Below are 243,793 nucleotides of genomic sequence, written 5' to 3' on the forward strand. Positions count from 1 at the left end.
TGGTGAAGAAGCTGGTGTGGGGTCTTGAGGAGCAGATGGTCCTGGAGCTGACGCTACTATCAAAGCCACAGATCCTCCCTGTGTTCTGAGCCTCATTCAGTCCTGGGGACAAACCCACCCATCAGGTATTAAGATAGTAGCTCTTATTATTCCTCATTTCAGCAATGATGAAACAAGAGGCCCAGAGAGGTTAAATAACTCACCCAAAGCCACACAGCTAGATTAGAGTCAGGCATCTTGGCAGCTCAGAGCCCAAGGCCCTAACCACCAGGTGATGCTGTGGCCGTGGGTAGGCCCTCGAACCCTGTTCCATCACAACCTCCCCTGCCTGCCCTCCCCTCTGCTTTGTAGCCCTCAGTACTTTAACATTCTGTGCTGGTTAAACACACCGTGAATTTTTGCTATTTGCTTTTCTGCCCCTTCCCCTCTCTCTCCCCACCTGTCACCACCCGAGTACAAGCCCACTGACTTTCAAACAGGCATTTGTCTTGTTCCCTCTGTATCCCCAGTGTCCTGCTGCATGGAAGGGACTCAACAGATACGTGTTGCGTGGAAGGACTTGATGCCTGAATGGACAGGGTCATCTAGCCTTGACATACAGGACCTCTTGCTGCCCTGGGTCCTGAGGAGGGACAGGGTGTGATGGGCAGGAGGCTGGGGCTACTTGAGGGCTGCAGATGACATTCCTAGCTCCCCTCTCCATCGCTCTTGTTCTCCCTCAGTGAAAGTGAAGGCATCTGAGCTGTGGCTGGTGGGCCTGGCTGGGGACTCCTGAGCTGGCACAGGGTGCCCTGGAGGTGGCTCCTCCCGGTTCTGTTCTCCCAGGAGGGCTGCCATGCCTGGGGCGGGGTGGCCTCTTGGGTGTATGCTGGCCCAGAAAGTGCCCAGCGAGACAGGTGGATACCTGTGCCTGGCCACTTCTCCCCTCTCTGGTATCCATCACGCCCCATAGCCCCACCCTGCCCCTACTAGGTGCCCTGGTGCCCCCACCCGCCACTAGGTGGCACCAAGAGCCCTGAGACAGTGGGGAACTCTCCCAGAAGGGCTCAGGGGCGGGGGTGGGTGGGGGGGCTTCCATTTTGGCACTGGCTGGACCTCCTGCTCCCATGGTCCTTCCCTTGAATGGCATGGTGGCCTCTAAGCCCTGTGCTAAAGGATTTTCATTCATTACCTTGCATTCCCCCACAAGCCTCACAAAGGCCCAATGAGGTAGACACCATTTCTGTCCCCATTTTACAGATGAGGAAACTGAGACATAGAGAGGTTAAAGCAATGTATCCAAGTCACATAGATTGTAAGAAGGAGAACCAGGACTCAAACACTGTCTTCCTGGTTATTCTTAGCTACTGCTTCCCTAAAGCTCTCTCATAAGGGTCAGTGGCCCCCAGAGTGAACAATGGGGCCCCAGAGCTAGCTGACCAGAGGCTCTGAGGAAGCCTTCAGAGTAGGGAGGCTGACTTGGAGGATTGGGGTGGGTTTGGGTGGGGAGAAGCTAGGGTCTGAGAGCGTGATGGAGGGGAGATTGATGGAAGAGTCATGCTCCCCGAGCAGCTGCCTGACCAGGGGTCCAGGAAAGGGAGAAGAGAATACAGGAAAGGCCTGGAGGGGAAACCCAGGGTGGGAAAACAGAGCCACCTTCCCCAGAGGGCCAAGAACAGGTGGGAGAAACTTGGGGGGCAGGAACAGGATGGGGGAGACGCTGTCCCAGGTGTTAGAGGCAGTGCTGGGTCCAGATGGTGCTGAAATCCGGAGGCCCTGTTTTCAACTGTGCAGGCTGCGGTGGGTCCAGCCCAGGTTGGGGCCCCTGGATCTGATGGGGTGGTGGAGCCCCCAAACACGGGAAGCTGGGCCTGCCCTGGGAACTCTGGGGATTGGAGCAGGATAAGCCACAGGCTCAGATGTGCTCCAGCCTCAGCCCACTATGACAGCCAAGTGGCAGTGCTGTCCATCCATCCATCCATCCTTCCATCTACACATGTGGACTGTACATGTGCCAGGAACTAGGGACACTGCAATGAACAAGACCAATAAGGTCCCTGCCTTCTTGGGATTTATGCTCTAGTTTGGGGGAAACAGGCAATAAACAAGTAAATAAAACACAGAGAGATAAGACAAAAAGTGATGCAGGGTCAGGTTTAGATCAGGTAATCCAGGAGGACTTCTCAGAGGAGGTGGTATTTGATGTAAAGGGCCAGAAAAGACTTCGCAGGCAGAGGAAACAGCAGGCGCCCAGGCCCTAAGGCAGGAGTGAGCTTAGTGGCCTGAAGACACAGAGGGAAGGTCAGTAGATCCGATGCAGAGTGAGCACTGGGCAGGGGGCGGGAGAGGAGGTGACAGAGGAGGGCAGGGCCAGGTGGAGGAGGACCCTGCCAGGGCCAGATTGTTTCCTAAGTAGCATGGAATATGCTTGGAGGGTGCTAGGAGAGACAAGATTTGGTTTGCATTTTGGAAGATTATACTTGTTGATATTAGAGAATGGATTACAGGGGGCAAGGGTGGGGCAGAGAGATCATCCCCAGGGAGCTAGGGGCCCACGCTGGCGACTGTCAGGCACCTGAGTAGCTGGTATCAGTGGAAGGGGCACTGAACTGGGACTCTGGTGCTCTGCCCTGGATTCTAGTCCTGAGCACATCCCTCACTGGCTATGTGACTTAGAGATAACTGTCCCTCTCTGAGCCCCAGTGTCTTTATCCACAAAATAGGGACAAGAATAGCTTCCCAGCCTCCTTCTCCGGGATGCAGTGAGGGTCAGGGTTGGGGAAGGACAAAGAGCCAGAGCTTTATAAACCATAAGGTGCTAAGGTGCATCTAGAAGGTAGGAGTTCCCTGAGCCTGGGGTTACTTTGGGGGACAGATTTTTCCTGGGGGGAGCAGAAAAGGGGGTGACACTGTGATTGAAATCATCACTGGGGGTCAGCCCCCACCCCTGCTCTGGGCTCCCCAGTCTTCCGGGTCTGGGATCCCAGCTCAACTCTGATTCCCAGAGGTTGCCCGCACCCCTCCCCCACCCTCTGTCCCTCGATATATTTTTTTCTTGCATCTTCTTTTTAAAATAAAAATGCCGACCGCTCGTGGCTCGCTGATGTTTATGCCTCAGTAATACATTATGTATTATTTTGTTTTAAGCACAGCTTTTGCATCCTGACAGTAACAATAAAATGTGACTATGGGATTGCTAATACAGACAGACTAATGTTTCCATCGCCCGCCTCTTTTTTTTTGCGTCCTAAGCACTTTTGAAAAGGCTCCTTTTATATTCCTAATAAAATTACAGCAAAATACATCGATTTACTGGAAAAGAGTTTAGGGTCGAGGTTGAGTTTTTTTCTCCCCCTCCCCCTGCGTGGGCTTCTTCCTCCCTCCCCAAAGGCTGATGAATATTCTGAATCAAAGCTTCTAAGTGCTTTTTGACCCTTGACCCCAGGTTGCATCCACCCGCAGTTGGACAGACTGCACTGATCACCTGGCCCCCAGCCAGCTTCAGGACAGGGCTGTGCGTGTGCTGAGGACTTGGGGTGTCGGGAAGCGGGGTGTGTATCTGTGCCGGGGCGTCCATGTGTTGAGGTGTGTGGGGCTATGTGTAAAGATGATTGCGGTCTGACTGTGTCTGAGGGTGTGTGCTAGCGTGTGTGCCCGTGTGATTGTTTCTGCGTAGGAGAGCTGGGAAGTTGTGGGTGTCGAGGTGTGAGTGCTTGTGTGTTACATTATTAGGGGGGGGATCCGCTGGAGGCGGGATGTGGTGAGCGCCGGGCTGTGGGGTGTTTGTGGGTTTATGGATGGGGGGTCATGAGTCTATTTGGAAGACACTGAGGCCACTGATCATTAGAGTCAGGACTGCGTGACAGTGCGGGGTGGGCTGAGAGGTAGCAGCTTAAGTCAGGGATCGTAACTGTATTTCTGTATTTGGTTCTTTTCTAATGCATGTTGCATGTTTTCCAAAAGACTACAAATCCAGGAGTCACTTTCCATCTGAAAAATGGCCTGTCACCCCAGCTGGCCACTGGTCCCTTTTCACTCTAGTGGTGTGTATATGTGCGTGGGTGTGTGTCTACACAGGGCTCTGAAAGGGCTCGGCGTATATGAATGGAGCAGGCCGAGGGGGTTCCACATGTACGGGGACCACTGCCAGCTGTGGCTGTGCCGGGCTGGGGTGCTGCCTAAGCCGACAGGCAGACATCAAATCTCTGGAAGGACGGGGAGGGGCAACCCTACAGCTGCAGGTGGCCTCCTGGCAGGGGTGGCATCGGGGCAGCAGCCAGGGGAAGGGTCCCGGGCCATACGAAAGAGAAGCTGTGGATGAACAGAAGGAAAGGGGGCCCAGGGCGGGTGGGGGCCGGCACACTCATCACCTTGGCCAACATCAGCACCCAAGTCTGGGCAGTAGGTCCTGGTGGCCTGAGCAGGAGGAGGTGGCCTAAACCTGCCCTGGGTATGCACCTGGGGGCCCGACCCAGAATCTGGGGGCAGGGGCAAAGGCTCTCCTTCTAGCTCCTTATGTCTTGGTTTCCTGGAGCCAGACCCCACCAGCTTTCACCCTGCCCCCAGAATCAAAAGTCTGGGAAATAAAGAGACCCTCATACACCCTCTCCCCAACCCCCATGGTATCTCCCTTTAGGAAGTCGCAGCAGCAGATTCCTTGAGACCCTCAGGAGCCCCCTGGCCAGAGGCTGCTTCCCGGGCATCAAGCGCAGGGGAGGAGCCCACAGAGAAGCCTGGATCCCCGGCACCCCAGCCTGGATGAGCTGAGTGCCCGCAGCCCCGCCTGCCACTCCAGCTGAGCTGCCCTCCCTCCCCAACTCTGCCCCACCGCCCTCTCTGAGTGTATGTGGATTTGCACAATTCAGAAACAGGGAAGGAAAAAAAAAAGGAATTGGGTTTTGTGTACTAAGCACTTTTGAGGGCAATCTGGGGCCCCCTAATCCAGAGGTTTATAGCCTCCCCAGCTAATGCTCTCTGACACTGTGTTTTGATATCATTACTACATTATACTCACAATTTTTGAGTGAAAAAATACAGTACTTAGAAAGTCGAAATTCATAAATAAATTCATGTCAAACCGCACTTAATATTGATTTTGTTAGTGTTCAGATTCAATAATAAGGTACTGCGTGCATGAATATTTAAATATAATCATCATTTCTGCATCTCCTAATGGCCTCTGCTCCTCTACACTCAATTTAAACACAATTTAAAAACTATAATGTATTGAAAAATACTAGGATTTAGCAATAAATCATCATCGGGAGATTCCAGGCCTCTTATAGGGTGGCTCGATATGGGTTTCTCCGGGGACTGTAACAATTAGATTCATGTTTTTAAACTTCTCAATTATCCATATACCATAATTTTATGTGAAAGTTTGTTTCGCTTCCCCCCCACCTGCCCCCGCCCCCGCCCCCCTCCCCCCCCCTCCCCCAGCCTCTCTCTGTAGGAAGCGGTAGGATATCGCTTAAGTGTTCTCTTAGCCAGAGTGGAGTGGGGTCAGAGGTGGCCGTCCTCAAACTGAATTAGAGGCCAGGCCTGCCAGAGGCAGCCGGCGCTGAGTCACTTAATCACATTATTTGGGAAAAATATAGGGGGGAAAGAGATAAAATGACTTAAAATGAACTTGCCAAGGAGGAAGTGGAGTTTTTTAGATTTACTTAAAAAGCAATCCTTGGCCTGATGAAATAGAGGCAGGGCTGCGGCAGGATGTGGTAAGAGCCAGCGGACGGGCTGGACGGGCAGGACGGGCGGGGGCCGGGCTGTGGGAGCAGAGGGCCTTCCAGCCTGGTCCCTGGGCCCCAGGCCTTCGTGAGGAGTCCCTGGGGATGCAGAAGGCCCTGGGGTGAGGATAAAGGGGGTGCCCTTGGGATGGGGGGAAGCTGTTGGGGTCCCTGCATCTGAGAGCCTGAAGGTGGGCTGGGGCAGTCAGCGGGGGAGGACAGGGTGTGGCGGGGTTCCTGGGGCATCTGGGGCCCGCAAGGTGCCCTGGTGGCGGTAGGCAGCAGCTGGTGCTGACAGATGGCTGTAGAAGCGGCACAGCAGCGTTGATGGATGACAGGAGTGGACGGGACCCAGGGACCTGGGGGTGGTGCCCGCTGGCTCAGAGTGTTGAACTGCACCCCCAGTCCATAGAAGCGGTCATCCTCCACCCCACTTAGCCAGCACCTACTGGGTGCCTGGTGCTTTACACATAGCCCATGTGAGTCCCACATCCAACGTGCGATGTGAGGCACGGTCATGCCCGTTTTATAGATGAGAAAGCTGGAGTTCAGAGTGGTGAAGGAATTGGTCCAAGGTCACACAGCTGGGACAACAGGAGGATTTGAACGCAGAGCCAGCTCACTCCAGAGCCAATGCTCTTTTTGCCTGGCTCCATGTTCGCTTGGAAGATACAGTTGGAGGGTGGGTACGATGTTGGCCCTGAGCCATGGCCTCTGACACGCTCCAGAGTTGCTATGCAGCTGTTTACAGCCCGGGGAGACAAGACCAACGTCTGCCCATATGGCGAAGGGGCAGGGACTTGGCCCATCTTGATTCTGGAAACCTGTCTGGTCCCTGGGGAGCCAGGGAGGGTCATTCAAGGGATTCCGGAGCTGGACCTCTGGCCTTGTTGCTAAGGAAACCCACGTGTTGGACAGTGAGGGATGCCCTATGACAGTGATGTCCTTGGGACCACTCTGGAACCGACGGACAGGCAGCTGATGGGAGTGGACACCTGGTATTCTAGGTGAGGCTTTCCACACTGGACAAAAATGTCAGGACAGCAGCTTGAACTGGGGAGGGGAGGGCCACGAGAGGAGTAGCACCCTGCTGCTTCATGAACCCGGAAGGAACTGGCAGGAGGGTCCAAGTGATCACCAGGGATGTTTTCAGGTACATGGGCTGCAGTCCCAACCTGCCTCTCAGTCTCTGAGTCTTATTCTACATCTGTGAAATGGGGGGAAAGACAGCACTTCCCGGTGGTGTATTGTCCCGGAGAGGAAATGACACAAGCATGGTGCGTGGCCACAGTAGCCGCTATTACGATGTCATATCTGGGATCCGACTTGGGCTCTAGACCCCCAGAGAATAGGGTATTTTTTCTGCTGGTTTGCATTGCCCCAGTCCCTTTGTGTGGGTTTGGGGCTGTGGGGCTGAATGACAAGAAACCTGGCCTCTGATTGGGTGACAGCCGGGTTCCCACCCCTGTCAGAGGCCTTTGCCACGGGGGGAACCCGTAAAGCTGTGTCAGCCGCTTGCCTGCTCCCAAGCCGAGGGCAGAGGGAAGCAGGGAGGTCAGGAGAGGGGGCATCAAGGACCTGAGTGCCTGGACCCGTGGCTCAGCCTCTGCAGCATCCCACAGCTGCTGAGGCCATTAGCTCATTCATTCATTCATTCAGTCACTCACTCTTTCAGCAAATACCTACTGTAATCCAGGCACTGTTCTAGGGACAGGGATATACAGCGAGCAAAGCAGCGCTCACAGCCCAAGACAGAGTCCCTGCCTTTTGCCATGAGCACTCTGCCTCAGTTTCCTCACCACTTTCCAACTCACCTCCAGCCAACACACTTTCATCAGCTTCCCTCTTCCTGCAAACCTCAGTTTGCATATCTGTCAAGTGGAGCTGCTCAAGCAGAGTCCCTCCGTAGGGCTGCTGGGAGAACCCCACACGGCAGGCAACACGAAGGGCCTGGTGAACAGGAAAGGCCGTGCGGGATCCCTGAGAGCCCCGTGGACAGGTCCAGTTTCGAGGCCACTGACAGGCCGCTGAGGAGGCAGGCCATGCCCTGGTCCTCAGCCAGGGGAAGGGCCGGGCGCCTCCCTCCGCCCTGTCTCTCTGCATCCAGAGCCCGTTTTTTTCTGGAAAACAAGCGACATTCATCAAGAGTGACAGCCAGGCCCTAATGCAATCTCAGCTGGAGCCATGAATTGTAAATACGCTGCAGTGAGGAGGCTGATCCGTTAGGCCCCCAGGGAGGTCACACGCCCTGGGCCCCCGGGGGCGGGAGGCTGGCTCCTGGTCAGCGGTGGGAACACCTCGCAGACCCAGCGGGTCCGGGGCTCCCCGCAATCACCCTGGGCCAGGCCCCAGCTGCCTCAGCGTCCTCGGGTCCTTGGGCTAGGGGCAAGGGTAAGGCTCCAGAGTGGGCGGAAGCGGGGGCTGGTTCCTGGTGACTCAGAACCTGCTTTTGTCCCTCTGTGAGATTCACAGGGAAAAAATAAAACTCCCAGGCAATTAACTGGAGCAAGTCAGGTGAGTGGGGCAGGGCGGGTGGGGACCTGCCTGGCAATCAAAAGGGCCCTGTCCAGGCCAGGAGCACTCACGTGACTGGGGGAGCCCTGCTCACTGCCACCCTGGGGGGCCCTGGGGCTCTGCCCCTCACCCCAGCAGACCCTGATCCCCCACCCCCATCTGGCCTCCTTCTAGCTGCCCACACACGCATGCCCGCATCCTCCACCAGCGAGCCCGGGCGGCGCTCCGTTCCCAGGGCTGTGCCGCCTCCGCACGTGTGTGCCTGGTGCTTCCAGCTCTGCACAGGTCTGTGCCGTCGCTCTCCATTCACTTGCGTGTGCCCGGGCCTCACGTGTGTCCCCAGCTCGCTGCCAGCCCAGCCCTGAGTCAGGGCGCGCCAGCCTGCCTCTGGCACCTGGTGTAGCCTGTGTAGACTGTGTAGACGGGTGGGTTTGTTTTTCCCTGTGTGTTTTGGGTTCAGGAAGAAAAAAAAATCCCTAACTGAGCTCCCCCTGGGGCGCTTTTCCCTGCGTTTTTCTGCCCAGGTGTCAATAAAGGGAACGTCATTGTCTGTTTCAAATTCATTTGCACTTAACTCATCTAGAAGTTTTGCAAGAGCTGTTTGATGTCCAAGAAGTCTCTGAGCCCCCCACCCGTCCTCCCCACCCCTGTAATGAGCCCTTTAACCCTTGGAGACCCAGAGCCGCCTTTGGGCCTGAGTCAAAGATCCGCTGCCCCCTCCCCTCCTGGGCAGGGGAGGAAGAGCTCGGGATGGGGTGGGCTGAGGGAGTGGCATGGGTGGGGAGGCTCTGTCCAGCTGGCCGCTCCACCCCACATACCCACCTGGGCATCTTTCAGCACCCCCATCCCACGGCCCCAGCTCCTGCTGGGGGCAGGGCCCAGCTGTTGGAGTGCTGAGCCTCCCCCACTAATTAATGGGTGCCGGTGAGGACCGACCCAATCTGGCACCCAAATTAATCTCAATTACAGCGATTTGGTAACTGCAGCGCTAGCCGGCCCGACTGAGCTGGGATTTCATCACCGAGAATGGAGCCGGACAGCTCAGCCTCGATGTTCTCAGCGGGGGTGGAGTGGGGGGCTGGGTGGGGCTCAGGGGCTCCAGGCAGCCCAGCCTTTATCAGCACCATCAAATTAGTTCACACCAGCTAATATTCACACTGGCAGCCTGGACTCCCCACGCCCCCTCCTCAACCCAGGATCCGAGGAGGGTGGAGGGAGCTCCCCGTGGATCTCGGGCTGCCGTTCTCTGTCGCCACCTCAGCCCTCGAAGCCTGGAGAAGACAGTGATGGGCGAGCCAGATGGGGCTCAGAGGTGTGTGGCTCTGAGACTCCAAGCTGGGAAAAGTTCCAGGTTCTACGACCAGGGTCCAGCTGGGTTGCCTTCCTCTGGGCCCAGAGCTGCTAGAAGGCAGACGTGGGCTGATTACTCCTACAGGCTGCCAGCTCCCTGCAGTTTCTAAAGCCAGTTCCCAGCCAGTAACACTGGTTTGGTCCTTGCAACATCCCACAGGGCAGGGCCGGGCAGGGATTATTAACTCCATTTTACAGAGAGGGAAGTAGAGGCCCAGGGAGGAGATGAGGCTTGCTCAGAGAGCCAGTGCAGGAGCCAGGGCTCGACCCAGGCTGCAGGACTCCTAGTCTGCTGCTCTTCCCAGGAGAACACATCTCCTGGGAGCAGGTCCCACCCCCACCCCCACCCCACCCCCCGCCCCTTCAGCGCCCCACCTCCCGCCACATGCCCCGCCCACTCAGGCCTCCTCCCTGAGCCTCTAGCTGTTCTAGCCCATTGCCATTTGCTCATTTGTGCAAACAGGTGGACTTCCCTGAGCCTCAGTTTCCTCATCTGTAAAATGGGTGTGAAAATAATAGTGCCTGCTCCCCTGCTCATCCTCACAGGGCACTTTTCACCTGCTAAAGCCCAGTGTAAATGTTAGGCGTTAATCGTGGTCTTTACTAATAGTGATGATGGGAGTGGGGGGTGTAGTCGAGCTGACAGCTCCTCGTCTGTTCCCCAACTGTGGGGCATTCCCTGTAACCGAAGAGGAGCAGGGGTGGTCACCCTCCCTGGGGTGGGGAGATGGCTCTCTCATGGTAAAATCCAGGCAGCAGAGGCCAACCGCCAACCGTGGAGGAGGTGCCTGGGGCTCTTCCTCCTTATCCCAGCCCAGCCCACGCCCACAGTCGAGACTCCTGGGTCATAACCCGCCAGCTCAGGGAGGGTGGAGAGGGCGCCTCGGTCTGCCAGGGCGTGGGGAAGACTCCTGAACCCATGAATGAATGAATCTGATCTAACTTCCCACTCGGGGGACACCTAACTCGGCTTAAGCAGTTACACTCACCCTTCCCCTCACCTCCCTCCAGCCCCGCCTCCCGGGGGGCCTGTTCTGGGTCCAGCCTGGTCTGCCCCACCCTTGGCCACACCCCTGGGGTAACTCCCACCCACTCCTCTCCTTATGCTCAGGGTCTGGTTCCGCCAGCAGGGAAGGGGCCCAGAGCCGGGGATGCGGGTCTGCTGGGAGTGCTGGTGCCCGTGAGCCCCGTTCACTTTCCCAACTGGGCTGCCACCCCACTGGGGAGCAGGTACCCTGCGAGCCTCCTGCCCCACCCCACCCCCACTTCCCGCAAACACAGTGGCAGGATGATTGACTTTGCGGGAAGAGCGGCCACAAGGCGGGGAGCCGGGGCGCCAGGGGTCTTCACTGCATTTGCTTGTGGCTGCGAGTCAAAGCTAGGTCCCTGTAGGCAAGGTGGAAGGTGTTCCCCAGCTGCTCAGCCCAGCTGCGGGGGGCAGGGAGGGCCCTATGGGACCCACCACAGTGAGTCCTGCACCGTGGGGGGGTACCCAGTAGTATTGCCCAGCCTCTGACACCTTGGGCTCCTGGTCAGCCCCTTAGAGGACGTGGCTGGCTGGGTTCAGGGACCAGGTTATGCCAGGACACGTGCATTGGGAGGGGTGGTCTCCTCAGCCCTCCCTTGCTTGGTGGGAATTTTGTAGTGTCTCTCTGGGCAGGGCGTGGAGGAATAGGGGGATGAGGTTCTGCCTCACGCCCCCCTGTAGACCCCAGCCTGGCTGGGACTCTGGCCTTGTGATCCAGGCCCAGAGACCTGCAGAGCTCAACAGGGGCCCAAAGACACACACACACACACACACACACACACACACACACACACACACACACACACACAGCACAGTAGGATTCACAGGGACAGAGTCAGGTCCTCGAGGCATCACAGCCACAAACACTTTACACAGATGTGCTCTGTCTCAGGATTGCACTCAGACAGATCCGTGTACTCCAAGAAGACACGTGGCGGGAATAACTGGCCCCCTCCAGACCAGTCTGGGTATGTGCACACGGACAACAGGGTCTTCAATGACTAGAAACGGGATTTTTCCTCCCTGTTCCTATTGGAGAGATAGGCAAACCGAAACCTAGGAAAGGGAAGTGATTCAGACTCCGGGTGAGTCAGCTCCAGAAAAACAGGCCAGTGCCCCTCCGTGTGTCACATTTGTCTCAGTGCCCCTGGACCTGGCACAGGTGTGCGTTCAGAGAAGCAGCTCTTTCTAGCAATGACTGAGAAGGGGATGACTTCTGCCTGCCCGAGGATCCTGGGGGACTTTTTGAGGAGGGGGTGGGCAGGGCGTCTTCAGAAAGGAGGAGAGCAGGAACTGGGGGATGGGACCCTGCGAGAGTTGATGTCAGCTGAGTGCCTTGGCTTGGGCAAGTAAATGGAGGCACCCTCAGGGAGCGGTGGGCAGCAGGGATGCAGTGGGCTTCCTCATGGGGCATCTGCACGTGTCCAGGCTGTGCTGGGTGCCCTGTAAGACCTGGGGAAGCCCGAGAGGCAGCCTGGCCTCTGGGGTTCTTGCAGGTCATCTGGGAGGACAAATCACTTCCCTCTTCCAAATACAATCATGAAACCATTGTGGAGGCATTGATAACCACCCAAACCCAGTCTGGTAACTCAGTCCTTGTCACTGGCACTCAAGGGTGCTGGGCAGCCTTAGGCTTCCAGGGGGAGAGAGTCCCTGAGGATGGGGAGGGTTGGGGTTAGTGCAGAGGAAGGACATTCCAGATGGACAGAGGCTTGGCAAAGGGACCAAAAGAGGCAGACGCAGGCCCAGGCTCCAGATCCTGTGTGGGGAGCCTGGAGAGACCAGCATAGAGGCCCCGCAGCGGGTAAGGGTGGCACCAAGCCCCCCCAGTGCCTGTTCATACCCAGGGATTCACCATGAGCTACTGTGCAGCAAAGGGCCCCCTCTTACTGACAGCCATCACGGGTGCTACAGTAAGGGCTCTGAGACGTCCTGCAGGGGTGAAACTGCTTGTACTCCCTTTACCCTACCGTTGTCTCCTTTCTCTGACCCTGCAGAACTTATGTTTCAATGATCACCTATTAATGTGCTATTTGGAAAACTCTGACCTGAATCTTTAAAACCCCCCTTTTTCCTGATTACTAAAGCATTTCAGTTTTTCACTTTCATTGAAAGAAATCTAAAAAATAAAATAGGAAATAGGAAAGATTGTTTAGCTCTTTCAATACCTGATCACCCAGAAGGAACAACTGTTAGCACTTTGGTCCATTTCTTTTCAGTCTTTTTTTTTTCTCTGAATGTGTAGGGGTGTAGGAAGGTGCATAAAAACATGTAAATCTAAATTGGGATCATGTAGTTTTGTGTCCTGCTTTTTTTTCCTGCATTTTTATGAATTAATACATATGAAAGAGTATATGTACATTTTAAAGAACAATAATTAAAAAAAACAGCCAGATATCCACAACTTAATTTAAGAATTACATCCTGTTTTTTCACTTAGCATGAGGCTCTGAACATTTTCCCATGCCATTAAATATTCTTTGAGAACTTGAGTTTTAATGGCTGCCTGGTATTCCTTCAAAGGGTGTACCATATTTTATTTAACAAATCTTATCTTCTTAGAAATTTAGATTGTTTCCAACTTTTTACTATTAAAATAACACAGTGATGAACACAGTCATATGTAAATCTTTGCCCATAATCAAAACAACCTCTCACTATTTCTTCATTTCAGTAGATAGAAGTAGAATTGTAGGGTCAATGTTTTAAAATAGTAATAGCCAACGTATGCCAAGCATTTCTTTGCCAGGCATTGGACAGCTTTAAATGCATTAGCTCATTCAAATTTATAATTCCACATGGTAAGTACTATTCTATTCTCATTGTACAGATGAGCAAACTGAGGGTCAGGGAAGCTAAGGGAATTGCCCCAAATCACATGATAGTAAATGGCAAAGCTGGGTTTTGAACACCAGCAGCCTGGTTCTAGAGCCTGAGCTCTTAGCCACTATGCCGTGCTTTGGTTTGTTCATTCATTCAACAATGTTTGCTGAGCACCTACTATATATGCCAGGCACTATTACAGATAATAGGTACACAGTAGTGTACCAGATGGATAAAAATCTCTGCCCTGGGACTTCCCTGGTGGCGCAGTGGTTAAGAATCCGCCTGCCAATGCAGGGGATACGGGTTCGAGCCCTGGTCTGGGAAGATCCCACATGCCGTGGAGCAACTAAGCCCGTGTGCCACAACTACTGAGCCTGCGCTCTAGAGCCTGTGAGCCACAACTACTGAGCCCATGTGCCACAACTACTGAGCCCATGTGCCACAACTACTGAAGCCCACATTCCTAGAGCCGGTGCTCCGCAACAAGAGAAGCCGCCGCAATGAGAAGCCCACGCACTGCAATGAAGAGTAGCCCCCGCTCGCCGCAACTAGAGAAAGCCCGCGCGGCAACGAAGACCCAACGCAGCCAAAAATAAATAAATAAAATAAATAAATTTATTAAAAAAAAAAAAAAAATCTCTGCCCTACATTCTAGATGGGGAGACACGTGGTAAACACAATAAGTGAAATCCTTAGGTTTTTGGAAGTTAGTAAGTTTCCTGGCCAAAAACAAACAAACAAACAAACAAAAACAATAGAATGGGAATGCAGAGGTGGGTGTGCAATTTAAAATAAGGAGGCCAGGCAAGGCCTCACTGAGAAGGGACATTAGAGCAAAGTCTTGAAGGAGGAGGACGAGGGAGCTAGGCTGGGATCTGAGGGGAGGGCACGCCAGATAGAGACCTGCAAGTGCAAAGGCCCTGAGGCAACAGTGAGCTGACTGTCCAGGGAGTAGCAAGGAGGCCAGTGAGGCTAGACTAGAGTGGGAGGTAGAGGGTAGGAGCAGTGAGGTCAGAGAGGTAATGAAGGGGGTACAGATCTCGGGGCTCTGAGGGCCACTGTAAGGACACTGACTTTTCTCTGAGGGAGGTGGGAGCCATGAGGGTTCTGAGCAGAGCAGTGATGTGGTCCAGCTTACATCTAATGAGATCCCTCTGGCTACTGGGTGAAGAATCTCTGTAGGGGGCCAGGGTGGCAGCGAGGAGGTCCCTGTGACAGCTGGGCTGGAGATGATGGTGGCTCAGACCAGGCTGGTGGTGTGGGGTGGAAAGAAGTGGTTTCCTTCTGGATATATTTTGAAAATGGAGTTGACGGGATTTGCAAATCGCTTGTCTATGGGATATTAAAAAGAGAGAGGAATCAAGGATGCCTCCAAAGTCTGGAGCTTGAACCCTGGAGAGGGAGAGATGCATTTAGCACAGCTGAGAAAACCCTGGGGGGAATTCGGTTTGGGGAGCTAAGGCAGCCATCACTGCCAGCCTGATATCCTGTTCTTCTCCATTGGGTGTACAGGAGGATGGCACTTCCTGCCCCCTTGAAGTTAGATGTGGCCAGAGGATGAACTCTGGCCAGAGAGTTATGGGTGGGAGTGATATGTGTAACTTCCGGGCTGGGGCTTTAATCACTTCCAGCCCTGCTGGTCCCCTGTCGAGACTATCTCCGGAGCTTGGCCGAGGTAGAAGCTCTATCAGCCTGGGACCCTGAGTGACTCATGGAGGAGAGCCCTCTGCCCACCTGCCCTGGACATGTGTCATCACAAAGAAATAAATGTTTGTTGTTCTAAGACACTGAGATTTAGATGTTGTTTGCTAACACAACATAATTTATCCTATCCTGAATAATACAGGCACCTGTTAGTAGGACTGCCATGTAAGGTTGCACAGGTTGTACACTGTACAACCGCAGCATCTCCGAGGAGGTTTCATTATGATCATAGACTTGTCTAACTTCTAGATCCTGCACACGTGTGAAGGATTATGTCCTGTTGCAATCATGCTCGGGGCATCCCCTGAGGCTGCTCTTCTTGTTTACCAGACTCAGAGGCCTGATTTCCACTCCCTACCCCTACCCAACTCTAAACAGGCAACAGCCACCTCACAGAACAGGGGCAGTGGAAGGACTGTACACTGTGTGACTTGCCTTAGCGCCTGGGTACAAGCGAGCAAGAGTGTGGATACGAGCCCCACCCAGGGCTGTCGCTCCCAGGAAAGTCTTCTGGGGCAGATTCAGGCCAAGCTGAGGGGATGAGCAAGGGGGCACAGCCACGCTCCAGAAGCTTCACTGCTTCCTAACGGGAAGCATATGCTCTGGCCACAGATTTAACAAGAAGTCTGATTTATGGACCTGCCATTCAGATGAATCTAAGCTGGATGCTACTGATTAAACCCCAGACCCAGTGCCCCCTCTACGTCTCCCCGTCCACCTCTCCCCCTCCTGCCTCTCTTCCCTCTCCTCCCATCCCCTTCCTTTATACAAGAGCCAGCCTGGCGTTCGATGCCTAGCAGGGCCTGGAGCGGGCCAGTGCATTCTGCTTTCTCCTGGCTGGCCTGCCCACAGTTGGACAGAATGATATGTAGTATGAAGTGTTTTTTTTTTGTTTTTTGTTTTTTAAAATTACTTAAGAAAAGCACCTTCTCCTAACTTGCATGGGGCTGTATGAGTTAGAGGCAGCTCTGCCTATTACCCAAGTGAAGATGTTGAGTAGACAGATGTACGGACAAGCGCGGAGCTCTGGGGAGAGAGCTGAGCTAGAGATATACATTTGGGAATTGTCAGCATATATTGGCGTTTAAAGAGCCATGGCACTGGGGGGGATCACGGAGGGAGGGGGGCACATGGAGAAGACTCAGAAGACCAAGCCTCTGATATTGCAGAGGAGACAGGAAGGAGAAGCTAAGGAGAAGGGAGAGAACCAGCAGAGTAAGGAAAGGGTTCCAAGGAGGACAGAGGGACCACCTGGGTCCAGGGCACTGAGGGGCCAGTAAATCGAGAGCTGAGAACTGACCGTTGTTGGACTTCACAGTGTGGAGTCATTGGTGTTCTGGGCCAGAGCAGTTGCATGGGGGTGGGTTCAAGAGAGGATGGAAAGGGAAGAACCAGAGAAGAGTGGGCTCAGGGGCACCTCTCACGGAATCTTACTGGGTAAAGGGCAGAGAATAGGGTGGTAGTTGGCAGAGAAGTGGTGTCAAGGGAAAAGTGATGCACGGGAGAAAAATGAGGCTGATGAGAAAGAGCCCTAAGAGGGAGAGTCACTGCAGCCAGAAAGTCCCCCATCCCTGACCCCCACCAGCAGCAGCATGTGAGGATGGCCTGTTTCTCCTGCATGCTCTACACCCCGGTGAAGCATTTCATGCCCTTTGCAGCCACCCCTTATGGGGTTTCCAGTCCCCTCCCCAGCTTGGGTATAGATCTCTGGGGGTCTCCTGTAGGAGCAGGAATTAGAATACAGACCTTGATAAAGCTGCAGATGGGGAAATGGAGGTCCAGAGAGGTTAAATAACCTGCCCACGGCCATGCAGCCGTTAAGTGGCAGAACTAGATTTCGACCCCAATTATGCCCAACACCGTCCTCCAAGGATAAGTAATGGGGGACAAGAGTGTCCCCCTCTTGGAGGACAAGAGGTCCTCTGCAGGTTTTGCCTCCTGACTAGCTCTGGTGTTTACTCTTTCATTTACAGGTGTGCCAGCTGGGGACACTACTGATGCCAGGATCCCCAAGATGCGACACAGGGAGAAGCCCCCAAAAGACTCACAGACCACCTGGGGAGGTCAATCCTTGATCCCTGTGACTAGCCCCCAGCTTTCATGGGGGCTGTTCAGGAGGTCGGTGCAAAGGTGGGCACCCAACTGGGTCTGGGGGGTTCCCAAGGAATCTAGGCTTCCCTAGGAATCTACTTCCAAGCAAGAGCCAAAGAATGAGCGAAATTCAGCTGGGTGAGGAGCGATGGGAGATCGGGTCCCTGCAGAGGGCACAGCACATGCAAAGGCCTAGAGGCTGGAGAGGAGTTCAGGAAACAGAGGAAACCAGCTGTTCGGAGCAGGCAATGGGGCGAGGTGGGGCTTCGGAGGCTGCTGCATCCCCTCCCCGCCAGCCTCGCCCCGCCCACGGTGGTCGCGCGGCCGACCGGCCAGGGCTTCTAATGGGCTGCCCGGCCCGCGTTCCGGGGAGTGGTCCCCGGCCGCGCTAATGTGCGGTCGCCCCTCCCGCCGGCAGCTGGTGCCCCCGCGGCGACCCCGGGCGCCGATCGATACGCATCAGGCGGCGGGCGGCCGGGAGCGCCCCCTTCCCCCGGGCGCCTCTGACGGTTGTTCCGGGGCCTCCAGCGCTGGGGGTGGGGTGGGGTGGGGTGGGGTGGGGTGGGGTGGGGTGGGGTGGGGTGGGGCGGGGGCGGGCTGGGGGCGGGGAGGGGCGCCCCGCGGTGGGACCTTCGGCCCCGCGCCCGCCCGGCTCCTCTCCGCCTCTCCCGGCTCGCTCAGACTCTCTCCAATCTGTCTCTGTCTCTCTCGCCCCCTCTTCGGGTTCCGTTTCCCCCTACATCTCCTATCTCTCTGTGGTCTGAGTCTCTTGGTCTCTGTCTCTCCGTCTCTCCCTATACAGGTCTTGTGGGGGACGGGTCAACCATCCCAGGCGGGAGGCTGTGGCCTTTGTCCACAGCCTGGGACAGTGGCATTGCAGCCTCCCACCCCCAGGCTCCACTTTCTAGCCGTTGGGAGCCTGGGAGTCCCAGGTGGCACCTCTGGGGACAAGGGCAAGGCCAGGGGCACTAGTCCTGGGACCCAGGACAGAGACAAGGGTGGGGCGAATGAGGCACTCGGGTGCCAAACTTAAGGAGCGCCCCCAAAACCTCTCAGAAACCAAGGTAAATGATACTTTAATGCAATAGTCTTAAAAAGAAATATTAATGCCAAAAATTCAGTGGTGAACAAAATATCAACACTTTAAAGACAAGATCAGTAACCGCTGAACTGAGCCATGTTGGAGCCTGTGACAAATGAAAAATCAGGAATATGATCCTGTTTTATTTAAAATGTTGATATTTTGTCCATCATGGTTTGTTCACCTTGATTTTAAAGGAGACTGATACAGGGGGTACCGCGACTGTGGGCAAGAGTCTATGGCCATGATCATGGTTAACTAGTTAGAAAGTATCAAATGCAAGCATCTTAATTATCTTTTTTTTTTTTAAACAGCTTTATTGGGATATAATTTGCATGCCATATGATTTGTCCAATTTAATGGTTTTTGGTATATTCAGATTGTGCAACCATCACCACACCAATTTTGGAACATTTTCATCACCCCTAAAAGAATCCCTATACACACTAGCAGCCACTCTCCATTCCCCTCAATTTCCCCAACGCTAGCATCCACTAATCTTTCTAGCTCTATGGATTTGCCTATTCTGTGTATTTGATATAAATGGAACCATACAAGAGGTGGTCTCTTGTGTACAGCTTTTTCACTTAAGTATAATGTTTTCAAGGTTCATCCTTGCTGTAGCATGCATCAATACTTCATTCCTTTACATTGCCCAATAATATTCCACTGTATGGCTATACCACATTTTACTTATCCATTCATCGGTTGATGGGCATATGGGTTTCTACTTTTTTGCCATAATGAATAATGCTGTTACATACATTCATGTACAAGTTTTTGTGTGGACATAACGTTTTCATTTCTCTTGGGTATATACCTAGAGTAGAATTTCTGGGTCATATGGTAACTCCATGTTTAACCTTTTGAGGAACTGCCAGACTGTTTTCCAAAGTGGGTACACGCGGTTACATTCCCACCAGCAACTCATGAAGGCTCTGATTTCTCTGCATCTTCACCAACACTTGCTATCATCTGTCTTTTTGCTTATAGCTTTCCTAGTGTGTGTGAAGTGGTTATCTCATCGTGATTTTGATTTGCATTTCCCTAATGACTAATGATGTTGAACATTTTTTCACGTGCTTTTTGGACATTAGTATATCTTCTTTGGAGAAGTATCTGTTCAAACCCTTTGCCAGTTTTTCAAATATCTTAATTATCTTAAGTGGCATCACACCATGTTTATTGTTGTCACTTGCTTCTATGTACTTGACAGTATGCTATGGAGATCTCTCCATGATCTTTACAGATTTTTATAGATCTACCTCACTATTTTAAAGTACCTATTCAAGGTTTCACAGTTCGGCTGTGCCATAAGTATTTATCCAATCTCTGATTGACGGAGATACGTTTTTTCAAAAATGTTTTCTATTGCAAACAAGATAATAACCATCCTTATACACATCTTTGTGCACCCAAGTGAGTCTTTTTGGTAAAGAAAGCCCTAGAAGTAGAATTGCTGGGTGAAATTTTTTTTTTTATTTCAATAGATATTAACAAATTGTTCTCTGAAAATTTGACTCATGGACCCTTCATCAGCATTGTATGAGAGTGCTTTTTAACTGCATCTTTACCAACTCTTGATATTATCAGTCTCCTTAATTTTTGCCCATTTGTCAGGCAAAAAACAAAACAAAAAAATCCATTGTTGTTTTAATTTTCATTTGCCTGTTACTGAGTGTGAACTTTAAAAAAATATGATTATTGGCCATTTAAATTTCGTCTACTGTGAAATGTCTGTTTATATCTTTTGTCCATTTTTCTAATGGACTATTTTTATATATTCTGGGTATGGATCATCTTTCTCCCAGCCTGCTGATGATCTTTTGTGACACAAAAATGTTAAATTTTGATTGCAGCCCTCTTCCTTTTTGGCTCCTGGGTTTCATGTCTTGTTTTTCCTACTCCAATTTTGTGAAAATATTTTCCTCTAATATTTTTATATTTAAAAAATGGAGAGATATATTTTGGATGTGATGACAATATTGAAATATAATACATTCTTAAAAGAATTAATAAATCTAATGCAGTCTCAGTGAAGTTCTTGACATAAATTGCTATCAAACATGATAGTCCACTTGTAGAGTTTGTATGAGAAAGAAAATGTGTAATAATATTGAAAAAAAATTCAAAGGTGAGTAGCCCTAACAGTTGGCAAAACATAAAGTCATAGTAATTACAACAGTGTAGTATTGGAATGAGGTTAGATAAATCAATCAATGGAAAGAAACAGATGCATGTTTATATGAAAGTATAGTTTATGATAAAGATGACATTTCAAATAAACAGAATTCAATAAATGGTCTTGGTTCAAATGGCTATCCATTTAGTGGTGAATGTGTATTCATTTCTCCATCAAATATTTATGAATGCCTAACACAGGCTAGGCACCATGCATGTGGACACTGCTGAGGTGGAATAGTGAATAAAATAGACAAAAGGACAAAAATTCCTGGCCTTGTAGAGCTGACATTCTGGTGAGAGAGGCAATCAGTCAAATAAATAGGTAAATTATATGTATTAGAAATAAAGGAGAAAATAAAGGAGGGGTTGGGGATGGGGAGAGAAATGGCAGTTTAAAGTAGAAAGATCGAGACAGACTTCAATGAAAAGGTGATATTTCTGCAAAAACTCAAAGGAGATGAGAGCATTGGCCTTGTAGATATCTATAAGAAGGGCCATCTGGGCTGAGGGAACAGACAGGGCAAAGGTCCTGAGGCAGGAACCTGTTTTTGTGTTTTCTGCTTCATGGACTTGAACTTTCACCCTGAGGGAGATCGGCAGCATTGAAGGGCTATGAACAGAGGTGTGACAGAAGCTCACTGATGCTTTTACTGGACTACTCTATCTGGGTGGAGCATTGTTTGTAGCGTCCAGGGCAAGAGTGGGCTTGAGAAGACCAGGGAAGAGGCTATTTCAGTTATCCAGGTGAGAAGTATTGGTGGCTCGGACCAAGTGGCAGCAATGGAGGGAGTGGGAAGTGGTCAGATTCTGGATGTATTTTGAAGATAGAACAGACAGGATTTGCTGATGGATCGGATGGGGGACCAGAATTGGCTGGGAAGAAGAGTCAAGGGTCACTTCGAGGATTTTGATCTGAACCTTGGAAGGCTGGAGCTAACGTTAATAGAGGCAGGAAGGCAGTGGGTAGAGCAGGTGGGGGGAAGAACAGGAGCTCAGCTATGGATGTTTGGAGATTGCGATGCCTCTCAGACCTCCAAATGAAGACACTGGGTAGGAGTAAGTGTCCACCACTGAGACGTGAGATCTGGGCTGCAGATACGTGTTGGAAACGGTCAGCGTAGAAACCTCTGCAGCCCCACACAGTAGCTGGGAGCCACACGTGGTTACTGAGCACTTGAAATGCAGCTGGTCCGATCGAGATGTGCTGTATGTGTAAAATGCACACTGGATTTCACAGGCTTAGATGAAAAAAAAGTACAATAGCTCATTAATGATCTTTTTATATTGATCATTTATATTGGAATGACAATGAAATAATTTTGGATATATTCGGTTAGATAAAATACAGTATTTACCTTACTCTTTTTTTTTTCATTTTTAAAAAATGTAGGGACGACTTCCCTGGTGGCGCAGTGGTTAAGAATCCGCCAGCCAATGCAGGGGACACGGGTTCGAGCCTTGGTCCGGGAAGATCCCACATGCCGCAGAGCAACTAAGCCCGTGCGCCACAACTACTGAGCCTGTGCTCTAGAGCCCTCGAGCCACAACTACTGAAGCCCGCGTGCTTAGAGCCCGTGCTCCGCAAAAAGAGAAGCCACCGCAACGAGAAGCCCGTGCACCGCAACGAGAAGCCCGCGCGCCGCAACGAAGAGTAGCCCCCGCTCACCGCAACTAGAGAAAACCGCGCACAGCAATGAAGACCCAACACAGCCAAAAATAAATAAATAAATAAATTAATTAATTATTTTTTAAAAATGTAGGCATCCAGAAATGTTAAACTGCCTAAGAAGCTTACATGCTATTTCTATTGGACAGCATTGGTCTAGATGGTCATTAAAGTGCGAGCAGGATGGGGTCGCCGTGGGAGTGACTATGGGAGAGAGAAACCCCAAGGACGGGCCCTGGACCCCCTAAGGTGAAGAGGGTGAGGAGGAAACGCACCAGAGGTGAGAAGGAGCAACCTAGGACATTAGAGGAAAAGTGGGAGCCGGGAAGCCAAGGCAAGAGAGTGTTCCAGGGAGGCGGGAGACGCCCGTGACCAGGGCTGCTGATGGGCTGAGAACTGACCGTTGAAATTAGCAAAGTGACCAGTTGACCAAGCATTTCTTTTTTTTTAAAAATAAATTCATTAATTTTTGTTTATTTATTTTTGGCTGTGTTGGGTCTTCATTGCGGTGCGCAGTCTTCTCATTGCGGTGGCTTCTCTTGTTGCGGAGCTTCAGGTTCTAGGCGCGCGGGCTTCAGTAGTTGTGGCATGTGGGCTCAGTAGTTGTGGCTCACGGGCTCTAGAGCGCAGGCTCAGTAGTTGTGGTGCACGGGCTTAGTTGCTCCGCGGCATGTGGGATCCTCCCCGATCAGGACTCGAACCCATGTCCCCTGCATTGGCAGGCAGATTCTTAACCACTGCGCCACCAGGGAAGTCTGAACGAACATTTCCTTCATGCAGTTTTCTCGAGTACCCACAATGTGCCGTTGCTGAAGATACAACAACAAACAAGGAGAGCTGGCCCCTGCCCTCCGGGGGCTCACGATGTAGTAGGGGTGGAAGAGGGTCCCCAAATAATGAGCTGCCAGTCACCTGGGGAAGAGGAGTGTACAGGAACCAGGAAAGCCCAGGACCGGGGTTTGGAGGCCGTGCCCTGAGGGTGTAGGAGAAATCCCTACCCACATTTTGAAAACCCCTGTTGCTGGGCCCAAAGCCCCCCACCCCAACCCCAGCATAGACCCTGGGCAAGGGAAGATCAGAAATAACATGCTAGGGGCTTTATAGTGGTAGAGAGTCCTCTACCAGGATTTGAACCCAGGGTATCTGGCTCAAAAGCCTGTGTCCTCAGCCACTCTGCTCACTGCCCTGAGGTCCATGGGAATGCAGTTCCTACAGGCTCTTCTCTGACAGCTGGAAGCTCTTGGGCTGCAGAGTACCCAATTCTGGCTTTGCAGCCAGCACCCCAAACCCCCACTTGTTCCCCAAGTGACTTTAGGTGAGTTCCTTCAGCCTTAGTTTGCTCATCTGTATAATGGAAGAGATCAAATGGAGCAACAGCATGTTAGCAACCACACCACACTACCTATGATGGGCAGAGTTAGGCTGGGAGGCTCCAGTCAGACCATGCAACTGCAAGGTTTTGGAAACGCATTCCCCAGGGAAGGTGGGCAGAGGAAGTGGCCACAAGCTCAGACAGTCCCTCCCTGGCCTGTGTCCTGGAGAGCGCCGAGCCCCGTTCCTGTGCCCCTGAAGGTCAGGCACCCCCTCTGGCCCCCACTGCCCCCTCCTGCCTCTGACTGTCCCCTCTGCACTGGATAAACAGCACCTCTGCCCGCCTGCCTCCTCAATCCCTCATGCTTCACCAGAATTAAATTCATCATTCATTTTTTATGGTTTATACATGGTGTAATTTATGTCTTCAAATATATTGAGGTCACACTTTAGCAGAAAAAAAGTATTTCACATTGAAATTGAAGGCATGTGTGTTCCATTAAATGGGGATGTTTGGGATAATTTTAAAAGGCTAAAAGTAGTAGAAAGTAACATTAAAATAAAATTTGAGAGCTGTAATTACCCCTAATCGCACCATAAAATAATCAATACTGCATTCCATTATTTCTGACTTCCCTAGTTATAGCGTTTTTTGTTAAGCTCTTGAATATTGATGAGGTGAAAGGGTCGTGTCTTCTGGCAGAGGTCTGATGGAGGTGGAATTAAGGTGGTGTCCTCTCTGATTATCCCAGGGAGACCGTGAGCGCCGCTTCTTCTCAGCTACGAATCCCCGGGGGCAGCACCAGGCTCCCTGATCTGTTTGATGATCTTCCGTCCAGTTCTTCCCACGTGGGGCTTGGTGGGAGACCAGGTTTGTTTGGGCTACATTTTTGGAGCACTCACTGTGTGCCAAGCTCTGTGCGAGCCTCCTGGATACATTAACTCATTTAACTCTTAAAGCAACCCTCTGCAGTGGGTGTTGGCAAGACTCCCCATTTTACAGATGGGCACACTGAGGCTCAGTGGGATAAAGTAAATTACCAAGTAGTGGAGTTGGGATTTTCACTCAAGTCTGTGCTCTTGCCATTATTTATGCCACCTCCCAAGACGTCCAGCTTCTGGCTGAGGGATGGAGATGCTAGCAGGAGAGTGCAGGGGTGCTAAGCGCCCTGGGAGAGGATGACTTAGCTCCAACCTCGAGGGCAGTTGCCACTGGCCGCAGTGGCATGAGTTTAGCTGGAAAACCTCTGGTTTCCTCTGGGGACACCTGAGAACTTCTGTCCCTTCCCTACATTTCAGACAGGGGTTCACTTCCATGAGCCTTCAAGTTCCCATCTGTAAAATGAGAATGACATTAGAACACCCCTTAAAGTGTATGGTTTAAGGGAACTTATGCTGGGAAGTGCCAGTCAACGGGAGCTATGAAAGTGTTGGCGACACAATGAAGAGGTCTCTTCTCTGACTTCAGTTTCCCCATCTCTAAAATGCCCAGGGTGGGGCACTTGAACTGGACAACAGCAAGACCTTGTCCATCTCTGACATTTCATGTTCTATGCTCTAGGCTGCAAGGTCTGCCAAGTGGGCAGAGACTTCTTTCTGTGTGCTAGCCTACAAGGGTCCTCAGAAGGTCATCTCATCCAGCCCCCACCATCCCACAGGGTCACATGTCCAAGGGGTACCGCCTGCCCCTCTTTTCCCCACCTCAAGGAACCTGCACTCTTTCAAGCTGTGGATAATTTCCCTGGGGGCCTGGGCCCTATGGGAGCCCACCTTCCTAATGAGAGCACCAAAGTGGTCCTTCGGGCCCCTGAGCTGGGGGTTTGAAGCTTGGACACGCTCATGTACAGTACAAAAGGATGAACTTTTATTTGCTATCCGGACATCTGTGCACGAGAATCGAGACATCTCCCTACTCAGAACGCAGATAACTGTGTGCTCAGAATCTGGACGTTATTCACGGTAGCTAAAAGGTGGCAACAACCCAAATGTCCATCAATGAATGATGGGTAAACAAAATGTGGTCTATCCACACAGTGGAATATTATTCTGCCATAACATGGAATGAAGCACTGGTACATGCCGCAACATAGATGAACCTTGAAAACATGATGCTATGGGAAAGAAGGCAGACACAAAAGGCCAGATGGTGCATAGTTCCATTTATATGAGGTACCTGGAATAGACAAATTCATAGACACAAAAGTGGACGAGAGGTTACCAGGGGCTGGGGGGAGGGGGAAATGGGGATTTGATGTTTAATGGGTACAGAATCGGCAAATCCAGAAAAGGCAAATCTATAGAGACAGAAGGCAGATTTGTGGTTGCCAGGGGGATGGGAAAATGAGGAGTGACTGCTCAATGGGTATGAGGTTTCATTTTGGGGTGATGAGAAAGTTCTGGAACTAGACAGCTACATAAAATGTACTTAATGCCACTGAATTGCATACTTTAAAAGGCCTACAATGTTAAATTTTATGTTCTGTGTATTTTAGCACATTAAAAAAAACTTTTTTTTTTTTTAAAAGGAACTCCTTTATTTATTTATTTATTTTTGGCTGTGTTGGATCTTCGTTTCTGTGCGAGGGCTTTCTCTAGTTGCGGCGAGCAGGGGCCACTCTTCATCGCGGCGCGCGGGCCTCTCACTGTCGCGGCCTCTCTTGTTGCGGAGCACAGGCTCCAGACGCGCAGGCTCAGTAGTTGTGGCTCACGGGCCCAGTTGCTCCGCGGCATGTGGGATCCTCCCAGACCAGGGCTCGAACCCGTGTCTCCTGCATTGGCAGGCAGATTCTCAACCACTGCGCCACCAGGGAAGCCCACTTTTTTTTTTTTTTACTTGTTCAATAAGGTTATTACTGTCTTTATCTGAAAAATCTTCGTAGAAATTGTGGTTTGGTTTATTAACTCTCAGCAGCCCGTTCCTGAGCTCTAAGGAAGCTCGCCTTCTTCTGAGCTACCCGATCTTTCTTCTGGGCAAGTGACATTTCGGGATGGTTCCACCTCTTCTTTTTAACTTCTTCCTTAGGCTTCTTCTCGTACACTGGATTCTCTCATATTGCAGCATGAGCTTTCTTATACATCTCCTCCATCATGTCTGGAGTTACGTTGTTCTTTATGTATTGAGAGAATTGTTTTTTGTAAGCATCTTCATCTTCTTCAATCAGGTAACGCATATAATCTGCAACGTTCTGCCCCATGATGTCCTTTCGGTGTCCCTCAGCATTAAATTCTTTGCTTTCTGAATCATAACCAGGGAACCGTTTGGTACTGTGAGGGATAGACAAGCCTCCACCGACAGCTCCCTTCAGGGCCCCAAAAACTTTATTCCCAGTAGTACTCCTGGCAAGCCCTGCATCCAAGTAACAGGTGAAGGCACCAGGTTGACCATCAATGCTTTCCACGTTGTATTCATCTCCAGTCACCTCGACTTGGCCTTCATAAATTTTGTCCATACCAAACCTATTAAGAAGCCTGCGTGCCAGCAGTGGGCCAGTACAATAAGCTGCAACATAATTTGTCAGGCCAACCTTCACACCATACTTCGGGAGTTCGTGAGCACAGGCTGCACAAACTATCGTATCTCCTTCTACACGGGCATAAGCGATCGGACAAATGATATCTCTGTTAGTTACATGAACTGTCATTCTGTATTTGGGTGTGTTGTACTTATGTTTACCTTGGATTACCAATCGTTTCCGAGCATAGTAGTCAGTTTTGCCCTCTCGCCGTCTTCTAAATTTCACTTGGTATCTCTTGAAGTAGGCCTTATTCTTGACAACTTTAACAAACCCCATCCTGTAGAACAGAGGCCCTAGCCGCCACTGAGCCGCAGAACCAGCCCGGCTCCGGGGGGGTGGAAAAAGCAAAAAAAAATTTTTTTTTAATGTCTGGACCCCAGTCCCGTGCCCTGAGCCCAGCTCACGCTCACGCAAGGCCCTGGGTAGTGACTGTTCCACGCAGCACATTAGAAGCCGGGGACAGTAGGGAGCTGATGAGCCGCCTCGCTCCCTGTGTCATTACCATTAATAATAAACAACAATAGAGTGTATTTTTAAAACTTTCCCTAATGGAGATTCCCAAGCAGCAACCAAAACACTCAGATTACCCACTGGTCCCCTAAAGATAATGACACACAAAAGCCACGTATGCCACAGAGAGCTGGGGCGAGGTGGATGCTTCCTGGCATCTGGGAGACGTCCCTCACTTATCTCCTTCCCCGCCGGTCCCACTCCCCAAAGGCAAGGGAAGGGGTCTTCCGCATCCTCCGGGTCCTTGCCAATGCCTTGGCCCTTTGACTCAGTTTCCTCCACAGGTTCCCTTTTCTGCCTGTCTCCCCAGAGACTGTGCTTAGGGGTGTCGGGAGGGGACGCTAGGTCTGTAGCTGCAGGAGTGGAAAGGGCAGTGCTGACCATTGTGTGCACCCTGGTGTCTTAGACTGGCCTGCAGAGACCATCAGTCCTCTCTGACATATTTCAGGTGGGTCCTGGGCCCTGATTGTGCAGGGGTCATGCTCAAGCCCCCCCAGCAAAGGAGCTGCAAAGCAGAGACTCAAAGTCCTGGTGGCTGGTCCACTCTTAGTCCTTCCATTTCATTCTCAGCAAAGGCAGAGCAGTTACCAACTCAGACTCTGGAGTCAGAGAGACCTTCCCCCAGGGAACCCCAGGCCAGGCAAATCCTGGACTTCCCTAGCCTCAGTTTCCCCATCTGTGAAGGAGGCAAAGACAGCACCTCCTCATCAGCTGGGAGAATTACAGAGATGACACATGAGATGTCTCAGCGCTGAGTAGATGGTGACCATCATTCCAAACGTGAAGCCAAGCCTCGGCCTGCATGGGCTCACCCTCTCCCAACCTCCCTGGGTCCACCTGCAGCCCAGGCCGGCACTAGCCAGAGCCCTCTCCACACTGGGCTCTGACATGATGAGGCCCATCCTGGTATTGGGCACTCACATGCTTTGTCAGATAACCCTCCCATCAGCCCTGGGAGGGAGAGACTGCCGTTCCATTTTACAGACAGGAAGACTGAGGTCCAGAGAGGCAGAGAGCTTGCTGGATATGGGATTCAAAAGCGGTAACTTGTGATCCAAGAGCCATTGCTTTTAAGCACTACACGATGACTGACTGGGGTCGGGGATTGCCATGGTACAGAGCGAGGTCCCTGCAATTATGTGATCCCTGTGCACATTTTTCTGGAGTGAGGGCACATAGCTCATCAAGTTCTCAAAGGGATTACAGGCAGATCTCTGTTTAAGTCCCAACTTCTCCACATATTGACTCTGTGGCCTTGAGCATGTCACTTCCTCCCTGGTGCCTCAGTTTCCCCATTTTTCAAATGAGGGGTTTGACTGGAAAAATCTCTAAGTTTCCTCCAAGCACTGGCATTCACTCATTCCTGGATCCTCCTATTAGATTCTCTCTTCCCTCCACCTCCCTCCTCACTCCTCATCCTAGTCCTGGCCTCCCTGACGTAGCCTTGCAAACAGCTACAGGCCCAGCCAGCAACCACATCAAGGGCCAGAGGGAAGCCCATCCCTAACTAGGGGAGGTCAGAGAGAAGGCAGCTGACACCCAAGAGCTTGGGGCTGGGCCTACTCTGCCTCTTTCTCCCCAGAGTTCCCTGATCCCATTCCTCTTCTGTGGTCAACAAGGACCCCCGCTAGACCCTGTCCAGAGGCCCCAGAGCCCCTCGGTGACCCCTGAGCCAGCCACAGCCCACCCATCCGGTGAGATTTAATTGATTTCAATTGACAACCATAACAAGAAATCTCTTTTGGGAAACTTCGGAAATGGAAGGGAGGCCATTAGGAAATTTACTTTTGCGAATATGATGTTTAATTAGCAATACCAATAAATTAATAGGAGAATCTTGCTGCGGTTCTGGGTTCATAAAACACCAGCCTCAGTCGGCAGGAGAATGCAGCAGCCCGAGGCTGCCTGAAGAGAGAGGACAAGGCCATCGGCTCATTGCCAGCAGTGCCCCCGCCCCCTCAGCCCCCAGCCCATCCCTTGATGGAGTGGGGGGCAGGGCAGGAAGAGGCCAGCATGGACTGGGGAAGCGGGAGGGTCTGAGTTCATAGCCTGGCTCAGCCACTTATTCCTTGGAGAAGTCACTCAGCTTCTGAGCCTCCGTGTCCTTATCTGTCAAATGGGGACATTGATCATAATATCCACCTCCCAGGGTTGTCGTGAAGATTAAAGGAATTAATATGGGTAAAAGCACAGAGAACAGAAAGAAGCTGGCACAAAATAAGTGTTACTTATTACTGCTGCCCTGCTCCTACTATTATTATTATTAATGGAATAACAAATGGGAGGCACCTGGCATGGAGGAAGGGCTTGATAAATACTAGGTGTTACTGGCTTTTAATTTTTCCTTCCTGAGCCTAACCCGTTCTTCTGGGCTCCTGGGTACCTAGCATGGTCACCCTGATGGCGCTTTTACCACCAGAGTCACTGGCTCTCCACGGCCGGAGGCCATGTCTTGCTTATTGCCGTATCCCCGGCCCTGAGCAGGCATTGGAACACATTTGTTTGTTTTTATGTTTTTTTAAAAGTCTGTTAGGATATTTATTTTTTAAAAAAATATTTACTTATTTGACTGCGCTGGGTCTTAGTTGTGGCATTCGGGATCTAGTTCCCCGACCAGGGATGGAAGCCAGGCCCCCTGCACTGGGAGCACGGAGTCTTAACCACTGGACCGTCAGGGAAGTCCCTGGAAGATGTTTGTAAACAAGCACAGATACTCAGCTCTGACAGTCCCCTCCCCAGCCTGCAGACGGTCCATGACTGCTGATTACTTCCAGGATTTCGCTCGGGCTCCTCTGTGCTGCCCCCGTAGCCCCTGTGATCCAGTCACCTGTCTCCTACTTCCTGGGCCTAAGGCTCCATCTTCTGCCATGAAGCCAGGCTTCCCCACTCCATGCCAGCTCCCTCCTGCCCCTAGGTCTCTGCACGTGCGGGGTACTCTTGGAGTGTCCTTCTCTGGCTGATAAACTTCTGTTCCTTCACCAAGACCCAGCCTTATCCAGTCCCCTCTGACTCCAAGCCCTGGGGGGGCTGGGAACCAGGAGGTCTTAGTCACCAGACCCCCTCCTCCTCCTCTTTCTCCATGCCACCACCACCGTGCGCAGCACTTGTAACGGGGACTTGCTGGTCCATCCCTTCAGAGGAGCTGTGCATGGCCCCTGAGCCTGTCCCCTGGAGGCTCAGATGACTCACCTTCTCTGGGTCCTGGAAGACCCGCTCCATGCCTCCTCTCAAGGAGAAAACCTCCCTGGCTGTTTCTCCAGCTTCCACGCTCCCACTTGGTTCCTACATCTACCACCATGTTTCCCACTGTGTTGTAATAATTCGGCCGCCAGTTGTCTCTCCCCCTAGGTCTTGGTTCAGAACTGGGCCTTCTATCTCTTGTTCTCTCCAGGAATAGAGCCTGCTCTGCCCAAATGGATGAATAAACAAATGAATGAAACAGGGAGTGGGTTTAAATGTTGCCTCCTCCAAGAAGTCCTCCCTGGTCATCCTGGCTCTATTTGTATTCATCGCATGTACTTATCGTCTGTCTCTCCCACCAGATTGCCAGCTCTTAAAAGGCAGGTACCTTCTTGTTTTATTTACCATGACCTTCCTGGCCTCTCTCCTGGAGGCTGTCACATGGCTTTGCTAATACATATTCACTTGATAAATGAATGAATGAATGAGTAAATGAGTATCCGAATGCATGAGGGACTGAGTGAATGAATCAATGACAAACTGACTGGAGAATGAATGAACAAACGCGTGGAAGAATGAATGGATGTGACCATGAATGACAGGTGGAAAGTGCTTCCCAGGGCTGGGGACAGAGCCCAGCTTCTCCCGAGCCCTGGCCGCCATGAAGATCTTGTTTCCCCAACTGTTTATTAAATTGTGTGAAGTGTATAGAAAACACAACAATAATTAAAGCAGACACAACAACAGGTAATTAATTGCATTTCCAAAATTTGATCCATGCATATGAATGAATGGGAGGTCACCGATTCAGCCACAGAGGAGCCCCCATGCTCCCCCGCGCTCTCCAGGGAACAGAGGTGGGGGGGGTCTCTGCAGGGTGGAGCTTGCAGAGGTAGAGAGGACATCCCTGGGGAGACCGTCTCCTCTTTCTCACCCCCTCTCCTTGGCAACACAGATCCAGGTCGTGGGGGGATGATTTAGGTGATGGGGATGATGACCATGGCGGGAGGGATGCTCCCAGGAGCTCACAGCCACAGGAAGTCTCTCGTGGGGGGAGGTGACCACTAGCTCAGCACAGAACAGGAGGTGGGTCCCCAACCCAAGTCCACTGGCAGCATGAGGAGACCCTGGGGTGCGTGCTTAAAAATGCAGAAGCTCAAATCCTCGCCGGATACTCTCGAGTCGGAAGGTCTGAATTAAACCTGTATCCAAATTTAAAGCAAGCTCTCCAGTCATTCTGGAAGCTTTGGGAACTTCTTGCTGGCTAACCTCTGGCAGTCCCTCAGGTCCTAGGCCCAGAACTACCCTTTCTCCTCACTGCCTGCTGCCCACCCCCCCCCCCCACAGTGCCAGGGGCAGGACAAAGTCTGGTTTGGAGGACAGATGGCCTGGAGTCCAGGATGATGGACGGCGCAGAGCTGCCAGCCCCGCCCAGCCATTCAATATTAAGTTACCACGGCCAGAAGGAAGTTTGGACAGTGGGGGGGTGAGGTCCCTCTAGGCCCCAGGACAGAGAATTGAGTTTCTGGCTCGAGATTCTGCTAGAAAAACGGCCCCTCCTCCAGGAAGCCTTCTCAGCCCCAGGCTAATTTGAATACCCAGTCTCTGGGCTCCTAAAAAGGCCAGGAGACCTACCTCTCTCTCAGCACTCATTCTGTGGAAAAGTGAGCTTCCTTCCTCCCCCTTGACAAGGCTGGGGCTGAGTCTGGCCCATCTCTGACTCCTGAGCCCGGTTGTGGCCTAGAGTGGGCACTGATGCTGACAAGTGTAGCAGGCAAAAGGAAGGGAACTGGGGTGGGCACTGGGCCCTGCCTTGTCCTTCCACCTGCCCCAGAGGGCACCTGCAGCTTCTACCAACAGCCCCCATCGCTCCGACTTGAGTACCCCAAGGACATCTCTCTGGCCGGAGGAGCAAGCTTGGCCCCCTGTGACTCTCATTCAACCAATGAACCAGTGACAGATGGGAGTTGGTGGATAAATCGCACCCTGCCCCCTCCGCCCCAACACTCTCACCTTGGGACAGTTCTGAGCTGTGCTCTAGTCTCTGCAGGAGTCTTGAGCCCTGGCTGCTTACAGTGGCAACTGCTCATTGACACATTTTCCTCGTCTTCTCACCCCCACCCTGCCCCGCCCCGTTCTCCTTGGAGATCCCTCTCAAATGGCACTGATGGCAGAGACCATCAGTCCTCTGACATATTTCAGGTGGGTCTGCAGGGTCTGCAGATCCCTGGTCTGCCTTTGGGGAGACCCAAACTAAAAGAGCCACCAAACGAGGACCCCAACTTACTAACAAGAATTATCCTGGGAGGACCCTGGGTTGCCCTACAAAGCCCTGCACATCCCTCCACTCGCCTGGCCCATGCAGCCCCCTGTGATATGGGTACTGCTTTTATTCCCAGTCTACAGTTGAAGAAACAGAGGCTCAGAGAGGTCAGACTTGTTTGGTTGAGGCAACAGAGCAAAGCAAAGGGAGACAGGGGCTGGAACCCGGGCCTCACTTGAAGGAGCAAGATTCCAGGGTGAAGGTTGCTAACAGGTTGTCAGGTTTCATCGCCCTGAACTGTCGTTTTCTTAAGAGTCAGAACTATTTGGGAAACTATTGGAGGACCATATATTTCCTGTGTGTGGTTATACCTGCCAACCCTGGGGCACTTAAGCTTGCAACCCATTTGTAGTGAACCAGACCAAGTGCTGCCCCAAGATTCCACAAGGAGGGCTGGGGTCCAGCTCAGGATTCAAGTCAGATCTCCTGGGGGTGGGGTCCAGGAAACAAGAGGACTGTCTGGGAAGAGGCTGGAGTTCCTCCTCCCAGCTCCAGGCCTCTTGGCTCATCCCTGCCTCAGGCTCTGAAGAGCGTAAGCCTGGGTTCAGATCTGAGCTGTGTGATCTTGGGCCCATGACTGTACCTCTCTGAGCCTCGGTTTCCTCATCTGTAAGATGGGGCTCAGAGTCCAAGTTCCCAGGGCGTTGCTGGGACTAGAGATTCTAACACGTGCCAGCCTTTCAGCAGGTGCTCAACAGATGGGCTGGAGACACTTCCCAGATGCCCAAGGTCCCGGCCTCTGGAATGGTCGCCCCTCATTTCTGGCTTATTAAGGCTGGGCAATGGGTCAGGCGACAGGAGGAATGACTGGGGGTGAGGGGGTGTCAACAGAGTCTGTTCTCAAGGAGGAGAGGCTGTGAGGCCCTGCTCCCCAGGGGCTTGCACGACTGGGAGTAAAACAGCCGCTCAAGCTCAGCAGAGACCTCTGGCTCCCTTCTCATTACCTGCCTGTTAGGACACAGTGGGCCTGGGGAACAGGCAGTCGTGGTGGTGGAACCCCAGAGATCGCAGCCATTGGGGGACACTCCAGGCCTGGTGGGGACCTGCTCCTGATTATCACCCTTGACCTGTGCCCTCTGCCACCTGGCATCTCCAGGTGGAGGGCAGCCAAGAAGGTCCATTCCTCCCCAAAAAGAGGTTCCCAGGAAGACACTTCCAGGACCCTTATTCTAAAATGACAGACGCCCACATATACATAGTGGGCTTTCCTGTATTTCAACTTAAAAAAAAAAAAGCATCTCAATGTTCTAAATGTTCTACAGAAACTTGGAAACACTTGTGATAGTGTTGGCATTAATTTTTTGATAACATTAACTTAATCAGATAATTATATATTTAGATATTTACCATGAGCTATAGAGACCAAAATGTCACCAAATAATTTGCACTAATTTTTATAAGCAGATTAAGCCGCGTTCTCTGCTCTCCCTTGCCTTCCAGCTGGTCTTTCCTGAGGCTGCACTCCCGGCCCAGCCCAAATCCGGGTGCAGAAGCCCTGGGGTGAGAGGGAGTGGGCTTCTCCATCCCACCTCCACCCGGGGATCGGATCCCTAAGAGACCACGCAGGCCTGCCCCAGGCTCTGTGCAGCCTCCCCGACCGCCCCAAACGCCCCCAAAAGAGGCCCTCAGTCTTGGGGTGGGTGGAAGCTGCTCCCCAGACATGGAGGGAGGGAGGGAGAGAGGGAGGGTGCCCTGGAGAGGATGAGGACTAGGCGGCTGGATCCCGGAAGGAGGACAGGGAGTGGACGTTCCCTCCCTGGATGCCCTGGGCGGGGAAGTGAGATCTGCCGCGTCCACCTGGTCCCGGCGAGGTCCGGGGCGCGGCGGGGCCGTGTCCCCGCGGAGCCCGCGGCCGCCGGTAGGGGGCGCCTTGGTCATGCATTATTCATCGCCGAGCCGCCCGCCCGCCGCCTCCCTCGCTTCCCCGGCGCAGGCTGCGGGCTTCGCGGAGGAGCGGGAGCGCGTAGCCTTCACAATATTGTGGCAGCTCCGCGAGTGACGGCTCAGGGGAGGCGGGAGTGCGCAGCTTTGGCGGCAGGCAGCGGGCGCTGGGGCTGGGAGGGGTCCGGGGGGTGGGGGCGATGCTGGGTCACACGGCTCAAAGGGGGCTCAGGCAGGGAGGGGGTGGTGAGCGTAAGGGCAGAGCCTTTAGCGTCCGTCCCTCCGACCGTCCATCCATCCTTCCATCAAGTCAACTAACGCCTAGGAGCATCTGCTCTGTGCCTGGTGTAGGGGATATAAAGGTGAACGGGGCAGGCAAGGTCCCTATCCTTAAAAACGTAATCTCCAAGTCGGGGGAAGAGAGATAAAAAGCACGTAAACGCAAATTAAGATAATCCCAGTTACTGACAAGTGCTCTGCTTAAAACACGCAGGCGTGATACGGAGTGTGTGTCAGTGGCTGTCTAGGTGGCCAGGGAGGGCTTCTGTGAGAAGGTGACATTTGTGCAGAGATCTGAAGAACGGCAAGGAGGCGCCTGACCTTGGCCAGTCCCTGGGCCTCCGGGGCCTCTCCTTGCCCCGCCCCTGGCCTTCTCGGGGTGCTATAAGGGTCAACCCCCCACACACTCCAAGAAGCAAGGAGGAAGGTGAGGCTCCAGTTCCGGCTGAGGGCTCAGTCAGGGGGGCACCCCTGCTCAGCCTGCATCTGGGCTGCAGGTACCAGCCCAGGGGGAGGCAGGAGGCCAGGCAGCCAGCCCTGGAGCCGTGGGCATGGGTGTTGAAGGGAGCGGGTTCCAGGGGTGCCCTCCCTACCCCGGCGCGGGGCCTGGACTGGGGAAGCTTAGAGTCACGGAGCCTTGGCATCTCAGCCCTGTATGGGGGTCTCACCACTCCACACCCCTCCCCCCAGGCCTCCCAGGTCTCTGCTCCAGGCCGGCAGGGGGCCTGGAGGGCGTGGGCTCCGGGTCATCACCAGCATCGGATTTCCTTTCACTTGTGCAAAGACTGGTTGACACCTGAGCACATCAATATCCTTGATGACAGTGAGAGGAACTGGGACTCCAGTCGGCCGGCGCCCCCCTCCGCCTCCCCTCGCCCCCTCCCCGCCCCACTCACTCTTCCCCTCCTTTCCTCCCTTCCTTGTCTCCTCTCCCCTCTCTCCCTCCTTTCTCACTCACACCTCTCTGTCTCCCTCCTTCCCTCTTTCCTCTTTCTCTGTTTTGGTATCTTTCCTCTCTTCTTTCTTGCCTTTCTCTCTGTCTCCCTCTTCCCCCCTCCTCTCCCCTCCCCTCCTTTCCCCTCCTCTCCTCTTCTCTTTCTCTCCGCCCCCCTCCCAGGACCCCACAGCCCTTGTGCATTTACAGACTTTCACCCCACACCTCTGGGGGGGCCCCAGCTGGGCCAGTCCCTCTATCTGTCCATCCCCAGCTGGGCCCCGATGCCCCATGTTGGGAGGCAGCCAATGCCTGGAGGCAGGGCCCACGTGGTGAGGCCCAAGGAGAGGAGGCTGAATCTCGGCAACCCCGGCCCCAGAGGCACACGAGCTTCTGCCTTCCGTGCCCCACGCCACGCTGAGAAATTAAAAAGCCAAGTTAGGGTGTGGGGCGCCACGGGAGAGGGGAGAGTTTGGGGAGGATCTTCTGTTTTGTATTTTTTATGACCATGTATAATTTCGCGTTTCTCCCCTCAGCCCCTGCCTCCTTGGCTCCCAGATGTGTCCCACATTGAAGAATTATCTCTCCTCCCTAGAGTGAAATAAATGCAATCAATATGAGTATTGCTCTCAGGGCCTTGAAATATTACATTAATGTTCCATGTGGTGACATTTTAGCTGGAATTTTCAAATACATTATGATGGTTCAAATTAATATTTATCAGATCAGCTTTTATATTTTGCAAAAGAGAGAGAGAGCGAGAGAGGGAGAGAGGGAGAGAGAGAAAAGGAAAGACAGAGAGAGCATTATTAAAATACGAAATGCAGATCAAGTCTAAAATCGATGGTCCATTTTCCCAGCACTTTCCAGGGGCTGTCTTTAGCTTTCTGGGTTTGTTTTTAAATTTATTGGTGTTTCAGGCAAATCTATTGGGCTCCCTCAGCCCCCTGGTTGGCCTCCCCTCCTGACTGCCTCTTGCAGGCTTACGGGCCCTTCCTTTTCTGTCTTCCTCTCTTTATTATCCTGAAATGTAAATTACGACATTAGCCCGGTCCTTATTTTTTTTTAAACTCTCCGATGATTAAATCTGCTACACGACATCCTTGTCCTTTCTATAAATTAAATCATCTTGGCTTTGCACCTCCAGCTCAGGGCAGCCGTTGCCCGGGTGTCACGGCACCGGGCAGCTGCGGCTGAGGGCTGGGGTCTTCGTCCCTCTCTGGAGCGGGACACTGGGGGCCTTTGTGGGGGGGGGCAGGGAGGCTGCCTTCCTGGCTCCCCATTTTTCTGTAAATTAGAAACGTGGACTGGAGAGAGGAGGTGGTGGCAGTCGTGGCTTCCACTTTATTTCAGTCACTTCCAAACTGATTACTCTGTGAAGTGGAAAATCTGGGCAGATTAATGGTTTAATTCTCCTTTTCTTTTGCTTTTTTCCCCTCCGCCTCCAGTTTTGTTTTGGTTTGGTCTGGTTTTTGCCCCGTCTTCTTTTTGCATCTTTTCTCCCTTCTCGGAGTTGTATTCATAAAACGACTCAGAAGCTCTTTTTCACGAGGCGCACGCGTGGCAAGCCAGCTGGGAGACATTCCCAGGCCCGACCCAGCTCTGCCTGGGAGCTGCAAGGGTTAACAATGCCCGCTCCAGCCCTCCACTTTTTCTCTTTGATGATTTTCTATTTCCTCCCTCCTCAAGTTCTGGGTGAGAGTTTGAACTAGCATGAGCTTTTATGGTCATGTACACAAAGGTACATACACACACACACACACACACACACACACACTCATACACTCACCCCCCCACGCACACCCAATGGCAGCTCGCACATGTGCACGCGCAAACGCGCACACAAACCCAGCAATATAGACCTCTGAGAGGATCTGCGTAAGAGAGCTGCCCTCCTGATTTCTCTCCGCTGCTGATCTGGCCAAAAGAACGACAGGAAACTTAAAAAAGAAAAGGAGGAGGGATCGATTATTCGACCTGTACTTGAACCCGACTGAAAGAGATAAAGCAGAATTTTCAATAGGTCCCCTGCCCTTTTCACCAGGAGGGAAAGAGGAGAAGAAAAACAAGAGATATTTATATGACAGCAGCTGCTGAAAATAGCATTTCAGAGCCATAAAAAAAGGCAAAAAGAAATTCAACGGTAGAAAAGGCAAGAAACTCCTCGTCTGCTCCCCAAAAGGCCAGGCAGGCAGCGAGTGTCTGTGGCTGGAAATGCACGCATGCCTTCTATAGATCTGTTTGAAATTATACTTGTCATTGAGGGGGAATTTATGCTTCTATTGATCTGCAAAAGGAAAATATTAAATGGTTTGGTTTTGATCTTTCGGTGACCCCAAGGTCAAGGGTAGTAGCGGATTAGTATTCATAGAATTCATCACGGAATTGCAGCCTGCATCCACTTTATGCAAACATGCTCAAAACACGCCTGGTGAAGCAGGCAGCAAATGGCCAATGACAAGGAAAGAGTCAGCGGCACCCCCTCCCACGCTGTAGGGCTTGCCTGCTTCCCACCCCTCGGGGAGAAAAAGAAAGGACCAGCACTGGCCCGCTATCCCGTTGGATGGATGAAAACACCCCGGGACGCAGGGGCTTGTACAGAAGGCGGGGTTCCCCTTCGGAACACAAGGAAGTTCAGAAGATCACCTGCAATGGGGGTTGTGGTGTGGGTCTGAGAGACCCAGGAACACTGATAGTGGGGGTCCAGGCAGGTAGGAAAGGGCACCCATACCTGGAGCAGGACACCGCCCAGAAGGTGATGACCAGACACGCAGGTGACACGCGTGCACATACACACTCAGCCCGTGGAAACCCGGGTCTTTCCTGGAGGGACGGATACGGTGTGCTGGCCAGCAGGCTGAGAGCTCCACTCCTCTCCAAGGGTGACATTGCCTCTCGTTCCACGCTGAGGAGCGTCCTTAGTGAAAAGAAAGAGAGAAAGGCCAGGCATACGTGCTGCCCTGCTCCACCCAGGCCCTTCCGCTCTCCGCCACTGGCCACGGAAACTGTGTCCAAATGTGTGTGCAAGGGGGACACGCGTGGAGCCCCTGGGGACGGGCCACAAACACCCCTCCCCACCCTGAGCTCAGCACACAAGTGCCCTCTTAGCAGAGTCTGTCCCCAGTGGTGGGAACATTTGGTCAGTAACAGTCACTTGCCAACGAACTAAAAATAACCCACCCAGCGTATCCCTGCAATGGCAGGAATTCTGGCTGGCCCTTGTCCTGCCGGCTGATCGGCAGAACCCCGCCGGTGGGGCGTACAGATCCCGACTCCCATGGGGGCCAACAGAGCAGACCTCTGGGGGCAACCTAACGATGCTTGCTGTCTTTACGGGGATGCTGGCTACTTCTGCGCTTTACCAGCTTATCATCTCACTGACCACTCACAACAACACAGCAAGGCAGGGGTTGTTAATATCCCATTGTATAGATGAGGAAACTGAGGCTCAGAGAGGCGGAGTCACCTGCTCAAGGGCTTGGCTCTGTCCTGACGCCAAAGACCACACTCTCTTAACCGCTTTGCTCTAATGGCCTGGCACCGTTTGGGCAAATTCCAGGGTTGGTTCACATTTCAGGTTCAGGGGGAGGGGAGTTTGGGATGAGGACAGGGGCGTGGAGGCCTTTGGGGATCTGGGGGCTGTGGGGAGGGAGAGGGAGAGGTAGAGTGGCCCCCAGCCCTGCCGCCTCGTCCCTGCGAAGGAAGACAGCGTTCTGCCTATTAATCATGTTTCATTTATATTAGCTTGACTCGATCTACTGTATATTTGAAATGGATTTAATTTTAGATCACGCACTATGGAAGGGGGCCAGTTTGGTGTAAGGAGCATTATGAATATTTTCCATAAGCTGGATATACATTATCCAGGGACAGATATACGAGCAGAGGCCCAGGGCTCCTGGCTGGGGGAAGGGGCTGAGTTCTCCTGCTTCCCCGCCACTTCCCTGCAGCCCAGGGTCACAGGGCTTCAGAGGGAGCCCTCTCTGGCCCTCGTCCCCGTGAGAGTGATGGGGGTATCTCAGCCCCATCTTTCCACAGCCCATGAGCTCATCCCCACTGACCTTGAAGTCGCTGCTTCTCCTGGCTCCCGGTGGAATTGCCAGCCTGGGAGGTGTGTGTAAGGAGGGAGGACCCCAGAGCCGTGGGAGATGCAGGGCCCTGCCGGAGGTACAGGAGAGGGTGTGGGATTGGAAGGGAGGGGACCTCCGGAGCCCCACCTTCAACCCCAAGCTCTGATGGAGACAGAGAAAGCCTGGCTCCTGGCTGCCCAGCCGGTGAGTGGGCAGGTCCAATCCAACCTTCCCCAGAGCCCCACTGAGCCTGGGCTGAGGCCCTCCCTTTCCTGGGAACAGGCCTTGGGCCTTGCCCCTTTTCCAAGGGCACCAGCGCCAGGGGGCCCCCCTGGAGGAAATGAGAGCTCGTGGGGGTCAGGGGACAAGCCCATGGACACACAGCGGGAGAGCGGCAGAACGGGGTCACAGCCTCCTGCCCTGCAGCTCTGGGTTCGGCCCTCCCCCTGCCCCCCCTGCATCCCCTCCATCACCTCCACCTGGACAAGTGGAGTGAGAACACCTCGCGCTTCCCAGGTGATTTCTGTACTCCTCACGCCTCCCACCCCTACCCCAGGGCTCCCACCCCTGTTCGTTCTCTCTGCTCCAACTTTCCCGCGTGGGAGCCGGGCATCGCGCAGCGCTTGACAGATGGAGGAAACTGAGGCTCGGGTGGGTTGTGACATTTATACTCAAACCTAAACCTGTTCTCTCCCTCCACCCTCCAGCCTGCATCCCCACCTGGCCTGCGCATCCAGGCTCCCCAGGCTGCACACGCTCCAACTCCAGCATGCTCACCCCCCGCCATCACCACCACTGCTCCATCCTGCCACAAATGCCACTCAGTGCGGTCCCTTCTCTCCAACGCCCCCAGCCCTCTAGTCCAAGCGGCCACCGTCTCTCTCCTGGAGGGTCTCCAAAGCCCCCTGCCAACTCCAGTCTGTTCTCTGCGCTATGGCAGGAGAGACCTTGTTCGAAGCAGCATGGTTACATTGTACACTCCTCCCGGGCGCCTACCATCAAATCCCAAATCGTACGCTGGCCAAGAAGGCTCATCGGGGAGTGGACCCTGCCGACTTCCCCAGGGTCACCCCCTCATCTACAGCTCCATTTCCGATCTCCATGGTCTAGAAAGGCTCTTGACCTGCCATGTGCTGTGGTCCCTCCACCACAGGACCTTGGCACAAGCCGGGCCCACTGCCTGGATCACTGCCCTTCCCACTTCGCCTGCCTAACTTCTCTTTAACCCTCAGGATCTACTTCAGCTTCCCCAGGAAGACTCTGATCACACCCCCCCCCCCAGTACAATCTAGATCAAGCCCCACTTTTGCCTTTTGCAAATCCTACAGCCATAGGGGATATTTGGGGTCCACACCCAGCAGGCAAGACTCTGGGTGGGCACTGGGCCTGTGCCATGGGTGGGCACCAGCTGAGCCGCTGCCTCTCCACCATCCCCACATCCATAAGTTCCTCCATCAGCTTGGCATATAATACACCCGTCACCCACCCCAGCCCGTCTGGCAGCCTTTCAGAAGTGGCATGCGACGCTTCCCTTATTCACTCTTAATTTAAGGTTTTGTGAGTTGTAATAACCCCCCTTTCCCCCAAATCACTGGGGATGGGACCTCCACGTCAGCCCAGGGCCAGGAGAGCTGAAGGGTAATTGCATTGCACATATGCTAATGGTTGTCTGGAGAAGACAATGGCAACTGGGGACTGGGATGGGGCCTCACTCCACCCAGACTGCCTGCCTGCAAGGTTGGAGGGGGGGCCTGGCGGGGTTGGGGGCTGGAGTCATGAGCCAGCTGGGAGCATCTGGGGGACTGTGGGCCCACAGTCCACAGTAGAGGAGAAGATGAGAGGGACTAGCGTCCCAGTCTAGAGGGCTTGATGGGGGACCGATGCCCTGCAAAGGGGGGCAGAACACTCTTCTTCCCCCAATTCCTCCTGCCCCACCTGCTCCCTCTTTTCTGGGGCCAGAGATGGCTCCCAAGGAGAAGGAGAATCTGGGAGAATGGACATGGGGGAGGTGGGGGTCACACAAATCCTGCTTCTGCCTCCCACAAGCTGTGTGACATTAAACAAGCCACTTAACCTCTCTGAGCCTCAGTTTTCTCATCTTTAAAAGTCTTATTTTATGAGTATCTGCCTCTAGCTTGTTCTGTATATCAAAAGAGATAATACATAGAGGTAAATTGCAGAGGGCTTGGCACACCTAGGTCCTCAACAAGTTAACTTATTGCTGAAGTTTTTATACTATTAATCCGCTGTGGATCTGCCCACAGTCTGTGATGAGGTAGAGTGTGGGATCCTGGCTTCCTACCTGGAGAAGAGGTGCCTCCAGGATGGAAGGAGGGTCTTGAGGCTCAAAGGTCACCTCCTCAGAGAGGCCTCTGCCACCACCCCTCCGAGGAACCTCCCTTTTAATCTCCATGGTGGCATGCTCTTGCCTCCTTCACTGAGCTTATTCCAGCATGTACTGTAACTAAATATTTGTTTTCTCGCTTCTTGTCTGTTCCTGTCTCTAGACTGTGGGTCTATCAGGGTACCTGGAACAGTGCCTGACACATAGTAGGTGCTCAATGAAGATTTGCCAAATGAATGAGTAATTGAATGAGGCCCAGGCAAAAAAGTGGGAGGCCAAGGGTATGTGGATAGGGGGTTCACGTGGGGTGGGGAGCGGTCTCTTTGGGCCCACCTTACCTCTGTCTTTGGCCTCAGGAGCAAGCCCTGCCCACCCAGGGTCCCGTCCCCATTCTGTCACTGGAATAGACCTTTCCTGCTTCCCTGTGGATTCAGGAGCTGGCGAGAAGGGCTGGTGGAGAGCTGGGATGACCTCTAGGTATGAGTGTGGGATGGAGGGCCCTTTCCAGGTTGGGTGCCCCCAGTGTTCCCTCCCAGGCTCTTCCAACTGCCTTAGGCCATACAAGGTGTCTGAGACCCCTCACCTCCCTAGCTCCTGAGGCTAAAGCATCCCCAGGGTGGCTCAGCTGTCCCTCCTTAAGGTCTAAACAGAGACCTGACATCCCTTCCCTAGGGAGGCTGCAGCCCTTGAAGGGAGAGACAGGGCCCAGTATTTTAAGCAGATTTCACAGGGTCTGGGCACGCCTGGGCGGCTCATTATGGTGGCCAAGGATGATGATGAAGAAGCTTTGGCTGTGCCCCCTCCCACGGCCCCTGCCCCACTGCCATGGTCTGCTGGGTACCAAGATACCCAGATCTCACACCCAGGGCGTCCCTGACTCCGGCACCGAAGAGAGGCGAGAGGCCAGTAGCCCACTCCTAGCCCAAGCCAAGAGGGGTCTGAGCCAGGCCAGCCTCCGCCCGCCAGGTGGGGGAGGCCTGTGGGTCCTCTGTGGGCCACGGGGACACCAGTGACTCCAGAGAGCTGCCCGCTCCACCTTACAGGGCCCATGGTGAGGCCCAGGCTGAAGTGTAGCTCCTCTCAGAAATTCTGAGGAGTGGGACTTCCCTGGTGGTCTGGTGGTTAAGACTCCGTGCTTGCACTGCAGGGGCCGTGGGTTCGATCCCTGGTCAGGGAGCTAAGATCCCGCATGTCGTGTGGCTTGGCCAAAAAAAAGCAATTCTGAGTAGTGAGGCTGAGGGAGAACGCAGATCTGATGATGATGACTCCGGAGGATGTGCTGGAAGGCTGGGGGTTCTGTGCCAGAGAAAGAGCCAGAGGGAGTGGGGAGAGACAGGGAGAGGAGAGAGGGCGAGAGAGAGAGACAAAAAGAGGCAGATCTATCTAGAACAGGATAGGAAGAGAGAGAGCAAAGAGAAAACAAGGGAAACAGAAACAGACACACTCTGAGAGATGGCAGGGAGGAAGGAGAGAGAGACTAGGAGTCACTCAGAGACAGAGACATACGCTTGAGGAAACCGAGGCAATGAGCAGGAGGGGGAGGCCAGCGGGGAGCCTGTGTGTGCGCAAGGCAGGCTGGGAGATGGAGTGAGGGTGGGGCCCAGCGTGTCTGGGCCTGTGCACGAGGGGTCTGGTACCGTCTGAGCACGCTGCCAGGCACGGAGTCGTTTGGACGATCCTTGCCGGATTTGATGGAAAATGGAGCGGTAGGGGAGGCAGGTGTTTTGCATCCAAGAGAACGCGTGCCTTCCTCATGGGACTATTCCTGCGTGTCTGTGATCACACGTGCGGCCTGTGCACGCGTGTAAATGTGTGATGACGTGCAGGACGGCAGGGTTCCGTTCCCCCTCAGCTGTCCCCACGCCCCCTCGGTGAGGAATCCATGTGTTGTCGGCCTCGGCTGGTGGGCTGCAGGACCAGGACGGGTGGGCAGCCTGACACATGCCCTCACGGGGTGCGGGGGGAGGAGGCCAGAGAGCTGTCAGCAGCCAAGAAGCGGCGGGCAGCGAAAGTGAGCCATAAAAGGGCCACTTCTCCCGGCCGCTGTTCACTTGACACTCTCTAACCCAGAAGCCACCTGTTCAGCCATCAGTCACCCAAGGAAAACACAGCTTTCCTGAAACCGGGAATTGGACAGACAGTCCCAGGAGGGGGTGAGCATGGGGGAAATGACTGCCCTCTGCCACTTCCAGGGGGCCCCCAGGCTCACCCCTAGGTAGGGTCGGGCGGGGTAGGCTGGAGGGTGGCATCCGGCCTCAGAGAGCCAGAAAAACCAAACACACACCCCACCACTCCCAACTTGGCACCAACGTGGCACGTTTGGGGGGCCCAGAAGTGCTCACCTTGGGGTGATGAAGGAACGGCCCTGGATGGAGTGGCTTAGCAAGGGCTGTGCCCTGGAGGAGCTGTCACACAGGCTCTGCGTCCCTGCGTGGGGACGGGTCAAGGGCAGGCGTGGGGTAGGGGTGTCATGGAGGGAGGCTGGACCTTGGGGGGCGGGCAGGGCTGCTGGGGCAGGGGAGGGACCTGGCTTGGAGGCAGGCCTGGGGCTCTGCCCAGCAGTGGTGCCCGGCCAGTGGAGGCCCCGCCATGCCCCGCCGTGCCCCGCCTCGGGTAGCTTGTTAATTTCATCGTTTAGCCCGTTTATGGTGTTCCCAGTTGCTGTTGCTTTTATAAACAAGCATTTTGGTGACCTTCCCCTCCGGACATCAGCTCCGCAAGAATCCCAAGCCCTGAACATTTATAAATAAGCCTTCTCTCAAGTTCCACAACAGGTGTGACCTCCCCCCCGCCCCCCTCCTCTGTCCTGTCCGAAAACTGAACAGTTTCAACCAGCAAAGGGAGGCCGCCCGGGCTGTCTTAAAGGGGTCGAGTGGAGGCCACGGTGCGTGTGGCTGCGAGCGGGGCTGGCCTGCCTCCTCCCCCTCCGCTTCCCCCAGGCTGAGGGTCTCCAAGGAGAGGGCCAGGCTGGTGGGCAGTTGAACCCCTGACCCCACTTCCCCAAACATCCAGCTGGAGGCAATGGTCTGAGAGGGCATCTCAGCTGACAGAGCGTATCTGAGTCAGGCCTTCCGCCACCAGGGAAGTTTTACCAAGCAACACCCCCATTCCCCTCCACAGTCTGATCCCCCATTTTCTCCCCTCCTTGGAGGAGTAGAGAACTTTTCCCCCTCTTCTTTCCTGCCAAAAGCTCTCTGATTCATGATTTGCAACATTTCATTTGTTTATTTAACAAGCATTCATCTATTCAACAAATATTTCTGGAGCTCCAACTCTGAGCCAGGCTGTGCGCCAGGAACATAAAGCTGCAGAAGGCTCAGCCCTGCCCCCAGGGAGCTCACCATCGAGGGGGCAGACAGAAGAGCAGTAAGACAGGGGCACCACGGGGTGCCGAGGTTCCCGATCTAAGGCAGCAGAACAGGGCCTGGGAGCAGCGAAGGGGATCCCAACCCAGACTTGGGGCTGATATGCTTCCTGGGAGTGGGGGCTGGTTGTTGAGTCAAGTCATCCCCATGGAGGTGTCAAGGGGAAAAACACGCCAAGCAAAGGAAACTGACAGGGCAGGGGCACAGAGGCAAACGAGCCTGGGCTGAGGATGGCGATGACGGTGATCATGTTGATCAAGGGTGGTGGTCCTACTGATGGTTGTCATGGTGACGTCTGAATCAAACCACAAGGAATATTTCCCTCAGTGTTGACCAAGACAGGAAGGTGGTAGATCCTAATCGTACCTGGGAGGGGCCTTCAAGGTCACAATTTGTTCTACGTGTCAAGAGTGATGATCAAGGTAAGGATGGAAACCTAGCAAGAAGCAAAAGGCCTCGAACCAGGAGGACTGGGTGCTGGACTAGGCGAGGACCTTAGGGCCCAGATACAAGTGTGTCGACAGGGGGCTTGGTGCACATTGTCTTTTGCCCAGTACCCAGTGTGGGTCCGGGGTGGGCCTGGTGACCTAGGGGACTCCTGCAGGGCCTGGACCCTCGGGTGGACAATGGCGTGAGCCATGGCAATGTGGGTCCTGGGCGTACCCAGGGACTCAGGCCTGGGGGCCGTCTAATGGAGAAACCTGGGGACCTCAGACCCCCTACCTATATAAGGGCCTAAAGAATACTTCCTCGTATGCGCATGTGTCCTGTGGTTCCCAGTTTCAAAGAACTTTCCCCTTCCTTCTTGTAAAACACAGCACCCTTTGAGATGGGTGCTGTTATTCATTTTATAGACCAGGAAGCCGCTTTCCCTGAGATCTCCTTTCTCTTCTGCGTACCCTTAGTAACTCCGCTTGTCCTTCTGGCCAGCACAGTGGGTCACCTCCTCCGGAAGCTTCCCTGACCAGCCTCAGATGGTTGGCCATCTCCTCTGGGGTGAACGCACCATGTTGTAGTGGGCTGGTCCTCTGTCTCCCTCCACAATTAGACTAATTATGAGCTCGCTGAGGGCAGCAACCTGCCGTTTACCTCCAGTCCCAGGGGCCCAGCATAGGGCCTGGCTCAGAGGGTGCTCGGGAAATGTCGGATTTATTGACCTTGGTCACCAGCTGACTCGAGGCCCCTCTGCTGCCCCCCGGGGCTCCCCAGAGTTGGCACCCCCGCTCAACTCTCACATGGGCACCTGCTGGGCCTCAGGAGGGAGTACAGAACGTGGGCAGGCCTGGCTCAGCTGCCAGTCTAGGGCCTGCGGACAGAGGATCTGGGACTGGGAGTGGAAAAGCTGGGCAGCTCCTGTGGGCTGAGCCCCTTTCAATGCTCCGACTTTCTGTCCTGAGGGGCTGGCACCGTGCATTTGACAGCATCAGACCCAAACCAGCCATGTCTGCCCTTGGCTCGTCCCTCATCCCAGGGACTGGGGGCTCCACGGGGGCCTGCCTTGGAAGAATCAGCAAAGCTCTGGGCAGCTTGCGTTGGATTCTGGCCAGGAGACCTGGGGGGCATGAGAGGGAGGGCTCCCTGGGCCCTGTGGGTGGGTCTATCTGGGCCATGACCATGAGCCTTAGGACGGACAAGTGGCTTTACCTCTCTAGGTCCTTGAAGGTCAGATAGAGTCCTCCCTGATCTCCTATTTCTCAGGGTTGTCTGTCAGTGTGGATGGATTTTAACCATCCTATTTATACCCTTTGGAAGGAAGTCCATGAAGGTACAAGTTCATAATGTCATTATTATTGGTAGTGACAGTAAAATAGGGCCCCTCACCTTTTCCACTGTGCTGTAGATTCACAAAGAACAATGCACTTTCACACACACTGTCACATCCAAGTCTTAGAACAACCCTGAGGGTAGATGGGGAAATAATAATAGTAATAGTAATCACTCCACTGGCTGCAGCACTGTGCTGAGTGCTTTATCCTGGCACATGGGGTCTTCTGAGGCTCAGACACCCTCCTCTTGGCAGGTCTCCTGCTCAGTGGCTCTGAAGAGGTCATCCCCACCACCTCCCAGCCTCAGCTCACTAGAGCCGGTTGATGTGCTCCAACACTCAGCCCACCAAAATAAAACCCATTGTCCTGATGTGGAAACTGAGGCTCGGGGAGGAGGAGTGTGTGGCAGGGAAACAAGTCTGGGGTTCAAGCCCTGCTCTGCCTCAAACTCCCCCTTGGCAAACCCCTGCCCTTTGTGGTCCTCAGCCGCTCCCCACCATCTGTGTAATGGGCTAGGCAGGGCACTTGACTGAATGATTGTTGAGGGTTCTTTGGCTTCATCCAGTTAACCAGTATCTTCTGAGCACAAAGACCCTGCCAGGCACTGCCCTAGGTGCTGGAGACACAGTGATGGAAGACAACCACGTGAGCGCTGCCTTCGTGGAGGTTACAGTCTGTAGGGAAGACGTGAGGCAACGAGGAAAGGGAAACCAGGTAGTGATCAGCCCTGGGAGGCCGATAGGACAGGGAACAGTGACGGTAACCCGGGGCTTCCATGGGGGTGTGGTCAGGGCTTTCTGGGAGGTGACATTAGTCTGAATGACAAGAGCAAAGGAGGAGACCTGCCTCCAGGCAGCATCAACCTCCAGCTCTGACCATCTGAGGTCATGCGGCCAGGAAGTGACAATGGTAAGACTTGAACCTGTGTCGGGGGGCTCCCATCCCTTTCTAGGGAGCCACTGGGCCAAAGCTGGCTGGCCCTGTGGGGCGTGGATCAGCGTGCTGGTTAAGACTGAGGCTTGGTTTTGAATCTTGGCTCCGCTGCTTACGAGTTTTTTCCTTCCTCATGCTGTAGTCTGGAAGCTCTCCAGGCCGTCAGCTGGGGCAGTTGTAGGGCCCAGCTTGTTTGTTTTCCTTCTCTTTGGGATCATTGTCCAGTCAAAGGGTGTGACCTGCCCAGGGTTTCAAGGGAGGCAGTGATGCAGCCAGAAGTGGAACTCGGGGCTCTGGGCTCTTGGCACAGTGCTCCGTCCTCTGCCCATGACCCTATGGCAAGTGGTAGTGGTGGGGTCCCTTTGCTCTGGGTTCAGCTGTGGGGAGTCCAAGGCCTCTTGGGACAGAGGTGATGAACATGGGATGGAGAGTCCAGATCCCTGGCTTCACAGAGCCAACCCAGAGGCTACTCCAGGGCAGAGCTTCTGTCTCTTTCCAATAAAACAGCAGCCTGTAAGTCAGCATCAGGACAAGCCATGTGCCATCTCATATAAATCCCACAACCCCCTGGTGGGACACCATCCACTTCACAGATGAGGAAACCAAGGCTCAGAGAGGCGAAGGAGCTTTCCCCAGCTTCCACCGTGGGAAGGTGGCTGAGCTGGAATTCGAACCCAGGTCTGCTGATGTCACACACACACACACACACACACACACACACACACTTATTTGACTAAGCACGGCTCAGTACCAGGCAGGGGTACAGTCTCGGCTCTGGAGGAGCTCAGTCTGGTCAGGCGGCAGATGCTAGACCAAGAGCAAATAAACCTCTCCCTTACTGTAAACACCAGGTAGCTCGTTCTCACAAGGTTTTGACACAAAAGTTACCGTCTCAGTGAGACTTACCTGGACAGACATCTTATCTAAGGCTTCACCTGCCTCCCCTTTTTGGCTTTGTTGTTGTCGTTGTTGTTTTTCTCCTTGGCACTTATTTAAAATACCATATTCTTAATTTATTTATCTTGATTATTTTCCATCTCTCCCACTGGATCAGGGGTTAGCAAACTATGGCCCATCAAATCCGGCCCGCTGCTGTTTATGGATGGCTGGTGAACTAAATGGTTTTTACATTCTTAAATGGTTTAAAAAAGAATAGTATTTCATGACATGTGAGAATGATACGAAACCCAAATTTCAATGTCATAAATAAAGTTTCATTGGAACACGGCCATGCTCCTTCATTTATGTGTGTCTATGCTGCTTTCACGCTATAAGGGCAGAGTTGAGCAGTGAGCACAGAGACTGTATGTGGTGTTCTCATTGCAGCCCACTGCTTGTGTGCCTGGCTTACTGCAAGTGGTGGCAATGTGGTTATGACTTGATTTTTCCTCTTGGCCCACAAAGCCTAAATATTTACTATCTAGCCTTTTACAGAAATTTGCTGACTCCTGCATTAGAATGCAAGCTTCAAGGGCAGTGGCTTTTTGTCTATTTACTCACTACTGTGGCCCCTGCATCTAGAACAGTGCTAGGACGTCTGCTGCTGGACGTGATGGAGCAACAGGACCAGATTCACCCTCTCACCTTAAAGTACTAGAAAACTGGACAAAAATCTATGAAACAATGGTTTGCAACATTGGGCAACAGGCAGCACAGAACAGTGATCCCTAAGAGAAGGAAAACATAAGGTGAGTCTTACGATTGCTCCCAGCTTACCGATTAGAGAAAGGTACCAGGCCAGAGCATAGGGAAGGCAAAGAGGAAGGCAAGTGGAGCCTGGTGGTCTCACTGAATTGAGGAGACACAACTAGAGTTCAGGGAGGCCAAGTGACCAGAATTTGTGGGGCAAAATAAAGAAGAGGAAGTTGCTGCACAGAGAGTACCTGCAGAGATGTGAGAAGGGGTCCCCTCCAACACCAGCCAGAGTTGGAAAGACCTCCCACTACATGGGGCATTAGGTAGAGTCCTTGGAAAGGCATTGCCCTAGCAGAGAGGCCAAGTGAGCCCTAGACTAAGGCTGCTTTAAACTAATGCTAACAAAGTTAAAAACCAAGCCTTCTTCGATGGTATCAAGCCAATTCCATGTAACCTAGCTGCCTCTTGGAACTAAGCCAGCAATATATAAAGGAATACAAGCAAATCCAGTCCTCAACAGTGTACAATTTTAAATGTTGGTTGAACAAATAAGTACATGGAAGGTGGGTGGTGGGAGCCAGTTTTCTTGTGGTTGGAGAGGGACGTTACAGATAAGCGAGGAGGGGAAGTTAGAATGAACTCTGTGGATTAGAGTTGGAGACATCAGTATGAAGTCATGTTTAGTGTAATGTAGATACAGATGGATAGATGCAGAACCAATTACAGACATGTGTGTATCCATGGGTTATGTCTGCTGAGAGGGCCTAGAAGCAATGATAGGCTAGTAGCAGCAAGGAAGGTCCCAGCTGGACCTTGGTTTTTAATACCATTCTCCAATTTAAAAAAGGAAATGGAAATCTAGGACCAGAGTGGGGAAAGTATAAGATGAGCGAGACCATCTTTCAGTACCGTAAAGTAAGGAAGAGCTCCAAAAACAAAAATATGGGGCATATCCCAGGGACACAGGAACTAACCTGAAAGAACTCCCAATGGCCAGATCTGGATCAATTTGGACAATAAAATAGTGTAGTATTGGACTGTAATTCAAAGTATAAAATAAATATAAATGAGTCCATACTGATGTAAACACATGATTGAATAAATAAATAAAGGGGGAGAACAGGTAAATCTGTCTTACAGAAGATTCCAATAATATATGTAGATATTCTTCCTACAGGAGGTAGTTCCCATCCTCTTGAGGGTGGGTTAGACTTAGTGATTTGTTTTCAGAGAATAGAGTAGGGAAAGGAAAAAATAGTAACTTTACAGTGGAGAAACCTGGCGAACACCACCTTAACCAAGTGAAGAAGCTTAACATCACTGGTGATATCATGTGGATATCATCTAACTCCTAATATGGTGTGATGAGAAGGGCACTTCACTTTGGTGGTATTCTTTCCCCAAACTTCAATCTAATCATGAGAAAAACAATTTAAAAATCCAGGTATTCTATAGGATACCTGGCAAGTACTCCTCAACACCATCAAGGTCAGGAAATAAGAGATCAAGAAATTGTTACAGACCAGAGAATACTGCGGAGACAAGACAATTAAATTCAGTGTAATACTCTGGATTAGATCCTGGAATAGAAAGAGGACATTAATGAAAAAGCTGGTGAAACCAAAATGTAGTCTGAAGTTTAGTTAATAGTAATATGCCAATGTCAGTTTCTTAGTTTTGACAAATATATCATGGTAATGGAAGATGCTGACAATGGGGGAAAATGAGTATGGGGTGTATAAGAACTCTCTGTACTATCTTTGCAACTTTTTTTGTAAATCTAAAATTATTCCAAAGTTTAAAGTTTATTTTTAAAAAGTCCAGCATCTAATAAAAATTACCAGGCAACAAAGAAGGAGAAAAATATGACCCATAACCAGGAGAAAAATCAGTCAATAGAGATAGACCCAGATGATACAACTGGCCAACAAGGGCTTTAGAACAACGACTATTAATATACTCTTCATGTTTAAGAAGGTAGAGGAAAGCATGTACACAATGAGAGAAATAAAAAATATAAGTGCTCATCAATATCAAAAAAACAAACTACCTAATGAAAAAATGGGCAGAAGACCTAAATAGACATTTCTCCAAAGAAGACATACAGATGGCCAAGAGGCACATGAAAAGATGCTCAACATCACTAATTATTAGAGAAATGCAGATCAAAAATACAATGAGGTATCATCTCACACCAGTCAGAATGGCCATCATCAAAAAGTCTACAAACAATAAATGCTGGAGAGGGGGTGGAGAAAAGGGAACCCTCTTGCACTGTTGGTGGGATGTAAATTGATACAGCCACTATGGAGAACAATATGGAGGTTCCTTAAACAACTAAAAATAGAACTACCGTATGACCCAGCAATCCCACTACTGGGCATATACCCTGAGAAAATCATAATTCAAAAAGACACATGCACCCCAATGTTCATTGCAGCACTATTTACAATAGCCAGGACATGGAAGCAACTTAAATGTCCATCGAGAGATGAATGGATAAAGAAGATGTGGTACATATATACAATGGACTATTACTAGCCATAAAAAGGAATGAAATTGGGTCATTTGTAGAGATGTGGATGGACCTAGAGACTGTCATACGGAGTGAAGTAAGTCAGAAAGAGAAAAACGAATATCATATATTAACGCATACATGTGGGATCTAGAAAAATGGTACAGATGAACCTATTTTGCAGGGCAGGACTAGAGACACAGACATACAGAACGGACATGTGGACCTGGGGTGGGAGCTGGGGGTGGGATGAAATGGGAGAATGTTAGTTTCTGCTGTACAACGAAGTGAATCAGCTGTATGTATACATATATCCCCTCCCTCTTGGACCTCCCTTCCACCCCCCCCAACCCACCCATCTAGGTCACCACAGAGCACTGAGCTGAGCTCCCTGTGCTATAATACAGCATGTTCCCACTAGCTATCTGTTTTAAACATGGTAGTGTATATATGTCAGTCCCATTCCCCCATTTCATCCCACCATGCCCTAACATTGTAAAGCAACTATACTCCAATTAAAAATATATATAAGAAGTGCTCAAATTAAACTTCTAGAGATGAAAAATGCAATATCTGAAGTGAAAAATACACTGGATGCAATTAACAGCAGTTTAGACACTGCATTGCTGAAGAAAATGTCAGCGACCTTAAAGTCATAGCAATGCAATAGAAATGATCAAAAATGAAATATAGAGGGGGAAAAAATGACTGGTGGGGGGAAACCCAACAGAGCCTCAGTGACCTGTGGGAAAACATCAAGAGGTCTAACATATGTATAATTGAGTTCTAGAAGGAGCTGTGGGGATGGAAAAGATATTTGAAGAAATAATGACGACATTTTTACAAAATTTGATGAAAATTATAAACCCACAAATCCGAAAAGCTTCATGAACCCCAAACAGAAGAAACCTGAAGAAAACCACACCTAGGAACATCACAGTCAACTTACTGAGAACCAGTGATGAAAGAACAGTGCCGGGCACAAATATTCCATAAGTATTTGTCATTATTGAAATGAATGAAAGTAACAAATACATAGAATGTCAAATAAAAGTTATGGAGAGCAATAAACCAGGATAAGGGGAAATGGGAGTGCCAGACCCAGAGGAAGGAAGTATGCTGGTTTCTATAGTGTGGTTCGAATAACGTGACATTTGAGCAGAGCCTGAAGGAGGTGATGGAGCAAGTTGCGTGGATATCTGGGGATGGAGATCCCAGGCAGGAGAACAGCACTATAGGGGGCAAGATTGGAAGTAAGAGACTGTTTAGGAGGCCATTGCAATAATCCAAAGGAAAGTGATGGTGATTCAGACTGGGAAGCATCCATGCGGATGGTGAGAAGTGGTTAGAGACACCAGAATTTGCCAAGGGTTTGGGTGTGGGTTAGAGAGAAAGGGAAGTAAAGGAAGACTGTAAAGTGTTTGGCCTGGGCGGTTAGAGGAATTGTGTTGCCATTTATAAGAAGGGAAGACTTGGTGATGAGCAGGTTTGGCGTGGGGTGAGGATCAGGGACAGCAGATATATGGCCATCTCCTCCTATCACAGTGGCAGACATCACTAATGGATCACTGCACTCTTTCTCATGGATCTTCTCAGCATAGTGCATGGAGTAGGCCCTTATTAGTTCACTTAGGAGGCATTGGGTGTAGCCATTGAGAGTTTGAGTTTGGGGGCCTGGTTGCCTGGCTTCAAATCCTGCCTCCACCACTAAATAGCTGATGACTTTGGGCAAATTACTTCATTACTCTGAGCCTCAGTTTCCTTATTTGTTAAATGTTTCTGAATTTCCTAGTTTCTTAGTATATTAAGTGGGTACTACTTGGCACTTATTCAATTTTTGTGAAGGTTTGATAAGAGAATGTATAAAAACCCCTACACACAGTGCCTGCAACAGAGTAAGGGCCCCATAAATGGTGACTGGCACAGGCCAGCATGATTATCTACCAGTTCACTGGTACTTTGCCTGAGGAAGGGCCCCAGGAAGTGGTGAGCAGGGTACAGGGGAACCCAGGAACAGGAGCTCAGGTTTGATCTCTGCTCTATCTAGGTCCTTAACCAGAGCTCTGGAGAACCCCGCGTGGGCCCAGATGAAAACTCTGCCATTTTTGGACAGAGTGGGCTGTCGTTGAAATACGAGAAGTCCCTGTTGAAAAATGTCCCGGCTGTGAGCACTGCTGGGTGGATTAGCTGGCATTCCTTCTCCTCCATTGAGTGGAGTCACAAGCTAATAAATATTTCAGAATTGGCTGTATTCAATCCAGCCCTCGTCCCGTTTGACGTCTGTTCTCTCAGCTTTCAGAAGGAGACAGGTGCAGAAGGATGAAAAGGGATTTAATTACTAAACATCCCCAATTCCCGATATGCAAACACATGCTGTCCTGTACACACACCTCCCCACACGGTCACGCAGACCCCATGTGCTCCCACATGGGTGCGGGCACAGCCCTGGGCACACGTGTCCCCTCGGGGCCCGAGGCGCACCCAAGCCAAGGGATCTGCCAGGGCAGTGCTGTGTTCACACATCATGCCTGCACGCAACGCACACAGGAGCCACATGTAAGCGCACTGGCAAAAAGGACATGTGGACAACCATGTGCCAGACATGGATACAGGGGCTGCGTGTGTTAACAGGAGTGTGTTTACAGTCGATGTGTGTGGATGTTCATGCACACATGCATTTATCACACGTGCTCACACCTATGTGCATGTACCCAATAATATGGTCACGCACATGTATGTATCTACACGTATGTATGTGTGGTGTGTTTCTGATAAAAGGAGAATTTAAAGGCCCTATCATTGTCAAGCCGTACTGTAGGGGAAAATGAGGTACTTTAGGTGAAAAGACAAATGGAAGCGGAGCATGTGCACACAACACATAAACTCACACCTGTGCACCCGGGCCTGCAGGGCCACATCCATTCCGGGCCCAGGATGCACGCCTTCTCCCCTGTTCAGAGACTATACCATGCACGCTCACAGTGGTGAGTGACACACACACACGCACACACGCACACACACTCACCCCTCTGCTGGCCATCTCAGTTCTTTCCTTGTCTCTGAGAACTCACCCAGCCTCTTGCTGCGTGCACTTCGGGCTGCTGGGAGACTCAGAGGCCTGCGGAAACAAGGGTATTTCCAAAAATGCTTGACCGGGCATCTGGCCGTGATGAGGAGAGAGGGGGTCATGCCTCCGGATCCCATCTTAGGTGGTGGGGAGGCAGGGGCAGGAGGGGGAGGGATGGTTGGGACGGAGAGGCAGAACTCTGGAGTCAGGATTCTGACTAGCAGCCTTCAGATTCCCCGACATCCATCCTCAGGGCTGGTCCCGCTGGCCCAGGGGACCAGGCCCCACCTCAGGTTCTGGGGACCCCATGGCTAAGACCCCACCTGAGGATTTGAGAAGCCCAGGTAGCTAGCACCTGCTTTGTCCCCATCCACAACTTTGCTTATTCCTTGATGGAATAGCCAGTAAGCACCTTCACAGTGTCAGGCAAGACCTGAGGAATGCTATTTGCTCTGTGCTAGTGAGCAATCCCTAAGGGCCAGTATCTCAGTGAGCACCAAGTCCCACCCAGGCCAGGCCCATGGGTTACTTAGCTTCAGCCCTGGGTCAAGCAGAACCTAACCTTGATTTTTTTCCAGGCAGGGCCGTTGCAAGCTGACAGGGGTTGGGAAGGATGGGGGCTTTCAAATAACCAATCAGTGGGTCCTGTGGAAATGTATGCAAATGAAAGATGCAAATCAGCACTGAGTCTCTTTGCATCTGCAACCAGCTCCACCTGCCCTAGGTGAGCACTTCCTTCCCTTTGACAGGAAGGATGGGAGCTCCAGTGGCAGCAGGAAGCAGGCCTCTGGCTGGAGGTCTGAGGTTCCCGCCTGCTGGCCTGGGGGCCATCCCCCCTTCCCCTCCCCCTCACCACTGCCAGGCCCAGCTGGCTCCCCTGCTTGGGAGTGGAGGTCCCCCCTTCTCCTGTCCCAGCCTCGGGTGGCCCTGTCCACACTCAGTCACACCCTCTCACACCTGTTTTTAGTCCAACACAAAGTCAGCCATGCACAGATGCACACTGATGTATATACATCTATACACATCTGCACACTCATTTATGCAATCATTTGTGTTACCGGCTCACGTATGTGCTCACAGACTCATTGTGCATACTCATCTTTGCACATTCTCACTCGTATAAATATACACTGTGATGTATACACATACACATTCATATCTTTGTACATTCTTATGCACTTAGACCTTAGTACACTTGTTCACAGATGTGCACATCACTTACACGTGTTAACATACACCCCTACGTATGCCTGCACGCACCTCTCCTTGACCTCTTGAGAGCCCATGGATCTGGGTCCCATCCAGGCCCAGAGCCCAGGATGCTGGGAGAGGTAAGGGGGTGGGGCCGTAGGGCAGGCCAAGTGCCCCCGCTGGAGGGCCCAGTTCCTGAAGGCAAGGTCAAGGGCCCAGCCTGGCCCCCTGCGGGCTTCCCTGTATGAATGGGGACCCCTACAATAACCCCCAAGAGCCCCTGGGACAGGCAGGAGGGCAGGATCTCCTGGGATAATGCCTCCCTCAGGAAGCGGTAATTGCGGGGTAGAGAATTAGATAATCAGCATCGCCAGGAAGTGGGGCTGTGCCCGCGTTGCCTTTGTTCCTAGAATGAGCGAGCGGGGGATGGGTGGGAAGGAACCCAGCCGAGCTTGGGGGTAGCTGGGAGGGGGAGCGTGGCGCCCTCATCCCTCATCTGCCGCACGGTAGGTGCCACTAGCTACTAAGAGTAAGGCAGCCCTGTCAGTCCCCGAGCCCACAGCCGGGGTGTCCCTGGGGAGCCAGCTGGGCCTTGGAGGGGGCTGGGAACCACCTCATTTCATCGCACCTGAGCCCCATCCCCGACTTCCCCTGGGCCTTCCAATCCACCACTGTGCACCAGAGAGAGCCCAGGAGTGAGGTAGACCTGAGTTCAAATCCTGACTCTTTCACTTGTTAGATGTGTAACCTTGGTGAGTCCCTAAACTCTTCAGGCCTCAGCTGCTTCTCCGTGACCCTGCCTGCAGGTACGATGCTCCTTCCGGGCACTAAGGACAGTGCCCACACCCAGCGCTGACCCTGTGCCCAGGCTGCGAGGAGGACCTTGCATGCAGTTTCATTGAATCCTCCCCCAAACCCCATGAGGCCAGTTCCCATTCTACAGAGGGGGAAACTGAGGCATGGGGAGACCGTATGATTGTCTGGGGTCACACATTAGTAAGTGGCAGAGCCTAGGTTTGAGCCCAGATGTCTGTGACTCCAGGGCCCATGAGTTCCACCTCCAGCAGCCTGTCACCCCTTGTCCGCCTGCATCTCCCCTCCTGGTCCAGGGAAGAGCCCCACAGTCTTCTTGACACCCCTCCAAAGAAACTTTGCTTGAAGAGCATCACCCAAGGAAATGAGGCAGTCACACTGGAGTTTAGGAGTGGGCGGGCCACCTTTTCCAGCTTCTCCTTGATCCCCATCTGCATCACCGCCAGGTGTACCGCCGTTTGCCTTCAGGCCTGCAGGCATACTCACACACTTGTGAGAGCTTCCTTGTCCCAAGGGCCCTCCTGTGTGTGCCAGCGTCCACAGCCAGAACGCCCCTTCAGACGAGTCTTCCCACTTGATCTCTCAGGCTGTCCCTTCCCGACCTTGGATGGAAGGAGTACCTTCCACCCCTGGGGCAGTTGGTATTTTTTATCCATTACAGCCCCAGTCCCATTGCACAGATACAATCACTGAGGTCAGGGATGGGCAGAGGCTTTTCCGAAAACCTTCTCTGAGCCTTGGTTTCCACTTCTGTAACATCAGGGGTTTGAACTTTCCCCCCCTCCCTTCTCAGAGCCTCCTGTCTTCACCCCCATAGGCATCTGGTGCCTCAAAGCCAAGTTCAGAGTGACAAGGAAGTTTTCCCGAAGCACAGGGGCACTAAACTCTCCCCCAGACCCTGCAAAGATGGGCCGAGCATGACCCGGTTGTGGGGCGTTTGCTCCTTCCCTGACTTCACCATCCTGTTCTCCACCTGTCTGGTATCACATGGGCAGAGCACTGGAGCAGAAGTCCCAGTCAGGATGGCGTCCTGACTGTACCATGTCTCACCTCTGACCTGGAACAGGAGAGCTTGGCACCCAGCACACAAGGCGTGACTTATTTCCTTTCCCTTCGCAAGCCTCAGTGTTCTCATGCGTAAAATGAGGATAATGATGCTACCTTTCGGGAGCTCAGAGGCTACGGGGTAGACAAATAAACTGGCACAGAAGTGTGATAAGTGCCATTGTCAGCTCTGCTCTTAGTGCATCCTTTGTGAGCCCAGACTGTGGGCCTGGCCCTGTTCTGAGCCCTTCACCTGCCCCCTCCTCCAGCCCCAGAAAAATCCTACAGGGCAGGTACTCTTAGCATCCATCTGCTGTTCCCTCTGCCTGGAATGTTTTTCCCCCACATCTGCCTGGCTGATAACCTCTTTTGGGGATTGACCTCTTGTCTCAAGTTGTAACCCCCTTGCCTACTTCCTCTACTTCCCTCCATATCCCACTAAGTATTTAATTCTTTTATCTTGATTGTTGTCTGTCTCTTACACTAGGATGTGAGCTTCGAGGTGCAGGGATTTGCATCTCTTTTGTTCACTGCTGCTTTTCTGGGGCGCTCAGCACATAGCAAGTGCTCAGTATATATTTAGCAAGTAGACACCCATTTTACAGATGAGGAAACTGAGGCCCAGAGAGGTTCTGTGAGCTGTTCCAGTGGGTGGTAGGGCCAGAGTGCAGCCTTCTCAGGGCTCCCCAGCCCTATGAGAAGCCCACCAGTTCAGTCCTGGCCTGGGGACTGTTTCCCCTCCGCCCTGCTCTAGGTGGCAGTGGTGGTGGGCAGAGAATCCCCTCCACCCCCCACCCTGTCCCTCCCACCCTCCTTCAGGGACCAGAGGCTGGGAGGGGCCATAGGGGGGCGGGGAGGACCCTGATCCTTCCCCTTCCCCCTCCAGGGCTGCCTGCTCCCCCAACCCCAGGCTGGAAATCTGACACCCGAGGCCCATCTGCTGCCCTCCTGTCCTCCTGCCCCTGGAGGCCGCTAGGCCAGCGGCTGTGGAGCAGTGATTGTTCGGGGCTGAATGGCCAGGCCTGGTGCCCATGCCAGGTGCACCATTGTGAAGGCCCTGACACCTGCCTGGCGGGGCGCAGGCCCTGCCTGGCTGAGAGGAGCCGCCCCTCCCCGGCCTCCCAGGATGGGGCTGGGGGCCAGGCTCCTGCCGCTTTCCCCAGGGTAGAGCACCCACGACACCCAAGTCGCCACCCTGCTCGTGTCTGTCTTCCAGCTCCTCCACCCCCTCCACCTCTCTACTCCTCTCTTTGCCTCTCAGCCCCCTGGGAGCACATCCTGGGGTGGGGTGGGGGGAGTCAGTGAGGCCACTTCTTACTGTCTGTAACGGGCAAGAGCCACAAGTTCTCTGAGCCTCAGTTTCTCTCATCTGTAGAATGGGAATAGTTAGAACCCACCACATAGGAGCATTAGGAAGATCATAGACTGTAGTCCATGGGCCACCCTTAACATATGGTGCGTGACGGAGAAAAGCGAGTGTTATTACTAAGACCTAGCAGTGTGCAGACGGGAACCCAGGGGAGCCGGTCTCAGCCCCCAGCAGGCCCAGCCCAGGGAGCCCCCAGCCCGCCCCGCTGCATGCCTCCCCTTGCCTGGCCTCCCGCCCGCTCTATGAAAATTTAATGCCGGGTAATGACAGTCTGGGCTAATGAAAGAGGCTTCTCTTCTGGCAAAAAGAGAAAAACAAACAAAAATCAACAACCTGCAAGGGGGCATTAACTTTTCATGAGATGCTCTCCCCGCTGACACCCCACCCCCCTGCCTTGGCTCACCCGGGCAGCGCCAAGCCCCCTCCTTCATTCTTTCCCTCTGGGCTGGGCAGCCTGGGCTGGGGGTGGGGCAAGCTCGAGGGGGCCTGGCTCTTTGGGGGACATCTTCCCCGGGGCTCCTCCACGAGGCATCTGCCAGCCCTGGGGATGGGAGGGGAGCCCCTGAGGAGCCCGTGGAGGGCTCTGGGATGGGGCCGCAGCCCAGAGAATCTTCTCTGGGCCGTGGGCAGGGTGTGGGGTTGAAGGGGGACAAACCCCAGAATGCGTGGGAGAGAAGAGGAAGGACTCAGGGCCTCCCTCCCATCTGCCAACAGCCTCCTGTGCAGAGAGACACTTCCCCAGCTCGGCTGTCTCTGCTGCCAGCTGGACTGGAAGTGTTCGAGAAAAGGGCATGAAGCATCTCTTGCTCTCTTTCCCTCTCTTCGTGGTATCCTGGAGAGCCATTGGCTGCTGCCTGTGATATCCTGAGAGATGCGACAATTAATTTTCTTTTAATCAAGGTCGGATGAAGCAAACTGGTGCGGTTCTGCAGCCCTTCATTTTCTGTTTTTGCAGTGATGCAAGACAAATATGATCAAATTATGCTTCTTCTCACCTTATTGAATTAGGAAGCATGACCGATCGGAGGGAGTGGAAATGCTCTATACCGTGCAGTCCCCACCTTGCTCCCTCCCCGCCCTGGTCTTAGTCTCCCTGGTTTCACCTCCCCAAGGGACCCCAGGGCTTTGGAGGATGAACCCAGCATGGTCTGTGCTTAGCAAATGAGTGACTGAATGAATGAATGAATGAGTGAGTGACAGATACATATCATTAGATAGAGCCAGGTCAAGCTAAGAGAAGACTCACTTTGGTGAAGACCAGAATCACATCTGCTCAGGGTCTCTACAGAATATCACCTTGTTTGCTTCTTCATAGGATTGTCACCATCTGAAATTATCTTGTTCACGTGTCTGTCAACACATACATTATTTCTCTCTCCTTCTCGGATTTGTGCTCCATAAGCTCAAGACCTCATTTTTCTAATTTACCATGAGTCCCGGCACATAGTAAGTGTTCATTAAATATCGGTTGACTAGGCGAATGATTCTAATACATCCCAACTGAGTGGCTGGACTTCTGGTTCAGCAAGGGTGACGGGTATCGACAATCCTAAGATCACGTCATTGGTGCCACACAGAGATCTGAATGCAGGGCCACCAGAACTAATTCTGCATGGTGGGGTTGAGGAGGTGACATTAAATCTGTGTCTGAAAAGGTGAGTAGGAGTTGGACCCAAGGACAAACAGAGTGAGAACTTTGGGGCAGAAGAACTTTGTATGTAGAGGCTGGTGGTCAGCAATGGCAGGGCTGACTAGCTTACCTGGCAGGAGAGGCTGCCACAAATGGGACAGTGTGGCTCGTTGGTTAGGGCTGTGCCCTAGGGCACTAGCTAACCTGGGCTCAAGTCCCAGCTCCTTTCTGGGACATTTCAGATTTTCTCTGTTGCCCTCTTTACAGTGAGGATGACAATTGACACCCCATCTCAGAGTCATCCAAGGAATGAATGAAGTGACAACCATGTCAGGTGTCCTCAGGCAGTAGGCACTGGGTGAATGTCAATCACCATCTCACCATTGGTTTTGTTTCTTTGTGTTTTTTAACCATAGCTTTTATTTCTATTATGAAAGGCAGGTTGGAGCTAGATTGGGAAGGGCCTTGACTGCCACACCAAAGAGGGAGAGAGAGCAAACAGGTATGTGGGTTTCTCAGGCTGCTGGTGGATCCAGCCCGTGATGCTCAGAGCAGGGCAGGCAAGTTGGATCTCTGTGGACAAATCTATTTTTTAGGTACCAGGAAAGCTGGCTGCTTGAGGGACCCTGCTGAGCATCCTTTTCAAAAGCAAAGACTTTCTGTAAAGTAAATGACCCGCCTTGGGCATCGGGTTAGTAAGTCAAAAGAGTTACTTTTGTTTACAGCGAGGCTGCCCTGACCTGTGCTGGCACACTCTGACCCTCCTCCCCCACTACCTAGGGCCCTGTTCTAGGTAGTGGGGGTGGAACGGAGGGCAGTGATGGTGCGGTTCCCACCTTGGGCAGCTTGGAGCCTAGCTGGGGGAGAAGACAAGCACGCACGTGATAAATGCCATGAAGTAACAAACAAGGGGATACACACATATAGACGCACTCCAAAGAGAAAGAAAAAACAGACTGGAGAAGTTACCCAGCACCCCCAGAGTCAGGCATGCTGATTCCAGGGCCCCGGGGCAGAGGACCAGATGGCCCAGGGAGACACAGGGGGCAGTGGGTCTGCCTGGAGGAGGCCACAGAGCTTTAAATAGGGATGCAGGTGAGGCGTTCCCAGTGGAAGCAGAGGTGCTTGGGGAGGCTCAGGGACAAGGCGAGGCCCTAAGGGCACGTGGGCAAGTGGGATTGTCCATCTCTCACTCCTGGGGGCAAGGTCTGCTGTGAAAATGTCCCACAAATCTGGTCCTCAGGAGACTCAGGGAAGCCCCCCGAGCACCCAGGCCCACGGAACCCCTCCTCATGAGCATTCCACAGCTCTGGGGCTTTAGGACTAAAAGGCTTGAGCCTCACAGTAGCACCATCTTCAGCCAGACTCTGGGCAGCCTGCTGTCATGGGCCAGCTTTAGGCTTCCTGGCTCTATCATGTCTGAGCTGTGTAACCCTGGGCAAGTGACCTGACCTCTCTGGGTTTCAATGAGATGAACCTCACAGGACTTGCTGTGTGGCCCCAGCAAATTCCCTGATCTCTTTGGGCCTGCCCAGCCTTGGGGGAGTCACTTAGCTGGCTCTGGGTCCTCATCCTGGGCTGCGTTGTAAAGAGGCCAGGGGGTGCCTGAGCCCTTGGACTAATGGGTGACTCTGGGCATTGCTCCACGGGACTTCCCAGTGTGTGCCTGCTGTGCCCTTGGGCCTGGGCCACAGCCTGTGGGACCAGTCTGTGGGTGGGGACTTCTCACCAGCTGAATCATGACTCCTGGGGTGCAGCTGATGACCAAGATCATCTCCAGTGCCTCCCCTGCCCCTTCTTCTTCCTGTTCTCCTCCCCTTGTCTAGTCATTGGGTGAACCAGACTGACACTGGGGCCACTCAGCCCCAAATCTCTCCTATGCTAGACAAGGTCTATGGTCCTCCTAGGCCTACTGTCTCTTCTTCTCTAAGTTCAACGACAATAGTAATAGCTGACCAGTAGCAGTTATGAGGTACTTTGCATATATTAAATCTAATCCCTCCATTTGCCAGGTGAAGTTATTACTATTATCCCCATTTTACAGATGATGAAAAGGAGGCTCAGAGAAGTGAGTGGCTTGCCCAAGGCCACAGAGCTAAAAATGGCCAGGCTGGGATTTTAACTGGGTGTCTCTGATGCCGGAGCTCGCGATCTTTCCATGATGCTTTGTGCAGTTTGTCTTTATTGCATCTCTTCTAACTCTCTAGTGGTCCTCCCTCTTCTCAGAGTCCCAGGAGCCTCCAACTGGTTCCCACGAAACTGACTTGTCCCAATGCCAGTCCACCAGGGCTCTGTTCTCCCAGCGGCTGATCCAATCACTTCATCCAGCCAGTTTCACAGGTCGCCTCTCCAGGAACTTGCTAACTCTATCAGAGGAGCCTTCTAGAGATGCTGCCTAAGTGCAAAGGAACGAGACCAGTGTAAGAGGTGTCCCTAGCAGCCTCCTCAATCTGCTCTAGGGCAGTGGATGGGGTAGGGGACACCTAGGGCCTTGTCCCTGGACGGGGCCTGGGTTGCAGGCGGGAGGTGATGAGAGGGAAGGGGCGGAGCCTGGGGGGGGCGGGCACCCAGCTGGTGAGCGGTGATCCTTCTTATCCCGGCATCAGTGCGTCGCTGCTTTTCCAGGCTGAAGTTTCAGATCTCGTTTTCACTTTGGCCTTTGATCACACCCAGAGGGGGTGGTGGGTGGGCCAGGGAGGGGTGGCGGTAGGGGCCTTGAGGAGTGGAGAGGAGAGTGGATTCCGAGGCAACACCCCCTCCCTGGACATGTACCAGTATCTGCTGTCAGAAGTGATGCTCTGAGGATACATGACAAGCGGCCTGAAGCTGGCGCTCCGACAGCAAGGTTCCAACCTGGGCGTTGCTTCTGGCCCGCTCTTGGAGCTGCTCCTTTTTTGTTTTCTAAATGAAAATAGCTTTGCTGTCTTTTCCCCCCCCTCATTATTAAAGGCACATATGTTTGCTCTATAAGGCTCAGACAATATGGAAGAGAAGTCCCCAAATCGTCCCTCCCCATTGCAGACACTGGGGGGAAACTCAGCTGTTTCTATGCATGTATCCACACAAAGATCCTTCTCCACTAGGAAAAACAGGATGCTACGCCTAAAACTGTTTTGGAAACTGCCTTGTTTACTTCCAATGTCTTTTGAACATTTCTCCACGTCAGTACATATTGAAAGCTACATTCACTGACTCCAGAAAATTCCTTACTCTATGCTGTATTTAACCAATTCCTATAGATACCAAGGGGGGAAGGGGGGGATGAATTGGGAGAATGGGATTGACATATATACACTACTATGTGTAAAATAGATAACTAATGGGAATCTACTGTATAGCACAGGGAACTCTACTCAGTGCTCTGTGGTGACCTAAATGGGAAGGAAATTCAAAAAAAAAAAAAAAGGGGAGAGGGGGATATATGTATATGTATAGCTGATTCACTTTGCTGTACAGCAGAAACTAACATAACATTGTAAAGCAACTATACTCCGATAAAAATTAATTAAAAAAATCACACACACACTCATTGTGGAGAAATCACACAACACATAAAGATTCTAAGAAGCAAATGTAATTCCCTGGCCATTCGACCCTTGTGAATTAACTACTGAGAACATTTTCTGGTCATGGATTTGAAAGGCAGGGCCTTCCCGTCCCGCAAGCGTCCTCCACTACAGAGCCAGGAGGCTGGACTTGGTCCACAGTAGAATTTAGGGTAGATTCGGGAGGGACTGTCCCAGCTGAAAGGGTCAGCATCCCTGAGCCAGGTGATGGAGGGGAGCAGAGGGGAACTGGGTGCTCCGGGGCCAGATGCTGGGGGAGTCCCTGGCTGGGGTCCTTGGAAGTGGCATTCTTGGGGTCACTGAAACTTGAGAGGGGAAGAGAACAGTCGCGGAGTGAGGCAGCAGCATTTGGGAGGAGAGACTCTTACAGAGGGGAGGACCAGGGAGGAGAGAAGAAAGGGGGCAGGGAGGGACCGTTTGCAGCCAGAAGCCTGTGTCTGTGAGTGGGGCTGGTGGAATGAAAGATGGTGGTGGGCTCTGAAAATGTGTGTGTCAGCAGTGGGCAGACCCCACCAACACTTAGAGCTGCCAGGCAGGGAGGCGCTTTCAGGGCGAGTGGAGAAAGGGCCAAATAGCCGGGTTGAGCGATAAATCTCTGCAGAACCTACTCAGACCTACTCACGCCCTGAGAGCCCCGTCTCCTCCAGCCACCCCCAGGGGGCCGGGGATCTGGGGGCCCCCTCCGTCCGTCATTCTTCATCATCCCCTTGCCGTCACTGTCTCCCCAGGAACGTCCTTCATCCGGCCCGCAGGATTCATGTCACCCCATGGAGCGCGGGCTCCGTGCCACTGTACACTTCGGAGAATCATTAGCAGAAATCATTAGCTGGAATACAGCCTCCCCCATAAATCTCCCCTGCACCTGGATCGTTTGTTCGTGCCTAATTTCCATCTCCCGAACTTTATGATTTGTCCCTCGTTTGATGAGCGCTTCTCCCATCAATTGTGCCGTAAGTGCTTGCAGAGAAAGACCCCCTGCACTGACCCCATCTCAGACGGACGGGCTTGGGCTCCCTGCCCTGCGTGCTGGGTGGAGCCCCCCCTCCCCAGCCCCCTCCTTGGCTCGTCCCTCAAAGGGCAGCTTAAAGATGCTGCGCCCGCAGCCTCCCTCAGAGATGCGAGGCAGATCTGGGCCCAGAGTGTGGCTGGGACGATGAGGGGATGAAGGAGGTGGGAAGGGCCTGTGGCTGGCTGGTGTCGAGGGGGAAGAGTCCTGGGATAGGCGTCAAGAGGCTTGCATTTTCATCTCTGCCCTCAACTCGCTGCGTGCCCTCATGCATGTTGCGTTCCCTCTCTGAGCCTCAGTTTCTTCATCTGACACATGAGGATAATGCTGCCCATCTTTCATGGTTATGGGGAGGGTGGAGGTCATTCATTCATTCATTCACTTGCCGATTATTCTCTCATTTGTGCTTTCACACATTCAAAAATCACTCAGAAAGTTCATCCACTGTGGAAGCACTCATTGGACACCTGCTACGTACCAGGCCGCTCTGAGCGTGGACAGAATCAGCAAAAGCCTCGCAAGCTGGCAGAGCTGGAAGAATCTTGATGGCTGAGAACCAGGGCCTTTGTGTCCAGGAGATGTGGGTTTTGAATCCTGGCTCTAACGCTGACTAGCTGTGTGACCTTGGGCAAGTCACTGGACCTCTCTGAGTCTCAATTCCCTCATCTGTAAAAAGGGGGTGAAATGAGTGACCGTATGGAGAGCACCTAACACATAGCACATGCTTGACACACGACGCCTGTTGCCATTGTTGTTGTGTCGCTATGAGGACACAGAGAGAGACAGTGGCTTTCCTAAGGCATGGAGGGAATTGGGAAATGCGAATGAGAGGATTTAGAGGAATGTGAAGAGGGGACAGAAGCACGGAGCCAAGGGCTTTGGCCTGGGGAGGGAGTATTTCCTGCCTTACCTCATTGCCCAACTGACGCATTTAGAAATGTCAGATGAACCCCAGGAAAGGGGCTGAGAGGAGGTTAGACTGGAACTCAAATTTTTGCACCCTACAAAGGAAGTCTGATCTCAGGGACTGTTCTCAGGAGGCCTTGGGGTCCCAAGGAGCTGCCTGCTCCCCAGGCTGGGGTGAAGATGTGGAGTCTGGGAAATTGAGAAACCCAGCTGGCGGCGCCTTCCCAAGGCAGATCTACAAATCTGGAAGGCTTCCTGGCTGTGACGAGTGTACCTTTCAGTTTGGGGACACAGAGTTCAACCCCGTCCGCCCACGGGAGGGTGCTGGGAGTTCCATCAGGACCCATGGCAGGGGTGGGCCCTCTGGAGACGAAGCTGGTGAGGGGAGCACCTAGGACTGGCCCCCACCTGGAGGGCGGGGGAAGGCCCAGTCAGCACAGTGGTCACTGCGCCTGGCATTTGCAGGGATGTCCTTAACTCCCACTGTGGGTGGCCAGGGAGCCTGATGGTTAGGTGTATAAGTCATGTGGCCTCAGGAGAGTTGCTTAAACTCTCTGAGCCTCAGTTTCTGCCTTTAAAAAAAGGGATAATAATCTCACAGACTTCATAAGGTGGTTAGAAGATTATAAACCTCTTAGTTGGGCACCTGGCGCATAGTAGGCGGTCAATAAATGATGGTTATTGTCATCATCCCACGCTGTGACCCTCTCTTTTGCTTTATCACCTTCTTGCAAAATTACAAAGGGCAGGATTTTTATGCCCATTTTAAAGGTAGAGAAACTGAGGCCCAAAGTGGCTCAGAACGTACATGATTTCAAGCAGCTGGTCGGTGGCAACACTGGGACTAGAACCCAGGCTTCCAGGGCATAAGGTATCTGCCCCAATGTGTGAATTCCCAGGAGCTGAAAACAAAGAGCAGGGATTCAGACTCATCAACACACTCCCACAGGGGTGACTCACCGGGGAGAGGAGAGCCGGGATCTGCCCCAGCACATTTCTGCCCCCTGGCCTGGCTGCAGCAGCCCTGCTGACCCGAGGGCCCGGGAAATGGGGGCTCAGGGGAGGAGGGGGAGCAAGGGGCCACACCACTTCCACCCACCTCGGCAGACCAGACCGTAGGGGCTTAGGCCGGCTGCTTCCTTCAGCCCAAGGGTCCCTGATGCTCTGAGGGCCTGAGCCCCAAGAGACACCCAGGGCAGTGCCCTCGGCCCGAGGGAGGAGAGTGGAGCTGGGGGTGGGAGTGGGGCGTGGGTCCCAGGCGCCACAGGCTGGGAAGCAGCTTGCAGATTTTACAGGTCACATTATCTTTTATGGGCATCCTAAAAAGAATGTCAGGCACTAGAGGGTTTTTTTCCCCCTCCTCTCTCTCTCTCTCCCTCTCTCTCTTTGACTCTGATCACTGCAATCACCACTGCAGGATTTTTATTGCCGGCCTGGCCCCAAGGAGCTGGGCAGCCCACTAGTACCAGCTGAGCTCCGGGTCCGGGGCAAAGTTGGTTATCTCTTCCTGGAGTGGGTGGCTGGCTTCCAGGGCATAAGGTGGCATGGCTGGTGGTAACAGCACGCTCCCTCCCGCTTCAGACTGGAAAGGGCCCGTGCTTCCCCCGTCTAGCTAGGGCATCAACTAGACTTCCAAGTAGTCTTTCCCCGACTTCCCTCCACTTGTTTCTGTCCACAGGAGAATTCAGTCCACGGGGGTGGGGGTGGGGGTGGCTAATTTGCTTTCAGCATCAGCTCTCTGGCTCTGCTTATCCCAGATTCGGGGGTGGGGGGCAGGGGCTTGGGTCCCCATGCAGACCCTGCCTCTCCTCACCCTCTCCCAGATGGCTCAGTTTCTCCTTGGCCCCATCGTTAGTTGATCTTGATCCCAGAAAGAGGCCCAGCCCTTGAGGTCCCCAGAAACCAGCTATTGGGCCCAGAAGTCCTGCCGGGGCAGCCTTACCTCCCGCACCTTTAAAATGGGTTGGCTCCTTCAGCTCTCACTACCCCAAGGGCATTGTGTTTGGGGCTTTGGTTCCTTGCACTCGAGGAAAAAGCACCATTCTTGAAGTGACAGGGAGAGGTCTAGAAGACAAGGGTGTGTGTGTGGTGGGGCATGCATTTAGCCAGGAGAAGGGCATTCATAGGCTCTTTGAGTCCATATGGAATGGTGGTTAGAAGCATTGATTTTGGGGTCCCAGTCCCACAACCTGCCATCTCTGAGCCACGATTTCCTCATCTATAAAATGGGGGTGATAATAATAGTCCATACCTCATAAGGTTGTTGGGGGGAAGTTACTGGGTTCACAGGGCCTGGCACATAGTCAGTGCTCGGTAAATGCTAATGGTCATAATTAGTGTGATTATTAATCAAGTCTGGGTACATCTGAGCTGCTGCTCTCCGTCCCTGGGGACTCCAGGAAAAGGGGACATGGGCTGACACGGCAGCAAAAGGCACTGAGGTGACACAGCAGGAAGAACTCCAGGCCATGATACCAGCAGCGAGGGGGACGGGGCGTGACGACTGTTTCCTCCAAAATGGTTAAGAAAGAGAGACTCGCCAAGACAGCAAGTGCCGCCCAGGAAAATTAGGCAGCAGGCCTAATGAAAACCAGGCAGCGGGCCAAGTAAGAAATGTGACCTTCCTCCTGCCTCCGCCTTCTCTTCCCTCTGAGCCTGGGGGTAGGGTGGGGCAGGGTCTTTGCCTTCAGCTGGGTCTCAGGCCGGAGGCACCACTAGGACAGATGCTGAGGGTGGGGATGGGGACGGGGTGATGGGGTGGGGGGGTGGAGGGAAGACTGTGGGAAGATGGGATGGGACCAGATAAAGCTGGTCAACCAAATCTGGCCTTAGAGTCTGACAGGTTTTTCGGGGCTCCTGGGACCCTAGAGAAACTCTAACACAAACCCATCATTTTACCCACAAGGAAACAAAGACCCAGATTAGGGAGGAGGCTTGTACAGCAGGCAAGATCAGAGCCTGCCTTGAACCTGGCCTCCCTGGCTCTGGGCTTGGCCAGAGGAACTTAGCTCCAGTCCTTTGGACACCTGGCTTTCTCAGGCTGGGATAGCTCCATCGTGGGGCACGAAGTCTCAAACCTTCTCCCCCAAAGTGCTGCTAAGGGCAGCCCCTCACCAGGGTGGCCTGGTGGTGAACCCTGGGGACCCCCCTCAGTTTACAGAAGTGTGATGTGCTATCCCATAATGGATTTGTGTTGCTTAAATAAAAGATAATTCTCTCCCCACCCCGCTCCCGCCAAATTTAAGAAAGAAATTGTCCTATTGTGATGATGTGCCAGGTTTATCCTGCGGCTTCACCTCCCCCCAACACGGGGCAATATCTCCCCCAGCTAGAGAAACTCAGGGTTCACTGATCCACTCTGTCCGCCAGCCCCTTGAGGACAGAGGATTTTGTCAGTTCTGTTCACTGCTGTGTCTCCAGCACCCACGACAGTGCTTGGCACATAGTAGGTCCTCAATAAATAGGTGTTGCCTGAATGAATAAGCGAGGCTGTCCAGGGAGGCCTGTGGGAGGCAGTTACGTTCCAGCTGAAATCTGAGGAGGTGGAGAGAAAAGAGACAAGCCCTCGGGTCAGCGCGTGTGAAGGTCTTGAGCGAAGAGCCCAGAGTGTTTGAAGGGCAGAGATGATGCAAATGTGGCTGGAGTGTGCTGAGTGGGACGCAGTGAGGTGGAGGCTGTTCAGCCCAGTCCCTCTCCTTTCTAGCTGTGACCTTGCACAAGCTGTTGGTCCTCTCTGAGCCTCAGTTCCCTGACCTGTCAAATGGGATAATAAAAGGAGCTACCTCATCGGGACTTGGGAGGGCCCAGGGATCTATGCACAGGGCCAGCCCATGGCCAGGCCTGAATCCTCAGTGGCTCTAATAATAATAATTTAAAATGAAATTAATAATTAATAATAATAATAATTCCAACTACCACCAAGAAGCTCTGTTTTTCATTTTACACCATGCCCCACGCCCCATCTCAAACCCAGGCCAAGCTACAGCCTGGTGGGGTGCCCCCTTCTCACCCCTGTCCCGCCTGAAGGTCGGGCCTCCCCAAGGTTATCTCTGTTTTTCTCTGGATTCTGTAAAGTCGCACAGGTCACACTCTGGGGCTGAAAAGTGTTGCTTTTTATAGCCTTCCCTGATGGCAAGGAATGCCAGTGGGGCCCGTCCTGGGGAGTCCTGGTTCCTGGGCCGAGCTACCTCCGGGGGCTGGGGGCCCCACAGCCATGCCGGCCTGACACCCCAGTGCTCTGAAGCCCTTCTAGGCCAGGCCCCCACCCCTGCCAGGTCACAGGGCCAGGGATGCTGGCCAGGAAGGTGGAAGTGCCCTGAACAGAGAGCCAGGACTCCCCAATTCCAACTCTGGTCTTGGGCGGGCCACTATCTGGCTCTAAAATTCACTTTCCCCATCTGTAAAATGGGACTATCGGGCCTTGCGTGCCTCCCATGGTGGTGAAGGGTGAGGAAGCTTTGGGGAGAATGGGGCAGAGGGTCAGCAGGTCCCAGGGCCAGGGCCTTGTGAGGGCAGGAGGGAGAGGCAAAGGGACCAGGGGAAAGGGAGGCAAAACAGTTACCCTTTCAAAAGAGATTCGGTGTGGCAGGCACTCCACCTCCTTCACCTCATGTAATCCTGAGCCTTGGAGGGGGCACAGCGATCAATATTACAGATGGGAAAAGCGAGGCTGGCACGGCTGAAGTTGTTGGCCCAAGGTCACCTGGCTTATAAGTGGCAGAGGTGGATCCGCACTCAGATCTGTCCCTCCCTTTGGTCGCTTCAGCAGGCCGCCCCTGGTGACAGCTGGCAGCAGAGAGGACCAGATGCAGGACCATGTCCCCATGTGGGAGCCCTCAGCTTGCAGAGTTCCTGCCCCCTTGTTCCACCAGGTAGCTCCTCTCCAGTCTCTGCATCCCCGCCTCTCCCAGGGCCACCCCCCACCCCGAGGAAGGGGCTTGGCTGCGGGGTCCTGGCCAGTGCCCCAAGAGCAGCTGAGGGCTTGCTCAGCAAGACCAACGCTGCCCTTTGCTTCTCCCCCACCCCCTCACCCCCGCCTCTGCCTCCCCCTCCTTCTTTTTAATCTGGTTCTTATCAAGGATGATAACATTCAGCAATAATAAAACCCGGGTCCACTTTCTAACAGCTGATTGCCCCCACGCCCTGATTCAGCGATAGGAAGCCTGTGTCTTGTGCTGGCCCGAGGAGACCTCCATGAAGCAACCACCCTGCCCCTAACCCATGGGACGTCTACAGGGCACTTTGATCACTCCTGCCCCTGGCCGACTCCCTGGGGAACTTCTGGAGATGGGAGGATGCAGCCTCCCATCTCTCCAAGAATCTCAAAGCTGCTTCCTTTTCACCAGGACCTGCAGAGCGGGCTCAAGACCAACCTGTGGTGTCCATCTGTCCATCCCTCTTTCCAAAGCACAGCACATAACAGCTACCCTTATTGAGCACCTACTTTGTGCTAGGTTCTGTGGTAGTGTTTTCAGGCATTTTCTCAAGGAATCATGAATCATAGGTATTATCCTTAACCCTGTTTTACTCAGCTGTGAGCAAACTGAGGCTCAGAGAGGTCAAGTCGCTTGCCCCAGGTCACACAGCGGGTTAGGGGCTGAGTCAAGATTCGAACTCAAGACTACTGGACTCCAGGGTCCACATTATCAAGTGCCTTGCCTCCCGCCTCCTGTCTGTGCCCTGCCAGGTGGAGAGCACCTGCCAAGCAGCATCCTGTCCTCACACAACTTGGGGGGCACTGCCCCAAAGGAAACAGACCCAGGACCCTGCTCTTTTCCTCTCTGCCCTGAGGTCTGAGCTGGCAGGGCTGAGAGTAGGGGTTCTTGCTGTAGCCCAAGCCTGGGCCAGCTGCCAGGGCTGAGCTGGGGTGCCTGCACCCCATGAGGACCTTTGTCCCTTTAATAGGTCCTCCTTGGTACAGGACGTCCCAGGGTGGAGGGTGCAGTCTGAGTGCCAGGCTTGGGCAAGCCCTGCCCAGGGCACTCCCCATGTTCTGGGGCTGGGGGCAGGGCACCCACGTCTTTGACTACAGGCATTGGTTTCCCTGCGCACAAGAACCGGGACTCCCAGTCACCTCCAGCCAGAGCAGGACTTAGGGGGTCCCAGGAATGGTGGTTACCAGATGGGCAGCCTGGATCTTTCCTAAATGAAATTCATAGAGAGGACCCTGACCCCCCAGGTTTGTGTGGATGCCCCATCTGCCCCCACCCTGTTTTCAACTCCACACCCCTGTTCCTCCCACCTCTATCCTAGCCCCCACCATGCCTGGAAAGTATCCCCCTTCCTCCCTGCCAACTTTTGAGCCTCTACAGTCTTCAAGTCCCTGCTCCTGACACCTCCCCCAGGAAGTCCTCTCTGACTGCTGCAGATCACAGTAATCTCCCTTTCCCACCTGGAATTCACAAAACCCTTATGTAGGACACACACCATCCTTCAGTTCTCTTCAACCCACACTGACTGAGCCCCTACTGTGCGCCAAGCCCTGTGCTATACTTGACTGGGTGCAGGGAGAGAAAAAATTGTTAACACACAGTCCTGGCCTTGTGGGTGCGCTCAGGCCTGTGGCGGGGGGGGATCACATCATACATTCCTGTAGCACTTTGCTAAATAGCATGATCCCCCTGCCCGTGCCTCCCAGGTCCCCAGTTCTCTAGTCTCCAGGGGTGCAGGCTCCCTAGGCTCAGCCCTGGCAGCAGCCCAGAGTAGGTGCCCAGTAAATACTGGTTGGATAAAGAATGAATTGAATGAATGAATGAATGAATGAGCCAGTACCTGGGGGCTTACCTCATTTCCTCCCCTGGATGCTAAGCTGCTTGAGGGCAAGGACCAGGTGGTCTCACACTCAGGAAAAGCAAGGGTTTCTGGGAGCTTAGAGGAGGGACATGTGACCAAGACTATGGCAGGTGGTCAGGAAAATGCTGTCTCATTTGAGACCTGACAACAGAGGGGTAGGGGCAGGGACCAGGCAAGAAGAGCATTCCCGAAAATGCCATGCCACAAGCAAAGGCCAGGGCCAAGACCACATGGCACTTTCGAGGGAAAGCAGAAGACCAGTGTGTTGGGGCAGGGGGAGCCGAAGAGGAGAGAGCAGAGGGTGGCAGGGTCACACCAGGAGGGACCTTGTGAGTCATATGAAGGAGTCTGGACCCCTGATGGCCTCAAATCCAATGCTATGTGGACAGTAGGTGGGCAGGACCAGCCTGGGGCCAGTGCCCTTTTAGGAGGCAGTTGCAAAATTCCAGGGGAGCCTGAGGGTGCCCAGATTTACTGTTCCTCCTTCCTCAGCTCAGGGAGTCTGGGGCTCCCAGATCTTAGCCTCTGGGAACCCTTGGGGTTCATTCGGTCTTATCTTCAGATGGGAACACTGAGGCCCAGAGCTGGGGAGAGCCTTGCCTGAGTTTGAGAACAAGCTGGGGTGAGAATCCAAGGCCCGGGTCTCAAGCCAGGGAGGCCCCCCCCCCCCACCATGGAGCAGGGAAGGGTGAGGCACCTAAGAAGGCAGGGGTCCACTGGGAGATACCTGCTCAGGTCACAGGCAGACAGTCTTGAGTGGTCCTGGCAAGACCAGGGCATTTAGAATGGTCCAGAACTGGGGGCTGAGGATGAAAAGAATCCTTCCAAGCGGCAGGGGTTAGGCAGCAGCTGCAGGACCAGGTTCTAGTGTGATAGAGGATCCTGAGCCTAGAGAGCCCCCAGTCCTAGGGGGACCCCTGCCTGAGTCATAAAGTAAGAAGGTTATTACTCTAACTGCAGGTGGTGACAGCAATGGCCACCCTCTGTCAAACAGCTCCTATGTGCCCGGCATTATTTCATTGAGCCCTCACGATAACCCTGTGAGGAGGTTGTGTTATTGCCCCATCTTACAGATGAAGAAACAGAGGCACAGGCCAGTGATGTCATTCATGTGACAGCTGTGAGTCAGAGATTGAGGATTTGAAAACAAGAGGTCTGACCCCAGAACCATCTCTTAATGCTGGAGGGCCAACCCTGGTTATGCCCAGTTGAGAGTCAGGACTGGGTTCAAGACTGCCATTATGTGACCTTGAGCCACTGAACCCGCCTCCCCGAATCTCAGTTTCCTTTCCTCACTTCCCAGGACCTGAGGATGAGGACGAGAAGACCTCAAGTGGTTGCCGTGAGGACACAGGAGGTGTCGCATTTAAAGTGCCTGAAACACAGAGTGGGCTCGGGGAGCACCAGCCCTGGCCCTGCCTGGCCTCTGTTGGTTGCCTGCACCCCTCCCCAGGCACATTCAGTCTCTGCCTCACACCCATCTGCGTGACAAGCTGCCAGCCTTGGCAGGCAAGCCAGGCCTGCCTCCTGCCCTCTTCCTCCTGTGCATCGTGGGGAAAGAGCTGGGCCCCTCCTGTGGGGCTGCCCTGGTGGGGGCTGGCCTCCTCCTGGATGGGGTTGGGGGAAAGGAGGTACCCGCACAAAAGGCAGCCACACTCTCTGAGGGCCCAAGAGTTCTGGAGAAAGGGGCAAAGCCCCCCTGCCCTCATTTCTCCAGCCCACTTCCTCAGCCCTTGATAAAGGTGTTTAATGAGCAAACACATGTTTGAAGAGAAGGCCCATTTCTGGGAAGAATCTGGCTCCCCTGAGATGCCAAATAGAAATTCTCTCTCTCACCTCCTCTGATTGACCTTGGTTTTGATGTTAGTTCAGGTGAGTGCTCTGAACCTCAACTTCCCCATCTGTAAAATGGGGATGAGACTTCCTTCCTGGAGAGTTGGGAGGCTTCAATAAAAGCACCGTAAGGTGATAGCTATTTTAACCTAACCAAATATTCTCCTGTCTCATTCAGCTCCCAGTCCGAAGTCTCCCCTTTTGAGCACCTGGAGAAACTGAAGACCTACCCCCAAGTTCCTGGGGGGTGGAAATGGGGAACAGAAGCCAGGTGTCCCAACTCTTGCTTCTGCCTGTCCTTGAGGTGGCAGCGCCGAGATACCATCTCCCCTCCCAAGGGCCCAGAGGAATTTGGAAGGCAAAGAAAAAACAAGTCCCAGGCGATATTATCAGAGCTACAGCGCCAGGGCCCAGGGCCCTGGGCCCTGACACCCACAGATTCTGCCTAGGACTCCAGGTGCCACTTTTGGCCCTTCCCGAGCCTAGCCACCTCTGAGGAGGGGGCTTCAGGGTCTGGGGTCCGAGGGAGTCCTGACTAGAGAGAAGGCTTTATGGAGAGCAGTTCTGTCCAGCACTGCCAGTTCTCCCCTCCCCCTCTCCAACCTCTTTAGGGCACAGGGTGTTTGACTGACTGTCCCAGTTTGCTCTGGACTGTGGGGTTTCTCATTACCAGAAACTTTCAGTGCTAAAACTGAGACAGTCTCGAGTGAACCAGGATGATCGGTCACACTACAGGGTCAATGAATTGAGAGTCAAGTGGGCAGATTCCTTAAACGACGATGATGCTAACAATATCTGCTAGGACTACTCCCACCATTTACTGAGTGATTACTATGTGCCGGACACCCCACACAAGGTGCTTGATGTGTATCACCTCACGTATTTCCACAAACAGACCTGTGGAGAACTGTGAGTCCCATTGTACAGCTGAGAACACTGAGGCTCAGAAACTGAGTTGCAGGAGGTCACGCAGCTGGGAAGTGGCAGAATAGGGAGTCAAACCCAGCCTGATTCCAAAGCCCTAGCTTTCAGTTACCCTCTGCCCCATGAGGTAGATTGACCTTGGCCAGCCACAGATGGTAAGACCAAGGTCAAGAGAGGTGGGGAGAGCCCAACCTCAAGCTGGTGTTCCCTCAGTGAAGCCAGCTTTAGGGTGCCTCTGCCCATCAGTATCGGAAGACCCGATTGCTTCCTGGCCTAGCCTGGGAAAACACATTCCAGCTGGCTTGGGGGGAAGAAGATGCCCCTTTCTTGTCTCAAGGGCCCCAGAAACTGCCCCCAACACAGGAGGTCAGCGCCGCCCCTGGAACTTGGCCTTGTCTTGAGAGTCTGTTGCTGCATCGGACAAACCCAGGCTTGCTCACCATGGGACAGTCTCTTCCAGAGCCCCGGCTGAGTCAGGGTCCCAGAACTCCAGCCCCCGCAGGTTTCTGAGGACTGGAAGGCAAGGGTTGGAGCTGGACTGGACCTCATTCTCACCAGAGGCTGGGCCTGGCACTTCCTGGGCAGCCCCCTCCTCTCTGTCCCCCTGTGCTTGGCTGGTGCCTTGGCCTCTGTGGCAGGGAGGGCGCTGGCGCTCTGGGGGTCTGTTTGAGGTTTCCTTCAGCGGCTGGTGGCAGCGGGTACAGCTCACTAATTAATTAGCGCTTAAGTACTTAGCATCCTCCTGCATCGTGTCAAACGAGGATTTGAGTCTTAATTCCCTGTGTAGGTAATGGTGGGAATGTGTCAGGGAGAGCGGTCAGGACTTAAAGGAAACGCTTCCCCTGGCTTGGATGCTGGCTGGGAGAGCTAGTGACGCAGAGGGAAAAGACACCCACGGGGGCAGAGCTCCTGGACCCCCATACCTTCATCCACCCCCTCACCTTATCCATCGTGGCATAGAGGGGTAACAAACACAGACCCTGCAGCCACGCTGCTTGGGTTCAACTCCCAGCCCCCCTGCCTGCTACGTGTGTGCCCCTGAGGGAGTGACTTAATCCCCTTGAGTCTTGGTTTGCGTGTATAAAGGTGATGAAGGTGGTGACTACCCATCGGATTGCTGCAGACAGTAAACAATCTAACTGAAATTCTGAAGACCGTGGCTGGCAGGTGGTAGGGCCCCTCCCACCATTAATAGGAGCTATTTTCTTTCATTTATTCACTCTCTTGGTCATGTTTCTGTTTATCCCACAAACATTTATCAAGTGTCTACTATGTACCTGTCGGGCACAGGCCCAGGTGCTGGGGGGCACAGAGCTGTCTTTCCACCTCTCTGACCACCTATGACATGGGGATGATGACAGACTCTGTCTATGAGGCTTAAATGAGATGCTGAAGGTCAAAGGCTGAGCCCCACCGACCTCTGGCTCTTAGTGGGTGGAGGAGCAGCCCCAGCAGAACCGGACTGGGGACGCAGAGCACACAGGACGGCCCCCACCCCTTGGCCCATGGCCCAGCATCGCTCACAGGACTCACCTGGAAATGTGGCTCCACCCCTTGGCTGCCCAGGTCATACCTGAATGGGGGGCTCCCCCATTCAGTGCTAGGACTCCGGGACACCAGGTGAGGGTCGGAATGGGTCCTTGAAGGGGGAGCCACAGGGCAGGTAAGACCAAATCTGACCCTTCTTTTCTAACACTTTTGGCCTGTTCACACTCCCTCAGCATCACCTGGAAAAGCTGGGCCCCAGAAATGGGCGGTTTCCACTGTTGCTGTCACACAAGTGGCATTGGCGGGGTCTCCAGCGTGAGGCCCCTCTAATGATGGGCCTGCATGAGTGCCAGTTGACCCTTCAAGGGTGCTGGAGGAGGCCCCAGGCCACACTTGTGTAAGTAAAAGTTATCTTCAAGGGGTGGGGAGGAAGGGGTGGGGGGTAAGGCAGAGTAGAGGAATGGTAGAGGAAAGTGCTAGAAATTGAGTCTGAGGTTTTTAGACTGGCCACAGTCTAAAATGTGCTCTGCTCTGTGACCTGAAGAAAGCCACACAACCTCTCTGAGTTTTGATTTTCTCATGCGAAATGAGGATAACAATCCTGCAGGAGACAGCATCTCCAGCTGAGTGCTCTGTGAATTGACATCATGTCATAAAACTTCAGGGATTGTGTTATTTAGGTACCAGAGTTGGCTAATGGTTCTACAGAAACATTTTTCCATGGCAGAAACCTTTACAGGCAGAGACTCAAATTCAGCCGCACCATCTATGGTCCTCATACCGAGTTTTGCCTGTAATAAAAACACATGCCATTTATGCAGGGCCTACTATGTGCCAGGCTCTGTGCTAAGTGTGGGCATTCCTTAAGTCTCATCAACTCCTCACAATAGACCCACAAGCTGGGCACTCTTACCCCTTCTTACAGATGAGGAATCTGAGGACCAGCTTGGTTAAGTCACTTGCCTAAGATCTCCCAGCTAGTAAGCGGTAAAGCCAAGATTCAAACCCAAGTCAGCTGCACTTGACCGTCAGCAAACATTTGTTGAGTCAACAAATGAACAAATGCATGCATGTTTACAGGAAAATAGTTGGTTAGGGGAGAATGAGTAGGATCTTCCTTTTTAGTGAAGCTATAAAGGCAGGGGCAGTGAGGAAAGAGTCCCCCATGGCTTTTGTCTGTCTTGAGCTATTACCTATTATTGCACAGAGCCCCGGAAGTATAAAAGAGATGGAAAAAAAAAAATCCCAGCCCAGAAGGAAGAGTGCAGCTCTAAGGACAATTTGAGTATTCACTGGTCTCTGCGGAGAGGCAGCTACAGGCCAGGGACTTGGATAGGAACTAGGGATACAACCCTGGAGGGACCAGACATTATCCTGCCCTCATGGTTCTTATGGCAACTGGCAATGGAGCCAGACTTGAGGGCCGTGTGGAAGATAACACAACTGGGACGGCAGGTGGGGGGCTTGGGGCCAAACTAGGTCTCACCGCCTTTCTAAGCCTATTCTCCTCCGCGAAATGAAGAGCTTGAGAATTAGGGTGTTGTCTAATCACCTCGCCTTGCTTACATGTTGAGACCCAGAGCCTGAAAGAAATGAGATGGAGACAATAAAAAGCAGGAGCTTGGAAGAATGAAAGTCATACTAAAGTCTACAATCTGCTCCTGGACCAAAATGATAGCTCACGTCCAGTGAGCACCCACCAGGAGCTGGGAACTGTGCTGAGACCTGCACCTATGTTATCTCACTTGATCCTCACAACAACACTCAATAATTGAAAAGCTGAGGCTCAGAGAGGTCACCTTGCCCAAGGTCAAACTCGCTAGTAAGTGGCAGAGTTGGGATTCAGACCCCAGGGTGTGTGACTGCAGAGGATAAATGGCCAGTGGGAGCTCTACTTCCCCGGGGTGAGCCTATTCCTTGGGTTGCAAAAGCTCCCTGCAGTCTGACTTCATACAGAGTGGTGGCATGGGACAAGTAGGGAGAGGGCAGGGGTAAGTTCCCAGCCTGGTAGCTGGCGTTCTATCTGCAAGGCTGCCTTAGCACGGGTGGCCCCATCCTTGAGGCAACTGGAAGGAAGGAGAGTGGCTGAAATAGAAGAGCTTGGGAAACTCACTGTGCTCCAAGTTAACGACAGCTTGGAAAACCTCTCTGAAGGTTCCTGGCAATGTCCCTGTGGGAGCCAGCTCATGTATTTTAAGAAAAAAAAAAAATCATTAAAGACGTTAGGACTGTGGAGAGGCCATAAATGAAAAATATTGGTGGTTCGACAGTGTATCCCTAACAGCTGCAAGCAGAGCTCCTCTTGACGAGCCAGAACCCTGTCCAAGAAGTAAATCATTCTGTTTTCCCCAGATGGCTCTCCCCGAATCCATCTAGGATGTCTACTCCAAAGTTTTAAGTTGCCCACCTAGCTTGGGACCGACCAAGACTGTGGCTGCACCTAGCCAGGAAAGGACAAAGTATTGGCAGAGTTATGGAGGGAGCTGGGTCCCAGTTGGTAGCTGGAATGGGTGCCCAAGAGATCCACCCCCAAGTCTTCCCTTACTTTGCTTGGCAGCAGTCATAACCATACACCAAAAGCACCTCACTTACTAGACATTCCGGTGGTAAATTTGTTACTTTGGCACCTACCTGGCACTCAGTGGGTGCTTATTGGTGGCGGGAACAAGTAAATGGTTTGGGCCATAGGCATGGCACCTGCTTGTCCCTTTGTCCGATGGGTGTTTTGTTCGCTTCCCTTTGCCCTGATTCCCCACAGCAAAGAAGGTACCATCACCCAGCCAATCTTTTATTCCGCTTCCTTCTTCCTTTGGTGAGCCAAAGAGAGGATCAGGAGTGAGGGGATTTAAAAGTGTTGGGGACCACCCCTGCCGCCCCACCAGCCCAGGCCTGGACCCAGCCCAGACAGAGGGTCTGAGGCTGGAGGGAGGGTCACCAAGGTCCTAGCATAGCCCCCAGCCCCACATCCAGGGTGACTTCCAACAAAGCACCTGACCCCTCGCCACCTCCCCCTTCCCAGCTGGGAGACAGGGAGGGTGACATTGAACGCGGGCTCTGGGGCGTCCTAAGGGTTAACTAATTAATGGTCGGAAAGTGCTTTGAAAAAATAAAGTGCTGGATAATGGGAAGGGCAATTATGTTGGGAGAAACTCCTAATTTGGCTGGAATTGATGTTAATGATAAAGTATCTGAAACATGTAGCAAGCAAGCGTGATTGTATTTTATATGACAGAGAGAGACACTCACACGCAGGGGACATGGAGAGCAGTTAATTTGGTTAAATAAAGTGAAAGATAAAAGGAACGCAGATGCCACGGAACTTGCTGTTTATCTGGACTCGGTGTAACACTTTGGAATTGGATCGGGTCCTTTGGCTCCTACTTATTTGTTTGTGATTGAAATAAATGGGGAAGTACAGGGTTTATGGCTCAAAAAGAGCCCATGGAAAGCAGGCTCTGATTAGGAGGCCCCGAGCAGGCACAGGCTGCGTTCCCGGAAAGGAGCCAAGGTCTCCAAGAGAGTCAAGGTGGGTGAGGATTGTCCCCACTGCACCCGGTCCTGCAGGCAGAAGCCTCGCCCACCGAAGCTGGGGGGAACTTAGAGGGCGGCTAGCGTAGCTCTCTCACGTTCCAGAGGGAGAAATTGAGACCCGGAAGAGGGAGAGGGAGTATTCATCGATACAGGAGTCAACATTTATGGAGCACTTCTGTTTGCTGGGCCCTGTGATAAGATGTTATGATCCCATTTGATCCTCAAGGTAACCCTATGAGGTGGTACCATTTTCATCCCCATCTTACAGAGGAAGGAACGGATGCTCAGAGAAATAAAGCAATGTGCCCAAGGTCACACAGCCAGGAAGTGGTAGAGCAGGGAGTCGCAGGCAGCCTCACTCTGGGAGTGAAACTCTGTGATTGTGACTTTTGAGCTAATCAAGCGCTCTCCACGTTCACGGCTCTGCTCTCCTTGACTCCATCTGCAGAAGCAGGGAACCAGGACGAGGAAGTGGGCAGACTTCTACCTCCATCCAGCAAGGACTGAGTGATGGGGCCTTCTGGCCTAGGACCCTCTTGGGAGGGTTTGAGCCATAGTCTGGGGCCTGAGAAGACAGCATGAGGTTGCCAGAGGGAAGAGCAGGAGCCTTGGTTTCTGGAAGGTCTGTGAGGTCCCCGCAGGTCCAGATTAGTATTCAGTATTTATAATATTTCCATAATGGTAAAACAAAAGAAAACAAGCAGAGAGAATGCATTTTTAATCACCAATCATTTCTCTTTGTTTGTTGTGAATGAACAGCGAGGTGAAATAGTATTCCATAATCACCCCATTCAAATTTTCCTCCCCACAAAGCACCGAGAAATCTCTAAATAAAATAAATAAACAAGCTAAGACCTTAAAATAAATTCCAGAGGGCAGAGTGCTACGTGTGGGTTATCACAGCTTCGGGAGACGAGAGCTCAGAGGTGGGGAAGGGACGACAAAGGGACAGGGGCCTTGTCAGTTACCTGGAATCAGAGATCCAGGTCTAGGGGACCCACAGCAGGTTAAGGAAAGCAGATCAGGGGCTTCCCTGGTGGCACAGTGGTTAAGAATCCGCCTGCCAATGCACGGGACACAGGTTCGAGCCCTGGTCTGGGAAGATCCCACATGCCGCGGAGCAACTCAGCCCGTGTGCCACAACTACTGAGCCTGCACTCTAGAGCCCATGAGCCACAACTACTGAGCCCGCGTACCACAGCTACAGAAGCCTGCTCGCCTAGAGCCTGTGCTCTGCAACAAGAGAAGCCACCGCAATGAGAAGCCTGCGCACCGCAACGAAGAGTAGCCCCCGCTCACCGCAACTAGAGAAAGCCCGCACGCAGCAACGAAGACCCAACGCAGTCAAAAAAATTTTTTAAAAAAAGCTGATCAATGGTTTAAAGATCCACACAGTGGAGTGGAGCTGGGACAGACTCCCCATCCTTTATCTCTTTGTCCTTATTCTTCCTGAATCTTCTGGGCCTCATCCTCTCGCTGTAAACCAAGGGAACTCCTGTCCCCTGCCCCCCTGGAACGTTACAACCTTCCATTCAAAAGGCTACCCATCCAGGGAATCTTCTCTGTACAGTGTCCACCTGCCCTCTGAGCTAGTCCGACCCTCTCAATTGATAGAGGAAGAAACCATAGCAAAGAGAGAATAGAAGGGACATACCCAAGACCTTCCAGTAAGCTAGTGACAGAGCTGGACCTGGAACTCCAGGAGCTTGACTCCCTGTCAGGTCACCCTCATCTACCTGCACTTATCTCTAGGTGTCTTTGAGAAGTCTCCTATGTCACGAAAATTTTCTTCATGGGCTGTTCCCAATATTTTGTTTCACGCATCTCAGCATCTCCAGACCGTCAGGTTCTAGCAAGGTGCCTGGCACATGGGGCACTCATTCAGATGTTTGTTGGATATATGGATGTATGAGTGGATGGATGGATGACTGGATGGATGGATGGTTGGATGGATGGATGGATGAGTGGATGGATGGGTGGGTGGGTGGATGGATGGAAATTTGGATGGATGGACAGAAATTTGGAGGGATAGATGATTGGATGGATGCATGGATGGATAGATGGACAAATAACGCTGATTTGGTCCCCTCACTGGCCATTAGCTCTCACTAGATAGATAATGCTTATCATAGTGTAGTCTAGTTAATATCCGGGGTCCTGATACCTTGAAATTATGTCTCCAACAATCCCCTGAAGGAGCCGGGAAAAAAATCACCTTCTAACAAGTCAGAGCCCTTTCAGGTAGAAATTTGAGACAAAGCTCTAGGGCCAGGCAGACCCCCATTTTCAAGTGAGTCATGTGGTGGTAAAGAGCATTGGCCTGGGGTCAGGGGACCCAGACTCTGCTCCCACTCTGCCACTAATTTGCTGCATGGTCATGGGTGAGTAAGTGACTTTCTCTCTCTGGGTCTCAATTTCCCACTCTGAAATGTTCTCTGTTAAATGTTCTGGGCTCTGAGTCCGGCCCCTTCTATGTGGGCAACTCAGCCAGAGCTTGGAAGAGCTCTACCTCTGGAGATCCTGTTTTGTAGTCTGGGCAGCCCCTCTCCCTCTGTCCCTAAGCCCTTCCATGTTTAGGAGCACTGCTCAGCCCTCTCCGGCCTTTTCCCTGGTGGGGCAGTTGAAATGGGGGTAGCTCAAAGCATCAGGATATTCTCAAAGCCTGGCTGGTTGTTCTGGCCATGGCCAAGGCTTACACTCCCTCTGAATCCTATTGAAAAAATAATAAAAAGGTAATAACTTTGTCATTACTGAACATTGGTTTGTCTTTTCTTTTTTTTTTTTAATCCATGACCATAAATAACCAGTGCATTACCCTTCGGAGTGGACACACACATCTACACAGGACCTGCCTCCCCGTATAGGCTGGGTCTCCCCCTGGTACATACCAGACATCCACACACACGTGCACATCACACACATAGATACTGCTCGTTCGCTTGACATTTTCTAAGCATTCCGCTAGATGCTGGGACTAATAATAACAATGGTTATTATGTGTGAATCCAGGCTAAGTGTTTTGTGTAATGATCTCAATTAATTCTTCACTGTGAGGTAGATACTTATCTTGTTGCCATTTTAGAGACAGAGACACTGAGGCTGAGGGAGGTCAGGAACTTGCCCAAGGTCATACAGCTAGTAAGTACCAGAGCTGGGACTTGAACCCATGTGATCCAATTAGAAATCCAGGCTCCAATATGCCAATTACTTAAACATAGATTTAAAAACCACACACACACATAGTCTACTAAGATATATATAAAACAGTGTGATTAGTGCTGTGACAGAGGAAACAAGGGGGCTGCGGGAGCCCACATGGAAGCATCTAACCCAGTTTGGGGTAGAAGGACTTCAGGGAAGTCTCCCTGGAGGAGGTGATACTTGCTTTGGTCTTAATGGGTGAGTGGGAGGAAGACAAGTAAAGAAGGGGAAGAAAGGCCTTCTGGGAACAGCCTGGATGAAAGCCTGGATGAAGGCCTGGAGGGGAGACCCAGCAGGGTGTGTTTGGAGCTCTAAGCAGCTCCATGTGGCTGGGGCAGAGGGTGTGTAAAGGTGTGACAGAGGGAGCGTTGAGAGGTGAGGCTGGAGAGCTGGGCAGGGCTGTCGCTCACATCCGGGCCAGGTTGGCACAGCGGGACAGCCCTCCCCCACCCACAGTCGGCTACCTGGCATGCCTGTCCGTGTGACACGAGGGCCCCTCATCAGCAAAACAGCTCTTTCCTGCCTCCCCGGCCAGCCCCGCCCTCTGTGAGACACGGTGCCATGGGTGGCGGCCAGCACCTGCACAGGTGCAAGTCGGGAGCCAGCATGGCCACTTCCGGAGTCTCACGGCGGGTTCCTTCTGCCCGTGGCCTGGCCACGCCAACCTCAGGCGGGATTGCATCCTGGGACAGATCAGCACAGCCATGATTAGTCCATTTTGCTTCTGCCCTCAGAGGTCTGTGCTGATTTCAGATCTGGGGGAGGTGGGAGGAAGGAGGAAGGGGCTGGGGCTGAGATATGAGCCCATGTGGTACATGGCAGGAACCACCAGGCCCCGGGAGTGTGGCTTGTGCTCTGAGGACAGGTGGTCCCATTGACTTCTCCATCACTTGGTTTCCCTTGTTCCACAGGGCTCTGGTGCCAGGCCTGCCCCTCCCTGACAGGCATGGGAGGGGGTAGGTATCGCCCATGGATCTTTTTTATAAGAGATGATGTCAGCAGTCAGCCCTATCCCTCACCTGGCTGTACTTCTCTGTATTCAGGTGTCTGCTGACAGCATGGGCATAATCTTCCGGTGTGCAAATAGAGCGCAGCTATACCTGCATAGACCCAAACCCTCCTTTAAAGGGATACGTGTCCCACAAATGTGTGCGCATGTGCGTGCGAGCACACACACACACACACACACACACACACACACTCTCATACAGATAAAATCAGACACATACCTCACCACCTGCCATGAAAGACACTCCTATCCAAACACATCCTTAAATCTCCCAGGCAGACTTCTGGGGTGGGCTCAAAAAGATGTGCCTGGTGGATTTCACTTACATTCATTCTTTTAACTTTTCAAGTCCAACTCAAACCCAAATACAGCACTCTCAGATTGTGGGTGTTTTGAAATTTTCTGCATTATATTTATATTTGTATGTTTCTGTGTTTCCTGAACTGTTAGCATTGAATGCGAATTACCCTTTTTTTCCCCCAGAAATTTAAAGCTATTTAAGAAATAGAGATGTTCAGAGGATATTAAAGCTGAAAGGGATAGAGAGGTCAGAGACTCTGGGATTAGGGAACATTCCCTAAAAGGAAAAAATTACTCACCTGCAATTCTTTCTCGTTACCAGATAGGGGTAAACATAAATACCAAAAAAGTAAATTAATTAGAACCAACTAGAAAAAGGAAAATGTTGAACCAGAGAGCAAAATAGCCTGTCCCTTGACTGGAGCTGGGTGAGAGCTCAGACAGGGAAATGAAAGGAGGTACAAAGTGTGGATCCTGAGCTCGGAAAACAGGTAGTATTTATGGCATAGAAATCCCGAAGGCTCCTCCGTCCAGAGAGGTTTCTGGAAGGTGTGGGCGGAGAGGTAGGAGGGAGCATGAGCTCATCGCGGCTGAGGCTGAAAGACGAAGATAGACCCCCACCCCTCTGCCCCCAAGAGCTGAGCAGATGCCCTAGAAGCCTGGGCTCAGGTAGACGTTCTAGAGGCACCCCCAGAACCTGTAACAGGGCTCTGCTCTCCACTCCAGCTCCCGGCTCCTAGGCATCTGTCCTTCTCATCTCTGCCCAAGGTGGTAGGTCTGAACAAGGCCGCTCAAACCTTGAAACAGCCCCTGCTTGTGGCCAGCACGGTTCTAATAAGGATTCATTACTAGAATCACAGACTCTTTCACCCATTAAATTAACAGGGGTTTAAAAAAAAAGAGTGAGAATACCGAAGACTGGAGAGATGGGGCTGACTCACACGCAGCTGGTCGGAGGGCAAGTTCATACACCTTCTGGGGAGGGGGCACTCTGGCAACGGGAGTCAAAGCTCTGAAATGCACGCTCGCTCTTTGACTCGACAATTCCACTTTAAGGAATGTGCATGATTATTTAGGGACAAGGATATTCATTAGCGTTCTTTATCTGAATGAAATGAATTGGAAATGAGTTCGATGTTCAAAATTTCCAATAGTGGGGGACTGGTTAAGTAAATTGTGATCAAGCTCTACCATGGGTCCACAAAACATCACGTTGTAGAAGAGTGTTTAATGACGTGAGAAAACCATGCTACGTACACATAGCCAGCCGGCTTAAAAAAACCCCAGAATGTTCAGTGTGCTGACTTTATAAAACAAAACAAAAAACAAACAAAGACCCTAGACTGGCAGGAAATACAACAAAATATCAACAGTGATTATTCATGGGTGGTGGGATTACAGACGATTAAAATTTTTTCTTCCTGTTTATCTGTATTTTCTGAATTTTTTACAATAAACACGTATTATATATATTGTCAGAGACAAATAATCATGTACTTTGCAAAAAGAATGAGGGAATTTGGGGATGGAAGGGCTTGTCAAGTTTTTCAACTTGGATGGGATTTGGGAAAAAGCCCCTCTCCCATACTCCCTTCCCAGGACTCCCAAGGGAGACATTCCTAAAAAAAAAAAAAATGCACTCAGCTTTTTTTATTTTTAATTACAACTTGCCCAGTAATCACCATAATCACTTATCTTGGGCATTTGTTTAATTATTCAGTCACTAAGTGTCTATTGAGCACCCACCGTGATGCCAGAACCGTGAGAGGCCCAGTGAACTCGAAAAACACAGACCTCACCCAAGGAGGACCTCAAACCCAGGAGCAGCTTCGGAAAAAGGGAAGCAAGTACATAGTCTGTAATTTTTAAATTTAAAAATAGTGATTGTCTGCCAACACTTATTGAGTGCTTCATGTGTATAAAGTCTGGTGCTTGGTTCTGTGATTTCTTTGATTCCTTTTGTCTTTTATTAGATTGAAATAAGATTTATGGTTAAAAAGCAGATTTGTTCTACTTCCTTCCTCCTCCTCTCCCAACGCACTCACATTCAAGTTTCATCTCAGAGTAAAGGTAAAAATGCTTGTTGCACTCGGGTAAGTCGGGAAGTGAGGCTTTGGTCACCTCCCCAGCCCTGCAGCTGGTCCTGGGGGTAAAAAGCATCAGCTCTGGAGTCAGACAGCCTAGTTCAGCCTTGGGAAAGTTATTCTCTGTGCCTTGGTTTCCTCACCCGTATATTGGGTATATTCATAACAGTAACCACCTGGTACAGTTGTTGTGACGATCTAATAAGATAATACGTACAAGTGTTTAGCGAGCTGCCCGGCACGTAATAACCACTTGGTAAATAACAGCTATTGACGTACGATTAGGTGTTGCTTTCCATCACTGTAGAGGACCAGAAACCAAAAAACTGTGACCAGGAAGCCGAGCTGTGATTACTTTCAAGGCTGTCCCAATCACACAGACTGAGACAGACTTAAATTTATTTGTTCAACAATCAATCATTGAGAGGTTCCTGGGTGCCAGGCACTGTGCTCGGCTCCTCGGCTCCTGCGACAAAGGCACAGACCCTAAGGCTCACAGTCTAGTGGGGAGGGACTTCCCTGGAGTCTTAGAAATGGGAGAGACTCTTAATCACATGCAGCCCACCCGCAGGTAGGGGGCTAGAAGGATGGCCTCCATAGGGTCCTTAGTTGACCCCACCTCCCCTCCTTCCTGTGCAGCCTCCTCTGTTGAGGCACAAGTCACCAGAGCCATCTACTTCCCCACTGTCAACCCCTGGCCGAAAGCCAGGGAGTGGAAAACTCGGCAAAGCCACCATTTCAACTTGGCAACTCCTGGCGACTCCCAGGTTGTACCAGCTCCTCCTCCCTCCCCCAAACTTTGTCCTAGACACTTTCTACTCATTCTCCTACAGCTTACGTCCCTCAAGGGCAGGGACCGCAGAGGCTTATCTTGATTCACCCCAGAGAGCGAGGGCTTACTAGGTGCCAGGCTGAGGTGCGGAGGACACGAGGGGACACAGAACAAAGTCCCTGCCTCCAAGGAGCTCCCATTCTAGCAGGGGCAGCTGGACAGGAAATACGGAAACAAATGAATAAGCAAAATCTTTGTAGACACTCAAACAGGGTAAAGTGAGAGAGAAAGGCTGGGGAGCTACTTTAGGGAGAAAGCCTCCCTGAGGAGGTGACATGCGAGCAGAGGCCTGAATGATACAAGGAAGCAGCCGAAAGAGGGGCAGTCTAGGCAGAGGGGACAAGTGCAAAGGCCCTGAGGTAGGGACAGGCTTGGTGATTTCCAGGGCAGCAAGAAGCTAGTGTGTCGGGACAATGTGACCGAGGGGAGGGTGGAGGGAGGTGAGGTCCAAGGGCAGGCAGTGGTCAGATCTTGCTGACCATGGGAAAGAGTTTGTATTTTATTTTAGGGAAAGCTCAGGAAATGCTAAAATGAAGCAAATGAGGAAAAGACCATCTGATTTCAGTCCCTGCAAAGCGAGTTGGGTCTGGGGAACAAGGCACTAGAGGCTTTCGAGGCCGGGGCTGCTTTTTGGGTGTGGTGCTTTCTCCCAGCCTTTTGCTTTGTTTTAGGTTTTTTTCTGAGTGGGGGGTGGTGGTTGGGAAAGGAAGAGGAGGCCTCCCTTCTCACCTCACGCCAATGTCCTCCTTCCCCTCCCAGGCTTGCCACTGTTTCCAGTTTCCCCCACCCCAGATGCGTTTCCTTCACAGGAGGTAGAAAGACTCCTTGGCGGGGGGTGGGGAAGGATTGTGAAGCATCTGAGAAAAAATGGAGGGAAGAATAAATGTTTTAATAAAAGTGTGATGGGTGAGATGCAGCTGTTGGCTTGTGTGGGGGGGGGAAGAGCCTTATAGTGGGAAAGGGGGGAGGGGAGAGACCAGCAAACTCCTCAACCAGCTTCTCAGAGGCAAGGCCTGTTGGTTCATTTTTTTTTTTAAAAAGATTTAATTTTATTTATTTTTGGCTGCGTTGGGTCTTCGTTGCTGCACGCGGGCTTTCTCTAGTTGCCGCGAGCGGGGGCTACTCTTCCTTGCAGTGCACGGGCTTCTCACTGCAGTGGCTCCTCTTGTTGCGGAGCACGGGCTCTAGGCGCGCGGGCTTCAGTAGTTGCAGCACGTGGGCTCAGTAGTTGTGGCTCCCGGGCTCTAGAGCGCAGGCCCAGTAGTTGCGGCACACGGGCTTAGTTGCTCCGTGGCATGTGGGATCTTCCTGGACCAGGGCTCGAACCCATGTCCCCCTGCGTTGGCAGGCGGATTCTTAACCACTGCGCCACCAGGGAAGTCCCTGTTGGTTCATTTTTGTCTCCCCAGCCCCGGTGAGGATGTGCTCTTCACTGGGGCTCGGCAAATGCCTGGGGAATGAATGAATGAGTACAGGACTGTTGCTGGAGAAAAAACGGACAGAAGAGGAGAAGGAAGGGAGAGAGGGCAGGAAGAAATGAGGAGAGGGAACACTGGATGTCCCAAGGAGCAACGACAATTACTGGCATTTATCGATCACTGTCTTGGCCCAGGCACTTTTCCTGCATTAACTCATTTTAGCCTCTCAACACACCCGGGCAGTAGTACAATTATTATCCCCATTTTACTGTTGAGGCAACCGACGCACAGAGGGGTCAAATGCCTTACTCAAGGTTACCCAGCTGGTAAGTGGCTGGGGTCTGACCCCAAAGCCCAAGCTGTTAACCATGTCTTTACACTGTCCCAGAAGTGGAATGAGCCCAGAATCAAAAGTTAGAACACCACTTCTCAGGTCATTACGCCTCACTAGTCCTGAGAGGCTTTGCTGAAACCTTGCAGATTAGGCCCCGAAGTCTACCAGCCTGCAACAGTGCTTACCAGCCTGTGGCATTTCCTCCTAGTTTAAGGCTTTCTGTTGAACACTTCTCAAAGCTGCTGGTCATACTTTCAATTTTTATTCATTTATTCAACGAGTCATTTAGCTATTTGTTTACTATTGTGGTCAATTTCTCCTTATCTCATCATGGGAGTGTTTCCTCCTTTCTTTCAAGTCTATTTCCATTCTGTCCTTGTTCAGAAGGGAAAACAGGTACAGTGATTGGTCAGTCCTGGGATGGGCACTGGCCAGGCTGAGAAAGCCAGGACCAGAGCCATCGTTGCTGACCTCCAGGCTCAGGCTGGCGTGGCCACCTCAAACCTCCTGGGAGGTGGGCAGGGTGGGCAAAGGGAGAAAAGGGAGGTTGATCTCCAATGGAGTATGAAGGTCCCCCCTTAAAGAGGCCTTCTTTCTCACTTGGGCCGGGGAAATTAGCTCTCCCAAGATACCCTTTATCCTATTGCCTTGTTTTATTTTCTTCATGATCCTTTCACTCTCTGAAATAATATTATTCTTTTGTTTTAATGTTCATTATCTGTACCCCCCCAACCCCCCGCCCCACGGCCCGGCCCCAGGTTCATTCGTCACGGCTTATCTTGTTCACTTAAGGATTTATTTCTTGCACAATGGACTGAACGAAAAACTCCCTTGCAAAGAATAAGTGCAAAGCGGATATCAAAACAGTGAGGACATCACGTTCTTTTGGGTTCGACAATTCTAACATTCTAACTTGCAGGAAAGAGCTAGTTCTTCAGAGGAAAAGTGGGAAGCAGACTGGCTCCCGGGGTTCAGAACAGGTGAAAAGTAACCCACTCCCGTCTCTCCTCTCTTGTCCCCCCGCCTTTGCTCCACTCAGTCCGGGGTGGAGAAAGCTTCTCCATCTGCAAAAGGGAGCCGCGCGCTCAGATCTGCTCCGCAGGCCGCGTCTCGCCGCGCGCGCCCGCCGAGCTCCGCGGGGCGGTGGGTGGGAAGAAACCGGGAGGGGAAGGTCTGGGGGTGTGAGGGTGGAGCGGAGCCCGGCCCCGCGATCCGGCCCGGGTTTTGCTTGCCACCCACTCGCCCGCTCGGCCGCGGAGAATTCCTTAATCACAGCGGGCGAGAGCAGAGACTGGGAGCGAAAAATCCGGGATCAGGCAACTTTGGGCAGCGCATGCGCGCCCGCGGCGCTCCATCCCAAACACACACACATTTTTCCCCCGGACTTGGAAAGTCACCCAAAGCCGCCCCAAGTGCAGGTAAGAGACTCGGCGCTCCCTCCGCCGCGGCCCCCCCCACGCCCCTCAGCTCCGCGGGCCTCCCGGGGTGCTTCCCCGCCTCGCCCCCTGTCCGGGTGCAGCCCCCCACCCCCGGGGCTGCCGCTTGCAGCCGGGAGCGGGCGAGCGAGCGAGCGAGAGAGCCAGCCAGCCAGCCAGCCAGCCTGCGAGCGGCGGCTGCCACCCAACTCCGGCCGTGCGGGAGGCAGGGGGCACGGAGCGCTGGCACCCGGGAGCGGGGCGGCGCGTCGCCCGCCGCGGCCAGGGAATGCCCAGTGCGCGGCTCCGGGGGAGGGGAGGGCTGCTGCTCCTGGGGGTCACTTACTCCAACTGAGGGGGCGGCGGGGTAAGGGAGAAGAGGGGGAGGTGCCAGGCGCGAGTGCAGGACTTTGCAAATAGGGTGGGGGCGCCCCCCGCGCTGCGGGCTCCGGGGGGGGGGCAGGTGCTCGCCAATACCCAGTAATCACTCCTTCCCCCTACGCTCCCCCCCTCAACCTCCCGAGCTGCAGGGGTTCGTGCGCTCTCCAGGGCAGAGAAGGAGGCAGGGGTGAGGGGCGCCTGGGGTGACTTTGCAAGACTTTGCTCAAGGGAAGGGGGTGGGTGGGGAACCCCTCCAGCCGACTCTTGTGCCCCAGTACCAGGGTGTAGGTGCTACCGGCAGAGGTAGGCAGTGTTCACTTAGGCGCGGGGTGCCAGGGGGTGCCTCCTGGTGGGAAAACGAAGGCAAGAGGTTGCTTGGCTGGGGGGAGCGGCGCCCCCTTTTTCATTTGTGCCTGGGAAGTTTGTCTCAAGTGCGCTGCTCCGGGCGCGGCAAGTGGAGCGCCTCACTGCCCCCACCCCCACCCCCACCCCAGCCTCTCCGGGTGCAGGGCTGGCAGTGCTGGGCACAGGGAGCCGGGATGCCGGCTCAGGGCCGTGTGACTGTCGGCCGGAGCCCGCCTGGGTCCCGGGAAAAGTTCGGGGGAGTTGCCGCGGTTGTCGTGTGCTCTGGGAGAGAAGTTGCGCCCGGGGACGTGGGATGCCCGGCCGGCGGGCCGGTGGGCGGGTGGAGCCGTGCACTCTCAGGGGGCTCGGCCGAGGTGGGCGAGGGTGTGGTGGGGTCTGTGCCCCCAAGGGTGGGCTGAGGGTGACCCCGGGGCTCAACAGTTGGGGAAAGGGAGCCCTGAATCCAGGGGCGCACGGCTAAAATAGGCACCAGGCGGAGGACGTAGAATGGTAGTTTGTGGGAACACGGAGGGGCACCGAAGGGGAGAGGGCCGGGCTGCCCGGTCACTTGGGGTCGAGTTTCAGGGCAAAGGAGCGCGTGGTGGCTGGTGGAGGAGTGTCGGGGAGCGGGGCTCCAGGGGGCGCACGGGAATGGGGGATCGGCCGGACCGACAGTCCCGGGGCAGGGGGCCGAGTCGTGCGCCCGGGGTGAGCCGGCCGGGCGGAGCGGCGGCCGGTTTATTTTTACTCGGTGGCATTTGCAGAATGTGCAGCTGATGGCCGTCGGCCGCCAGGAAGTTTTGCTTTCTGTTCTTTCTCTCTTTCCGAAGCCAGCGCGGCCGGCAGCGGACGGGCTGGGGAGCCGGGCCTGGGAGGGGAGGGGGCGGCCGCTGGGTTGGCAAGGTACGGGCAGGGGCGCACTGGGGCGGCGGGCGGGGGCTGGCCGGGCGAGGGCGGCGGGCGGGCTCTGGGCCGCTGCAGAGCTTTTGGGCGAATGTCTGTCCCCAGCGCTGGAAGCTCCTCGGCGAGGGGAACAGGTGTATGCGCCGTCAATCACGGCGGGAGGGACACTTTGGGGGCGTAGATTAAGATAATAATAATAGATTTTTCTCTAGGGGGTGGGCGCAGATTCTTCCTACAAGTCATCCCCGACCCGGGTCCGGAGTTGGGGGAGGAATGGCGTGCCGAGGGAGGCAGGGGGACGCTTCACCCTTCCACACAAGTTTCTTTCTCCTGACCCGGCTTCAGCTTGGGAAGCGGCCCCTGGGTGCGGCGAGGACCTCCTTCCAGTCACGCTGGGGAGGGTGCGGGCGCGTGTGCGGTGTGTATGATTTGTCCGCCAGCAAAGCAGCAAAACACCCCTCCAACGGGCCTGGAGCTCCCCCAAACCCGGCTGGATCAAGGGGCAACACGGGGTTATGCGTCGCTGCCCGGGCGGAGCCTGGGGCCACGACCCTCAGAGCGTGTGGTTGTCCCGCCAACACCCCGTACACTCAAAGAGATGGGGGCGGCGAGGGGGAAAAAGCCAGGATAATCGCCGGGCAAAGTTGGTAAATTTAGGGCGCCTCTAACCTGGTACAGACGCGCGATGAGAGCGCGCGAGGAGACTGGAAAACAGATCGCCGGGTAGATTGGTGCGCCTGCCCGCCTACCCACCCCACGGCGCGCGCGCGGGCGCACACGCACACACACACACACGCACGCCACACACACACACACACACACACACACACACACACACACGTCGCCGTCCTAAAGGGAGCTGTCCGGGCTGAGCAGGAGCAGCTGCGCCGGGCGTGGTGAGGGGGGTAGTTGGTCCCCGGGGGCTGCGCCCGGGCTGCGCTCCACGTGCCCAGAGGGGGCGCTGGGCCGTTCGGCGCCCGAGCGCAAAGCTCCGGGTTTGCGCCCTGGTGGCGGCGAGGCGGTGCGTCCCGGGCGGGCGTCGCGTCCCGCGCCATCTCCGGCGACTCGCACTGCCTCCGCTGACGCCCAGCTGCCTTCCCACTTCCCAAACTTCGGCATTATGGCTTTCACCTCACTCGAGCTCTGAGACCCTCTCCAGGGCAGGGTGGGGAACTTTTTCCTTCCCGGCAGCGGCCACGGTCTCTCTGCCCGGAATCCGGCGAATTGGAGAGATTGACAACCCCCCCCAACTCCATCTTGTTAGCCACCTTAGAGGCGGTTAACGAGAGTTTATGGGGAATATTGTTGAACTTCAGTAATCAGGTTTCCAGCGATCTTATGCCTCCTGTTTAATTTATTAGACTAGTTATTTATTCTGTTGATGATAATCTGTTGCTGGTTTCTATGGAGATGTTAAACTGATCTCTTTCAGAAATCAAACTCCATATGCACTAAAACGTTTAAAGGGGCAGTATCTCTCTCCTTTTTCTTTTTCCCTGACTTTTGTTTTGTTTTGTTTTCTAGACTTTGCACCTTGCAGACACTTTGCGTCTTTCTCTGAGTCTCGGTGCATTCTATTTCCTTCTTACGAAGGAGAGAAGCCCGGAGACTCACGCTTTGTGGCAAGTACAGCCTATTATGGCTAGAAGAAAGCCAAGGCTTTGATCCCTAAGTTGCATCATCATTTAAAACAGATCATTTCACCACCACCCCCTTCTCCCCCATAATATAAGAGCAAAATTCTTTCAAGATCAAAGAGTTCAATCTAAAAAAACAAAAAACAAACTGTTGTGAAAAAAAAGGAAGTCAGTCAAATGTGAACCTCTCCTATATATCTGCTCCCCTTGTGTTTAAAGAATTTTTTGCATAAGAAAAACAAAACTTGTAGCTCAGCTAATTTTTCATACTTATTAATAGTTTATCTTGCCCCCCCCCCACACACACTTTTTTTAATTTAAAAAGAAGTTCAAAGTTAGATTTCTCTGCCTGCGGGGGTTGAGGTATATTTGCTTCTCTTTTAGATCCTGACCATCTGTTTTTGGAAAATTAGCCTCTGGGAAGAGGGGAAAAGGAGTTTTTACTCAAACCTAATGGAGTGCTTTAAATTTTTTTAAAAAATTCTCACCCAAATATTTTAAAGTCTCAATTTTTCTACTTTTTAGGGGAATATCAGTAACCTCTGGTGTATGAGAGCATATCAACTTTTCCTCCTTTTCCCTCTTCTCCTCTCCTCAGGTATTTTTCTGTAGACTTGTGACTTTGAGGGGGTGGGTACAGTGAATTAAGAAAGTAAGGCAAAAAAAAATTATCTTGGTTTGTGACACTCTGAAAAATTGCAAACCCACTCTGAACTCAGATATTTATCACACTGACAGATATGATACAAAGCGATTGCATTTCCTAATGATCCTCTGGGACTGAGTTGTAGGTAAAACCATTTAATGCATTTTTAATATTAAAGTAAGGCCTGGGTTCCGTTTTCTTGGAGGTGAGGGAGTGGATGTCCCTCTCTGGAGCTGATGCTTTCTGAGTGTACTGTTTTGCTTTTTCAACTAGAGCCCACCACCTCCACCCCTTCACATTTCCACTTACTTTGGGGAGGGATGAGCCGCACACAGGGCATTTGGCTTTTATAAATAAATTTGTATCTGGCCAGAAGACCCAATGCTCAATAAGAGCACACTTAAAAAAAAAAAAAAGAAAAGAAAAAAACAAACCTCAGACTCCACCCCTGCTATAGGAAATAAAACAGAGGCAATACTTGACTTTTTTTTCTCCTTCTGCCATCCTGGTTCTCTTTTATATTATTTTATTTTGGAAGAGGATGGAGTGGTTGTTACTTCTCAGCTCAGAGGAGAGAGGACCCATTCCTGTTATTTCCCTCTCTGCTATATTTTAAAAATGTGTTTGATTTGGATTGCAAACAGAACAGGCTTACCGGTAGAAAAGAGCACTGTGGCTTTAAACTCACGAGTTTGCATATTCTCCTTGTATCTTTCCCCTTTGCTAATTATTGTGTTGTTTTCAGAGCAAATATGTCATATCCATGGCGACCGGGCAGGTTTATTGTCTTTCTGAAGCAATAGCTCACATAAGTAATTAATGACTTTCTTTTTTTTCCTCTGGCTTAGGTTAAACAGATCATTCAAGGAAAGTCATATCTCTCTTCTCTCTTCTCTCTCTCTCTCTCTCTCTTTCTCTCTCTCTCTTTTTTAGCCCAGTGACATAAGAACATGAGTTAGAACAAGAAAATACTTTAACCAAGATGTCAACAGCTTATTTTCCCCCATTTCTTTTAAAAGCTAAAGTGTCAGCTTTCAGATATATGAGGCTGTCATTCTTGCAGCCGAGGGCAGTGCAGTCCACGCCTGGGTTGGAAATCCATTTGAAGGTTGTACAGCAGGGGAAGTGCTGGCATGGGGGGAGTAACCTGAAGGAATTTGTTTTTGAGGTGGGGGGGAGGCACTCCAAAATGAGTATTTCTCCTGTATTTAGAGGAATTTAATTAAATTGTGTACAGGAAGGAATTAATGAGTCGGTAGTAATGTTCCGTCCCCACCGGGCCCACCCCCCCCCCGCCCCCTTTTCCCAGTCTAGTTAATTGGAAAGACAAAGTTTTTCTTTTCAATTCACCTTGAACTTCAGCTTTCTCCAGCCTTTGTTTCAAGTGCTTTTTCCTAGAAAACTGCCTTTTGGAATCCCTTCTGGCTAGTATTTCCAGCATTATAGCGGGGGTTTGTTTTTGTTTTTTCCCCTTAGACCTACAACTCAGAGCTTGTTTCTGCTTCTCAGGAATCAACAGCTATGATGATTGATTATGACTTGGATTTTTAAACTTTTTTCTTTTTTTGGGGGGGGTGGGCAGCTTTTGAGGATGTAAAATGATATAGATGGCCCATCTCTCTTCCATATCGGGGAGGGTAGAAGCAATGTTTTCCTTTAAAAAAAAAAAAATCACCATTTATGTTCCACCCTTTTCAAATGGACCTTTTGCTAATAAGCCTTATGATGTCACCTGGTAACTTTAGAAATATCCTATGTGTCCAACTGATATTCTCCAGCAGCCCCGCAACAGACATGCATTAATTAGGCACATTTATATGCTGTTGCCCCTGTTTTTGAAATTTCAGGTGTAGCCAAGGGTTTGTGTGTGTCCTTAAGAAAGGGGAATGAAATAAAGAGAAAAGCATTTATATTATATTTATACCTGGACACAATGAAAAAGGATAGTTCCCCCATCTGAAGTAAGTTTAAAAAGGCTGTGAGTCAACTGAATGAATCTTCAGGCTTTTGGCATTAAAAATAAAAATATAAAGCAGAAGAGAGATTTATTTGGTATCTGGTTTCTGAAGAGGAGAAGAGAAGGCCAGGCAAGTCTGATGCTGAGACTCCAGCGGACTTGTAATTGAGCCCGTAACCTCTTGATGTCTATATCAGAAAAACAGACACGGGCAGAGGGAACGGAGGAGAGGCAAACAAGCCTTGTAGAGGAGGGAGCTCAGGGGGAGATTCACAGAGAGAGAGAGAGAGAGATTTAATTTATAGACATTTTAAAAACCGTAATTTCATTAGGATCTGTTCTTCCCCTTCTCTGAAGGGCAGCCCGGCAGACCGATAAGGCCGGTCCCTCTGCCGGGATGCGTGGTGTGTGGGTGGGCGCGAATGTGGGCATCCTTTTCAGTTCCGAGGGAGCCTTTGTTTCCCTTCTGCCTACTTTCTGCTGGCTTCCTCATTTTGGAATTTTAAAATCCCAAATCGCCAAAAGTTAGCCGTGGCTTCTGGCTGCCTGGTGGTCTCCCCTGTGGGTGCCACGCCGCTCCATGAGTGGGTCTGCCTGCTGCCTGGCCTTTGGCATCAGTGCGTCTTCCTTCTGTTGCCAGGTGGCCCGTGGTTCCAGCCACGTGAGACCACTGGAGAGGGTGGGCACCCCCATCTCTGCCCCCTTCAACTTCACCAAGTTAAGGTGCTGTGGTTCGGAGGCCACAGTGTCGGGGGAGCAGGGGGGGGAAGCTAAAGCCTGTCGTAAATTCTGCAAAAATTAATCAACCGTTTAAGAGCTGCACGTTAACAAGGGTGTACAGGCAGGCCGGGCCTTCTCCTGTTCCCCCTGTTCAAAGTCCAGCAGAGCCAGGGTGGCCGGGACGGTGGGAAGGGAAGGGGGAGTTTGTTTTTTGTTTTTGTTTTTTTATCTGAATAATTGAGAACAACTGGAGAGAGGGAAGAAGAGAGAGGGATTTGTTGAATATAAATCCTCAAGTGCCCTTGTTCCATATTGTTGGAATTTTTTTTTTTTTCCTTTTGGTCTGGATTTGTCCTGTGTGTCTTTGGTGGAAAAGATACATAGAGAAAGAGAGCAAAGGAGGGGGATGAGGGGGGGAGAGAGAGAGAGAGAGAGAGGGAAGGATGGAGAAGAGAGAGAGAGAGAGGGAGATGTGTGGCTCCTTCGGAACTCATTATCATTCTTAATAAGTCTTAAGGAATAAAGGAGAGCATTGAGTGTAAATGCTGGGTAATCCTAACACTTCTCAAGGTGAGAGGAGTCTTGAGGACACAGAGAAAAGAGAGAGCAGAGGAGGGGGTGGCAGGGGGCCCAAGCAGCCCTGGGGGAGTGGCAGGCCCAGGGTCTGGGGGGCTCTGCAGGAGGCCTGGAAGCTGGGGTGGGGGACACCCAGAGGAGCCCCAGTGAGATGGTGTCAGAGATGACACTGGGGATCTCCAGGAGAGGGTGACTTGCTGGGACAAGGAGCAGGGTGATGGGAACCTCTACCCTGGGCCCGCCCTGCTTTGGGTTGGGGTGGAGGCCAGGGGCCACAGGGCCTTTGCTCCCTCCTGGGCACGGGCTCCCCAGCCAGCTCAGCCCCTGCCCCCTGGCCTCGGGTTCCCGGAGGAGGCCCCGGGGTCTTGTCCTGCTCCTTCTGGCTCCCTTGCATTGTCTGCTCTGGGAAGCGGGAGGGACAGAGCAGCGGCCAGAGCTCAGCTCCGGACACTAGGTGGCTTAGAGGATCTTCGAGGTTTTCCAAGACGAGCAGCCACTGGCTTCCTCTCTCCTCCCCGCTGGTGGGCTCCGCTGTGCCCGTCCTCTGCCGGGTCTGGGCAGCCCTGGCTGACCGGCAGGAGGGCGAGTGTGCACGGGCCCAGGGGCCATGGCATGGCTCCTGCGGCCGGCGCTCCCAATGAGCAGCTTCCAGGCAAGGCGAGGAGGAGGCCAGGGGCAGCTTCCGTGGGGGGAAGGCAGCCGGTCAGGGCCACTTACAGGAGGGCCAGTTGGAGCTCAGCCCTGTGTTCTCTGCCGCTTGGGCATGAGGCACTGCTGAGCCCATGGTGGGGGGGAGGGCAGTCTCTGCTTCTTCCCCTTTTGAGTTCATGTGCCCCCTTGGAGAATCCTCTTAATAAAAAAATCTCATAAGCATAAATACTGCTCATACTTGGCGGGGTTTCACAGATCTTATAAACCCAACCAAGGACCCTCTAGGGTCCCTTGCTCTGGTGGACTTCTTTCCAATTCTCCAGGACTATAGGGGGAGGGGGGCAGTGATGAGGCAAAATCAGTTCTCACCGCCACTCCCACCCCTGCCGGCCTCAGTACCTGGAGAGCAGAGCCATGTCAAAGTGTGACACCCACTGGGCCCCTGCAGGTGGATCAGGGCCAACGCTCAGGCGCCCATCTGAAGCACCACACCTGATAGGTAGTTGCCCTTCTCTGGGCCAAAGGCCACCTCCCCCTCATCCGGCTGGCATTGTCTCGGGTTCCTGGGGTGTTTGAAGGGTCTTAGCCAAGATCATGTCAGAACCACTGATTGTTTTCTCTAGGGACAGTGGTGGGCAGGGAGGCACAGTTCAGGTTTGACTTACTGTAGTCAGGTTTTTTTTGTGTGTGTGTGTTTTTAAACTCTTTCTTTTGGAGAGTAACTTCTGGGGAGCATGCAAAAGGGGGTGCGTGGGAGTTAGAGATGAAGGCTGATGACTGAGCTGGTGAAGCCCGGAGGGAGAGCAGGACGGGTTAATGGCGGGTGGATTCTGCTTTTCTGCTGTTTAAAAGCAGTAATGACCAAATTGCGTGCCCTGCGTGTGCCTTGCTGACGAGATTTACCGAAAGGAAGCTGCGCTGCCTCTCTGCTGCTGGTCTCGGGGTGGGTAAGCCTGTGTATGTGTGTGTGTGTGTGTGTGTGTGTGTGTGTGTAAATGAGAAGACGGGGTGGGGGAATTAGCTCTGCCAGGCTGGCACCCTTCCCCAGCACTAATTGCTGGCAGAGTACCCACGGGGGCTGTGCCAGCGTCTCCAGCTCTGCCCGCCCCCCTCGCCCCCGGGGAGCTCAGCTGTGCAGCTCGCTATGTGAGGGCCATTTCCGGGCCCACTAGTCCTGGAGGCTTCTTTGGGAATTTCAGGGAAATCTGATCCTTGGTGGGTGGGGTGACCATGGGCCAAGCCCCAGCATCCCTGGTCTGGCATGAGGGGACAGGGTAAGACTTAGGTGGTCCAGAGCTCCCCTGAGGTCTTAGTTGTAAGCATCAGGAGACCCCATTCCAGTTCTGATTCTGCAGTAAATCATCGTGTGGCCTTGGGCAAGTCATTCGACCTCTCTGAACCTCAGTTTCTTCTCTTATCAAATGGCCTCTGACACCATTGCCCTCACAGGGTTGCCCTGACCGTCGGCTGGGCTTGTAGCTGTGAAAGTCCTTTGAAATAATTAAGCGTGATGAAGAATTTATCATGGTCGTGTTGTCAAGTGCAGGGTGCCCCCAATGTCAGATGAGCCCGTTTTATATAATATGGTATTAGTCTCAAAGGGGATGCCTATGAATTCCATTCCAGAAAGCCTTGAGCCTGGGTGTTGTGTGGTGCTGGGGTTGCATTTTTGTACCAGGTTGTGGGTTGGTTCTTTTTTGGGGGGGGGGTGGTAAATAAGTTGTGTAATTCAGTCTTTAGAAAATGAACAGTTAAATGTATCAACCTGGATGAATCTCAAAAACACAATATTAAGCCCCAAAACAAGTCACAGAAATCGCTGGGAGCTTGGGGCTGAGTTGGGGGTGGGTGTTGCTTTTCAGGCAGGATGGGGGAGCCCATTCAGGATGTGCGGTGTGCTTAGCTGTTTTGAGCCATGGATTCAGTGAGGAGCTGTGTATATTGTAGATTATGCATTCTGGAGCCAGCTAGCTGGGGGGTCAAAGTCGTGCCCTTACATCGGTTACTTAACTAGCCTGTGCCTCAGTTTTCTCACCTGTAAAATGGGAATAACAGGACCTACCTCGTGGGGTTGGTGTGAGGATTAGATACGGTACGACGTGTAAAGTGGTCTTCCAGACCCAGGTGGGGGTGAGTGTGGTCGTATCTGCTGCCCTCCAGGGAGTGCTGTGGATGGGAGCGTGGGGCAGCCGCTCTCTACGTATCTGGGGGCTGGGACCCTGGTAGGGGTGGTGCACGATGGTGTTGGTTGGAAATTCTGAATTTTGTGTTTTACCTCTCTGGGCTGCCTTGGTATTTTTGGTGATGAATCAGAAGGGGATGAGAAGTAAGACTGTGCCCACTTTCAGAGTCACAGCCCAAGTGGGGCAGGGGCCATTGGTCTCTCTTTTCCACTGTGGCCAGATTGGCTGTTCCTGGAGCTTGAGGGATAGGGTGGGGGCAGACCCTGGGAACTCACTCCGTGTGCCGGTGGCCTCCACCTGTGTTCCTGTGGCCCGGGAGCCTAGTGCTGAATGCCGGGGGTCCCCAGGGTCCGCGAGTGTGCAGAGGCTCTGCTGTGGTGGAGACATGTGGCTGGCAGAGGGTTAAGAGCTGCTGCTGAGCCCGGTGTGAATTTTGTTTCTCTCAACTGGGCAAATGAATTCCTTTAATTCTTTGTTTCCATGTCTGTAAAATGGGAGTTGGAATTCCTACCTTGTGAGAATTAGATGAGAGGATAGTGATTGTAGCTGCCACGTGCTGAGGGTTGATGTGAAGCCTTCTTTCACGAACCGAGCTTAGCCCAGCGAGCAGCGCACAGTAGGGACCACGGGATAAGGATCCGATGATTAACAGACCAGCCTCGGGCCAAGCCTCAGGTGGGTCCCTGGATGACCTGGAGCTAACTGGAGTGCAAGAAGGCCTAGCCAGGGTAGCTGGGCAGGGGCGTCATGTGGATGGAGCCAAGGTTTAAGCCCACCCTTGGGTGATCCTGCTCCCGGGGGGGGGGGGCACTCCCCAGGCATGGGTGGAGGTGGGGAGGGAAGGGCCCGGAGCAGAAACAGAGGAGGCCTGGCGGCAGTGACCTAAGGAGACAAGGGCATGGGGGCTGTGAAGCGGGAGCACTGGAGGGGCGAGGGGCACTTATGGAAGATGAGGTGTATGAAACTCCATGGGCCTCTCCCATTTCACTGTGCTATGCCCAAACACCCCGGTTCTTGTTTCACTATCTGAGATCTGGGAGCAGGTTAATTTCCATGACGAACTCCAGGCCACGTGCTCGAGGATTTATCTAATTAAACTGATGCTTTTTTCTAAGAAAGAAAGAAAGGAGGGGAGGGAGGGAGAAAAGAAAGATAGGAAGGAAGCAAGGAAGGGAGGGAGGGAGGAAAGGAGAGAGGGAAAAGAAATGGAGGAACAGAAGGAAGGAATGAGAGGGAGGGAAGAAGGGAAGGAAGGAAGGAAAGATAAGAAAGAAAGACGGAAAGGAGGGAGGGAGACAGATTAGCTGGAGGCAGACCAGTGGTTTTTGAAAGGCCATGACAGAGTGGAGGAGATGCTTGGTGGCTAAGGTGGGTGTCTTGGGCCAGGTTTCTGTCTTCGGTTACTTTTCATGTATTTCCAACATAGCTCTTGGGCTGGGAAGGAAAGGGCTAGCTAGAGGGATTCTGGATCTGTACTGTTCACTACAGTAGCCACTAGCCCATGTGGCAATTTAGATTAAGTTAAATGAAAAATTCAGTTCTTCGGGAATTCACTGGCGGTCCAGCGGTTAGGATTCCGGGCTCTCACTGCCGAGGTCCCATGTTCCATCCCTGGTCGGGGGAACTAAAATCCCACAAGCCGCGTGGCGTAGCCAAAAAAAAAATTCAGTTCTTCCATGAGCTAGCCACATTTCAAGTCCTCCATAGCACGCAGCACAGAGAAGGAACATTTCCGTCTCATAAAGTTCTATTGGACAGAAGGGTGCTTCCCTCAGAGCCTGGGCTAAACGGATGAGCCCCCAAGAGACAGCGAAGGAGGTTGGTGATGGGCGGCTGGGATGTACCCACATGTCAAAGGGACCTCCCTGTCTGGAGCCAAGGCCTCCGTCCTGCTGGGGCTGCCTTCTGTATAGATTCCACGCATGTTTCCTCTCTCCCAGGGCAGGTGGGGCTAGAGTTCAGCAGAACAGGGTTAAAATCCTTCTCCCACTTACTGTCTTTGTGACCTTGGGCAGGGGTCTTAACTCTCTGACCCTGTGGAACTGGGCTAACGGTGGATAGTACCCATCTCATTGGGTCCTTGCGATCGTTAACTGAGTTGATGGGTGTCAGCACTTAGTCTAGTGCTGGGCACATAGCGAGCACTTGAGAAATGGGGACCACTCTTATTATAATCATTATAATTATAGTTGTTGATATTATTTTCATAATGATTATTGAATAGCTTTTGTGGCTGCTAAGTTCTTAGGGACACTGCTTGACCAAATGCTGATTTCTCCATAATCAGCACTTTAAATGAGCCCCCTCCCAGACCCCTTTCTTCTGAGATCCCAATTTGGATCCCTTCTTTCCATCTCTCCCCATCCCTCCTTTTTCCGGCACAAGGAAGAGCTGAAACTGCCCCAGAATTAACTCTTGCAGGCCTTTGTATTATACTTGTGAATTAGACCCCCTACCCCTTCCAACACATGTATAAGCGTGCCCGTGTGTGTGTGTGTGTGTGTGTAACACACACACATACACACACACACTCTTCTCCATGGGCCAAACTACATTAAAAAAAAATAGTTTTGGGGGGAAAATGGGGGAGAGCAGATGTGGCCCTGACAGGGCTAGCTGGGTTGTTTGCGGGTGGAGGTGGGGTTGGCGGCCTCTGGGAGGGACGTGTGTGTTTATTCCTGGAAATTGCCCAGTGCCCTGTGTGCTAATGTGGAGCTGAAAAGTCCCCTGCATTGTGCAGGCTCCTTTCCCCGTGAAAAGGCAATTGAGTCAGTGAGTTCCGAATGGATTGGAGCTGACAGTAAATGAAAATCTGGCAATGGGTAGAAAACAAGCTCCCCTGGCCGTACCCCCCACCTAACACACACTCGCTCAGCCCTCCCTGAACTCCCAATGCTTGTTTGGTTTTGAGAGGGGGTTTGAAAATAATTATGATTCCTTTTGGTGTGTATCAACGTCATCAGCCGGGGTTCTGCCGCAGCCTCCTGCCCCCTTCTCCAGGGATGGCCTAGCCCCCTCCCCCAGGTTGCTGTAACCCCACCCCACCCCCAAACTCCCCTTTGCCTCCGTGGCTCCGCCAGCGATCCCGAACGAGTTAAGGGCTGAATCAACTCTAGACCCAGCTGTACATTTCACTCTGGGTTCCTGAATGAAGCGATGTGCTGTGCTCAGCACGATTGGAGACTGTCTGCCTCGGGTGGCCCACCCGGCCCCCACCCTGCTGGGCTCCACCAGCTTCCATGGACCTGCTGCTGGCAGCTGGAAAGCTGGTGGCCCATGCTGCAGGGATCTTGTCTGGTGCCCTCCCCACGGCCAGCCTCCCATCAGAGACGTGTTTTAATTTGAAAAGAAAAGGTGCACCATTTGGAGTTGGCATCATCCCTGGTTTGCAAGGGAGGCTTGCGATTTTGAGGGTTCGTATGTGCCGTGGGCCCTGCCCCCCCGTATCTTCCGTCTCCACCATGTCCACACCGGTACATCAGCCGACAGATATTTATTTCTACCTGGCTCTTGCCAATGGTCCCATGTCCCTAGACCCCCACCCCCCTGCCACTTAAACGTTACCAAGAGAGGCAGGGAGGGAAATAGTGCCACCTCGCAGATGCTCCTCCAGTCACCCCATATTTGTAAAATGGCATCTCTTTAGTCAGACTGTCCTCTCTCGGTGGAGGTGTGGCATCTCTCCTCTTCCTGGGGGGCAAGAGGCAAGGAGAAGCACTCATTCTGGCAGAATTCCAGCCTGCTCTTTGGGGTGTATATATCCCCCCATGGCTGGGGATGCCTCCCAGGAGCCCCCTTCTGGAAAAGGCCTGGTGGAGTGTCGTTACTTTAGCAGCTGTGCTGGGAGAGGCCCCCATGCGGAGGCACCAGAGAACAGTGGTCAGATGCACAGGTTCAGATCCCTAGTCCCTCATTTATTAGTGCTGTGACTTTAGGCGCCTCCCTAAAGGCTAGTGCCTATAGTATGGTGTTGCTGCAAGGATTAAATGAAATAATGCTGGTAAGGCACTTGACACAAGGCCTGGCACATGGTAACAAAGGGGAGCTATTATTGCTACTATTACTGTTACTACTCCGTCCTCCCCATCTGTCATCAGGAAGGCAGGAAGGGGGAGGGCTCAGGCCTGTCCCTGTGTTCGGGCTCCAGGACACCCTAGGCCAGGCTGGAGCCGCGGCCCAGTGGCTGCGGCCCCTGGAATTTTGCTGAAGCATACTTGCCAAACCAGCAAAGCAAACGTGTTGGTCCAGTACGGAGCCCTGGAGGGAGCAGGGAGGAGGCTTGCCATGCCCAGGGCTGGACTCTTGGATCCCCAAGGTGGCAGCCCCTGGGCTGGCCTGGCCTGCCTGTCCCAGGGAGGAACCGCCTCCCAGATGCTGGCACCATCTTGCTTCTCTTTGGCTTCTCCTCAGAGTCGGGAGCGTGGCCCCTGCTCTCCCCTAGGTGCAGGTGGCCTTTGCAGCCTGGCACCTGTTCCTGGAGGGCGGCTGCCAGCAAAGGTTCAAACCCGGGGATCACCCTCTGTGTCCTCCGGGTCCTTGCACGAGGCCTGTTTGCTCCCGGAGGGACTCGCCTGGGCCGGTCCTGGGGGAGGGGGTCAGAGAGGGGCTCGTCCTCTCATCCCAGAGCCCCCTTCCTCGCCCTCCAGGTGAGTCACAGGAGAGCCAGGACCAGCATCCTCAGATCTGTGTGCTGGGGCCTTGCTGGGGGTGGGGGAAGGGGAGACACGTGAAAGGATGAAGGATGTGGAGGGAGTCGGGGAGGAGGTAAAGCGTCCTGCTTTTGTCTCCAAGGGTCAGCAAGCGAGCTGAGTTGGTTTTACATGTTCATTTTATTAAAAGAGGAAGGAAATAGACATTTACCGAGCACCAACTATGTGTCAGATGCTGTGCTGTGACTTTCTGTGGGATTGAAGGACACAGGCAGGTAGTGGTCCGATTCCCATTGTCCCAATCAGGAAATAAGGCTCAGAGAGGTTAAGTAATTTACCTGAGTTCACCCTGCTGGTTAAAGGAGAATCGGAGTTTGAATGCAGGTTGATATGACTCTGACACACATGCTTTTCTCCTTACACTGGGAAAATATAACCATTATTTTAAACGGTTTTTGAAAATACATAAAAGGAAGAAAATTCACCCATAATTGAACTATGGTAACACCACTTCATTTAGTATTTAGTGTTTTTCCTTCCGGTGTTTTTTTCCTTTGGTGTCTGTGTATATATGTGTATATATATATGTATATATATATATATATATATATATATATATATATATATATATACATACATATATATATATGTATGTATGTAATATACATTCTACATAATTATAATCATAAGAGAATATCATTTGGGTTGAGACCCAGGATGAGATGGGAGGGTCTCCTGAGCTGGGGCCGCTGGAGAGTGATTGATTCTCGGCAAAATGGAAACCTGGTTTTGGCCCGGAGCCATCTTTTCGGTAATGAGGTTCCAGAAGTTGCACTGGAGAAAGCAAACTGGGTGAATGGGGTGGTGAAAAAGACCCCTGTATTCCCTCCTGGGTTGGTTTTGCTCAGTTAAGTGGTAGAATTTTCCTTTTAACTCACTTCCTTCTTGCTTTTGACAAATGGGAATATTTGTACCATTTTCCCGAATGACCTCCTCTCCTTGGGGTAATGAGAAAATGAAAGTCTCTGCTAAGTGCTTTGAGATATTCAGATATAAAAATGGAGAGCCGAGTGTTGTCATGGGCCTTTTGCTGCCAGGGCGCTTTATAAAGAGGAAGTGCAGTTTGGGGGAGGGTGAAGGTCAGCATGGGGATGAAGGCCATTGCTAGAAACAGCATCTCTCTGGGCACGGGGGCCCGGGCGTTCGGGGGCCCGCACAGGATGGGCAGGTTTTCAGTGGAGCTCCCTCCACCTTCCTCCAGGTACACACTCCAAGTCCAGGCCCCCACGGTCAAGGTGATCCGGATCACTCAGGCAAAGCCCCCACCTTGGTTTGAATCATGTGGATAAATGATCCAGTTCAAGGAGAGGTCTTCCCCGGCCCCCTTCTCCCCATCTCGCCTCATAGCGTCAGCCCAAGAATAACACGGCAGAAGAAATACTGTCACCTATGCAAGTAATGATCCTGCAGATGATTTCGAAACATGGAAAAATGTTTATTACGTGAGTGAAAAAACAAAACACACTGAAGGCCAAGTATTGTGAACGCCATGATAGAAACTATATAAAAATTGCAAATGCGTATGGACAAAGCTTGTAAGGTAATCCTCCGAAATGAAGATGATAGAGTGAGGGTGATGGGACGACGGTGATTTGTTTTTTATTTCACAACATTTTCTTTAAATTCCCCCCATGATTAAAAACCAACAAAGCCAACGTGTAGGCCCAGTAGGGGGCCCAGTAGGGAGCCCTAGGGAGGGGGAGGGGGCGGGACAGTGCCAGGCAAGAGGGCGCCTGCACCCACGGCTGTGCCAGCCCCAGAAACCTGTGAGATCTCCAGAAGCCGAGGCGTATCGGTGACTCAGACCTTCGTGTTATGCTGTTCAACAATAGCTTTTGTCCTTTGCCCAAAACCCTAGGCCAGTGTATTAAAAAAAAAAAATTATAAAATTATGAGATAGTTTGTACTTTCCTTACCAGCCTGTGCCAGCTTCGGGTGCTTTATTTATTCAAGGTGGGGAGGCAGGGAAGGCGGGGTGGGGTGGGGGGCAGACAAAAAGGAAAAGAAAAACAAGGTAGAACTCGGACAAGGCCCAAGAAATGTTTGAGCCTCAACAACAAACTTTCTTTTGTTTCCCCAGTGGGGAGAAAAAAATAAGGAGGAAAAAATGCAGAGGACCAGTTTGAACCGAATAAAACGCCTCACGTTTTGTGCGTGGGGTTGCCTCTTGCAGGGGGTTTTGCCTTTTGTTTGTGGAACATGAAAGCTACTTCGTGACACTCATCTCTGGACTAGAACTTGATGGGGGTGGGAGTGGAGGGACCCAGGCAGGAAGGGCCGGAGCAAGGACGGCCAGGTTGGGCTCTGGTGAACATGAACGTTTCACTTGGCTGTTCTAGCCAGTACCGCCCAACTGCCAACAGCCTTTGCTCTCACTTCCGGTTGGGTTTAAAGAAGGTTCCGACCTCCTGGTGTCCCAGAAGCAACTCTGTGCTAGTGTTCAGAATTTCATGTGAATCAGGGGTGAGGACAGGTTTGCCTTGTACCAGTTTGGACCAGAATGTTCCTCCCAGTGTCCACTGGAAGACATTTTAAGAATAAGATTTAGGAAGAAAGACCTTGGGAGGAGAGAGTTGGGAATGGGTGTGTGTGTGTGTAGTTGTGTGTGTGTGCGTGGTTGTGTGGTTGCATGTGTTGTACATGTGTAAAATTGTGTGTGAGTGATTGTATATGGTTGTCTGTAAGATTGTGTGAGTGATTTATGTGAATGGTTGTGTGAAATTGTATGAATGTGTGTGACTGTGTATGTGAGATTGTGTGATTGTGTGTGAGAGAGATTGATTGTGTAAGTAATTATATGTGCGGTTGTGTGATTGTGATATGATTATGGGTGAGTGTGATTGTGTGTACGTGTGTCCCCTTTAGTCTTAATCACTTTTTCCCCCAGTCGTAATAGCCAGGCCAAGTAAAATTTATGGGGGCTTACATCTATTTTTTCCCATATTACCTTTTCCCCATCCCCCAAACCAGTTCTCCTAGTGAACCTGTCAGGCAGCCCGGACCCTGGGCTGATTGGCAATTCTTTCTTCAGAATTAGTTCCAAAGGATTTTGTAGGAATAATCCAGGCTCTTTGGCAACAGGGTGACCAGTAAGAGAAGGAGGCTTGTGGGTTAAAGGCAGAGTCACAGCGGTCTGAGGTGGCCTGGCCTGGAACTCAGGTGCCCCAGTCTGAGACCCTGATGAGGATCCCAGCCCTGTCGACCTTATTCCAGGGCTCCGGTCTGCCCTTGCCGAGGCCATCTCGGAAGCGGATTTGCTGTCAAACCTCCGAGGCTACGTGGGCTTTAATGTGACTTCCTGATCTTTCAGCCACTGTGACCATTCCTGAGAAGGCAGCACAGGGATGATTGTGCTTGTTTTACAGATGAAGAAACTGAGGCCCAGAGAGGGGAGGTACCTTGTCTAAGATCACATAGCTAGTCAGTGACAGATTTGGAACCAGGACTGAGTCTTTGTGCCACTTGGAAACATGGTCATCTCTCCCGATGGCTCAGGGCAAGGCTGACCAGTCCCCAAGGACAAGGAATCCTGCTTGCGTCCACTTACAGGAAACAAAGGGACCCTCCTGGTGGGTCAGACGCTCTGTGGCTGTGGTTGGGTGACTGGTCTTCTGGTTTCAGGGACTGTCTCTGCTGAGGAACGTGTGCTGGACGGTGAGACAGGATGAGGGGGTTCTAGCCCCACCTCTGTCACCCACAAGCAGCCACTTCCCAAGACCTCAGCTTTGCTGTCTATGGATAGAGTAAGAGCCTGGACCCAGTGGTTCCTCGTCCCTTCCTACTTTTGGACGGCGGAGCTTCCTGCCACAATCCAGAGTCCCCAGCTGCGCCATGCAGCAAACCTGTCAAACCAGAGATGCCAGTTTTCCCAGGGCTCCCATGAGCTAGCTCCCTGCCCCTTTCTTGTGCCGGGGACAGCCTTTAGAGGCTCATCAAGCAATGCCCCCGGCCCATGCCCTGTGCACCTGCTTACTGATAACTGCATGTCTGAATGTGGCTCGTGTCAGAGCCCTTTGGTTTGAGTACTCAGAGGCTGAGACGTGAGAAAATTAAGAGCAGGGGAGAGAAGTGGTACCCTGTGACAAGAGGCAGCTGTGGTGAAAGGGGCAGGCGCCATGCCCAGCGTGAGCACCATCTGGGCAGGAGGCCTGGCTTCCAGCTGTGGTGGCTCCGGAAGGGCAGAGCCTGGGAGGGGTGATTTTGAAGCCACTACTATGGAGATTAAGGGGATGAGAATGTAAATCTCAAGTAAAAAGGTAATTGAATGTAATAGCAAACACTGCTCGCTCTATGTTAATTTTAGCTCTTCCCCGGATACAAGGCGCTGTATTAGTGTTTTATTACCATTTTGTTTGCACTAATAAAATAGTAAAATTTATTTCAAGGAAGTTGAAGGATGGTTTTACAATGCAAATTTGAAGAAATTGGACTTTTCATTTATGCCTCTGCTATTTTATACCCTGACGGGTGTAAATTAGCTACAGGGACCTAGCAGACCCCACTGATGGTGACTTGGGAGGCGGGAGCCCTGGCAGAGGTTCCAGACTGGCTTAGGGCATAAAGCAGAATGCCCCACAGAGAGGCTGGGGGGACATGGGGGGTATGATTGGGTGGGACGGGGTGGTGGGTGAGGGTGTGTCAGGCATGAATGACAATGGTTGTCATCAGACACATCACACACTGAGCCTGCAGGGAGACACACGTGGCCTCAGACCTCAGGGCTGTGTCTTTCCTCTCTGCCCTTTGGCCTCCTTCCTGTCTTGACATTGAGCCTCAGTTAACCTGGTGAACCCCCAAGGGGAACTGAGCAACTTCTTTCCTCTGCTACTCAAAAGGAGGGGTAGACCAGGTGTCCGGTCCACACAACACCCTTTTTAAAGGGGCTGCAGGTTTAGGGGAGCCATGGGAATGTGAAAGAAAGACACTGAGCCTAAAAAGAGCCAGGGAAAAAGACCCAGGCCAGGCACCAGTCTGGCAGAGACTCCCCGGCACAATCCCCTTCTCCATTCTTCTTTCTGACCCGGGCATACTTGAGAAACTGGACGAAGGATGTTTTCAATAAGCCAGCGTTTCTTCAAGTTGGACCAAATGGTAGTGTCCATGAACAAAAAAGGCTAGAGGACTGAATTTTTTTTTAAAAAATCAAGTTGTCTGAATTTTAGGGAACTGGATAATAGCACAGGAAGGTGGAGAAGGGAAGGAAAGGGATGATGAGAGAGTTTCATTTTGAGTTTTGGGTAAAGAATTCAGGTTGGTTCTTGTTTTATCCGAACCGGTTTGTTTATCTCTGAAAAATTATCAGCAGCAATGGCCCAGAGCGCTGCATTGGGGGACCAGCTTCCAAAGGGTAGGGACCCGAACAAGTGTTCTAATGTCTGGCGAGGTCTGTAGCTTGTATTGCCCTGGGTTCTCTGGCTGCCTGCCTGGTGCGGGGGAAACGGTGAGCCAGTGACGCTGGTTTCCAGCCCCAGCCCTAGGTCTTGTGGGGTTTTTCTCTATGTGTTTTCGCTCCCTGTTCGAGAGTGACGTGCGTGTGTGTGTGTGTGTGTGTGTGTGTGTTTGTGTGTGCACGCGCACGTGTGTTTAATGCAAAGATTCAAACTGTTGATACTGGCAAGGCCAGAGTTGAAAAACTGGAGCAGAAATGGCGGCAGAAGACACTTGCGGCTTCCTTGGACTGCAGGCGGTGTGAGCTCTGGGTGTTAGCATTTTGCTCTCGGGCTGCAGGGAACTTGGCACTGGGACAGGGGAGGGTGGGCACAGGCTCCCAGCCTCTCCTGGTGGCTCCTCGAGGGCCTGCAGGCTCGCATTTGGAGCAGAGGGGTCTGCATTGACTTGGGTGGTGGGAAATGTCTGCGGGTCAGGCCGGCCTCCAGCAGCAGGGCCAGCGTTCCATGTGATTATGTTTGGAGTAGGAAAGTTCTCCATCTGGGGCTCTTGGATCAAGGGGCTATGGGTGGGATTTCTTGGGATCGTGGGATTTAGAGGATGTGCAGAAGGCAAGGGACTCCAAGCCCGGACCCATAACAGGCCAGGAACCTCTTCCTTCCCACTGCTGGGAACACGGGAGGCCCTGTGGTTCTGAGGGGGCAGAGAGGGAGGGCCAGTGCTAGTGGAGATGGCCAGGACAGCTTTGAGAGTGTTGCTGAAAGAAACCAGAGATGAAAACATTTAAAAGTGGTGCGTCTTTTAGCTTTGGAAATGGTTCCCGATTCTCTGAGAGCAGGGAGAGTGCATCAGGCAGGGGGGTTACACTTTGGGTGGATTTCAATCCAAAACTGTAATTACATCAAGGAGCAGATGGAAATGGGAAAAGAGGATTAGTGGTGTGGCCTGCTTGGGCCTGGTGGTAGAGGTGGCAGGCTTGACCTCTGTGCTTGGATCACAGCAAAGGTGGTTTGCCCCGGAAGACCCCGAGGAACAGCCTGGGTACCTCTTCTCTTCTGGTCTACTCTTCACTCTCCCTGAGCCATCTCTGGAGAGCCGGGTCCCCTCTGAGTAGCTCAGGGCTGCTCCCCACCCTCCCTGCTTCTTCTCAACGCCTGTTGTCACGTGTCAGCTCCAGCCTGGAGTAGAAGGAAGGTCCATTCTGATTGATTTGACATTCTTTTCGGCATGCGGTATATGTGTGCGTGTGTTGGGGAGAGGGTGACCCTAAAGGATACCAGCAGATTGCTCTCATAGGTGGCCAGTAAACCCTGGAAGCTAGCCCCCCACTTGCTGCTTTGTCCTGTTTGGTTTGGAGGAGCCTGTGGCCTGGGTTTCTCCTTTAGGTGGGAGAAAAGGCTGCCAGAACTCTTAGGTCTTTGGCCCACAAGCCTCTGACTCTGCCTCTCATCCCGCTGAGCCCCCTGGGGTGTGACGGTGGCATCCCCAAGTATTGTGAACCCCCAGCTCACCTTTCTCTTCTCCCTACCCCCCTGCCTTGCACCTGTCAGCTGTTTCATTGACTGTCTGGCTTGGCTGCCACCCATCCTATCCTCCCAGGCCAGCTCCTCCCTCCCCCCACCCCTCAGGCCTACACTGCCCCCCTTTCTGTCTCTGCCCACGTCTGTCTCTACCTGCCCGTCGCCGGCACACCTGAGGATCCGAGGCTGCCTAACGGAGTGTGGGGATGCTTCAGGGTGTTTACCAGACAGCCGGGATAAGGTATTAAATCCTGTTGCTGTCTTCCCAGGGCCAGGTTCCTCAGATGGTTTTCCAAATTCCTAATCTCAGTGCCCACATCCCTGCCCGGCCCCTGTTTGATGGGAGCCTTCCTTTCCGATTGAAGCTGAACCGAACAGACTCTGTCGTGAGGTCGGGTCCGGGTTCCTACCGGGGCATGATGACATGGAGGTCCAGCCCCTTCCTCCCTGGAGGAAGGAGGTTCTTCCTTCCTATCCTCCTTCCTTTCTTTGGGAATCTTAGGGAGTAGGGGTCAGGATTCTGCCACCAGGTGTTCTAGAGCCTTCTTGAGTGCCCCCCTCCCCTACCGGTGTGGTCATGAGGCAGGAGCAGGTAAATGACAGCCCTTCCTGAGCCCAGCGTTACAGTTCTTCCTGCTCGAAATAAAAATGGCCAGGGTGGGGTTTTGCCCACGGTGCTGAACACCCTGACTTGCCTCAGAAGAGAGTCTGCAAAGCAAACCTGTTTCTCCACGGCGTCTCTGAGCTGTTTTGGGAGCGCTAAGAAGGAGGCGTGCTCCTGTCCGGTGCTCTGGGTGGACACCTGTCCTCATTAAGCTGGCCTGGCCTCTGGGGTGACAGGAGGGCTCAAATGTGCCCCAGTGAACAGCGACATTGAGGCGCCCCGTGGTATCCACTTGTGATGATGGGCAGAAGCAGCTTCCAGGGGTCTTCCCTTCTCTAGGACATCTGAGGCTTGTCTCCCCTTCCTGGGATGGAGCAGGGAACTCTGTCCCCATCCTCAGCCTTCTCTCCCAGAAACTAGACCGAAAGAGGCAAATTAGCCTCCTTCACTGCCCCCTATCCCCCAAGCTGGGAACTTTCTATAAGGGGTAGAGCACCCTTCAGGGGGTGCTTGGGACTGATGGATGTGTCCTTGCTCTGAGCTGCCACGTGACCTGGACAGACCTTTCTAGTTTCGGCTTCTTTTTCTCTGGCTCTGCGTTCCCTCTTCCTTTTCCCTCCCGTGCCCCCTCTCCTCCTTCCTCCAGGCAACCAGAGGTCTCTTGGGTTTCACAACACCGGGAGCTTCCCTCTCTCTCCAGGTCTCTTCACCTCATTCCTGCTCAGGCTCCAGGTGGCCGGCGACTCCACCCTCTTCCTGTTGCCTTGGCACTCAGCACTGCACTGGGCTTTCTCCTCTCTCCCTTCCTGAGCTTAGGGCACTGACAGGAGCAGGGGTGTCTCTGGGACCCAGCAGAGAGGGGTTTGGCAGCAGTGAAGCAGGGCTGGGGCCAGAGCAAGGGGCACCGCGGCAGACTTCACGCTGGGTCCTCAGCCAGGACCCTCACTCTCAAGGCTTCTTCCGTAGTCATACAAGCCGGGGCTCCTGTAAGAGTCCTGGGTGCCAGGGTTCCTGATGTTATTTCAGGGTATTCTTTTTCTAATATGTGTTGGGCAAGGACTAAGAAGTGGATTAGAAAAAAAGGAGGGCAAAAACAATCTGGAAGATGACATTTGCCACGAGGATGAGAAGGAGGAGGAGGGGTGAGGGAAGAGGAGGCGGGAAGAGGTGAAATTAATTCATTAGAAAAACGTGTTTACTGGCTTTGCTTAGGCGCCTCCATTTTAAAAGTCTACGTTTACAATAAGTCGCTAATTAAAATACAAAATTAAGCACCAGCTATGTTTTTTTTTTTCCCCTTACACTTTAACTGCATGATTTTTTGTGATGTAATTTCTGGAAACACCCAGTGTACCTCACAGGGCTGATTGTTTGATAAACTAGAAGCACCTGAAACCAACCCCCAAAAATAAATATATAAATCCAGGGGGAACTTAAGGTAGATTGGAAATGACAGAGAACTGCAGACAGCACGGAACCAAAAATCCGTAATAATAATAATAATAAAAACCTTCTAAGTAAGGACATTTATTCTGCCTACCCCGAAACCAGAACTATCTGTGCATCTCAGGGAAAATAAAAAGCTGAAATGGAAACCAGATCAAGTGGGGTAATCGCTCCCTGTCCCCCACCCTCCAGGTTAGTGCTATGGAAAAAAAGCAAAAACAACTCAGAATCCTCCCTGATTCCATTTCAAGCTGGGCTCAGTACTTGCTGGGCCTTTTTCTTTCATCACGGACTTTTCAAGGGGAATTTCTTTTTTTTAAATAAATTTATTTATTTATTTTTGGCTGCGTTGGGTGTTCGTTGCTGCGCACGGGCTTTCTCTGGTTGCGGCGAGCGGGGGCTACTCTTCGTTGCGGTGTGCAGGCTTCTCATTGTGGTGGCTTCTCTTGTGGAGCACGGGCTCTAGGTGCGCAGGCTTCAGTAGTTGTGGTGCGCGGGCTCAGTAGTTGTGCCTCGTGGGCTCTAGAGCGCAGGCTCAGTAGTTGTGGCGCATGGGCTTAGTTGCTCCATGGCATGTGGGATCTTCCCAGACCAGGGCTCTAACCCCTGTCCCCTGCATTGGCAGGCGGATTCTTAACCACTGCGTCACCAGGGAAGTCTTCCAAGGGGAATTTCTTCATCCCCCTTGTTCTGAACCAAGATGCAGTCCCAAGAATGGGTGAATGGGGGCAATGACTGTCCCCCCTTGGGAAAAACAAGCCTCTCCATGCCCACAGAGGGCAGACAGTATGTCCCAGGCTTGGTTGCTGGCCGAGTTCCTGGCTGTTCTAGAAGGTAGTGGGAAAGGGTGGTCCATGGTAAGAATGGTGTGTGTTGCCTTTTGCAGACAGCCCCATGGCCTGCTGCCTTCTTTAAGATGCAGACCTGGGTGATGATTGCAAAACTGCTGAGAAACCTGTCAGGAACTGACTCCAGGGTGGGGCTGGGAGGAAACTGAATCCCACTGGCAACCTGGCTGCTGGAGGATCCTAGGCCCAGCATTGTCTGTGGGCCCGAGGCCTCCTGAGTACCGGGCATCTGGGCAATAGGAGGGTCAGGGACAGAGGGGACTTGGACCACACTGCCTTCTCCTTTCTCTGATCAAAAGCTGGAGGCCCAGCTGGCCAGGGGCCCCAGTAATCTCTTCATAAACTTCCCTCCTGGGGAAAAAGGATTTGCCTCTTTTTAAGGTCTTTTTTAAAAAGACATGTTTTTCCTGATTGTAAGTCATGCTCATTGGAAAATACAAAAAACTGTGAAGAAAATAATTTTTAAACATGTAGTGTAGTTAAAAGTACAGGTTAGGTGAACAGAGTGACCTGGGTTTGAGCCCCAGCTTTGCCCCCCAGCGCTGTGACTCTGGGTAAGTTACTTAACATTGCTCAACCTCGGTTTCCTCATCTATAATGTGGGGATAACGATCGTATGTATCTTGGAGGGTGGTGAGGATTCAGTGTGATGATCCGTATGAAATATTGAGCACTGAGCCTGACACACAGCATACTTGAACATTAACTATTTCTGTTATTGTAGTTAATAATGATTGTTCTACTGCCTTGAGATAATAGGCTTTTTAATTTTTTATATCGATGAAATTCTCTCTCTAAACCTGTGCTGTCCAATACAGTAGCCTCTAGGCACATGTGGCCATTTAAACTTAAACTAAAATTAAATAAAATTAAAAATTCAGCTCCACAGTCACACCTGCCACATTTCGAGTGCTCCATAGCCACACACGGCCAGTGGCTACCGTACTGGATAGCGTCGAAAGTTCTACTGGACAGCATTCTAAACGATAGAGTCATATGAGTTCTGTCTCCCCAGTTTCCTGCTTTCTGTACTTGTCTGTTAATGGCTGCATAGTGGTCCACGATATGGCTGAGTCACACTTCTTATTGGTTTCAGTCTTTGTTCCTGGGATGTTGGAGCATCCTTTGGGCTCTGATTGGGCCCTCTGGGGTCGCCCTTCCCGGCACTGGTGATGTGCCGCTCTCTGATTGGTGCCAGGCAGCAAGGCATTCTGGGAGGAACAGGGCCTCACCTGCTGATTGGCTCCCAGTGGTGGTGCCAGGGCAAGGGGCGGGCCTCTGTTTCCCCCCAGTGGGCCCTGTCAGAGCAGGAGGGGGCTGCCCCTCTCAGCCCCCTGTGCGTCCCCTCAGGCTGGCTCATCCATACCCTTCACCTCACAGGGCGGAGACCAGGGAGAGGAGGGACGTGCTCGAGGTAGTAATAATGAGCAATCATGATCCGCCTCCACTGACCCGAGGGTCCCAGGTGTTCCTAGGAGCACCCCCAGGGAACCCCCCAGGAGCGGGTGGCCTTTCTTGGTGGGGAGCGAATGCCATGGTTGGGGCTGGCCTGGCTCCCTGAGGCCTGCGCAGACCTGCAGGTCCTGGTGAGGGTCTTCGGGCTTCTGGAAGGGCCCTGACTGAAGAGGGTTGTGAGATTCCAGGGGGGGGAGTGCCAGGGTCCCAGGTCGGGGGCAGCTCCAGAAAGACCCTGGAATGGCGGGTGACCATCCTGTGACTGGGGTTCGTGGAGTGAGCGTCGGGGTGCCGGGGTGACGCCGGGGTGGTGGCCCAAGCCTCTCCTCCAGCTGGGTGGTCCACACCCTCCTGGGTGGCCAAGGGCAGAGCTCTGGGTGAGGGGCTGTGGGCAGGGCCGGCTGGATAAGTAATCCCCGGGGCAGTGGGCAAGACAGATAGGGAGAGCCAAAACCGGACCTGCTGATATGGCCCTTTCTGCTTGCAGCGGATCATAAAATATGGCTCAGATTTTCATTACGGGCTCTATTGATTATCTTCTGGGACGGATGAATTATAGAGAACATTAAATTTTTTTAAAAAAGCAAGGGAGAGAGGAAATATCTGAATGAGTTTGGGTGGTCGATGGCAGAAAGGGCTGAGCCACCAAGCCTGTGTGGCCTCTGTCTCCGAGCAGGGTGAGAGCCAGACGGCTCAGGGTGGGCAGCCTCTGACTGCAGCTCTCAGCCTCCCAGGCCTCCTGGGCCTCCGTGGGCCCGGCCTCGCAACAGGGGAGGCCTAGGCTCTCCTCACCTGTGCCCTGTCCCCTGCAGGAATCTGCCTAAGTTCTTAGAAGGCAGACGCTTGCGCTGTTCACAGGATTCTGACCCAGAAGTAGGACCTTTCCCAGGCTTTGGGCCTTCAGTGATGGGCGGTGGGCCCCAAACTCTGCTGCTTCCCCTCCAGGACCTCCTGATTCTGGAGAGCATCTTTTGTCTCCTGGGGTCAGGACTGGGACAGGACCTCCTGAGGAATGTGGATACCTGAGCCTGTTGGCCATCTCAGCTTTCCCCTACTTCTTGTTCCTTCCATCGGCAGTCACTGGCTTGGAGGATTTCCATTTTCCTTTGTAAGCTTGGGGAAAACGCATCTGGGTTGCACTGCTGTGCATCTAAGTCCAGTCTGGAAAGAGAACCTCCTGGAAGCTCATCATCCCTCCCTTGTTTCCTCCCCACCCTCTTCCCTCTCCCTCTCCTTGCCAAACAGCGTGTTGTGCAGGTGTCAGGCAGGCCTGGGTTCAAATCACTTCCCGGTGTGTGACCTTGCGTGGGTCACATCCCTCTCTGAGTCTTAGTTCCTCAACTCTCCAATTGGGATAATAAACTGTCTCATTGGATTCTTGTGATGATTACATGCATTAATGTATTAAGGTCCTTGGTACATAGTACTTAATAAATGTGAACTATTATTATTTTCCTCCTCTACAGGGACAGAGGCTGGAAACCTTTCCCCCGTTCTCTTCATTTAGCCCTTTTGATTGATTTTATTTATTAAGTACTTATAGCACGTACTATGTGCCAGTTACTTTTCTCAGCATGCTACACATAATACATTATTTTATCCTCATAACCGTATGCAGGAGGTACTATTATTATCTCCATTTTATTGATGGGGAGACTGAGACACAGAGAAGTTAAAGTAGTCTGCCCAGGGTCACACAGCTTGTAAATGGCAGCTCATACCTGGCAGCCTGGCTCCCAAGCTTGTACACTAAACCACTAAACCACTGCTGTCCCAGTGATCTGGTGGGGTGGCATGTGTGTGCACACGAGTGTGTGTGTGCACACTTGAGTTCCAACAGCCCTGCCCTGGTGGTGGTCTCTGGCTGACCCTACTTCCTGACCCTCTGTACTAGATGTGGCTCCCTCAGCTCCTCAGTGACCCCAGCATTTGGGGGGGCCCTGTTCTGGGTGGAGCTTATGACCCCACGCCCACACTGCCCCCCTCCCCCTGGCTTTACCTAGGCTACTGTGAAAAAGTGGTGGTTTCCATGGATATCCGTCTCCCTCTGGTGACACGCCCTTTTTTGTATAACTCTGTTCCCTAGAGTTGATTGTTTTTGGCACACAGCTCTGTAAACTCATCCAACAATTAAAAAGGGGGAGGGGTGGGGCAAAAAGGAGACAGACAGTAACTGTGGGGTGAGTGACACACAGGAGGGGCCTCTGGTGTGTGGGTTCCCTCTCTGGCCCCTGTCGGCAGCAGGGCAGCACCGTAAGTGGAGAAAGCCACATAACCAGCTGGCCCGGAGTTCCGCCGGTGGAGTTCTGAGAATTCACAACTCCACATGTTTCTTTCCATTTGAGCTGTGTTCTTGCCCCATTTATTCCTCCCTCAGGAATCTAAAGGGGCCCATTCTCGGAGCCACCGTAGCCATCTCCAGAGGCCACTTGAAGCCATGAGATGCCAGCTTGGACCAATTTGAATATTTGCTGCCCTTGCTTTGGTTGTGTATGTGTTTGCCCTGTTTGTGTACCATCAAATACCTGCTGCGTTGGGCGTACCCATCGTAGGCTGTGTGAGATCACAGATGAAAAATGCAGTGAAAAACACTTTCGTGCCACGACACATCATGTAGGATTTTTGTATTAAGATGTGGATTTTTTTATTGTTTTTTTTTTTTTTTTTTCCCTTTTCCATACAGCCCTGAAGTTGGGCAATGTGCACGTCTGCGCTTTTGTTTTCACTCCAGGTGGTTTATGAAATCTGCTCATTAGGGCTCTGTCCTCTCCCCGCCCAGCCTGATCTTCCACCCCTTTATCCTCTCGGGTATAGATCTTTTCCTGCCACCCCCCCAGTGTCTTCTCGCCTTTGGGGAGATGATGGGTGCCACCCCACCCCCCCCACCCCTCCATTGCACATTCATCCAGTGAAAAGCAGAGGATCTTGTGGCCCTGCTTCTCAGTCCTGCATCTCTGAGGCAGGTGTTCATTGCAGTAGGAGGTACCGCTTTGGGGGAGGTAGCCGAAATCTCTGTGTATCCCCCCACCCCCCGGGTAAAGCCGCTTAGCTTACCCTTTGTCTGGAGAGAAGAAATAGAAGTTGTCCCGTGCCCACAGGGCCTCCTGACTTAGAGTGGCCCTCTCCCGACTGGCTGCCTTGTCCTTATCCCATCAGGTGACAGCGTTGGGTGGCTCAGCCCCCTCTTTCGCCAGGAGGTCACGCCCACAGCTGGGACCCTGTTTACCAGGTGGATCCAGGGGTTCCTCCTGCTCACCAGGTGCGTCACCGTAGGCCTCACCTCCCTCCAACCTGCCGCCCAGCCGGAAGGAAGCGCCTAAGCCTGGCCTTTGCCTTCCCTCTGGTTGTGATCTCTGAGTGCTTTTGGGTGGCTCTGGGGGATTTGATGGAGACCTGTTTGGAGGTCAGGAGAACTGAGATTCAGGAGGGGAAACAGCATGAGGTGTGGATGGGTGCTGAGGTCATGGGTGGGGACGAAGAGGAACTTTCAAGTGAGTTGGGCCTTGGAGTCTGTCAGCACGAGTCCAGGCCTGGGTCCAACACTTGCGAGTTGTGTGACCTTTGGCAAGTCCCTTCGTATCTCTGTGCCTGCCCTCCCTAATCTAGCCACAGGGATCATAATCCTTCCTACTTCGTGTTGTAAAGATTCAATGAGATCATACAGCACTCAGCACGTTGCTTGGCGAACAGAAGGCGTCCAGAAAAAGAATATCATTACTTCTCACATAGGCCTATTGGCAGAGGGTGTGCCCTCCACTCCCAGCATGTTCTCGGGCACATAGTAGGTGCTCAGTCAATTCTTAGTGGAATCAGCTGGAGAAGGGTCAAGTAACCAAGCGGTCTCCTTGAACCTGAAAGTTATTAATTCATGGTGTTGATGGAGGAGTCGGGAGAGCCCAGGACACAGGTTGGGGCTTAGGGAAGCTAAACAGAAGGGAGCGTGAAAATAGGTGATGAAGTTTTCTGTCAGAGGAGAGGGATGAAGCTGAGCCAGGCCCATCTGATTCTGACATGAAGTCAGGGACTAGTTCAGTTTCACAAACACACTGCCCACCATGGGCCAGCTGTTGTGCTAAATGCCGGGGACACAACGATAATTAAGACCTGGTCTCTGCCCTTGAGGAGTTAAAAATCAATGGTGGAGACAGACTTGTGAACAAATGACTTTAGTCCAGTATGGATTTAAATGCCACAGGGAAGGCTGCGTGAGGAGCAGAGTAGAGGGGCATATGGGCCTGCTTGGGGTAGATTCTGGAAGGTTACCTTGAAGAGACTTGGAAGAAGAGGGTGCTGCTAGTCGAGAGCGTTTCTGGAGCACTCTTAACGCCTTTCACATCTCTTGTTGATCCCCCATGTCTGCTAGGTAGGAGGGAAGAAGGTGTTATCTCCACTGGACGGGCGAGGGGATGGGCCCTGGGGAGAGTACATGGCTCGTCCCAGGGCCTACAGTGACTTAAGCGGCAGAACTGGGACTCAGACCCCTATCTTCTGATTCTTGGCCCAGTGTTACTTCTGTGCCTGCACCTGGCTTCTCACCCCTTCACCCCGGAGCTGCTGGCCAGAGAGCTCCGTCCTTTGGGCTGTGCACCTACTGACCAGGATTCTTGCTGCTGCCGTGGCCCTGGGGCCTGTGCTGTGGGAGGGCCCTGTCCACGACAGGCCCTGTGGCCTGCGCCCCGGTTTGGCAACTGGGTCAGGCTGCTTGGTTGGGGACAGTCCTGGAGCAAGGCCGCACCCTGGCAGGGCTGGAGGATGGCAGGAGTGAGGAGGACAGAGGAGGAGGAGGAGGAGGCCTGGCCACACCCTTTGTTCAGTTGTCCTTGATGCCAAAGCTGAGAAGGTCCCTCTGCCTTGGGCAGGCCCCTCGTCAGCTGGCGGAGGCCGGACAAGGACCCCACCAGGGTCTGGAAGACCCTCTTCCCCTGTAACTGGAACCCCCTTCTGACCAGGACGTAAGACCCTGGTATCATTCATGTTCACCATTTATGTGTGGTCAGACTCTGGTCTTTCTAGCTCTTTGCCTTTTCTATGGGGAAACGTGTATGCCTGGAAGGGGTGGGGGGAGTGTCAGCTGGCTGTATAAGCAGCTGGCTGTCAGGTAGGGTAGCGGTCATTCTGATGGGATATGGGAGTGGAGCACCCCGCCCCCAGCAGAAGTGTGTTCTGGGGGTGGGGATCTGTAGGTGGTCAGAGGCACCCCTTCCTCCAGCTCAGAGATGTTTGGTCGGTGGGTGGGCTGCCTCGGGCTTTGGGGATTCTAGACCAACAGTCAGGGGAGTGTCAGAGCCCAGAGGAGTGAGTCTCCCAGTGGCCCTGAAGTTCCCATTAAAGTGTTTTTTCCTCTTTTTTAAAGAAAAAAATATTCCCAAACTGGAAAACAAAGGAAATCCACTTCCCCCAAATCACACGAAACTCACATTAGGGGCCTGGCGGGAATCCATGGAAACCAGGAAACCCGCTGTTAACCCTGTATGGTGCTAAAGGGTGGGGTGGGACCTGGGCTGCTCCAAGCCCGGGACCACTGTTGCAGGCCCTCCCCGATGCTTCTCCCGGGGAGCTGGTCTCGGTGGCACTGCCCAGAGCGGAGGTAGGGTGGAGCTGATGCTGGAAGCTCTTGCCTTCGAAGCACCAACTCCCCCTTCCACTCATGGCCCAACCTTGGGAGGCAAGAGAGGAGGGGTTCATGCACTCCAGGGAGGCCCCAGGGGATCCAGGGGCTGGGCCAAGTGGGAGAACCTGCCAGGCAGCTGCCCACACCGTGCCACACTGTGGAATCGGGGCCGAGCCCACTCACAGGCTTTGGGAATACACAGGCCAGGCGCTGTGGGTACTGCAGTGCCCTGGCAGAGGGGGAAGGGAAGGACTGGCGTTTCAGCCGCCACCTTCCCTCATGCCAGCCTTGTACGCAGGGTGGGTGTGCGAGCATATGGACAGCGCCCTCGGGGTCCCTGCACCCCACTCTCACATCCGTGAGGCTGGGACTCCAGGCCTGGGAGGTTGGTGTGCCGAGGTTGGTGGCGGTGTGTCTGTGTTTGCACGCACGTGGGCTAATTTTTCTAAAAAGGCTGAAAATATTTACAGGTTTGAAGTTGAAACGCAAACAGGAAAAGCCCTTTAAAAAGTGAGTGTAGTGGATATTCAAAACAGGAATCACCATGGAAACACCACAATATTTGCTTAAATTGACACAAAGGTTGCCGGTAGCAGGGCACCAACTTTCTTTGGCCACATTTTTTTGGCTCAACACCTATCACAATGGAATCTCACCCTCTTTTCTTTTTTATGAGATGTAAGGGCACAGTACCAGAGTGGGGAGGGGGAAAGAAAGAGAAGTAGCCAAAATCACCATCCTGGTAGCTACAGGGACACCTGTTGATTCCATTTTTAGAGACTTCCATAAGGCCATCAGGGGGTCATGGGAGCAGCTGGGAGCTGGTGGAGGGAAAGTCTGGAGGGAGCAGGAGGTTGGGGAGGTCAAGGGTTAGTTTGGTTGCGTGGGTCTGATCTGGTTTCCAGTGTCAGCTTGATTCATTGTCAGGCTGACCTTTCACCTCAGGTGCCAAATCTAGGGTGTGATCACTCTGTTGTTACCTGGGGTGGCACCTGATTGGCCTATTTTTGTTTCTACCTGTTTGATTCTTTTACTAGGTGCGACGACTGCATAGCAGTTGGCTAATAATTGTGCAAAGGGTGCATTTGTTGTAGGGTCAGGCATGGCACGTACCACGGCAATGCCATCTGCAGATTGGTAGGCAAGGTCCAAGAATCTCTTACCTCGCTGGCCTGTTGCCGGGCAAGGTGTCCGAACCTTACCCTCCATTGTCCTTCTCTCTGAGTAGCTTTGTGGGTCTCAGTTGTAGCCTAATAATCTGTTTTCCTTTCTCCTTTTGGTAGGTAAACAGACCTCGCTGAGTGAAGGCAAAGACCCTCTCCAGCCCACCTGCCTTTCCTGCTGTTACGGCGTCGACCCGTCCTGTAGAAGGGGGTCCTGCAACTCTTGTGGTGTGTGTTGGAATGGACTTCGGACCCCGGCTTCTTGGGATACAAAGGTAGCTGCTCCCCACTCCCAAGATGCCACTGGGAAACGTGGGTGGGAGCTGTGATTGACCAGGTCAGGGCTTCCTTCTTAGGGGAGGGACTGCGTAGGCCTTTCTCAGCGGTGGTAGCTTAGCCACCCCAAGTGAAAGTGAGAATTTGCAAATTCGAGAAAAGAGCCGGGGCCTAGGAACAGGATATCTGCATTTTGGCCCTGGCTCTGCTGTCGACTCACTGCTTTTTCCCCTCTGGACCTCTGTTTCCCCACCTGTAAAATAAAGAGGTTGGAATAACTGACCCTGAAGAATCCTCCCAGCATTACCATTGTATGACATTGAATGGTGCCAGCAGCGTGCAGGTACTCCGAGTGAGGCCTGTGCCCTGGCAGACACTGCTCCTGGAGCTACGTGTCAGGTCATTTATGAACATCACCTCTGGGAACGGTAAGTCCAGCCTGTCTGTGTGTCCAGCGGCTCCTGCTCTGCTCTGAGCTCATGCATGACTTGTTGGGGCTCTCCTGGTGGCGCGCCAGCCCAGGCAGGACCCTCCTTAGAGAAGAGGCCGCAGGTATCTTTTGACCCCGGCTCAGAAGTAGCCCTTGCTTAAGGCAGGTACTTACGCCTGGGGTGGGTAGTCTATAGGTCTGGTACTGTCAGATCTTTACCTGCAGGTGTCAAACTTGGCAGTTCTTGGGGTGGAGGGTTGACACACAACAGGTGACTTACCACGTATTGATCATTAGTCAATATTCTCTTAAGATCCGGAGGGAACCGGCCCAGAGGGGTTGGGCGTTGGTAAAGTTGACGGACAGCGTCTTAGGGTGGGGGCTGAGGCTGAGGGCCTAGAGCGTGGCTGGGAGGGCAGGGCTGGGGGCTGCTTCTCTTGTGTGTGCCAGGCTGGAGTCCGCGGCCCCAGCTCACCCACCTGTGCTCTCCCTCCCATGAGTGCCAAGGGCAGACGTGTCCTGCCCCTCCCTCCAGTGGCCAAGTGCTGCAACTCTGGACTTTGAACTTGCAGGGAGGAAGCACTTGCAGAGATGGGTGCCTTGGTGCCCACTGGGGTTTGAGTGGTCCCCAGAGCTGCAGGCCTGGTCATTTCGGGCCATGCCACCTCGGGAACTAGCAGAAGCCCTGGATAAGGCCTAGAGATTTGCAAATCAGATGTAAATGTGGCCTCTGGTTGTTGTGGTGGAGCAACCGTGTGTCTGAGACTCTTCTTCCTGGTGTCCAGAATGCGATCACCGTCCGGGAATTGGTCCATCCACATTTAAGATGTACGGCCGTTGTCCCCTGATGGCGATGGGGCCGTGTAGACTGCTGGTCGTGCAGCCCTCTGGCTGGGTCAGCACCGGCACCTGTACTTCTCTGCTCCTTCCTGGGCTCTTCTTGCTCGACTCTACTTCCTTGATGATCACGGGTCTTAGGATGGCAAGCCCACGCGTCTTTGAGCCTCTGGATGGTCTCCCCGGCTCCCTGTACCCTGTGCGCGAGCAGGTTGCCAGAGTGCCTGTGGAACCCCTTTCCAGGGGGCAAAGTTTGCCGGTTCTGTCCTCAGTGGCAGGCTTTTTGTTTTCTTCATTCCCTCGGCAAAACACGCCCATTAGTTTTTCCCTTTCTGAAGTTTCCACTCACTGTTGACTCCCAGGGGCCGTGCCAGCTGGGATTTGCACCCGGCATGGGGTATGGGCTCCACGAGTCCTCTGGGACTCCCGCATCCTGGCACCGGCCATCTCGGGCTTGATAATGAAGCTTGGGAACTCAGAGGGCTCCAAGTGGGAATGTCATGGCCGAGCCCCTTCTCACTCACCCGGCCCTTTGGTCACAGGCTAGGGTCCTGTGTGGCAGGGGTGACCCATGGCCTCAGAGGTGGCCTGCCTCACCACACCAGAGTGTGGGCTTGGGGCAAGTCTGTGCTCAGGCCTCGTCTGCAGGCCTGATCCTGTCTGACTCAGATTCTCCCTACTTCTGGCTACACCACAGAAGATCTGGTTATGTTTATTCAACAGTTACGGAGGGCCTGGTGTCTTCCGATCACTAGGGACAGAGTGACAAGACGACCGGCTCTCATGGAGTTCTGGTTGGGTAAGCGGACAACAAACAAACCCACAGAAAACAACAGGGAAATCATTCGTGCGGAATGGAAATGGATGAGGTGGTGGGAAGTGACTGGGCAGTCAGAGGAGGCTTCTTGGAGGAGGCGACAGTTAGCTGAGATGGAAGGATAGGAAGTGGACAGCCATCCGAAGAGCGGTGGAATATTTCAGCAGGAGAGAACTAGTCTGGAGGAGCTGAGGCCGAGAGCTCAGGGAGCTCAGTGGACAGAGAGAGGCCCCAGTGCTGGGAGGTGGATGGGGTGGGGCTGGGGTATGTAGGACGTGATGTGCCAGGGGAAGTTGGGACTTTATTCTTTGGGTGACAGGCAGCTGCTGGAGGGTTTCAAGCAGGGAGGTGAAGTGATCTGATTTTGTTTTAAAAAGATGGCTGGGGCTGCCGTGGGGAGAACGGATTGGCGGCAGCACGGGCAGAGACGAGGAGGCAGCTGCCAGAGTGAGAGTCTGAACTCAGCCACCGGGTTAAATTCTGGGACGGGGCTTTTGGTGATTTTAGGAACCAAGTGGAACCTTCCTCTTCACCTGGGAATGTCCCACAGACAGGTTTTTGTTGTTGTTGTTGTTCCTTTCCTCCATTTGACATCAGTAAAAGTGGCTGAGACAGAAGGGGGAAATGGGGAGAAGGGGGCAGGGTCCATGTGTGTTTAAAGGGAGAGTGAAGTGGTCTTGCTGATGGATTGAATGGGGGAAGAAGAGACAAGACCCCAGGGTGACTCTGGCATTCCAGGCCCCCGATGCCTGGCCCTGTGTCTCCTCTCTCACCTGACAGTGCCAAGGGGAGAAGCACCACCCTGGGCGCTGTGCTGGTTGCTAAGAAAGCTTGCTGGAGTGCATTAGGCGCCCCTGGGTCAGCACCATGTGGAGGGAAGGCCCAAGGCCTGCTTGTATCTGGCACCGATTTCAGCAGGGACTTTCCAGCTCACTGTCCTTTGGCCCTAAGGTGCTGCACTGAAGCCTGTTTTGTGCCTTTGCTCCACGGGTTCTGTGCTGGGTCTGAGGTTGGGCCTAGAAGCTCGTATAGTTCCTCTCACTGTGGCTTTAAATGTGATCTCTGTGCCTGGGTGCACAGAACCTCAGTTGATCAGCTTTGAGAGCTGAAAAATGGGTTTGTCTAAGACCCCCTCATTTCCAGACGGCCAGCACAGTGTCCAGCCCCAGCTCATGGGCAGGGATCCTGGCCGTCTTTCCACATGGAAAGTCTTTCCATAGTTCACAGTGTGAATTGCCGTAGGTACCTCATCAGACTTGACCTAGGCCACTGTCCCTTTTTCCAGGGATCCTGAGCTGAGGCTCCACTCTCCTGGGTCCTGGTATCATCTGCTTGGGCCAGGACAAGGCAGGCAGTCCCAGCAGCGATGCTGTAACAGCCAAGCCATCCCCGACCCCCCTGGGTGGGCGCTGCGTAGCCCAGACAGCAACCAGAGCCTGGCTGGAGTGAGTGTGAAGCTGTCACGGCCGGCTGTGGAGGCCCCAGTGAGGACTTGCCCGTGCTGGCAACATATTCGCAGCAATATGGGCCAGCTCAGCCCTCCAGGAAAGCTCTGGAGGCCTGACCTCCAGGGGGAGTGACGGGAGGGAGCAGAGGGGCGGGCTGGCGATGACGTCGTGCGGGGGGTGATGGGGATGTCCCAGGCGCGCAGCTGGTGCCTCTGGCTCCAAGGGGGTGTCAGCCAGTCTTCCTGGGTGTGTCTGCCGGCATCAAAACACTGGGCTGAGCCCTGAGGGAGGGTGCGTCTGGGTGGGCAGGCCTGTGTGTCCGTGCATGCATGGGAGGCTCTTCTGCTTTCTGCCTCCATGGCCTGCACTAGATCCATGGCCTTCACTCCTAACTGGACTGGACAGTTCTAGCTCCGTCCTCCAGGGCTTTGATCTGGTGTGGGGCTGGCCGCTCCAGAGCCTGCAGCTGGGGTGGAGGCGTGGACGGGCGGGATCTGGAGAGGGAGGTGCTGGCTGAGGGGAGCGGGGCCCCCTGTCCTCCACCCCCCCACCGGGTGACACCCTGGATCAGTGGACTCCAAGGTCGCAGCCACTTTGTACTGGGCAGAGATGTGATGGGGAGATGGTGTGGGAAGAGTTACTGATCCTTCTGGCTTCTAATCTGTGTGAGGATTCTGCCTGGTGTTGCCGACATCCCTGCCTTGGGCCTCCTTCCCCAGTTCTCCCTTGTGCCTCCCGCCTTCCTAGCAGCGTCGGAAGCCCCTGGGTTCCACCAGGCGCAGACCCAAGGGGTGAGGGATTGGGCAAGGCTGGCAGCGCCTGCCCGCCTGGAGGTACCCAGGGTGATGTGCTCGCTCCAAAGGGGACAGCGGCCCATGGCTTTGGGAGGGTTAACATCTCGTGGACGAGGGGAGAAGCACTCAGCCCTGCCTCCGTCCTGTGACCTTGGAGCCTCCACAGAGAGAACACGCTGGTGTTGGAGAAGCGACGGCAGGTTTTGCACACGAGGGGAGTCCCAGTGGCTGGGAACGCGTCGTCTTCTCTTGCAGATCTTCAGGTTCCCCCGTTCTGTCTTCCCCCACTTTCCCTGGTCTCTCTGATTCCAGAATCCACCCAGGTATAGTCCTGGTCCGGGAGAAAGTCCTTCAGCCCAGAGGACACCACGCTGAGGCGTGAGGCTGCCCCCCTGGGCCTCCCCACACCGTCAGCTGCTGGTTCTCTGTTAAATCAGCCTTGGGGATGGTCCCCACCTTCCGCTCACCACCCACTTTAGTTTGGTTTCTTGGCCCTTCAGGAGCAGGAGCCTTTTCTGACCCTGAGCCTTCTTCTGGTAGCCTGGGCTTGGGACCTCTGTGGCCCTGGGCGGTTGAAGGGAGGGAAGGTGTAATTAGTCACTAGTTTCTTCTCCAGAAATGCTAATTGGGAAAAGCAATTAAAAGCAACTTTTTTCCCTTAGTAATCTGTGTTGAGAGCTGGTAATGAAGTTTAGGGCCGTTGTGACTCAATATTTCAGCTTCACCGACTCAAGTCAAAACAATCCAAGCCCAGGAGTTTGCCGGCAGCAGAGCTGGGCCCGGGCAGCAGCTGGGAGCCCTGGTGTTCCCCCTCGTCACCGTCGTCCCACCCCATGCTGTTTCCCGGGCAGAGAGAGTAGCAGTCCCAGCTGGTAGGGCAGGGTTGGGGTGACGAGGAGATGGGTCCCCTAGGACATCCCTGGGAGGCCCAGAACCTGGAAATGCATCTAGGGGATGCTAGGACCAGGATACAAGTAACACTTGGTGTGCTGCAGAGCCAGGGAAGGGTGGGCTCGAATAGGGGTGGGTGGGGAAGGATGGGTGTCTGGGGAGCCCACTGAGGTCGGCCAGGGCTCAGCCACATGGGACTCAGAGCCAGAAGAGGTGGTGGTCCAGATCCTGACCTCTAACCTCCGGTCATTCATTTTTCGTTTTCGTCTATTTGTCAAGCATTACTGATGCTTGATGACACTATAAACCGCGTTGGAACTGCAGCAGTGAACCAACAAGGCAAGAATTCCTGTCCTGTGGCATTAGCATTTTCGTGGAGGGAGGCAAATGATAAATGAGATAAAGAAATAAAGTAGATGTTGGATGGGATGTGTGTCGGGGAGAAAATTGAAGCACGTTTGGGGAATAGAATAGAATAGGGAGTGTGTGTGGTGGTGGATGGCTTGTCAGCTTAGGTGTGGCGTCTGGGGAGGGTGTCCGTGGGATGGTGACATTTGGGTAAGGACAGAAGGAAGTGAGGGAGTGAGCCACCCTAATTAATATCTGGGAGAAGAGGGTTCCCGTTGGGGAACAGCAAGTGTGAGCTCCCAGAGGCGAGAGCACCCCTGGCACTTTGGAGGACAGCCGGGAGGCTGGTGTGGCTGGAGTTGGGGAGATGTCGTGTGAGGTCAAGGGGGTCGGGCGGGGGCGCCCCCAGATCCTGCAGACCTTGGAGCCATCGTGAGAACTCAGGCTTTTGCCCCGAGTGGAATAAGAAGCTTTTTGAAGAATTCTGAGTGACATGATCTGCTTAGGCACAAGCTCTTTATTAAAAAGCAAGACCCACTGTGGCTGGCTCCTGCTCTCACGGGCCGTCTGCGCCCCTGTCCAGGTGCGTCTGCACAAACCCCCGAGCCCCCTCCGAGGTGCTCTCCTGAGCGGACATGAGGAGCGCAGAGGGGCTGTCAGCAATCGCCCTGCCCCAGCCCTGCGGGCCGGCACAGCCCCACCTCGAGGAGCAGTTCAGAAACGGGGTCTTGTCGCTTTAAGCCGCCCCCGGCCCGGCTTCCCTGGCTGCTTTATCTGAAGTCCAAGCGCATGTTGTTCCAGGACCGATCTGCTTTAGCTAATTAATAATCTGACAGGAGCCACCCAGGGGATTAGCCACTGAGCCGAGCTCCACCAAGCCCCAGCAAATGAGTCCTGTACTCCTTGGGGACATGGAGGTGACTTTGGGGGGTGCGGGGAGAGGGGACCCCCACAGGTGAGCCATGGTGTTGGGCAGTGCAGTAGTGACCAGTGAGGGGAGAGGGCATGTGGGGGACAGTTATGAACAGGGCCCCTTGAAAGGAGACTGCTGTCCCGAGACGGCGGGGATCTCTGCTCTCCCTCGCTGCCCCTTGCAGTCTTGGTCACGCACCAGAAACCGTCCCCACCAGCCAGGTGCTACCTGCTGAGGAGTGGGAGAGCATTGCCAGATTTAGCGAATAAAAATACAGGATGCCCAGTGAAATTTGAGTTTCAGACAAACAGCAAATCATTTTCAGTGTAAGTATGTCCCATGCAGTGTTTTGGACATACTTACACTAAAAAAAGTATTCGCCGTTTATCTGAAATTCAGAGCTTGCCAGTGGTCCTGCGTTTTCTCAGACAACCCTGAGCACCTAGGGCCAGAGGCTGTGGGACTCCCTCCCTGGAACAGCCTGGAGCTCCCTCTGGAAGAGGCAGCGCCCTTGGGGGGCTGCTTGGGGGCTTGGCAAGCAGGGTGGGGCTGGGGCACAAGGACCCCCTCACCACGGTACTGGGAGAGGAGGATGGAACGAAGGTCAGCCACCTGCCAAAGTCTCCCACCTCTGTCTGGGCCCAGGTAGCCCTTGGCTGAGTGGACTCCAAGTTCCCTCCAAAGGCACTGTGGTCCCCGGGCTGGGGAGCAAGTCCCAGGGCCACTTCCTCCAGGTGAGGCTGTCGTCTGGGAACAGTCCGTGGCGTCTCCTGAGGTCGAGGCCTGAAGTTCCCGGGGTCATCTGGGTTAGGTGGTCATCTGCTAAGGGCATCTGCTCTGAGCCCAGGGAGAGGCCGGAGGGATGGCTCCCTGTGTGGGAGGGGGCCAGGCCAGGTCATGCACGAGGTCAGGGACAACAGCCTGCCCTGCGGGGCCACCTCCATGTTGTGAGGCCTCGGGGCACTGACCAGAAATACCCGTCTGCCCACCTCTCTGAGCTACCCTGAAGGCTGCCAAGCAGCCCCTTGCCAGCTTCTTAGGGAGGGTGTGCCATCCACTGGGACTAGGCTGCCTGGGATGTCATTCCAGGGGTGGGGAGGGGGTCTTTATTGGAAAATGTGATGGCATCCTTACTGCTCCCTCTCATGACCTCTCTCACCCGGGCTCCATTGCCAGGGTCAGAGAAGTCAGGGCGGCGAGTAGGGGCCTGCTGCCAGCTGGTGGTAGTCCAGCTCCTGCAGCCAAGGGGCCTGATGCCAGGTGGGCACTGCCCCTGAGGTGCGAGCTCTGGCTCCCGCTCTGTCCTCTAGGAGTTAACAGCATCCTGTGTAGGGAGGCCTCTTCTCCCCCAGCCCCGGCCTGCCCTCCTCCCAGCCTTTCCCGGCACAGCCAGCTGGGGAGTCTTGTGGTGGGAGCAGAAGGGGGTTAGGGGTGCCGAGCCGGGGGGAACCTCTTCCGCTTCCCGAGCTCTCAGCCTCTTCCCCAGCGTGCCCCGCGGTTTGGCCCTGTTTCGCAAGCCGTCTGCTGCCCATGCTGCCTCTGACCGACATCGTTAGCATGGGTATTTATATTTCATTAACGACATTAAGCCCAAATGGCATTAAAAGCAAAGCTGGTGATAAATAGCTTATTAATAAACAGGGAGTGCTCCGTGCTGCCTGGGCTCTCCCAGCCCTGCATTAACCCTTGCTGCCCCAGATAAAGATGCTTCACCCCAAAGATCATCCCCGCGAAGATGGGCCCAGAAGAGCCGGTCACCTGTCTGCATTCTCCTGACAGCTCTGAGGTCAGTGCCTCTTGGATCCTGGGCGGGCCAGTCCTGGGTCACTCGGGCTCACGAAACCCGGCCAAACCCCTCACAGCTTCTGATCAAATCATCATTACCCTCTCCTCACTAGTTTTGATTCTGGGCATAAAAAATTCAGGAAATGTGGCTTTCTGGGCTGTAAGCTCAGATCTTCCCCATTACTTTGGAGCGCTGTCTGAAAGGAAGCTTATAGAATACTTCGAATCAAAAAGAGTGATGCTTATGAAAATAACAACAACAGTCATGATCTCAGCGGACGTGTCCTGAGCGTAACTGTGAGCAGGCCTTCTGCCCATCACACCACGTGCACCAGCTCCCGGCCACCCCAAGGATCGTCCAGCTCAGGCTCATTTTTTACGTGGGAAAACCGACACCCAGAAAAGTGAAGCAGGGTCACCAGCTAGAGCCCACGTCACACAGCTGCTGGCACCGGGGCACGGGCTGCCGAGCGATGCTGGGCGCCAGTCCTTGTGCAGTCTCCCCCGAAGCAGGACCTGTTGCAGAGGACCATCCGCCTCCTGGGCCTCGGACCTTCCAGGGCTTCTCAGCTGCGGCTCCAGCCTTGCTTGACTCCGACTCCTTGCCCTTGGGACCCCGCTGCTCTGTTACTCTGCACCCCTGCCTGGGCCCAGTGTGCCTGCACAGGCTGGCCGTCTAGAGGGCACAGCCATGCACCTTGCAGGCCACCACCCCTCCTCGGACCTAGACGTGCCAACAGAAAGCCAGTGGGGTGTCCGTGGTGCTGTAGGGGCCCTAGTGGCCTTCTGCTTCTGGTTGGAGCAGCTTCTATGAGGTGCCCTCCTGCGGGGGAGGGGGTACCGGCCAGGCCTTATTTGTTTGGGGTTTTAAGTTGGAGTGTCTTGGATGTAGGGCCATCTCTTAACACTTCCAAGAAATAGGGGCAGACTCAGCCCTGGGTCCCACCCGCACCGATCCCACCCCAGCTCCCTAACGGAACTGACTGAAGGCAGGAGGAGAAACTGGAACCTGTCTGAACTTCGGCCCCACCTAGAACTCTCAGTCCTGCAGACCTGAACCAGGGTTCTCATTGTCCTCCCTGCCCATCTGGGGCTATCTGGGCCCAGGCCTGGCAGAAGGGGAGAAGGGGCTCTCTCGGGGTTTTGCAACATAGAAGGGAAAAATGGAGGGGAGCCTGAGGGGAAGATGCCGTGTGGTTCCAAGGGGAGGATGACGGTAGAGGGCGCGTTGCTGGGACCATCTGGTTGTGTCTGGTGAGCACCTGGGGAGGATGGAGAGCTAATTAATTAGCAGGACTCCTGCAGCCTCTGCCAGGGGCCTGGACTGCTGCTCTCAACACATTCCCAAGCTGGGAAGGAAGTTGGTGAGCAGAAGACACAGGGCTCCTCATCCCAGAGGAATTCCACTTATCCCAGTGGATGGAAGTCTGACCACCCCCCGCAGAGCAAAGCAAGCACGAGGGGAGCGGGCAGGAAGGCCCTTCCTGACTGACATGATAACTGGGACTGCCTTGGAAGGTCGGATTCACTCCTGCTTCTCCTCCTGGGAAGACCTTCCAGCTTGCTGTGGCCGTGCAGGCCTCGGACATCAGAGCAGGGCATGGCAGGTGGCTGGGAATGGGGTCATGCTTGTCACCTACTTTACACTTGGCATACATTAAACGGGCTCCCAGAGAACCCAGTACAGAGCAACAGGGGAAAAGAAGTCAGCCAGGCCTGCCCCTGCCTAGATCTAGTGGTCAGACGGGAGAACTAGTTGGGAGAAATGTGTGATGGAGAGAGACAGACTTTGGAACCAGGCCGACCTGAGTTGCAGTCAGGCCCACCGTTGTGTAGATGTGTGGCCGTCACTTCACCATGCTTAGCCTCAGCGTCCTCCCCTGTAAAATGGGCACGGTAGTACCTTCTTTGCAGGGATGTCATCTCTAGAGTGCCTGCGACAGGGCCTGGGACCCTTACATGCTGAATGAGGGGTAGCTGCCCCCCTATTGCTGTTAGACCTACTCCTAATCTGTTGTGTTAAAGTTCTGTTTGAGAAAGGGGAGAGGAAATGGCTGAAGAATACAATGTATAATACAGCAGGGCACGGCCTGCCACTCTGGCTGGGAGGCCAGTCCACTCAGTGGGGATTCTGGAGCCTGTCCTCCTGTGCTCGACTTAGAAGGGGCAGGAGCAGAGGAGAGCCTGTGAAAGGGGAGCAGAGTGTACCCCACTCTCAGCGAGTGCCCGTTCTAAAGGGGAGCCACATGTGGGTGTGACACCTCCGGTTCCAGGCAGCTGTGGGGAGCAGGACAGGGGTCTTCAGCGTGGTTGCCCCTGCTGCCTCTGATGCCAGCTGTGGTGAGGCAGGGTCTCCCTCTCCCCCACTTGCTTGTGCCCACTTGTAGTGCACTGGGCTTTGGTTGTGAGCCCACGTCACCATCCTGCCACCGTGAGAAGGCAAGGACCGGGACGCCAGCGTCTGCTCCCTCCTTCACGTGGGCTGGGATGTGTTCTCCTCCTGGGCTCCTTCGCAGATGCTGGGTGGAATGCCTCCCTTCTGCCCCTGGGACCTGGCCTTTGTTATAACATCAGTGGAGGCCATTGCTTCCGCCACATCTGGCACATGCTGGTCTTGGCACTTAGCAAGTTCCCCCGACCTGTGGGATTTGATTGGCCCACTGGGTTCTGTTTGTATGAGAGGCAAGAGCTTGGACACCCACCCTCTGCCGGCCGCCACCTTCCCAAGCATGGCGTATCCTTTTCTTCCCAGCCCCACCCTTAGTCCAAGGTCGCCTGTGTTCTTCAAAGGCCAGAGGCCGGACGGGGACTTGGGAGGGGGTCATGGAGTGGCTGGTGCCTCCTTGCTTTCCTTGCCTTGGTGGAATGGCACAGCGGCTGGGGGTTTCTGCCACATGCCACTTGTCACCCAGAGGATTTCTGAGAGCGCACCTCTGGTTAGGAGGGTCCCTGCGGGGAGAAGCCTGCTTTGCCCACAGGATCTCAGAGCCACCCAACTCCACACGGGCGCAGGAGAGGGGCTGGGGAGGGGGGTCGCAGCCTGAGGACAGCTCCAGGGGTGGGGCAAGTGCTGCGGAGTGGGAAGGTTGGTCAGCGGCCAAGGAGCTGGGCCTTGTGGCTCGATGGGCAGATCTCTGAGTGGGGCAGAGTCCGCTCCACACCCAAAGCTTTCTCCTTTCCTTGCTCCCTTGACCGCAGGGCTGGTAGAAGCAGCTCACTTTCCCCTTGGCCCACGGCGCTCTGACCCCAGGCCAGCCTCCATGGGCTGGAGCATAGGGAGGCCCTGGGAGAAGGACCCAGGACCAGGGCTGGCCCTTGCTCGGCGTGTACAGTGCCCTCTTGGCTCCGTGCCAGCCCCCACAGTGGGCAGTGCCTGCCTGTTCAGGGCGCACTCTGATGCCCGTCACAGGCAAGGGTAGCCTTCATCTGAAGCCACTGGACTTGAGGGGAGGGAGGAGACCACATGCATATTCCTTCCTCCGGGAGCCTTCGCCTACTTTCGTTTTCTTTTCGCCACTGTTTTTTCTTGGGGTCTAATTAAAGACTTGGAGCCACTTACAGCCTGCGGTTGGCTTTTTATTTGGGTCCTTGGCAATTACCTCCTGCCCTAAAATAAGTTTCAACGGAGCAGGGGTAGGAGTTTTCTTTTTAGCCAAGTTCTCAGCTTTAATTTTGCCGTGTGTATGTGTGTATGCGCGCGTGTGTGTGACGAAGTGTAAAGAGGCCTTTCCTTCGTCCCTTTTCCAAATCCTACCTCCTTCTCACTGTCCCCATCTCAAGTGTCCTGCGGCCAAGGCCGAGCCTGGACAGCAGGAACAGTATGTCCTCAGCATCGCCCTGCCTGGAGGCAGCTCTGTGACAACAGGCAGGTCAGCTGCTGACTCTGTCCCAGTTTCTTCACCTGTGAATGGGGACAGCCGGGCTGGGCCCGCCAGAGGCTCCCCTGCTATGCTGCTCTGGAAGGAGACCTCTTGCCACAGTGGAGTAGGTCATCCCTGGGGTGTGGGAAGCAACCACCAACGCCAACAGGCCATGCTTTCCCCTGCCGGTCAGCACGCCTTGTATTTGAATAGGAGCGTGTAATCGTGTTCCCCAAGCTCTCTCCCCGCTTTACCCTCCTGGTCCTCCCGGCCACCCTGAGAGCAGCGTGATCACCCCCACTTTATAGACGAGGCTCCCTGCAACCAGAGATAATTAGTGGCTTTTCTGATGTCACTTGGCTTCTAGGGGATAGAGCCTTGGGATTCAAACCCAAGTCCTCTGATCTTCCAAAACCCACACCGGGAACCAGCTGCATAATTTGCGGGACCCAGTGCAAAATAAAAATGCAGGGCCCCTCCTTCTAAAATTAAGAATTTTACGATGGCAGCTGTAGGACATTGAACCAAGCACGTGCCCTTCTGAGCGTGGGGCCCTGTGTGACTGCGTGGATTGCCCGCCCAGCAAGCTGGCCCTGCCCACACCCCCTTGAATCCCCTTCACCTGTTTGCCTCTGTTCCCACCTGCGTGGTGAGGGGCAGGGAAGTTACATAGGGGCCACCTATGTTCTGTGTCCCTGGCCTCTGCGGCTTTTCCCTGCAGATGCAGTGCTCAGGTCCTCCCCGGTCTTGGCCTGTTGAGGAAGCACTGTGCCTTAGCATGACACAGGCTTTCTGGGGTTCCCTGAGCCTCTTAGGGTCCTCCAGGCCTATTTAAGGCCACCTGAGACTTAAGGTCAGTCAGAGGTGAGGAAATCAAAAAAAAGGACAGAGAGGATTTGGCAAGAGCTCTCCTTGGGTGGAGGGTGCAGATTTGGGGGGATCAATCCTTCCAGTCCCATTCAGGAATTCTACAAGGTCTCTGTCAAGCTTAAGCGTCAGGTGACCTGCCAAAGTATCCAGGTCATGCAGGGCTCTGATTGCTGTGTTTGGGGTAGAAGGTCAGGCAGCCATCATTGGGCTAACCTGGAAACTTCCTAGCTGGCTGTTGGGGACTTGGAGTAGCCTCGGAATCTTGTGGGGTTCACAGAAGTTTCCCGACAATGGGTGGCTTGATGGAGCACACGGCTGGGCGTGTGTCCATGGGTACACTGGCATATGTCTGCGTTCTGGTGAGCACACAGCTCTCTGTGTGCTGGGCAGCTATTTAAATAAGAGCTGTCAGACTCTCGCCAGCTTCCCTGGAAGGAGCAGCCTTTGCCTGCCCATCTCGGGACCACGGACCTTGTCAGTGCTTGCCTGCCCTTCGTCCCTCCTGCTGAGAAGGAGCAGAAACCTGGGTACCAAAGTCCTGGAGCTAGCACCCCACCCCCGGCTCTCCCTGCTGTTCTGCTTCCTTCTAGATTCTAGACCTTGGGTGAACTTCAGGATGAAATGTGTCCTAAAAGCCACAGCAGCTGTTTTTATAAGGGGGGGGGGGATCAACTTTATCTAAAATGGGGGGGACGGGTGGGGGTGGGAATCCCATAGGTGGAAGTTCTGAGGCGCTTTGATCATAGGAGGGAGAGAGTGCCCGAGTTTCCAAGGACTGATTAGATGGCATGCCAAGTGTATTAAATTTTGCAGACATTTTAACAGCAATATGCTAGATAGTTGGGTGTCCCCTGAGGCAGCTGGATTTTTTATATCCTTCACAGAAGGTCGGAACCCTCTTCTGCCTGACTCCCCCCTCCACCCCATGCTCCGTGCTTCTGTCTCTCTCTCACCCTCCCTTTCTTCGACAATTTTCCTTGCTTCTTGCTCTCTGCTCATAGAGAAACTAAATGACACCTCTGGTCCCTGCCCAACAGAGGGCATTCCGTCCCTCCTGCCCTCCTGTCAGGAGATCGGGGGTCTCCAGGGCAGGGGGTGGGTACGAATGGGGGGCCTGATTTCTATTTTTTTCTTCCCTTTCCCCTTCCTTCTCCCATTTTGGAGACGGTCATAAGACCTTCTCCCTCCCTGCTTATTTTTAAAGGAAAAAAAAGGCAGGAAAAGAATCCATCTGGCATATGAATAATTGAAATGGCTCAACTCTGTTCCTGTTGCTGCTGTTTGTTCTCAGCTCCCCCGGCCCCCAGCCCATCCCCCTGAGTGCGGGTCTCTGAGCAGAGGATGTGTGGGCATTCTTAGAAGGTTCTCGGCGGAGGCCCGGGGCCCTCCTTAATCTCAAGCCCTTTCTCCCTGTGAATCTGTAGGTCTGGGTGGGGGGCATTTGGACATGTGGTTGGTTTTCCTTCTCGTGCGGACAGCCAGCCCCTGGCTAGAGTCTCTCCAAATACCACTCTAACTAGAATGGTTCCTTCGGCCCTTGGGCCTCAAGGGACAGCTTCCCCTGACCCTGATTTCCCCGAGGGTCCTCCTGGATTGTCTGGTTCCAAGCTCCTTTCCCCCGGTCCCCACCCCTGTGCCCTCGGCTTCAGCAGCCTGGGGGCTCCCGTTTGGGGAACTCAGGCCTTTGCGGGGCTCACTGCACCGCTGTCTTAGCACTGCCTGCAGGGGGCTGCTGCCAGCCTGCACCCCGCGGCGCGAGCCCTAGCACCTTGCTCAGAGGTCTCGAGTCCTCGCCCACCCACTGCTCTTCCTCTCCCGCCCCTCATCCTGCCCAGCCAAGGGCTTTCGCATTCTTCACTCTGTCTAACACAGCCTTTGGGTCAGGAGCCATGAAAGCCAGAGATTTTTAAACTTCTTTCCACCGAGTTGGAAAGTTGGGAGAGTTGGGAGAAAGCACAGTGGCCGTAGGTTGGGGCAGGGGCAGGGGTGGGCAGGTAACAGACTCAGCCTGGCTAGAATCGGCTGCCCATTCATTCCCCTTGCGGAGGCTGGACCAGCTGCGCACCGAGCCGCCATGTCCGGGCTGAGAATCCACTGTCTCTTTAAAACCATTTAGAGGAAAAACAAAAGAACTTTAGTGCATTAATTCTAGATGAAGATGGGTCTCCAGATGACAGGCTGATCCACGTTATTCCCCATAAGACAACTTCCCCTCTCTCCTCCTCCCCCTCCCACCTTCCCGCCCCCTCTGCCCAGCGCTTTGTCGTCATCCATGGCTTGTGGACGGTGGCCCGGGGAATATGTGCTTTACGTTCGAAAAGTCAGTACTTCTGTGTGTCTGTTTGGGACCTCATGTTTGTGTCACGTGTGAGGTATTGATGTGCAGCCGTGGGTCCTGTGGTTGTAAAGTGCTGTGAGCGAGTACGTGTGCATTTCCGAATGGCCCTGGGGGGTGGGGGGAACATGTGGGTCACTGCAGAGTGGTACGGGGGGGGGGTCCCTTTCCCCGGAGCTTTCTGGGTCAGGCACATTAAGGCTCATAAAATGCCCCCGCAGAAAGAGGGTGTGAGCAGCACCGAAAACATTCTAGCTTTTCTGGGTTTGTAAAAAAAAAAAAAACAACTACCCACTAAGCAAAAAATAATTCAGATGAAATTCAAATCAGATTTGTTAATATATAACTATATATATGTTTGTGTATGTGTGTATATATGTCATTTATAAAGACTCCTACACATGTTGTAAAAGCTGCAAAATGTCTGGCATTCCAGGGCCTGGTACGAATAATTAGATATTTATATCCAATAAAACTGGTTTGATGGGGAAATCGTTTGCCTCCATGCGGATTCTCAGTTGAGGACGAGTTTCGGTGGTTGGGTTTGTTTTCTCCCCCCGACAGTAAAACCAGGCATTTGGCACCAACAAATGTATTTCCCGTAAATATCTAAATCTCTCTTTTTCCACCGTGGGCTCTGCTAGATGAGCCCTGTCCTGCCAGCCCAGCATTGCTCTCCTCTCCTGCCTTTGCATTTTCGCTGGAGAAACGTGTGTGCAAAGCCCCTTCCCGTCACCCTGAGCCTGAGCTCCAGGCCTCGGACGGGAGTCGGAGCTTGTGCCCCTCGTGTCTGTCCCAAGTCCCCACCCTCCACCCACTGCCAGCCTCGGGGCCCACGCCAGCGGGTCTCCTCTCTTCTTGTCTTTGCTCTTTTTCCTCTGAACAGTTCCGTGGAGTGGGGCTTCTGCTCTCGTTCCTTAAGGCCCAACCTAAGTACTTTTCTGATTTCTTTAATTACCTTCTACCCCCAATATTCAATTTGTCTCCCCGCTTGCCTGAGCTCTGCTTGACCTCCTGGCCATTGCCGGCAGGGCCTCTACCGCAGTGTGGGGCGGCCCTGGGGAGCCAGTCTGTCTCCCTGCCCGGCTCAGGGAGACCCCCCACCCCGCCGTTGTTTCTCTTCCATCTGTTTCACAGTCGGGAACGGATGGAGCCAGAAGGAGCCATGGATGGCTGTGCCCGCCCTCTCCCATTCTACGGATGGGGAGCTGAAGCCCCGAGTGGGGCAGCTGGGTTGGGGGGCAAACTGGGGTGGGCGGCGCAGCCCCCTGACTTTCAGCTCGTTCTGGGAGTGTGGAAGACACACAGACCTCACTCTGCCCCTCGGCAACCGTTTCTGTGAGACTTGGAGCCAGTGGCCTCACCTCTCTGAGCCTTGCTTCTCTGTATTTGTGACTCGGAATTGGTCATTCTCATCTGTGCAGTCACGGAGAAGAGTAAATGAAGCAACACATGACAAGCTCCTAGGCCCTTCCCCATAAGTTGGCGGTGGTCGGTGTTCACCCTGACTGTAAAACAGCAACTCGCTGTGACCCGGGGCTGAGCCTTGCCCACGAAGGCGACACCCACGTGGCAGGATTGCCTTTGTCCTGCCCCTTTCTCCCTGTGAGAGGCCTGTCACCCTTTTGGGAGGAACCCGGCTGGGATCAGAGCACCTTGCAGCTTCCCGGAGGTCAGGCCCTGACTAGCTTCAGCCAGGAAGGAAAGGCCGGGAACAGTGGAGGAGTTGGCAAAATGCATGTGCTGGAGTACTGAGGTCTAATGAGGAACTGTAACCCCGAAGAGAGGGCCCTGAGGAAGGGGAGGGGTGGGCTGCAGCGCAGTTCAAGGGCTGGCGCCATTGTTCTGACAAGGGCCCTTCATTCAGATCCAAGATTTGAAGTCTCCTGAAGGGTCTGTGGGAAGACAGAGTGGCCACGAATGCTGGGAGAAGGGGGAATGGGCCCAGTGGGGGTGGGGGGCGCCCTCTGGAAAAGGTCTGTTAGCCCAAGTGGGAGCAGTGAGTTTAATTACAGAGCAGCGAATGCAGTGAAAATAGACAGCCCTCAATGTGCGGCTGGGTGCTGAAATAGGCCACACTGGCCATGCCAGCCACGCGCCCACCTCCACCCCCCCCACCCCACCCCCACCCCCCGCTCTGGTGCCCGCCTGCCCTCCTGCACCCTCACCAAGGGCACTGTCCTCCCAGGCGGTTCAGGCCCCTGGGAGGATGTTCCCGCCAGGGGCACACACAGAATGGCCCCGTGTGCTTCATCTGCACCCGCTCCAGAGAGCAGGAGTGACCACAAGCACACCCAACCAGATCGCACGCGCGCGTCTCCCGCAGCTGTAGGTTTAACACACACTTTACGCAGAGGGGATCGGTGCCTGGCCTAAAAATAAAAGCGCCCTTCAAAAGACTCTTGGGTGTCCTGTTTTGTAGTTGTTTTTCTCTGTCTTTCTTTCCTCTCCCCCCAGAATTAAAAAAGAAAAGAAAAAGAAAAACTCAACGAGAAGCAGAGCCTGAGCTTCCTATGACTGGCTCTCAGAGAAACCAGTCAAATCTCCCCTTGTTGAGAACATTTTGACAGCATAAAATAGCTGCAGGAATGTGACTTTAGTGAAAAGTAAAAAAAAAAAAAAAAAAAAAAATCCTTCCTTCATGCATATGGAGTTTTTTGGAAAAAAAAATGGTATTTTAATGCTTTCTATTAAATTGGGACTAAAAGTGGTGTCTTAATTTGCATGCATTAGCATATTTGCATATAGATCACTGAAATGGTGGAAGAGAGAAGAGCCTTTAAATGAAAATTCTTTTAAAGGCACAGGCCTGCCTCCCTCTTCATCTCCCTCTGAGATTTATGCCTGATCTTTTCTTCTCACCTTCCACCCCACCCTCTGTGTCCTCGCTGTGAATGGACATGGACGGGAGAGTCAAGGCCCTAGTCTCTGGAGCTGGCTCAGGGCGGAGTCAAGGGGCTGAAGACAGCCCTGGCCCTTGGTCACCCCATGGCCCTGCAGCTCCCAGGGCAGGCAGGACCCCATGCAGGCCTGGCTGGGCTCCCTTGTGTCCTGGCAGTGACTCTGGAGGAGGGGCCTGTGTTCACAGCCAGCAGGCAGGTGGCCTCGTGCCCTTGGTCCTCTGCCAGCCATTGTCCTTTCTCCTCTCCTACCCCTCCCCAGGCCATGTTGATGCTGTACCAGCCTGCCAAGGGGCACTGTCCTGCTAGCCACTGGCCTGAGCCCTTGGCCACCTGGCACCAAAGGAAGGGGGTCTGTGGGTACTCCTTCTGGCATCTTCCCCTGTGTCAGCTCCTGGAACTGAGACCTTCCCCACCCCCCTTCCCACCTTCCTCAGCCGGAAGGCCCATTCACTTATCTCTGGTTCAAATGTCACCTCCTCAGAGGTTGCTGAAGTAGCCCCACCTCTCTCCTCTGTAACTCTCTATTATGTCCCTTGTTTTATTGTCCTCTAGAACTCTTTAGTTGTTTAGCTATTTGTCCCCACCCCCGCCAAGGCTAAACCTCCTGAAGGCAGGGCATTTGGGTGGCTTTGCCTCTTTCACAGCTGTACCCCTGGGACAGTGTCTGGCACGTGGTGGGGTTTAGGAACTATTTGTTAAATGAGTGAGGGGGGCGGGGGCAGGACCCCTGTCAGGGCTGAGACTGCCCCTGGAGTCACTGCCTGGCTGGACACAGTGCCCCCAGGTGCTGAGCCCCAGCCTGCTTGAGATGTCCTCAGCCTGGCAGGAGGAGCAGAGGCCGGGAACTGGTCAGCGCCTTCCAGTCTGATCTGAGGCCCTAAAAGAGAGTGCGGCAGCTCACTCTTGTTCCTTTGGATGGTAGGTTGGAGCCAGGCCTGGCCCTGGAGGCCAGGAGGCCAGGGTGGCCTGTATGTAACTTCCAGCCCAGGGGAACAGGGGTCCCCTTGTGGCAGCCTCAGCAACCCCAACGCTACAACCAATGGAACTCCCTCTCTGGCACCCTTCCCCCAGGTGTAAGACGTTGGAGGCCCCCAGAAATTTCCGGGTGAGCAAAGGAGAGCCCCAGTGTTCTGTAACGACGTCGCCTTTGCCGGCTGGCCCTGGTATGGGGGGCGGAGTCCTAGGGAAACCCCACCTCCCTCTGCGTTGCGCAGTGGCCAGCCAGGGAAGTGAGGTCTGGCCGCTGGGCTCTGCACGTCTCTACTTCACCGCTCTGGTCAGCTGGGCTCTCTGAAAAGGCCCCTCTAGGCTGACGGCAGCCTCGGGCTCCATGCCCAGCCCAAGCAGGGAGGGCCTAGGAGGGTGAGGGGGACGCCCAGGCTTGGAGCGGGGCTGTGCCTCCACCGCTAATGAAAATCGGAAACCAATTGAGCAGGACAAGGTGCCCAGCCAGCAGGCTGTGGGAACAAGGGGCCTAATGGATGTGGCTCAGGGGGAGCGGGGGGGCGGTGTGGAGCGGATGCCTCATTGATCGCCCGGTGGCTATATTTATCCACCTTGGGTCTGTGGCCCCAGCAGCTGGATGGTGCAGGGATAAATAAATGGCCACTAAAATATTCATGAGCTGCACATGCACCTCGGTGGTCAGGGGGACCACCAAGGGCCTTCTCTTCCTTCCTTCGCCCCATCTCTCTGCAGAAGCCTTTCAGGAAATTCCTCCCACCTGGGCCAGGTGAAGTGTGGCACAGCCCTGCTGGACACTCAGCCGGCCCAGGGACCCTGAGGGAGCGCCTCCTACCCTGGGCTGGCTGCCGGTGCCTACTGGCCCCTGCCTTTCCTTTGTCCCCACCTTTGCTCCCGTGCTCCCATGTCCCTGTCCCTTAGTGATGTATTGGGCATGTTGGGCCTTGCTGTTTGCTTGACACTCTGTGTCTCCATTAGGCCGTGTAGTCCTCAGGGACCAGCTTGTGGTTCATTGGTCCCTATTTCCCACATGGCCTGGCAAGGTGCCTGACACAGCCTTGAGAAGGCATTGCACAGGATGGGCAACAGCTCAGAGGTGGCTTTGAATCTCAGCTCTGCCCTGTCTTCAAAAGTGACTTAACCTCCCTGGGACTCAGTTCCCTCATCTGCAAAATGGGACTAATAACAGAGTTGCTGGTGCTTCCTAAGTGTGGGCCTGGGACTGCCTGCATCAGATTCCCTCGTGGAACAGGTTAAGAACTTGGATTCTGGGTCCCTCCAGATCCAGAATCAGAATCTCCGGAGCAGGGGCCTGCGGACTCTACAGGTTTAGTGACCTTCTCCGGTGATTCGCTGCTCACTAAAGTTTGTAACTCCTGGTATATTGCCTCATGATACCTGTGTCCGGGTAGCAAATGGGGTTCTCCTCTGTGTTCTCCAGAACCCGAGAAACAGGGCCAGGAGCGTGAGGAGAGAGGCATGCTTCTGAAGCATTTATTGACTGGGTATTCTGGTGAGGCTGCCTGGCCTGACCAAGCTGAATTTGGTCCAGCAGTGCTCCATGTCAGGGCCTAGAAGTACTGCCAGCACTGCCCATCAGCGACGGGTGGGTGGGACCAGGGCAAGGGCATTTGGGGCACATTCCACTTTCCAGCTGTGGCCTCTTCAGTATTCCCATGACTTGGGCAGGGTAGTGCCAGGCAGAGCCCCAGAGGGCCCAGACATAGTGCTCTGTGGGGTCTCTTTGGCCTTTGGCTCTCTGCAGTTCTTCCCCATTCAAGGAAGGCACGTTCACAGTGTCTTGCCCCTGGCTAGGAGGGAGTGAGGTCAGTAGTGTAGTTGCCTGATCAGAGCTGGCTAGCCGGAAAAGCTCATCCTTCAGCCAGATGTGCCTGCCGCCACCCGAGGCCGTAAGCTGCTGCCCCTGGGTACCCTGGGCACCTACAATGCACCCTGCCCACCTGGTGCAGCCCTGACCATGTGCTGTTTGCCTGTCATGTGGCAGGGGGCCTGTCCCCTGGTAGGCAGATGCCTGTGACTCAGAAACCATTTGACCCCATTTAACTGAAGAGAGCAGGGTTAAGCCGGCCATCTGTGGTGGGTTCTCTGAGGGCTCAGGGCACAGAAGCCGGGAGTCACTTGGGATGGGTGAAGGTAGAACTTCTGTCCCTGGCACTAAGCTAAGAGGCACCAGCCGCCGTCCCTCTTTCTTGCGTGCCTGCCCCCTCCCCCATCCGAAGTTTGATCCAAACAGAAGCAAACTTTGGGGACAGCCCTGGCGCTGCGTGGAGCCAGCTGAGCCTGAGAGTGGCAGCGGGAACAGAGGGAGGCAGCCCCGGCAGCCCTGGTGCCTGACTCCGCTGGTCCCCCGTCCCCTCCAAGAGCTCCCCATCCACGCCCGAGCTTGCAGGCGCCTCTCTCGTCAGCTCAGAATGCAGCTTGGGGCCCGTGGCGGCTCAACCTTTCTCTCTCCCAGAGCCCCGGTCTAATCAACCCCTATAATTTATGCAGAAAATATGATTTATATTTAATTTCACCACACTTGCATTGTTAATTTGAGATGTAATTAACCCGTCGCCATGACAACTAATTTTGTGATGCCGTAAATTACCGCCGTCTTTTCATCAAAATTCAGTTACTTTGGCTCCTGTGTGCAATGTACTGATGCAATTAGGTTGCTAAGGGCAACTCAAAAGTGTTCAATTTCTTTTGTGCAACTGCAATGGGGTAGAAGCTCCCTTGGGTCCTCCCAGGGTCCCGTTGGCCGTGGGGCGGGGAGATGGGGGTATGTGGCCCGCCCTGGAGGAATGCCCTTGGAAAGCCGGACTGGGTGGGCGCCTGCTGCCCCCTACTTCTCCCCCTCCCATCCTCTTCTCTCCAGTAATTATTTTTAAACAGTGACCCCTGGACACATGCTCCCCTTGCCCCCCACAGGACCCCAGGGCAGGCAAAGGACCTCCCCTCCAAGACCCGGACCCTCTCTCTTACACTTTCCTGTCCCAAGCATTCTGGTGCTCCAGTTAGAAAAAGAGAGAAAACCACCTCGTCTTTCTTTTCTCCTGGTGTCTAACTTGTTTATATAGGTCTTCCCTCTCCCTCTCTCTCTCTCTCTCTCTTTTTTTCTTTATTTAAAACAAAAACCCTCTGTGTTGCTTTTGTCACGTTAATTCCCATTTTGCCAACACCAGGGGCCCAGGCAGACGAGTTACCAAGGAACACAAAATTTTAATTAGTGTATTTTAATCATTCAGGCTTTCCTAGCTAATCCACATGCCCTAGAGAATTCCCGAGATGCAGCTCTGCCCTGCTTTACCATTTATTGTTGAGTCTATTATAATTACTGTTAGCAGGTGGGGACTGGGAGATGTTTATTATGAGTTTTTCATCTTTAGTATAATTACCGAAAAAAAACAAAATAAAAAGATGTCGTTGTATTTTGTTTCCTAGAGTTTTTTTTTTTTTTCCAGGGGAGGGCATGGCCGTGGGATTTCTTCCCCTGCTTCTTCCCAGGCAGGTGACTTGGAGTTTCTGTGCTGGAAGATACTGCTCAAGATCAGCACTGAGTCGTGCTCAGCACCCCACAGGCTCAGGAGAGGTGGGCAGCGCCGCCTCTGCCTGTCGTCTGCTGGACTATGCTCTGGGGGTGTCCCTCCCCCTCTTCCCTATATACGTGGAGAGGGTCAGGGCTGAGGCTGATAGGGCCAGGGGTCTATCAGTGCTCCTGCATTGGGCCGGCAGCTCCACCTGGTACGGGCTGGTCTGGGGGGTCTGACCAGGGTGGACCTGTCAGGAGTGAGAATATAGCTTTGCATGGTTATAAATACAACATTTATTGAGTGTTTAGTACATGCCAGGCCCCATGTCATGCTCTTTACCTGCATTATTTTACTTAATCCCTCAGCAACCCTATGAGGCAGATACTAATAACATCTCTGATTTATAGAGGAGGGGGCCAATGTTCAGGATCACAGAGCTAAGAAGTAGGATTCAAACCCAAGTCTGTCCCTGGAGCCCAGGCTCCGACTGCCTATACTGTACTGTCTCTTCTACTAGGTCCTCCAGATGCCACCTCCTCCCAACAGCCTTCCCAGATTGCCCGAGACTGAGTTAGCGTTCTCCCTCTGCGTTCCCACAGCTTCACAGTCCTAGCACCTGTCCCACTGTCCCCAGTTACTTCTCTAAGAGCAGAGACCAGCGAGGGCGGAGGGCTTCTGCCATCGTCCCTGATGGACTCCTAGCATGTAATTTGGTGCCTGTACAAAGCCGGCTCTCGGTGCAGTCTGTGGGGTTGGAAGGCGTGCAGGTGTGTCTGGTAGGGTGCTGCACCCTGAGCCTCCACTTGGGGTGTCAGGTGGTAGGGACTCGATGTAGACATTCGGCTGGTTGGATGTCCAGAGATGCCCTCTTAGGTGCTGCTCTCAGCAGAAGCCACAGGGCCTGGGGGTCCCTGAGCTTCAAATCCTAGGAGGAAGGGATGACCTGGGGCCCCAGGTCAAGTTTGAGTGCTGTTCTGGGGACTCTGTGCATGAGATGAAAACACATAGCTTCCGCTTTCGCCTCCCCAGCCCTGGGGTCCTAGGCATCCCTGGGAAGTCTGGCCTGCCCTTTCTTTTCTTTCTCCTCTTCAAGATAGTTTTCAAATGTCTTCCCCTCTCAGTGATGATTTTGAAGTTTTCCTGGAAAATTCCACATCTCTGCACTAGAGCCAAGCTTGGGGCTGAGGACCACTGGTTTTCCCAGGCAGAACAGAGCAAAGTGAGTTGGAGCCGGCCTTTGCTCATTTCCAGCCTGGTTGCCCACGGGGACCAGTGGGGGAAGATAATTAACATGTCCCTGAGAAGGGGCCCAGAGCATCTTGTGAATTGCACACTGGTGGCAAGAATCCCTGTTCGGCTCTAAATTCTTGGGCATCCCCTCCACCAGCTCCTCTTTACGTTCTGATGGGGCAGTGGGGCTCAGGCCCCCATGACCTCGCCTACCTCCCTGGGCTGCCACCCCACGGGGCTAGGCCCTCTCAAGCCAAGGGCGAAACTGGCCGCCTTCTCTCACTCTCTCTCTGCTCCTCCAGGGCCTCTGGGTGGTTCCTTCAATATTTGCCAGTACCTTTTCACCCTGCCTCAGCCTTTGCCTTCTCCAGTCACCATCCTGCCCGCTGTTACATCTCTCGCCATGGGATGTGATGTGTAATTCTCCTCAAATGTCTTGGCAGTGCTGAGCAGGCAGCCCTCACCCAGTCCAAGGCCAACTGCGAGGGCAGAGACTTATCCCTGCCGAGCCCTGCTCCATAGAGCCCGACAATGGCATATTCTCTGCCCTCTTTCTCTCTGTTCCCACTGCCCCAAGCCAGCGGTTCTCAAACTGTTGGTCCAGCACCCCTTTACACTCTTAAAAAGTACTGAGGATTCCAAAGAGCTTTGGCATATGTGGGTTATTGCGATCGATACTTTCCATATTAGAAACTAAAACCCAGAAATTTTAGAAAATGTATTTATCAATGTTAATTCATTTAAAGATAATGAAATAACAAGGACTTGCAGCATAGGGAACTATATTCAGTATCTTGTAATAACCTATAATGGAAAAGAATCTGAAAAAGAATAGATGTGTATATATGTGTGTGTGTGTGTATGTGTGTGTGTGTGTGTGTGTATATATATATATATATATATATATAGCTGAATCACTTTGCCGTACACCTGAAACTAACACAACGTTGTAAATTAACTATACTTGAATTTTTTTTTAATAAATTTATTTATTTTATTTATTTATTTATTTGGCTGCTTTGGGCTTTCGTTGCTGTGCGCGGCTTTCTCTGGTTGCGGCGAGCGGGGGCTACTCTTCATTGTGGTGCGCAGGCTTCTCATTGCAGTGGCTTCTCTTGTTGAGGAGCACGGGCTCTAGGGGCGCGGGCTTCAGTAGTTGTGGCACGCGGGCTCAGTAGTTGTGGCTCGCAAGCTCTAGAGCTCAGGCTCAGTAGTTGTGGTGCACAGGCTTAGTTGCTCCGCGGCATGTGGGATCTTCCCAGGCCAGGGCTCGAACCCCTGTCCCCTGCACTGGCAGGCAGATTCTTAACCACTGCGCCACCAGGGAAGCCCTGTGCTTGAATTTTTAAAATGGTAAAAAAAAAGATAACAGTGATAAATCCATTACTTAATGTTAACATTAAGAACATATTTTCATGAGAATATCTGCATTTTCCAAAACAAAATTTTAGTGAGAAGAGTGGCATCGCTTTATATATTTGCAAGTTTAATGTCTGACTTAACGGAGGACAGCTGGACTCTCAGATGCGCTTCTGCTTTCAGTCCTTGCTGATGTGTTGTCTGCATTAGCCTATGAAGAAAATCCAGTTTCCCACAGATGTGTAGTTGGGTAAGAGAGGACTATTTTAATAGCCTTTGCAGATAACTGTGGATATTCTCCTTTGATACTACGCTAAAACTCGCCAAGTGATAGTTTCTCAAAGGTTAGCTGCAATGTGGGATCTGAGACCACATCAGTGAACTTGTGTACTCTTAACGTGAAAACCCATTGGTCTGTCTTGCACTTTGAATGAATCATTCCCCCATGAGTGATATTTTGTAACCTCTTGCATGGGTCATTTGGAAAATACTGGTTCACTGACGAAGGCAGATCTTCCAAATGTTGACACATTTCATTACACGACATTTTAAAAAAAAATTGATGGGGCTTCCCTGGTGGCGCAGTGGTTGAGAATCTGCCTGCCAATGCAGGGGACACGGGTTCGAGCCCTGGTCTGGGAAGATCCCACATGCCGCGGAGCAACTAGGCCCGTGAGCCACAACTACTGAGCGTGCACGTCTGGAGCCTGTGCTCCGCAACAAGAGAAGCCGCGATAGTGAGAGGCCCGCGCACCGCGATGAAGAGTGGCCCCCGCTTGCCACAACTAGAGAAAGCCCTCGCACAGAAACGAAGACCCAACACAGCCAAAAATTAATTAATTAATTAATTAATTTAAAAAAAAATGATGTTCATTACTGTCATCACCTGTCTCATCAGAAAAGTTGTTCAGCTTCAGGACGCTGTCAGTTGTTCAGTTTTTAGGACGCTGTCAGAGTCACAGTGGCAAATATTTTTCCAAAAGTCTGATTCTCACTTGAAAGCTCAGCTTAGCACTGGCAACAAATATTGTCAGTTTTTTACCCCCGCGAAGCGACAGTCTTACTTTGTTCACTTTTGAGAAGATGTCTGCCGAATACTCAAATCTGAAAAACCGTAGTTTTTCTGTCAGTCGCTCCTTCGAGTAAAGATGGGCTCTGTGAAGAGAGCAGCTAGTTCAGCCTCAGCCCAGTCACCCAAGTGCTTTCCTGGAGACAAGCGTTAGACTGGGGGATGCAGCACGAGTGCTTTATGTGTACTTCCCTTTTCATCCCTCAGAATATTAAAAAGACACGTACTCAGGGGTCAAGATTTCATAAAAATTAACAATTTTTATAGCTTCATCAAGAACATTCTTAAGTGAATATGGCTTTTTTTTTTTTTTTAACTGGAAGTGTATGGCACTGAAGAACGCGGTGATTGCCAGCGCTGCGCTGTGATCTGTGCTAGGGTGCCAGCCGTTTAACCCACCATTGCTTTTCCACCATCAATGCCAATGTCACCACAGCAAAAAAGGCAAACTGCATCTTAGTAGTATTACGAAAGGGTCTCGGGAACCCCAGAGGCCCGCAGACCACACTTTGAGAACCGCTACACTCTCTCCCTCTCTCTCTCTCTGGTCAGGGCCGGAGAAAAGCCTTTGCTCTGGCACTCGGTTTCTGTCCTCAGAAAGGGCTAAGCTCTTGGCCTCGTTCAGCACCTCCTCCTGGCTCCTCTGGCCTCTGTCTGGGTGCAGGGCCCGTCAGGAGCTGCCATGGGGCGAGACAGCAGTGGGGTCCTTCCTCATGGGCGGCCTGGGAGAGGGGCAGGAACCACCCGGCAGCCCGTTTCTGTGGGCACCAGCCTCCTCCTGGCCCGTGGCGTGAGTCTCTCCTGCAGAGCCTTGTCCTCCCCCAGAAAACCCTCCCGCAGCCTTTGGCTCCATCAGGGCTCGGCCCGTCCTGAGCTTGGGCTCTGGCTGCCCCCGCCCCGCACGGCCCAGTTTCCTATCGGCCACCTGCCTTCATGCTGAGGGCCGTGGAGGGGCAGGAGCCAGAGGCGGGCCTGCCGCCTCCCTCTGCTTCCCCACTCCGCTCCCCCAGCTGCCTCCCGGCCCCCCAGCATGGCAGCCTGTCCAAGACACTGGGTTTTGTCCCCTCGATCCGGGCACCCTGAGAGTGAGAGAAAATAGCTGTCCGGTGAGCGGTGGGGGAAGGCCTCTTGTTTTCACCTCTCAGCGGCTGGTTTCCCAACTTTCCCATCCCAGCTCCCGAGGAACAAAGGGCCTCCGGCCCCCGTGTGCCGGGCCGGGCCCAGCGAGGGGACTCACCAGCTACTCTTTATTGAGTCTTCAAGCGCCGGCCAGGCACTCCATTAAAAAGCCATTCCCCTTTGTGCTGCCCGGCCCCCAGCTGTCCCCCCTCTCATGTGACGGTCGGTCACAGTTGTAAAACAACAACACACAGAGTTGGCAACTAACGAGGCTTTTTTTCAAGCCAGGGTCTCCATGGCAACCCCCGTCAATCACCCCTCAGGAGCGCTTTAACCTGACCAAGAGGGGGAAATAAAAAATAAAAAATAAAAAAAAGCCAAGAAAGAAAGACTGGGAAAGAGAGCGAGAGGCCAGTAGACAACTGGAGAGGGAAACAATTCAGAAAGTTTCTGGGGTTTGCTTCATCAATTGGAACACAAATGAAAATTTAATCAGTCGGATGGGATTGTCCCAGTGACCGGAGGGGAAGGATGTTCATTTTAATTTTTACATATAGTTTGCACGTTGCAACTCATTTTGCGAAGGCTTCTGGCGTTTTCCTGTGGTCCATAAAATGATGGAACGTGGTTGTCTGTGGGCAGAGTGGGAGGGAGGGAAGTCCTATGGGCTGTTATAGTGAATAGATGGTACCATGGGCCCAAACCCAGAGATGCCCAGTTCATGGCCTCAAGCCAGCGGGGAGAGCCATTCAGAGCCTGGCTGGAGTCCAGTAGAGTGTCTGAGTCCTTCCATGTGCAGCCTGGTGCCAGTGGGGATGGCCCGCAGTATGTGGTAGGCATGGTGCCAAGGGGACATTTGAGGGCCCCCATGCACCATGCCATGTGGGGCAGGAGTGGACGTACCCCTGTGACGTGTCAGGGGGAGCCCAGAGTGACAGGTGATGGCGGAACCCCTCGTTCTTCATACGATGCCGTGCCAGCAGATGCCCACTCCCTGGGCACGTGGCATCCCGCCAGGGGTGAGTTCAACCTTCCACATGTTGGCATGGTGCCGGGGGCATGGAAAGCCTGAGCGTGCCCCCCACCCCCTGGCACTCATACATGGTGTCTGGCCGCTAGCCAGAGGCTCCACAGGTTCTGAGGTCTGCACGGTCTGGGCACGGGCACGGTCTGGGCATGGCAGCGGGCAGCCTGGCAGCTGCTGCCAGGCCCTCCTGAGAGCTTGGATCAGGAAGGAGGTGAAGGCCAGCTTCTCGGCCCAGCCCTCATTGCTCAGAGCTGCGGGCACCTGAAATTGAGAGCTCAGGCTCCTTTTCTCCATGGAAGTGTCGGGGGGACAGAGTTCCCATCATGGTTCCCAGCACCTTGGGGGAGGTTTGTCTCACTCATGGAGTCAAGAAATCCGACTTGAGGCCTGAGGGGAGTAAAGAAGGGGACCCTAGAGCAGAACCTTTCAGAGAGCGGGCACTGGGACCGCGTCATCCCGGACACTGTTGGGCCGTGCTGCATCACCAGGCCCTGGGGATAAAGGGGCTGAGATTCTTGAGTCTGTGAGTTTCTGGGAGGCTGGATTTTCTTCTGGACTTCCAAGGCCTTGCATGAACCTGACACCCAGAATAGCAAACGGCAGATAGTTGTGAATGGATAGATGGACGGATGACCCAGCCAGAGTAGGCACTTCCCTGGGCCACTTCCTGTCCTGAGGGCTGTAGACCAGGCTTGAAAGACATGGGGTCGTGGTCTTGCAGCCACTTCTCTGCCTTACACCCTGGTTGCCCAGCTTTGCCCGGCCCAGAGCTGCTGCTGGCCCCTTCCTCCCTCCGCCCATGCTCTTCCCGCTCCGCCCTCCCTAACGGGCCGCAGGCTTGACGTTGGCTCCCACAGGTACCCCCGCTGCCCTCACTCAGCCCTCAGTCCTTCTCACTTGCGTGCTTGGAGGCTCTGTTCACTTCCAAAGCAAGTCAAGTCAAAACCTTTCCGGTGACGCTCCAGTCCTCCTCCCGGCCATCTACTCTCTCCTTTGTCCCTGCTTCGATGGCGGAGAATCTGGCCTGAGGCCCCATCCGGTGCCATTTAACGTGACATCTCAGTGGGTTGGCAGGGGCTGACTAACCCCCAGAATCCTTTGCCCCCAAGATGAGGAGAAGGCCAAGGACAGCCCCTGGTTTCAGGGCAGCCCTGTCCAGCCTCTCTCTGGCCTCCCTTCAGAGCCCTGGATCCCTGCTGGAGTGAGGACCCTCCAGGGACTGGGACGGCCTTGGCCGGGGCCCCATCTCTGCATCTCCTTTCCTGGGTGCCCTGGAAGCTCCTGCAGGAAAGGAATGCTAACACTCTGCTGCTGTAGTAAGCTGGCACGGTACCCAGGCAGGGGCCGCTTAGTGCCAGAGCCTAGTAAAGACGCTGGCGAGGGCTTCGCTCCCCACGCCCGGAGTTTCCTCTGTCCGGATTGGCGTGCAGCCTTCAGCCGAGCCCAAGGCAGTACAGGGAAGAGGTGGCATCCTCGGCAGGCCCTGGCCTGGCCGGCCCGGAGGACCACACCACCTCCGTCTAGCTCCAGCCAGAAGGACCATGATGGCAGTACATATTTTGTAGCATTTTGTGAAAGGAGAAACAAGGTGTGAGGCGAGCCAGGGACCTGACTTCACCTCTCTGAGCCTCATTTCCTCCTAAGTAAAATGAGGATAAGAATAGTATATCTTCTTTACATGGTTTCTGTTACCGTTTAATACCTGGGACAGGGTAAGCCGTCAAAAAATGTTAACAATTAATATGATTAGTATTAGTAGTCGTGGTGATAGTAGCTACCCCGTAGGTGGGGTTTTTGGGGGTTTTTTTTCCATTTAAGTTTACACATTTATTTATTTATTTGGTCGCTCCGGGTCTTAGTTGCGGCAGGCGGGCTCCTTAGTTGTGGCACGCGAACTCTTAGTTGCGGTATGCATGTGGGATCTAGTTCCCTGACCAGGCATCGAACCTGGGCCCCCTGCGTTGGGAGCTCGGAGTCTTATCCACTGTGCCACCAGGGAAGTCCCCCATAGGTGGTTTTGAGGTGTCAGTGAGATAATGCGTGTACAGCACTCCATACATTGCCTGACATACGGTGAGTGCTCAGCAAATGTTAGCTGTCGTCGTTATTATTACTATTATCATTATTATTTCCTGGCGCGCTGAGGTGGAGCCTCACGCATGCCCTGAGCCCTGCTGTTGCTACTGAGGGATCTGGGGATGCTGCCCTCTGTTGAGTCCTGCCTGTCCTTCTAGAATGTTCAGCAGGCCCCCTTGCCGCCACATTTACTCTCCAGCACCTGCCCTGCTGTCTTACAGGGCCCCTGCCATCCCCTCCCCGCCCCATTGTCACTGTCACTCACCGGTCCAGGATTCCCCAGGCACCACCCTTTTGGGGTTTCCTGGCAGAGTGGGGTCCCCCGAGCACTGCTTTTGCCTCCTACCCCAGCCTGGCCTCCCCCAGGCCTGGAATCTGACTGGCTATTGTAACATAGTAGCTGAATGAACTCCAGTTTCAAAGGTTAATATCAAAATCTGGAGTGGATTACCTAAAAATTACTTACAACACCATTAAAATTCTGAACTCTTTTTGTTGTGGCTATAAATTAATTTAAAATGTCAGGTTTTTTGAGAAATCCAATAAGAAATTGAGCCAACAGAGCAATCTGCAAACTGTCTGGCAAAGAGGAAAGTGTGTCTCTTCAATCGACAAGGAAAAATATGGAGCTTAACTGGAACCATATGGCTTAGTACTTGAGAGAAATCTGCTGAAGAGGGAGGGCGGGAGGGGGGAGAAGGGAGGTGGGAGCTCAGCTGACAGCCACACACATGCAGCGCGAGGCCAGAGGGGAGCAGGGCCAGCACTGCAGCGTTGGCGCGGCTGAGGGGCCTGGCAGGCGCCTGGCACACGGCCTACTTGGCTGCCCCCGTCCGCGGTCACCAGGCTGCCCCGGGCGGCGACTTGGTCCGTCCACCGTCTTAACACTTTCTCACTGTGTCCATCCAGGGCTCCCTGGCCAGCTGGGAATCCTACCCCTTCCCCTGGGGGAGCCCAAGCCCCCTCCTTCCAGGGGAGCATGGGCATCAGTGTCCCTGCCTGGGACAGCCACCTGCGTGTCTGAGGGGGCCGCCTCCCCTCAGCCCTCGGTGGGCTTCTTCCTGCCAACATGTGGTCCCCATTACTCCTGACTTCCCCCAGATTTACAACACATTAAGTAATTTGTAGGTTATTTCAACTTCAATCTGCTAAAGTTGAGAAAATCAAAATTAAATTCAAACCACAAGGGAACTTCAAAGAAAGAGGAAGAGGAGGACGAAAAGAACACTCGAGTGTGTTCTCTTTCTCAGGTCCCGTGTGTCCCCTAACGTCATCCTTGGGGGCCTGCCTGCCTCTGTGCCTCCCCTCTCCCTACCAGAGGCCCCCACCTCTGGATTAGGGCGGTGTCCCAGGTTGTCCCTCTGAGGGAGGATGCAGAAGGCCAGGGGCAGCTGGAGGAGAAGCACCTCTAACTTGTAGCACTCTCTCCGCTCCCGCTGCCCGAGCCCCCGCCCCTGCTGGTTGGGATAATCCAGAGCACCAAGGCCTGTCTGTTCCCTTTTCCGACCCATTTTGGGGGGAATCTGCACCAGTGCTGTTCCAGCTCCCTGTGTGCCTGGGACAGCTGACAGCTGGTAGGTACCACCTGGCCCCCTTGGTTTAATAGCTCAGGTTACCTTATTTTGCTTTCTACCCTTTAAAACAGCCTTGTAAATAAGCAAACACTCAGTGCCAAGCACCTTCGGCACCTCGCCAGGCTGGTAAATATTTTAGTAGTGACTTGGTAACAGTTGTGCTCACTTTGATTTCCTCAGAAAGGTTCTTGGTGCTGGGGAGGGGCTGTGGCTCTGGGATGTGATTGGCTGGTTATTTATAGTCCGGCGCTGACCACGTGGCCTTTGCTCTAACCCTGTGGATTGTATGCTGGGGTATTTTTAAAGCCGGTGTGGCGTTAACGTTACACCCCTTTCCGCAAAGATGGGGGAACTCTTCCAGCTCTCTGAAAGTACCCCATGGAGAAAGAGCTCCGAGGTCCTGGATTTGGGAAACAGATTCTAGATTTGTCCCCACCCAGAACTGGAATGAACGGAGAGACTTGGGCAGGTGCAAGGTTGGGTGTGAGTTGGGGGCTGACCCGTGCTCGTGTGGCTTGGACTTAGGGAGAACCCCAGGGTCCAGGGGAAGGAGGGCTTTGGGGTTGGGGTGCATGACGCTGAGGCAGTGCCACCTGAGATGGCCAGAGTAAAGCTGACTGTGAGAGCAGCCAGGTTGTGGGAGGGAATTAGGTGGAAATGCATCAATGGGACGTGTTCTCTAGGCATCTGGTCCTGGAGGAGCCGTACCACGGGGAAGGAGGGCCAAGGAAGACTGAAGGAGGTAGGGAGCCTCCAATATGATGCCCTGGGGTCCGGGCCTTCCCTCTAAGCTGTGAAGGGGCCCGTGCAAAGCGCAGGGCCTCTCTGCCCAGTGCTAGGAAGCTGGTCTCACCCCACCCGACCTTGCTCACCATGCCTCCCATAGCCCGGGCCGCCCTGTGCTGCTCCAGGCTGGCACCAGGGGGAGGAGGAGGTAGTGGGGTGGGGGCGGGCATCTGGCTTTGATAGACCACTCAGAGCCACAGCCACTTACTCCTCTGCTTTATGGGAAGTTTAGTGTACAGATGGGTTGGTTCTAAAGGGGCTCAAAATCATGGCACACTGGGACCATCTCAATGTTCCCTGAACCCCAGTGCCCCATAGGTTGTGCTTGTGAGTGCCCACAGGTGGGCACAAGCTAAGTAGGAGCAAGGCTTGCCTGCTCTCATCGGCTAACGGTGGCGAGGAAGGCTGGGGAAAGTGGGTACTTCCAGATTGTGTAAGATAGGCTCCGTGTTCCATGAGGACCCCTCTTCTGGTCCCACCCTGGGGGTGGGGCCTTCACACCTGGAGCTTACAGCCGGAGCACGGTTCAGCTGGCCAGCCACCCTGCTGCCACTCCCCAGCCGCCCACCCTTCCCCCTTTGGCTCCTGGCGCCATGATGCTCGACTGCCGTCTGCACCCACACACACCCCATTGGTGCTCAGCCGCTGTGGGCGCGAGTCAGGTGAGCGGCAAACAGAGTGGCGGACCCAGCTCACCTCCTTCCCGGCGGGACTGGTGCCAGGGCTGCACTCTTCCCGGAAGGCTTCCAAGCTCCCCCGCATGGCATCCTGTTGAGCCTGTTCCCGGGGTGCGGGGGCAGGCCTTCTGGGGGGAAGAGTGTCTGCCCTGTGCTGCCCTGGCGCCAGCTCTCCCTGGAGGCCGTGGTGGGGCTGCCAGAGGGAGACAGCTGGGCCAGGGCAGGAGATTGGGGACATCTGAGATGGGAGTCAGTGGGATGAGGCCACCTTCCCGCCACCACCATGGCCCTGCTGGGGGCAGCCTCTGGCCCCTGGGCTGATGTGCACTGGTGTTCACTAGATCGCTGTTGCTTCGCTGACCTTCAGTGACTTTTCCTGAAAGATGCAGAGCCCTCACTGTGCCCTCAGCTGGGCCCAGCACCCACAGAGGAGCTCAGGGACCCCCGTGGCTCCTTGGCCTTGCCACACGGGTTCCCCAGCCCCCAGTTTTCAGTGTCTGGAATCTCTGGGGAGTTCCACAGGGGAGACAGGGAGGTAGAGAGGCCTTCTTTGAGCGCCCAGCATGTTTGTGCTCAAGTGGTAAGGGATCAGCCTTCTAAGCGACTAGGGCCCTAAGTCTGTGCCTTCTAGTCTCCTCTTGTCCGCTGGCCCCTGTGTGGAAAAGAAAGCTGCTTTAGCAAATCTTCTTCTGCCCCTTGGCCTTGAGTTTGGAGCTGTGTGGCACCCAGAACCCTCTTGTCCTATGCCCGGTATCTTGAGCAAAACATATCTTTTCCAGTTCCCCCTTGGCTTTTGGGAACAAAGATATCCATCAACACTCACTCCCCTCCCCTCTCTCCGTAAAGGAGACCCCATGGTCCTGCTGAGGGGTCTGAGCTGCTCAGGGAGATGAGGCTGTGACAGCTGACCCACCCACTTCAGTGCAGTCATGGGGCCTGGGGGTGACATGCAGGTATCTGCCCAGCTGCAAGGGGTCCCTGGTCGTCTTCAAACATGTCCATAGAGTCCCTGTGTCGTCTTAAGGAGAGGATGCCATGCCATGCCTCAGTTTCCCCAGGTGGCTTCTCTCAACAAGTGCTGCGAGGACCTCAAGATGAAACAGCAGGAGAAGTGAGGGAGGAGGCAGTGGAGGGCAGTAACCAACAGCACCCAAAGAGGCTTTCTCTCCTTCTTGGAACACTGGTGGGCCTCCACCTCCTAGCAGGTAGGAGCAGGCGGCAGAAAAGCAGTTGGCCTGGAACGGGGCAGGAAGGTGTGCGAGCTGAGGCCTCCCCTGGCCTATCAGATCCAGTGGAGACCAGGCCTCTTCCCTTCCGGTCTGGACATCGGCGCCTAAGTGGTGAAGTGCGTTGCAGGAAGGGAGGTGAACTGGTAAGTTCTGTAGATGGTCGGGACCACCCCTGTGGGACCAAAACCAGTCAGAGCCTCCACCCTCATTGGCCCCAGACACAGTTCTGGTGGGCGGGGCCACGCCTCCAGGTAGCTGGTCGCCCTGTTTCTCCTTGATGCCTCGTGGGTGAGTCCTGGTTTCAGGCTCCCTGAGAGCTGGGGATGGAGGAGATCCTAGGAAAATGATGATATGTGACAATCAGTCACAGCAATTAGTGTTTTGGTTAACAGGCCTTTTTTGTTTTCTCTCACCCAGACAGAATGTCACAAATAAATCCTCTCCTGCATTTGCATATTAATTGGATCGGAGACGTCAAGCATCTTTCATTAAAGAAAATGATCTGCATATTTGGAGACATAAAATAGTTATTTTGATGGGTTTTTTTCCCTAAGATCAGGGGGTGGGGGAGGTAGGTGATGGGAGCAGTAGAAATTGAGGTAGAGTGAAGGCAAAGCCAGCCAGCCCTTCCATCTGGAGTTAACCCTGTGCAGCCTGGAGTTGATGGGCCAAGCTTGGGCAGAAGATCATTTATATGTAAATAAATCCAGGAGCCAGGGGCCCCAGGCATCGAGTGGTTGCCCAGGGCCCAGGAGCCCAGCTTGGCCCTTGTACTAAAGGGGTCCCCACTGGCGTTGTGGGCGACGAGACGGGCTGCAGGCCCCACTGCTGTCTTGCTGGGAGTGGTCCAGTGCCCACCTGTGTCCTGGATCTCTGGCTGGCTTTGCCCAGCTCTCTGTCCCTCCTCTCTCAGCTTGACCCCTGGGTCAGCCCACTCTTCCCGCCTCCTGCTCTTCCTTTCCCCTCGGCTTACCCATCTGTGCCTACTTTCTGCACACTCTCTGACCTTGGACTTCCCTGTGCCCTTCTCAGTCTTTGCCAGCCGTCATCCCTTTCCCCAGATGGAAGGTTTTCTGGGGGCAGCAGACACAAAGCCTGGAGTCATTATCACACACACTCGAAATAACCCAGAAAGCTGCTGGGCCCATATTAGGGCATGAGTCCCCATGGAAAGCTGAGTGAATGTATACTTTTGATAGGCAAATGTGACTGTCACAAGTCATCCTGGTTTCCCCTCCTGCCTTGAACTCTAGGCCCTCGTCGGCTGCTTTAGCCGGTGTGCCGGGCAAGGCCTCTTCTAGACATTTCTGAGCTTCCTCAGTCTCTCTGCCATCACCAGCTCCAAAGGCACAATCCCAGGTGCCGTATCCCAATTAGACAGGTGTTTAGGTGATGATGGTGATGATGGTGACGATGATGATGACAACTGCCGCCACTTTTTGCACATAGAAAATGTGTAGACACTTTGCTAAGAGCTTTGCACTCATTGCGTCCCCAGATCCTCACCCCAGTCTTCCGAGATCAGCACTATCTTTGCATACATTTGATGGATAAGGAAACTCGACCTCAGGGAGGCCAGATGACGTGCCTATCAGTGCCCATCAGGGTTCAGAACTTGCAGTCAGAGCCAAGCTCTTCACACCAGATTGCGGGGTCTCCGGGCCGTGCGGACCAGCGGGAGTCTGGCTCCTGGTTTGGTGGCAGCCAGCTATAATTCTTGGCCATGAAGTCAGAGGACTTGTATTGAGACTCTGTCTCTGCACTGCTGCCTCCTCTCACCCCACCAAGAAGCCCTGCCCATGTTCCCAAGATTTGCCTTTCCCTGAGGGGCGGGGAGCTGACTCCAGTGTGTTCTGTGGGCTGTTGGACCCTGGAGGTGCCCCTTCCAGACCTGCCAGAATCCCCCATGCTCTTTGTGTGCAGTTTGGCTTAGAATTTTGGTTGTAATGCTGGTCCTTGTCTTGCAGTGCCACAGGCTCCTGGATGCATAGGGATTGGGCTGCACCCTAGGGCATGGCCCAACTCCCTGGCTGAGCTGTGCATCTGCTCACCTGTGCCCCCCCCCCCCCGCCCCATGCCCTGCAGGTGGGCCACCTTATGCCCTGGGGTGGGCCTGGGCATTCTGTGGAAACCTGTTGGTTTGGTGCTACTGCCCCACAGGGCCATCACCTTGAACTTCAGGGTCCTTTCTCTTCTGCCACCTTCTTCCAGTAGCCACGGCACTTGGGCAGGAACACTATTCCCAGATCTAAAGGGAAAGCAGAGGGGTATGGTCGAAAGGAGTTTTCATTCAAAATGAATCAGTTTGGATTCCAGCCTGGCTGTGTTTCTAGCTGTGCGCCTTGGGCAGGTCACCTCCCTTCTGTGGACCTCAGTTTCTTCCCTTGCAAAAAGGGGGCAGTCATTCCTGTGGGCAGGGTCTGAAGAGTGATCTGGCTCATCTATGTTGAGCTCCCAGTTGCAGGCCTGGGATAGAATAGGCCCCCGCAAATGCCAGCTGAGGGGCGTGTGACTCCCCAGTGGGTCAGGACTCTGGAAGGGTCTCCCGGGCTGGGCGATGGAGGTGACTGTTCCCCAAAGTATCTGGCAGCTTGGCCCCAGCGTGTTCCTTCCCATTCTCTGGACCTCGGTGACTTTGGCTGCATGTGCTTCTGGCAGGGCAGGTGGGAGGCCTAGTGGTCCTCAAATTTGGGGTCCTTGGAGAAGGTGCCCCGGGTGCCCTCCTTGGGAAGCACACGGACAGGCCGGGCATTTACAGAGTGTGGGAGAGTCCTTGGGCAGCTGTATCTGTTTAATGCCAAGAAGCCAAGTTGGTTTAATATGATTGTAGCTGCTGCTTTGATAAATCAAAATAATTAAAAATAATAAATTTGATTCCTCAACCAACAGGCTGTGTGTGGGCCCAGGGGCTGGACTGACAAACTAGGGCCGGGGAAGGGGGAGGGGGCACTGGGACACAGGAAGGCCTGTCTTTGTATGGGGAGGTGGGCATGAGCTCTGCAATCAATTAAGGAAAGAGTCTTTCAGCAGAGCTGTTGGCCAGCCTGGGCTGGAGCCTCAGCTGGGCCTGCCGCTGGCTCTGTGGCCTCAGGCCAACCTCGATTTCCTCATCTGTCAAATGGGCTGATAGTTCCGCCCACCTTGCAGGGCCGTGTGAGGAGTCAGGGCTTTGCTGAACCCGTGGTCAAGCATGATGGGAACATTGGTCGGCCCCGGGTTGTGTGGGCATCAGTGGCCCCTCTCGGCCCCGTCCTTGTACCCCGTGTGGATACTGCAGTGGCTGAAGCCACCAGATGTGTTCACAGCAGTGAGCAGCCCTGTAGGCCCAGCAGTTTACTGGGGGCTCCTCCTGCAGCTGCCGGGTGTTGTCCTAACACAGGACTGTGCTGTTTATGAGGACATCCCCTGTTGCGGGGTGTGTCTACTGATTGCTCCCTCTGGTTCCGAGTTGGGGCAGGAAGCACATGCCACCTCCCTGTGGACCTGAGCCCCTGGTCAGGGTGCCAGCGGCTCTGACGTGGGTGGGTGGGAGTTGGAGAGGGCAGCCCACCCCTTGGTTTCCCCCACTCCCCACATCCTCCAGAGCCGTATTTGGTGTCTGATCCACAAGAGCCTGAGCAGCTGGAAATCTGAACTGAGTGGAGGGGGCAGGGGCTGGTGGGAAGGGAGGGACAGGGTGTCTGTCTCTTTAAATGCACTTTGTGTCAGTGTGATAAGGAATTTGATGGCTTTATCAGAAATACCAAAGCTTTATTTAGCAGGGTGAGGCTCACACCACTCAGCTCCACACAATCTGCTGATAAATTGCAAAAAAGAAAAAAACCCAACATCTCACCAACACCCAGCACAGCAAGAAAGGAAAGACGAGGCAGAAGGAAGGGCAGGAAAGCAAAGTTGGGAGTTTGGGGGGATTGTGGAGTTGTCGGGAGTGAGGCGGGTACACTGAAACTTCAGGGACTTCCTTGAAAGGACTGATAGGCAGGCCTTCTTCTACTCTCCACCGGTGACCTTTGTAGATTTTTCTGTTATTAAGTAAAAAAGACAATAATTATTTTCAATCTTCTAGAGAAAGGGCTGGTTACAGAGACGTGTCGTTTATCTCCTGCTCCTGTCCCTCCACCAGCCCAGCTCACCCAAGGCTCTAGGTGAATCCTTCAGGCTTCCCGGCTGGCTGTGCTGGTGAAGGCAGGGCCAGCCTTGGGATGGGGGGCGGGGGGGATGTTAGGCAGGATGCAGGAGGGACTGTCAGGGAGTGAGGAGCTGCCCCTCATTGCAGCTCTGAGGATGGTGATCCCCACTCCGTACAACATGGCCGTGGCCGAGGAAGCCGGGGAGGGGAGGGCGTGAGACAGCCTGTGTAGGACAGAACTCCATGCCCAGGGTGAGGTCTCCACCCAGGTCACAGGGGAAGCCGAGGAGCTGTGGCATGGCCCTGCCTACCTGCCACATTCCAGGACTTTCCTGCCAGTTGGGCGGCTCTGGGGGAGCGCCCCTACCCTGGCCACTCTAGGTTTCTTGTGCCTCTGGAGGGTCCACTAAAGAGGAGAACGACATTCCCATTTCTGTTGTCCGCCTTGAGCCGTCTCTTTGCACCCCGTGTGTGTCCTCCTGCCCCTGCTTTGTCTGGAGGAGCCCCATCCCCTGATCTGGCCTCTGGTCAGCGCACAGGCTCAAGTGCAGCAGCCCTTGCTGTTCCCCTTGACTGTCCACACTCTGCTCCCCGTGCCCTCTGTTCCCCGGGAGTCTTTTGATGTGAACCAAACAAATTTAAGCTCACGGTCCCCCATCCACGCCCCTCTGAACGTGCTGTAAGGTTTTGCCTCTTCCGACCAGCTTGTGCATATGATTTCCTCTGGAAACCGAGTCAGGCGTCAGCGCTCTGGGTCCACCTGAGAGCCGTGTAGAAGGGAAGCTGGGTGTTGGGCGTGGTGAGTAGTGGAGAAGGAGGCCCCTCTGCTTCCCCGGCGTCCTGGGGGCCTGTCCTCTGGCTGGCTGCACAGCAGTGCTTCTCCTGGCCCAGCTGCCCAGCTCCCGTGCTCCTCGCCCCTTTCTAATGGCTCCACAGCCCGGCAGAGCCAGGGCTTGGCGTTCTCACCGCAGGCCCTGCCCACCCCATGTTCAGGGCTGCTTCTGCTGTCCCTCCACCCAGTGTTCCTCTTGGGGCCCCCCAGGCTCTGTTGAGGAAGGGAGGTCTCTGCCCAGAGGGGTGTCCCCAAGCATGGCCAAAGGGCCAAGGCTTTCCAGAGCCCACGAGCTGACCCCTCAAACAGGATGGAAGCTGGGCAAGGCCAGAGAATGCTTCAGGGGCAGTTAGGGGGCCCAAAGTCAGACTGACCGAAGGCAGGGGTAAGCAGAGTTTGAGAATAACTTCGCACCCTCTCCCGAGCCAAGGAGGTCTGAGCCTGTGCGCTCCCTAGAGGTGGAGAACCAGAGGGAGCCCCAGCCAAGGTGAGGCAAGCAGGCCTAGCGCTAGAGGCAGGTCAGTCTCATAGGAATTCCTCGGCTTTAGATAGTGGGGCAACAGGATTAGCCCAGCTGCTCAGAGAGGGGAAGTTCGGGGCGGAGAAACAGGGGAGCTTGGAGGAGACGGTGGAGGCTGAGCTGGCCAGGGAAGGGCAGAGGGTGGAGGAAGCTGCAGAAAGGCAGCAGCTGGGAGACAGACAGGAGGAGTAAATGGAAGTGACAGGGTCAGGCCAGACCTTTGTCCTGCAGCCTGATTAGAGAGTCTGCCCTGGATTTCTGAAACTTTGGGATGTTGTCCGACAAACTGGAGCTTAATTCTGTCAGAGCGCTGGGGAGATTAGAATTGACATCCTGGGAGCACATTCCTGGCTGGGCAGAAATCCAGCCCCTGCTGGGAAAAACCTGTGAAAGCATGGCCAGCCCAGTGGTGGTGGCAGGGGGTGCCCGTCGGCCCTAGTGGCCACTCCAGGCTCGTGGGCCAGAGCCAGGAGTCTTTGGAAGGCTGGGCTGTGTCACTGGAAGGCTCTGGCCTAGTGGAAAGAATGGAGGCCCAGCAGAGCCACCTCTGAGTCTAAATCCTGGTTCTGGGCCTTTTCCTAGCTGTGTTGCCTTGGGAAGAAAGCTTCACTTTGTTGAGCCTCAGTTTTCTTGTTTGTAGAATGGGCCCACTAAGTCTGCCTTCTGGGTCCACTAAACCTTCCTTTCCTTTGAAGTGGGAGGCATAGGCTCTTGGGGAGCCGAGAGGGATGGGTCAGACTTTTTTTTTCTTTCTTTGTTTTTTTTGGCCTCGCTGCGCGGCTTGCGGGATCTTAGTTTCCTGACCAGAGATTGAACCCAGGCCCATGGCAGTGAAAGCGCCAGGTCCTAACCACTGGACCACCAGGGAATTCCCGGGTCAGACTTTTCTTCACGCTCCGCCACAGCAGAGCCAGGGCCTGCTGTAGCACGATGAAGATTTCCCTCGCTGAGCTCCCTTTGCTGGTCGGGCAAACCCAGGGAGTGTCATCCCGACAGACTGCTCCAGCCCAGCATGTGGAAGCTTCCTGCCCCTTCACCAAGGGGGTCCCTTCCAGCAACCAGCCCACGTCAGCCATGAGAAGCCCGCAGGAACCCTTGGAGATGGCCGCATCCCTCTCGAAGAGCTCCCAGGAATCCCCCGCTGAAACTAAGTGAGCCCAGGGAAGCAACACAGGCCTTGCTCGCCTTACCAAGAGACCGGCTTGGGGGACTGGAGTGAGGGCCTAGCACCGTAGCCCCAGAGCAGGCTGTTTCTAGAAGAACAGAGTACCCCTCCCCACTTCCCTCCTGATTCTAATGGCTTTCAAATATTGGTAAATATTTTGGCTAATGCAGGCTCTCATGGCAGAGAGCAAAGCTGTCTGCAGTTCAGGACCTACAAATTATTTATTAAAGATCTGAGATGCGGTGCAATTATGTGGAAAGAACCCAAAAAATTAAATAAATAAGTAACAAAATAAATAAATAACAGCCATACTGGCCTCTTGAAGGCTTGGGGAGCTGCATACATGATTGCCGTCTTGATGAAATCCCCCCGGATGTAATGAGCTGATTTTCTGCTGTTAATATTGCATCTGCTGATGAAGGATTCGTTAGGATAATGGAACGAAGCTAAAATATAAATGACTCCCTGTCAAGAAGCAGCTTTTGTTTGTTGATCTCCTGACAGTTCCCGGGCCAAGGCAGGGGTTTCTGTGCGCATACGCATTCGGAGCAGCTAGGAGGGCAGGCTGAGGGCTGGGAGGGCTGTCCCAAGGGCCTGGCTCCCTGGTTATCCTCAGCTTTTCCTGCAAGGTGGAACCCCCCATCCTTGGGGAGCCTGAGAGTCCTGTGGGTGGGGAGGTCATTGACTCAGACCCTCTTTCCCCACGTGGGGGGCAGCGTGTTGCACTAAGATGCTGGGCAGCGGCACAAGTTGTCTGGGGAGCCTGGCGGAGAGATGGATGGAGTGGGCCGTGCGTGTTGGGATTCACACGCGAGAGGAGCCAGGCCATGTGCGCGCAGAGGAACGGCAGCGCTGGGGAGACGGCATCGTGGGCTCTTGAGTGACGTGTGTCCCCATCTCTGGAGGCACCCTAGCCTTCCCGTGTTGTCTTTTTCTTCAGCGCATCTGTGAGGCCTAGGAACGCCTCGGGCGGGAGCGCACGTCGTTCTTGAGGACAGGAAGGAGAGGGGACCCGTCTGAAATTAGGATGATTCACCTTCCGCCCCCTTGCTTGGCTTGTCTAATACTCATGCTGGGCTGCCACTTGGGAATAGCCTTCTCCTTGCCTGCTGCTGCTGCCTCTTCTCCTTCTCTTCCTCCTCCTCCTCCTCCTCCTTCTTCAGCTATATCACTTTACTTTATTGTGGTAAAATGCACATAACATAAAATTTACTGTTGTAACCATTTTGAACTGTACAATTCAGTGGCATTAAGTACATCCACAGTGTTGTGCAACCATCACCAATATCTGGTTCCAGAAGTTTTTCATCACCCCGAACAGAGACTCTATACCCATTAGAAGTCACTCCCTATTTCCCCCATCCCCTGACAACCGCTAATCTGTGTTCTGTCTCTATGGATTTGCCTATTCTGAATGTTTCATATAAAGGGAATCGTATAATATGTGGTCTTTTGCGTCTGCCTTCTTTCACTTAGCATAATGTTTTCAAGATTCATCCATGTTGTAACCTGTATGAGAACTCCATTCCTTTTCACGGCCAAATAATATTCCGTTTTGTGGGGACCCCGTGTTGTTTATCCGTTCATCTGCGTTGTGTTCACCTTTTGGCTGTCGTGAGTGGAGTTGCTACGAACATTCGTGTACAAGTTTTTGTTTGAGTCCCTGTTTTCCAATCTTTCGGGTATATACCTAGGAGTGGACTTGCTGGACCTCTCCCCAGTTTATTAAAGGCAGGGCCCCTGAAAGCTAGTAACAGGTAATATTTGTTGAGCACTTACTGTGTGACAGACCACGGTGCTGTGTGTTATTTCAGCGGGTCTTCACAACAACTGCAGAATGGAAGCTCCGTGAGGACTGTCTCTGGTTACCAGTGTTCTCCAGGTCTAGGACAGTACCCAGCATATAGTAGGTGTTGAAGAAAAACTACTGAATGAAATGCATTTGAGGTGGGGCTCATACCCCCCCCCCACTTCAGTTGAAGAAGCTGAGGCCAAGAGAGGTTAAGCAGCCTGCCCCGGCAGACACCATGGAGGGTAAGTGGCAGAGGCAGGATTCAGACCTGGGTCTCACCTCCTCTGCTGTTTCTCGTGTAAGCTGTGTATTTTGTCTTCCTCGGGCCTAGCACAGTGTCATGCGCACAGGACGTACTCAGTGTACGTCCTGACGATCACTGTGGAGCCGGGACGGGGAGAGATCTAAGCCAATGACCTGGAGGAGGGCTGGGCAGGGCCCGGAGCAGGTGTTGTCTTTCCGTACATCTGTCTGGTGGAACGCGCCGTCTGTCCAAGGAGGCACCGCCTCGCCCACATTGAGCCCTGAGCTGCAAAGACCGCATTGGACGCACCGCTCCCAGCACCCCAGAGAAACCTTCTTGCCGACATCTTCGCCAGATCTGTTCCTCACCTTGACCTCCAAGGCCCTTAGACGGGGAAGAGCAAACCCAGCTGCTTACCTGGACCCGTCTTTCTGGGGACAGGATGGGTCCCACCAGGAAGATCTGAGCCACCTCCGCCTGGAGTGGTCAGGCAGGGCCTCTGGGAGATGGAGGAGTTTCTTCCCCCTGCGGGGGCTCAGGAAAGGTGGGGAGGCTGGCCCTTCTCCTGCAGCCCTGAGAGAGTAAGGCACGGCCTTCCATCACAGTCCTAGCTCATGGCGGGGCCTGTCTCAGTTTCTGAGACGGGAAAAGAGAGAGGGCAAGCCAGGCGTGAGGACCACACAGGGCAGCATCCAGTAATAAAGGAACTAAGGGCCTGGGCGGGGAAGGTGTGAGACCGAGAGAGCAAGCTAGAGGTGTTGGACCAGCAGAGGCTTCAGCCCCCGCAGGACGGGCGGGTCAGCTGGGTACCTCTATGAGCCAGGACTTCCGAGAACAAGGTGGGAAAACCCCTTTCCTGCCCCCAGACTACTAGATCCTTCCTCTTGACCCTGTACAGGGTTTTAAGGAGTCTGGCCAAATTTCAGCCCAGACTGTGTTTGCAGACCACTGCCCGCCTCCTCAGAGCCAATCCGGAGGCCTGGCGCTGACCCCCGGCTGTCCCCGGCCTGCCTGCGGCTGTTGGGCTCCTTCCCCTACACGGACGGACAACCTGCCCCGGCCGCCGCCTCCTCCGGATCCGGCACCTGCTGGATCGTGCGTGCCCTCGGCCCCTCATTGTCCTGCTAACCACTGTGTAGAAGTTTGGGGCTTCCTTTGACCTTTCCGTTGTGCCTGGTTATGCGGCGGCCACCGGGCTGACACGCCGGCCCTGGCGTCATTGCCGGGGCAACAGCGCGACCCCTGCCCGTGGCCCTGCGCCCGTAGCACTTTCATTCTCTTTCTTTCTTTCCTCCTCGTTCCTCTCTCTCTCTATCTCTCTTTCTCTCTCTCTCTTTCTCTGTCTTTCTCCTTCTCACTCTCTCTCTCTTTTTTTTTTCTTCACTCTTTTAACATGGTTTTCCTAAAAAGTTTTTTAATCAATCAAATTTGAGGCAGAAAATAGGTTTTGTCACGCCTGGTCCCGGGGTGGTTTGGCTCTCACTCAGGCTCCTGACAGCTCCTCAATGCAGGAAGGAGGCCAAACAGAATATTTCTCGGGGAAAGTGCCCGTTTCCATGACACTGCCCCTTGTTGTCTGTGCTGCCCCCCTCCTCAAGCTGCCCGCTGACACGGCCTCAGCCCTGTGAAAGGGCCCGGCCTGGAGACGGACGGGGTGTGTGCGGGTGCCGGAGGGGGCAGGAGACAGCGTGGGGGGGCGGGGTAGATGGGCCGCGACAGCTGCCCCGAGCCTCCCCTCTGTGGCCTGCGAGGGCTGGGGAGCAGGTAGGGGCGGCAGGGCTGAGGAGCCTGGCTCGGTGCTGCGTAATCAGCTGAGCCTCATAAATATGGAGCCGGGGAGCCCGGGGTGAGACGCTCGGAAGCCACGTCCCGGATGGTCGGTGGCTCCAGCCAGAGGGGACTGCAGGCGGATGAGGCCTCTTCGGGTCCTGGTACGCTGGTCACAGCAGCTTCTTCACCCTTCCCTCTCCCCCTTCCCTCCTCTCCAGCCTTTCCCTCCACCCCCACCCCCCCCCCCCGGCCCACGGCAGCCCCCTCCCTACCATCTTTGGCGCCCTTCCTGCCCTCCCTCAACTCCAGCACCTCCTGTGCCTCTGGTCCCCTCCAGCTCCCAGGCCCACGGTCCCCCACTCCGAGCTCCCTGCAGGCCCTCCGCGTCTTCCCTCTCTACCCCACTTTCCCTCTCCTCCTTCCCACCTCGCCCTTTCACCCTCTCCCCTCTCTTCTACTCTTCTTGCTCTCTTTTATAATTAATGATTAGTTTTAATTGGTTTGCTTAGGCAGCCTGACAGCAAATGAACAGAAGCCAGCCCAGGGCTGCCAGGCTCGGGTGAGAGACCACTGCACTTCCGAACTGAACCGGCCGGGGGAAGGCAAGGGCAAGGCTGACCTGCAGACTCTGTCTCAGGCCCCGGCTCTCAGCGGGTGGGTCAGGCCACACCTGGGCTGGCGCAGTGGCCAATGGGAAGAAGGCAGGAGGATCTTCACACACAATCCGGGCTCTGGTCTGTCAACTATCTCTGTGTGCTTTGTTCTTATTCTCCTCCTCCTATCCCCCTCCATGTTCTCATTTATGTAAGACATTGTCCACGTCTTCCGAGATTAGGGTCTGGTAAAAGGAGAGCAGGGGCCCTGTCTTTAGACTGGGACAGGGCTTAATTCCGATGCCTCCCTGTGGACCTATGGGGTTAGCAGCTTGACACGTCTGGCCCAAGGTCTTGCTTTGTCACATAGACAGGAGGGAGCAGGTAACAAGGCTTGTTGTCACTGTTAGCTCAGCTGCCTGCCTACAGTCAGCCACCACAGCCCGGAAGCCAAACAGACCTGGCTCTGTTTCTGATTTACCATGGACCTCTGCATAGAACTCAACCTCTTGGTCCTCTGTTTTCTGGTCAGAGTACTTAGGTTGAAGAACGTTGGATGAGTGCAGGATGGGTGGATGGGTAGACAGCTGGCGGAGAGTGGCTGTGTTGGCCAGGATCCCTGAGCACGTTACTTCTGTTTCTTAGCCTGGAAGGGTTACACTTAACTTCAGCCTTCCTAAGTGTTGAGGCTCCTGGTCTCCTCTGTGTTTCCCCCCGCACCCCCGGCCTTGCAGAATCCTTCCTTAACTGCAGCAGCTTTCTGATTCTCTGCCAGGCCCTGGGTGTGCCCAGTCACTCACTCACACAGGCCAGAACCAAACAGCGGGAACACTGAGAGGCAGAGAGTGACAGGGGAAGATGCCCGGGCAGGATGGAGAGAGAAAGTTGAACTTCTTAGGTCCCCACGGGGGTTCCAGAATCCACCCAGTGTCCCAGATCCCACCCAGAGACAGCCTCCCTGCTCCCGTCCGCCAGGCCGCCTGCCCCAGGGCCAGGTGAGGGGCAGGACCCCAGTTCACGTCCTGGTCCCCGCACGGTAAGCATCTCTGCCCCTCCCCATCCCTCCTCCACCCCCAGCCAACTCCTGGAAAGTTTCCTCCCCGATTGTTCTGTGTGATCAGATCTGCAAGTTGCTCTCTAAGCTTCTTGTCACATTTTGACTTAATGAAGTGCAACTGCTGAGGGATTTGGGTTCAGCGCTCCGGTCTTCCGCGCTCCCTTGTTGTCAGAAAACAGGGGTGGTTGGGGACGGCAACACCGCACTGCGAGTCGTTATCATTCCGGTCAGTCTGTTTAACACAAAATTAAACAAAGAACTAATTAGTGCCTCATGAATTAATAAATGCACAGTTGCTGGGGAGGATGGGAGGGGAGAAAAAGGTGGTGGAAGGGAGATACTGGAGTTGTGGAGTTGGGGGGCTTTGGAGGTTCAAGGGAGGCTGGCCGGGGTGCCTTGAGAGATCTCAGGCGGGCGGGTGTGGGATGGACCGGACAGCGATGACGCCCCGCTGGGCCCCTGGGCGGGCTGGCTGGGCTGTGAGCTCTGACAGCCAAGCCTGCCCAGCGCCTCTCAGCGGAGGCCCAGGGTCTCTCTCCCTTGCCCCGTGGCCCAGGCCTGCTTGGCCTCCACTTCATCCAGCTCTCCTCTCCGACTGCTTGTTTTTTCCACTATCCCCACCTCGGCCCCCTCTTCCATCTCAGCAGGGCTCCCCTTTCCTCTCTGCTGCCCCGTCTCTCTGTCCGCCCAGCTCTCTGCAGAATCTTAGCTTCCTACCATCTGCGTCAGATGGGCATCAGAGGCCCATGGGGTAACCCCCCCAACTGCTCGATGCCCACCAGAGCCCGGTGTCCAGCAGGGTGGGCTCTGCCTCAGTGGGCACCCTCCGCCCAGGCAGCCCAGCAAAGGCAGCGAAAGCTGGCAGAGGACCCAGCCCTCCTTAGGAGGATGCGTCAAGTACAATTAGCATTATCTGTCTAAATGTGTCCTGGGAATGGGAGGGCGGGCGGCAGAACTGGGTGGCATTCCCGGAGCCCTGTACAAGGTCACCTCACCTCTCACAATCCCCCCAATCTGATTTGGGGATTACACAGCCTAAGGAAATTGGTGTTATTCCTCTTGCATCATTGATAAGCCACAAAGGAGGGAGTAGGGAGAAAAAAAACCTAATAAACAGAAAACCCTTCCCGAGTATGGGTGGAGTTCTGAAGGCCCACGGGGTGGGAGTGGGGTGGGGTGGCCCGGCCTGGCTCGGGCAAGGGCAGGTGGGCCCAGGTCAGCAGGCAGAGGGCTCCTTGGGTTTTCTGTCCACACGAGGCGTCTGTCCCATTTGAACCTGGCTCCCCAGACTCACACGCTGGGCAGGAGGGCCTGGGCCTGGCAAGCTGGGCTGAGTCACGTGTTGGCTAAAGACCCCCTACCTTGCTGGGCCATTCTCCCTCTCCCTCCGTGGGCCCCCGGCATGGCTTGTGACTCATCAGTAGGACCCCAGGGTGGAAGGTGCTGTCTGCAGCCTATTCCTGGGAGTTGAGGCCTCCTGGTGCCCTGGACCCTGGTCCACCCTTGCCCCTCAGTCACCCATCTGCTGTAGATTTTCAGGGGCCAAGGGAAGAGAGTGAGGGATGGGTGCTGCTGTAGCCTGTCATCGTCCCCAGGCCCTGCTGCTCAGCCACTGCAGCTCCAGGGGAGCACCCCGACCCGCACACCCGCATCTCTGCCTCCACGGAGGTGTGTGCAGTACGCTCTGACTTTTCTCTATTTGGTTAGGGGTGTCCTGAGGACCATATTTCCACTGTGATCAGCCCCTGCTGCTTTCTGAATTTTTTCAAATTTTGGTCGGCACGTCCTTTCAGATGGGCCAAAATCAGTGCCCACTCCGCACGTCTGAATTTTTGACACCCTTGGCCACCCTGGAGCATCAGCCCCTTGGCCTGGGGGTGGCAGGGAGCCCTTGGGCACACACTGGGGAGTTGTACGCATCCTGCCTTGAAAGGCTAAGAGGCTCTTCTCTGTCCCTCCCCAGGATGAAGTGACACCCCCACTGCGAGAGAGGAGCCTCTAGGACCCGCTACAAGGTAAGGCCTGAGCCCTTCCCTGATCCGTGGGTCCTTCCCCCCAGTGGTGACCACGCGCCTGGTACACATGTCACCCTGGGCTGGGCCCAGTCGTGCCGAGCCCCCAGGGTGGGTCTGGAAGATGGAGACAGGGAATTGGAACCACACTGCCCATTTGAACCTGGCAGGAAAAGATGACCCCGGTAGAAGGGTCTCAGATTCGTTCTTAGGCTGGAAATGGGCTGGGGACCCGTGGATCGCTGACTCTGGGCGTGGAATGTGTTCAAGGCAGCGTGAGGCAAAGGGGCATCTGTGGTGCCAGGGCTCAGCCGCCCGGCAGTACCGTGCCCAGCTCTCCGCAGTGCTGTCTGCCCACTGTGGCTGCTGCCAGCTCTCCCTGGAAGCTCTGCTTGTAGCTTGTGCTTGGGGAACCGCGTGGACTTGAAAGCCCTAGAAGTCCTCTCTCCTGGGAAGCTGCCGGCCCCGTGGCCTCCTCCTTCTTCCGCGGGAGGCTGGCAGGGAGGAGGCCCCGGGCCCTGAGCCCAGATCAGGCTGCTGCCCTTCCCTTCCCCAGGCACTGGGCTCCCCTGGCCTGGCCGGGCCTTCACAGGCTGTCTCAGTTCTCGGGTGGCTCGAGGAACCTCGGGGCCACCGGGCCTCGGCCCCAGGCAGCGCCGTGTCAGAGGTGACCGGTGGAACGCCAGTGTTATGTAAATAGCGGGGCCTGCCCGGCGGGCGAGCTGGCTGGCTGCAGCCATCCATCATCCGTGCTCGGCGGGGCGGGGGACAGACACGGCACCGTGCGCCTGGCTCCAAACCTGTTTGTTTTCCCTTTGTCTCACGCATTTCGGGGGCCCGGCTGTGACCGGCTCTGGGTTTTGTCCTGCTGGCCCCCTCCCCCGGGAGGACGGGGGAAGGGAGGAGATTCGCGAGGCTCCCACCGCGGCATCCCTTTCGGACTTCAAAGGCTCCCCCAGCATTGTCTGTGCCGGCGGGCAGTGGCCCTGAAAACGTGATCAGAGGCGGCCGGTGTAGGGCAGGCCCGGCCCGCGCCCTGCGCTCTCACTGGGGCCTGTGGATTCCTCCCTTTGCCGCCAGCACCACCCTGGTTACAGCTCTGCTCCCCGGGCCTCTCTCCTTGCCTTTCTCTCCCCTGGCATCCCTTCTGGCCAGCCCGACCCTGCTGCTGCCCCACTCCTGTCCTCTCTTAGCCAGAGCCCAACACCTCTCTCCTGGCATCAAGACTCCTAGCATGTTGAGAGCTTCAACTCTCCGCCCCTTCATATCATCCCTGAGACTCTGAAGCACAGTGGAGGGCTTAGGATGCTGGGAGCTGGGATGGACCGGTTCCTGGACATCTGTTTCCCATCCAGCCCTTGTTCTCTTTCCCTTCTTTTTCTCCACCCTCTGCTGGTAATGAGAACCTGATTTCCTCCTGAGCCCTCTGCCCAGCCCTTCCTTCCACTTCTTGGCAAGGTTCAGATTGGCTACTTCTGTCCTGAAAGTCAGCCCCAGGTGCTTCCATTCTCTGGAGCAAGGCTTGGCAAAGTATGACCAGAGGGCCAAATTTGGCCCACTGCCTGTTTTTGTAAATAAAGTTTTATTGGAACACAGCCACACCCGCTCATCTGCATATCAGTTATGGCTGCTTTCACTCTATGATGGCAGAGCTGAGTAACTACAACAGAGCATGTTTGGCCTGAAAAGCCTAGAATATTTATCTGGCCCTTTATAGGAAAAGTTTATTGTCTCTCCCTCTGGGGTTTCTGGCTCCTGCCCTCTGCTCTTTTTTTTTTTTTTCCAGTGGTAAAATATACACACCATGAAATTTACCATTGTAACCATTTTTAAGTGTGCAGTTCCCTAGCATTAAGTACGTTCACAGTGCTGTGCAACCATCATCCTGCTCTGTGCTTGTGTCTTGCTCTGAGGGGCCCAGGCCTGTCCCTAAGGTTGCGGGGCTGCTTGCACTCCTGGTCCCTTTGGGGCTGCCCTTTCTCTCTCTCCTCTTTGTAGGACCTCATCTCCTGCTCAGTCCCACCTACCTGGAAGTCCCGGCTTGTCCTCTCCTTGACAGCCACTGTCTCCTCAGATCTCTTGCTCCCAGCATCCAGGAGCCTTGTGTCTCCATCCTGTAGCCTTTAGCAAGTTCTCAGATCCACAGTTTCCTCTTCTGCAAGGTGAGCAGAATATCTACTTTGCAGGGTTATTGGGACAAGCGAGTGAGTTAATGGGGCCGAAGGTGTCTAGCCCGGGGCCTGACAGGTAGGCAGCGCCTGCGTTCCCTCCTTCCTTCATTCCTTTTCACCTGCCAGAGCCTGGGTCTCCACCATGCATGTAGGAGCCAGCAGTCATCCCTAGGCAGGTTCCATGCAGTTCCCCACCCCTGCCCCGGGACCACTGAGTCCCTCACCTTGGAGAAGCTGAGGCTCCTCGCTTGAGCGAGGGCCGTGGAAGAAAACGCCGCACGGGTGGTGGACGGGGAGTCACTGGAGTTCTCAGGTCGGTCCCGGGTCCTCCATGTCTGCTGCAGGGCCCTGGGAAGTCACATAACCTCTCGAGCACCAGTTTCTCTATCTGTAAAACGGAGCCCTGACCACCACGCTCTGTGCTTTGCAGGCTTGTTGCAAGTACGAACTAGGATGCGTAGGAGAAAGCTGTGGGGTCTGCTGAGAGCAAAGCAAGCCAAGGGAAGGGTCCGGGTCTGAACTTGAGCCCATTCTGGGGCAGTTGGGACCCAGTCTGCAGTTCTGTGGAGAAGGTCCTGGACGTTACATGGTGGGCACACGCTCAGTACAGGGGCAGGGACCAAGGCTGCACATTACTAGCGCTGTGAGCTAATCTGGGAGCCAGGCTCCAAGCCCTAGAGGAAAGGCTGGCAGGGAGGGGGAAGGGGGGAGCGGGAAGGAAATTGAAGCTGTGCAGCAGTCAGAGGTCTGAGACGGGCTGGGAGCCGGGTCCCCGCACAGCTCACTAGTTGCCCTTTCCTGCTGCTTCTGCTGCCGTCTCTCTTACTGTCCTCTTTTCGCGGGCTCCTGGCCCTTTGTAGATCTGTTTTCCCCTCCAAGCCTTCTCTCTGCATCCCATTAGTTTCTCTTCCTCCTCACCTTCCCACCGCCCGTACTGCCACCCCCAACTCCATGGCGCTCTTTCTTTCTCCCTCTCTCTCCTTTTCATCTACTCCGAAGGCTTTACTTTACTTCCTTGTCACCCTAATTGATTGCATTAACCTTTCAGCGTATTGGATTTCCTCGGCATCGTGCAGAGAGCCCTGCGCAATATGCTTATAATCTGAGCCATAATGGACAGTTTGCAGTCAACAAGCCCCTTCTCCCATCTCTGCCATCGCTCCCGTTGACATCTCTCTTGCCCAGGCCACCATGGCCACTTCCCCTGCCAGCAGGGGTGGGGCAGTGGAATAGGGCTGGGAGGAAGCAGGCAGAGCTTGGACCCACCAGTGGATTTCCCTGCCTCTCCCCTCCTGGCTCTGCCCCCGGCCCTGCCTCTGCTTTTGCAAGCCCCCCAGGTCCTTGCCTTGTGAGTCTCTCTGCTCCTGGGACTCTCCGCCCAATGAGTGGCTGATGGAGCCAGCTTGGATTTGGCGAATAAGAGAGTCCCCTGTTTCCACCAAATGGTCCTCAGAGGAAACCTCCTTGCCTGGGAGGCTTTGGGGAAAGGTGATGGTGACCACTTCAGGAGGTGGAGAGTAGCTGAGAGGAAGAGTCTGAGATTTCTGGGCTTGCCTGGCCCCTGAGCTAACCAGAGGCCTCTTTGGATCTTCTGGAAGCTGGGCCCACTCCTGGAAAGGTGTGGGAGTGCAGAGGAGACAGAAAGAAGGGGATCTGTCGAAGGCAAGGGAAGAGAGACAAAGACCCTGCTGGGGCTGGCCTGGGTGCTCAGGGCAGCAGCGGCCCCTCCCACTGGGCGAGGAAGCAGACTCGTGGCCACATTTGGGCCCTGGCTCCTACACTGGTCCCAGGATTGTGTGATTGGGATCCTTGGTGGGCGATGTCTCAGTCTCTGTTTCTCATCTGATGCTTGTCAGTAGCTTTGAGCAGACCCCCCTGGCTTTATCAAAGGAAGAGAGACGTGATCCCGGCAACAGGGCTGTAAGCCAGAGAGAAACCTCTACAGGGCAGGAGGGCTTGGCCTGACAGGAGACTGGCACGGGAGAGGCAGGAGGAAATGAGAGCTGGCTTCTCAGGTTGGTAAGAATGGGCTCCCTCTGGTGAGTTCCCAGATGGGCACCTGCTCGTCCAGCATCAGGCAGAGGAGCCAGCCCATGCCAGCTGCCTGGTCCTGGGATCTCAGTGAGTCCTGGCCCCGGAGGTCCTGGCCAGGGCTGCCAGCCCTCAGACCCGCAGCCCAGTCAGCTGAGTCTTCATTCATAACGGGATAGACGTCAGGTTGAATACATTAGTGTCAGGCCAGAGGAGCAGGATGGAAGCTCCCCTTAGCCCTGGTGATACTTCTTCTCTCTTGTACTGCTCTCTCTCTCTGCCCTCTGCCCATCATCTTCTCCTTCTGACCAACCCCCCTCCTCCCATCGCTCCATCACTCCGAAGGGCAGGCTTTGGCAAGAGGGGGCCAGACCTACGTTCTTCCCATCCTCTCCCAGTGATTTTGGGGGTGGGCAGAGGGCGCAGCAGGGAGAAACCGAGCAGCGAATTAAAGTTTGGTGATTGTCAGTGTCAGGAGAAGCTAAATAACCCTGTAACTAGTATGAAGGTGAATTCACGGTCTGCTGCACATGGAAAATATGAGTGCTCTGTGAGACGGGGAGAGTGAGCACAGAGTCTGCCTGCCACGGTGGGCAGCCTCCTCTCCAGGGACGCGGGCGGGGAGGCAGGAGGAGGGCCATGCATTTTCCCATCCCTGCCAGGGAGCAGTCACCCAGGAGCCCCAACCAAGTACTGGGGGCGGGCAGCTCAGCTGCTTGACAACCTGCTGGCCCTGCCCCAAGGCCCCAGGTAGACATTTGTAAGCCCCAGCAGTATGAGTTCATGGATACCACCCAGGCCCCAGGATGCCAGCCCATCCTCCACAATCCATATGAGTGACTACTCGTGAATCCTTAGTGAGTGTTAGTCTGTGCCGGGCTATGTGCTCTGTACGCCCTTATGACAGCTCGATGCAGTAAGTGCTGTTATCATTCCCCCTTTTTATCCCCACTTTTTTATAACCACTTTATTGAGACATATTTCACATACCAAGTGTACAGTTCAGTGGTTTTTAGTATATTCCCAAGGTTGTGCCACCATCACCACTATCTGATTTTAGACTATCTCCATCACCCCAGAAGGAAAGCCCGTACTCATTAGCAGTCACTCTCCATTCTCCCCTACCCTCAGCCCTTGGCAATCACTGATTATTATTGACGGTGATGCTGAGAAAATGGAGGCTCGGAGAGGGTCAGTGACTTGATTGAGGTTGCACAGCTGGTGAGAGATAGAGCTAGGGTTTGAACCCAGGTAGTGGGACTCCAGTGCCCGTGCTCCGTGAGGGACTGCCCGATGTCCTGGCTGCCTACCCCCCACCACGTGCCCTACCAGATGTTTCTAACAGCATGGGATCAGACGTGTATGAGCACCATCCAAACACGTAGGCCCAGGTGGCAACACGCATCTCTCTCCCCAGGTATACTTGGGATTCCACGTAGAAAAAGTCACACGCCTCAGAAGGACAGCCAACCTCCCCTCTTCCCCAGCCAAGCTCCTGGAAGGGAGGGCTGGCACACGAGCTCGCAGCAGCAGGGGAGCCCAAGTGGCCAATGAGACCTAGGTGGTTTGGAGCTTTAAGATGAAAAATCCCCATTATCTCCTGTAGCTGATAATTGCAACTGAAATAAAATGCCAACATAACATTCCAGAAAAGGTCCCTGCCCAGGTTGGGGCCACAGGCTGTGCCGTGTCCCTGGGGGCAATGCAACGAGCTCAGTTCCCCGCATCACGCTTTCTCTGTTTTTTCTTCTCTCTCTTTCCTTCTGTCTTTTTCTCACTCCCTCTGCTTCTGTCCTGTTTCTTCTCGCCTTTTTTCCTCCTGCCTGCCTCTTTCTTCTTCACAGGCCCACTTTCCCACCCCAAAACTTAAAAAAAAAAAAAAACAACAACTTTTTGTGACCACACTCTTGCACTTGCAAAATTTGGGAATTAATGTGAAACTGTTACTGCCTCTGATAAGAGATAAATACAAGGATGAGAGACAAAGGGAAAGGTAGAGAATGAGTCTGTTGGATTTGGTTTGGGGTTTTTTCCTCCTTCTTCTCTCTCCCTCCAAAGCGGAGGATCCGGCCGGGCCAGTTTGGATATTTATTAAGAAAAAGCCAAAGATAATTAACTTTTTTGTTTTTGTTTTGTTTGCGGGTGCCTCCCCTGCTGGCACTCCTGACTGCCTGGCAAATTAAACCTGCTCCCTGCTCCCTGGGTGCTGGGCTGCTGGCAGCTTGGCTGCTGGCAGCTCAGCTCCTGGCTGCCCTGAAACTGCTGGGCCCAGCAGCTGCCCACCCAGCCACCCACCTTGGGTTTCAGATCTAAGGTCCCTTTATGCTACCACCGGTGCCACCTCCTCAGGCTCTTCTGACTCCTAGAGCAGGCTTTAGAGTTGGGTAAGTGGCCTGCGGGGGCGGGGGGGGGGGCGGTGAGAGAGGAGGGGCTACCGTTGGGGTTATGGCCAGCACTTCCCTAAAAGGAGATGGGGGCGAAAGAGTGAGCTCTCCCGCGGGGCAAGGGTATTCCTTCTGGCCAGTTCAGCCGGTCAGCTTCCCAGAAGAGGGTAAGAACAAGGAATGAGCTGGAAGTACAGGGAGAGGCCAAATTTGGGCCATGTCCATCCCCAGCTCTTCTCTCAGGAGGCTGGTACACAGCCAGGACCCATGGTTCCTGGGAATGCTCTGGAGAAGGCTCGGGGCCACGGAACCCTCCCATGATGTCTAGCCACCCTCAACATGGGGTTCCGTCCTACTCCCACCTCTGACCCAGCCCAGGCCATCTGGGGGCCCGGCTGGGTGGTCAGAGAGCTGGCAACTGAGTAAGAAGCCGGCTGCCTCTGGTCTGCTGCCCTGAGGCCAAGCTGTGACCTGGGCCCGAGCCATGTCCACGGGCCAAGAAGGTAGCAGTTATAGACCTCACTCTCCTTGGGGGACAAAGTTGAGGGCGTCTCAGGAGCCAGGACAGCCAGTGAGGATGCGGGGCCTCTCCAGGGGAAGTTGAGGGCATCTCAGGAGCCAGGACAGCCAGTGAGGACGCGGGGCCTCTCCAGGGGCCAGCCCAGCTCCAGCTGCTTGCGGTGGGAGGTGTGCTTTGCCCCTCTGTTAAATCAATATGCCTCAGCCCCTCCCCTGACAGGGCCCTCTCCTCTGCCCCCCTGGTTTCGTTCTCAACCTGGCAAGTCGGCAGCGGTGTGCTGTCCCTCCAGGTGGGGAACCTGCTTTGGAGCCGGGCTCAGAGAGTAGGGCATTTTCCGAGGATTTTGCTGGCCCCCCTTTTTTTTCTCTGAAATATAAGGATGTGCAATTTTTTTGGTTTCAATTTAGCATTGGAGAATTTTATAATTTAGTAATTAAAATCTCTGATAGGCTTTAGAAATTGCGGCTAATTGAATTTAATGGGAAGATGATTTTCAATTTTATTTGATTACCGGGACCCCTGGCATCGGTATTTATGGGAAAAAAATGGGAAATGTGCTGTGTGGGCTAAGATGGCATAATTGAATTAGGGATAATCGGATTTCTCCGTCATGAATTTCACTATAATTTTCCTATAATTTTCCATTAGATATCTAGTTTACAAATATTCACAAAGAAATGAAGCTCTTTCGGAATGGAGATTGCTGGCTAACAGGATTACGGGGCTGAGCGTGCGGCCGTGCCAGCCCCTAGACCGCCATAATGCGATCCCTGTATCTGCCTTACACTTAGCCCGAGCCCGGCCTCAGCCCATCGCTCCGCCACCCACTTTGCTGTGCCTCTCTGCTCTTTGTTTCCTCTTCATCCCCGTTCACCCCCTGCCCCAATACCCACCCATCGGGGGCCCATGACCTCTCGTGCCCTACTGGCAGGCTATCCCATCCCCGTGCCATGGCATCTGGGCTCTGCCCTCCATCCCCACCATCCTCCCCATCCACACTTCGCTCACTCAAGGCTCCCCCTGACCCCTCCCGCCGCCCGCCTGGGGAGTGCACTCACACGCAGGCACACAGACTCCCCCGCAGGTGCGAACATGCTTGCTCACATGCACCCGCAGTCGTCTGGCCAAGGCTCCTGTGTCCTGGCCCAGTCGCCTCAGAGGGAACCAGTTTATTGGGATCCTGGGGTGGGGTGCAGGAACAAAAGGAGCTTTGTTCAAGTTTATGTGAAAGCTACAAATTCAAAATGAGAGCAGATAAAGCATGAGATACCTGGTGTGTAAGTAGCCTGGTGAGTGAGAAGGCCCCGGGCTCGGGAGGGAGAGAGAATGAGTGGGCAAACTGGGGATGCGAGGGCGCCGGGAGCCAGTGAGGGAAGGTTGTCCTAGGACAGCTGATAGGTTCCCCTGGACCCGTGTGAGGGGCCTGGTGGGTGGCATTGCTGGGCAGGGCACCACGTTTTCCCTTGGAGGTGGGGTGTGAGAGGAGGAGCTGGTGGCTCTGGGCCCAGGGCCTCGAGACCAGGAGGAATTGTGGCACTGGGCTTTCCATTCCCCGGGCCCGAGGCACAGAAGCTGTGGCCTGGCCTCAGGGTCGAAGAGGTGTTACCACATCAGGGTTCGCAAGGCAAAATGGGCCACAGGCTCAGAGGTGCCAGGGTTCTGGGCCTTGGTTTGAGTACACACACGGAGAGAAAGAGAAATCGGGGGACCCCTCCATGACACGGCCTCAGCCTTCTCAGATCTCAAATCATAACATGCTAAGATGGCCTCATTTTCTGTGCCTCTCAGGAAGGCCCCTCACTCTTGGGCAGAGCCTCTTAAGCCTGCAGTGGCTGATGGTGGCCATCGTCTTGGCAGAACTGAGGCTCTCCGGGCAGCTCACGCCTCCCTCTACCACTGGCTGTGCTTGGCGAGCCCCTCTCGCCCGCCCTGCCTGTTCCGCCTTCCTTCCGGCTCTCTCAGTTCTATCCCTTCAGCCATTCCTCTCCAGCCTTTGTCCACCAGAGGCCCCCAGGTTATTGTGCAGCCAATCCTGTTGGCCCTGCGTGAGTGACTGGAAGGCACGCCCTCCCATGCCCTGACCGCCATCAGCAGAAGCCCAGAAGGACATTCATAGGGAGCCCATAGGCTGTGTGGGTCACATATGCAGGGAGCTCCCCATACATGCACATTTCAGATGCACCCAGAAATCACCCTTCTACCCCTATGTCTTCAGGCTTCCTTCTACATCCCAGTTGCTCAGATGGGGAAGCAGACACTACAGGATTGGGATTTGGGTTTGACTGACTGCTGTTACAACCCAAAGCTGTAAGCCTTGCTTTGGGGAGTCATGGGTGGGAGAACCCAGCGGCATGTGTGTACCCCAGAGCAGTCCTGGACACCGCAGTGCCCTCTCTGAGACCCCACCTGGGGAGAAGCTCATGGTCCTTGCTGCCTGGTTGCCCAGTGCCAGCAGTTGTACCAGCCTCTGGGGAGCACAGGGCTTGGTTTGTTTAAGGAGCTCTGCTCCCTTGTTCAGGGTTTTAGGGCTGGGGGACACTCAGAGCTCCTGGGCCTCTCCAGCTACTCGTCCTCCATAGGCATGGGGCAGGTCTGAAGGGTAGAGGGTTGTGTGACAAGCAGGAATGGGGGTTGCCAAGAAGGCAACAGGGAGAGCAGTCGAATGGGGGAGGGATGCTAATCTCCCTGTGAGGCCATTTGGAACTAAAGTGCAATTTAAAAAGTAAATAAGTAAATAAAGGGAGAAGAAAAATAAGGGGAACGTGGGAAAAAGAGTAGATTGTTAACTCCCTGACTTGCCCCAAGGCCTCCCTGGGCCCTTCCCTTTGCAAAATAGAAATACTGCAAAAATAGTCCAGCGCCATGTTGCTGAATGCTGCCCAAAGACCAGAGAAAAGAAAGCCTGGGTTCTGGTCCCCTCCCCTCATTGAAGGCAGTGTGGCCTCCCCTGAAACAGGAGAGGGGAGGAAGGCAGCAGGGTCGCTGCAGAAGGGACAGAGGGAGAGCTGGGGACAGTGAGATCCAGGTACTTCACAAGCAAAACTGCCCACCTTCCTGCTCGCCTACCTGCCTCCTTCCTTGACCCCCACCCAGTGGGTAACTTAGATGACTAAAATTTAAGGAATCTCAGCATATCTGGCTGCAGCAGGGACATCTGGGGACCGAAAGATACACCAAAGTGCTTTCTCTGAGGGGAAAGGAGGGCAAGGAGAGAAGAAGTTGCCCTGGTCCAGCGATGAACTGGCAGACAGGAAATGCGGCGATGTCAGAGGGGCAGGTGGCAGGACGCTGGCTCCTTGGTTGAGGGTTGTCTGCCAGGGCCCCGCATGGGAGGTGGCAGAGGCAAGAGGGCCGGTTGGCAGCCCAAGTGACAGCGCGGATCCGTGGTGGGGGCCCTCGGAGGACAGGCGGCCAAGGCAGGGTGAGGGAGGAAGGAGGTGCCGTCCCCACTGCGGGGCTGGGGGCGCAACTGCGGGGCAGCGGGAGCAGGACGGCCTGGAGAGCAGTGATGTGGCGCGGAGCCGGGGTCCACCCGCAATCGGGGTGGGGGCGGGGGAGCCAGGGCGCATTTAAAGGCGAAGCCAAACCAACGTGGCGGAGCCCTGGGGGTCCCCGCACTCGTGAAGCCTGTGGCGGGCACGGTGTGCGGAACAGCGCGAGGCCGATGCGAGTGTTCCCCGGCACACCCAGGCCCAAGGCCCCAGAGTCTTTCCTCCTCAGAGCTAAAAAACACCACCACCAACAGCAACAGGAAGAGATTCAGGGATGGGGAGGAAACAAAACGCCTGGTACCCCAGCACCCAGAGCCCGGGGGGCGCACCAGGGCGCGCGGCTCGGTGGGCGCGACCCCGCGGCGCTCACACCTGCGCCCGCCGGCGCGGAAAAGTTTGCTCGGCTGCGCGCGGCGCGAGCCCTCGGCCGGCCGGCGCCGGGGAGTGAGTCCGCGCGCGGCCGCCATCGAGTCGCGCTCGCGGGGCCGGAGCGCCGAGGAGAGCGCGCGCCCGCCCGCCGGCGTCCGGCCAGAGTTGGCGGGGGGGCGCGAGCGCGGGCCGCCGGGTCCTCTCGGACCGCCGCGCCCCCCTCCTGCCTCCCCTTCCCTCCCGTCCCCGGGCGCCGAGTCCCCGCCTCCCTCCTCCGAAGTCTAAGGTTTGGGCAATCGCTGAGCCAATAAGGCGGGCCGCCCGGGCCGGTGCGCTGAGGTCGCGCGCACGAGCGTGAGGGAGCGGGCGCGGGGCGAGGGCGCGCGTGTGAGGAGCGCGCGCGCGCGAGTGAACGGACGGAGGCGCGCGTGAAGGAGCGGGCGCGGGGCGGGCGAGCGCGAGCCCATTCACTCCAGCCTCCCGCGGGCGGGCGCGCGCGCGGGCGGGCCGAGCTCTGCTCTTTCACCTGCCGGGGCGGTGCGGGCCGGGCCGGGAGGAGGCGGTGCCGCGGCCGCCCTGCCAATCACCTCGGCGCCTGGCAGCGCCCCCGGCCGCTCCCGCCCGCCCGCCCGCCCGCTCCCTTCTGCCAAACTGTTACCCTGAGTGTTACCGTCAGGAGCAATGACATCAGGGCTTTAAAACAACTTGTTATTCGGGGAGTAATCAGTCGCAATTAGGCATTAATTAAGTATTATGAAAGTTGATTATTTAAGTGAATTCGGCTTTCGACTCTCCGACTATGGTGAGTACGGGAGTGGGGCGGGGGAGGGCAGGGGGCGCCGCCGCGGGGCTCCGACCCTGGCGCGGGGGCGGGGGCGGGGACGGCGGGAGCGGGGCCGGGCGCGGGCGGGGGCGCCCCTCGGCCTCGGGGGCCGGCCGGGCCCCCCGACCCGGCGCGCGTCTATAAATAGTTTCTCTTTTAGTTTAATAAACTCGAGAGCAGAGAGGAGCTGCTTTGAGTGTGCAGTGCCGGAGCGCCAGAGAGAGAGGGGCGGGAGGGAGAAACTTTCCCTCTCCCTCCGGGTCTCCCTTCTCATTTCTCCCCCAGGCCCGGGGACTTGACCGCCCGTCGATGGGGGGAGGGTGCGGAGAGCGGAGGGGGAGAGCTGGGGTGGGTAGTGGGGGGCACTGCGAGAGACTAAACAGATTTCTTTTCTTTCCTCTTCTTTTTTTGGCGTTCCTCGAAGAGTTTGGGACCAAAGAGAGGAGAATGGATCTTGGTACAGGTACCGGCCGGTGGGAACCAGGGGTGGCTCTTTCACTTTTCTTTCGGTTCTTTTACGGAAGTTATTATTTTTAGCCCAATGAGGTAGCAGCTGAGCGGGGCGGGGTGGGGGGTGGGGGGTGGGCTGGTCTGGAGAGGGTCTGCTGCGGGCTGCGCTTCTCGCCTGGGTTTCTGGATTGTGAGGCTTCCGGATGATATTATTGTTATTATTTGTTACTTGCTTAGTGACTGTGACTAATTTGATGCTTGTCATTGTGAAAGAACCTAGGGGAGAGGGAGCTGGGGGGCACCCAGAGAGAGGATTTAGGGGGTTTTCGTGGGGTTTTTGTTTTTTGTTCTCCGTGTTTTTTGAACGGCTGCGTGTTTTTTCTGTTTTTTTTTTTTTTTTTTCCTTCCCTGGCAAAGATCTCTGTGTGTCTGGCTGTGGGGTGTGTGTTTTTATTTTTTTAGTGGGGGATGGTTTAGTTTTTTAAAGCAGCGTCCTGTTGGGAAAGGCGGTTAGTCTGGTTTCGGGGCGACTCTCTCAAGGTAAAGGAATTTAATTTATGTGGGACAAGGCTGTGTCGGATGATCAAGCTGCTTATTATGGCTAATGAGTATTTTTCACCTGAGAATCCGTGGGATGAGGCGGCTGTTATCAGTTCAAAGTGAGGGGCCCAGGACTCTCTCCCATCCCCCTTAGCCCCTACCCTGGGAGAGGGTAGACCAGACAAACTACTGAGTTTGGACGTATGGGTTTTGGGGGGCCTAGCATGGCACCTAGGTTAGGGTCCCACGTAGCATAGTGCTGGCCTGGAGCAGAGTTTATCCTGAGATTTTGGTGTTTTATTGGTTTTAATCTAATTGTATTCAACATTTCTCTTCTCTTCCCATCTGAGGTTCCAATCTGAGTCCAGAGTGAGGTTTACTTTACGTTCTTCAGGCTTTCCCTTAGCCCTCTGTACTGAAATGGAATTTTGACCAGGACCCTCATCCTAGGCTGTCTTCTTGCTAAATGTCTTTAAAAGAAGTCAGTGATAAACAGGTTCATAATTCATTGAGATTGATCTCTGAACCCTTCTGTTTCATTTATAGAAGGTGGTATGGGTGGCTGTTAGAGTGGTTGTTTTTAACGGCCCAAGTTCATGGCATTGCCCCTTGGGATCCATAGGCTGACATTTGACCTCCTGAAGTAAAAAGGGAGTGGGCAGAGAGGGCAGGAGGCAGCACTAGGGGGCCCAGGATAGGTGACAGGACATGGCAGCGGCTTTGGGAAGGAGGGAAGTGTGTTTGTTGGGGAAGGAATATTAAGACTATGTCCAGCCAGGTGTGATCTTGGAGAATTCGATGTGGAGGTCCTGGGGACCTCTGTGCCCAGGAAGGGTGCAACAACCCCTGCTGGGCAAAGTGGTTAAGGTGTCTAAGGCCACTGCTGCCACCCTGCCCCTCCCTGCCCTTCACTCCCACAGAGAAACAGCCCCCCCCCCACCTCTAATCAGGTGTCTCATCGCCTCCCTCTCAGGCCCCACCCCCTTTCTTCAGAAATGGGCCGCCCCCCCCCCCCCATCCCAGCTACGAAGCAGACCTTATAGATGCGCCAGTGGTGGTAATGCACCACCCCCTACCTGGGGCAGGTGAGCCTCTGCTTGTGGGCAGGCACAGGGGACCTAGGCATTACTCGGCTGGAAGTCGGGCCCTCAGCTTCCTCCTTCTAACCCAGATGCCAACTGGAGCTGGAGTCCATCCTCCTGCCCTATACCCACCTGCTGTCGGGGCACGACTCCAAAGCCTTTCCGTAGGGTGTCCCCGACTGGAGAGAGGGCCTCCTGGGCCTGCGGGTGGCAGAACCTCTTGTAGCATCTTTCCCAGCACTTACTTCTCCCAGCCCTCTAGGGACAGGCTCTGGAAACTTTTCCTAGAAGTTAGAAGGGCCCCTTTGGTCAGCTGGTCCCTCCCGTAGCTGGAGCAGGGCCCTCCCAGCAGGACCCAGGCCTGGACTCTGGCCGCTCAGTGAGGGGAGGTCCAGGGTGTCAAAGTTCTGACTGTTTCCTGGAGAAGTCATTTGGTGATACCATCTCAACCTTTTCTTCGAACTTGAAAGTTTCCCTTAATCTCAGAACTTCAGAAGAAAAGCACTTTTTCCCCTCTTCACAAAAAAAGGGAAGCAGGTGGGAGCTCTGAGATCCCCCTCTGAGCCTGTCTCTGGGCTCACTGCATGCTCATCTTTCCTCAACCTCTGGGATGTACTTCTGCACACAGCCAGGGCCAGGGGCCTCGTTTCTGGCCTGGACTCATTGCTGATGTGATGAGGAGCTCTCTTCTTTTGGGGGACCACAGGCAGCTTCTGCCGAGGGCCTCTCTAGCACAGTATAAGGCTGGAGACACAGGTCCCAAAGGGTTGCTGGCACCAGGGACCCAGTAAGCGTTGGATCGTGGGTTAACATCACTCCGGGTCTAGGTTCTGAAGCACTGCAGCCATAAGTAGTTCAGTGGTGGGAGAACCAGGACTTCTCAGGAGGGGACAGCAGGACCTCAAGACCCTCAGGGGCCATGTGGACCCCTTTTCTTCCACCGTAGTTCAGCCAAGGGCTGGATCAATCTGGACGTCTTTAGCAATAAAAAATGCCGATGTCGTCCTAATTCACCAGGCCCCGAGATGACAGCAAATTTACATTTTTTAATTAAACTAGCAGCCAGTTTTTATGAGAGGGGGTTGGGTTATGCAAATCAAATGGTTGTGTACGGAAGATTAGGAGAGTTTGGGAATAAATTCCACAAATGCTAATAAAAAAAAAAAGGAAAGAGAAAGAAAGGGAGGGAGGGAGGAGAGAGAGGAAGAGAGGAGGACATAGTTCCATTAGGCCCTTTTAGAGTGATTTCCCTGGGGGAGGGAGTCAGGAGGGGGAGGGGAGGAGGGAGGAAGCTTTCAGACACAGGTAAATCCATGCTGCAGTTGGGAAGCTCCCCAGGATTAGGCCCCGCTAGGCTGATTCCTAGGCCCTGAAAAAAACTGGAGGCCAGGGCGAAAAATGGCTTTGAAACAGCAGTAGAGCTTTGAGAAGGAACTTGCCCTTGATTCTTAAGGATCTGGTTGTAATTGCCCCCGCTCTCCCTAGGGAGGTCTTGAGGAGAGGGGGAGGGGCTGTCCAGGGCTAGAACTGTCCATCAGAGGATCCAAGGTAGGCTCTGCCAGGTAAAGGGCCAAACAGGCAAGAGAGCAAGTTCAAAGGGCTGACCAGGGACCACAGGGGGAGCCGTGAGGGGCACCACTGCCCACTTGGCACTGTGGCTGTAGCTGTGTTGTCTTGGTGAGTCAGGGGGAGGGATCAGTGCTGCTCACTGCCCCAGGCCTGCTTCTTTTTCCCTGGGATAAGCTCTGCTGGGACTCCAGGCCTGGACCCCCTTGCATTGCATACAGACCACCCCCCCACCCCCACCCCACATTTATCCTGGCCCCCAGCCTCGGCTGTGGACGAGGCCAGGAATGATGGGGTCAAGGGAGCTGAGACATGTTGGCTTAGTAGCCTGGTTCTTGGAGTGGGATGTCCACATGCTGGCCACGTGCTTCGTGGACACACAGTCTCGAGGAGGGGAGAGGAAAGGCCACAGGCTTTTTCCAGGCAGTAGCTGACCCCAGAGAGCAAAGAATTTGCCTTCCCCAACCCAAAGTTGCTGCTCTGAGTGTCAGCCCACCTCCAGACTCTCAGGACTGCTGTGAGCCACCGGTTCAAGGCCAGGGCCTTGCCAGGAGTGGAGGCTTCTAGGAACCTTGCTGGCTCTGGTCACACTGGGGCCTGGGAAGGTTCTTGTGCTGTTTCTGGAGGAAGAGAGTCCATGCTGAGTTTGGGCCAGAGCAGGTTGTCCTCAATTTTTCTTCCTCGAGCCTTTACTTGGCCAGGTACACCCACTCAACCAGTCTAAGCTGGGGCCAGTCCCTACGGTCAGGTTGGGCACCGGTTTTGCCAGTCTGCTGCAGGGGGTAGGTGCTTCGGTGCCATCTTGGCAGGAAGGAGCAGTCAGAGCCAAGGACAGAATGGGCTGTCTCCGAACTCGCGAGTTTCCTGGTACCATTCAGGCAGAGGCTGGCTGTGACGTTTGGAGGGGCGTGAGCGTCAGATGACCTTTAAGGTCTCTGGTTCTCCAGCTCCCAACCTGATTTTACTGAGAGGGTTCAGTGGGGCATCTTGGGGGACGGGTTGAGTGGACGAGGTGAGAAGCACACATTTGGACCTTCTCTTTGGAAGAAAGCATTCGAGACAGGCAGCTCTGGATTGCGAAGTGGCCCCTTGAACCAGCCCTGGCACTGGTTATAAGATAATCAGAGCAAAACTCTGGATATAAGGCCTGGAGTAGTCATTCTCCCAACAGGAGGCAGAGGCAGTGAGGGCAGGTCTGAAAGATCCCTAGAGGGACCCCATCCCAGGCCCTTTTTCCCTTGGGGATCAACCAGGGGAACCCATTAACTCTCCTGTCTAAGAAGGGCACTGGGTCCAGTTAGTCAGACCTCTCTGAGGGCTTTGCCGTCACTGCTGGTGTTCCCCCATCCCCCAGAGCCAGGGAATCTGGCTGAGTTGCAGCTTGGGTTTTTATGATGGAAAAATAAAATAAATGGAGGCACCTTTGGAGGGCTGAGTCACGGCAGCAGCATCTCCTCATTAAAGCTGCTGCCCCTGGCTCAAGTCCCTGGGCAGAGGATTGGGTGGGACCCAGGAGGCTCTGGGCCCAGGCTCCTCCTCTTCCTGGACCCTGCCAGGTTAGTGATGCGCCTGCCCCCTCCGTCAGCCTCCTCTGCCTGGCCCACCATTCTCAGAAGAGTCAGGCCATGTCTTTACCCCTGCTCCCCACCCTCACTCCCCCACCCCAGGCCCCAAGGCTTGTCCTTTACACCGCCCTCCCTGAGCTGGTTTTTAAACCTCGACCACCCTGGCTGCTACCACGTCTCCTCTTGCTCCTCCTTTTCCTTCTCCTCCTCCTCATCTTCAGGGGGGAAGGAAGTTGCTCTGTAGTAATTACAGCCTGTGGGTCCCCACGGCAAGCAGCAGCTGTTCCGGGGTAGCTGGGCCAGAGTACAGCAGGAAGAGCAAGGAGCCAGGGAAGAGGAGGAGGAGGAGGGCTGGTGGTCCCAGCGAGCAGAGGAGAGGAGATTGCTTCTCTGGGATTGATTGGAAGAAGTGGCAACTTGGTGGTCCAGCGTTCACCCCTCTGGCTGCCTGACTACAGCATAGCATCCTCATACCCCAGACTCATCAGGACATATCGTGCCCTGAAGGGGAGGAAATCCCATGCAAGTAGTGAGGTCTACAATTCAGTAAGCACTGGGGAGCACCCGCTGTAGGAGCTGCAGAAATGAAGGCCGCCTGGTCCTTCCCAGGTTCCTGGGGTCTGCCTGGTGGAGGGAGACAGGTGCGTTTATCTGTCACACCAGGTGGGAGTGCTGGGGCCGAGAGCCCAGGGAGCTTTGTGAAGGAGTGGTCTTTGAACTTGACAAAGGATGGGAGGTATTGGGACAGATAGAGATAGACAAACGATGTTTCCTGTATCACCCACACCTTCTAGACTTCCACCAGCCTCTTCTCTCTCTTGCCTTGTCCTCCTCTCCCTCCTCCACCCCACAGCCCACCGCCCCGGCCGCTTCGCATTGTGCAACCACAGTTTTCTGCCTCTTCTGGCCCAGACCGCCCAGCTCCCTAAAGCCAGACCCTTCTGCCTACCTTCTTGCCCCTCCCCCTTTGCCCCCTCACACCCAGGTGGCCCTGGAAAGAGACAAGAGATCAGAGGTTGGCTGGGGGCCTGCTGCTCTGAGCATCTGGTTATACCCATGACATTGGTGTGTCAGTGGGGCACTCGGGCTTCTGTACTCTGCCCTAAGAGACCAAGGCCGGGAACCCTGCTTTCTTCTGCTACGGCTTTTTGTAATGGTGACCATTATTAGAGTTAGCTCTGCGTTCACGTCTCCTCCCAGTGCGCGGTACAGGGCTGGTCTCGCGCCTTCCCACTGTTAGTGCTGGTGGAATTGATTGACTGATGTGCCTCTTCACCAACTGCCTCGCCAGCTTCTTAGTGGGGGCAGCAGGAGGCAGGCAGGAAACATTTGGTGATTCCCTTGGGACCTGGGCCTTCGCTCCTCGAGAGCTTTGTACACCTGGTTTACAGGAAGGAGTGGGGCTGGGATGAGGGATGACACGAAGGGGGAAGGTGGGCATAAGGATGAAGGTAGGCGTGAGTGGTTGATGGGGGGGGCCCCATTAAGCTGCTAACCATGACTGGGTTTGGGGGCGGGGGGGTCTTGCCGTGGGGTCACACTTGCACACGCAGTCTGCTGCCCTGGAGGGGGCGGGGGCAGTAGCCAGTGGGTGGTCCAGGACTTCCCTCTATCTCCTCCCTGGCCCGTCGCCGTCTCCCCGCAGCGGACCTCGCTGTGGCTTGCTCATCCTTTCTAGGTCCTGCTTACAGTCCCAGGACCCCCCCAGCTGGGTAGATGCAGTGCAGGGAGTGAGGCCAGAAGGAAGGGGTGGCTCGTACTAAGGTCTACGCCACGTTGCCAGGGCTTTGGACCTCTGCCCCCTGGCCTGGTGTTTGGGCTGCTCCTGATCGGGCTGTGGGGTCTGTTCTTAGAGCTTCCCATGGGCCGCCTCCTGGGGGCTCTTCTGGACCTACAGTCTTGGCCAGTGCCAAGGGGCCAAGGAGTCCTTCCTGAAGTCAAGAGGGCCCTCTCTTGTAGCCTTCTGACCTGAGGCTTTGTGGGAGCAGGTTGGTCCAGGATGTGGCTTTGGAGCTACACAGACACATTGTGTGGCTCCAAAGACCAGGGATTCCCAGAGGAAAGCTTCCCGAGTTGAACCTTGACGTACGTTGGCCTTTTAGTATAGGGCTTTCTCCATGAACTAAGGGGCCCCTGGAGGCGGTGGGGGGGTGGGGCGGGGAATATACTGTGTGAGAGCAGGAGATGCATCGGGTGGGGGACTCCAGCCCAGTGAGAAAACAGGAGGAGGCATCCAGGAAGCACAGCAGGGAGCGAATTCTAGAACTTTGTGTCACCAGGAAGTGCATCTTCTCCTTGGCATTGCTCTTCACCTCCCTCTAGGCCCGTGCCTTCCTCCTTGCCACCCCTCAGCCAAAGAGCTCAAGGCCCAAGGCCAGCCAGGAGGGCTGCCTGGGAGATAGGGGAGCCTGGGGAGGGATTGACCAGGTGTCCCACTGCCCGGCAGGGGGCGCCCCACTGCATCTGCCCCAGTTCCAGGGACGGGGACGTTGGTCCGGGGTCTGGTCCAAGCCTTCTGGCCAAGGGTGAGGGGAGGAGGAGCCTACCCTCCCCACCCCCGGAGGTTCCTTGGCTGAGTTTGTTTTGCCAGGGTGACCTGTTTAATCATCTCATTTTCTGGTGGCCGTTTATTCCTTGTTTCCACGGTTACGGCCCCATTAAGGGGAGAAGCAATAAGGCAGTGAGTCAAACAGGTAATAAAAACATTAAAGCCCATGTGCACAGAGGAAGGGCGGGCGGGTGGGAAGGGGGCTCAGCGAGGTGAGACGGCCCAGAGAGAAGCAGAGGTAAGAGGCCACCCGGCCTCGTCCTCCAGAGGCCACTGAGAGAGCTCCTGGCAGGAGGAAACAGAGGGCCGCTCCCCACACCCCTGCCTCTGGGCTGCGCCCTTTGGGGGCCAAGACCCAGTACGAGCTTAGAGCCATCCCCAGCCCTTGGTCCCCTGGCAACAGGCTGTATGTTGGGAAGTAAAACAGGAAGGAGAAAAGTGAGAGCCAGAGCGACAAAAGCCTCCCCCAGGACTCTGGCCGGCTGGTTGTGTGACCTGTTCGCAGCCTCACACTGTGCGGGTGGGGGATGATTTCTGACACTGTTTCCAGCTCTAGAACTTTTTTCTGCCAACTTTATCAGAAAGCATATTTGTGGTGAGTGCTGCTAACAGGGCCAGTCTGGTGAGTAAATATTCCTGGTGTGGACAGCCCTGTGACCTTGAGAGGGAAGAGCATGGCAGGGGGGCCAAGGGCATGTAGGGCGAAGAGGCCAAGTGGCCCCAGTGCTGGGTCGGGGGCCTTCCGAGGACGGTTACGGGGGCCGCCGGGGTTAGGTTTGTCCCCAGCAGCACGGGGAGCGACACTTAGGTCAGGCTGAGCAGGGTGACTCTCCCATCGGGGCTGGGCCTGGAGCCCTTGGTGTTGCGCCTGGAGCCCTTGGTGTTGCTCCCGGGGAGGGCTGGCTGGCAGGTTCTCCTGTGGCTCCGTGGAGAGGCTGCCCTCTCTCCCTCCCTCTCGGAAGTGGAAGCTGAAAGGAAAGTCAGCCTCTGGCCCGGCCCCTCTGAGCCCAGGGCCACGTGCCTTCCTCCCGGCGCCCCCTCCCTGGGAGCCTCCTGAGCGTCCCCGCCCTTGAGGTTGACAAGTGAGCAGACTGGGTCAGCAGGGCTGACCGGAGGGGAGAGGGAGAGGCTGGCCGGGAAAAGTGGGGTCAGGTAGGAGCAGCGGGGCATTTGGGTGCTTGAGCCACCTCCCCTGCCTGGTGGCTCAGAGGATGGCTCGGGGCCACCCTGTGGCCGGCGAGGACCATCTTTCTTTCTCTCTCCTGTGTGTTGATCCTTTGCAAACTTGCAGAGGTCTGTGTTTCCAGCTATTAATTTCAAAGTTGATTTCTGACTGGACAGGGATAGAAGAAGGTCTGGGGAATGGGGGAAACCCTCTGGCTGGGAAGTGTGTCTTGGGAACAGACCTAAATGAGTTAATATTCCGATCAAACAATTAAAAATAGCAAATGCTCCCACGGCACCAGCTGCTGAGGCTTTCAGCAACTGCCACCAGTAGGTTCATGGGGCAGGTGGTGCTGGCGAGGAGTGTTTTCACAAACAGCAAATATCAGGGATGACGGTGTGCCCCCCACTTTCCTCCCAGGACCCAGGACAGTTGTTTAGGGGCTCCCAGTTCTCCTTGAACTCCCCTCCGGGGCCGGGAGCCAGGGGTCTGTGCAGCTTCAGGGCTGCCCTTCTCCCCTCCAGGGCCCGGCCGCAGCGGTGAAGTCATCGCCAGATGCCTGGGTAATTGCTTTAAGAAGCTAACTTAAAATAAGATGAAAACTTATATTCCTGGGTAAGGAGTAATTTCCCATCGAATAGTAAATTAATGAAAGGATTATACCAGGGGGCCTGGCCGGGAGGCCGTGCTCATCTGATAAATCCAAGTGGCTTGGACAAAACAGTTCTGGACCAGGGGGCTCCCCTGAACCTCAGGCCAGGCCCTGCTTCCTGGCTCCTCTGGGGCTCCGCCGTGGCCTGCTGAGTTGGGAGGACACGTTCCATGTATGCTCAGGGTCCCCTTCAATGACGGGGGACCAGCTTTTCAAATCCCCAAGGTGGGAGGGGCTCCAGTCTGACCTCCCGCCCCACGTGGGCAGTGCATCCAGGAGGTGGAGCGCTTCTCTTGACACCCAAGAAGGAGGGGCTTCGGGAGCAGTTTCCAGCTGTGACTCCATGTAGTCAGCGATGTAGTGACCACCCGCCCTGGTTTGCCCAGGACTGGAAAGACCCATGTCCCGTGAACCCCCTCAGGCCTGGAGGCAGAAGGATGGGCTTATTGACACAGCCCCTCCCTCAGGGTCCTGGCGAGCCTGAGCACCTGAACTAGCATAGTCTCAGTCTAGGATGGGTTACTTAACAACTGGCGCCACCGAAAACCACCTGGCTCCGGCTCCGTGGGCTGCGTTCAGCCAGGTGCATGTGGACTCGAGCGGGTGTGCACACACACCTCCCCAGGCACGACAGGCCACTGCCTGAAAACCTCTGCTGGGCATAGGAAAGGTCTTGCAGCTGAGGCCCCACTCCTCCCCACCCTGTTAACACTGAGCCCCCCCCCCATAGTGGATGGGGTGCAACGTGCAGAATCATGACGGCAGAAACCCCGTGAGTTTACCCAGTGCCCTCCTTCCGAGAGACTCCAGGCACACCACACCTACTATCCATTTCTTCTCATCGGTTCCCTCGGAGAAAGACACAGGGAGTTGTCCCGTTTCACCAGTGGGGAAACAGGAGGCCCAGAGACACTTAGGGATTTGTTCCCAAATGCAGGGAGACAGACCCAGAGTAGGGCTTCCCCAAGGACCGTTCCAGTGGCAGCGTGGAGTGGAGGCCGCTTTCAGCCCTGGTTATTGACTGTGCTGCCTGGCCCACATCCCCATCTCTGGGCTCCACCTATATCCCAGCTGTAACACGTGGACGCATCCCCGGGCCTTCCCTGCAAGGTAAAAGGCAATTGTTGATGCAAATGCATTTTGAACTTTTTGGAGGAAGCCTCCTCTAAAAGCATTCATTATTGCCTATCTCCTGAGAAAGGGGTGCTCCCGTCTGTTTTCAGGGAAGTACCAAAGGGGAGTTGAAAAACATTCTGACTTGTTTCTATTGAAATGAGAATGGACTGGACAAAGCGTTCTTCAGGAAGAAAGTCTAAATGAACGGACGTTCTCCTGGGATGCATGTTTGTCAGATATGTTTCTGTGTAAGCATGGATTTTGTTGGAAGGAAAGATCGGGAGACCCTTGCAGCTCAGCTCACCACTGGCCCTCACTGCTTCTAGAAGTAACGGGGCTACCTCGGGAACCGTACAGGATCAACTTGCTGCTCTGCAGACAGCTGTCCCTGCATGGGGTTTGCGTCTGGGAGCTGTGTTGAGTTTGTGTAGGTGTCACCTGAGAGAGGACCCAGCCCTTTGCCTGGTGTTAACCATACCGTGCTTTCAGGGGTGGGGAACAGCCAGGTGTTCTTGGGAAGACACGTGCTGCTTGAGTGGCCTACTCCACCCTCCCACCCCAGAGGGAGGAATTATGGGGCAGTAGGACTGAGAATTCCTAGTCTAAACAACCTAGCAAAGCGTGCTCCGAGAGAGAGCCAAGCCAGAACCACAGATGGTGTGATCCAGGATTGTAAGTGGAAGGATGGTGGCTTTGAATGTTAGATGTTATGTGGCAGTTGCTGTTCAAGCAGACAGATTGGTGAATTCCAGGCTGCAGGGATTCTGAGCAGGCCCTCTTTTATTTATCTTCTCTTCCACCCAGGGTGGGGGCACAGGAGTGGATTAGACAGAACGGACAGGCAGCCCTAGAAAGGCAGGTGGAAGGAGCAGGAGAAAGGTAGTCAGCCTGGCAGCACCCTGGCTCTGGCCACTTGAAACATACCATCCCCGGCCAGAGGTCCTAGCCCCTTGCTAGGACCATATGGGTCCCTTTCCTTGGCCTGCCTGATAGGAAGGGTCACTCTGGGGCTCCTGGGAGACCTTCAGATGGATGGCAAATGGAGCTCCTCCCTTGAGACCCTGAGGCGGGACCAAGAAGGAGATGGGGATGTTTTCTGTTTCCGGGTCCCTTGGGGGCCCAGGGGCAGATTGAGACAGGCTCCTTGCAGGGAAGGTGTTAACAAACAGCAGGTGATTAAACATGACAAGCGGTGACATTTCTGTGCAGGGTTCTCAGTCCCGGCAATGCCAAGAATGAAGCTATAAACCCTGACATTTTGTGTTATGCACTGAGAGGTTTTTAATAGACCTCTCTCCCTCTTACCCAGTCAACTTCTCTTCCCCTCCCTCGCCTCCCCTCACTGTACCTGCTGCTCCCACAGAAACCTCCTGCCTCCCCATTCAGCCTGGCCTCCTGGAGCCTTCCTGGGCCCTCTGGTTCTGGGTGTCTCTGCAGGTCTCTGGCCTCTCCCTCCACTCGTCCTCAGGGCCCTTTCCCGCGACTGCTGGGCTGGGCGTTCACTGCCCTCCAAAGTCTCTCCGTTTTCTTTGATCTATCCTGTTGCCCCATGCCCCCCCCCCATCCTTCACTCCCTCACCTCCTTTTTTTGGGTCCTGATCTCACAGCCTCACCCTTTGCTGCGGCTGTCCCAGTTGTCTGCAATGGCAGGTGGCTGTCCCCGTGCCCTCTGTGTGTTAACATTTTCAGACGGACTTGATAGCGGGGGAAGGGAGATCGTGGGGCTTGGGATGGGATTTTTCCCCCATCTTTTTTTCAATTTCCTTTTCTCCTTTTTTGGGACAGAGACAGGAGTAGCGGGAGAGAATTGCACTGTACTACAAACAGTTGCTGGATTTATTCAGCAAGGGCCTGGCCGGCAACAGTTGTTCCTCTCCCAGAGAAATGTGGGAACAACTGGGGCCTCTTTTGTTCTCCAGGCAGAGCCCTGCGAAGGGCATTTGGAGGTGAGCCTGAGGCTCAAGAGGGCCAGAGACCCAAGAGAAGGGGTTTCAGACTCAGTCCCACCCAGTCCTACCCTCGCAGATAGGAAAGGTCCTGGAGCTCCACAGGGCTTGGTACAGAAGTCAGGCCACACCCCCAATCCCAGCTCTACCCCTAATGAACTTGAGAAGCACTTAGTTTTCTGTATCCGTTCAGTAAATATTTATTGGGTCAGGCGCTGTGCTAAAACAGTGGTCCCGTCCCGCAGATCTTGCAGTTTAGCGAAATAGAGGGATCATTAACCAAGTTATTACAGAAGTGCTATCTAATGGAGCAGGGTGTGATGAGAGGGCAGAGGAAGGCGGCCCTGCACTTTGCAGGGCTTCCCGGAAGAAGTAAAATTTCAACCAGGACCCCTGAGGGATGCATAGGAGGAAGGGTAGCCAGGTCCAAATCGAAGGAGTGTTTCCTGAGTTGAAGGAGTGACTGGGGCGAGAGGCAGGTGCTCCTGCACCACAGGTGCTGGCTGGCAGGCCGGAGATGGGGGGGGGAACTCACCACCCCACTGTGGCTGTGCCCCTTCGAGCTCTGGGCAGCTGACCCGGAACTTGCTCTGCCAACCACCCTTCTACCTACTCGGCTGTCTGTGCCAGGCATGGTGCATCAGGGGCAGAGCCAGAATTCAGCTCAGCTCCGCCCCAGGGGGAGGGAGAGTGACCAGGAAGTCTGTAAGTGCCCCCAAGGCCTGGGGCTGCTCCTGCCTTCCCTGGGCTCCCTAGCCTACTCTGCTGATGACTCACGGAAGAGAGGGCAGGAGAGAGGATGCAGCCCTGCGTGGAGGGAAGAGTGGCTGGAGGAGCAGGAGCCCAGCGGAGCCGCCCCCCTTTCCTTCTGCACCTGCTGGCCTCCCAGGCATAGCCTGGGCCTGGACACCAGGAAGCCGTCCTGGAACTCACAGTTGGCCTCCCCTCTGTGCCCTCAGTGGTGTGGGGAGTGCTTTGGAGCTGGTGTGTCTTCCCCATCAGAATCTGAGCTCCCTGATACCTGAAACCGTTCTCTCTGGATCCCTAGGGCCAGCGGGGACAGTGCCCATAAGGTACTTGGGATATATTTGAGAAACTCAACTGACCCAGGAAGAGGAGGACTTGGGTTAAATAACCCTTAGCGCAAGATCCGCGAGGAGCCTGCAGACTGACCGTGGGTCCCTGGTGTCCAGGAAGACTGGCTCCAGGTTCAGGTCCAGGTTCAGCTACCTCACCCAACCCCAGAATCCTTCAGCCATAGCGATGGGGCAGCCCTAAAGCCTGCCCCCTGGAAGGGCCTCCCTGAGAGCCTCCAGAAGTCAGACCCAGGACACCCCACCTCCATGCGGGTCCCCTGAGAGGGAAGACCAGGTTGGCTTCCTGTCCCCGTAGAGGGTCTAAGGCAGGTTTCAGCCATAAATCCCCTTCCTCACCCCATCCCAGTCCTGCCTTCCTGCCAGACTTGGCCTGAGTCCCACATGCTACCCCTTGTCATCCAATTCCCAGCGTCCAGCCAAGATCCCGTGAAGGGAGGGCCCAGAGGCCCAGCCTTTCTTGGCCCTCAGCATCTCAGAGGGAGGGGGCGTGCCGAAAGGGGAGGCGAGGGGAGTCCCAGAGCCCGGACTTGGCCCTCTGCCCCTGTAGATCCGGAGCCAGGTTTTACTGTAACCCTTACATCCTGTTGTAGATCCTTAATCAGCTGGAGCCCAGGTTGGGCTGGACCCTGTGGTGACACTCAGGGCTGTAGCCTGGAAAACCTGAAGTGGAGCGTCCGGAGTTGAGGTTGGGGGCTATGAGGAGGAGGAGGCGGAGGGGAGGGAAGGGAGCTGGTGCAGGCACAGGATGTGGACAGAGCCCAGACCTGCCACCCACCCCACCCAGGCCGGGGGTGGAGGAGCAGAACAGCTGTTGCAGGCTGGGAACCGGGGATACGGGAGGATGAGCAGGGGCCCACGTGGGGCCCCCTGGAGAACACGGGAGTCTGTGGGGGCCGCCATGTTGCCTGTTAGCACCATCAAGACAGCTGGCCCTGGAGTTGCTCTGATAGTGAGCGACTTCAGCCAGGAAACAGCAGAGAGGTGACCCTGGATGATGTTGGTTCCAGGGGTCTTAACCTACTGGGCCTAAGTCCAAGGCTAGAAGTGGTCCTTCTCTGCTGGGAGCTCTGCCTCGTGAGGAGGGATGAGGCAGAGAGCCCAGGAGAACTGTCTGCCCTGGGTTGGGAGCAGCAGAGGCCCCTTAGCAGAGTAGCAGGATCCCAGGATCGCCCCTCCTTTTGCCAGGGGCAGCCCAACCCTGGCAGTCCAGCCCAGCTCTGCAGTCCCTGCACGAATCAGGGGAAGAGTTGGGGGCAGCGGGGGAGTGTACCCCTTCTAGACCTCACCTCTTTCAGCCCAAGGAGCAAGGACGGAGGAGAATGAGGGGAAATGCACAGGCCAGAGATAGCCATGGAGCGGAAGCCAGGAGTGGGCTGGCTGGCAGCGGGCGGGCACATGGGCGTCTGTCCTGCCAGGGGCCCAGGCTGGCTATGCAGACAGCCTCTTTTCTATATGGAAATGAAGAATTTAGGCTAATGGAGCTCAACCATCTCTAATTTTGCGATGGCAGGAGGATTTTGATTGAAAGTAATTAAGCAAGCTAGCTGTAAAATTAATTAAAGCAAAAGGGGGGGATTTTTTATTGGATTGGATAGCGATATAGCGTCTGTCAGGCGGGGGACGGATGGGGGTGACCTGAATCCTCTGCCCTCCCCCCTCCCACTCGGGACGTTTATGTCACTTTAATCTCCTTACAGCGGCTGCTGTGCATTTGTTTGAAATAATCAAGGAAATATGGTCAGAAATTGTCAGCTTTCAGATCTAATTTACCTGACGGCCCCTGCGCGAGCCGGCATGGCCCAGGGAGTGAGCGTACGTGAGCGGGTGGGAGAGCCCGCGTGGGCACAGAGGACACCGAGCTCTCCGGCCCTCTCCCCCGGCCCCAGGCCCCCTCTGAGGGTGAGGGAAGGTGCTTCCTGGCCTGTGGGAAGCCCCACCCTGGAATGGGCCCCGTCCGTCCGCCACCCACCTGCTGCCTCCCCCCTTGAGCCGTAGCCAGCTTTGGGTTTAGGGACTATAGGATCAGGGAGGTGACAGTAATTCCTTACTCCAGATGGCTGACAACTGCTAAACCCCTCCACCAGGGCCACAGTTTTAAAAATACTCCTAAATTAGGCCCCTCATGTCATCGTCATTGGCCTCAGCAAGGGGATTGTGGAGATGGACTGTAGGGAAGGTGGGGTGGCAGTGTCATCCCTAGCACCTCTCTGCCACCTGCTGCCATCCCCGCCTTCTTTCCTGGGGCTCCTGGAGGCTGTGCTTACCTGCCCGGGGCCTGCCTCTCCCAGGCCCTTCCTCCAATCCCAGAATAGCGCTTGCCCTGTCTTCCCTTCAGAGCACAGCTCACAAGTTCTGGGGGTCTCAGTCCCTGAAAGAGGAAGCCCCTCCCGCCAACACCGGAGCGCCCTCCATGTGCCCAGGCATTCCCTCCCACATGGTCAACCACCCACGTGTCCTACCCATTTCTGGGGGTTAGCCAGGTCATAGAGCCAGATGCCACTTGTGCTTCCCTGGGAGAGTTGAGGAGCCTGAATTCCAGGCCCTGCACCCTAGGGGTGCTGGTTCAGAACCATTTGGGGTCCTTGCCCAGGTGGGCAAATGTGGGGCCTGAAGCCTCTCCAGCAGGGAATCCGTGGGGTGTTTGCGGCTGATGGGCCCTGGAGTGGTCTCCAAGGTCACAGAAAATTCCCTTTTAAAACACAGACGTGGAGCAGTTTGATCTGCTGGTCATGACAGGGCCTAGGTCAGGAAATGGGCCTCTGGATTTGTTTGGTCCTGACATGTGAGTGACCTGGGCTTTCGACAAGTCTCTCAACCTCTCGGGCCTCAAACCCCTTCCAGTTCTAAAGTTCTGTACAAATCTATAGCTACCACCCTCAGGAGCTCCTTGTCCAGCCAGAGCTCCTTGCCGTGCCATGGGGGCAGGGGAGAAGTTGGGGGTTCTGGAAACAGCAGATTAGGATGAGCAGCCTGCTCCCAGTTTGCCCACCTTAGAGCATACCAGTTAGAAGGCCTCTGTCCCCACTTGCCCTCCTTCCGCCAGTCCTTCTCCCACCCCTCAGCACACCTTCCCTGCCCACCCCCCCAACCTTGGGCGCTGGGCGACTCAGTCAGCCTCCTCTGGCGAGGGGGTTGGAGCTCCTGTCGTTCTTCTTCACAGCCTGGCTCCTGAGCAGAGCAGCTGGGTGCTTGGGAAGCATCGCCTGCCCCCTTCCTGAGCTCTCTCTGCCTGACCCTCTACCCTCCCCTCACCGAGGGTCCCTCATCTTGGGGCAGGGGGTGGAGCCCCAAAGAGCTCTGCCTGGAAAAGAGGGAAAGGAAAGCTGCTGGCTCTTCTCCACGTCTTTGGAGCAAAGGTTGTGCCCAGATCCCAGGTCCTTGGGGCCTTGTGCTCCCCTGGCCGGCTGTGCCTGCAGGGGCCTTGCTGAGAGGCAGTGGCATGGGCGGGCACCATGGAGGCCCAGCCAAAGCGAGTTCCTGCCCTCTGTGCCCACCAGCTGCCCAGGAACCAGATCCTAGGAGACACGAGGTCAGAGAGAGCCTCTGGCCTCAGCCCAGCGTCTCACCTCCACGCGTGGCTTGCAGCTGCTCACGTCAGCCCCTGCAGCTGTGATGTGGAGGAAAGAGCAGGGGAACCTGTGCCAGGGATCTGGTGGGGCTGCTTGCCTGGGCCAGGCTGCCAACGGCAGGCACCAGGGTAGAGGGAGGCTACAGCAGAACTAGGATCCCCAGGCAGGCCTGGGCAGGTTGGCACTGAGAGAGATGGAGAAGGCCAAGAGGAAGGTGGAGGGCACCGTCATGTTCCTCGCGGTGTCCCCGTGTCGCACCCTTTGCTCTGCCCTACTTGGGAGAGCCTGAGTTGGGGATGCTATACTGAAAAAAGACTTTTGGGAACTAATGTTCTGTGGTGAGGAGAGAACATTGATTTTACAGAGGCTCTCCTTGGAGAGGAAGGACAGGCGAGGGCAGCAAGGCTGGCTATGGCTTCTGGGTTGCAAGGTCAGAGGACGGCCCTGGGAGAGCACCCCACCAACGTAGCCTATGACATCTGGGGCCCAGGGAGTCTGGGAGAAGGAAGAAGTGAGAGGGCAGCTTGGGGAGCTGGTAAGTCTAGGGCCAGCCCGGCGGTACCTTGGTGCCCTTCACCTGGCTGGCATGAGATAAAACACGTGCATTGTTTTGCCACTAAGCATTCCTGCTGTCCCTTCTTCTCCAGCCCCCAAGGCTTTGAGGGAAAAGTACTGAGCGCGCTGGCCTCGTCCAGGTGGAGCCCCTCCTTTCTCCGAGGCCCCTCCCTGCCTCCCCCCACCCCTCCCCACCCCCCTGCACCCAGCCCAGGTGTTTGAGCCTCTGGGTAGAACTTGTGCAGGGAGAACAGGAGAGGCGAAGGATGAGTGGCCTGGCCTGCTAGTTGCAGGGCGTCCTGGCCTTAGGCCAGCCCCCCCAGGCCCGGCTCCCTGTGGACCTTTGCAAAGGACGGCTCCACCAGTGGGGCCCACCTTGGCCTAGTGAGCCGGGTGCTTCCTCCCTTCAGGTGGGGCCCAGCATTAGTTGGGCCATCTGGTCTCCCCCTCCCAGAGGCTAGAGAGGCAGGCTTGTCCCCTGAGTCCTAACTCATGCTTAGTAGGGGCCACTGGCTTCAGGAGAGTTCTCAGGGGTGTACACTGCACTGCCCCGGCCACGGGAGCAGGGAGAGGTACTTGCCCCACTGGGAGAGAAGCCCAGAGTGGCTGGGGTCCAGGCCCAGGAATCATTAACTGCAGGGTCTAGTGATGCTCATGGTGCCTGGGTACCCAGTGCCTCCCCCAGTCAGGTCCATGCCGGAGTTGGCTGGATGTGACCAGGCCACTGGGCTCCCAGAAAGTGCCTGGGGCCAAGCTAGGCTCTGGCATCGCAGAGCCTCCACAGCCTGGCTCGGTGGATTTCCTGCCAGTGTCAGACCTCCTCTCCTGCTCCCACCGTGCCCACCCTGCTACCCCAGATCCCAGTGGGGCTGGTGGCCCTGAACAGACTCCAGAAGGGCTTCCCGGACCTCATCCCCTCCTTCCCGTCTGCCCTCAGTTTCTCACCCTCTAGGCCTGGAGTCTCCCCAACCCAACGCTGGCCCGGTCCTCCGTGCCCCCTGGCTTCACAGTCGCATTTTGCTGCCAGCGCAGGGCACTGAAAAACTGCTGGCACTGCCAAAAACCCTGTGTGCGCTATGACTCCCCAAACATCCCTTTATTTTTATTGTTCTGTTAATTACTGTTTAAACTTTAATAAGTCACTTCGTCAGGAGGGGGGACCTGCCGTGAGCTTTTCTGTGCAAACACGGGCCCGGGAGTGACTCGGGTGTAATATAACCCTTTATGCGATGTGGGAATGTTTAGATTGTAACAGAAACTTGTTATTTTAATGACAGTTGGGGGGGGGTGGGCTGCGCACCGAAGAGGAGGAGGGTGGGCGCAGCCCTGTTCCGCTTGCGTCCCACGCGGGCTGGGGGTGGCCTGGCCTTACCAGGGTGCTCCCGTGCTGCTGCCGCTGAGCGTCTAGGACACCGTGGGGCCCTTCCTGGGCTGCCCACATTCAGGCTCGCCCAGAGGGTGGGATGCGTCCTGAGAGAGGCTCAGGGGCTCCAGGGTGGGAGGGCCCAAGGAGAAAGTAGGGCTTTGTGGCAGGTGGGGAAGCAGGAGGACGCTGAGGGTTCCCAGGTCTCTGGGCAAAGGCAGGGCCGTGCAGGGCTGGACTCTGCCCTGACCGCAGCAGCGCTTCCTGCTCCCGAGGGCGGGGACCCTGTCCACGGTCACCATCCAGTACGGTGGCAGGCCCCATGCTGCACGGCTCTGTGCCAGACATGTCACCCCATGTCCTCCTTTCAACAAGCCTGCATCTCAGGTGAGGACACTGCTGTCCGGGGCAGAGATGTAACTTGCTTAAAGTGGGAGGTTTTTAAGAGGGCGGCCAAGTTCCTAATGTCAGTTTGTCTTATTTGGAAGCTGCCAAAGTCCAGCTGCCCAGGCGTGGTCTCAGTGGGCTGGACGCTGTCCCGTAGTGGCAGGGAAGGGCCCACCCTGGGAACCAGGATCATCCCCCTCAGCCCTGGGACAGGGCTCACCCCTCAGGCCCCTCCACCTACCCCCATACCCCTCTCAGGAGGAGGGTCTACGAGGTGAAGGGGACATGGAAATAAGGATTGTCCCCAAGTCTGGGCACGGGCCGTTGCCCTCTTCCTCACAAGGGCTTGGCTCCATCTCAGGGCATTAGGGGCTCGAGTCCAGGGTTGGGGTGATGGTGGCCAGGCCACCCCCTCTCACTCTGGTGCCCCCGATCCTTTACACCCAGAGGTACTCCTGCCCCAGACCCACTTCCAAAGCAGGTGACCCCTGGAGAGGGAGCCTTTCCCCAGCACCTGTGGGTCTCCTGCACGGACCCCAGGCCATCTGGGCCCAGTTTCCTACTTCATCTTCATTTGGTCCCTCTGTCTGACCATCCATCCACAGAGCTGAGCTTCTGCTTCGCGACAGCACTGGGTGGCAGAAATGACGAGTCCTGTGCTTGCCCTCAAGGGCCCACGCCTGGCTGGGGTTAGCGAAGGGGTGTCGGGGGAGAGCACGACCCAGGGGGCCTGGCCCCTGCCCAAGGCTGGGTGCTCCCAGGGCTCCGTCTGGTCCCTCCTCTCCCTCTTTGGCTGCATCCCACGAGGGCCCCTCCGCGCCTCCTTCCGGTCAGGGCCAGAGGTTCAGGGTCCCGCTCCCTCACGCTGGAGACGGCAGCAGCCCCCCAGATGGCAGCGGCAGCGTGGGCCACGAATCGCTGAGGTTTTCCTTTTCCGAGCAGCGCGTTTCCCTAAATTGTCTTTGACTGCGTGCATGGGTAATGAAAGTTTATGCCCTTGTTAGAAGGACAGGCGGCCAGTTCCAGTTAGAACTGGGGCTCTCTCCTGGCCAGCCTCCCCTCCAGCCCCCTCCCCCGAAGGAGAGAGAGCTCGAGCACAAGTGTGCGTGCGCGCACACCCCCCTCCCTGGTGGATAAGAAGGCTGTTAGGGGATGGGAGAGGGGACGGGGAAAAAAGAAAAAAATTTTCCGTATTTGTGTAAGTTGCTTTAAAAGCATTTTATCATGTCATAAAAAAGGGAAAGTACTCTCAGAAATTGATCCTCTCCGCCAGCCCATTGGACAGAAGGACGTTGGGATGTTAATGGCCATCCTGCTCCAGGGTGGCTTATTAAAAAATTTATACATAAATGCTTAAAATTGCATAAATTATTTTAAAAAAACCAACAAAGTGAGCAATCTGAATTCCCTCTTTTCCTCCCCTTCGCTCGGTCCCCCTTCTGTGTCCCCCCTTTTCCAGCCCCTCGTTGTGGACCTCCCGGTCCCGAGCCCCATCCGCTCCCCAGGGCGTCCCCCCTTTCCTCCGCTTCCCACTACACCCCCAACACCGTCCGCCCTGCCCTCCTCCGGGGTTTCCCTGCCTCACCCACAAATTAGTGAAACAGCCAGCCCACCACCGAACACTCACATGCACACGCACTAATAAAAACACCACTAATAATGCCCCAAATCGCGGAATTAAATATTAAGGCCAGAGGAGGCGGACGTGGAGCGGAGCTGCCGCCACCGTAGCCGAGCTTGGAGCTGATGAGTGTCTCTCGCAGGCGTGGAATGTCACCCACACATCCTGGAGACTGGAGTGGGGAGTTTTATGATGGTTTTTCATTGATTTGTTTCCCCAGCGCAGCTGCCGACCTCTATTGAGGGACAAACATAATCAGCACTGACGCAAATTAGATGGTTATTCGTTTTGAAAATTGACAGAAAAACAATAAAAAAGATGAAATGCTCCCAAATCAATAGATATAATGAAATTCAAATAATCCAAGAGATGAGGTCTCCATGGCAACTGATAATGTGGAAAAGAAAACAATTTAATAAAGGACAGACACACTTTGAAAACAGATTGGGCCCAGGGAGGGGGGCGGGCTGGCGGGTGGAGGGCTGGAGCGCGGGCTGGCGAGTGAAGGATCACTGTCCGTCCCAAGGACACCGGCCATAATTAAGCGAGGCTTTCGGCCCCAGAAAGTGCAGATTCAGGTTTTAATACACAAAATTATTTCAGGAGCAGTGAATCGGAAAGTCGTTTGTAATGACCTTCCTGAGAGGCCCGGGCGCAGGGCATGTTGGAGGCTGGGCGGCCGGGCCGGCTGAGTTATGGCATATTTGTGTTTTTATAGTGCGGAGGGGAGGGGGTGGGGGGGAGGGGGGGAGAAGGTTAAACAGTATTTACAGCTCAGTTGTTTTCAGAGAGGAAAGAGAAATAGAGTTCATGGGGAGATGCAGCGGGCAGGCGGGCGGGTGAGCCGGGGAGGCCTCTGGGCGAGGTGGGAGAGGAGGTGGGCCTGGGCGGGTCTTCCACCCTCGGGCTGCCTGGCCTGGCCTTGGGGACCCCCAGGGGATGCCAGGAGAGGCCTCTCCACCCCAGTTCCTAGTGGGGCTTTCTAGGACCGGGGCCTCTCCGGGGACGGTGTGGGAGCCTGTGTCCAAGCTCTGTGTGCATCCAGCCACACCTACTCGAAGAGAAGGTGAGGCATTCCTGAGGCCGCTGCGGAAAGGTCGCTCGCCTTGCCTGGGCACCCTCCAGGGCTCTGCGCAGCAGCCGGTTGCCCCTCTGGATGGTGCTGCCCTTCTGGAGTCCTGTGCTGTGTGTCTGGGGTGTGCCCAGCCTTGGGCACGGTGGGCGAGGACCTGTCAGTGGCCTGCAGCTGACAGCCTCCCTGCCCCGTCCTTGGGCTCCACCTCTCTGCCCCTGGCGCACAAAAGGGGAAAGCTTGGTCCCTTGGGGTTTGGCAGAGGCAGGGGCCACAGAAGGGGAGGGGACCCAGCAGAGCCCCCTTGCCGCCCTCCAGAGCTGCTTGCCTGAGCAGGGCAGCTCAGGCACGGAGAGCCCGGCCCCGGGGGGTTCACCCCTCCCTCAGGCTGTGTCGCCTTCAGGCTGCAGGAGCCGCATTTATGCGTTGTTGTCATGACACACACAGCACAGCCGGGCCGCTCTTCGTGTGCACGTGTGAATATAATACGATTGTACAAATACAGAGACACCCAAGCGTGTGTGCGCGCGCACGGTCTGTGTGTGCACTGTGTGTGTGTGTGTGTGTGTGTGTGTGTGTGTTTTAAATCTCCCCTGGGTGGTAACTCTTCTTTTCTCCCCTTCCTGTTTGGCTGTGACCTGGGGGAGATTGATAGCCAGCCTGTGCGGTGGATGCTAACAGTTCCTCTGATTTATAGAGTTACTTACGCTAAGTGAGGCCACTTAGACGCGTCTGGATAGTAAACCTTTTAACTGGACTAAAAAATCATAATAAATAAATAAACAAAGTGGGGCGAGGAGGGCCCAGCGGCTGGGCCCCCCACTTCCCGACTTGGAGCTGTTGGGGACCAGGGGACCCAGCTGAGAGCCCTGAGGGGCAGTGGCCACTCCTCCCACCTGCAAAAACGAGGCATGGGATTGGGCCCAAGAGGGAAGGACACCCCTCTCCTCGGGGACAGGTCCTGGCTGGGGAGATGGGGCGGGAGCTGTTAAGATGGAGATGGGCTGTGTGGTGGGGGAGGGGGAGGGGGCAGGGGGGGCCCTGAGGGAGCTCGTGGGGAGCAGAGCCGGAGCAGATGTCTCTAGGAACCCTTCCTTGCTTCCCAGACTCGCCGCTCCTGTGGCACCGAGACTTTTCACCACAGTGATCACGCTTGTAATGACTTGAACGTCTGCCCCCTCGTCTAAAGTGAATAGTCCGTCATGGCAGGAACCAGGACAGTCTGCTTGCTCATTTCATATCCTCAGAATTCAGCCCAGAGCCTGAACATAGGCACAGCACCCCAGCACTGGGGCTTGTGGCCTGTCAGGTTCAAGTTCTTAGGGGCTGCAGGGAAGCTCCAACATTGCTGCCACCCTAGCTGGGAGGCTGTGGGAGGTATGTGTGGGGTCTCAGATGGTGAGACATCGGAGCCCAGTGGGAGTCCGGCTCTGGCACACTCTCTGGGTGACCGTGACAGTTGACAACCTCTGTGAGCTCTGCTTTCTCACCCAGAAACAGGGATAGGACAGCGGCCGTATGGGGATGCTGGGGGGCCACTGAGGCGGGGATGCTGGGGGACCACTGAGGCGGGGATGCTGGGGGACCACTGAGGCGGGGATGCTGGGGGACCACTGAGGCGATGCTCTGAGTTGCCCAGCACTGTCCCCAGCACAGGGGTGGTGCTCAGAGGGTGCCAGCTGCCATATTGCTCTAGGCAGTGTGGGCCAGGGCGGCCACCAGAGTGGCCCAGCGGTGCCCATGGCCCCCGAGCCGCCTGGCAGCAGGCAGGAGGGCCCAGACCACCCCAACCCAAGGGGACAGGTGCCTGGACCCTACCTCGCCACTTCTTGATATACAGCGGGCATTAGGCCGCCCAAAGGGGACACTGCATCCTTAGGAAGAAATATGTCCTCATTTTTCTTAAACACCGTTTCCACTGAGTGAAATGTTTAGAAGGGACGCGCAGGGAGAACTTTATTTCCTACCAGGGAGTTCAGAGCCACCAGGCAGAGCCCATAAAGCACCCGGAGCTTGGTAGCTGACAGTCCGCCCGGCCCCAAAACACATTACTCACCGGTGGGGAGGGGCTGCCAGGCCTGCCCAGCCCCTGGGGACTAACCCCCACCCCCAAGGCAGGACGAGTGACTCTGAGGTACCCAGCCGTGGGCAGTGGGCACTGGAGCTTCTGGTCCCCTTGAGCCCAGGCTGCCCAGGGCAGGGGAGGACCTGGCCCTGACCAGGCGAGGAAGTGGCCGTTCCAGCCACCCCCGTAGTCCCCAGGGATCAGGGATGAGGGGCCCAGGTGCAGCTACAGGAGCCCCCCTCTCTCCCTCAGAACTGGCAGGAGTCCTGGCCTTCCCCAGCCTTTGGAAGGAGTGATGAGATTCCTGCCATAGCGGGCCCTTCTCCCGAGGCCCTCCCTTCATTCGATTTCTGAAGCTGGCTGATTTGCATATTTATAAATATCAGTAAATTATTTATTGTAGCAATCTGCTGCACCATTTTACCCATCACAGTTAACACTTTAGGGGGCTCCGTGTTATGGGAACCGGGAGTGAGGGTGAGGAGGAGGGTGGGCAGGGAGGCCTGGGACTTCCTGGAGCCTGCCTGGAGCCTTCGTGGGGACATGGTGGCGGCCCCGCACCTTGCTGAGCCCCGGCCTTCATGAGCTCGGGCTCTGGAGTGTCTTCACGGCTCCGGGATCAGTCTCCTCCTCTGTCAAATGGGACGACGACAGTACCTGCCTCACGGGATCATGGTGAGAGATTGTGAGCTAGTGTCCAACAGGTGCAGGGACAGTCCAGTTCTCGCCCCTCCCTTTCTCCACCCTGAGCAGGACCCACTCAGCTTGGAGACAGAACTGCCTGCCTGCTGGGGGCTTGTTGCGTTTGGAGCCCTGGGAGGGGAGGCTCAGACTGTGGGAGCCGGTGAGGGGCCATTTGTTGCTGAGTAGGCAGCCTGCCCGCGGCCCAGCCCTCCAGCCTCTCCTGTCGCCTCTGCCTCTGCTGGGCCAGGTGTGGTTTCCTGGTCTAGGGATCTCGTGCCCAGATGTGGCACCACACTTGCCTGTTTGTCCCCTCCCAGGGCTCAGCTGCCTTTCCCCAGGTCCTTGACTGTCAGGCCCTGTGCTTGGCACAGACAAGCACCCTCTCTCATCTTACAGTCCTGCAGCCCTTTTCACGGGGAGAAAGCTCGACCAGGGCCCAGGGCTAGTGAGGGGCCGGAGCCAGGCTGTGAACTCAAGACTGTCTGACCCCAAAAGCCAGGCCATACCATGGTGCTGTGCCACCTCCCAGGGTTTGCCCTGGCCCATCCGGCATCACTGGGGCCCGAGGCAGGAGGCTGGGGGAGCCCTGGGCTGGCTGCCTGCGTGCAGATACTGACCCGCTCCTCTCCCCAGGCCTGGCTGGGCTCCCTGCAGCTGCCCCGCCCCTCGCCTCCTCTCTGGAGCCCGGCCCTGGGTGAGCAGTACGGCAGTCCCCACGCCTTCCCACCCTCCGGCCCAAGCCTGCCTCCTGGGCAGTATTGTTCCCAGAGGAAGTGTCCAGTGTAAATAGAGCAGCGGGCAGGCTGGTGGCGGGAAGGAGATGAAAGGGGCAGTGACAGGGCCGGGGACGGATGGCTTCCTCCCATTGAGGCCTGGCCACGGCGTTTATATTTTAGGGAAGAAAGTCAAGGGAATGTTTACATGGATGGGAGCCTGGGGTCAGACCACGAGGGGGGTAGTCTGCAGGTCCCAGGGCCCTGATGGAGGGGGAGGGGAGAAGGCCCCACAGGGTGGGCCGGAAGGCGGGCGGGCAGGCACCTTGGACCTCAGCTCTTACACACACATCCCAGCTCGCAGCCCCAGACTCACACGCATTTGCACTTTTGAGTAAGGCCTGCTTTTGCCTCCTGCCCTGCACCCCAGGCCCACACCCCTTCTCCACCGCCACCCCTGGGACCAGCAGTAGAGTCAGAGGGAGGGCAACATCTGGAAGGCAGGTGGGCTGGGGCAGAGCAGCAGCTGGAGGGCAGGTGTAGGGGGCATGGGCGGAGCAAAGGGGCCTGCGGGCGGGGGGTGGGCCCTGGGTGCACAGCTGCATCGCAGCTGGCGGGGGCCCGTGTGGGACTGAGGCAGGCACACAGCCGAGATCAGGAGCGGGTGGGCAGGGCTGGGTGGGCCCAAGTGCCAGGAGGCTCCAGGATGGGTGGGGGCCCAGGGAGGGGGTGTCACCAGCAGCAAGTGCAGCCCTGGGAGCTTCTGCTTCCCTCTTCCTTGGGATAAATATTTATAGATTCATTTGCCGTCTGCCATACACACTTGGCTGCTTACCTCCCGGTAAAAATAGAGCAGGCTCCGCACTCCCACCCTTCCCTTCTCCACCAGGGCTGGGGACAAAGGGGGCCAGGTGAGGCCAGCTCCCCATAGGCCCGCTGGAGGAAACTTGGTGTCACGGAGCCTGGCGGCTGGCCCTGAGGCCGGGTGGGATGGCATGATGAGGGGCCCCATCGCTGAGCTTTGAGAAGGAACCCATGATGATGCTTGGAGTTTTGGGTGTGGGCAGCACAGACTTGGAGATGCGGACAAACGTGGGTAGAGTGGGCATCCAGCTAGGGGTGAGGGTGGGGCCCGGCAGAGCCAGGGCTGCAGGACTGGGAGAACTGGGCTGGGCTGGGCTGGGCTGGGCTGGGATCCCTGGGCAGCTGGCTTCGAGGCAAGGGTCTGGGGCAGCTGGGCATTGTCTGTATCGGGGGGCAACCATCTGTGTGTACAAGCCAAGTCTGCTTGTAGATGAGGTCCTGGCACAGGTGTGGCCGTCCCTGTCTGAGTAAGCCTCTCAGTGTGTTCCAGGCGTGTGGGTTTTTAGGGTCTCGATCCATTATAGTGAAGCCCCTTCTGACCATGGATCTGGGAGCAGAGTCCCCTTGCTTAGCCTTCTGACCTGTGTGGAGACTCGGCCATGCCCACCTCTCTATTGAGGGCCGCACGGAGGAGCCCTGCCTTGAGAGCATTCAGTGGGGCTCCCTGTGCACACAGAGGGAGTGTGAGCCAAGACTGTCTGCCATGGCCACCGCCCTGCCCCTGGTACCACCTCGGGGTCTGGCACACAGTAGGAGCTCATACGTGGATGGGTGGACAGACAGGATGTACAAGTAAACAGGTGGAGGTGTGTCCACTTTTGTTGGCCTTTGTGGCGGGTGCCAGGCTGTATGGTTAGTGGTCTTGCCATTTACCCCCCAGGACCCTGGGCGCCCCTGCTCAGCAGCCGTGAGGGAGGTGGCTAGCGCTGGGGCAGCCTAGATACAGTTCCCGGCCAGTTGCGTTGGGCTGTCGTGTTGAGGGATTAGGCCCCGTAACTGCAGCCTCTGGGCTTCCCGCTGGGGATCTGAGGAATCCCAACCTGTCCCAGCTTCTCAGGGCTGGAAAGTGGGCCTCATGGGACCAGCCAGGCCTTCCAGGGCAGCAGGAGCTGGCTGAGGCAGAGAAGGCGGAGCCAGGTCCTGTGGCATGTCTGTCCTGCCTCCTGGGGCCAAACAAGGGGAGGAAATGCTTCCAGAAGCCAGGTGCTGGGAAGAAGACTGCCCCTTGCGTTTGAAGAGTCATTCGTTCATTCATTCGTTTGCTCGTTTACAGAATATTTCTGAACCCCCTAGTATGCGCCAGGCTCTGAGGATAGAGCTCACGTTCTAGTGAGGGGACAAACGCACCCTGGCCTTGGGGCGGGGCGGTGGAACCGTCACTGGGGAGACCTCTGGCTTGGGGGATGCGGGGGCAGGGCGTCCGCCCCGGCTGTCGAGGTGGGTGGCCAGGCCTGGCACACACGCCTCTGACCCCTCTCCTCCATCCCTGCAGCTGAAGGCACCCGGTGCCCCGACCCGCCTGCAGGCAAGCCCGCGATGGCGGCCAAACGCAAAGGCGGCCTGAAGCTCAACGCCATCTGCGCCAAGCTGAGCCGCCAGGTGGTGGTGGAGAAGGGAGCGGAGGCCGGCGCCCACGCCGAGGGCAGCCCACTGCGGCCCCGGGACAAAGAGCGCAGTGGCTCTGAGTCGGGGGTGGCCCGGGCCCCCCGCAGCGAAGAGGACAAGAGGCGGGCGGTGATCGAGAAGTGGGTGAACGGGGAGTACAGCGAGGAGCCGACACCCCCGCCCGTGCTGGGGCGGATTGCCCGGGAGGGTCTGGAGCTGCCACCCGAGGGCGTCTACATGGTGCAGCCCCAGGGCTGCAGCGACGAGGAAGACCACGGCGAAGAGCCCCCCAAGGATGGCAGCGTCATGGAGGAGAAGGACGCAGACGGGGCAGCCTCCAAGGATGATAGTGGCCCCAGTGCCAAGCAGACTTCAGGTGGGTGTCTAAGCCCCGGACGGGACATAACCCCACGAGGAGGGCGGCCCGGCGGGGAAGGAGTGGTGTGTCCACAGAGCATGCCCTCTTCCCTCACTCTTGCTCCAAATAGTGACCCCTCATTCAGACCCAGGGAGGACTCCTGAGGAGGGGCAGCAGGGGTGAGGAGGGAAGGGGCTGAGAAGGCAGCTTCCCAGATGTGTGAGCCGGGCTGGGGTGGGCTGCCAAACACACAGTAGGTCTTCAGGAAGCAGTGGATGGACGGATGGACTGGTGGACAGGCTGATGGATGGATGGATGGATGGACGGACGGACGGACAGCGTGTGGGTAGACGACTGTCCACACGCACCTGCATAGGGAGGAGCCTGTTGGGGGGCGCAGTACGTGGACACGCATGTGGGGAGCAACACCCAGCCGGCATATCCCGTTACACCCACCTGCCCCAGACACGGTCCCCGGGCTGACCTCTTTCCCACGAGACGGCTAAGAGCTGGCTCTTCTGGCGTCTGCTTGTCCTTCTGCCCTGGGGAGGGAGGGCCTAGGTTCTGGGTGGGAGGGTGTCTCCGCTAGGACTGGAACTCTGGGCCTGGGGTCTTTTTTCAGCTCCTCAGCCTCATTCCCAGCCTGTGCCTGGTGTCCCGAGCCTTCCCTGCCCGCTTGCCGATCCCCTTCTCCTGCAGCGAGGGGCGCATCTCCTCCCTGCGCGCGGAGCCCTGCGCAGCCACATAATTATGCATATAAGATATAAACAGAGCTGTTTAATTATCCTTCGCCACATCAGTGACAGAGTAATTAACAAACATTGCAAGATCAATGAGGAAAAGTGTGACCTTCAGTTTCCTCTGATAGGAAAAGCCCTTGCCGTTCCCAGACACAAGGTGATTGCGCTGGGCCTGAGGAGAGGGGAGGGACAGGGACAAGGCCCACTGTCCCTTCAGCGCCCCAGCACCTCCCGAGGGAGTGGAGAGCTAGGATGGCAGGAGGCAGGGCTAGAACTGCCAGTGGCCTCGTGGCTGCAGGCCTCGCCCCTCGGGTTTGAGGCCCAGTGGGACTGCAGGGTGACACCCAGGGCGGCCTGCTCAGCCCGGGCACTGGAGCCAGGCAACCGGAGCCCAGGCTGCCCACCGTGGGCTTGGGAATGCAGGCCTCTGGGCTGCCCCTGGGACCCCTGCCTGGCCCCCTCCCTGCTCTAAGCCGCCTGCCCTTCAAAGCCTTCTGTTTCTCTGCCATATATAGTGAGGGCTCAGCTGCCTCCAGCTATTTTTAGCCCCTTTCCCTGGTCCCTGAGCCACTGAATCTAGCAGCCAGGGCCCACTCCTCCCAGACTGGGTCCCCAACCCCAAGTAGCTTGAGGTCAGGACAGCAGCCCACCGGCCACCCCGCCCAGAGGAACAGCTGTCCATCGGTTCCTTGAGTCACTCTGCCCACCTTGTGTGCCAGGTGCTGCCCGTGACTGTCCTCTCCTCACCTGGCACGTCCCGGTCCCCACAGGACTACCCTTCTCCCTGTCCTCCCAGGAGCTCAGAGACTCTTTCTACATGCTGCTAGGTTCTCTCTTGTGCCAGAGCCCAGCCCCGCTCTCAGACCACTTCCAGGTAGGGGTGGGAGGAAAGCCCTCATCGGCTGCCCTGTTGGGTCCTGGTCCGCCCACCCCTGCTTCGGCCACGCCTTCCCCTGGCCGTGCTTTTAGGACCCCCAGCCTGGGGTCCTGCCGCTCTGTGTGCCTGGGTGTGCAGGCTCAGACATGAGTGGAGAGGACACGCATGTGCCCTGGGGCCCAGGTGAGTCTCACCCGCCTGTGTGTACCCACTCCTGATTCAGGGTGTAGCACACAGTCGGTGTTCAGCGAGTGTTGTGTGCAGGAAGGCGTGTGCTGGGGAGTCGCAGGCCTATTGTGGCGGAAGGTTGTGTGCGGAAGGGGTTTGTCTCCAGTGAACAGCCCCAGGCAGAATGGGGTCATCTTGCCCCCGCCATCCTGAGACTCATCTTGGGGAGCTGGCTGTGGAGTTTGGGGTGGTTTGTGTACACATGTGTGTGTGGGCGGGGAAGGTCGCTAGGGCTGCGAGCTCGAGTGTGCACGCGTGCATGCGCGTCCCTGTGGGGAGATTGCTTCGGGGGATTCTCCTTGTGCCCCGCTGTGGACACAGTGGGGCGATAGATGGGCCGCCCTCAGCCACTGCCTCTACGGCCTTGACTCTCCTCGGGGTGGCCCACCCTCTTGCGTGAGCACAAGTGACCAGAAGGTGGCAGGGAGGTTTGAAGGACTCTCTACGTCATAAGTCTTGGCTGGGGTGGGCGGGCCCTGAGGGAGTCTGAGTGAACACATTCGCAGGCTCTCTGCCCCGTCGGCCCTGTTGTCTGGGGCCATCAGCAGCCTGGGGGGCCGGAAAGGGCCAAGAGGACAGGTCCTGAGGAGGCTTGGGGCGAGCCTCTCATCCTCCCAGGGATAAGGGGCCTGTGTGTCCATTTGTGGGGGCCAGGGAGGGTCCTCCAGGCAGGCTCAGCCAGGCCCACCCCTGACCCCATCCCCAGTGGCTCCCTCAGCCCCTGGGGTCCCTCCTGACGGCCCAGCCACTTGCTCAGAGCCCTACCTGTCCCCAGCCCCCATTCCCACCCCCACCCTGGGAGGCAGGTTGGGATCTGGCCTTACTTCCAGTAAAATGACTTCTCCTTCATATTAGGCCAAGGCGAGAGAGCGGAGACATTTATGAAACTTTGTTTAATGTACTGAAAAGTCATCGGCCAGAACATTTAGGAAATTGATTTTCCTGGCATTGATGAACTCGTTTTATTTTACCCCAGTATTAATTACTTTTTTTTTAAACAAATTAATTTAAGAGTCGTAAAACCTAACAAGTGAGCCAAATGTCCATAGATCATGTCCCGCTCCACCCCTTCCCCAGGCCGGCCCCCTCCCTCTGTGGGCAGGGCGGCGGGGGGGGGGTGGGGGTGGGGGCGGGTCCTGTCCCTTGGCTACCCTGCTCCCTCCCAGAGGTGACGGCCCCTCTCCTCCCTGCCGTAGGAGAGGCCTCCTCGCTGCGGGACTACGCGGCCTCCACCATGACCGAGTTCCTTGGCATGTTTGGCTATGATGACCAGAACACGAGGGACGAGCTGGCCAGGAAGATCAGCTTCGAGAAGCTGCACGCGGGCTCCACACCTGAGGCGGCCACCTCCTCCGTGCTGCCCGCCTCCGAGGACGCCCTCAGCAAGCGGGCGCGGTTCTCCAAGTATGAGGAGTACATCCGCAAGCTCAAGGCCGGCGAGCAGCTGTCCTGGCCGGCCCACGGCACCACAGCCGAGGGGCGGGCCGGCAAGGAGGCCCTGGGCTCCCTGCCTGGCCTGCGGCTGCCCAGTAGCACCGCGCACCTGGAGACCAAGGCCACCATCCTGCCCCTGCCCTCACACAGCAGTGTCCCCATGCAGGGCCTGGTGGCCCGTGCCTCCAAGTACGACTTCTTCATCCAGAAACTGAAGACGGGTGAGAACCTGCGGCCCCAGAACGGGAGCGCCTACAAGAAGCCATCTAAGTACGACCTGGAGAACGTCAAGTACCTGCACCTCTTCAAACCTGGGGAGGGCAGCCCCGACATGGGAGGGGCCATCGCCTTCAAGACGGGCAAGGTGGGGCGCCCCTCCAAGTACGACGTCCGGGCCATCCAGAAGCCGGGCCCCGCCAAGGTTCCGCCCACCCCCAGCCTGGCTCCTGCACCCCTCGCCAGCGTGCCCACTGCTCCCAGTGCCCCCGGGCCAGGCCCTGAGCCACCCGCCTCCCTGCCTTTCAACACTCCCGAGTACCTGAAGTCAACCTTCTCCAAAACAGACTCCATCACCACGGGGACCGTCTCCACTGTCAAGTAAGGCGTGCACCACCCTCACTGCCAGCCCTGCACTCGGGACTGGAGTGGCCCGGAGGCCCACTTCCTGCCTCTGAAGCTCACACTTATGGACACACACACCCACACCTTATGCACATCCACTGTGCACCCAGATTCTCACACACATGCTTCCGCACACGCGCGCACGCACGCACACACAAGCACACACACGCACACACACTCCTCTGCCTACATAATCGCTCAGACTCAGTTCATGGACCCGCACACTATACATCTTGCTGTGCGCACACACGCTCTCGCAGCGGGTACAGGCACACCTTGTTTTATTGCGCTTCGAAGGTATTGCGTATTTTTACAGATTGAAGGTTTGTGGCAACCCTGCACTGTCGGATGACGGTCAGCATTTTTTAGCAATAAAGCGTTTTTTATTTAAGGCATATGCATTGCTTTTTCAGACATAACGCTATTGCACACTTAATAGACTACAGTATAGTGTAAACGTAACTTTTCTACGCTCTGGGAAACCAAAAAAATTCGTGTGACTCGCTTTATTGCGATATTCACTTTATGGCGGTGGTCTGGAAGTGAACCTGCAGTATCTCCAGGGTCTGCCTGTACTTCTGTGCACGTGCTCATCTGCTAACACACATGCCACAGGGTACTGTAACCCCCATGTGCCCGTGACAGGCTTTCTCTGCCTGCCACCATGAGGGCCAGTTGCGGGCTTATGGTTGGCTGGGAAAGCCCTACTCCGGGCTGGGGCTTCTGGGTTCCAGGCTGGTGGCCAGGGCTCCCAGGTTCAGAGCCTGCGCCATGGGGAAGGCAGCAAGAGAAGGTAGGAGGCTGCGGTGGGGTGGGCACACCCAGCGCAAAGCCCTAGACAATGGCAAAATAATTGATGGATCAATGTGTGGGGCTGAGTGAGACCCTTCCCCTCAACCATCCCTCCTGGAGGCGGGTCCAGAAACCTGGGAGTAGATCTAGGGAGCTGCCCTCGGCGTCGGGGAGGCCTTTCCGACCACCCAGCCACACTTGCTTGGTGCTGTTCTTGCCCTTTCCCCTGGCGTCTTCCCCAGTGGTACCTGGTACCCCTCTTCAGCCAGCAGCATCCTGACTCTCTGTGTGCAAGGCGGCCAGGCCCCAGCTTCCCAGGCTTCCTATGCTGTTGGACTCTAGGTCAGATCCACGCCCAAGGTAGGGCCCTGCAGCCCTGCCAGCCGAAGACGGCCCAGCCCTTGCCAAAGGTGGGCTAATTGAACCTGTGCTAGTTTTCTGCCGAAGGACTTTTCCAGTCCCACCCTAAGTGCCCGGAACACTACACAGTGAGCGAGAGAAGGGCCAGAGCCCCAGGGCAGGGAGCTGCCCCCAGACACTCTTGGGGCATGAGACCACCTCGTCTGCTAATCAGCTGTGCCCTGTGTGTCTCTCACCAGGAACGGATTGCCCACAGATAAACCAGCTGTCACTGAAGATGTAAACATTTACCAGAAATATATTGCCAGGTAGGCCCCTGGGGAGGAGACTGCCATGGAGAGAAGGTGGGTGGGGGCAGGAATGCCTGGGGACCATGGGACCATACGTCCATGTGACCACTAGTACCAAGGTGCCTGCTGCCTCCCCGCCCCCATGCATTCCTGCTTCCAAACCCTCCCCAGGCCTGCCCTCTGCCCCGTCTCAGAGCCCCCGCCCCCTTGATGTGGTCCAGGCCACATGCCCTTAAGCAGCTTGTACCCCAGGCAGGACTGGGGTACCTGAAAGGGCCCGAAGGCAGGGCCCGGCCACAGGTGAGTGCAGGCCCCCCCTCCACAGCTCACTGTGGGCTTCCCTGGTGGCACAGTGGTTAAGAATCCGCCCGCCAGTGCAGGGGGAAAGGGTTCAGGCCCTGGTCCGGGAAGATCCCACATGCCGCGGAGCAACTAAGCCCACGCGCCACAACTACTGAGCCTGCGCTCTAGAGCCCGCGAGCCACAACTACTGAGCCCATGTGCCACAACTACTGAGCCTGCGCTCTAGAGCCCGTGCTCCGCAACAAGAGAAGCCACCACAATGAGAAGCCCGCGCACCACAACAGAGTAGCCCCCGCTCACCACAAATAGAGAAAGCCCGTGCGCAGCAACGAAGACCCAACACAGCAAAAAATAAATAAATTTAATAAATAAATAAATAAAATAAACATTTTTTTAAAATTTTTAAAAAGGGCTCCAGTTGGGGCCGGGTGGGGGTGGGGCAGGCGGGGTTGCAGGCCCCTGTGGAACGGTTGGGGATGAGAAGGGATGTGGGCGGGTGGCCTCAGTGTGCTCCCCCCTCACCACCTGACTCCAGACCTGCCCCTTTACATCCTGAAGGCAGTGGGATTGGCAGGTGAAGAACCTTCAGATTCCCCCCCCCGCGGCCCCCCCCGCCCCCCCCCCGCCCCCCGCCCCGCTCAGGCTCCAGGCGGCCAGCCCCTGGGGACGCAGCACAAGGCCGGGGCTGTGCCCTGGCAGCCGTCTTTCTGTTGATCTCCCATAGTTTTGCTGTCGCTCTCTGTGTCTCCCTCCCCTGTCCCTCCCTGTCTTTTCAGCTTTGCTCTGCTCTCTTTATTATTATTATTACCATTATTATTAGTGCCTCAGCAGATGGCCCTTTTGGCAGCTTCAGCTTAAATATTTATTTGCAAGAGTTTCTCCCCTCATGAGGGGCTTCCCTCCCGCAGCCCCACACCATGCGCAGCGCACTGGGGCAGGCGGGCTGAGCCCACCACCTTGTCCACAGTTGTCACGGGGTGCTGTCCCCGGTGGCCATCGTCCAGGCTGTGAGACCCCCGCCCTGGCAGCATCGGGGCCTGGAGAAGGCCTGGGGTATTCTGGAAGGGCAGGTGGTGGCCAGGCAGCACGGGGCTCCTGGCTACGGAGTTGGCCGGAGAGCGCGCTCCCTGCCACGGGAAGCCAAACAGATGCTGTGCTTTAAAAATTCATGACTCTTGGACTGTTTCAAGTGTCAGGAAAGCCCAGAACAGAGAGAGCCCTTTAACACCTCTTAGCAACAGAGCCCTGGGCTGGCGCAGCTGGAGTCCCCAGCACCTGGCCCAGCACTGAGTCAGGGGTGGGCGGGCAGCACCTGCAGAAACGGCAACTGGGCCACCTCGGGGGCTCGTGCCTTCAGCATCCCATCCCATCCCATCCCACCCCAGGTCTCTTCCCCTGACCCTGCTCTGGCTTCTGGCTTGACCTAGCTTCCTCCTCCCATCTTGGTGCCAGGCCTCTGTGCCCCACCTGGCACTCCCTCCCGGGGCAGATAAGGCTGGGTCTGCAGCTCAGTGGGTCTGGGATTCCCAGCGGTCCCGTCACTCGCCCTAGCCTTCTCAGCCTCTGCTCCTTCACCCCAGCAGACCACCTCTGCCCCTCCACATGTCCACCCAGGGCCCCTGAACCACAGCAGCAGTTCCCTGGAGCACGGGCACGGACTCTGCTCAGCCGCTCAGGCCGAGGACCCTGGAGCTGGCATCCAGAGAGGCCTGAGCCCACCCCCTCTTCCCTGCAGGTTCTCAGGCAGTCAGCACTGTGGCCACATCCACTGCGCCTACCAGTACCGCGAACACTACCACTGCCTCGACCCCGAGTGCAACTACCAGGTATGTCCCGCGGGCACCCGCCCCGCTCCTGCAGGCTGGCACAGCAGCGGAGGGGCCTCTTGAAAGCAGGACGAGGTTACTCGGTTCTGCTTGGGCCACCTGAATTTGACTTGGGCAGGCAGAGAGCCCAGAAAAGCTCCCAGCCTGTTCTCGTTCCCAGATTGCTGCCCACAGGCATCTGATAGGGTCTGGAGCCACCTGCGTCCCCAGTGGTAATAATTCAAGCTCCCATTCGCTGAGTCTACCACGCACCAAGGACTGCGCAGACAGCCTGCGTACCTTGTCTAATCGAGTCTTCCCAGTGTCCTTAAGAGGCTGGTATTACTGCCCCATTTTATAGATGGTTGTGTTGAGGTTCAGACAGATCGGCCCTTACGTCCGAAGCCACCCTCTGGTAGGTGCAGAGCAAGTGAACGAGAGGCGGGAGGTGGGTGCGGGTGTTGTGCAGGAGGCCACTGCCTCCGTCTCACCGGGGAGCCCAGCTCGGCAGAGCCCACAGGTGGCAGTAGACACAATGAGTTGTCACCTATCAGAGCTCCTCCCTGGAAGGCCTGGCCCGATTTATCTGCTCTGCTTCTGGGCCTGCCGATGGGGAGACTACGGGGAGGTCAGGGAAGGGTCTGTGGCCCTGGAACCTTTGGAACTGTTCCCTCCAAAGTCCAGGGTGCCGGCCCTGGGGCAGTCTGGGCTGCCTCGACCCAACAGGATGATTCATAAGGAGACCGGAGGGCCCCGGGGCCAGGCCCAGCCTCCCGCCCACCAGGCCCTCTCCCGGCAGAGGTTCACGAGCAAGCAGGACGTGATCCGGCACTACAACATGCACAAGAAGCGAGACAACTCCCTGCAGCACGGCTTCATGCGCTTCAGCCCGCTGGACGACTGCAGCGCCCACTACCACGGCTGCCACCTCAACGGGAAGAGCACCCACTACCACTGCATGCAGGTGCCCCGCCCGCCGCCCGCCCCCGCCCCCCGAGGCAGGCCTGCCTCGGGCAGGGCCCCTCCCCGTGTCCCCTCCCAGGGCTGGACGGCCAGAGGAGACAATCCCGGGGGCTCAGGCTTGGGCAGTGTCCGGTGGGCCAGGGTGGGGCCTTCCCCATGGCCATACTTGGTGCGGGTGAAATTCAGCGAGCTGTTTATACAGACCGACATTTTTCAGCCTTTAACACCAAGAGCAGCATTGCAAACGGTTCCTGAGGAGGTTTTTGTTTAATTCTTTGCTTTAATGCCACGCAGAGTCTGGGCTTTTTCAAGGTGTCAGGTCCAGGGGGAGCGACTTTGGTTTGCAAATAGCAGCCCTGCGCCTCCCCCGGTATTTGTCAGGGGGTTGTTATGGCCTCCGTGAAACAACCTGGGCCAGGAGGAGAGGGGGGCTCGCTCTCTGGGCTCTGAGATGGTGCAGACACTGGCACGGTCCAGCCCTCAAGAGTGTTCAGATTCCACCGGTTTTTACTCAATATGGCAACGTTGCCTGCCTTGGCCCAGCCAGGGTGGGGTAGGGAAGGCCCTGTGCCAGAAACTGTTCGCCAAACAAGTCCCCGGCCTACAGGTGACCGCCAGGCCCCAGAGTCCAGCCCTGCTCACCCCCGGGGGCTTTAGAGGTAGAGCCACAGACTGGGGACCCCCAAGCCACCTCCTGCAGGATGGGACTCCCACGCCTGTGTGGGGACGTATCCAGGACTCTCTGAGGACGACCCATGCCCAGCACGGGCCAGGCCCTGGGGGCCTGAGGGGTCATCCTACCTTAACCTCGGTGCCCCCAGTTGGACATTTACAGGTGCAGAAGCTCCCCCGAGCAGGCTCAGCTGCACCCAGCAGCACAGCCGCTCTGACCTCGCCAGGGTGCCTGGCCTCGGTTCCCCTGACTGCCGCTCTGGCCCCTGCAGGTGGGCTGTAACAAGGTGTACACGAGCACGTCGGACGTGATGACCCACGAGAACTTCCATAAGAAGAACACCCAGCTCATCAACGACGGCTTCCAGCGCTTCCGAGCCACGGAGGACTGCGGCACGGCCGACTGCCAGTTCTACGGGCAGAAGACCACGCACTTCCACTGCAGGTGAGCGGGAGGCAGCCGGGGAGGCCTCCTGGCCCGGGGAGGGACGGCGGGCAGGGCCCCAGGCCCGTGGGTGGCTCACGGCCCCACCTCCTCAGGGGAGTAGGAACAGGAGCAGAGGGCTGCTCAGAGGCCCCGCCTTAGTTTCTGGCCTGGTCTTCCATCCAGAGGCCCATCCCTCCCAGGGCCACCGTGGGAGCAGGGCAGGGCCTCCCCCTGGCCCCGTGAGGCCCCATGACAGCCTCCCGATGTCCTGCCAGGCGCCCCGGCTGCACATTCACCTTTAAGAACAAGTGTGACATCGAGAAGCACAAGAGCTACCACATCAAGGACGACGCCTACGCCAAGGATGGCTTCAAGAAGTTCTACAAGTACGAGGAGTGCAAGTACGAGGGCTGTGTGTACAGCAAGGCCACCAACCACTTCCACTGCATCCGCGCCGGCTGCGGCTTCACCTTCACCTCCACCAGCCAGATGACCTCCCACAAGCGCAAGCACGAGCGCCGGCACATCCGCGCCTCGGGCTCGGGCATGCTGGGGCTGCCGCCCTCGCTGCTGGGCGCCAAGGACACGGAGCACGAGGAGTCCAGCAACGACGACCTGGTTGACTTCTCTGCCCTGAGCAGCAAGAACTCCAGCCTCAGCGCCTCCCCCACCAGCCAGCAGTCCTCCGCCTCCCTGGTCACTGCCACTGCCACCTCCGAGGCTGGGCCCAGTGCCACCAAGCCTCCCAACAGCAAGATCTCGGGGCTGCTGGCCCAGAGCCTGCCTGGATCCATCCCCCTGGCGCTGGCCCTCTCCAACTCGGGCCTGCCCAGCGCCGCGCCCTACTTCCCCATCCTTCCGGGCCGGGGCAACGCCTCCCTGCCTGTGGGTGCCCCCGGCCTCATGGGTACCATGTCGTCAGGGACAGCAGCCTCAGTAACCCCCGACACGCCCGCTCTGGCTGCCTCGGGAGCTGGCGACTCGGCCGCAGTGGCAGCTGCCTCTGTCCCGGTGCCCCCTGCCTCCATCATGGAGAGGATCTCTGCGAGCAAGGGCCTCATCTCGCCCATGATGGCCAGGCTGGCTGCGGCCGCCCTCAAGCCCTCTGCCACCTTTGACCCAGGTGAGCAGGCTGGGCCCTGCCTGGGAAGCGAGCACCTCTCCAACCCCAGGAGCTCTCTGGCCTCGGTGCAGAGCCGAGCAGCGGGTGTTTGGCAGAAGTGTCTTCTGTTCCCTGCCCCCCGAGACCCCTGCCCCCTTCTTTGCCTGGTCTCTGCCTCCATCCTCTTTATTTCCTATTCGGGGCCCCTCTTTCTGGCCCACCCACCCCAGGCAACTCTTGTTTCTGTTTTTTTCAATCTGTGAAGGGGAAGGAGTAATCCCGGCCTCACGGGGTACCTGTGCACCCCGGGGCAACCGCTAGCTCCCCCCGACCCTGCCGTGTCGCCCTGGGCTAGTAGGGGCTCCCAGCCCCTAGTGGGCTTCCCTGGGACCTCTTCCAGGTGACTGGGAGGGCGTGTGAGTCCAGCCGAGTGGCAGGGTGGCCGCGGTACAGGGATGCTCAGGGGATTCGTGCCTGGACAGCCCGTCAAGGCCAAGGATGCCCTCCCAGGGTCTCCCTGTCCATCAGCGCTTTCCAGTCGCGCTGTCTGTGGTAGTGGAAACGTCCTGTTCCGCACTGTCCAATATGGTAGCCACTGGTCACGTGGCTGTTGAGTGCTTGAAATTGGCTAGCGTGACCCAGGACCTGGATTTCAACTGGAATTTCTTTCACTTGAGCCAGACCCGGCCACTGGCTGCCATGTCGGAGTCGCCAGGTCACATCTGTGTCCTTCCTCTGGCTCATCGTGGAGAGAGGTTCTCCTTTCTCCCAAGTTTTCTGCTCTTGAGAAAATTTTTTACTCTTTTTCTCTGGATTTTTTTTGGCTTTTCTGTTTCCCTCACTCCTCTCCCTCTGTTTTTCCCCCATCCGGGTAATTAGCATTAGTCAAATCCTTAAGAAGAGTTCGGCTCACATCTGGGACGTGGCTCACTTCCTTCCTTCCTTCCTTCCTTCCTTCCTTCCTTCATTCATTCTCTTATCAACCACTGGTGCTCACTGAGGGCAGCTTGCTGGCGGGCCAGGCACCAAGCCAGTGCTGGGGACATGGCAGGGAAGAACAGAGACACAAACTCCTGCCTTGTGGAGCTGATGGAACAGTGTGGGGCATAGTCTGTCCCCAAGTATACCCCCTGGGAGGTGGCCAAGTCGAGACTTGGACCTCAACAGCTGGCTTCTGAGCCCGGGCGCCCTGCTCCTCTGTGAGACTATCTCGAGACCCGCCAAGACTGAGGGTCCCTGCAGCCCACCCAGGGCTCTGCGCAGTGCCCCCAGAGAGACCAGTGCTTGGCGGGAGGGTCAGAGCCCTGTTTCCCTAGGGACCCTGGGCAAGTGGCTTTGGGGAGCTCCTGGAATGTGGACTCTGAATTCTGAAAACTGAATATCATGTTCCCAGTGGGACGCTCCTATCAGCTGTGACCCACCTTCCACTCCAAGTGTGGGTGTCAGGCCTGACTGCCGGAGGCCGCGCGCCTCCGGCGAGGTGCCTGCAGGCTGGGACCACGCTGGGCTCCGTGGCCAGACTGTCAAGTACTTTCTTTTCTTTAGAAAAAGCTCCTTCCCCGAAAAGAAAGGTCAAGTGAAGGGAAGGGGGCCATTTTCCTTTATTTTTTAATAAAATGCCACTTGCTGTCTGTGAAGCAGCTCTCCGTCAGCTGCAGCGCCTTGGGGCAGATTAATATTTCAGTCACTTGGGGATTGTGGGGAAAGGCTCGGTGGACATGTTCCTGTCAGCAACTTCTTTTGCCCTGTTCTGCTTGGCCTCCCGAATCCTCTGCCCGCTCAGCTCCAGCCTTTCCCCTCCATGCCTACACCCCGCCAGCTTCCCCCACCCACCCCGTCCAGCCCAGCCTGGCCAGGGTGGGCCTCATATCTCTGCCCTGGACAGCTTGACGGGCGAGGTCACATAGTTTGAACCGCTCTGATTGGCTGTCAGCTTCCATAGCCCTGACACAGCAGATGCCCCTCCTGGGCATGCTCAGTGGAAGGCAGGGCTGTCGCCCTGGCAACAGTGGGGACGGGACCTGCGGAGGGGGCGCAGCTCCCAGTCTCGATCTGCCACTTTCCCTCAGCATTAACAGAGTCTTTAATAAAAGCCTAAGCGGCAGCTCCACAAATTGACTGTGACAGTCGGTGGAGAAGAGGAAGGGCCCCCGCCCCCGTCCCAGCCCCCTCCCCATCCTCCCGCCCTTCTCCTCCAGGAGGCCCTGAGCCAGGACAACTTTGACATAATTTTGCAATAATTATCACTTGAAGAATTGCCACACAGGGGCAAGCGTCACAAGCGATCATGTCAGTGGGGAGAACCGCTGACCAGCAGCCAGGGCTCCCCAGGGGCCCCAGCCCACCCGGCCCGCTACCCTCACTTCGGGGGGCTCCGGTTTGTGCCCATATGAAGCCCTCAGTCCCTCTAACACCATCTTCCCTCCCCCCTCCCCCATAGGAAATGGGCAGCAGGCCACCCCTGCCAGGTTCCCCCCAGCCCCGGTGAAGCAGGAGCCCGGTGAGAGTGCTGGCGCCCCAGGTCCCCACGAGGCCTCCCAGGACCGCAGTTTAGACCTGACTCTGAAGGAGCCCAGGTGAGGCGAGGCCCAGGCCTCCCAGCTCTGCCCCTCTGCAGGAGGCTCTGGGGACAGCACCCTCAGAGCCAGACTCCATGGGGCCAGGGGCCAACCCCTCCTGACAAGGGGTCATCCTCCTGCCCAGGCAGATGTAGCAGGCGGGGCCAGAGCCCCAGGGGCCAGCTGGGAGGGGTGAGTCTCTGGGCCCGGTCCCACGTACTGTCTGAGCTAAAGCCCCTTGGTTTGTGTGTTCCAGTAATGAATCAAATGGCCACGCAGTCCCGGCAAATTCATCTCTTTTATCCTCGCTTATGAATAAGGTAAGAACCATCCATCACACGCCTCCCATTCCCCCACCCAGAGAAATTAAAGCTGTGCTGGGGGGGGGGGATGTGTTTGTTTTTTAATGTTTTGCCTCTAATAAGATGAGTTTGTACCATTTAAATTTTGAGGCCATTTTTCATCGGATATAATTTCAGAGCCACTGCTTACAAATTAATTTAATGAACTGGCTGAAGAAATATATTCCAGCCTCTGACACCCTTTTTTTCTCTTCACATGGAGGGCTCCAAAAGCTTTTCCGGAGCCCTCTAACTTCTTTCACTCTTGGTTATTAATTTTATTAATTTTATATATTTTTTTGTTTGTTTATAAAGGTGGAGGGGGAGACCAAAGTGGGAGCAAAGCATCAATTTCCACTTTTCGGGTTGAGTAATGGTCTCGGACGCCTTCTGCAGAGGTCGCTCCAGAATATTTATTTTAAATAATGCAGGGTCTTTGTAAATTATACATCATCGCAAATATATTTTCCCCCTTCACATGATAAATTTGACTACAGCAAGATTAATTAGGTTACCGCACACAAGTGACTATTGAGGAGGGAGCTGGGCCTGGGCCGGACCTCACGGAGTGGGGTTCCTGCTGGGCCCATGGCCTCCCACTGGCCTCTGCCCCTTCGGGTGCTCATGCCCTCTGCCTTCCGCCCTTCCCTGCTCGCTCTCTTGCTCCCCTTTTCTGTTCTTGGGTCACTGCTCCCTGCGCCCCCTTGTTCCTTCCTGTCGGAGACCCACACCCCACGTGGGTCGAGCCTTTCCGTGGACTCCCCCACCCCCTCCTCTGCCAGCAGCAGCGAGCCTGCCTTGGTCTCACCCCGCGAGCCTCCTTCCCTCCCTCTCTGCTCCTCCTTTGTGTGCCTTCTCTTGTTCTCAAGGAATTCGTGCGGGTTCCCCCCATGCCTCCTCCTCCTGCACTTCTTTTGAAAACCTGGCAGGAGAATAACCAGGGAGCCGCTTAGTCTGGGGAAAGCTGGGCTGGAGTGTGTGCCCTGAGTCTCGGCCTCAGATTGAGTGATGGCTCCTAGCAGCACGGGGTTTGTGTGGCAGAGCCCCGGCAGCTCCACGGGGCCGGGGCAGCGCCGCAGGCTGCCCGCGGCAGCGTCCATTCAGTGAGGGCTCTTCCGTAGCCAGAGCCACGTGGGGTCGGGCCTCCTCTCCTCCCGGCTGCCAGCACCGCGATGCTCTGGTCAGTTTGGAGAGGCCCGAGCGGCCCAGAGCTGCCACTCCTCCCAGGGCAGTCAGGTCAGGTGTCCTGAGGTCCCCAGCCTGAAGCACGGGCCTGTCCTCCTCGCAGATGTCTCAGGGCAATCCCAACCTCGGCAGCCTGTTGAACATCAAGACAGAAGCGGAGGGGAGCCCCGCCGGGGAGTCCTCGCCCTTCCTGGGCAAGGCCGTGAAGGCGCTGGTTCAGGAGAAGCTGTCAGAGCCCTGGAAGGTCTACCTTCGCAGGTGAGGGGCTTGCCGTGTGAGCAAAGGGGGAGGGAAGGGCCACGCCCACTCGTCCCGGGGGCACGTGTTCCCCCCAGGAGGCTGTTCCCCCAGCCTCGCCAGAGCGCCAGGGTCTCCTCTGAGTAGCCGGCCCCTCTGCCAGGTTTGGCACCAAGGACCTCTGCGACGCCCAGTGTGACTTCCTCCACAAGGCCCACTTCCACTGCGTGGTGGAGGAGTGCGGCGCGCTTTTCAGCACCCTGGACGGGGCCATCAAGCACGCCAAGTGAGTGGGGGTCCGGGGGGCCCGTTTAAACCCAGCCCCACTTGTCCCAGCCTGGCTCGGGGCTGGGTGGGCCGGGGTGGGGCTGGGGGCTGCACAGGCCTCTAGCAGCCTTCCAAGCAGGACCCGTGTGCGGTTCCCACGAGACCTCAGAAGCTGAGCTGGCTTCTCAGAAGCTGCTGCCTGGCAAAAGGCAGGCTTCCTCATCTCCCACTGGCTCAGCCCCCAGCCGGGTCCTCTGAGCCCACCCCGGCCCCGCCTTGAGTAAGAGCTGCTTCTCCCCACCGGGCCCATGCGGCCGTCAGCCCTCCCTCCCACAGATGCTGCTGCAGAGGCAGCTGGAGAGACCCAGCTCTGACCCCGGCAGGGACCCTAAGTGAAGGCTTTTCCAAGCCACAGTACTGCATTTGTAGATTCTCTTTGACCTAAAAATAATGAAATTAATTTGTACAATTCGTTGAGCAGCAAGCTCAGCCGCCTACTGTAATTGAACCCAGAACTGGTAAACATTTACAGCAGATCTTCACCGCTCTCTAAGCCCCGGGTCAGGCTCTTCTCACTGCTTAGGCAGCCCCAGCTGCTGGTCTGAGACCCCCCTTTAAATGTCGGAGCAGGTTCTGGAAGGACGGGCTTCATGAGCCAGGACCTGCTGTACCCAACCCCTCCCGAGTAGGGAGAGGCTAGGGACAGCACATCAGGAAGGTCACGAGTAGGAAGGTGTAGTTAGGGCAGAGCCAGGAGCCCAAGTTCAAGATCAGAGGACATAGCAGTGTGTTCTCAGTCCTTCCCTCCTGGTGGGAGGCCTCTGGCACCTGGCACTGAAGATGCGGTGGGGACACTGGGCCCCTAGGCTTGTGATGGGGTCATACATAGGCAGGCAGGCAGGTGTGCCAGGGAAGGGCCCTCTCCTCCCCCACCTGAGACCCCTCTCCTGTCTCTCGTAGCTTCCACTTCCGGACAGAGGGAGGAGCAGTGAAAGGAAATGCGGAGGCTTCCTTCCCGGCCTCGGCTGCTGAGACCAAACCTTCCTTGGCCCCCTCATCCCCTCCAGCGCCTCCCATCACCACGGCCACGGCTTCCTCTCTCGAGGGGCCCACTCCCAGCCTGGCCGCCGTGCCCTCCAGCCCCACCCTGCTCGCCTGGAAGCAGCTGGCTTCCACCATACCCCAGATGCCTCAGATTCCAGCGTCAGTGCCTCACCTGCCCACTTCGCCCTTGGCAACGACTTCTCTAGAAAACGCCAAGCCCCAGGTCAAACCCGGATTCCTCCAGTTCCAGGAGAAGTGAGTCCCTCGATGAGCCGGGAGTCCTGTGTCCCCCGTGTGTCTCGGGAGTAGGTGCTAGTAAGGGCAGCTGAGGAGGCCCTTGCTCCTTCCCCTGCAGTAGCTCCTCTGGGACACGGTCACTGGGTGATGTCCTTCTAGCCAAAGTTGCTGCTGTTCAGACCTCACTGCCTGTTCCCGGAGCAGGTGGCCGGGGCGGGGGGAGATGGTGGAGGTAGTGGCCACTGTTCCAGAGAGGCCAGTGGTGACGCTGCGAGGACCAGCCTGGGTGGGCTGGGAGTGGTGGTCCTCGCCCGGCGAGGCGGGCTGCGTCTCCCTCCGGGTCCCCTTGTTGGTCTCTGTGGCTCACACCCATGGCTGAGTCTCTGCAGGGCAAGCAAAGTCATAGGTGGGTGGCGAGGGGGCTAGGCCCTCCTCTGGGCCCCCCCACACACACCTGCACAATGGTCTGAGCTCTCAGGGGTGGAAGGGACCTTCCTCGCTGGATGGTGGTGTCTCCCTGCGGCGAGAACGGTGACTCTGTATCATGATATGTGCGGCTTCCTGTTCTCAATAAAAGTAATAAATTGGACGTGAACACACACCGCCTGAGTGGCAGCTGTCCTCCCTCTCTGAGCACCTGGGGCTGGGCCCACGGCGTGGAAGGGGACCTGTGCTCGTCTCTGTCCCTTTCCCAGCTTCCCTTCCTCTGTTCACCTCCCCAAAGTGGCAGCCCTCTCAGCATCCTGGCCTTGGTCGGAGTTCCCACCCCAGGTCCAGTGTGGATGTCGGGGGCGGCCGTGTTGTCGGCCAGGGCGGAAGCCGGTGCAGCCCCTCTGCACCTGCCTGGAGCCTGGAAGGCAGAGCTCTGGAGCCGGGGCTGCTGCTCGGGGCAGGCCAGCCATGGGGGCTCGCCCAGCACCCCTCCCCACCCCCAGCCGCCCCACCACTCAGCTGGCTTGTGAGGTTCTCTGAGTGGGTGGCAGCCCCGAGCCCCGAGCTGACCCTGGAAGCCCCAGCAGCTGAGCCTCAGCAGGACCTGACGCCAGGCACACGTTCCCACTGGCCAAGGCCCCGTGGTGGCAAAGCCTCCTGGTAGGGCTGCCCACCCATCTGCACCCTGTCAGTCGGCCACAGCCAGGGCACTGCCCATGCCACATCAGCCAGGCCTGGCAGCACCATCGCTCATTTTCATATCCACGAAGTGATTGCGGCCATCCTTATCTGTAATCCTGGGGTGTGGCCACGGAAACTACGTGTCCCAGCATGCAGTGCTCTGGGCAGCCTGCATACCGCAGTCCCTTCGGCGCCATCAGAGCTCTAAAAAGAAGGCAAGACTGCATGCTGGGATCTGTAGTCTCTGGCCGAATGGTCCTGTTGAGCAGGAGGGCAGCCCAGGGGCCATTCCTCTTGATTACACCACAGGGGAGTGGGGAGCGGAACCCCAACATGAGCAAATGTCAGGACACCGGCGGGGAGGGCACCAGGAATGCCAATGACCTTCTGGGCCGTGGTTTCATTCCAGCGATCCTTGCCTCGCAACGGACTGCAAGTATGCCAACAAGTTCCACTTCCACTGTCTCTTTGGGAACTGCAAGTACGTCTGCAAAACCTCCGGCAAGGCCGAGTCCCACTGCCTGGACCACATCAATCCCAACAACAGCCTGGTGAACGTGCGAGACCAGTTTGCGTACTACTCCCTGCAGTGCCTCTGTCCCAACCAGGTCAGCAATGCGCGGGCAGGGTGGGGCCTGGGGTGGGGGCAGCGCGGCGCAGGGCCCCGGGCCAGCTCCTCCTGGCCGAGCCTCCGTGTCTCACACCCTCTTGTAAGTGGCCTCCTCCAGAGTCTGGGAAGGACACCGTCTGCCCCTAGGTCCCTGGAGACCCCTAGGCAGGAGTTCAGCTTGGTGCTTAGTTGGTGAGGTCTGTCATTCCATCCTAACCCTCAATGATGACTGTATGCTGGGCAGCCACCGTGCACTTGGCATCCTTCTGCGCATCCTGGAACAGCTATGCTCCCTTTCCCCAGAGGCCTAGGATTTTAAAATAGGCCCATTAGACAGATAAAGAGATTCAACTGTCCGTGCCCCAGACAGGAAGGGCAGGTCAGGTTCATTACAAAGGCCTACTCCCAAGACTTGTAGGGGCTGCCTGGCAGAGTGCATTGAGAAGGAGTCTGAGCCTCCATCTGGGCACACGGAGAAGAGTGCTAGGATAGATTAGTGACGTCTGCCTAGGTCTGGGCACACAGACAAGAGTGCTCAGATAGATTAGTGATGTCTGTGCTGGGTGTGGGTTTAGAAAGAGATGGAAACAATACCAGGTGGGATGTTTTCATCAAATGACAGAAGGTACTTACTGCTTTTTAACACGTGAAAGGTCTTTACACAGTTGTGTTTGCTGATTCTGAGCGTGGAAGGACGCACGCCTGCCACAGCCCTCTAGAGGCCTGGAGCAGGTGGGAGCTTAACGGAAGTCGCCTGCCTGGCCCTGACTCCTGTCCCTCCCTGCAGCACTGCGAGTTCCGGATGCGCGGGCACTACCACTGTCTCAGGACCGGCTGCTACTTTGTGACCAACATCACCACCAAGCTGCCGTGGCACATAAAGAAGCATGAGAAAGCTGAGCGGCGGGCAGCCAACGGATTCAAGTACTTCACCAAGCGTGAGGAGTGCGGCAGGCTAGGTACCGAAGGCCAGGGCTGGGGGCAGGGAACGACAGCAGGTGGCAGGGCTGCGGCTCTGGCCCCTGAGGCCCTGGGACCCGCTTCTTGTCCCCGCACATCAGGCTCCATGTTTTTTTTTTTTTGAAAATATCACAATATCACAGGCCAGGCATTGTCAAACCAGGAGAACAGTCAAAACCCCAAGAGCCTAGGAAAAGGGGTGAGGGTGACTCCCAGCACTGCACCCACCCCAGTGAAAATGCCCGGAGCCTCGTCTCTGGCACCCAGGGCTGGTTCTTTTTCCTTTTCTTTTCAAGAGAGCCTTGCAGGTAAGTCTTACGAGCGCCTGAAGTTACTAGGGTTTTATCCCAAATGGACCGTGGTTTGTTCATTTGTTCATTCATTCACTCAGCAGACGTTTATGGAGGAGCAGCCGTGTGCCAGGCTCTGTGCTATTGCAGGAGGTGAGGGGTGGGTAGAAGTGGCAGCTATGGTCTTTTTTGAGCGTCCACTGTGGCCGGCACTGTGCTTGGTGCTGGGGATCTGGTGGGAGAAGCACGTACATCGTGGGCTCAGCCCACAGCATCTGTGACCTGGGGTGACCTGGAAGGAGGTGGCCACGGGGCAAGGAAGTGGCCTTGAGCTCAGGGGCCGTTGCCTCAGAGTTAACTCTGCTGCTGAGAGCTGAGCCCTTGGCAGGGAAGCTGCCCCCCAGCCCTGGAACAAGGCCTCCCCGAAGAGCTCGCTGGCCCCAGCTTGCCCTGGGGATGCTGTGGGGAGGGGGCTCCAGGACCAGCAGAGAGAGGGCAGAGCTCATCCTCCCGCCTCAGGATGGAGCCACGCGTTCACGGGCCTGCAGATGTGGGGCAGGAGTCTGCCCACGAGGAGACCGGAAGCTGGAAGGCAGGTGGGAGGCAGGCAGGCTGGGTGCAGACACCTGGGCTGCATGCAAGGCCTGCTGTGATTCAGGTGGTCATGGCAGCAGGGTCCAGGGGGAGCAGAGGTGGGGCCCCTGCCTGCAGCCGACCGGCCATTGCATAGGGGGAGGATGAGGCAGTCAAAAGTCAACTGCCAGAAAAGAACGGGAACAAACCTTTCCTTCAAGAATTAATTCAGAAATCATTAATGGCCTGAGAGAGGGCTGGTAATCACGGCAACAGATGTCAACCCTCGGTGGCCTGTGCTGTCCCTGGGCTCAGTTTACAGGTGTCAGGGTATTCCGCAGTTGCCATTATTTACTCAGTTTGGGTGTTTTGGGTGGTAGCTGGGGCCAAACAAAGCTGGGGGATGATATAAGACACCTGGCCGGCTCAGGTGCCATGGCAACGGGCAGGCCTTCACCTGCCCTCTGCTGATACCGTTTCAGTCCGGCTCGCTCTATTTGTTCTCCGCCCAGAGCAAAGCCGAGGTGGGGCGGGGCAGGGCAGAGGGCCAGCCGGCTCGCAGCCATCTTGACAGGTCTGGGGGCAGGCAGCACCTGGGCTCCCCAGAGGAGATGTGGGGACAGGTGGCTTGCTGGGAGGTGGCTGATCTAGTGGACAGGTTATTAGGGTCCCCTGCCCGGGGGCTGGGGCCCAGCCTGCTGTTGTCCCGTGCACGCAGGCTGGAGGCGAGAGCCAGGCTTTGGACAGCCAGCGGGCCTGGGACTTTCTGGGGTTGGGGTGAGAGGGTGCTAGAAGCCCTCCTCACGGGAACACCACCACAGGGGACGCGCCCTTTCCCCAGAAGCCATTTGCCTGGTTGGCCACGTAGGCCCGTGCCCAGAACAGTGCCCGACACGCAGGGGGTGCCATGAGCGCTGGCCGGCGGCGGAGGCTCACGGCCGAGTGGGGCTGTGTCCACAGGCTGCAAGTACAACCAGGTGAACAGCCACTTCCACTGCATCCGGGAGGGCTGCCAGTTCTCCTTCCTCCTCAAGCACCAGATGACCTCCCACGCCCGGAAGCACATGAGGAGGATGCTGGGGAAGAACTTCGATCGCGTGCCCTCCTCCCAGGTGAGCCCGGCGGGCAGGCTGCCCCTCCCCGACCGGGGTGGCAAGAGGGCATCACTCGTGTCCCGCTCTTGCTTCCGGGTGGTGGGCCAGGCCGCCCAAAGCGACAGCCTGCCCCTGTGGGCAGCACAGCCCCCAGCCCAGCTTCCTCAGGGCCCCCCACTTCCTTTCAGGGCCCCCCGAGCTTGATGGACACCGAGACGGACGAGTACATGGATTATACTGGCTGCAGCCCGGGCGCCATGTCCTCTGAGTCCTCCACCATGGACCGAAGCTGCTCCAGCACCCCTGTGGGCAACGAGAGCACCGCAGCAGGTGAGCGGGCGGCCAGGAAGGGACAGCGGGGGCCCGGGAGCGCCCAGCCTGGGACAGGCCCCTCCTTCCGAGGCCCAGCAATGCTGGGTCCGGCTTAGGACAGGAGGTTCACGGTCAAGTGGCCTCAAAGGAGGACGGGCCAGGCCGTGGCAGAGCTGGCTGGTCTGGGAGACGTGGGTCCCCACCTGCTGCCACCCTGCCCATCTCCCCAGCACTCTGCCCTTGGCTTCCGTTTCCAGGAGAGAACCCGGGCTTGAGCTGTGAGCTACAGAATAAAGCAGCACAGCCCCCAGCCAGAGGGGCAGGTGGGCCCCGCCCAGCCCCGGGCCCTCTTCTGGCCCCTCTGCCGTTGTCCCCAGCACGGTCCCTGGGCCCCAGAGTGGGGTCCTCCGCAGGCTGGGCTCTGCCGCAGGCCCTCCCCAGCCCGCCGTGGCCTCCCCCTGCACCGCCTCTCCCTCCCATTCACTCTCCTCTGCCACCTCCTCCCCTCTCTTCTTCGTGGCGTCTGTCTGCTCCTCCTCTGTCCACGTATTTTCATATCATACTTGCTTCTGCCATTGGGTTTCTCATTTTGGTTCTTTTTTGTTTGTTCTTTGTTTTGGTTTTTTTTTTTTCTGCTTTTCTCCACCCTCTCCAGGCTGCCCGGCTCCTCCTCCTCCTCCTCCTCCTCCTGCTGCCGCTGGTGACGAGGCTGCCCGCGTGGCTCCGCAGCCCCCACTGACCCCATCCTTCTCTCCGGCCGTGCTCCGGGCGCCCCTCCCCTCCCTCCCATGCCTCTTTTCTCCACCCTGTCTCTCATACTCTCTGCTCAGTGCCACTCTCGGAGCCACCCGGGGCCTGGCCCACCCCATCAGCAGCCCGCCCAGCTTCCCGCCCGTCACTGCCACTCCAACTCCAGTAAAAAGTGACGCCCCCCTAGTTCAGGATGCCGCAGGTAACTCACACATGCCTTCTCCACCGCTGTCTGTCACCCTGGCCGAGCCTCGAGGCCACGGTCCAGGATCTGACCCTTTTCTGTGGCCTGCTGGGTCAAGGACAGGGCCACTCTGCACCCCTCACAGCGCAGCACCCACCAAGACCAGAGAGCCCGGTCCCTGTCCCAAGGACAGTGCCTCTCGGCTCCTGCCCAGCACTGGGCAGGCCAGAACATCACTGCCAGGGCTCCCTGGGGTTCACCCCAGCTCAGCGACTGGCCAGAGCCCCACGATGGCCGTGCCCGCCCCACCCCCCTAACCCTGCGGCAAGGCAGAGCCTGTCCTCCTGCTCTGAGGACGTCACCCGGGGCCCAGCACGAGAGAGGGGCAGAGATGTTCTTGGGAAAGCTGCTGGTGCCTGGGACCCGCCCAGGTTTGCAGGATCCTGACACCAGCCTGAGCCCCCAGCCCCGGAGCCAAGCAGGAAGAGGCCCAGGCCGCGGGCAGTGCTCCACGGCAGAGGTGCCTCCCAGCCCCACCCTGTACCTGCCGCCTGGCAGGCACGGGACCTGCCCTCCCCTGCCCTTTGGTGCCATCACCACCTTGGCTCTGCCTCTTCCTCCATGCATTCTTACCTCACGTTCTGCCCGACTGCCAGGCACTGGGCCAGCCCAGGGGGATGGCAGGGAGCAAGGCAGGGGGTTCCTCCTCAGGGAATTCAGCCCTTGTTCTGTCGCTGGCATAACCAGCCAGAGCCCTGTGACCTCCGACCCAAAGCAGCCACTCCTCACCCACCCGGATCCCCAGGCCCCAGACCCTTCCTTGCCCCCTGCTGGCTACCCCAGCCCCTCACAGTCCTTGTTCTCTCTACCTGCTGAGGCGGGGACGGGGTCTGTTCCCCAGATGGAAGGGGCAGCAGGCTGGTGCCTGGGCTGAGCCTTCTCGGCAGGTTCTGGGAGGGCCGGGAGGGTCAGCGCGTGGGAGAAGCCCGGAGGGTGCCCACCCCGCACTCTGGGGAGGGCTAGGCCTGGGGCGTGGAGCAGGGAGTCCCGGGACGGCCACCCCTTCCCCGGCTGCCTGTGCAGAAAGGGAGGAACGGGAAGCACAACCACGCAGTGCATTAAGCGGCCCCGGCGACGGGGCACCCTAAGCCCAGGGAAGCAGTTGGGACCAGGAGGGGGAGGGCACAGATGGAGCCCATCCACGGGCCGAGCCCCGGCTCCAGTCCTGGCCCTGCAGCAGAGCTGCCCTCTCCCAGTCCACTGGGGGCGGGACACCCCAAGACCTGAAAGAACCCTCTGGTACCAAGGAGAAGGTGTGCCTCGGGGCGGGGAGTTACAGCCCCAAACAGCCCCAGGGCGCTCTGCCTCCCTGTTGCGAGTAGGCTGGTCCCAGGCGCAGACAGGCCGGCAGCCCGGGAAACTGGTTAGCTGGCGGGGAGAAGGAGCCGGCCTGTCCCTCATTAGAGGCGGGTGCGTGATGGCGTCCTGGCCCCCGTCCAACCTGGGTAATTACACTCTGCCGACCTAGATTCCCCCTTCAGCTTCAATTAGCGCCAGGACGTGTCCTCACTTCCCACCCACATCCCCCAGAGCTGCTTGCTCCGCCACCCACCAAGGCGGGCCGGTGCGGTCAGCCTGCAGATGCGGATGACGAAGGGGGAAGCCTGGGGCTCCCCGGCTATCCTTGGGGGGAGGGGTGGTCATGGGAGAGGCCCCCAGAGCGACGGGAAGCGGAGTTGTCCCCGAGGGCAGCCCCCCCCCCCCGCCCACCGCGCCGAGATCGGGGGCCTCGCGTGGGTGTAATCCTGGGTAGGGTGCGCACGTGGGCGCTGACCAAGCCCCCCTCCCCAGGGAACACCATCTCCATGCCGACAGCCTCCGGGGCCAAAAAGCGCTTCTGGATCATTGAGGACATGTCGCCGTTCGGCAAGCGGCGCAAGACGGCCTCCTCGCGCAAGATGCTGGACGAGGGCATGATGCTGGAGGGCTTCCGGCGCTTCGACCTCTACGAGGACTGCAAGGACGCGGCCTGCCAGTTCTCGCTCAAGGTCACCCACTACCACTGCACGCGCGAGAACTGCGGCTACAAGTTCTGCGGGCGCACGCACATGTACAAGCACGCGCAGCACCACGACCGCGTGGACAACCTCGTGCTGGACGACTTCAAGCGCTTCAAGGCCTCGCTCAGCTGCCACTTCGCCGACTGCCCTTTCTCGGGCACCAGCACGCACTTCCACTGCCTGCGCTGCCGCTTCCGCTGCACCGACAGCACCAAGGTCACGGCGCACCGCAAGCACCACGGCAAGCAGGACGTGATCAGCGCGGCGGGCTTCTGCCAGTTCAGCTCGAGCGCCGACTGCGCCGTGCCCGACTGCAAGTACAAGCTCAAGTGCTCGCACTTCCACTGCACCTACCCCGGCTGCCGCCACACGGTCGTGGGCATGTCGCAGATGGACTCGCACAAGCGCAAGCACGAGAAGCAGGAGCGCGGCGAGCCGCCCGCCGCCGCCTCCCCCGGCGCCGAGGGCCCCGCGCCCGGCCCGGCCGCCAGCCTGGACGGCGCGCCCCCGCCCGGCGCCGAGCCCGCCGCGGCCCTGCTCTTCCTGCCCGGCCCGGGGCGGGGGCCGGACGACGCGGGCGACCCCCGCCCGCCCGACGCGCCCGGGCCCCGCGCCGGCCCCGCCGCGGCCGGCCCCGCGGCCGGCGAGTCGTCGCAGGAGGACGACGAGGAGGAGCTGGAGCTGAACGAGGAGGAGGCGGACGACGACGAGGACGACGACGACGAGGACGACGACGACGACGACGAGGACGACGACGACGACGAGGACCTGCGCACCGACTCGGAGGAGTCGCTCTCCGAGGCGGCGGCGGCGGGGCCGGGGGCGCGGAGCCTGGAGCTGGCGGCCCTCGGCGCCCCCGCGCCCCCCGGCCCCGCGCCTGCCGCCGCCGCCTCCCCGTAGCCGCGGGGCCCGTGGCGCGTGGGGGGCCGGCCGCGCCCGGCGCCCTCGGGATCTTGCCGCTTTATCCTATTGTTGTTATTATTATTATCAATTTTGTAAGAAACGGTATTTATATGTAAAGCTTCCCTTGTACAGAGCTAGGTGTTCGCCGCGCCCCGGCGTCGGGAGGCGCTCCGGGCCCGGGGCCGCCCCGCCGGTGCTTCCGGACCCCGAGTCCGTCTCAGGACAGAGGCGGGGGGCCTCCCTCTGGTGCTCCGGGGCTGCCCCCCGCGCCCGCCCGCCCCGCCCGCGCGGCAGCTGGGCGGCCGGAAGGACAGAGGCTGCCCGGGACCCTCCTCAGCCGCAGTTCGGGGATCTTCTTCAGGGAAATAGAAGGTGCTCTCGTCCGGGGTGGGAACGAGGGGCAGGAGGCCCGGAGGGCGAGGAGGGCGGCGACCCCGGGCGGCTGCCCCACGCGCCCTCCCCGCGCCGGACCCCGGGCCCCCCGAGCGCGCCGGTGGGATTCCTCATTGCTCAGGGCTGGGACGGGCACCGGGAGTCGCCGCGACCCCCGCCCCTCACCACCGGAGGCGGGCCGGCACCTGTGGCACCTGGCAGGGCCTCCCATTCGTGCAGCTAAGACCCTCCCTCCCGGCCCTGGGGGAGGGCGGGGCAGGCGGCGTCCGGCGGGCGACACTACAGGGACCGCGGAGGGAACCTCCTGGACTCGGCAGAGCGGGGAGCTGCGGGTCACTCTGCCCCCGGCGCGGGGCCTGGTCGGGGTGTCCGTCCCGAGGGCTGGGGCCTGGGAAGGGGTGCGTCTGCTCGCTGGTGCTGGGCTGCTGGGCCCGCAGGGCGTCTCTGCCACCCAGGTGGTGAGAACAGGAAGGATGCGACTGTTTGGGGCTTTAATAGTCAACATGGAAAAAAATACGAGAAAGTTGTACAGTATTTTTCCTGTAAAGGTTATTATTCTACATAGAACAAAAGGAGAAAAAAAAAAAAAGCAGGCGGGCGGCTAGAGCGCAGACCGCCTCCGGACCAGCCCTGAGGTTGGAGACCCGAGTGCAATTGCTCACGTGGGGTTTTGTTTAGCGTTTAGAGGCCTTACCAGTTTGAGGCTGTCCGTCTTTACACTAGCACTGATGGGAGCTGCGTGATTCCAACTTTTAACTTGAATTTCGTAGAGACAAGAAAAAAGGACTGTTATTACTGATACAAGTTTGTAGTTAATTTAACATGAGTTTTTTCTCTATTGGTTATGCGTGTGGCTTTATAGGGCTTTTTCTTCCCAGTTTGTTTTATTATTTTCTTTGGGATACTTCTTTGCTGGTGCAACCCACCCGGATTTGGTTCCTTTTGCAAATCCCAGCCCCCCCACCCCTGCCACCCTCCCTCAGCGATGAGGTCACCGAGCCCAGAGCCGGGGCCCACCTGGCAGGCACGTGCCCGGCCAATGGCTCTGAGGGCGACAGGGACGGAGGGCAGGCTGCCCAAGGCCGCTCCTGTTCATCTCCACTCCAGGCCGAGCCACCAGCCCTGTCTCAGGTTGGGCCCTGCGACATGGCCACAGGGAGAGCGCGAGGCCCAGCCTGGGGGAGGGGCCGTCACCCAGAGCCTCCTCCCCAGAGGTCTCCAAGGGGAGGCTGACCAGCTGCAGGGGGCAGTGGTTTACTTTTTTTTTCTTTTCTTTTTTCTTTTTTTTCTTTCTTTCTTTCTTTCTTTCTTTCTTTCTTTTTTTTTTTTTTTTTTTGTCCTCTTGGCTGCCCACAGCCAGAAAGCCAGGACCATCTGAACTGGAGAGGGAGCAGGAGGGAGGAGTGGTCAGAAGGAGTGTACCTGATTCAACAGGAAACAAATGGTTTTCTAGAACGGCCCCTACCAGAGCCTCCTGAATTCTGTGGGCACCACGTGCTGCTGCTGAGCATTCGCCCGGACTTGGTGTCCGACCGCAGCACCGGGGAGTCTGTGGAAGGAGTTTCGTAAAGGGAAAAAAAAAATTTTTTTTTCAATGTAGCAAAATCAAACAAAAAAAAAAAGAAAAAAAGAAGATGCCGACAGTGCGAAGTCTAGCCTTTTGTAACCTTCCTATTGCACACTAGGACGATAAGCCATTGCTAGCTCATTTTGAATTTTAATGTGTAATTTTTGTTTTATGTTTTTTCCGTGGGGAAAACAATGCTTGATCCACCAATGCTCTTTTTAATGTTTTATAACTATGTATGTGTATATATATAAATATAAAATAATATGTATGCACATATGTGTGTGTATATATCTATATGTATATACATATATAGATATATAGAGATATATAGAGAGGTTTTTGAGACGAAAACGCAGAACGTGAAAACCGAACTGAACAGCGTGTGCTCTGATTACTTGAATCTGGTCTCCTCGGCACCTGGTTATTAAGAACTGAATATTTTTCCACTTGAATTTAGTGCTATTAGAAATTTAATATATGTGTTTTATTTATTTGATTTTTTTTTTTTTTTGCATGACTGATGCAAGGTTTGACATTTTCACTCAATAAAAACTGGAAAAAAAAAATCTATCAAGTTATCTTTTATTTTTAAAGTCAGTCCAGAGCGACTGGCGGGGACCCAGCTGTGCAGGGTGGCACGGCCACCATGGCCAGCCGGGCTCCATGTGCCCAGGCAGGGAGGGGAGGAGGGTGTCGGTCACCCTTCAGCCCTGGCAGGGAAGGGGGCAGACCGGGCTCACCCCTGGGAGGGGGCCACATCCTCCTGGGCTGCCGGGAACAGATGGTGGGGGGCTTGGGCCCCGCCCGGCCTCCCACCCCAGCCCCGCCTGAAGGCCCCACGGAGGCTCAGGAGCTGCCTGGCACAGATGCCTCAGGCCTCCGGCAAGGGCTCCAGAGGCCCCCAGCCTGGCCGGCTCTCTCCCAGCGCAGCCAGGGCTACTGGGCAGGCGCTTGGCAAGGGTCATCCCTCTGCCTCCTCCCTCGGCTCCTTCCTCCTTCCTGCAGGGACCTGCCCGGGCTGGGAACGGCGCGTACCCGGATCCGATCCGGATGCTGGCTCGGCTCCTGCCCGGAGCACGCAGGGGCAGAGCCAGCGGGGGCCAATTCCTGGGTCCGTAGCCACCAGCCCCAGGCCTGCCTGAGTTGGCGACCCCGGTGGCACCACGGCTGGGGCTCCCTCAGAAGCATGGGTGGCTAGAGCACTACGGCCAGGCCCCGTCCAGAGTGCAGGCCGCACATCTGCCCTGACGCTTCTAGATGGTGACCCCCCCCCCCCTCCTCAGTAAACCTCCTCATCTGTGCCATCTTGCCAGCCTTGCCCTGAGCTAACCTCCTTCCAGGTGGCCAGGTGGCCCAGGGCCTTGGGGAGGAGATGTGTGTGCCAGGCCCTGCACGCTCCTCCGCCTCGTGGAGCCATCTCACTGGATGTCACGTCCCTGCAAGGAGCACACCCCTTTTTCCTGGGGAGGTGAAGTCCCACCAGCGGCGCCCCAGGTGTTACCACCGGCGCCCCAGCTGTTACCACCGGGACAGCAGGGGGAGCGAGCGGTGCAGGGGCTGCACCACTACCGGGGCCCTGCTCAACGTCATTTCCACCACAAAAGCCTTTTTTCTAACCCAGGCCCCCCAGCACAGAGGGCCCTTCCCTTTCTTCT

The 243,793-nt window shown here is 55.3% G+C and overlaps 2 protein-coding genes, 1 long non-coding RNA gene and 1 pseudogene across 9 annotated transcripts; 2 read left to right on the plus strand and 2 right to left on the minus strand.

The window, feature by feature from the left end:
* Positions 1–26,320: 26,320 nt before the first annotated feature.
* LOC133088954 (large ribosomal subunit protein uL18-like) lies at positions 26,321–27,310 on the minus strand (annotated as a pseudogene).
* Positions 27,311–92,402: 65,092 nt separating this feature from the next.
* Positions 92,403–240,172, plus strand: CASZ1 (castor zinc finger 1). 7 transcript variants are annotated; one of them, XM_061184980.1, is made up of 21 exons: positions 92,403–92,465; positions 125,326–125,480; positions 174,423–174,474; positions 186,685–186,723; positions 214,373–214,861; positions 217,885–218,719; positions 220,135–220,203; positions 222,224–222,314; positions 223,093–223,257; positions 224,201–224,373; positions 224,631–225,478; positions 227,898–228,033; positions 228,272–228,335; positions 229,645–229,799; positions 229,942–230,064; positions 231,006–231,344; positions 232,849–233,047; positions 233,837–234,008; positions 235,833–235,984; positions 236,155–236,296; positions 239,064–240,172. In XM_061184980.1, the coding sequence occupies exons 4-21, from the start codon at positions 186,708–186,710 to the stop codon at positions 240,170–240,172; spliced, it is 5,277 nt and encodes a 1,758-aa protein (XP_061040963.1). In that variant the 5' UTR covers positions 92,403–92,465; positions 125,326–125,480; positions 174,423–174,474; positions 186,685–186,707. The 7 variants fall into 7 exon arrangements, with proteins under 7 accessions (XP_061040963.1, XP_061040967.1, XP_061040964.1 ...); XM_061184981.1 differs by lacking the exon at positions 92,403–92,465 and adding an exon at positions 121,668–121,690; XM_061184984.1 differs by lacking the exon at positions 186,685–186,723.
* On the minus strand, positions 93,391–94,334 carry LOC133087285 (basic proline-rich protein-like). The gene is made up of 2 exons (XM_061184125.1): positions 94,328–94,334; positions 93,391–94,205 (listed from the first exon to the last, which is right to left on the minus strand). Exons 1-2 carry the CDS (start codon positions 94,332–94,334, stop codon positions 93,391–93,393), a joined length of 822 nt encoding a protein of 273 aa, XP_061040108.1.
* LOC133088955 (uncharacterized) lies at positions 158,101–160,350 on the plus strand. Its single transcript, XR_009700562.1, has 3 exons — positions 158,101–158,134; positions 158,349–158,407; positions 160,334–160,350. It is a non-coding gene; the product is annotated as an uncharacterized LOC133088955 (long non-coding RNA).
* Positions 240,173–243,793: the final 3,621 nt, after the last annotated feature.

Source organism: Eubalaena glacialis, chromosome 3, assembly GCF_028564815.1.
Source record: "Eubalaena glacialis isolate mEubGla1 chromosome 3, mEubGla1.1.hap2.+ XY, whole genome shotgun sequence".
Lineage (NCBI taxonomy): Eukaryota > Metazoa > Chordata > Mammalia > Artiodactyla > Balaenidae > Eubalaena > Eubalaena glacialis.

Bases quoted from the DNA above. Each gene is read 5' to 3' on its own strand.
- CASZ1 (XM_061184978.1), top strand. From the start codon at position 186,191: ATGAAAGTTGATTATTTAAGTGAATTCGGCTTTCGACTCTCCGACTAT. The intron at 186,724-214,372 runs GTACCGGCCGGT...CCATCCCTGCAG, and splicing joins GAGAATGGATCTTGGTACAG to CTGAAGGCACCCGGTGCCCC. The intron at 214,862-217,884 runs GTGGGTGTCTAA...TCCCTGCCGTAG, and splicing joins CAGTGCCAAGCAGACTTCAG to GAGAGGCCTCCTCGCTGCGG.